The following is a 279,133-nucleotide window of genomic DNA, read 5'->3' as shown; positions in this document are numbered from 1 at the left end:
ATTTGAAACAAGTTTTTCCTTAGCAAAAATGTTCTCCGAGGCTTCGTTAACGAGATATTAACGAAAAACCCCGACCAATCAGAGCGTCAGTCTGTCGGCCGAGTTCCCGCCCCCCTACCAATCGCAGCGGTACCCGACGCTACCGCGGGAACTCGGCCATCAGACTGGCGCTCTCATTGGTCGGGGTTTTTCGTTAATATCTCGTTAACGAAGCTTCGGATAACATTTTTGCCAAGGAAAAACTTGTTTCAAATCGCCTCACGACTCTCCTATTTCCAGGTCCTCCAACATTTTTCTTATACCCTGGTATTCACTCGCGTGTTCGTCTTATTTAATATTCTTCTCGCGTGCACCCGTTAAACGATTCGAATGAAACCGAATGAAATGAATTTCCCAAGTCGAACAATCTATCTTCCTTTGGCAGCTGACGCAATTTATCGACGGGAAACCGATACCGTCGACTAACGTGTGCTTTATCTTCCATATAACTAGAGGAATTTCCAGATGAAATAGGCGAAGAGGAATTGAACCAGTGTCTCGTTGGTTTAACGCTTTACATTTACCGACGATATTACCGTTGTCCAAGGAGTCCAAGCGACGAGTGAAGAGGAGAGGTTGGTATGCAAATTGTATCGGGATCCTTTGTCTTTGACCAGTGTCGAGGATCCACGCGATTAAACCCGTGTCTATGGATTATTAGAGGCAGCGTTAATTGCACGGTTAACGTCACGCGCGTGCTCGATACCTGTGCGGCGATATTAACGGCAGGAATTCGTAATGGTACTCGAGATAAAGCCCCTGGGACGCGTGGAAACGGCCAATGGGCCACCTGAACCAAACTTAACTCTCCAACAGCCATGTTGTAGGAAACAATGAAATTAAACGAAGATTGTGTTCGATTTGTAACCAATGAAAACAGAGGGACATTGATTTTTAAAGTTTGTCAGAGCCAATTTGTAGTTAAAGAAACACGTGATTAAATGGTGGAGAAACGATTGGAGGAATTCCAAAGTTCAACGGGATCAAGAGAAACGGGGAAAGAGATTTTCGGTTCTCACGGTGTTTGCAGGGCATACACACGATCGATGATAGTTAATCCACGTATTTGTTCGCAGGGGAAATTGAAAGCAGACACGGCGGAACAAAGAAGCCGTCGGAGGAATTTACATACGCGAGGGAGGCCGAGTTTGCTCGTTAGTTCCGGAACAGGGGACGCGCGAGCAACAGGTTTCCTGGGCTCCTTTTCGAACCGTTTTCATCGGCCGTGTTTAGGGTAGCTTCTGCGTTTGGTGTCGTATCTAGCTGGGTAATCATACGATGCTTTATACTTTTCCATCAATTTTACGAATTTAATTTGAATGATTAATATTTTAAACTACTTCAGAATACTGAAATCGAAATAATAATTTTACAAATAAGTGAAGAAAACAAGAATTTTTTCCTTATTGTAAGAAAAATTTAATTTATTTGAAGAAAAAACCAAAATAATTATTCCTAATCTTTACCGACTGAAGGATAATCCATATTTCGAACAAAGTCTCCCGCACAAAGCTGTTCGAACCCCGACTTCTTGATATTCCTATTCCAAGCCCCCAAATAGCACACTAAATTCTATTCGAACGACTCGTACCGCCACTCCGTGTGTCCATAAATTTGAGAAAGGAAGGATCGAAGGAATGATAGGTGGAAGTTTCGGAGAATGTTTGGTGGACGTGAATCGATCGTTGGAAGTTCGATGGAACTGGCGTCGTTGAAATTCCATTCGTCGCCAGGACAAGGTGAGAACGGTACATCCATTTTCTTAGCGCAGGGTCCCGTGGAGGATCGGCTCGAGGGCTGTCGCCTGAATCCTCCATATCATAGGGAAAGGGAGAGTCGACGTGACCCCCAACGTTGGTAAAGAGGGAGGCCTGGAGAGTCAACGAAACTGTTTTCCATTTGTCCCCGGTGGAGCGCGTGGCCGCAATACCAATCGCTGCGGCGTCATTCTTTCTCGGACGTCGGGGGTTTCCCGTCGTCCAGGGAAATTGTTCCGGGAGAAAAGTCTCCCCCTTTCGATGGAACGGGGACAGAGTCACCAACTGGCGGTTTCCGTGACGCAGATCGGCGTTTCAGGACGAACTAGTCCACCATCCACGTTGAATCCTTTGACTACGAAAGGCATATACGTCCTCGGAAAGGCGTTTCAGCTAACTTGCGACTTAACGACGTACATTTTATGCAAATTTTGACGGGTGGAACTTAAATGGCATCAAGGGGCACATCTTATAAGGTAGGTGCTATTTTTGTGGGAGGAAGCATTTGAGAAATTTCAAGGTCGCCATGATTTTTTTTTTAACATAACGATGTATCAAATTCTGTGTAAAAATGTGTTGACTTTCGTACGTTCTAAACCTAATAGTTAACGAGATGTTTATAAAATAATCGCTGTATTGGACTTGTACACATTTTTATTCAGATACCGTTCCGTTAGAAAAAATCAAGGTGACCTCGAGATCTCTCAAATGCCTCCACCCACAAAAAAAGCACGTATCTTATAAGATGTCATTTAAGTTCCATGCCTCAAAATTTTCAAGGAAGTGTACCGTTAAGTCATTATTAGAGGTAATCAAGTTAACTGAAACACCCTGTATACGAAAGACGTATACATGCGCCCTCTAAATATTTCGTATTATAACACATTTACTGTTTCGCTAAACTGATATAATTTAGAAACTTTTTTATTTGTATACTTTTTGTTAGCGACTGACATTCGCATATCGGGCCGCAATCAAAGGGTTAAAAGTGGTGCGGTCCGTGGACCACGGGGCAGGTAATCGATTAATTAATTGTCGGCCAAATTAATTTCGGGTCGGGTGATGGTTGCGGTGGCTCGTCTCGATAATCTAGGGGGTTGTTTCTGAACCGCGATGTAACGTCGACGTGGCCGACATCGGTCATGAAATTCTGTTTCGCTGATGTACGAACATCAATGACAATGAAAATACCAGGTCGTAAATCGTCGAAAATACATCCGATTGGTCGAGGTTTTCCGTTAATATCTCGTTAACAAAGCCTCGGATACCATTTTTGTTAGGTAAAAACTTGTCTTAAATCACCTCACGAGAACCGATTTCAGGGACCTACAACTGTTTCGTTACACCCTGTATACACATTTACGTAATAGCTGTTGATATTGTTTTAAATTACACCGCGACATCAACAAGTTGGTGTGTTAAAAAGAATTCATCAGAAAAGCATGTTAAATATAAATAATCATGAGTGTACATAAATCGAAATTGCATAAAAATTTGTACACTTAACGGTAATTTGGAAAGTGTATGAACGAATACGTGAGTCACTGTAAAAAAAAGAAAACCAGGAAAATACAGTTTTAGGGAGAAAGGTAAGTGGTATCCAGCTGCGTGAAATTGGGACGAGGGAAGCGTGAAGTTTTCAGTAATCACTGTTCAAAAGCAGTCAAAAAGTCATCGTTTTCGTGCATTCTACGTGTGCTCGGCTGACTCTACTCGTGCAATCAGCAAGTGGAACGACTCCGCGATGGGGTCGCCAGCGAGTAGAATGGGAACGTATCTGGTCGGACCGCGAGGGAAGCTGCGAGAGCTTTTTCGCGGCGGTGCTCTCTTCCTGTCCGCGATCGAAACGAGTTCAAGACGGGAGTGACCATCTTTTTGGGCGAAAAAAAAATCGGGGCCAACGGGGCAATTTGACTGATAACGAGGCCCGTTTGTCGACTGGTCGAATTGTCGCGGGATTCTTCTAAAAAGGCGGGAACTTTTTATGCGCCCGTTATTAATTTTCTCGCGGTATTCTGGCTGTTATTAGAATGTAATATATTGTGATCTACAATTTTCTAAACGGACTGGGTATTAATTTCTTAGGATTACTGCGATTTCGAAAGATTAAGTAAAGGAATTGCTAAACAAAATTGGGAATCGCCAGGGAAATCAAGAATTCCTGTTATTTTAATAATGTTTAATACAATTTCTGGAAACAGAGAGATCAACTGACCGAAGCCTGGAAGACCCCAGGGCCAGAGTGTATTAAGTCACAATTTTCAAAATTAAGGGATTAAATTTATCCTCCATCCGTTTCAAGCGATAAATTTCGCCACACGAAACTGTAATCCGTGTACAGAGGGGGATATTTCCGGTACACAAACGAGTAAGTACGTTCCCATTCCGCTCGCAGGTAACTACCCTAAGGGTGTTTAGTTACTTACGTCTACCTCGTTCAAGAGTCTCTCCTTATCGACGGCCGGGAGAGCAGCGGACCAATCGAACAGGATCATCAGGACCATGGCCAGGAACACGGCGATTCGTAGCGACGACATCACGTTGCCCACCTGAAAAAAAAAAGTCCAGTTTGTCGTCAATTATTGCAATTAGACCTCGAAGATGCGGTGCAGGATTTATTATTTATATATTATTTATTTATCATTTATTTATTATTTATTTATTATTTATTTATTATTTATTTATTATTTATTTATTATTTATTTATTATTTATTTATTATTTATTTATTATTTATTTATTATTTATTTATTATTTATTTATTATTTATTTATTATAACGAAGGTATCGAATAACGAACAGGGTTGTTCGTATATCGGTATTTTCGTATTTCGGTTTCTATAAGGGTTACGAAGGTACAACCGAGAAATACCGGTATAAATATTCTTTCTATTTCGAGACTCGTTTCACGATCGAGAAACACTCCCTGTCGGTTTGGTAAAATTGCACTCTAATAATATGTGTTCTTCTTTTAACGATCGACGAGGAACAAATCGTCGAGTGAAACCAGAGCGCAGTTTTTCTTAATCACGATCCCCGAGACGGGACAAACAGCCAGCCCCTCTGGTGGCCGGTATTTTACGATCCCTTAACGAGAACGAATGAAGTCCTGAAGCCGCTAGTTATCCCCGTAATCCTTTCTGGCCAGGATGCACGGGAAAAACGGGGTACTCGAGGATTGTTTCTATCGGAACTGCTATACCTACGTGTTTACGGAGCCGGAAGTTCCGCAAGGTAATAACACGAGCTTATCGACGTGCACACAAACCATCGTTTATTCCAAAGGATGTTGTCTGGAAAAAGGATATCTCGCGGCCTAATGATCTAACGCATCGGAACACGGAAATAAAAAGAGAGGGAAAAATGCTAAAGGAGTTACTGTGACCCTTCGTTGGACTATCTCCCAAACTAATAATTAGACTGCGGATTTTATGCATTTATAACGTGCACGATTATTTGAAACTCGGTACTGTAAGATGTAAAAATTGATGAGGTTTTTACATTACTTAGAACCTCACAGAATCTACAATAATGGGAAGAAATTCTGCTTAGATTCCGATTCCTGTAAACCAGTCCATAAAAATTTATATTTGCATAAGACCCACAGTCTACTAATAATTTTTTCGACGTACATAAGCTAATACTTTTTTTTATAGAAAATATCGAGTTGCATCAACTGTTGTATGAAAAAGCATATGATTTGCTTCAAAAACGTGAAGGTGACCTAGAAATCTCCGAAACCCCAACAGATGAAAAAATATTATTACTGCCATAACTTTTGCTAATAAACTTTTTCTGTATCTCTGAAAACAACGGAGATATTCGAATGCTAATTCTTATCGAACCACCCTGTATACTCTTTACAAGTGTATCTTTGTAGACTTGTCACTTCTGTAACGTAATATTTTTGCAATTCAATAAGTTTTCGTCCTGTAGAAATAAATTACTATTATTATTATAACGATCGACGATCGTTGAAAATGTTGGAACGATAGACAATAACGATCGAGGATCGTTGGACTGGTTAGAATGAGATTTTATTTGGTTCCTGGTGACAGAGAATTTCGTCGATCGGATCGACAGGTCCAACTCTGGTAGATGAAACGCTGCCTCATCGATGCCTGGCTGTCGTCGACAGAACGATAACTCGTCCGACGAAAATTTCATTCGTCGGGTGAAAATAAACACCCGGGGCCGTTCGTTCGAGCGTCGTTCTGATTAATTAACCCTGCCCCGTCCCCGTCAGGTCGAATGCAGGATCGTTTCGAGGATTCTAATTGGTGCGGATAAAGAATAACCGTGGAAATGGCGGAACATTTGTTTCTGGCGTTTGCATTGTTTTTGAATTGTCGGTGATAGCGAGAATAGGATTGCAAATTTTATGAATTTATTATGTGTACGGGGGACCAGTGAGGCTAATAACAACGTCGTTGGTTCAGGGACTTTCATCGAAACGTGAAATACCGATATTATAACGAATTATGAATGATCTTACTTTTTGTATTAAATTGTAAATAGTAAAGTGAACAGCTCCTACCTACTTGAATTGTTAAATTTGAACGTACCTAAATATTGAATGAGACAGGTACCATTGTTTTACACCACGTCTTACACTTCAAAGTTTCATTCGACTGACCCCATTACCAGAATTTGTAACACTGCCAACTTCTACTCTGTAATCGAATAGACTTTATTTTATATTTTGTATTGTTCGGTACAGAATGGAAAATACTAACGTATTCGGTACCTATTGATGAAACGATTACGAAATACAAGTGTGTTCGAGTATTTACTTATTATAAAATACAAAATACCAGAGTATTCGTTAATTGATCTACATATTCAATACAAGTATTCAGTTCTATACATGTATTTCAATCACAAAATCATTCGATTGCGCTCAACTCTGGTCGGGAGCTGCATCGAAGAAAATTACTTGAAATGCAACTCCCTCGCGTGGTTCGGCTAACCAATTTGTGACTGTGGTCGCCGGCTAATTGCCTGGAACGCGAGCGTGCTCGATTTAAATAGCGGACAGCCGCAACGATATATTATAACAAAGTTGCCGTGTTATTTCATTTCCGATAACGAAAATCGTAAATCGCATTGGGATGCTAACAAATTCCGATTCAAACGACAGAAAGATGTGTAAGAATAGAAGAAAAAATCGACGGAATCGAAGAAGGAAATCGAAGCGTTACTGTAATACACAAAGGAAATCGGAAACGTTAAACGACACTCTATTCCGAACATTTCTTCCTTCGAGCATTCACGACCTTTTTTTTTTTTCATTCAACAAGAACGTTTCTTTGCAAGAAAAGAATCGCGAGACCCTTGAGTGCTCGGCCTTTCGAAGTTCCGCTCAAAGACGAGGCGATCGCGCAAACTGTGCAAGCGGAAAAGCACAAGTCGTTCAAGAAAAAAAAAAAAAAAATAAAGAAAGGTCCCACGTGTCAATACAGGACCCTCGGGGGACAAGCGTACCGTCGCGAACCAGTTACGTGAAACGCGCTCGGAAGTCGATCTCCTTCGCGTTCATAGAACGAAACGAACCTTTTCCGATACGGGAAACTTTCTATGAAGGCTACCTGTGGCACGTACCCGGCTAACTATTCACTTCTTCGCGTAACGAAACGTTAAATATTTATATTAAAATTCCTTTCAATAGGAATCACACTCAAAAATACTGCTAGCAAAATTCATATTAATATTAAAATTACCGACGGTAAACGCATATCTATTTCAATCGATTGACAAACATAACAGACTTTTCAAATTTTACTAATTTATAAAGCAACTAATTTCTTCACTTTCGTATCGTAGTAAAAGTTACAGAAGATCGGAGAAAATTTATTGTTGTAACATTTTAATCATTGTTATAAAAGTGTACTGATAAATCATTTCGACTTGTTTGGTAGTTCTAGTGTTAAGACATCTAAAAGGTCATCTAGAAACCAACTTCTTTAGGCATAAAGAATAATAGAAAACGGACGGTTCGATTGAAACTTCACTGAATCCAAAACGATCTATGCACAAAGTAAAGCGATCACTAGACTGCCGATTTTACGAATTTATAACCTCCAGGACTCCGCAAAATTCAATAAAAGGCAAAACTTATCAAATCTAACGAGTTTTCTATTTTATTCTGACCCCAATATAAAATATTTAATAGGAAAATTAAATTTCTACATTTTCTCCTGTCAGTATCCATCACTTTAGATAATACTATTTTGCATAAAAATCCGCAAAAAGTGATTACTAAATTAATTTCTACGATCTAGTCCGCGGGGGATCGAGAGATAGAAATACAAAGGCAAATACCTCGTGTGTCAGGCAATCAAGGAACGACAGGCGTGTGATCCACAGGAGTCGAACGGTCGTTGGTGGTGGTTGTTGGTCTGTTTTTTTTTCCGAGCTGCTGCAAGGATCGACGCCTCAACGGGACAGAGTGACTGAGCTTGCAAGCACGCGACCACTTTATATCAGAGACACGGACTGGGTCGGAGCGGCGTTGGTGGTGGTAAACGCGGGGCTGTTACCGGTCGCACGGTGGTGGAAAACCAACCCTCTCCACCCCGCCCTTTTCTCGAACCGAAGCCACTCTTTCGACGTGCACACGTGTTGCCCCGATGGGGATAGACTCGCGAGACCACCGCCTCCTGATGACCGCGACATCGAACGAATTAATTCGACATTAGACTAGGGACTTCTACCGGAACGTAAAATACCGGTATTATACGTTTTGGTAGAAGTCCCTGGTTCTAGTGTTATTTCTTACTGGTATGAATATTTTTTACAATTTATTAAAGTAAGCAATGGAAGTGTTCTTATCTATCTAATATAATTTAGTACGTGGCAATCACACTAGAAATGTAGGCAGCATATTATTCTGTTTCAAAATATCTATGAAAACGAAGACGACTTTGTAGAAATTTCGGCTACTGTATTTTCAAATACCACCAATTTGATTCCTCCGTCCTATCTGTTTTTGTATTTTCATTTACAAAAATGGAGGTTACACTGAGTATTAATATAGAAACAGTGAAAAATAATTGTTAATTTGAAGTTTACTTATGTAAAAAACGAATGACTTTACAGAAATTTCAGTTTCTTTTCTATAGAAATACATATTTTCTTTTCAAATAAATGGTATTATTATGGAATGGAATAATTATAAGAATTCATCAAAAAACATGGCGAATTTATACAAATTTCAGCCAGTGTAGTTGAAACGACGATGAATACAATGTTTTTCGATGAATCATCCGCGATGTACATTCGAAGTTTAAAATCTACGTTCGCCTTGACGAACCGAGTGGATCTGCAAGTTATTCATCAATTCCGTCGATTCTCGATCTATCCTCGGACCCGATATTCACGAATCAAAACACCGATATGTATGCGAAGTAATTTTTTATCGTGTTCCCTATCAATCTTCCCATGCTTCTATTTACCCTGGATCGCAGTGGCCCGCGTACGCAATGTTATCGTTACCGGGGAGATTTATTGTTGTTATTGCTCCGTTTCGGTATTTCATCGGGTGAAAACAGAATAATATAGAAGTCTAGTAGCTGAACTCGACTCTCTCGAGTCTTGTCATTTGATTTTTGTGCCTTCCTTCGAGCACAATTTCAAACTTTGGTACCGGACAAAAGTATTCATACAACCTTTAAAACGGAACAACTTTTTTAAAATTGGTGCAAATAACTTGAGTTCTTTTGTGAAATTAGGGACATTAGTTTACTAAATGATGTTTAAAACAAAATTGAAAAAGTTCGTGCACCAAGTCACAGACAGCAAAAATTATTTAAATTTATATACTATTCGAAATCGACCAATTTGTGACTTGAGATTCCTTTCAAAAATTGAGGGATCATCCGTGGAACTAGTTGAACGTTTAGTATTCTGGGGATGACTTCTGAACACAGTGCTGAGGAGCCTTCGAACGCTCATCGATGATTTACAGTATAATCGACACATTTGCGCGCTGAGCCTACCTAAATGGTCATCACTTTCCTTTATTTATAATCATTGATTCGACTAGGTGAACGAAATATAGAGATTTTCTAGGGGGGATAAGATTGCAAAACGTAACGTGACACTCTCGACCACTCCACAGTTTCACTTCCTTCTTTCCTATTTGTAGAAATAAACACGACGCAGTTTCCGTTTTTCTTGGAGTCCAGGTGGCTTGGAATAATCTACGCGAACGTGGATTGGAAAGCTATCTATAGATACTGCGAGGCTGCCTCGCTTCGTTTCGACGCATATTGTTAAAATCTTAATTCAAATTATACAGGTTGTCTCAGCTAACTTGATCACCTCGAATAATGACTTAACAGTACACTTTATGAAAATTTTGAGGCGTGGAACTTAAATGGCATCTTACAAGGTACGTGCTTTTTTTTATGGGTGCAGGTATTTCAGAGATTTCAAGGTGACCTTCACTTTTTTTTTAACGAAATGACGTATTTTTTGTACCACCTTAAAGAGTTAAGTTCCATGCCTGAAAATTTTCATAAAGTATACCACTAAGTCATCGTTCAAGGTGATCAAGCTAACTCAAAACACCCTGTAGAATTCCCTGGTATACCATCGTCGTCTTCGTCTCTTTTATTTTTCAAACTTCTGTAAAATCACCATTAAGACGAGTGCCATGCTTGCCTTACATATTCTATTTAACCCTCATCCGTCCCTTGTGTCAATTTAACACAGATTTCTTCTAAGAAATTACGTTATTTTGTCATGTGTAATTAAATTTTATCTGAGGCTTTGTGATTTTTGCCTTAAAGAATTTGCAAATTTAACTATTTATCACTTCATTGTATTTAATTTTTACCACTGGGTATATTTGACACCGAGGAACAAATTAAGCTGGGAAAAATGAGGGACTGATGGGGGTTAAGATTCGAGGCAGCCTCGCGAGGAAGCCTCGCAGTGTCTATACGTAAGATTCGATCAGCGTAGATGCAAGGAAATGTTGAACGTTGACAGCCCGTTGGCCTGGCTGCTTCGAACGCAATTTATCGCCGTCTTTAGCAGCCCGTGACGCGGTTTAATATCGAGTTATCGGCGAACCGTGTCGACTATCAGCCGTCATGTCTTATATCCCCTCTTTTCTTTTCGTTTGTTCAGAAACTTTAGACAAAATACACGGACCAACGAGCCACTTTTTGAAAGATCGTGGGAAGACGATTCTATCTGTAGGACGCGAATATTAAATTCCATGGACTTGGACAACTGACGAGAACACTACGGAACAGCTTTCGCAAACGATGTAAACCGTAGTCGAACTTTCAACTCGATTACCGCAGCCTCTTAGTTTCCACCAGGTCGCGTAAATCTTTCCAAGAAAGCGAAATTCTCACGGAAAAATCTCCCCCGGTGGGTGGAGGAAAAAATATTCGTGGTAACTCGACGAACCTCGTTTCCTTCCAATTAGTATTATCATACGTCAACAAGTTAGATAACTCTTTGGTACATAAGATAAGAAATACAAATAGACAACCCTACATGGGGCGATTCCCCATGGAAAAATAACTGAAAAGTATGAATAACCATTTTTTGATCATCTACAATACTCGAGCGAATGGTTTTTCGTCGATCATTTCCATTTCCGAACAAACATTCCGATAATTACTCTTGTGAAATCTACTTTTTTCTACAATAATCATTCAGTGTAAGTTCAGTGAGTTTAATCTTAGTTAATATTTTATTAAAGATTTCCTATCGCGACTAATTCCATACTGTATAATATATTGTTGTAACTGTTTCTAATCTTATTTTCATCAAACGTTATGTATGTATACTGGATTTATACCCGTTAAATAACTAAAAAAATGAAAAAAATAAAAACTATCCACCGGGTTGGATAGAATAGTGGTGGAATGTGGCTGGAGTGGGGAGAGATTCAGCGGCGGTACCGCGAGCCAGGAATGTCTCATCCCCTAAAATATGCGAAACAGGCACGGTCGACGTACCAGGGACATTTATCGCCCCGCCAACCCCCCTCCCTTTCCGTTACCAAGTTTCACCGACTCACCTTCCATCGTACCACCGCCCTTTGGAGCGGACCCATGTCAACCGTCCATTAACGGGAAATAAACCCCCTGGACGGCCGCGATTTCGCGCGAACAACTGCCAGAACTTCGTCACGTACGCGTGCATAAACTTTCTGTCGGTGTCTGAAACGCGTACAGATTAACGGTTAAGTAAATGGGGGACCCCAGTACGAAAAGGACCACCTAGAACAATGGGATTTCCGCTTTCCAAAAGCGTTCGAAGATATCGCAAAGTACGAAATAAGATTTCAGTCCATATTTTTTATATTGACCCTATTATCATTAAATTATATTTTTTTTAATTAATTGGAAGACATGTTTTATGAACATTTGTGGGTTTTGACAGATTTCTGATAATCGAATATTTCTCACTTTCTCGTTTTTCGTTTGCAAAAGAAGGATTTTTAGGCTTTTTTTATTTTTTTATTAGTAATGTTCAAGTTAAATGTGTACTAATTACTAAGTTGTAATACATAATTAGCTTCCTAAACTTTAACTATTATTTTTTTACTGTCAAACAGAAAATGATCAATTCGATAAGATTAGGGGTTTTATAATAATAATATAAACGATTAACCCCTTGCCCTATGATTTCCTTGACGTCTGCAGTCTCCAGGATTACGTTGTTATCGATAGTTTCCCAGATCTACAAACATGAAAACCCTCTCGCCAACAAAGTATTAAGTATATTGAGCGTAACGCTATGTCCTGTAATTTTAGGAGGGTGATTTTCAAAATCTGATTATTCAATATCACTGTCCATTCGGTTAATTGCTCAGTCCATTTCTTACGAAGTAAGACTACATTTAATAATTTCATTTTTTGATGATACCACTCAAGGGTTGTTCTTCAATTAGATTTAGTAAATATCAACAATATCGATGAAGTGAAATCAAAAGGTACGTGTCCTTGAATCGCTATTAACGCCTATAAGCGTTCTTGTAATTTCGATCGTTCGGCGGACAACACAGCAACGGAATTGATTTTCCTCGATGCGGCCGTTATCGGGGCGTCGAGGAAACGGTAATCGATGGTCCGCGATAGGTAATCGGCTCGGCAGAAATGGGCCATCAACCGTTCCGGGACCGTAATCTCGACGTCGATGATCATAAAACGCGATAACAGGTGCGCGGCCGCGCGTGTCACCGATCCCTCGTCTAATCCGGCGGTTCCTCGATGGTCAACGAAGCGATTCCTTGATTTAATTTTCCATCCAAGGCTTGCTTGCTTTCTATCCTTAGACTTTTAGTATTGTTTCTACACTTGAAATAATTTACGGCAGAATTAGGCAGAATTTTATTCGAATAACACAAAGCGAAATGCAACAGTATCTGAGGATAATATATTGCATTTCACAAATCCTTATAAATGCATAAAATTCTAGTAATTAGAAATAGGGTCATTGACCTTAAATATTTTCCAAACGACAAAGTTCCCAATCCCGCGACACCGAAGCGATTCTCGAATTTTTCAAAGACAGCATCTCATCGGTTCCCACTCCTCGTAAACCTAGTTCTCGAAACGACCATCCCCCGGAGATCTTTCACATCCCCTGCACAAGGTTCGTTTCCTGGTCTTGCTCGCGAAGGTGTACCGTTATAACCGGACAAATTTTATTCCACCGTCGCAACGCACCTAACACCTGCCTTCTCGACCTTAAACATTCACGAAGAAAAAACACGATCCGCCGTGGGTTACGGCATCGTCCACCCATAATTAAAATCTTCTTTCTGAACAGGACGTCTCGATGAAGGAAACCGTGACGAATCCCGTGAGCCATGTAGGGATAATCCCCCGCTTTTCCGAGAAATTGAGCAATCTCTGATGCGTTTTTCGTGGCTCGATGGGTTGATTACGTAAAACGAAAACGGGACAGATCGTTGGATAATTAAGTGGTACATGGATCTCGGTGGAACGGGAAACGCTACGACATTTATACCATCTTCCAGGGGGGGGGTGCAGCCGATTCCGTCGCGTGACGTAACTTAACGAGACAGGCGAGCAGAGCTTGTTCGCCGCGATGTTGCTAATTAAAGGATCCCAAGCATAACTGACACATGGACGTAGTCAGGGAGGGCAGTTTCCCCCTGCCTTTGGACGGAAAAAAGTAGCTTGGAACCGACCCTGCAAGAAAAAAATTTTATTTTGACCCTTCCCCCTATCAGAGTTACAGAATTTTTGCGTAATATTTAATATTAATTAATATTAATTTGAATTTATAAATTCTTACGTTTCCTCTCTTTTGAAACTCTTTCCTGGTCTACTTACTCTACCCTCGACTCGTGTCTGTTCGTGACACGACAATTTCGGATCTACGATCGATCGATTAGTTTCGATGACATTCGTTCCGAAAGGAATTTCGCGATGTCAACCTGGTGCGAAGCGTCTTATCGGGCCTCTGTTCGAAAGGTGGTCCACGACGTATCCGATACGAGGAACGATTGTAGTTAAAGGGTAAGGTTTGTCCCGATATTCGTTATCTTTCGAGAATCGTCGTCCTTGAAATCGAACACGGTATGAAAGAGACGCGCGCGACAGCATCACGCGGACAGTTTCCGCTGAATTCCTGTCTCAGTGGAATAGGTCGTCGCATAGTCAGTCAGCCACACGCGAACATTTGCTCCCCTATCGCCCTCCTTATCGGTATTTCCCAGAGTTGGGCGAAATGTAATCTAATTACAAAACCCTAAATCACAATTACAATGTAATTGCAAGACAATTACAATGACAATTAGAATTAAAATTAGAAGTAGAATGACAATTACAATTACAATTAGAATTACAAATACAAATAGAATTAAAATTACAATAATATTGTGATTAACTATACCAAGTTTACAAGAAAAATTACATTGTATTTATAAAATTACAATGTAATTGTAATTGTACCGTAATTGAAATCTAAAAACAACATATTCTGTCATCGAAGCTGTACGCTGATTCACCATCGTTGTTGACAGATTCTGGTAACTCCAAAATTGGTTTCCGAACCCCCCCCAATATCTTTCGCCACTGCGAGAGACAAACGAACCGTGATGTTCCTAAAATAAATTCAGGACCTCAGAAAAGAAGTCGATAGAAAACAACGCGTATCCATAGAGCGTTCTTCCCTCGATCGAAGCGTTTTCCGTTCCTCGTTACGAGAAAACTTTCCCTCGGCTTACTCCTCCGACAATTTTACATCGCGTCCACGGCGTTACGCGAGCGTCATCGGCGAGTAAAAAAGAACCATCATGGCAATAACAGCATTACGCAATTGTCCGACAAACGACGAAGATGAAGTTCGTCGTTGCCTCTAATCAAGTTCACGCAACCGAAGATGCAGTTGTGTGGGAGAAAGAAAACAAAAGAAATGATCAACGATCTTGATTGCTTTTAATTTCAGCGAATCATAAATCGTGTTCTTCCCGAGAATAAAGGAACATATACGGAAGGTCCTTGGGAGGAGATCGATCGATCTATCGATACCGTGGCAACGTTTCAATTTTCAACAAGAATCGTTGAGGAGTAGAAGGGGGAAGAGGGCTTTGGGTAACGAAAGAAACGGGCTAGTAATTATCCGTTAACGAGGCGGAGTCCTGTTTCGTACCGATCCCGAGTACCGATCGCGTTCTTTCCCTCAGTTCGGATCAAAGCCTTTTATCCCCGACCGAAATTGGATCCCCGTTTCCCGTCTTCCGGCGGCGAAAAGGGTTTTATAATCAACGTGGGATTCATTAAGGTTTCTCTTTGACGTATGTTGCGGTTTCGATCGAATTATCGGCCACGGCTGCGACCGAAAAACTTCCGTCCGCAAAAACAACGACGGAACAGAGATTTCATTCAGTGAAGGGGGATCGAATCGAATTGATCCACGGAAGGCCCGCATCGACGATGGATTACGTAAGAAAGTGACTGTAATAAGTAGACTGCAGACTTTTATGCAAAATGACATTTTCTAAAGTAACTTTTGAAGATACCAGCAAAGGTAGGAATTTCTTTCTTCTCTTAAATATCTTATTCGGTTCAGGATAAAGTAGAAAGCAGATTGCATCTGAGGAAAGTTTTTTCTCTATTATGTTACACAAAGCCCCATTGGCTGTAAATTTATAAAATCTGCAGTCTAGTAATAATGTTTCAGTAAGATTTAAAAATATCATTTAACGAACCCCACTTTCTATCCCAACTCGAAACCTTAGTTGTCGGACGACCCTCCGGCTCGTGACGTCAACCGTGGCAACTGGGAAACATGAAAATCTTTATTCCGTAAAAAACACGTCGGCCGGCTAATTTCTCGCGTGTAATATTCCGCCACTCGGTTAATTATGATGTACAGGGGTGAGAAAACGCCGGGCTTCGCTGCCGACGAACCAGAACAGCGGCGGAATAACATTTGCATATTCGGAAACTCGAGAAGTCCAGGGAACGATAACGGTGTATATACAGTGTGTCCCAAAATAGTTTCGACTCCCGGCAATGAGGGTTCCCGGGGTGATTTGAAACAACTTTTTCCTTAGCAAAAATGTTCTCCGAGGCTTCGTTGAGGAGATATTAACAAAAATACCGCGACCAATCAGAGCACGAGTTATCGAGTAGCGAGTTACAGCGTTGGCTGCCGCTGCGACTGGTAGGGGGGCGGAGCTCGGCCGGCAGACTAGCGCTCTGATTGGTCGCGGTATTTTCGTTAATATCTCCTCAACCAAGCCTCGGAGAACATTTTTGCAAAGGAAAAAGTTGTTTCAAATCATGTCAGGAACCCCTTATTTCCAGGAGTCGAAGCTATTTCGGGACACCCTGTATATACATATTCGAAAAAACGTTCAAACGCGTGGTTTTTAGGGTTAGCCCACAGCTTCGCTGATAAAGAAACGAGGTACGGGTGAAAAATTGATCGAGAACGGAACGGGTCGACCGCAGAGTGCGCTAGGTTGCAAGGGGAGGTACATCGCAACGGATCGCGTCGGTAATCCCTGGAACGAGGAGGCGAGTCTCGAAGGGTAGCTTATCGAAGTCGGCTTATCTCGCAAGCTCTGGCTGTCCGTGGAACCTGTTACTCTCGGTCGATAAAACAACAAATTCTCCGGAATAAAAAAAACAAAATGGTACTCCTCGTATTGTCCATCAATCGACTCGATCAAATGTTTCTTCGGTCGAGTCGATCGAACATTGTCGATAAATCATTACAGGGAGTTTAATTTTCAATGATTTTCTTACGAGTTTCAGAAACTTGGTGACCTTCTAAATGTGTTATCGGAGAGGAGGTACGATGAATAGGTAAATGATACTAGGTGAAAAAAGTGCAGAATTTTGTCAGTTGTTTGTTAAAAAATCATTCGTTTCGTATGTGTGTGTCGAGGTGCAGGAAGTCACGAATCGGGTCGTAAAGGGTGGAATGGTCGAGGAAAAAAAAAAAGAGCGCAACGGGTGGTTGAGTGCTACCAGAGAAACCTTTAGGGCGAGTTTCCATTACACCGTTCCGTTCAGCCCGGCCGTTGATTGACTTCCAGTGTCGCGGACGCTTTTCGTGACCTTTCCGAACAGCTTCTTTTCTTCTTGTTCTTTTTTTTTTCCTCGACTCTCCCGATCGTCCCTTTTTACGGTTCTGCCAGGTCGTACGAGACGACGCAGCGAAACGAGCGCCGATAAAAATCTGTTGCCGCCGATTAAAGCCTATCCCCCGTTCCCTTTCGCCCTCTGTGTCACCATAGACAGTTCATGGGGCTTCGAATACATTTATCTTTTCTAACAGAAGGTAATAAAGAGTCATTGTCATACGTTTATACTGATTACCACCCTCGTCCTATTACCCAACTTTCGCTGTCGTCTGACTGATATGTCCTGTGAAAATGTACGCAATATAGGTAACAGTGTGACACCACGTTTATCTAAATTTAGTATTAGTTATGTGTAGCTTAGTAGGAAAATGATATTGTCTGGAGTAGTCCGTAAAGACAAAAGGAAATATACGAATTACTTCCTTGTACCAAGCATCTTATTGGGTTGAGAATAAAATAAAAAATTAGTTTCACAAAACCTGTAGGCTACTTATTAATCAGGGTCCATTTTCGAGGAAGTAGTCCAAACATTCTATTCACTCACCGTTTTGGTTTCGTTAAACGTCGATTCAATTTCATTCGCTTTCCCTCCATCTGAACTCGCGACAAAGACGTTATCGTTGTCTGTCGATAACGAACGCCGACGGTATATAGCGTTTCGGAGAACTATCAGCCCCGTGGAACTTGTTAAAGGTAAATTTTCACGATGCTGGAAAGTCTCGCCTTAACTCTTCCAAGTACGATTCTACAATTTCTGTACCATTTCGATTTCACAATTGAGCCGTGTTTAAAAAAAAAAATCCATCGTTAACACAATTTAGAAACATTTAAAGATTTATTATTAACGCTGCTGTTTATTAGTTCTTAGTGTTTTTCATTATTCTACAATTTACGACTTTAAAAAGCAAAATAAAGTGTGTCTGACTACGTACAACCTTTTTCACTGTGGCAGTCGACGCATTAATATTTTCGCCCGCCCTGACTGATAACCTGGCTACGCCCATGATCAGTAGTATCCTCAATGCAAATACCACAGGAAAAGGTTTTCGTACGAAAACATTCGTCCGGCACTGTACATATAAAAGCATCGATCCGCGCCGCGGCGTCAAGAAGCATTCCATCGTTCGCACGGTTTTTATAAGCCCTATCGTCGCGATCGTAAGCGTCCCATTAGCGCGTGCAGCTTCGAGGCTCGTTAAATTCCGCTTAACTCTCTTTCTCATTCTCTCACGCGGGTTCCGCAAACCGTTATCGAACCGTAAACGCAGGAAGATCTCGAACAGCTGCAAGAAAAAAAAAAAAGAAATCTTTCCACCCGTCGATCGAGCCCGGCCATCTCGAGGATTGAAACACGCGAATAAACGAGATTTCGTTGTTGTTATTATTAGACAACAGGTAGAAGAGAACCGCGCCGGGCTCGATCGGGGTCCGCTACAAAGCTGACAACGAATCACGATTCACGCGATCCTCATTAGCTAATTAATGGATTCGGGGAACTAATTGCCCGATCAGCCGCAGGATATATTTGTTGCGGGGGTGGTCGATCGCTTCCATCGCTAAATAAACTCGACGATCTATTTCCGTATGCCGTTCATCACAGATGTATAAACCCCCTCTGTGAAATCGCGTGGAAAAACTATCTTTCTCCCTCGAATCGAATCGAGCGTCAATTAACGGAAGGAACGACTGCCTTCTAATTGAATTCCCCCTTTCTCGTGCTGGGATATAACGCGATTACCATGTGTCCCTCCCCTTCTCTTAGAGAATTCAGTGTGTTTATAATTTGAAACGACGTATCTGGTAATATTTATATAGACGGTAAGATTTATCGTCTCGATTGTTCTGTATCATTTTATTCCAGATTTGTGATCTTTGGTTCAGATTACAGTGGAATATATTCAGTGCAGGTAAACGAAGGTTTTAGGAGTTGAAGGTGTCACGTTACAAATATTTTCTTTGCAAATTGTACAGTACCTCGTTTATTTTCTGCGATAAGGACAAAGTGAAATAAGATAGTATACGGTGGAACACCATGTACATCCATCGTTCGCCAGGAAAACTGAATTTTCACGAAAATGTTACATAACCTTTCTTCCTTCGTTCTCTGAAGCCCTCGAACGTTAACTCCACTTCAATTCCGATCGTCGCGAGTGTTTTATTTAAACGAGGGTTTTTCCTATCCTTTTGAGGCTCTTCTCTGTCTTTTTGACGTTCAACGCCTCCTTTTCATCGTTTCCACGTTTAACCTACGAGGCGAATAAACGAGCTTTTTCTTACTTTCGTGAGTTCGAGCAGGAAGTGGAGGGGGGTCGACGTTTTGGAAAAAAAAATGAACGGGCAATACCTTGATTGCAGAAATCAAGACGGATTGTCTCTGTGAGTCGTTGCAATCTCGTCCGACCGGCTTCAGTTAGTCTAATGAATCGAACGAAGAAAATGGTTGTCCCCGTTCAAATGGGGCACGCTGTCTTTAAAAACATATAGGGGAGATAGTAACGAAGAGCAAATTGTAACGAAAAAAATTTTCACAATTTTTTCTCTAAAGTGTTTTCTTCAATCAGGAAATAGTTTATATCTTCATCCAAAGGTTATCCTCATCCAAAAAGTAGCTAATACTTCAGCAAATAGCAAGTTTGCTTTATCACCATTCAGAGCAGTGTAAATAATAATATGTTTAAACGCGTACATATAATAATAAACCAATATGTAATGATTCGTTTGCGACAAAGAAGCAAAAAATTCAAACGGTTTCTAATGGCGGTTAATTGAAATAAAAGTCCCAGGACAATATTTCCTTACGTGCTCCAAATAATAAAAATCTAACCTGTAACTACGAAACATACACTTGATGATCGATTGTTGCAACGAAACCGACGTTATCAATATTTTCAAATCCTGCTGCGTTGCCAAATTTGTCGTTTAGAAAATTTTAATTATGTTACAACCTGCCCCGGTCTCCCCTAATCGAGAATCGGAGGATTTACCGTCGGAATAGGTCGAAGAAGAGGATCTAAGGAACAGGATCAAACACTCCGTTGGAAGATCGAGGTGTCCAAGGAGTTCGCCATTCGTCGCGTGTCACCGTGAGCCCAGAGTTATTAGTCCGTTAATTACGAAGAGACGGCGCGTGACGCCAGAAGACGCGTAATTAAACCTATCCGTTTCACATCCGTGAACCACCACCGCATTTCCGATTCCTCTCGAGCTGAGCCACGTGTTTTTTCCATCGTTCGACGGCGAAAGAGTCCGTTTTCCGTGAAAAATGCGACCAACATGTCGACGCGTTTAACACCAGAACTACCAAGCAAGTCAAAATGACTTTTCGATACACTATTACCACGACGATTAAAATGTTACGACAATACATTTTCTCAAATCGTTTGCACCTTTTGTTACGATATGAAAGTAAAGAAATTAGTGAATTTTAAAATTTCGAAATTTTCAACCATCGACTCTTAACCCTATTATTTACAAAAGTGCCTACTAAATATAACAATTTATCGCCTTGTATTGCCTGCTGTCGCCAAATTATACCTAATTATATGCAAATCAAGATAATAATATTGATCGATGATCGTTTATAGTAACGTATGCTTATATTCCTCTGTAAGTATGTGATTGGTCAAGCGTAGAATGTCGCGAAATTGAAGGCGAAATTGCTGGTACCAGTGAAGAAAATGGCAAATAAAAAGAGAGAGGATTAGGAGAGCTTTGTGATCAGGGAGGAAGGCAACAAGAAAATCTGAAACGGGGATCAGAAGATATCGCGTTACAACGGAGGCTTTCGGAAACTCGAACACGACTTTGTAATCGGTCTATTCCCTAACGAGAGTGTCGCGGTCACGACCACCGCAACATTGGAAATTGCACCGCAACGCACAGTGGTACAAAACGCCGATTTAGGAGTTCAGAAGCTTCATTTCGATGTAAAAATGTGAATTTCGGAACCAAACCTGGTAAGCATATATTTAATGGTCATATTTAATAATAATTGTTCTTTAAAAAAATCATATTTAATAAATTGGTCGTTTTTTAATAATAATTGTTTTAGAACAAAATAAAAACTTCTTTTTTTACGGAGTGATCGTTGTCTTTCTGTGAAACAGAGTTCCAATTTAATAATAAAATTTCTTGCAAACACAATTCTTTATATATTACGTTTTTATTAAGTAAAATAAATAAACTACAATTAATGTATCCCATTAACTCTATATATTTTGTTACCGTACGTAAATTATTATTATTATTATCATTTAGTTTCTCTTCAGCGTTTTCCACTGAGTTCTCTCTCCATATTATGGATTAAAACCAAGTAAAATAGAGGTTCACTATTTTCATGTTAGTGAATTCATGAATTTCCAGACCACGTTGCATGTGAGTAGTATCACTGCTTTCTGGATGTTTGCGTGTATGGATGGATGTATGTTTATTTCGTATAAGTTTTCTGTGAATGATTGTGGAGTTATGCCTGTTGGAGATATGATTAATGCTACTATTTTAATTTTGTTTTGTTTCCAGAGGTCCTTTATTTCTATGGCTAGTGGTGTGTATTTTCCCATTTTTTCTTCTTCTTCTTATTATTATTATATAACAAAATTTTTCAGATTCTCGTTAACTGAGTGGAGAACATCGAGTTTCGTTGGCTACAATAAAGAACATTCGACAAGTCACGCAACTAACGTCGTATCAGCCTACGCATAGGACGGAAACAGAGTAATCGGCGGCCGATTATTATCTATTCGTCACGGCTGACGAGCTTCTCGCGTCATCCAGCGGGAGGTACATCTCATTACTGGTCGTTAGACGTTCCCCCAACTTTAATTAGCGAATCCCGTCGCGGTGGAAGAAAGATTCTCTCGGGAATTGCAGCGAACTTTCGCCAACACCCCGATCTTGCTCGCCGTGGAAGTTTCCCTCGCTGAGCGTGCACTGCGTGCAACCGAAACGCGACGACCTACGTTTTCGCGAGAGTCTCGAGCGTAGACGATTGGGAATCAACGGTAATTAATAGAATGCGGATTGTATGCGTTTATAGCATACTCGATTATTGAAAATTCAGGATATTACAGAGTTTGTTAAACTACTGTAATAGAGATTTTATTTTATCTAGGACCTGATAGACCTGTTGATTCAAATGAAACAATTTCTGTTTATTTCTAGTTTCCGTAAATGAACCATTCATAGGATCGATATTTGCATACACATCTGCAGTCTACTAATCAATAGTTATGTATCATAGTAACATATCATTAATTGAGAATATATATAGTTTGTCATTTTTTTTGGAGATATCAAGGTCAACTTCATTTTTTAAAATGAAATCACCCTTTTTGAAACACCTAGAATGATAGTCCCTTTCATTATGAATTCCATGACTATAATCATCCAAGGTTATTCAAGAAAAAACGTATAAATAATTTTAAAAAATGAAAGTGACCTTGATACCTCTAAAAAAAAATGACGTAAATACAAAAATTTGTATAAGTTATTTTCAATCTTCTGTCCCCTGACTCTGTCAGAAAATGTCGAATGTCAAACGTGTTGCGTGACAGTAACTAACTTCGAAAGTTAGTAGTTCAGGAGATATTTCAATCTAAATGTCGCATCTATCCGGTTTTTCCTTGGTTCCGTTCCACAGTGCAACGGTGGCCATTTAACCGACATTTTATTTCATGTTTAATGTCATTGATAACTCTGAAGATATCAATAATAAAATGTCAAAAAAACAAAAAAAACAATTAAAATTCAAACATTTTAAATTTAGGATCCTCGTCTCGATGGATCCTGTCGCGTGGATCCACGCGGACGGAAAATACCCGGCCTGCGTGAGAGCAGTCGCAGCGCGCGCGGTTTCGCGAATGAGCGCCTGCGTAAAGCTGCGGCGGTATATAGGAGAGCGGTCGCCGCTCGAGGCGTCACATTGCGTCCTCGAACCACGTCCTTCGTCTTTCTGGACCGTATCCTGACGTGTGTGTGACCGGACGGACCCATAATCGTCACGGCGGATATCCTTGGTCCATCGACCAGCTCTAAAAACCGTCTGAACTCCAGCACCGTACACTCACACACACTCAGAAACACAAAAGAATCGACCACCTCGTGTTACCTTTATTCGAGATCGTATCTAGAGATCGGCAGTCAATTCGGCCATCACATCGGAGGGGATCTCTGGTTTCAGAAGAACGGAAGGGTGACAGGAAGACGTTCTTTCGTTCGCCACGAAGATCTGTACAGATATTCGAAGTGAACACTACGGAAGAACTTCTAGGACAGTTGAAGGACTCTCCTCCACAGGAAGCACACCTGGTATCACCTGGTGCTTGGGACCACGGATTCTGTAACACCTCGTCGACCCTGCGATTCTTTTCATTGTCTCTTCGTGGAAGTAGATCGATGGGTAACGGAGTGATCCCGTTGGTGGTGGTGGCCATGGTGCCGATCATCGCTGGCACGATCGGGCAACGCGCCCTCGGCAAGAGGAACGCTTCGCCCAGCCTCGACTATCCCGACTATTCGACCAAGTACGACGAGTATCCGGTGAGTAATTCGCAAACTCCTGTATTCCCCTCGATTCTCCTATCTGAACTATTGCTGAAACCTTCTTCGTACGTGAATAGCGAAAACCTTTCGTTTAAAAGCTCCCACAAACCAACGAAAAATATTCTCTAATATCATACAGCGATTGATTTTTTATAGATAAATTTTACCGGAAATTTTTCGCATTGGCGAAAATTCCATGGATTTTAAACTGTTGCGAATTTATTTGCTGCGAAATATTCGCTATCGTTGCGAATATATTGCCTTGGTTCGTGGGAGGTTCAACGTCGATTCGATGTTGCTGCGGTGTTTGAATCGGTATCGAAACACGGTGGGGGGGATGGTGTTACATTGCTGGACGGAATGAGAGTGTAAACGATCGAGGGGTGTCGTTTCGACGTATTTTTTCTTTATATTTGACACTTGGCCCAACTTCTATCTTGGCAACCCTCGAGATTCTCTCGTTCATCTTTCTAGGGTTTCCCGTGTCAGACGGTCTCTTGTTGTTTTCCTGGCGAAGGGAGAGAACGATGGAAACGAGCGATTTTCGGATGAAATGTTGCCTGGAAGACGTACAATACCTTGACCGCGTATTTGGCTGTCAAATATTTGAAAGAGATGGCATGCTTTAGGTTACCGTTCTGCCTTCGTCTGACATTCATTCCTTTTTATTACCTCCACTTCTGTGTTTCCTGGGCAACGAACACTTCTTTATCGCTACCACGAGTCGTTAGAAAAAGACAGGTTGGTGACCAAACTCTGTTTAATTTTTCACACGGCCTGACTATGGAAGACATTCAGAACGGGTAGTCTAGATATTATTTATTTATTTATTTACGGGGTAATTCGCATTAAAATGCAAGAGAAAAAAGAATGTAAACATGTTTATATAAAACCTAAATCGGACGAAAATTAAATGAAACATACAACTGGAAAATACAAAAGGGAGAAACAAAATGGTAATTACAAAGGGAAAAGCAAAATGGTAATTACAAAGAGGAAGGAAAAATGGTAATTACAAAGAGAAAAGCAAAATGGTAATTACAAGGCACTACCAACTTTGTATTTGAAAGACTGTGGATAGAGCCAATAAAAAAGTTAACATCCCTAAAGAAAGAATTCGCTATTTCACAAATTCGGTAAATAGGATCAAAGACAGCAAAGTTTAAGTTACATCTTTGTAACATTACACGTCTATGCCTAGAATGCTATCTAATATCGTTGTTTAATTATCGAACGTTTAAAAAATGGCCGAACAATGACGATTAAGAGTGTCGAAAGTATATATTCTTCACGTTGGTTTCAATTGTGCAAGAGATTTACACAGATAGTAACAAGCGTGAACTGCAACTCGATCTTCGTCTCGTTCTTCGCGTTCGAACTCCTTGGAATTCGAGTTCGATTTCTCCTTAATTACCTCGAGTTAACGGGAGACACGATGGCCAACTTCGACACTACGGTTTTCCTCCTGTTCTCCCGTGGTTCCACCAACCCGTCGAACCATCCGTGTCAATCGTTCGTGAATGGAGGGTTGACGACGGCGTCGCGTGATCGCGACTCGAGTTCAACAAGTAGGATCGCACGTTTCCGCGTGTTCGCGCATCTGTCAGAAGGGTCTTGTAAATTGGCTTCTTTCTCGACCAAAAAGATTAACGATCCCTACCTTACTGTCGCGTTCTGAGCAATTCCGAAATCGTTTGTTTCGATGGAACTGCTAGGTTGTAGAATGGTTATGGAACCAGGAAAATTAGTAATTTTCCTTGAATATTTCGAATTCTCTTCGGAGATTCCAAATTTTCTTCGGAGATTCCAAATTATCCTTGAAGATCACAAATTTTCGTCGGAGATTTCAAATTTTCTTCAAAGATTCCAAATTTTCTTCGATGACTCCAAATTTTCATTGAAATTCGTGGGATCCTGATTTCAGATGATCACAGTTATTTCCTCGATTAGGAATAGATACGTCGAGGATCGGTGCGTTGACCATGAGAATAATAGAATTCGGAATAATCCGAAGGGTGTTCGTTCGAGAAAGGACCACGGAAAACTTAATTACAATATTCTCGAGGCCTTCGTTAACAGCAGTCTCGATTGAAATCGTAATTAGTTACGGGCGTCTCGATTAAACAAGGCGTTCGTTGCTACGGATCGTCGAGTTCGAAACAACATCTTGAGTAACGATAACAATACCTAATTGGCACTCTTCAGCGAGCAATGGTATCTTTAAACTGCAACGGTGGCTGGAATCAAACGAAAGAAAGTACAAAGTAAAAACAGTGGGAAACGCTGCAGCAAAAACGAACGCGCAGAAATAGTAAAGGGCATAGCAGGATAAGGGGTCAAAAGTGCACGATTTGGACTTGTAATATACGATTCGATAGCTTGTAAAGAAATAACAGTCTCTGTCAAATGTGACAGTAATGGTGTTTTAGAATTATTTAAATTGAAATATCTCCTGAACTACTAACTTTTCGACATACATAGGTTAATACTTTTTTTATTGATTGATGTATTAAAAAATACCTCATTCCATTTAAACAAACAAAGTTGACCTTTATATGACCTTAACGCGTCCACTCACGAAAAAACTAATAACATCAGAATATGCTCCACTCGATACCAATCAAGCCTCCGCTGATACATTTTTTACACCGAGTAACAATAGCGAGAAAATCAAGATATCAAAATCGGGCGAGACCCCCTGTATACGCTACGGAATACCCAATCCGTTGGTCACGTTATTATTGCTTCGACTGTCTTTCGACGTTTATAGTACCAACCATGGAAATCTATCTCTTGTTCTTCTCGAGTTTCCTCCATTACGGGGTTTGCGGTTCGTTTCCTCGCGGACGACGCCAATTTCTTTCCCCGTGGATCAGTCTGGAGGGTAAACCGAGACCATCGTCGTCGTATTCCGTTTCTTTCGTCGTAATTCGAAATGACACAGAGAAAATCCTCTCCTGGTATCTCTGTTACAATTTCACGCGATGATAAAAAAAAAAAAGGGGGTGGGGGGAGGCATCGAACCAGGTGAGATTTCATCTGGATCGTTCTGCACGTTCCGAGATTGTCTTCTGTCGTATCTTTGGGACAGCCGTGTCTCGCCAAAGGGACAATCTCAGATGTGATTACTGTCATACAATTCTCTGGTGAAAAAGGAGTATCTACGAGGTTCGGTGAACCCTCTACCCCTTCCTCTCTGTCTGCTACCTTCACCGAACTATTCGCCGGTTGTCAGGCGCAAACCACGATTTAAGGTCCACGAGCTCCTCTGACATTCTTGCTCGAGCATTCAACGAGCTGCAACTGGGGGAGGGGCGAGTAATTAACTTTTTCTCGAAGCTATTCCTTAAACGTTCACTTCTCTTTCTCTCTCGTTGCGGGAAGTAATTAAGAATAAACCTACCACGACCGGTCAAACGACCGGTTTTGCCGTTCTAATTCATATCTCACCGAAGGGTTCGGTAAGTTTAGAGGTAATCAACAACGTAACTCGCTGGACACGTCTCGTGAAAAAATGAAAAATAAATACGGACATGGACGTGAAAATGTTCAATTGTCCCTGTGAACGGATTCATTTTTTCAGAACGTTTTTCTTTAGTCTACTTCGAACCCAATTAGTCGTTGAAAATTGAACAAGTTCTAACTGTTTAAATAAACAGGTGAACAGTGTTTTTCGTTAAAATTAGGGAAGATAATATTCGTATTCCTTTTTCATTTCTAATTGTAAATGTTCTATTGTTTGGGAAGTTCGTGCAATGAATGTTGTTCGAGGTGATGAAATTTTTCAAGTCTTTCTAGACGTCGTTACCTTATTTATCAACCCCTTGCCCTATATTTTACGCATTATTTCGGTTTTTTCACCAGCGACGTTCGATCAAGGGACGCAACCACTGTGGTCCAACGCCGTGATCGATCGATCCTGGCCCTCCGGATCAGTTTCGAATTAGAAAGTTATAATTGCCGCGAGAAGCAGAGTGGGTGGTAGCTGGATAATCGAAGGAGGACCGAGGATTTCGACGAGTATAATTGTCGTTATCGTAAAGCGTCGCCCGAGCCTTTCCGGAATCTGTTCAATTAATAACCCTCTGGACTCGACGGCTCGTTCCATCCTCCCCCGTTTCACCGAAACGAAAACCGTCTGTCTATCTGTCTGTCCATCTGTCTGTCCATCCAACTTTCGGAAAACGGACTGGTTTCCCACGACTTGTTAGCGAACCGTTGGCGTTAACTCGCAGAAACGCCTGGTCAGAGTCGGTTAATTAATAAATAAACTTCCGACTGTATTTAATCACGTCTCCATTTCATCGACGAAATAAGACCGCGACACGTTCCAACTACAACGCTAATTAGTCACCCGGTCCACTCGCGACACAAGGCTGAAGATTAATCGCCGTTTGATCGTGCCCTCGCGATCAGAGATGGGCAAATTCATTGTCTAGATGAAAAGTTTCGAATAACGAATTAAAGATGCAGAAGTACTTCGCCATTTTTAACGTGGAAATTTCCATTTTTATAATAAAATAACACATCCTCTTGAATTAATCGACATTTGATAAACAATCATTTAATCTCATTAACTGTTTAAAACTCAAAACTCCTTGGGTACTGAGGCATCTCACTATGTATTATTCGAATAAAATTCTGCCCAACTCTGCTCGCGATAAACCATCGTTTACCGAAAGGTGTTCTGTAATTAATAAAAATAAAAGTTATTGTGTAATTTATCGAATCTACTGAGAGCGTTGGGGGACAAAGAACGTGTAGATGGCAATGGAGGAACGTTGAAAGAAATCTTGATTTTTCGACCGTCGAACTTCCTATTCCTGCCACGTCGTCGCTTAAAATAACGTCTCGCTACTCGTACACCTTCATCCACCGCTACGTCCCCCTGTTTCTCGGTTTCGCCCAAAGGTCACCGCGAGCTCTTCATCCTCGTTAAGGAGTTAATAAGATCGTTCGTGGGGTCGTAGCCACCGTCTTTCTGTTACCATCAGTAGATCGCTTTACGAAATACTGTTTATGTATCAGCAGACGCTTTCGAAACGCGAAACTGACTTCTTCCCACGATTTTTATGGATCTGGGGAGGGGACACGAGTCAAGACAGACGCTGACATTTCCAGCGTCGAAGTCTCTGGGAAGGTGTCGCGTCGACTCGATCTCGACCTTTATTCCAGTGCCCACAATCCAGGGACTTGAACCGGTATGATTTTGATAACGGTATTATGACATGAAATTTACACCGAAACCGACATATTACCGCAAACTGAAATAAATACCGGTATTTTTTCAATTCCTATAACGGTAGATAGAATTTCAACCATTAAAACTACGACAGTAACTTCGCTAAACAAACACTAAGATACAGTAAAAAAATATTCTTCTTTTCCTCTGTTATTCGTATTTATTACCGAATAACCTTCTTTCCACATCATCAGCCGCCAAAACTAATTACATCCGACCAGTGAACCATACATTCTCCGTGAGCAAGATCGCCCAGCGAAAGGATAACGAAGTCTAAAGGGATCGAAGTAGGTATAGTTAAGTCGACTAACCGCGACGACTGCGTGTCCGTCGGAGAAATTAGGTTGGTGTCCGGTGGTCGGGCAATTCGTCCGGATTACGGAGCTTGTAATCAACCGAGGGTGACGACGACGGTGGGATCGCGAAAAAATAAAAAAGAAAGGATCGATACAGGCACTGTGTTAGATGTACGTCGACCGGATCCTCTCGTCGCCGGCTCCGAAGTTCGCGGCAATAGGTTTTATGCGTCGGCTAATAAAATACAAACGTTCGCCGACGCACGAGCTGGCTTTAATCATCGTTAAATCGACTCGTCGCGGCGACGGCGTATTATTTGCGGCCGAGGAAACGATGTATCCCGCCACGGTGCTACCCAAGATTAGTCTCGACCACGAGTTTGTCCGTCGACGACGCGACGACGACGACGTCGCGTATCAGTTTTCCTCGTTATTCCGTGGCAGACTCTCCACCCTATCTTTCCCCTCGTAAACGAGGATAAATAGCCGTATTGGTCGTTCTTTTGCCTTAACTAACAAGGGAAGGCATGGAAGTGTCCCCCTCCGATTTCGATGAAACTTCGTATGTCTGTTAATACAGTCAAAAATAAGGGATACGAATTTTTTTTTATCGGCTGATACGCGACTTTAAGGGGTGAAACCACATTATTTAGTAAACTATTCCTTCTAACTTCGCAAAGAAACTCAGGACACTTGGTCCAATTTTGAAAGAGTTGTTCTGTTTTAAAGGATGTACCAATACGTTTTTTTACCCACTGTATGTATTATCAATTTTAAGAACTTTATATTTTAATGAATCTAATTATGATAATATCTAATCATACTTTTCGTATAGTAACTTTAAGACCACTTGAGGTTTAAGGACCTTAAACCATTTAAGGCCTAAAAATTGTTGGACACTTCAGAAGTATGTACACTTCTTGCATCTCCCATTCAGATTTAGCAACCCTAATAAATAGAACAAAAATAAAATTCATTATATTACACCTTTAGTTATCGCTGGAATAGTCATTGCGGAAAAAAATGTAACATGAAGTAGAAATTTTGCAATGAAATTATAAAACCAGTCATTTTGACTGGTGTGGTAGTTCTAGTGTTAATAAGAACAATGCATATTTCGCCACCCCCGTTTTTCATTCACACGACAGTCCCATACCCTGAAACCGTCGAGATTCTTCGAGTATCCACGAGCAACAAGCGTCCACGCGCATAAATTCCCGTCCCAATTTCTACACCCCCGCGCCTTCCTTACTTCCGGTTCCGCAGTGGTGTCGCGAATCCACCCTCCATCTCCACGCTCGACGCGTATTTACGAGCAGCAACATCTGCCTCGTTCAGCCCGTGGATCCTCTTTAATCGCTCGTAAACGAACGTCCCTTGTCCCGTACCAGCGACAAAACTGTCAAACTTTTCGCCTCCCCTCGGTGAATTGCGAGACCAAAACCAAAAAGTTGCGTTTTCATGCGGTTTTCCACAGTATCGAAACGAACGCCCCTCTCAGTTCTGTTCGATCGACAATTTCAGTGGAGGATGGATATAAATATTATTCGAGTTCGTCGGCCTCGCGATCGTTTCGATTCCACGGCTGTCGGGGATATAAAAAAAGAATAGTATTCACTCGATCCCCGTGCAGCGAATATAATATTGAACTGAACAGCGGATGATAGAGCGAGGTAATGGAATTTCACTTTTTTCCCATACGTTCTGAAAATGTAGGAAATTATTTTAGAGCAGCGGACGCGACGGGATTTATTTCGACACGTTCACTGTGTCACAGTGGAAAAGGCCGTACATAGTCAGACACGCTTTTTATCTTGTTTCTTTTTTTTTTTTTTTTTTTTTTTTTTTTTTTTTTTTTTTTTTTTTTTTTTTTTTTTTTTAGTTATCGATCGTTGGAAATACGGACGTTTAGATGATATTGTTTTAAAATATACTAAAAAAATTTGTAACGATATTTAAATAATCCACCCTCCTTTGCAATGTGTAAGATAAACTAAATCGTGCCCAGTAAGAGGGTAATAATAAATAACAAACTCGCACAACTAAAAATCATCAAATTCTACTTCTACAAACGATTTATTTTTAATGTTACCCCTACTTGGGTGACGTAGCAAAGTGATAATTTTTCGCACCGATTTCTTTCGACGAAGAAAACGTTCTCCGTACGATTGAAAAACTTGCACTCGGTGAGAATTAATTTTCTTAACGAGGCATTTACCAAAGATTGACCAGTCGGCCAACTTCTTAAACAAGAAGAAGATGACTTCGACAAGTTTACGGAAGATCCTTCGCAGGAATAAAGTTTCATCGACAGGAGCCCGTGAAAGCGCGGCTAAGCTCGACGTTTTTTAAACGGTTCCACGAACAGAAGCAACTCGGAATTTTCACCTTTTTTCCTGAACAGAAACGTCCGACTACGGAAGGGAGAAAATAATTTCCAGGTTCGACGAGAACCGAAATAAAGAACTTGCGCGTAGGGCCGTACGGTATTAATACCAGGCAGTTACAAACCCTCCCGAAACAGTGATTTCGGGCTACTTCCGGTTTCCTCGGTCCCCCATTTCAATTTCCCCAGGCATGAAAAAATCACCCTCGACTTTCCCCACGTCGATTAGCCGAACGACACGGTCTAATCGTCCAATGAAACCTGTAATCGAGATCGTTCGCCGCCATTTTCCAGAAGGCCAATAAACGCCCATACATCGTTCGCGGCAACAAGTGGAGGATACAGAAGCAAACAAAAGAAAAATGGTACGGTCTCGATTTCAAAAATCGATTTACAGGGGCTGCTGAGTCTAGGGGAGACCAAGGCTAGTTGAGTAATTGCGTTAGTTGACTAACTTCCTTTAAATCTCCCTACTGTGAAGGGTAAAACAAATCAATTTTTTCTTTAATACATTTTCTGAAGGCTTAATATTTCAAAACCAAAAGGATTTCACCCGATTCGAAATAATAAGGAAGTTATTAGCCTTCAAATCGAAACTTTAAACGCGTTTTTCTTAAAACCACACTTTTGTAAAATTGGAATTTTGAAACTTGATAAACGGTTGACTTTTTTCGCGAAAATCGGCACTTTTTTGCAAGACTCCACCATTTTGTTATTTTTCAATATTTTTTATTCATTCTAGTACGGGCAATAGCAACGTTCGTACAGATCTTCCTCATATTTTAATTTGAGATGACGTAGCTGATATAATGGCAGTCATGGAGGCACCTTTTTTTAGACCTAGATTTATCACTTTAAAAACAACATAAAGTGTGTCTGGATACGTACAGCCTTTTTCACTGTAGCAGTCGATGTTTGTTAATATTTTTGCCGCCCTGACACAAGATGAGATCTACATCTGTAAATCCCCAGTTTCTCGATCCAAGAGCGACAGTAGATTCATCGTGTCGATCCACCGGCCATTCTCTTCCATATTCGTCAAAACGTAAACGATTCGGAATTCGTTAAAACGGAAAACGTCACGGATTTGCAGGACCGTTATCGACCGACGGTTCCCCTCTGACAGACGATAAATCGATTAATTTTAGCGTGTGACGTACAACGATGTCGCTAAAATTAGCAACCAAGAAATTTGCCGGAATCAGCGGTTTAACACGCGATTATTGTTCGACGATACGCGCTGCAAACGATCGAAGGATACCAACCGGTCGACAGATCGATGCCGAGGTATCGAAACGAATACGAAATCCGTTCTAACGCCGACGAATGCCAGCGTAATTGTCGCGTGCGTGTCCCGTCAGTGGGCGACGAGCATACATTATCTCGTGGATCACGGAAACACAGAATTCCCCAGTATTGATGGTACAATAGGGGAGGGGGTGATTCTACATGAGAAAATAAGTTGAAAATATTGAATAAATTTTTTTCATTTCAAGCTTTCTTTTCGAGAAAATCGACTTTGAAAATTAATCTAAAACGCGTGCATTTATCCATGGTTTTAAGTAGAAACGGAATTCAATGGACAGACACGATAGCCAAGTCCTATTCAATTGCACTTGTATCCAGCAGATTTTCAAATGCGATTATTTCGAAGACAAAGACTCTAGTGAAAAAAAAGTTTTTATATATTTTCGACTTATTTTATCATGTACCATCAGTACTGGGACATCCTGTATAACGTTCGGGATCGCGTGGGGGGAGGGCGGAATCATACGGAACACGCGGGTCTCGTTACGAACGGCGTCAGAGTGTTTTAACGTTGTTTAATCGCCCATTTATTGTGCGTCACAATTCACCCCACCATTCGTTTCGAATCGCTGCGTGAATGGGTCGAGCTGGGAACGAGGGATGTATCTATCTCCAGTTTCCTTTACTGGTGGAGAGAATCCACGAATGGAAGGGAAGAATTTTTATATTATTAATATTGGAAAGTACAACCTAGAAAAAAATATCTTCTGTGTCAGAATAATTGCTCCGTTGAAGTAAACAATTTTTTCTCTTACACATTTCCTCGTATCGTTCGAAATACCGGGGATATTTCAAGTGAAAATCTTAGGTGACTCAATCTGTATACAGAAATCGACGATGAATTTCGTTTCTAGTACCACCACAAGAGAATCTAAATGTTTAAGTGATCCTTTTGAATAACAAATCAAAATTATTTATGGCTCCTCTAAGGTGTGGAGCTTTTAATGGTCCCAGATTGTCCACCGATGACCATTCGAGGAATAGATCTCAGCGTCGCCACCGAAATCTGTGCTACCTTTTCAACACTGGTAACGGATCCACGTTTCCTGTTCCGCCTCGACGCGTCAGATCGAAACGAAACGGAACCACGATCGACGGGGTACGTCGAATGCGCGCAGTCACGATTCAATTACCGAGAAAATCAACGAGTGGAACCGTCCACGCATTTATGATTTAATTATCGATAAGGTGGCGATCCCCCCACTCCTGGAATAAAGCTCGGCGTGCATCAAAGTCTCGATGAAAGCATCGATTTTAATTAAATCGTTCTCGTCGCCGATCGATTCCCTAAACACACGCTGGAACCACGTCTCCTTTGTAACAGAGGGCTGAGGGTCCTCTTCATTGCCAGAGTTGCATGTAATCTCGTGTCTGTATGTGCGTATATGTATACATATATGTATATGTACGCATGTCATTTACGGTCCTCTTAGCGTCAAAGAAGCCTTCTATCTTTGTCTCGAGCGATTATCCTGAGCTCGAGTTTCCTTTTGGGAAACCGTTCTTTTTTATCGTAACGTAATACAGTGATTCCTCGATGAATGCGACAGGAACAACGACGTAATTCCCACCACTGGGAGGCTACCCTTCTGGGACCAATTAAAATAGATTAAATAGAAACTAAGCAGAGGGTCAGCTTCGTGGAAAAAATTAATTTATGAAGGGATGAAAACCTTTTTGTCGCACTCATCGGGGCATTACTGTATTCATTCGTATATGTACACTCATCAGAGTTGGGCAGAATTTTATTCGAATAATAGATAGTGAAAAGCAGCAGTATCTAAGGTCGTGTTCTTGAGCATTGAACAGTTAATTAGATTAAATAATTCTTTGCCAAATGCCCCCTTTGCAAAGTTTTTTCTGTTCAGCGTCTTCGGATAAACTATCTCTGGTATCAAAATTCCCAAATGTCATTGTGCGTGTATTCTTTGAATCTTAAAAAAATTAGATTAAATATAAAGAAAATCAAATAACTTTTAATCAAATATAAAGACAAAAACAAATAAAATAATCTTCTCAGCACCCGCCAGTGGGTGGTAGCGCCCACTTTGGGAACCTATGATCTAGATAATAAATTTTCCCATCCCTCATGAGCAACCTCAGCTTCCGCTAGGTGAAAAACTATGGCCTTCTGTCATTTGGAAAATTTATTTCAAGTACGGAAATAAATGTTAAACAGAATGTTAATTTACCATGGATTTTAATAGGGTCCTTTTCCTACTCCCGTTTTTTCTACTCCTTTTGGTATCCGTCGACGTTGAATCACCGCGACGCTACGTCCTCGCGACGATCCACGCACGATCGTTTTCGACGGGAAAAGAGACAAACGATGAAATATCCGCGTGACACCTCGACTGTATTTCGCCTCGATGAATGCCGCAATTAAACGCGACCTTGATTACCACCGATGCCCTTATTTTACCATCGGCGTGGCGGCCCCGCTTTTCCCTCTTCTCGTCGACGCGCGGCTCGATGCGATTACGGGGGAACCGGGACGGCCTTTCGGAATTCAAAAGGACGCCCGTTCGCGGACTCGATCCGTGACGAATATAAAGCATCACACAGGTATACACAAACGCACACGCACAGTTGCACGATGACTCGATCGAGTCGAGAACGGTTGAGGACATAGGCGTAGCCAGTTTATCAGTTAAGGGGGTGCAAAAATATTAACGCATCGACTGCCACAGTGAAAAAGGCTGCACGTAGTCGGACACGCTTAATTTTGTTTTTAAAGTCATAAATCGTTGAAATTGTATGCATTTTGTTAATAGAAGCTGTTGGTCGTGGTTCAAATTATACTGCAATATTAAATATTACACAAAAATTTTGTAATTCTTCCAAGGGGGGCGAAAATATTAACGCATCGACTGCCACAGTGAAAAAGGCTGTACGTAGCCAGACATACGTTACTTTCTTTTTTTAAAGTCATAAATCGTTGAAAAACGTATGCGTTTTGTTAATAGAGGCTGTTGGTCGTGTTTCAAATATTACGTAAAAATTTTGTGACTCTGGGAAGAGGGGGGGGGGCGGGCAATATCTAATTGTTTTCTTGTATGGTGGAACAAAAAGCTATTTTTTGCCATCCCTGCCCTCCCTTGGTTACGCCCATGGTCGGGTGTGGATGCGTGTTAATGTTCAATTCGTGCGATTCGACGCGTTCCGCGAATTCCACCGGAGTTCTGAGGGCTCCAGGCGGGTTCCTGTGGCCTGACGATCGATCCACGCCGATTTTCGAAGATCTTGTTCCTCTGAGGACCCCATATAATACAGACTGTTTCACAAGAGCGTTAATTGTTTTTTTATTTGTAAATTTTTTTCCATTTAAGTATTTTCAAGTACTTTAAAATATTAATCGTTCAAATTAAATTTGTAAAATCGCTAACATGGGGCCCCAGATGGATACACCAAACACGGAAGCTACCTTAAGTAGATATTGAACAAAAATAAAATATGCGAAAAATATTCATGAGATTCGTCGGACCTTGTTTCACAACTTAAGGGTTAGAATTCTCACAAAACTGCACTTATAAATTGTACACTGTCACAGGCTAGACCCGAACGATCGTACCTACAAGAAATTAATTATCAAATCATCCTGGGTGGATTTTCCTTAAATTCACAAACGCAAGACTCAGTTCACAAATCACATATCGTCCTCTACGAACACTCGCCTTTTCTCCATTTCTCCTGCCTGTGCCAAAGGATTCTTCCTCTAAATAAATCAGTACACACCGTGAACCTCATGAAACAGGTGTAGAGAAGTGAAATTCGATAAAATTGCCCAGGAATAAACGATGACACAATCCCCCCTGGCCAAGAACCGTCGCTAGGTATTTCACCGGAAATCACTTTGCCCAAGATCCTCGCCACGAGATCCATCCGGGGATGGCGCGACGGTTAACGTCGTGTAATCTCGAATTTTCCCTGATCGAAAGTTGTATCCTTTTCACGTCAAGCCGTCCACCCCCGGCCGAGAATAGGAGTCATCCATTTTCGGGTGACGCGATGCGTCAAGCGATGCCGCGTGATTTGACGGCGACCACGCTCGGGATAAAAGATCGAGAGACGATCCTTCTGCCTCGCCTGGCGAATAGGCCGGTTATTTGTGGGGAACGCCTCGAGAATCGAACGAAAACGTCGACTGGTCGAGAAAAACAAGACGATTTAGCGAATTCCAGGGAATTATTTAACACGTTGACTGTCAAATACGGGATAACTCACAATTAAAACATTGCAAAGAGGCTGGATTATTTAAATAATTTTACAAAATTTTTGCGTATAATTAAGATCCCAGTATAAGTTTTGTTAATAGAGGCTGTTGGTCGTGTTTCAAATTATACTGCAATATTAAATACTATGCAAAAATTTTGTAACTCTGGGAAAGGAGAGTGGGGGGGAGGGGCAAATTCAATTTTTTTTTCTCGCAGGGTGGGGCAAATGTTTTTCCCCTTGAGCCCACCCCTGGCTACGCCCATGGTAAACCGTGTATGAAAATTCCAATCCAACTGGATAGTAATTTGTTGGGTGTAAAATGTGGTTGATAATTTGTCGGAACTCGTATAGAACGACATACAACATCACTGTGATCGTACGGACACTAATCATCCGATGCTGGGGAAATTGTTCTCGGTAACCAAGACGTCTTCCTGTTCCAAAGACGACAAGATCTCATTCTCTAAATCCCTTTCTTAAATCCAGAATCGTGACAAATTTAAAACCTCAGCGACGTAATAAATCCCACGGCTTGCCGTTGGATTTCTCGGCTGCACAACCGTTCCGCGAAGAGAGCCGTGACACCTGTCTGGTCGGATCAGTTCCAGCCTCGATCGTTCCTAATTCCTCCCGAGCGATTCACCCGTCCCGTCTTAACGTTCTTTCTTTAATTGCTTCCGAGTTCCCGCCACGCTCTCGCTAATTCCTACAACGAGTATTTTTTTTAATTACTCGCGACTTGCCCCACCGAGACACTTTTTGCGTCGATCGCCAACGGTCGCAACGATGACAGCTTCGCCTCCGTATACAGTCCGATCTGTCCGACGACGTTCGAAGGAAATTAACTTTCGTTCTTTGTTTTGCGGGTGATACCGTCTACGGAAGTCGCGAGACACACGAATGTATAGAGGAATTGATTAATACTATTTTTGGAGAAGTAGTTTATATAGAGATTTTGTATCTAGAGGTGGTCTGTACAGAAATAGTCTATCTAGAGGTGGTTTATCTAGATATTGTGTATCTAGAGGTGGTCTGTACAGAAATAGTCTATCTAGAGGTGGTTTATCTAGATATTGTGTATCTAGAGGTGGTCTATACAGAACTAGTCTATCTAGAGGTGGTCTGTCTAGACGTGAGTCTATCCAGAGGTGTTCTATAGAGGTTAATATCTAGAGATGGTCTATCTAGAGGTAGTCTACCCAAAGGTGGTCTATCCAAAGGTAGTCCATCTAGAGGTTGGTATCTAGAGATGGTCTCTCCAAAGGTAGTATATCTAGAGGTCGTCCAACAAGAAGTGGTCTAAACAGCTTTAAACAAGTTATACCCAACCTTCCAGAAATTACAGAATAGTCGGCTATACAAGTACAATTAACACCGCTCAACAATAACCATACTAATGATCACCATTAACCTTAAACTATGCAACAAATAAACGGATGAAACACGTGTGAAATGACGAGCCTTCCATCCAAAGAACAATGGAACACGACCAACAAACCCGAGCCAATGGTCTTTCGGTTGATATCGAACTACATCTCTCCCATGCGTTTGATCGGATGTCTTTGACGGAAACCCTCATTAATGGACGACAATAACGGTTCGGATGGTAAAACGAAGCCAATATTCCGTGGCGAAACTTCCTCTTTAATCGAGTCCACCTATGTACCACATTATCCGACGTAAACACGAAGGTTTCCGGTTCCGGGGTCGCCGTGTGGGCTGTTCTACCCGCGTGGCGAACACACCCGAGACCGAAATCAACCGTGAAAACTAATAACGGTTTCGCGACGGATCGAATGGCCGTGTCGCACGGGGGCAGCTCTGGTTTTATCGACAATCATCTCCTTTACGTTTCTCCCGCGAATGGGCCAATAACCCGTCCACGGGACCGCCCCGGTCGTGTGGTTCCCGGCGGGTCGCCGGAAGAAATAAAAGCCCGGAAAACCCTTTGGGAAATAGCTCGGAAACGAATATCGCGCGGAAATACCATGTGTATGTTTACGTCTGTTTGCCCAAGGTCCCTTTTTTTTTCCCTGGGAAATCAAAGTTTATCATCGCGAATCGAAGTTATTCCCCACGAAATTGATCCCCGAACTGTCCAAAGCGGGAAAACAAACTCTGTCAGCTTCTGTCGGTTCTAGGACGGTTTCTTCGATCGAGAAACGGCGTGAATAATAGGCAGGAGTAAATTGCCGAACGAATTTCAACCACCGTACGGGTAATCAACGCGATAATTAGATCGACACGGAGTTCCCGAAACTTTCCGGATGCCTCGAGCGGGCCGGATAATCGTGTGGAACACACCCCAGTAAACGTTCGATCATCCGTGAGAGTAACTTCGATGTCCTCGGAAAATTTCCGGGCGTTTCTAGCTGCTTTCTCGGCTGACTGTTTTTCTAGTAGAGGGAAATACCGGCAAGTTTCTTCGCGAAAAACTGTCATTTTCACAGTGGACGAAATTTCTATAATAATATTACTATTTTTAATTTACAGAATGTTAAGTAATAGTACGATTAATGGATAGGTTAGTAATAATGACGGAAAGATAGAAAATCGGAAAGAATCCCAAGAACTGAAAAACCGACTTTTTTTCATAGTAAATCATAATGCTCTTATAGAAACTTCGCCCGCTGTATCTGACCAGATTATTTAGCAAAATGACAATTTTTAAATTGACATAAATGTATCACGAAAATATGATAGAAAGTAATGATATGAAAAATATCTAAATAGAAGTTGCATAGAAGTTCTGACAACTAATTTGTTTGTTCAGAAGTCTGCTAATGAATGTGCGTTTCACTGTATGTTTCTGACGGTTTCGTGAGAATATTCGAATATGTGGGAGTTGAATACAGTGTGGGAGTGGAATTTATAGAGGGAGTTGTGGAAAACGTTTGCGTTAATTAATGATAATTAAAATAAACACGAAAAGGGGAACGTGTCTGGTATCATTTGCACTAATGATTTTTGTCGTTTCTACTTTAATTGCTTCTGCAATCTGCACCATTCACATGTATTTGCGTTAATTGACGTATTTTTTCCAACAATCGATTACGTGGCTTGATAAACAGATTGATTTGACTCACCCGTGCTGAATTCTGCTCCGTTGCGCGTGGACGCAGCCTCCAGTGTCGCGATCTGCAACAAAGAAATTTTTTTCCTCGGTTAATCAAATCAGTCTCGCGACAATACCAGCAAACTCGCGAGAAACGTTATTGTATTCCCTAGATTGCACAGAAGAAATCAACGTCAAGGGGAAAACAGATTAACCTCCGACAAGTCTGAAATGAATTATGAAATCCTTTCTTAGTTGAACGACGAATACTCAGTTGCATCGCGGGCTATGATTTATCGCAGGCAACGGAAGTGATTTATTCTTCCTTTCTGCATTTCAATATCAACCGTAACAACAACGTAACAATAATTTTATGCTTCGTATTTCCCTTCGAACTACTTGGACTATTCCCATATAACACATGACGCCTTAATGGCGTCTTTAAGCCATGTGCTATCTGGGATCGTACAAAGTGAAGGAATAATTAGGAATAATGAATAAATTAATGATTGTTCCTGCTGATTTTTAAAAACATAAATAGTACTGTAATTCATTGTAGAATCATATTAAATACATTTTTCTGTTAAAGATCAAGGACTTACGATCGCAGTGATCAAATTCGCTCAAGATAAAAAAAAAATCGTAATCATAGTCGTGAATGAAATTAAATCACGACCGTGATCGTGATTCGTCGATCACTGTGATAAATCACCGTCAGTGATTTTGCACACCGTCTCGAATCAAGATCATCCGATCTGGATTGTTCGTTCGAACAGTACCAGGCGGGAAATTCGAGCGAGACGAACGAGGGCCTCGGTCGGTACAGAACAAGGGCAGTTAAAAAATTCGCGGCAATTATCCTGCGGTCTAATTAATTTTAATTAGCGTGAACATTAAATGTCCGGCCACACATACCAGTCGGGAAATACCGACGGAAACGAGCAAGATAATAAACGGGACCGCCGGGGGCGCGTGTATTACACTCCACGCCGCTTGATGCCATTCAATCAATTATCCCGCAAATCCTTGCATACGGTGTAATCACACCACTGCCCCCGTTGGACGTAATACCGCGGCCCTGTGTGTTTTTGCCGCCTTGGACGGTCATTTCTGATCCGTTTCGAAGCGAAATGAAATTTTCCATTCCGTTGCGCAGGTGGTGGTGCCGAAGAGGGCGGCCCTATTGTTCGACCAGCTGATGGTCGCGTTGCAGAAGGTGGTCGACAACCAGAATCGAGGCCCCGGCGAATTCGGGGCCAGTAGACCGTACACGAGATCCTCCGGGTCCCATCCACCGGCGGTGGACACGCAGCAGATCGTTGCCTCGGGGGACGAGCAAACGGTGAAGGTCTTATCGCGAATAACTACACCAAGCTTCCCTGTTTATACATATTCAGGGTAAACGTCCCAATTACTGCCCAGTATCCCTAATACCGCGACTTTATTTATTTTAATTAATAATAATAATGTATGTTTCTTTTGCGGGGAATCCCTTTTGTTACCAGAGAAGATACAGAATATACGGTACCCAGATAGCACACAGACGGCTTAAGACCGCTTAATGAAAACTTAAAGATGCCTCAGACCTGAAATAGCCGTAAAATGGGCGTCCTCAAGGCGTCATACAATCGTACGGTGGCAGTAATTAGGACATCTATCCAAGTTTCATGTTCGATACAGACGCGTCAGGAGCAACAATCGATTCCGATCGAACACGGAAATGTGATTGTAACGATCGATTATTCTCTTCCAGATGGACCTCCAACGACGCGGCCAGTCGAAAGGACGGGTCTACTGGCGGTGCTACTTCAACGCCGTGACGTGCTTCAAGAGAAAGTGATAATGTGACATGGCCGTGACCAGTCTCCGCCTCGACAACACTTCACGACACCAGACAGTTACCACGAACGAATAATAAATCGCGAAACCATTTAAAACTAGGCCCTAAATACATCGAGATAACGCTAACGACGATGATCCTGCCCCGTTTTTCCTCGCGAGTCGAGAACCCCAAGAAACCCCTTGTCCAACCCCCAGCTGCTTCTATCCCCTATTACGAGGGCACCATCTACGAAACACTGTGTCAACTGTTCTTGTCTTTCTCTCTCTCTTTCACTCTCTGGCTTATATAAAACGATCGGCATGCTAGAATCGATTAAACGTACCTACTCAAAAGCGTACCAAGCAAGACGAAAACGAAATTTTTGCTGCTTCAATTGGTATTTTATAAATTTCAAGCGATCCTCTGACCCGCGCCCGACAAACACCATAATCCTTGATCGATTCCCCCATTCATTCTTTCCCGGAGTATTCGATAAAGTTACTGATTGCAGGTAAGTTGGTCGGGGAGACGTTCTCGTTTCCGTGGGTTCTCCCCCGAATCATTCCCTAAATCCCCCCCAAAGTTCTCCGGAAACAACGCGCGATCGATGTCCACTCAGACACACACATACACACACATGCTGGTCTCTTGGTATTATTATAACGAATAAAGTGGTTATTCAGATTACACGATTGTGTACGAAGGACGGTGCTTTTATTCGAGTCGATCGTCGGGGTCCAACGAGTACAACAAATAAAAGGCTGCTGTTCGAGAACTCGCGACTTCCAGGCCCTTTCGAGAACTTGTAGCTGCGCTCTTCCAATCAGCATTCGTAACACGATATTCTTATGATTATAAAAAAAAAACGAGGAATCGGTACTTCTTGTACCACTTGTTTGATGGCAATTTCCGAATTCCATATACGATAAATCTATCAGAGCCTGCGGTACTAACTGGATTCGCGCTCTTTCATCGCCACGGACAGCCTTTCCAGGCACAACAGCAATTCGCAGTGCTTCGTGTGCGGGAACATATCAACGGCAACAGCCTTGACAGGCACCAAAGGTTCGCCGACGTATTGCTTCGATGGAGGTCTGGCCAGATCGACCAGATTCCTCGCGGCAGCTTTCGGATCGCAGGACACGTAGACCAGCCTAGACAATTTTCTCGCTTTCCGTAGAGTCAACAGAGCTCGATGATCTGGAATATTTCAGAGTATAGATTGACGATTCTCGCTTCGAGACGATTTTGCTTGAAACGTTGTCTTACGAAGTCCAGCTCGAGGAGGATCCACGACAGCGACGATGTCTTGTTTCGTGGCTCTACGAATCACCGGGTACAAGATATCCTCTGCTTTCCCGACGAAAAACTCGCAGTTTGTCACGTTGTTCGCGACCGCGTTCTCCCTCGCATCTTTGATTGCGTCCTCCACCAGCTCCAAACCGAACACCTCGCCGCAGTGCTAAAAAAATTCGCGTTTTATTTCATGTTTCGGTTGCTACGGAAGAATCGTCATACCTTGGAGAACACAAGACCGATCGTTCCTGTGCCGCAACAGATGTCGAGTAACGCAGTGTCCGAGCTAGGTTTCGCCAAATCGATCGCTGCTTTGTAAAGCACTTCGGCGCCCAACGTGTTCACTTGGAAGAACGCCTGCGGAGACACACGGAACTTCATGCCTAGCAGAGTCTCCTCTATGTACTTCGAGCCGGCGATGTGAGAAATGTTGTCACCGGTCTCCCCGTCGACGCTTCTGAATGGAGAATATGGAGACAGATAGATTCGAAGCCTCCTTCACGCCTGAATTTCATTTTTCTTTATTACTTTTTATTCATCACTTGGAAATGTAAGGATGTGACGCCTGCTTCCGCGCCATTTCCAGTTTCGAAAAAGTCCTTCAATTGCGACTTCAATTCCTCCAATTTGTCCGAGGGTAAATCTTGAGGATGGATCCCAACCATTACCATCAGATCCCCGGAAAGCGTAGCTCTGGCGGTAACTTGCCGCCAGTGACCGCTGTGATCGACCGGTTGGAACGGTTTCAGATCGGAATTCCGAATGAATTCTTCCAGTACCTGAAATGTTCTTATGCAAAAGCTAATCTATGACAGGAAACGAGCAGAAAGGACTTCTGTGGTACTCACTTTGACCACGGTTTTCATTTTACTAGGAATGTGACAGAGATCGTCTATCGGACCAACCGCTGTAGAACCAGCGGCGTAACTGGACAGCCTGAATCCTATTACAGCTTTGTCTTCGTTATTGCTTCTACCTGTATCATGATAATGTTTCGTTCGTTTACATTCTTTGAACTTATTATCGAAACAAGCAAATTCATTGGGAAATTACCAACTGTGAATTCACACTTGTTTCTGTATTCCGTGGTCTTCTCTGTGCTAAGAATTGGAAGGAGTTCACAAGGTATTCCTTGATACTTGTCCTTCTGGTAATTCAACCAATCTAGCAGATCACCTTTACTCTCTCTTAACATTTGCTTGCAAATATTGGTCAGAATAGATTTCATTTCCTTTTGCTTCAGCTCCAACTAAAAGCACGGTACAATGTTCTTATCCTTTATATTCCTGTTTGTACGAATTATGGACGCTTGTCTTACTTGATCGGGATAAGGTGTATTCCACAGAGGTATGGTAGTGGATTTAACTTTATCTTCGATAGAAATATGTTCATTGTCATCTGTTTTCAAACGCTTGTTTGCATTTTCCTCTAATTTTCGCTTTACAAATGGATCCGGGGCTGGTTTAGCAATCTATGGTCCAGAGGATGAAAGGTTTTATTATTATAGATTACTAAGAGCTGAAGAGGGAGGTATACCTGGGCAGTAAGTTTAGAGTTTTTCCATAGAGTTCCATTCAATTTTTCTATAGCCTTCTGGCGGTTCTCTTCGCTTCTGAAAGACACATAGAGCCAGCCACTGCCCTTTCTTGGTGGCTTCACCTTGCATGTCTGCAGCTCAAGCTTCTCGTTCAGAAGCTTTTTGAATTCACCTATCCCATAATATTTTGGTAAACCGCGGATCTCAATTTTGTACTTCTCTGACGTGAAATCGTCTCTGTCGAGGTACGCGTAGGGATTCTTCTCCGCCTCCGTGGATTCATTGGAAGTCATTCTTTCGGAATTTTATTTCAACTGTAGACTACACGATTCACTTATAAAACCATGCTAGACTTTGCTAATAAAGGAATATACTCTGATTGAGTTCACGTGTTTTTGTATCTCTCTATCAAAACACCACGTGTTATATTGTTGCGTCGGGTTAGGTTCGGGAATCGGTCCCAACCTGCCTTGCACCCATGCAATTGCTGCAAAAATGCTAAGAAATTTTGCAAGCTGAAAATAATCGACGAATCTAACATACAACAAATCTGATAATAGCATTCCGTTGTAACGCCGATGTGTATAAATGAAGGTACATACGAATAATGGGAATTTCGATTTCTTTATGAAAACTTTGACTGTTTTTTACGGACCGTAAAACGATATACTATTCTCAGAGAACATTTATTTAAATTTGACGTTTATTTAAATGTATAATGATATTTATTACCAAACTCTATTCATAAAGCTTTGTAGTAATATTTTTTTTTTTTGTTTTATAGAAACGTCATTACTTTTTATGTAACTTGCAATGGCTCAACAAGCAAAAAGTTGTTACTTAAAGAGCAATGATAAGGCATTAGTGACAGTATACTTGCCACATCAGAAACCAGTCATTATAGGACGTTGTCCAGAGACAAACATTACAGATACTCAGTGCTCTAGACAACAAGGTTAATTTTTCAACGCTTATTCGTATAAGATAATCAACCAATATATTTTATATACATTCTGCGTACTATGTAATTCTGTTTATTCTTTGTAGTGCAATTGTGTGCAGATTACCAAGAGTACAAAGTCTTTATTCAGCAGCTTGGCAAGAGACCTTGTGGGTTCAATGGCTTCAAGACACGTAAAGATGTTAAGTTCATAGGGAATCATGAAGACTGTTTAGAAATTTTATACGGTAAACATACCTATCAAATTGAATTCAATCCTCCTCCCCCGAAAACCTTCCTACCTGAGAAAAGACCTAGAGATACAAATGTAAGCACAGAAGATGAATATTCTTGCAAAGTAGCAAAAGTCGCAGAAAATAATGTAAAGCATAGTAGTCCTAAGAAAGAAGAGCAAGAGGAAGAAACAAAGAAAGGAAAAAACCAAACAAAAAGTCCTGAGGGCATTTTGAAATTCCTAAAAAAAGGTGACATGAGTTCAGGTCAGTCAGAACAAAAAGGTACCTCAATAAATTTAGATGAACACAGTTCATGGGAAAGTAAAGATAGTGGAGCATTGTTAATGTATACAACACAAGGTGTAGAAGGTCGCTCGAAGGTAGATAAGGGAAAATTGTACTTGAAAAATTTGTGCAAGGATTAATGGAATGCATTTACTTTTAGATAGCTGCATACGATATGGATGGAACACTGATAACAACACGTTCTGGCTTGGTGTTTCCAAAAGATTATGATGACTGGCAGCTCATATATCCTGAGGTGTCAGGGAAATTAAAAAAACTCCATGGTAGTGGCTATAAAATAGTAATTTTCACTAATCAAGGAAGTCTTGGATCTGGAAAGCTGAGCGCTAAGTTATTCAAAAATAAAATAAAACATGTAGCACAACGAATTGGTGTGCCAATGCAGGTATACTTTCTACTTTCAATAGACTACAGCACAGAAAATTGTTTTGTACATATTAATTTGTCCATAGATTTTTATAGCTACTGGAAGTAGCATTTATAGGAAGCCAGCGATTGGTATGTGGCAGAAATTGGTAGAAGTAGGTATCCAAGTATTTTACGAACTACTTTCTATATTTAGAAAGAAACCGACACCAAAAACTTTCTGTTGAAGAACAACGATTCCGTATCTATCGACGAAGACAGTTCATTTTACGTCGGAGATGCAGCAGGACGACCTAAAAATTGGGCTCCAAAAAAGAAGAAAGATCACTCACTGGCCGATAGATTGTTAGCTCTGAATTTAGGCTTGAAATTTTATACCCCAGAAGAACACTTCCTTGGACACAAAGAAGCACCTTATGTATTGCCCACGTTTAATCCAAAGAACTTGCCGACAGTTGATATAAGCATAGGAGCTAACGTGACTTCAAGTATTCAAGAGGTACTCAAAATAGCGCCAATCGATATAGGATTTATAAATCTGCCGCGATTAACTGGGTTACATTTTTAGATAGTTCTGATGGTGGGATGTCCAGCTTCTGGCAAGTCTCATTTTGTCAAGAATCATCTAAAACACTATGGATATGTGAACAGAGATACTCTTAGAAGCTGGCAGAAATGCATCAGTGTAATGGAGGAACATCTAGCTGAAAAGAAGAGCGTGGTCGTGGATAATACTAATCCAGACCCTTCATCTAGAAAACGCTACATAGAAGTGGCAAAGAAACATGGGGTTCCTGTGCGTTGTTTCGTCATGACGACGACCTTTGAACATGCCAAACACAACAACAAGGTAACTGAACGCCAATTGTTAAACATATGTAGTAGTAACTGTGAAGCAAATTGTTTATCAAATTCTGTGTTTCAGTTTCGAGAATTAACGGATCCTAGTCATGTTAAAATTACCGAAGTGATTATTAACTCTTTCCTGTAAGTAGTACAAACCTGTACAACTCATTGTACCTCATTATGAATTCAATTCGATATGTATTTTTCCAGGAAGAATTATCAACCCCCAAGCCTAGACGAAGGTTTTACGGAAATCGTACAAATTAACTTCGTGGCAACGTTTGAGAATGATGAACACCGGCGATTTTATGAAATGTATTTGCTCGAACATTAAGAATGCTTGTCTTTTAAGTATAAGAACGTGATATATACATGTTTAAATTTAGCCGAGAATCTCTTATACAATATTTATTTCACAGCGATAGACGTAGTTCGACAAGAGAAGCTAGTCTTCATTCGAACTTTATTTAAAAGATATTGTAATGATGGTAACTTTTTAATCAAAAAAATTATGCGAAACGACTATTTACTTATTTCCTTTCATATTTGGAATTAGAAGAACATATGGCCACCCTCAATCCGGCAACTTATAATTTATAATACGTATTCTTTGTTACGCTTAATTGTACAAGTAGTAGCACAAGGTAATTAAAGACCCCCCTCCATCCACGTGCTTGTAACCTATTTTAAATCCTGGGAAACGTAACCTCCTTGAAACCGCATGGTGTGTTTCGTTGTGTCAATGCATAACGTAAACATTCGATATTCTTGTCAGTAGTAATTATGATTAATGCAAAATGTCACGGTTAATAGTGAAGAATTTGCCAAAAAGTGTGAGTTATAAATTTTAGCAGTATATTTGTGACGGTAAAATAAAAAAGAAACATTAATATACAATTAAAATTTATAGATTACAGATACAAAATTGAAGGAACTATTCAGTGAGAAGGGTTTGGTAACTGATGTGCAATTGAAATACACGAAAGATGGTGTGTTTCGACGATTTGCTTTCATTGGATTTAAAACAGAACAACAGGCTGTAACCGCAAAAGAATATTTCGATAAAACCTGCATTGATACTAGTAGAATATCTGTTGAACAGTGTGCAAGCCTAGGTATTCTAAAATGTTTGATAAATTGAGATTACCTAAATGTAGCAAGAATTTGTATTTATTGCATTTAATCTCATAGGGGATTCTTCTAAACCCAGGTCATGGAGTAAATATGCATCAGATAGTTTTAAACATGTTGCAACTAATAATGACTCCATTGAGTCAACAGGAAATGAACCTTTGGATAAAACAGCAATTGGAGAGAAGAAGAAGGATAAAGACAAAAAGAAAGATAAAGATAAAAAGAATAAAAAAGAACCAGTTGTGAATAATGAAGTTAAAGAGGCACTAAAAAAGGTATATTTACATGGTACTCTATTATTGTTTGAGATTAATGTTTGTAGTCTAATATATACGTTGAATTAATACAGCATAAAGATGACCCTCTGTTCATGGAGTTCCTTGAAAGTCATACAGCAAACAAGGCTGTATGGAACAATGACACAATATTAGCAGAGATATCAGAAAAGAAAGAGAGTGACAGTGACGATGACGATGAAGAAGTTAGCGACAAAGATGAAAGTTGCAAAGATAAAGAAAAAGAAGAAAAGCAAAAAGTTGCAGATAAAATTATATCTGATTTAGAGGTGATTAGAATTTTACACATTAGAAATTTATATATCACTCACAGATATAATAATATTCACTTTTCTTGGAGTAGTATATGGAGGCCCTGAAGAAAAAGAAAGATCAGAGCGTAAAGAAGGAGGACGCGAAAGATAAAGCTGTATCCAAACGTGGTACTCAGAAATTCTTCACCGTGAAACTGAGAGGTTTAGCATACAATCACAGGAAAAAAGACATCAAACAATTTTTCCGTCCACTGAAAGCGAAATCGATCAGAGTCCCGCAAAAAATCAGAGAAATAGCTTACGTTGGCTTTAAAACCGAGCAACAATTGAGAAAGGCATTATTGAAGAACAAGAGTTTCTTAGGTAATAACACGGTAATTGGTATAAACTGTAAATCAGGCGTTTTATTCTCCCAAATTTACCAATATCTGTCGATTTTTAGACGGCAGACAAATCTTCGTAATGAAGTACGATGAAAAAGAGAGAAACACGGACGTAGAACAGAACGGGACCGATACCAACGTTAGATGGAAGAAGCAAGAAGAGGCGTTGAAGGACGAGGAAAGCATAGCCGAGTCTGGACGGATGTTCCTTCGGAATCTGTCCTACACCACGACCGAGGATGATATCAGAAAATTATTCGAGCAATACGGTACATCATCCTGTTTCTTTCGTCCAAACCCAACTCTTGCTAACGTATCTCTTTCTCACAAATTAGGCCCGTTGACCGAGGTTAGCCTGCCAGTGGACAGAGTGACCAGGAAACCGAAGGGTTTCGGCACGGTGACATTTCTGATGACTGAACACGCGGTGAAAGCATACAGCGAGCTAGACGGTGCCGTTGTGGACGGCAGAATGTTGCATATTCTTCCTGGAAAAGCGAAACCCGATCCTATGGAACAGATCGACGAGAAAGGATTCTCCTACAAGGAGAAAAAGGAGCTGAAGGCGAGGGCGGCCGCTGGATCCTCCCACAACTGGAACACCCTGTTCCTTGGGCAGAACGCTGTGGCCGAAGCGATCGCGACTACCTACAACACGACCAAGGAGAAGGTCCTCGAGGATGGCTCGTCGAAAGGTTTAAGTGCCGCCGTGAAACTGGCGCTGGGAGAAACGCAATTGGTCCAAGACACCAGAAGCTTCTTGGAGGAGAACAGTGTGCGCTTGGACGCGTTCAATCAACCTACGGAGAAACGATCAAGAACCGTGATACTGGTGAAGAACTTGCCAGCCGCGACACCAGCCCACGATCTTCGCGAATTGTTCGGCCGACACGGGGAACTGGGAAGAGTGGTTTTGCCTCCGTCAGGGGTCACGGCTCTGGTGGAATTTTTAGAGCCTTCCGAGGCGCGCAACGCGTTCACCAGATTGGCATACATTAAATATAAACACTTGCCCTTGTATCTGGAATGGGCACCTGACAACAGTTTCACCACTCCCGCCGTGATGAGCAAAAATGTCGCGCCAACGGACAAGGGAAGGGAGCAAAAGGAATCGAAAGAGGCTGCAGAACCGAAAGAACAGGTGGAGGCTGTGAACAAAGGTAGTAAAGACAGCAAAGAGGAGAGCGAGGACGAGGAGGAAGCCGAAGAAGGTACCACACTGTTCGTGAAGAATATTAACTTCTCAACCACGGACGAGCAATTGAAAATGGTACCTATTTGAAGTTAATAAGAAACAGCTTACCTAGATAAATTAATAGGCTTTCCCTTCGAGCAGTGCGTGATACTCTTGGTGTTTCAGTATTTCAGCAAATGTGGTCCTATTCATTACGCCACCGTGGCGACGAAGAAGGACCCGAAGAATCCTAATGGGAAATTGTCCATGGGATACGGATTCGTGCGATACAAGAGGAAAGAGGATGCTGAACGCGCGTTGAAGGTCTTACAGATGACCGTGTTAGAGGGGAAGACGTTGGAGCTGAAACGTTCTGAACGGACATTAACGTATGCTTTCATCTTATGTTCCACGTGATCTTACACGTTACAATTTGAATAAAGGCTTGTCTTTTAAATAATTCCAATATAGATCCGACGTGAAGACCGCGAAGAAGACGTCCAAAGTGACTGCCCAGACAGGGACCAAGATTCTCATAAGGAACGTGCCGTTCCAGGCGACTACCCAGGAAATCACTGAACTGTTCAAGTACGTACTGAAAATTCCTCGAAAATTGCCAAGAAAAAGAATCATAAAATGTCTGAATCGGAAGATATTAAAATTTCACGGAAATTTCGATGTGCATCCACAGAGCGTTTGGTGATCTGAAAGCGGTAAGACTGCCAAGAAAGTTGGTCGGCGTCGAGAAGCACAGAGGATTCGGCTTCGTCGAGTTCTACACGAAAAGCGAGGCCAAGGTAGACACACGGATATGCTCGTCGAATAAATTACTTTTTATCGAATTAACGATCATCGATTAAACCCTCCCCTCCCTCTCCTTTTCGCAGAAAGCGTTCAAGGCCTTGGGTCAAAGCACTCACTTGTATGGTCGAAGGTTGGTGCTGGAGTGGGCGCAGACCGAGGAGGGCGTCGAGGAGATCAGAAAAAGAACTGCCAAACATTTTCACCAAGGTATGCGTTACACAATCCGTCAACCACCCACTCCCTAATTTCTTATTCGTATCGACAAACACGTTGGGATCTATTTTTTCCAGAGGAAACAGCGAAGAAGAGCAAGAAGGCTACGATAAGTCCCGAGGACGTCGGTTTAGAAGCGGAATGAACAACAAAAAAAGCAATCGAGCTTTTCAGTCGACGACGAGTTTATCGATAACAATCTATTATTTTCTATAGGAACACGGGTAAAAAAAAATTTCAAAAAAAAGACCATCGGTTGTAGCCCCCAAGTGGAAACCAGGGACTCTGCTCTGTTCGTCGATTGAAGGCTCCGTTGCACCTGTAACAATTTGTACATAGCACATACACGCGGGCAACTCGCCGAATAAACTACGAATTCATCGGACATCCGCGATTTTATCGCAACCCGTTTCCTTTCGATAGCTGGCATCGTGTCAAAACTTCGTGGAAAGCTAAAAGGACTCCATTATTGGTGCCTCGAAGGCGTGGTGGATCGACATTGACCTTCGCGTCACGTCGTTACTTGCTCTCTCTATCCGATTCCTTGTGGTTTTCTCGTAAACACTTTGGATATCTCGCAGTCGGACACGTCGTCCCGGTTACTAATGCCATGTATTTGGGTCCCAGTCGGAGCTGTTCGGTGAGGGCCCCGATGAATATCGACGGACGGGCTGCATTAATCGTCGACCCACGTTCCCGGCCGATTTAATTGCAGCCTCGAGACCGGCTGTTGCACCTCCTCCTCCTCCTTGTTTCGATGCAAGGAATGCGTCCCGACGATTCCAGTTTCACGCCCGGGCGTCACAGTCGCTTTCGGCTTTTTTTTTTCATCCTTTTTGGCATACCTTCCCTGTTCCCCGCTATCATTCATCAAACATTGTCCGATATTCCTTCTTTTACTTTCCTCGAATAACGCGTACAAGGAGGTTCTGTCTTCTCGTTGCTCGTCGAACGACCTCCGAGTTACTTTTTTTTAGGCTGTTACTAGGCAATCTGTTTTTCGTGAAAAGAAACCCTTCATTTGTTTGTAAGAAAATAGTACCAGCATAAAGTTTAAACAAAAAAAAAAATTGGTATGTGCTTTCAAAATGGCGGCGCAGACTGGTAAACATTTCAATGTTTTTCTGTGTGTTGTGTTTGTTAGATCTGTAGATTCTCGCTGAACTTAAAAAATCGAAAACCGAAACAAAATTGTTAAATTGCTGGCAATTCCCCGCAAAATTGTAGCCGAGTGCTTTTGTGACCAACTGTAAAATGTAAGTCGACGGTTATTTTAATATAAACTAAACGGCATTTTATTCGGATAGGATAGTACTTTCGCAAAATACGATAAAATAATATTTTGGGAAATACTCCAATGAATGTACTGAAATTGGGGACCATGTAAGCATAAATTTCAAAGTCCCTAGTTAAATCTTCCTCTACCCAGACAGCACATAACGCCTTAAAGCCGCCCATTTTACGGCTATTTTAGGTCTGATGTGCCTTTAAGCCGTCTGTGTATTATCTGGATATATCTCCTCGGATTCCCCTTCGCCGAAATCTCGTCAGGGTGGTCGAGACACCACCATTAGATACCTCCATCGAACCCCGGGTCATTTGCGCCCTATTTATAGACGAACCAACTATAACATAGAATAAAAAGAAAATCAAGGCGCGCCAGGATCATTTGCATACATTCCAGGACGTTCCTGCGACACAAACAGATCCGCGAACGGAGAAGAAATGCCTGAAAATATGACGGGCTCTCGCGTTATCAATATTGAAAGAAGCGAGCAGCAACGAGGTGGAGGGAAAGAAATGTTTTCCTTTCACCTAAGAGGGACCCGTAGGGAGGAGCTGGCTCGCGATGGGGGGCGTCCAAGGCGGCGAACGTGGAGGTGGAGACGACCCATGAAAGTAACAGTGCCTTCTCCACCTTCTGCCCGAGACTCAGTCCGTGTCTCCTTGCTCTCGGAGAACGGTCAACTCCCGCGAGATCTACCAAAGTGACCCCTGTGTTGTCATTGTTCGAGGCGCAAGGTCGCGCTAAGTGTGCAATCGGGGGAAAAATCCGCGTGCACGGTGAACACGAGAACGCTCATACTTATGTCCACCCTGGCATTGTGCGTTATGTGCTCGACCCGATAAGTCCAGCCCCGAGCGAAGAACAATCGACTGGATAGCACGGTGGAGCCACGAAAAATGGATTGGGTAAGTAGAGACAACGGATCTATCATTTCGAAGGTCGCTATCGAGTTTCGACGAGGTGTGCGTTAACGGACAGTATGCAGCAACGATATTTGGATTGGCCTTCGCGAAGTCTGGATCCGTTCCTTCGCGTCAGATCGATCCAAGATAGCACATGACGCGCAATGACGGCTTAAAGGCGCGTTAGACCTGAAATGGACGTCTTGAAGACGTTATGTGCTATCTAGAATAGGATCTCGAAATTAACGACAATACCGAGATAGCACATGTCGCCTCGAAGACGTTCATTTCACGGTTATTTTAGGTCTAAGGCGTCTTTAAGCCGTCTCCAAGGCGTCATTAGACGTCATGTGCTATTTGGGTAGGATCTCGAAGGTCGAAATTAATGACACTATGGAGCAACCCTTGGAGGATCCACGCGCTTGAGGATGAATGTCCTCCTCGCGAAGGCTAGAGCTTAGATCTCGCGATAACTCTCCATTACCATGTTTTTTCGAAGGTTGCTAATGAAAGTCAGAAAGATGATAACGGTGTGGGGCAATTACCTCGACGCTCGATACGCTCGAGGAGGATTCTCTTCGCCAAAGGTGGAGTTTGCTCGATTCAACTCTGTAAAGTTCTGATCACTTTCCTATGCTTCACCGGCTGGATCGTCCCCGTTTCGGGGTGTATCTCGGGGGATCGTTCGCGAACCGATAGCCGGCCGGGACGTGCGTTCGTTCGAACGTGTCGAGTGACACTCTTAGCTCGCGGATCGTCCAAGATAAACCAGAGAAACAGTAGTCTTCTGTGTATATGTGTCTTGAATGGTTCTTGCGAAATTCCTTTTGGGTCGTTGATCGATTCTACTTTCTCCGCGTGTCGTTCCGGTCACGAATGTACACTTTTAGACACGCGTGCGTGTCGAGTGGCAAAAAAGAAACGCGGGAACGCCGTCACGAGTATCCTGATCTGTTTTCTGTGGGGATGACAACGATGTATCGATATTTTCTGTCGATGTTTTTACCAACGATGATTGGAGATCGATAGCAACCATCCAAGTTTTCTTATGGATCCTAAGATAGCACATGACGCCTTGAAGACAGCTTAAAGACGACTTAAACCTAAGAAGTTATTCGTGAAAAACGATGTTAAACAAGCTGTTACTGTTAATCAGACCTACGAATAGGAACATATTGAATAAACCGAACTCTAAAATGAAAATATCGAAGAAATTCATTGAAAACCTTCAGGCTTTAAACAAATTTTTCAAAAGCATCGATATCTTACTACCGATGTATCGATTTACATCGATGGTAACTGATCGATCGCAGTCCTATCGATACATCGATGTTGTTTTTTTTTTTTCGTATTTTTCGTTCTTTTCGCCATTCCTACAGTGTCGGGTCTCCGAAGGCACGAAACTGGAACCGGTCGGATCGTTGGAGGGCGCGCGATCTGAATGCATATCGAGTATACGTATACACCTGGGAACGATCGTTCGGCTTCCTGTTGGCGGAGGAGGGAGGAGGAGGAGGAGGAAATCTACCGGTTATTCGAGACTTACCGCTGCGTTCGTTCGCAGCCTGCACGCGCGCGCTCCGTTTCGAGCCGTGACAAGCAAAGAAGGAGCGAACGCGTTTAGCAATTCGAGATTGCAAAACCGTCGAGGCCGCCTGACGGTTCTACGAGCGCAATGGGAACCCCGCCTGGTCCATCCTGTTTCGCGATTCCTCCCAAAAAAAAAAAAAAAACTTATTTCTGGGCCATAATAGTTAGGGAAGACCGGGGCAAAATCGGCGTTGGGGTAAAGTGAGCTTTTTTTTAATTATTCATTTGAAAATAGAATATATTTAAAAATTTTTCTAACATACCGAATTTGCATAATATAACGACAATAATTATGCACATTCAGGTAGTAAACAATCCAGATAGTATACGAGGCCTTAAAGACGTCCATTGTACGGCTATATTAGGTCTAAGGCGTCTTTAAAAAGTATTTAACTTTTTCAAGGAAGATAATTACAAACTTTACAACAAGAAGATTAACAATTTCTACAGTCGAGACTCGACGATCCAGAGGACGAAGAGATCGATGAAGGATCAGTCCACTTATCGTCTCGCCAGAAAGGTCAGCGGCTGACCTTCCTCGCTTCATCCGACGGGTTTTCCTTCTCCCGTCGTTGTTTTCTTCTCGGAGCTTTTTCCCTTTCTCCTCGATGCTCTCGTTCCAAGGTCGAGGGTCCTAAGGAACCTCGAAGATCACCAGCTTCGATAACACACCGCAGAGAAAAAGGTTTCTCGTTTCTTCTGCCCCCCATTGATCGAGCATAATTTATTCGTGTCGTCGGATTGTCTACGACGCGTGAAAGCTGGCGGATTCTAGACGGAACGGGAAAGACCAACGACGAATATTTTCTGCTCCCACTTGCTCGGACGTGGCACAATTTTTCAATCGATCGGGCTCGAGGTGTAATGGCTCTCGAGAAATGGCCCTGAGGCGGTCGAATTTCTAATTGTACAAACGCAATTGGCCTCGTCGGTATCAATTGAAGAACATTTGCAATTTTTCTTGATACTAGAAGACGAATAATTTTCCGTCCAAAATGGATGAACGACAAAGGAACGGAAATTTAAGGGAAACTGGGGCAAAGTGATTCTAAACATTACATTTCCAGATAGCACATAAAGGCGCCTCAGACCTAAAATAGCCCTAAAATGGGCATCTGGGTAGTATCCTTAATTCAAATAATACAGGAAATGCTTTTTGTCCGAAAACATTCGTCCAGTATATTTGCTCTATGTGTTTCCTTCTACTCCTGAGCACCTGGAATTTCTCCAGTTGAGTCACCCGTGGAGGACCTTTAGAGATCGTACAGCCAGGATTTGCATTCCTAACAGACATGTACATATCTCCTCCGGTTGATCCTACTTTACGGCCCCGCTACGATTTGCATTTTCGACCGTTCTCGAGGTTTCGAGTCGGATTCCACTTGGATCTGAAGACGAAAACGAAAAATCTCGAATAGAGTGACATGATTCGCAGTCCCAGGAGGGAAGACACATCTCGAGGAAGAGGAAATCACGCGAAAGAAACTGTAGAAAGGGAAAAAGAAAAAGGAAATACGATCGACACAGGGCCCATTATCAACAGACGGTCGCCGCGACGGCTCCTCGAGAGAATCCGTCGGGCAATTAGGAACAACAAAGAGGATTTCATTAGGAAACCGTGATCGTTTCATTAGTTTCCTGGTAAACAGACCGAGCAGAGCTCTCCGGGTGGCTGAGCCTCGGAGCAAATTCCATGGAAAGTAAAAGTGACCGAGCGAACAGGCTAGATTTATCCACAGACGACGACGGATCGAGAGGCGATTTTACTTTCGATCGGAACGTTATCGCCGGGATGAGAATTTATTCGTTCGTTTCGAGGAATCCACGGAGATCGAATGCAATTTCCAACGGTTCGATTACCATTCGAAATTGATCCTCGTTAGAAACGACTCGTTAATCTTATCGTTCACAAGATTACTCCTGATCGCTGATCCTTTCGAATTCTACGGTTCTTTGTTCCAATTACCGATGATCAAGTTGCATTCGAGAGGAAAAGAAACCTTCGAAACACCAAAGATTTTTCCATCGTGGAAACACTTAAATAACCCTGTTCACCTCCACAACTGGTCTACCTGTCCGCAGATCCAAGGTCGAGAGTAAAACTAACCGTTCCCTGTTTGTCGCCCGAAATAACGCGACTGGTTTCTCGAGTCACCTTTGTTTACCCTTAAAGGTCCTTCCAGTGGTTTCCTGAACGTGATCGATCGAATCGAACAATATTTCTCATAAATCGGATAACTTTCTGTCGAGCACGTTTAAACCCATTATTAACACTAGAACGACCGAAACAGTAAAAATATTCACCCTTATTGAGCAATTGGAATACTCCTATTCCGACGGATTAGATAAACATAGATAATTTTACTTTGCAAACAGCACCAAGTTGTGTTTCGGACAAAAAGAAAAAATTGCGAAAGGAAATTTAAAAATGGGTACCTGGATACCCAGGCAGGGAAAAGGGCTGTACGTAGTCAGACACGTGCTTTATCTTGTTCTTTTAACACTAGAACCACCAGCATCGAATGTATACTAAATTAAATTTTATAATATATACGTAATATATAATACAATCTAACATATTGTAACAAATTAAAAGCCAAAATAAATTCCATCAAAGGCACTATTACAATTTCGAGAAAATTCGTCGAATGGACGATCACTTACCGTTGCCTGCAAAGGTGAACACCACGGTAAAGATCTCGGCGATCGAGGTCGATCGACGACGCATAGAACGATCAACGGTACCCCGGAGGGTGAAGTCATCGGAATCGTCTGAACGTCAACGAACCGTTCAAATGTCACGCGTACTTTACTCGACGAATCGAATGCAAATCCGGCCACAGCGCACAGTCGGCTGAAACCCCGAAAAAGTGGCCAAAAGTCAAGAGTTCGTGGGATCTTTACGAAACTCGATAATCAAGGGTTTTTTTGAGATCGCTGAAAATTACATTTTTATAAGCCTCCTCAAAAATTTATAAAATTTTTATATACTTGGCTCTCTTTCTGCACGGATTAAAAAATGCTTATGACACCTACAAATAACTAAAATATACTTACTTACCTATAGAACAGTATAAAAAAAACCCTATATTTTGATGTTCTACAATGAATAATTAAAACAATTAGTTTCCCTTAAAATTTCACGATTTTCTAAATAATCTAACTAGAAAATCGTCTGAAAGGAGAAGTATGTGTGGATTTAGAAGCTTTGGAGGGTTGTCACACAGCAAAAAAATAATTTTTCTAATTATAATACTTGAAACATTGACTTTTGGCCACTTTTATGGGTTTCCAGTCCACTATGCGGCGTATCGGAGTAATCTCGTCCACTACCGATTACGCAAAGCTAATTTTCGTTCCGACGTAACGTTACAGGTCTAATTCTCTGTTACCGATCAAGTCCGGGGTCTCTTCGATCACGAGGGACGCGTCGTTGCGCTTTCCGACCCAATCGTTTCGCGTAGAAACGGGCTAATGTGGATTGCTTTCGCGGCGAGAGTGCGACGGAGGCTTTCTTCTCGCATGAGAAATCGAAAGGAACCGGTTGACGGTTTCCTGGTAAAATCGTTCGAAACAAAATTCTCCACGATTCGCCAGGATCGATGAAAGTTTGCCAGACAATTTCGACCCGAACGATATTTCTTGTAACCTTTCGTTACATGTCATCCCTAAAGTCTTGGACCCTATTTTTTTTTTTAACATCCTGTATATTACTGCTAATCGAGTTAGAAAATGGAAAGTGAACAATAGAATTGCAAAATGTTCCATAAATTTCAGCCTGTACATTCACGTCTCTAAATTATTTCCTCGGGTATTACTCTTACCGATTCAGTGTCCTTGATCTCTGTACGAATGTCCGTAACATTCGTGAGAGCTAGCAGAAATTGTTGGTTGTATTTCAGTTTACCAAAGTCATTCGTCAGCAAAGTTTACGAGGCAACCGTTCGAACGCTCGAGAAGCTATAACGATCGAGAATCCGAGAGCAGTGGTGTTTAAATAGTGTCTTATGCGGGCGTTGAAGTCTCCGACGCAACAGCACGCCGCTTAAAAGCCAGCTATAAAACTTGTAAAAGCAAACTTCTGCGTTGTTGGTCGTCGTGAAGTATCCTAACACTTTATAACTTTTGCGGCCGAGTTCATCCGAATCTATAATCGGTTCACCTCCGTGTAAACTAATCTTTGCACTCCAAATTCGACCCTTTTCAAATTAAATTCACCCTTTCCCAAATAAAATTGATCCTTTTGCAGTCAAAATTCACCCTTTGGGAGCTGAAATTCATCCCTTTGCAAATCAAATTCAACCTTTTGCAAATCAAATTGAACCTTTAACAAATCAAATTCAACACTTTTCAGATGAAATTCACCCTTTTGCAAACCAAATTCGCCCTTCAGCAGTTGAAGTAGACCCCATTTCCAAATAAAATTCAACCTTTTTGGGGATCAAAATTCATCCTTTTTCGAAAACCAAATTCAGCCTTTGAGACATCGTCGACCGTCACGAAGTTACGAGAGGCGACAACGACGTGTTCCCCTCGGCCGAAACAGCCGAAACTACGCTTTCCGTTTTCGGTTACGAAACCTTCCAAGTCGGAACAGGTGGTTTTCGCGTTTGCCGCGTTACGAGGGCCACGAGGCAGTAGTAACACCGGCGATTTCCCGATCGAATCGTGGCCGTGCCGCGAACCTCCCGGCGTTCGTAGAAAGTTTTTTGGGGGGGGGGGGGGGGGGGGGGAGGGGCAAATTTTTCGAGACGGGCTTCTCCTGTGCACACACACTCGAGTCCGCGGTTCGTTTCTATCCCGTTCTCGTTATCCGCTTTCACGCCGTGCTGGAACTCGTCGGACGTCTTAATTTCGTGTAATTTCATATAATTTATTTATGGGAGAAAAGTGCGGCACGGTAACAAAAAGATACATAGCAGAGAGATGGGGAGAGATATTTATCGAGCGGGTAAGATCCCCTCAGGCGTTGGGCAGAGTATATACATCGTTTAACGAAAAGAAAAATCGTGACAATAGCAGTCAGTTGTGCTCGTAGATGGTATAATAATAGAAGATAAAATAAAACAAAGTCAGATAAGAAAAACAGAAGGAAATAAGCAAGTATATTATAAATGAAATTACCGTGGACTCTGACTATATTGTTATGATCAGTGAAATGGCAATGAGTTAAGAGCCTCCTCCATGCTCCTCGACCTCAACGCCTGCGCAAAAGCAGGATTGAGAGCTGGTGGGAGTGCGAATTTGTGTGCTAGATCGCCGTGGCAATATGTCTAGTGGCAATATAGTTAGACTCCACTGTATTATGATAAGGACGTTGATAAATAGCATCCATAGTTCTGGGTTAATAACTGAGCAGTTGTACGTCGATAGATCATCAAAAAGTGCGCTCTTGAAACTATTCAATCGAGGATGACGTTATCTTTGGGGACAGGCTGAAAAAGAATTCCTATAAACTTCAATTTCTGCTAGGAAGGATCGTTGGATGATCATAGGCAGTCCTAATTTTTCCTGTGGCAAGTGGATACGCGATGGTGCAGCGTGTTTGTCACGTAAGTAGGAGTACCAAAGAGAGAAAGAAAGAATGTGTGTAGTAATAAGCCATCATTGTCTCTAAACGAGAAGAGAAAAGGCTAAATTGCTCGTTAGGCCATAGAAGGATAAACATTTATCGACCCTAATTTTATCCTCCACTCTTTTATTGCCTTCCTGCTGCAGGTGCCATTATCGTGGCATTCGAGTCTGCCTGCAGAAGCAGTGTCCGTTTGTAGAATCACTTCCATTCAATTTATTTGGCAATGACGGTCTTAGAACGGACTTCGTTGCGGTGGTATCGGCGAAAGGGAAAAGCAAGAAAACCAGCGAATTCCTGACGGCTGTAGGCGTGGAATGCGCGATCTACGATACCGAACGGTGGGTAGGGAGGCTCTCCTCCTCTCTCAGCCTCCCTCTAGGCACCCGTTAATTGTTCCATAGCGGCGGAATTGCGTTACGACGTAACGTAACACGGCGTTAACGTAACGGGCCTCGTCGGCCGAAACGCGTCGAGAAAGTCGTCGCCACTGCCGCGAGGAATGGGTGTTTTCGTTCTTTCTTCTTGCTTTCTCTTCATGCGACACGGCGGTCTGGGTTACGTAATCGGTGAGGAGGGGCACCTTGGGTGTCACGGCCTCCCTCCCCCCCCCCCTCCGACGGTGGTCTATTTGGCCTCGCGTGCCCTCGAGGTCTCCGATAACCCTTTTAGTGGCGAACAACGATATAATGTTGTCATTGGCTACACTGCGAAAAAGAACAACGATATATCAGTCAGTATGCGTTTCCGCTTGAAAATTACGAGGCTTCAGTTGTTCGATGCGTTTAATAGTTCAGCAGTCATTTATATTTCTGTGTATCAAATTATTCTAATAGTTCAGCAGTCATCTATATTTCAGTTAATCCTATAATTATAATTGTTAAAATAAATTCTAATAGGTCAGCAGTCATCTATATATCTCTGTACCGCGGACAGATCGCCAGATCGCAGGTGCACAATCTCTCGAACGGGCCGTTTCGCGATTGTTACCAGCTCACCGAACCGATCGAGTAGACGTCAATGGCAAATGAATTTACCTGTGGTTATTCATGACTGGATACGCTGAACCACCATCAATCGCAATCATATCGGGATATTTACATAATATTTAGGTTACGATGGGGTTTTGTTTTTTTTTTCTCAAAGTCGATCGCGATGAAAGTCGAACGAGGTCGCCAAAAGGAAGTCGATAATAATTGGCTCCGACCGATCGTTTCCGAACGTTTTGAAAGACTCGACAACGTTTACCACATTGGCGTAACTAGAATTTTTCTCTGGGACGGGCCTTCCCATCGGGCACCTGTACGTATTTTATAACATCCACTTTGAACAAACGCAAGAAAAGAAAAAAGTAAATAAATTTCTCCTGTGTTGTTTACCTGTTTTCACCGCGACAGTCACGTAACTTCCGAGCCAATTCATGCTGTCAGTCATTGATACGCAACGACCAACTGTCCGTGACACCCCCCTTAAGACTCCTCCAACGACTAATTACATTGGTCACCAACATTTTTATTTATCTTCGAACATCCAGTTGCTGATTCTTATAAAGTCTTCTGTGCTGAATACGAATCTATAAACGGTTTTTTGCCATCACCCTCAGTTTTCGAGAAATTTGATTTTTCATACAAATACAAATTTTTCTACTTTGAACATTTCCTGTGTTCAAACATTAATAGTTATTCAATTGATTGTTGCGTCAAATTATTCTGTAAACTCTCTCGAATAAAATGTTATACGTTGTTATCGCATTATCAATATTTAAACATGTTTAAACATTTGTATTCAGCACAAAAAAATCTATGAGAATCAGTATAAATGTTCTTTGGGAGAAAGTGCATGTTGACCAGTGTTATTGATTAATCATGTCGCCATTTTGGTTGCAGGGGAGCCAAACGGTGGTGTCGCTGCTCCTAAGCCTGAGCGTTCTACTAGCGACCATCCAATACGGTGAGTATTTACGCAAACGGAACCGTGAATGGAGTGAAATTTCGGCGTTAGAAACGCGCCATTGACTCATCCGCGGCGATCGTCAACAGTCAATTACATTCTTCGATTGCGATTCACGGTGTGTACCGTAACCGTGATCGTTTGTACACTCAACCGAGCACTCGATCAATCGCTCCATTCCAGGGACTTTCGATTTACCTTGAGGAAATCGATCTCTAAAATTAAATCGAAACTCTTAACTACTGAGCTGATCTTGCAAGATTGGTTAGCAGATTGTAGTCCGCAATATTGTCTGGTACAACCCATGCGACACAACACGAATTTAAATAAAAACGATATTTAATTTAATTTAATTTAATTTAATTTAATTTAATTTAATTCTTACGAGTATGAACCGTTTTTACCATATATTACAGTAAACAATGGAAGTGTTCTGATCTATCTAGCATAATTTAGTACGTGCCAATAACAATAGAAAATTAGACAGCATATCATTAGGTAAGTGCACGGTAAATTGGTATTTTTAAAATCCGCAAAGCGCCATTAAAAAGACAGCATCCTAGAGAGTAGCTATTACTCATTCATATTTTAATATTTTTAAAAAAAGTCCATTAATTTTTTCAAAAATAAAATCCCAAAGATCACCTTCTTTTTCGGCTTGCTGACTAGGCATGACCCCTTAATAAGGTTCCAGGATTTGTTTACATTTTGGTCCAAATATATTGGCAAGGTTAGAGCAACGAATGGCCCGTTTAAATGGGCCATTTCTAATCCGTCCGCCCGTAATTTCTCTAGCGTGCACGCACGGATGCAGTTTCACTAGACTCACAACCATGAACATACATACATACGTATACTCTGAGCCTAGTGAAACGTATGCACCGTTCACGGTGAAAACGTCTACGGCAAAAACGGCCCCGGTTCGAGGCGCAGCCCCGTACGTTCGCAACAGCAAGACGAGGGGAAGGGTGGAAAACCGTCGAAAGTAACATTGTAGAGCGTTAAAACGGCTCGCGATCTTTAAAGGTGATTTCGGTTCCGTCGACAGGTTTCGATCTCGCCGCGTCTCGTAATCGATACGGTAACACCGTTTCCGGAATTCGAAAAGAAAACCGCGATAATTGACGCAATCAAGCCTCGGTAAAGGTGAGATCGTGATCTATAAGCGCGAGGGGAACGCCCCTCGAGGAAAATGGAATTCGTTCCCAGCCGATCTCGTTCTCGAGTCTTTCCTGTCCTACGATCGGTAACCGGATCGTTTAGATCGTTCGAGTACCGTTCTATCGACCTGTCGATCGACGAATATACAATAACATGATCTATCGCCAATAATAGTTACAGTTCTAGACCCCAATAATGTTCATTTATCTCTATTTTTGTTCGTCGTTTGTAGTTCACGATTTTTACTCTGGGTTATACAGGGTGTCCCGATATAGTTGCAAGTTCTTGACGGGGGTGATTCCTGCGGTGATTTGAAACAACTTTTTCCTCAGCGAAAAAGTTCTTCCCCCTCGTTTCAAGGACTTACATCGATTTTGAAACACCCTGTATAATAATTTCCACTGATTAATGCATCCTTTACTGTTTCTTCTGTTAAATTTAGTAATTTCCCTGTTAGTCAGTGACTTTCTGTTCGGACAACTTCGTTAACGAGACACCAGACGATAATAACCGCGGGAAATATAATATAAACGAACGACAACCGTGACGGTATTGTTCGACAAGCAGAATTCCAGGTTCGCGGTGAACGACACGCCTCTTACCGATATTATCTCCGGTATTATACGCCGCGCTTAACTCCATTACCAATCGATACACCCCCAGAAAAAGTATCTCGGTCGTTTCTGTCGAATCAACGATCTACAGCCTTATCTATCTTTTCCCATACAAAAGTTCTAGTCTACGAAGAATCGAATCTCTCCGATACGAAAAAGTTATTCATGATATCCATGGAATTCGTAGCGGAACGGACTGCATATCTCCCGGGAAAATCGAAATTACTTTCTACCAAATAAGTAAAAAATCTTTTATAACACCTGTACGTTCGCTCCCATTAACGATTTCACCGCAAAGAAACCATTCGTTTGAATAGATATCGCAGGATCGAGGATCTAGCAGGCGTGTCTGGGCGCCACGTGGGTGGCCAGGGTCAATATCGATCGGAATTCCATGCTCGATTCTCGCATTGTCCCCGTGAATTTTAGCCTCGATTCCACGCGGTTCGGTGAAAGCATCAGGGACTTAAATCGGTATGATTTTGATACCGGTTTATGCCAACAAAACTATACCGAAACCGAATTAAATACCGGTATTTTTATCAATTTCTATGAGGGTGGGGCTTATATAGGATTATATAGGGCGAAGGTACAACCGAAAATACCGATATAATACCGGTATTATGCTACCAAAGTTATACCAAAACCGATTACCAAAAATTTAAATAAATACCGGTATAATACAGGTATTATACGTTTCGATAAAAGTCTCTGAATAGCATCGAGAGGGATAACTCGATCGAAGATCGGATCGGCTGATATCGGTTTCATCCGACCACGCCGTGGAAGAACGTGCGAAAATAAAAGAGAAACCGTCATGTCTCGAGACTACAGGTTAATTGCCGGCGAGCTGATTACAATCGTGGATCGAGCATCTCTGGGATTCGTCGTTTTTACAAACAGTATAAATCGGGAACCGACTCGCGCTTTTACTCGTCGTTGCCTCTATTGTCTCTGCTCGTTAAAGGGAAGATCAAAGGTGATCCGTACGTGGGCCTTAACGAGGCTCTTGTGGAAAGTGATTCGTGCCGCCGATTTTTACAGCCAGTTCAGACGAATCGGTTTTATGACCAATTTCCCGAATCGGTAATAGCTGAAAGCAGCACCCATACATACAAATAAAGAACCAAGCGCACTCGTGAAAGTTAGATTTTTTAGTACGAACCTACCTTTAATATCAATTCGGCAAATTTAAGGCGCGTATCCACTTGTTGCGTATCAACGTTGCGTATCATCGTATCGTAACACCACACGATAAATTGCCACAAGCAAACGATGCAACGATTGCTCGTCCATATTGTTACGCAAAAGATACGCAACAAGTGGATACACTCCTTTACCGAATCGCTCGACAAACCGCACAGTCTGAACTGGTTATTCACCGAGCTCGACGAACGAACGGAAAGTTCGATGATCGTTTCAATTTCTCCGCGACTTCGTGTGCTACTACACCAACTGGTCGATCTATCGGCCAGGAACGGCCAAGTTCTCGCCTCAGAACATCAATCCGTACCTCTGCACCCATTTGATCTACGCTTTCGGCGGGTTCACCAAGGACAACGCTCTGAAGCCTTTCGACAAGTACCAGGACATCGAGAAAGGTAGAGATATCGAATCGAGTACACGGCAGGGATGGGCACAATTTTATTCGAATAATACATAATGAGATGCAGCGGTATCTAATATCGTCATCCTGGCCTTTAAACAGTTCATAAGATTAAATAATTGTTTTCGAAATCTCGACTCGCTCAAGAAGAATTATTATTGTATGATAAAAATTGGAATTACTACGTTCAATCGAGTAAAAATGACGAAATATTTTTTGTCATCTTTTATTCGTTATTTGAAACCTTTTATCTAGATAATTAATTTGCCCATCTCTGGTACACGGTGAACCAGATCCATTCGGTACAAAAATTAACGCAGCAATTCTTTGCCAAAGGTGGATACGCCAAGTTCACCGGCTTGAAAACGTACAACAAAAACCTGAAGACCCTGCTGGCTATCGGCGGCTGGAACGAGGGTTCCAGCAGATTCTCGCCGATGGTGGCGGACCCGGCGAGGCGGCGTGAGTTCGTCAAGAATTCCATCAAGTTCCTACGAAAGAACCATTTCGACGGTCTCGATCTCGATTGGGAGTATCCAGCGTTCAGGGACGGCGGGAAACCACGGGACAAGGACAATTATGCGGACCTTGTACAGGTAAGTGGCTCGTCCTTGTTGAACACGATCCATCGAATATACACGGTATGTTCAAAAAAATTCCTAAAATGATTTTCGTATTAACGATTCATGATTCCTCGTTACGAAGGAACTCAGAGAAGAGTTCGATAGGGAGTCCTCGAAGACCGGAAGACCGCGATTGTTACTATCTCTCGCGATGCCAGCCGGTATCGAGTACATCGACAAAGGCTACGACGTTCCCAGGTTAAACGAATACCTGGACTTCATTAATCTACTCTCGTACGACTACCATTCGTCTTACGAGCCTGCAGTTAATCATCATTCGCCACTGTATCCATTAGAAGAGGACAACGAGTACAACTACGACAGCGAGTTGACTATCGTAAGAAAATCAATTTCATCGGGTGTGCTAATCCAGAGATGGGCAAACTCATTATCTAGATAAAAAGTTTCTCACAACGTGTAAAAAGATAAAAAAAGGGTATTTCGTCATTTTTAATTGTTCAAACGTGAAAATATCAATTTTAATAATAAAATGATACTTCTTTTTTGAATGAATCGATATTTGTCGAACAATTATTTAATCTCATTCACTGTTTAAAGATCATAACGACATCCTTAGATACTGCTGCTTTTCACTGTGTGTTATTTGAATAAAATTCTGCCGAACTCTAGTATAATTTAAGGGGAATTTTGCAGGATTATACGATCAACTATCTGGTGACGAAGGGTGCCTCCACGGATAAAATCATTCTGGGGATTCCGACTTATGGTAGATCGTACACTCTGTTCAATGAGGACGCCACGGATCTAGGATCGCCAGCCGATGGCCCGGGGATCGAGGGCGACGCGACTCGGGAAAAGGGTTACCTTGCTTATTACGAGGTACGGAACTTTTATTTCGAGATCTATTGTCGATAACTTTGTAGACTGTTTTTCTGCAACTCTTTTCCTGCATTTATTGATTTCTTTTTACTGTAATTTTTTTGTAACTCCTGTAAATCTGTACGCCTTATTGCCGTATATCTAAACCTTTTTCTTGCCCTCTAGACGTCCATATACATTCTACCAAAGGGCTCGCAGCCCCTATATGAACACAAATAAATTTAATTAAATTAAAAGTGCACCATCGTTGCGTTCAGATCTGCGACAGTCTCGGACAGTCGGAAGACTGGGAGGTGATCCAGCCGAATCCGAAGGCGATGGGCCCATACGCGTTCAAGGGCGACCAGTGGGTCGGCTACGACGACGAGGACATAGTCAGACTAAAGGCGAGGTACGCGAACGACAAGAATCTGGGCGGGATCATGTTCTGGACGATCGACAACGACGACTTCCGGGGCAAATGCCACGATCGTCCATATCCGTTGATAGAGGCGGCCAAGGAGACGCTTCTAAGCGACAACGCGTAAGAATTTCCGCTCGATCTAATACAGAATCTCTAGTTTCATCCACTTTTATTAAAAAATCATGAGACAATACGGAAACGAAAAAAAAAAAAAGTAAGTCTTTACGATATTCAGAAACGCGGGTCAGAAACCGAAAACAGTGGACAACCGGAAGAAGGCACGTGTTCCAGCGATTCAGAGCAACACGGTGGGCAGAAAATTAGGTTCTGGAAGCAGAAGAACCACCACGACTGCGGCCCCTGCAACCAGGAAACGAGTCACCTCGCCGAGACCCAAGTTTCGAACGTTCGCGCGTCCCAAGGCCAGCAGGGAGGAGGAAGAAGAGGATAAAGAGGTCGAACGACGATCTTACGATCAATCCTCGAACGAGGACGACGATTCCGACGGTGGTAACGCGGTGAGAACACCGGAGAAGAACGACAGATCGAGGGAAAAGAGCAGACCGAAACAGCGATCGAGTTCCAGTCGGAATCGCAGGAAACAGACTCGTCGCAAGGGGGCGGAGAACAGCGAGTCGGAAGAAGAACCGTCGAGCAATAAACTGACCACTCCTGAACCTCCAACGACGCCTGATCCGGGAACTGGTATGTATCTATACAGTTCTATGTATAGGAAGTTAGGAATCAAGTATATAAACAGGGTGTCCCAAAATAGCTTCGACTCCTGGAAATGAGGGGTTCCTGAGGTGATTTGAAAGAACTTTTTCCTTAGCGAAAATATTATCCGATGCTTCGTTATCGAGATATTAACGAAAAACCCCGACCAATCAGAGCGTCAGTCCGTCGGCCGAGCTCCCGCCCACCTACCAATTGCAGCGCTCACCCAACGCTACCGCGGATGCTCGGCCGGCAGACTCGCGCTCTGATTGGTCGGTGTTTTGTCGTTAATATCTCATTAACGAAGCCTCGGATAACATTTTCGCTAAGGAAAAAGTTGTTTCAAATCATCCCAGAAATCCTCAGTCCCGAGAATCGAAGCTATATTGGGATACCCTGTATAGAAGTTTGTGTATGTATCTTTGGAATTTATCGATCCTCCTTGCAATCTAACCCGGATGACTCGAAACAGACTTCAAGTGCGAGGACGAAGGTTTCTTTTCGCATCCACGGGACTGCAAGAAATATTTCTGGTGTCTGGATAGCGGTCCTGGTGGCCTTGGAGTCGTGGCCCACCAGTTCACCTGTCCGTCAGGTAATTTAAACCTTTGCTCGTTATCGAGTTTATTGCTTTATCGTTTGTGGAGCGTAATCAAACCGATACCAACACTTTGAAATTGGTACGAATAGGATTGGTGTTCAACAAGGCGGCCGATTCCTGCGATTATCCACGAAACGTAATCTGTCCAAAGACGAAGACGTCTCAGTCATCCGCGTCGACGACCAGAGCCCCGATAACAGCCGCCACCAGTCGAACGACTTATCTGTACAGCAGCACACGGAAACCGACTACAGAGAAACCGGAAGTCGAGGAAGAGTACGAAGAGGAGTACGAAGACGACGATGAGATCGAAGATGAGGAAGAACCGGAGGAGAAAAAGGAGCCTAAAACGACGACCACTCCGAAACCACTTTTGTACAAAACGATCACCAGAAACAGACCCTCGACGACCACTACGAGCACAACGGAACCACCGACGACCACCACGAGATCCGAGAAACACGAGGAATCGGTGAAGATCATCGGGACAGAGGACGAAGAAGACCCCAAAGTCATCAAGGAACTGATCAAACTCATTAAAAAAGCTGGTAAGAAGATACTTTTATTACTCCATTTAATGTGTATACTCAGAGAGTATAGTTTCTCTCAAAAAGGATTCGTCCATCTGAGAAAATTCTTCTCATCTACCAAAATTTTTCAAAAATACTCTTTCCACAGGGGGCATCGAGGAGCTAGAAAAACAGCTATTCTTGCAGAACAAGAGCACCGACCAAGTCAGATCTTCGAACGAACCTGCCACACCAGCCACGATAAGTCGTACCTTGTACGAACGTGTGCTGAATCGTCAAACCAGTAAAACCACGAGTAGATCGAGTACATCTGGGAATACAAATTACGCGAATGGACCAGGTGGGGCGCAATTCGAGGGTCTGGACGAAGTCCCTGAGGTGAAGAGCTTGAGAAGATCGCAGAAGCCTCAATACGTTACCATCGAGAGACCTAGGTACGATTACTCCTGGTTATCTCAATTATTTGTTTATCGATGTAATATCGATGTTGATCGTTTAAATAGGCCTTCGACGAAGGAACCACCGCTCGAAGAGGACGACATAGAGGAAGAAGATGAAGATCTCGACGAGGACATCGCGGACGTTGCGTCCTCCGAGGAACGAACTATCAGCAATCCGTTCCAAACCAGCTCGACTCAAAGGGCAACTCCTAATTATATTAATATTAGACGCGCTAGACCATCCACGACGACTTCGAGGTCAGTAAAACTTTCGGTGGTAAGAGAGAATAATAGCAAAAATTGTAACTAATATGATTCATACTCCTCAGAAATGAGAACGATGTCGTTCGTGATGAAGAGGAGGAAGAAGATGAACAGCCAGTTCGTTCTAGACGTCCCAGTGTCCCGACAAGGTTGGTTTCCACCAAATACGAACGAAATTCCGATTAAGTGTACAAATTATTATTCAATTTCGATTTACGTATACTCATGACCGTTACTTTTATCATGCTTTCGTGATGAATTTTGTCTAAATGTTGAAATAAGATTCATAATTTGTTACGTAATCCAGTGAGATAAATATGACAGCCGTCTGTGAACAAATTTCTGAGTCACTGTGTATAATAAATTAGTCTAAACGAATGTCAATTTCAGGAGTACCGAGAGCAGCTCATCGGAAGATACCAGAGACCAATCGCCCGCCAGCGAGGACAACCCACCAACCACTAAATCTAGGTATTTACTTAAAAAAGAAATCCCCCTTCAAACTAATCTTCTAGTTAACAAACAAATTAACAAAATATTTCGTAGGTACGTGAACATTCAACGGTTCCGAAGCACAACAGCGAGGCCTCCACCAGAAGTGGTCTCTGAAATAGTCTCCACCAGCCCAGAATCGACCACGGAACCAAGTACTTCGAGCAAAGCTCCCAAAATCGAGGACAGCATCGAAGTGACGACCACTCCTATGTCCACTACCACCTTCGTTTCGACCACCATTGCATTCACCACACCGAACACTATTTCCCACGATCCAGAAACCGAGAAATCGATCTCGAGCACGATGCCGGAGTCAAGTTCGACCGCCGAGTCGGTGAAACTGGTCGAAGATTCCGCGACGGAGATCCTGTTCACCACAGCTCCGGCCAGTCTGTCGACGTTACCAGCGCCGAACACGCGAACCAGCACCGCGACGGTGTCCCAACCAAGACCGTTCGCCTTCAATCGGCGAAACAGACCGACAACAGAGGCGACAACCACCGTCAGCAATCCCCTATCAGCGTCCAACGATCAGACGAGGCCAAAGGTGAGTATATCGTCGCGAAACCCTACGCGCACGTCCTTTCTGGTAGGACGTGGTCGATCGAGACCAAGGCAAGGGAGCACTAGCCCTCGGAACGTGCCTGTAAAGGAGAGCGAAACTCCTCGGGTGACTACCGAGGAAACTGGGTCGAGTAGACCTGGAAGATCGAGGCACAGGGGACCGAGCAGGTACACACCGCCAAGCTTTAAAACCAAGACCGAGGAACCGTCCAACTCGTTGGTCCGTGAACGTGCTCGAACCACGGAGGAGACCTCTACGGAGCCATCTAGAAGAAGATTTCGGCGGCCAAGCTCGAGGGCAGTCACCGATCATCCGAGAGCCAACGAGTTAGAGGACAGTCCAATCGTCAGGATCACGCAGGGTTACCCAAAGAGGACGCCTTCGAGATCGAGGAGCGCTGTGACTGAAGAAGAGGAGAATCACAAGATCACGAATATAAAAGTGTTCAAGAAACCGGCTGCTGTGAACAGAGACATCTACGCCAGGACCAAGTACACCAGGAAGAGAAACAACCTCGATGAGACCAGCAAAGAGGAAGAAAGTACTTCCAGATTGTCGTACCCAACGACAAATGCCTCGACGGTTTCCACCGCAATTCATCTGGATAATATTCTAAACGATGCTTCGAAGAGTCAGTCAGCGACTGGAGAACCTCGTGCGAATTCCATCGACGAGACAGACAGTCCTTCGATTCATTCGACAACGATGGAAGCGCAGGACGGGACTACGGTGAATTCGGTGGTCGAGACGAACACCGTGGTGACCACGACCAGCAGGAGTCACGATTTCGATTCGAATATCGTCAAAATTGTGTTTAATGGAAACGACACCGACTCGACCAGCCAAGAAAACCGGAACGCTACTGTTCCAAGGAGAAGGAAGGTTCTTCTAAGAAAAAGACCGGTCACATCGACCACTTTAGCTTCTCGAGAAGAGGAGGAAGAGAACAAGCTGATTCCTCGAAAGAGGAAAGTGATCAGACGAATACGACCGCTCCAGAACAGCACCACAATAACGGATCTCCCTTCCACAGAGGACCAAATTGTTCTCAGATTTACATCCACAACTGCCCAAAACGAGCAAGCGAATTCGCCCACGACTAGGCTACTGGATAACAATTCTTCGACACGTTTTCCAACGTCCACAGAGGAGACCTCGAGAACAGATTATACTCTGGTGAACGATTACACAAGATCCAGTTTCGAAACGTCAACAGAAACTTTGCTGGACGAAGATTCCGTCGATCCAGACGCGGCTACCATGACCTCGACCCTAATTGACAATCTTACCGTCCCCACGACCGATAAGGACGAACCTGTGACCGAAACCAACGAACCACCAACGTCCCCGATCTTTCTGATCAGGTTCATAGACACCGATAACATCCTCGGGGAGACCTCAACGTCGATCACCCAGCCGGAAACTGTACCGACCGTTGCTTTGCAATCAACCACACCCTCGTTGGTTTCGTCCACCTCGAATCGTCGCCTGGAGCCGTACAACAAGACGTATTACCTAGATTCCAGGTACGTCAGGAAGAAGTTCGTCCGCAGACGACCGATCGATACCGTGGCGAACGTCAGCGATCGATATCCAACCAGGACGTCGATCCGTGTTACATCGACCACGCAAAGAAGCAACCTGGAGGGTCTGTCCAAACGCAGGAAGAGCCTGTTCGTACGTCGTAGACCTGTCTCGTCAACGACTACCAGGACCACACAATTATTAGAAGAAGAAGAAGAAGAAGAAGAGGATCTCGAACTGGAGGAGGAAGACGTTTCGGAGACATTGCCACCGAGCAACAATCCAGGCAACGACGATGCCATATTCTCTGTTAATCTATCGACCAAAAGCAACTCGGAGGAGTTTTGGAATCGTTATACGACACCTTCTTTGTCATTGAACAACGAATCTTCGCTAACACTCCAAGAGGAATCGTACGACGGCGAGGTGATTTCGACCGGAAGCGAGGAGACATATCGATCCACGCCTAGCAATAACAGGAAGCCAGAATATCGACCACGATACAAGGTACCAGATTCTTTGAGAAAGACAATCAGCATCGAGGGCACCGGACCACTAGACTCGTCCCCGGATGAGACAGAGGAGAGTAATGGTTCAAAGCCAAGGAGTCAGAATTTCAGGCAACCAAGAACCCGTTACGGGAATCCAGAGGAGGTGGGGGAGGATACGGTGCCTGACGCCACGCAGTCGCCCAGCTTCGACTCGTCCATGCAAATCCGGACACGGTTCTACTCACGACGACCAGTTCCTAGTAGCACAGAGCCGCCCGTCACGGAGACTCTGATTCCAGCGAAGAAGTTCGATTACGTCGCTGACGCTCACCGCAGACAGCAGTCACTGCGAACGACACCTCGAGGTCTGAATGACGACACGACGACAGTGGAGATTCAGAACCTGGTTGACACGGATTACACGACAATACCGTCGATACAGCCGTTGGTGACCAGGCTTGTTACCTCTGTAGAGGAATCGGCGACCACAGAGAGACAGAAGATCCTGATCAAAACGAAGTATTCCTCTTTAACGTCCACCACGAGGATACCCGTTCAGACCACCACGGCATCGGTACCCAACACCTTGGAGAAGTCCAAGGATTCCTTTAGTGGAACGAACGAAGATGAATCCGCTAATGAGATCCAAAAGGGCCACGTCGAAAGGTCCACGCTACCCATAGAAAGCGAATTCCTTCATCGAACAGCCGCACGACTCACCACGGAATCACAAGAGTCGTCCACGATCGAGATCGAGTCTGTGTTCAGCAACTTGATCGCCGACAAGGAGGCCAGCCAGTGAACTGCTTTCGCGAATGTATCACCGTAATCATCGATAATGTACATAGACCATTCCATCTCACATCGTATGCCAAGATCGTTCATAGAAGACAGTGAAATACCCCTACGAGTTATGGGGACAAAGAGGATAGGATACTAGAAGATCATCGAACGTCGTCCCCGGGTCAGAACCGCGAAGGATCAACGGGTTTCTTTTATTTTCTCTGAGAGAGAAAGAGAGAGAGAGAGAATGAAGGGAAAGATCCCAGTGACTAAGCGTGCTGCCTTCTTATGATTTTCAGGTCGCCGACACGGAACAAGCGATCAGACTACCGACCCTCAAGGAACTGATCGGTGGTCGTACCAACGATCGCGCCACCGACCGTTCGCCCGTGTACTTGAACTTGCTCGTCAAACACACGAATCTGGTTCTCGAGGGTGACGATGCTCCAGAGAGCAGTAGCTTCTCGTACGAGCCGGAACAACGATCCTCCCGAAACCAAGCGAACCGCGAACCGAACGATAGAGACGCCTGGATACTGGCCAAGGAGCGTGTGAATCGGTTCGAGTTGATCGACCAAAAAGAAACGAACGCGTATTACGACGTGGAGAATATCGCGGACAACGAAGAGGACACGTCGTTCGCCAGCAAGAAGAGGATCGATCGCGAAGACTCGTCGACGACCACCCCCAGACCGACCACTATGCGAGGCGCTCCTCCGGTTCGATTGGTCCGCAACCACACGCCCCGTGGTTTTTACGTTACCAGAAGCAACACAGAGCTTCCCCCCACCGGAAAAACGGAGAACGACGCGTTCACCGTCGAGTCGACAACTTTGTTCACGGAAGAGGACAAGGTTGAACGGAATAACGAATCCCTGACGGTAATTACCACGGTGGCTGGTTTAAGAAATGGTACCGATGAATCGTTGGTCGATAACGGGACAGAGGGGTATCCTGAAACAAGCACGAAAGAACCGCATCGTCGCAGTACATCGATGTCTACTAGTCCATCTCCAATCTCTTCGACCCCGGATTATACGATAACGCATGTGATTAGAAACAGGGGTAAGGTTAGACACGTGGGTGGAGTCAGAAGTACGACTCCTTCTGTAAGAGAAAAATCAACGGTAATTACATTAACGAAAAAGGATACAGAAGCTTCTACGGTAACAACGAATTCTGAAATATCGTCCCCTGCGATTTCGTCAACAGTTCCTTCGAGTACACCTACTGCTCCGGTGCTAGAAACATCGATTACCGAATCTACTACGGTCCCTGTTACTGAATTGGAACCTTCGGTTACAACTAACTCATCGAACGATTATTCCTCTGCGAGCACTGGTTCGACACCTAAAGTTATCACAACCGAAGAGACTTTAACTAATATACTATATAGCTCTCCGACGAGTCAGCCAAATATTTCGACGGAAACTGATGAGACGACTACTTTGAAAGGATCTAGATCAGACACAGAGGAGTCCATTACAGTGAATCAAGTGGTCGGTCAAGAAACAAACATTACGAATCAGGATCAAAGCTCGACAACGCTGCCCTCGACCACTCTAATAGCGTTCACAGAAGTAACTAACCGTCGTAGACAGAAGATCAACTCGGTCCACGAGTACGGTCACAGAGCAAATCGTCGTCGTGGCAGACCATCGGTCGAGGATCAAGAAAATTCGGTGAAATGGGTGGAAAGGCCGCAACAACAGCCCCGACGTCGTGTGCACGTTTACAGAGGACGTCAACGTAGACCCGTTGCCTTCCCGAGAAGCAACACGATTCCCGAAGACCAAGGCGATCCAGGAGTGACGAAAGTCGTGGTCAATCCGAACAGTTCCACAGAGACTTCGAGCAACGGGAGAAAGGAGCTTGAGACGAAAGTCGAAGACCGTGTTGGGGTCGAGGGGAATATCAGTCGTGGCGAATCAGAGGTCAGTTTACACTTATAGACACCCCGGTTGGCATAGGAAAAAGCATAACAAAATTCCGTAGGACGTTGTGTACGCTAACTCGAGCTCCCGAAATTTTCCTCCCGTCTAACCAAAACGGAGCGGTAGCCGTAAACAAAAACAATCGTCCACACGCAACGCTGACTTCGCTGGCTAATCTATCGAGCATCGACGAGAACAAAAAAAAAAATAAAAATAGCAGGGCGAAACTGCGCATATATCGACGAGTTTGTCTGCCTCCTTCGATCAGCTTTTCATTCGCGGGCTAACAAAAAAAAAAAAAAAAAAAAAAAAAAAATAATAAATAACGAGGAAACCGACTCGATTCGTCTTCGACAACGATCAAACGGAAACTCGTGTAACCTCGATGGAGGAATGGTTACACCGAAAGAGGATCGTTGCACGGAGGAAACTCGACGGGGACCTGTCTCGCCGCCATGCCTGTCTATATCTTCATCTACCACTGACGTTTCTTCTACTATCATCCCCCCCCCCCCCCGCCCTATAAAGTATCATAATCTACCTATATTTTTCTTGTCTTTAATCATTTCTAGTATATATATACGGTTTGCTCCACACGCTCGAGCAACACGCATGACGAGGATAGATGTGGGTGGCTCTCGCGGTGGCCATCCCGAACGCAAAAGGGTTATTAATGCTTAGCAGGAAAATTTGTGTATCGCTCGCTTTGCCCTCTAATTAGTCTCTTTTCCCCCTAGTCTTGTGTAGGATCGATGCATTCCAAATAGCGGATTTCACGGATGTTCGAAATATTCAAAGTAATTTTAATTATTGATAATTGTTGCCGAAAGAACCGAACGAATCCGCCATTTTTGTATGCAACAATTCAATTATCGTTACGGTGCTTTTCTTTCTCGAACGATCGTTTTAAGCAAAATGGCCGACAAGCTCAAGCGGTATAAGCTTGTTGATGACGTAACGGACCTGCGAATGTTTATTAAATATTCGCGTTTTTGTATGGATTAATTTACGGAATCTATTTGCCATACGTAAGAAGCTTTGAATTTTATCAAGGCTCGTTTAAAACGTGCTCGTTAGAGAGACACGCTGCGCCATCTACGATGAACTAAAGAGTCGTGTTGAATTCGAATGGATTCGCGCTAAAACGGCTAACGAATCTTTTGACCGAATGACCTTGATGCTCAGAAAAATAGGCTCGAATCGTTTAACACTAACCGCACTAAGACTTTTATATACCTATTTGTACCGTATTTAAAACCTGTCATTTGATCAGCCGTGGTAGGGTTAGTGTTAAATCGTGAAATGATGTTTTTCGTGCTTGCACGAAAGCATCCATACACGTTCTACGCGTTACGTACGTTTGCACATTCGAGTCGATCGCTTATACCAATTGACTGTCGATTGACAGTCTGATTTACAAAGAAAGAGATATTGTACTCACCATTCCGGCGTGTCGACATCAAATACAATCTGCGTGTGCTCCGCGAACAGGTGAATTCCACCAGGAATACGGTATCTCGAACGCCAGGAAGCCAGCCGCCAAACAGGCTCAGGAATCCGACCACATTCACCGCGACACAGTCACAAAATCACTCACCGAACACGATCGTCACAACGCGAAACAACGGCCCGATCGATGGAAACGAAAAACTTGGTGAGTAAAACCCGTACGATAAATAAACACGCGAATAACGAGCCCGTTCCGATCGGACAACTTTCCCGTACCGCGCGCCGCGTTCAACTGCGACGCAAAAGCGACACCTAGTCCACTGGTCTGCGCACGCCATGACCTGCGCAAACCGAATGCGCGGAAATTTCAAACTCGAAACTTTCTCCCCAACGCCTATAAGCGTACATTACGCGGCCGATATAACACCGATTGTTAATACTACTTGATAATATTTTGCATACGTCACATAAGTATATGGAATATCGTTTTAGATGCCACGGATGTCGTGCCAGAAACTCCAAGACCGGAAAAAGATATCGATCAAAGTAGTCGGGCGCAGGAACTCGCGGTGACGCTGACTCATCCGCCATCGCCGCCATCATCAGTGACCGGTACACTCAACTTGTTAAATACTCCACCATCAGATTTCTTAATCTACCTAGCTAAATGATCACGTGCATAGCTCTCAAAGGTTCATGGATTACATGGGACATAACTTCTCATCGCATACCAATCTTCGACTTATACTACACCATACTATCTGTCTCTTGAGAGTCAGTTCAATCTTATCACACCGGCGTCTCTCTGTCACTGAAATCATTGAAAGCAAAAATCCAGGTTCTCATCAAAGACTAATCATTTTATCTATCTTCCTTCAAAAGAGGTACTTTACTGTCGGGTATCTATCGGAAGCTAACCAATCGTTCGACGACTCTGGATCGTCGATCTGACCGCTGTCGTTCTTGCTAATTTCTGTGACTTCACCTTCCATTTCTACTCTACACTTTTAATCGTTCCATCGCTTACACTGTGTCGATGTACACTACCCCATCATCGTCTCCTATCGACCGTGTCTCTTTATCGAACTCACGAAACGAAATACTAATGCAACCAATAACTCGAACGCACAATCGATACTCTCTTTCTCTTTCGTCGACCATCCTCGCGTCAGCGAGGCATCTTTCTCTTCTGGTGCTAACGAGTCATCTATATTCTTCTACTACTGGTGGGTGCTAACACAGGCCTTCCTCTAGTCTTTCTTTCCTCTGTGGGACGGAATAATAAATCCGGTTCCACGATCAGGTCGACCGTCGTTAAGGGACGCTCTAAGACGCAGGATAAGCACCACGCTAGCACCTAGAACGGAAACGACAACCGGTAGGACCGTCAACGGATATACAACAGCTCCTAGAAATCGACAGAAACCGAAGACGAAGGATAAAGCCCAACAGAACACGACGACCAGGCCTAGACGACCGTCAGTTATCGACTATGATTATTACGAGGACGAGGACGAACGAGTGGTTGGCAAGTCTACCTTCAACGGGAAACTCTACCTCACGAGCAAGGGTACCATTCGATGTCTGGATCAGGGCAACTTCGCGCACCCGTCATCCTGCAGAAAGTTTATAACTTGCGCGAAAATGGTGAACGGTCTGGTGATCGGGGCAGAGTACACTTGCCCCGACAAGTTGTCATTTGATCCGGTCGGTGGTATCTGCAACTGGTCCGCCGGTCTCGGTTGCAGCGAATAAAAGATCCCATGATCCTCTTCGACACACGACACCGATGTTATTATAATGGGGGGGGGGGGGGGGGGTAACCGGTGAAAGAAATTGAAAACGGTAAATGATTGAAACGTATCGAAAACGCAGGTAGCCATAACCCGGTGGAAACGAACAGTGGTGATATTAAAAGTATCTTCGTGTAAATATTTTTTTTGTTTAGAGTTACATATGTATATAAGTAGGGATAGCTCGCGCACGGCGTGTCAACGATGTGTCAACGATAAGTATGCATTTCAGCGAACCCGTGTGTCACGCCGAGGAACCATGCTCAATTTTGAGTATGTTTTTTTTTTTAAGTTATCAGAGATACGTTGAGTCTCTCTAAGCTCGATCGAGCGTTTGCATAGTAAATTCATTTGTACGATAATTGAACATTTTTTTCTGTATTCGGAATAAAAGCATCGTTTAACCACACTGTTAGGAATTTTTATTTTGAATATCCTTCGTTGTATAGCCGCGCCCGCGTGGTAAAAACCATGGGAAACGGTACTTCATACCTTGTCGGCCTGTTCTCCGGTAGAAAAGTTTCAGCGGTTCTGCCTTCATTTTTTCGAACTGGCTTTTCTTCTTTTCTTTTTTTTTTTTTTTTTTTTTTTTTTTTTTTATTTGTTTCCTGTTTATTCATTTTCCTCCTATTCTGACTTTACAATATCGTTCGTTATCGAACCAATTCGGGAGGACGAAACGGGCAAAACAAAGGGTCGGTCGACAATTGTGTGCTATGCGATGCGAGACGACCGTGTCGGGCGGATTAGAATAGAATAAAATCAGAAGAATTGTAATTATAAGTAGGTACGATTATCGACGAGAATGTATACGTGTATATAGTATGACACGACATGACCGAGTCTCTCTCTCGAAAATACAATTTTCGAACGAAATTTCTTTTCTTTTTTTTTTTTGTTTTACACCTACATCATACATATGCATACGCATCTCAAATTTATTATACTTTGATATCACGAACATTCATGTTTTCACCTTCGTGTATATTGTATGTATGGATGTGGCGCGTATGTCTCTCTCTGTTGTGTGTGTTTGTGTGTGTCCATGTTTGTGCTAAATGTATACTGTTCCGTTGATTTTCTTAAGCTTTTTTTTTTTTTTATATTTTCGTATCATTCGTTTTTTGTATAAAGCCCAATACTTCTTTTCTCTCGATTGAAAATAGAGGTACGAGAAATTAACTGAACTCTCAAAACGCGTTAAGATAGACAATGAAAAAAGCATTAAGCCTCAAGCGAAAAAAAAAAATAGTTACAGTATACTTGTTCTCTTTCTCTCGAATAAAGTAATTGCATTTCACACACGAGCATTTTTTTTTTATGATCTTACATAGTAATAGTAGTAATTATAATAGTAATAGTAATGATTTGGACGACAATGACTCGACTAAATGATTGGTTTTTAGGCTGCTGTGAGTGTAGACCATGAACTCTTAGATACACATGACACAAGAAATGGCAGCTGCTGTTTGGAAATTTTACACAATAGGTCCTATATATTACAGTGGCCCTTCGTTTTATCACTTCTCTCAAATATTTATAAAAATAAATACTTCGAAAAAGTGGCGTTCGTTTTCCTTTTTTTTTTTTCTTTCTTTTTCACTACCGTAATTAATTATATTCGGAACAATAATAAATAATCATTTAATTCAAATAAATAAATAATTTGCTTTCTTTAGCATCGTTTCGCGTTCTCTCTATTATTTAAATGTACGATTTGCGAAGTATAAAGGCGGCTTCATCTCGTTTAAAAAATTCGTGGTTCGCCGCTTATTATATAAAAAATATGAACGATATGTTCGATTTCGAGCGTTAAAGTTTTCGGGATCCTTAGCGAGAAAGTCGATTCGTACGTGTGTAAGGACTTCCAAAAATTCGTCTGTATCGTTAATATCCTTAATCGATACACATACATCGTGAATTTTTCGCACGGTACCGCGAACCTCGATTTGTACCTTACGTTCCGATCGAGCGACTCTTCCGTCCGAGTTCTGTTCGCTCGAATTTCGCTCGAATAAACAAATAAAACGCTGATCCACAGGAACATGTTTAGGAACTGTACTTCAAGCTCGACCGACACCGATTAATTCGATTCAATAACATAAGAGATTCTGTGTAACCGATTCAATTATATTCTAAAGTAGAACATGAAATTATTTGATCGAAAAAATAAACTTCGATAACATTCTCAGACACGTAAGGCTACAATATCGATGTAAGCGATTAATTAAACGCTTCGAATTATTCAATAGCGTTCTTCTTTAACATTCTTTTTCTTCTTTCCCACTTTAAATATAATAATATTCGTTTTCGGCACAGCTTCGTTCCTTTCCTTTTCCGGGACGTTCTCGCGAAAAGGAAAATGCTTATCATTCTCTTTATTATTGGTACTCGTGTGACTTCTCTCGGGGACATTTATATACAATTGAAGAATTAACTTACTAATTATAGGATTCATCGTAGACATAGGCAAGAAGCAAACGTTCTAGAAGAGCCTTGTTGTTGCGTTCGACCGCGTGCTATCCTTTCAACGTGAAGGTATCCAAGTAGGACGTTTATTGTCACTGTACAGACTTATCCTCAATTACGAGCTTTACCTTCGTTGAGCGCTTAGCGACGTTTTTACTTCGCAAGGGAGGCTGGGTTCGCTCTAGGAAAATACCGGTGTATCAAAATCTATCGATATGACTACCCTCGGATTCCTTCGGGTTCCTTCGCGTTCAAACAATACCACGAATAAAAAATCGCTAACACTCGTAACGCATATAAACTATTTAGAGACCCTTTTTTTTTCTTCGAAAAAACGCTCCGAACATTGTACTGCACTCTTTGATACTAAATAATGGTTCCGTGATCGCGTGTCGGTTTATTCCTGACTTGTGTTGAGGTGCGTTAAGAGTACCAAAAAAAAAAACGTAGAGCAAACTTCTCGGATATCATTTGACTTGCTTTTCAACTGGGATTCGTCCGAAAAACGTGTTCCCTTCGGTTGCGTCGACGTGTTGTTGATTTACAGATCAGATTCGCCGTACAAGGCGGTGGAGAACGAACGATAGTCCAATGCCCCGGGCATAGCATTCGGTCCTTTGTAAGGCGGCATTCTTAGAATACAGTATTCAGCCTGGTCAGGCGGTAGTTCTCTCCTCAGTTCGTCCGCCAAAATATACGGCTGTGGAAAATCATTTAACGGTTAAACCTTCGAAACAGAAACCTGTTGATCGTTTATTTCTGACAGATGTACGAACCTTGTCACCAGCAAGGATACGGAAGCTGTCGATTACTTGTTCAGCCGTGTCGGTGTCCGTGGATTCGCGCGTCATGAAGTCCAGGAACGCATCGAAGTGTACGTAACCGGAGTTGTTTGGATCGACGATAGCCAGAATACGCTGGAAATCGATGTCACCTTGCCTGTCCTTTCCAATCGAGTAACCGAGAGACACCAGGCAAGACTTAAATTCGTCAGGGGCCAATCTTCCTGTTCGATTCTTGTCAAAGTGATTGAAACTGCTGCGGAATTCGTTGAGTTGTTCCTGCGTGATACCCTGTAACGCAGAAAAATACACGTGTCACGTCAAGGTAAGCAAAGAGGTGAATTGGAATTTTTTTTTTAACTATTTACCTTGGAGTCTCTGGTAAGAATTTGATTCTCGACTTCGTTGATGTTGCGGTTTATCGAAGTCAGAAGCTGTTCCCAACCAACTCGTAACGTCTCCATTGTGTATTGAGTGTATCGGTTCTCAAATATCATGCCTTCCTGGACAGCTTGGTGAATCTTCTCTAGCTCCTCAAGGTGAGCCTTGTACTGATAGACCGCCTGTTCGTATTCCTTCAGACGATGCAGCTGATCTTCCAGAGTACCCTGAACAACCAAAATACCAATTCAATACTTTGAAAACACTCTGAGAATACTTAACGAGGTTCAGTATTCACCTGAAGACCTAGACCAATAGCTGTAACTGCGTCCAATTGACGTTCTATCCATGGACCAACGGCGTTGGCCTTCTCAGCGAACTGTCGTCGAAGCAGTTCGTTGTTCTGTTGTTTGCGAAGTTCCGCTTGCAATGTACCATCGCGTTGCGGAACGAGCTGCCTGACATCGCTCCACTTCTTCGTGAGGTCCTGTCGTCAACAACATTAAATGACTATAACAAATCCATTTTCCACTGCTGACACATTTGAAAAAAACTTCACAATTTACCAATGCAGTGAGCGTAGTGTACGGATTCTCGAGACCACCGGGGATTTGGAATTGTTTGACTATCGACTCGACTTCGCGAACCAATCCCACGATCGAGTTGTACTCTTTATCAGCTTCCCCGAGAGTCGCTTTGAACGCAGCGTGAGCGTCCATCAGGCCCTGGATTTCTTCCATCGTGTGAACAATGAACATGTCCACCAAATCCTCTCTGGTTCCATCCAGCCAGTTGTTGAACGGCTGAACAACAAGTAGGAACAAGTTAGAATCGAAATAAATATCCAGTAATGGGTACAATAAAACGAACTTACAGCAGCTCGTTTGGCAAACTCGAGATGCAACACGTCGATCTTCTCGAGGATACGCTCGGCTTCGTCTAACGCCTGTCGTCTGCGTTGAGTAAGAGTGCCCAAACGATCCCATTGATCGCAGATTCGTTGACATCTAGCATTAACGGACGCGCTGTCGTGATACTCCAACGTGCTGAAACACAGAATCTCCTGCTGTTAACGCACGCTACTGGTATCCCACTCTCCATCGATCGAACATTCCATAAATATTTACTTGAGCTCTTGCGCGATGGCGGCTATCTGTTCGACACGGTCCTGATGAGCGGCGAGATCGGACTCGAACGCCTCGTGTTTCTTCTTCAAAGCCTTCAGCTCGTTCAGTTTGCATTGCCGGAAGTGCTGCGACGTGAGCATCTCCTCCTTTCCCGCTGTCCATTCCTCGTGAGCGTCCGCCTTGTGCTTGAATTTCTGGGCGAGATGCTCCAAACGCTCCAGTCGCATCATTTCCGACAATAGCCATTCCTCGAACGATTTCTCCGCCAGCTCCAGGCCTGCAATCCAATTGCACAATTCGTAAAAATAAAATAATAATACACATCCATCCGTGGGACTACGTATTGACGGTGATTTTACCTTTCCAGGCTTTGTTAATATCCGAGACCATTTTTCCTTCTGTCGGCATATAGGCGGGCCGATTGCTCAGTCTCAATTTCGTTTGCAAAGTATTGAAATTCGTTTCGAGTTTGGCCTTCTGCTCGACACGGGGCGGCTTGTGCTTGCGACGATACGTTCTGTATTCCTCCAATTTCTTCTGACAACCGGCAAGAGAATTGTCGGTCTGACGACTAGCCAGCCAGGGCATTGTTCGTCGTATCCATTCCAGCAGATCGGACGCCAGCCGCTCGTACTCTTCCATCAGCCTCTCGTTCTCTTGGTTCACTTTCAGAACCTTGCAGATACGATTCGCGGCTGTCTCCGCCTGCGTGGATAGAAATCAATCTTCGTTCGTTTTATCAAATAGAAATTCACTTCGGTTCGTGAAAACAACTACCATTCTAATGTTTTCGGATTCGTTCACTTTCACTTACAAACCAGGGACTTCTACCGAAACGGTTTAAGTCCCTGATTTCAAATTACTCGTGAACTCTCGAAACCTTCGGATGGTAGTATGTGTATGTATGTATGTATGTATGTATATGTATATACGTACTAATCATTGCGCGCAACATCTACGGAATTCCGATTATTATTATTATTACTTGTTACTTTGGTTAATTTTTGTAATGCAACACACACCTTCTGCGCGCCGCTAAAACAGTGGTAGTAGGAGGAAACGTAGGTCATCACAGCCCTCTCGTCAGGCATTGCTGTGTTTCGCATATCTAGAAAAACACATTCGAAGAGAGCTCAAACCATGCAGGTGTTAGGCGTTTGACAAATGGGTGGTCCGGTGTGAAATACACAAGATCTAAAACTTCGATTAAAACACGATTCGAGCATACGATACTCGAAAATATCCTCGGTACATTATCGAGAATCCAACGAACATGGATATTTTGTAGTACAGGTGTAAACAAAAAAAAAAAGTACGAAACAAGAACATACACGTGTATCGATACAACCAAAAAGACTCGAAACTGTGTCTCTAGCTAGAGTCTTCGATGGTGAAGGGGGTGGAGGGGGGTGATGTTTTAGTTGCGGAGAATGAAAATGGAATTGTAAACGATTACGGGATATATAGAACACGGTGAATACGCTGCTGTTAGATAGTAGGCATATACGATCGAACGGTATTAGTGAAAAGTAGCGAAAGGTCGTCTCGTAACCAGAGAGTAGGGGGGAAACAACACGCATTTCTTTCCGCTGACCTGCTGAGCACCTTGGAACGCGTGGTAGTAGCAGGACACGTACGTCATGATTGCACGCTCGTCCGGCTTGGGTGTGTTGATCAAATCTATATGATATCAAGGGGAACAGAACGTTAAGAATTTTTAACCATCGAGTGGCAGCGAGTTCCATCCTGTGATCCCAAAAGAAAAAAAAAGAACGAAAGAAAACCGAGAGAGAAAAAAAATCAATAACCCTACGCAGCTCTACAGATGAATACCAATTTTCCTTCGACGTCGACCGTTCAAGTGAAACACAACAGTATATACTATGGTAATTAAATTGGTAGACCGCGAAAGTGTGAAATATCTTAAAATCAGAAACAAAGAAATTTATAACGTATATTGTATTTACCATCGGGATCTAACATGCGAGGAATGTCGAGATACTTCTCAGCAACATCGAAGGCAGTGTTCAAATTCTCTAGAGGATTATCTTTGCTAAGTTTATTGTAATCGATCAGATCCGGACGATGACGATGGATGAGGGCGCAGAACGCCAGACCGTCCTTGAACGACAGGTGGAAGTTCTGTACGTTGACGTTCTTGTACGGCGCGGTTTTCCGTTGACACCAGAGCAACAGACCCTCCTTCGCGGTCATCTCCTCCACGGATATGTCTTGGATAGCGAATCGCAGGATTATAGTCCAGATCATACCAAGCGTCATCTTCAGATTACCATCCACGATTTCTGCAGGGGAAATAAATCATTTCCCAATGATTTAGATACAATTTGTGAAGAAATAAGATCATTGCTTATACATATTATTTATTGAATAACAAAATCGTATTTAAACTTAATTAAACTACTATTTTTAACCAAACATGAAGTAATAAACTAATAGCATACTACATAATAACGTATGTAATAATAAAAAAAATAATATGGTATTAATAGACAATAGTAATAAATTAAGTACTATGCAAATACTGAATAAATTAGATTCGAAGCGATTCGAATTTGTCGCTCGAATTCAAGAAAGTTTCGAAGCGATTCGTAGCGTTCCAAATACCATCACTAGTTACAGGATAAATCCCGCGAAAACAAAGGAAATACAAACCCTCAGCTCCGATGGAGACCAGCTTGACACCTTTGCTGGCGATATAGTCGAGGGCTTTGTTCACGTTCGCGATCTTGTGGAATCGCATTTTGCCCCTATCCGGTCTTGGCAGAGTCTCGCCAGAGATCACCTCCAGCAACAGCATCAGCTTCAGTCCATTTCTAAAGTCGTCCTCGATCGATTCGATGGCGGTTCCAGCTTTCCGTAGATGAGAGTTACACCAGGCTGTGAAGGTCTGCGAACAGATACAAGAAGAACAACGACGCCCATTTAAAATGGTTCTACACCTGACTCTCTAGTCCAGTGATGGCTAAACTTTTAAGGTAGGTGTGCCAAAATTTTATTAAAATTTGGCTTAACACTAGAGAACTACCTTAATCGTGGGGGATCGGTTCGTCCGATAACGATGAAACCAGACATATTCGCACACATATTTCCCATTTCGAGGCAGAGCCGTACGACCGCCGCGAGGAGCCCCTCTCGTCGGTGGTCGTCGATTCCTCGATTCGATTCGAATAACACACACGACATCGAACGAGGATGTTATGACCAAGAAGAATTTAAAATGGGGAATTGAGCTTGACTGCTTGCTTAGTGTATATTTTAGTAACGACCCCAATCCCTCTTGCTATATATATCCCCTGTCCTGGTTCCTAAACCGTGCTTCCTATATTGCTCGGCACCAAAGATTTTCAAACCTTTCGATATCCCGTGGCCGTCAAACTCATCCGATCTCCGATAAAAATCGTTATCAGACATCCTCAACTGTGTCACGAATATCGCAGATTCGCGTCGAATAACACGTGCTATTCGATCGATTTAGATCATAGTCCATTAAAGAACGATAAATAGCAGATCCCACGTGAAAACTATACATTTTTCGTAAATTCCTATTTTACCCATTTAATGCCATGGAAATGTTCGTAAGGGAATATAAAAAATTTCTTAAACATAAAGCAAAAGTGTTTATAAATTTATCGAAACATCGAAACAATTATCCACGCTGGACATCGCGTGGATCGTGTCACGATCGTCCAATAAATCGGGAGCAACCGGTCGATAACGAAGCGAGGAACGTATGGTCCAAGGAACGATGGCGAGACCATGTGTGTGTGTGTGTGTGTGTGTGAAAAAAAAAAGGCAAAATAGTACGGGTGTCGGCGGCCGCGAATTTTTTTCCGTGAGACCGACGGGGACAGACGAGGGAGAGAAAAATATTGGGTGAAATTTAATACGGGCGGCGTGAAGCGCGACCGGCCAAAATTGGACATGAGCCACCTTAACTTCTACGAGACCGCTCTAAGATCTATTTGTAAAACATTGACTCCTCCCGCGCTGAGCAGGCCGAGAAGAGGGCATTTCGAAAACATCCTGATCCGTTCCGATCCGTTCCTCTCCGTTCCGCGACTGAATCCGATCAGTTCCTCGCGATCATTGTCACACGTCAGGGGAACGATTTATACAGGAACATTCTGTCCTCCATTTTCGATCTCGGTATCTCATCTCGCTTGGCCGTGCTCATTTAACAATTGTATACCTTTTAAAAAACATTCTGTCCTATCGTCAAGAAATTTGTAGCTACTAGAGTATATGTCCCAATTACGGATCCCGTCCCAATTATTGAGCCTCTGTATTAAAATCATCATAAAGAAATTCACGTATAAATAAAATTTTTTAATTAAATTTTATCATTAACAAATAAGATTCAAAGTGAACGACGACCATTTTAACATGTTGTAATGTTATAGATATTTATTAAAATATATGCATTACGCTCCCGGTGATTTCGTAGAATTTCTTGCCCATAACCTTAATAAATGCTTGCTGAATTATTTCATATAAATCAATTATAAACAGCATCTTCACCGTATAAAATGCATATTATATTCTGAAAGGTTACACGGATCCCGACGGTAACCACAGTGACGTGATACCCTGAAATCTCCAAGAAAACTTATTGCGACGATTTCGTTAACAATCGTTGGATCGCACAGACCACAATCGACTTTTGATCGTCCGTTAACCGTTCGATCCAGCGTGTTTCCGCGGCAAAAAACTTGCGATCGCCGCAGAAAAATCACCGAGAGGGATCAAATTTATTCGCTGATATAAAAAAAAACGCTTTCAGATCCGATTTGCACACGCGTAGAGGGGGGGGTGGGGGGTAAAACACCGCGATCGCGTTTCCCGCGGGCGAAACCGTAAATTCTGCTCCTCCCCCCCCCCCCCTCCCCCACCGTGACGCTGTTTTGCTTTCCGAACGAGATCCATCCGTTACAACTACTAATCGCCTGATTAACGTCTGCAACGAACTTCCGGGGACTTTCCAACGATTCCGAACGGATGACAATGAGAATTAAGTTACACGATTGTTTCGAACGGAAATATCTATCCCGATTTTCTGTAATCTTTCTGGTGAAACGACTCGATAAACTCGAAACAGGAAGAATCCAGAGGGACGTAAAATTGAAAAAAAGAAAGATTCTGGCCAAGAGGCATGGATTCTGAACAGCCAGAGGAAGAATCGAGCGGGCCATCGTTGCTGAAGGAAGCTCTGTTATGTAAACTGGCAGGTTCGCAAAATAAAAAGAAGCCAAGTTATGCAAACAAATGATTATAGTCGCGTGGAATAGCGACCGCTGGTTACGAGCCTTTCTTTTCCTCCCGCTCTCGTGACTCATCGTCCCAATCCCCCCACATTATTTTCGAACCGAAAACAATCCGTTCAAATGTATCGTCTTTTCGACGGAGCGTGCTCGAGGAACGATTAATCGATCGATATCGGTCATTACCCGATGAGTGGGACCAAAATTCGACGAATCTTCGATTATCCTCGTGAAACTTTACAAAATCTTTTTGTATCGTCGAGTATTAAAGGTGTATTTTGGAATACAGACGAAAACGCGGGCGAACACGGTCACCTACGAGAAATTTTTACAGGTTAGGCCCCCCTGGTCGCGGTCGTGCTAAAAATAAATGCAGTTAAACACGAAACGGCCTGAATACGACGATGCACGCATAATTCACGTAACCCAAATTCTAAATATCGCGCGTCGTACGGCCGCGAGAACGAGCGCCGGCTAGTAAATTCTGGCTATTCTTAAAGTATCTGGCATTGAATTTCTTTCACTAGCCGTTGAACTTCCCGCCCAATCGGCGGCGTAGGCGGTCATTTTTCCGTAACGATGTACGGTGCCGAGCAAACTCGGCCTCCGCTAGGGGAAAAAGTGGCGTCAGAGAAAAGCCTCCTACCAGTTGGTAAATTTATTTCAAGTACTGAAATAAATGTTAAATCGAATGTTAATTTGGCATACATTTCAAGAATTCCCGATACCAAATTTTAGGAGGCCCTTTCCCCTTTTTTCCCCTAGTGAACGCCAACATTGTACGCCACGGGTACCGTAATGGGAAGAACTGCTGTTCGATCGACGATTAATGTAGATCTCAAAAGACTCCTGAAAACGCGCGTTTATCTGTGAGAATCCGCGAACGAAACACGCGAAAGGAGATACGGCATAAATCGCGACCACCGGAGGAAACGAAGTTGGCACCGATTCTGGATGTGCACACGACAATATTACAACAAAGGTTAGCCGTTAGACGATATTTACGAGAATGAATTCTCTCAAAAACGTGTTGCGAAATTCTGCCACCCAAGTAATGAAGGATAAAGAACACGGAGGGGAGGGGAGGGGCAGGTGTTGCTGCAGGGGCAGGTGATGGAGGTCGACGGTTGAACACCTATTGGAAACGCGTAGAGAACCCTTTAAGCGGACTCGAGAACGTCCATCTTATCTGGGGATTCGAGTGTATCGAAAAGAGAATTTTTTATGTTTAACCCTCATCTGTCCCTCGTTTTCCGAACTTAATTTTCCCCTCGGTGTCAAATTGACACAGTGATAAAAATTAATATAACAAAATTATGAATCGTTAAATTAGCAAATTCTTTAAAATAAAAGTCACGAAGACCCAAATTTAAACTGTGTCAAATTAACACAAGAGACGGATCAGGGTTAATTAATTTTTGTATGTTTAATTCATGTTAGTCAACCGCCGTGTCCAGAGTAGTATAGCGCGTAAGAAGGGAACAAGTCGGGTGACGATAGAATTGAACATTTTTATGATATGTTAGATTTGTGCGTTCGACGAGATGGGACTCGGCTTGTCCCACTTTTCCGAGAGTCATCCATGGAATCTGTCACGTAGTCCACCATGGGGGGGGGGGGGGGGGAAGGTGTTATTCCGCCAGGCGGTTTACGTTACGCTTCCAGGAGAATCATAATAATAACCGTCTTTGTTACAACATAGAGAAACATGTACACAGAACGACGACGGTCTAAAGCAGCGTTTCCCAACGTGAAGCGTATACGCCACCGATGGGCAATTTGAACACTTTGTAGGGGACAATTAGCAAATCATAACAATAAAAAAATATTTTTTAAAAACTCCCGTAGTTTCTCTGAGAAACTCTGCTCTATAAAAGCCGTGAATATATAAAAACTACAGTTCGATTTTTTTTCAACAAAATCTTTTCGTACAGTCCGTGGAAGGTCCCGAAATTTCGTGGCGACGCTTGCACGCGGCAGACACCCTGTACATCCGATGCAAATAAGCCCGGATGATCGCGACTGGCGCGGTGAAGACCGATGGATCTAGGAATCTATTTCCGTACGGTATCGGCGGCGAACGGAAACGCAACGGGAAATTCATTCACGAAACGCGATTCCATTCGTCGCTCCGCGGATAATAACACACAGCGCGGCAATTTTCGCGTAATTATCGGGCGACCTTTGCGAGCGACGGGCGGCCGTCTGAAAATAGGGAAACGCGTGGGCGTCGGTCGTATTCGCACGAAACGTAATCGGCGAGCGCTTACGGTAGAGGAAGCAGAAGGGGCTGGTTAGGGGGGGGGGGCTTAATCATCGCATAACAATCGGCTTGGGATGACGCGCGATTCACCCGGTTCCAATCTGAGATCTGGCTCACAGCCTAAAACTCTCAAAGGTTAACGATCTTGTCGCAACGTCAGCAAGGAAGAAATCGATCGATCGCGTTCGTCGATCGATCCGTGGACGACGTCCATTCGCGCGCGTACACGCTATAATGCGACACGACGAACCGATCCGCTTCGAACACCCGAGGACGCTGCGCGCCGCCGTGGACCGTTTCTAAAAATACTCGTGTCTTTTCTGCTCGGCTCGAGAAACACGCTCCACCATCGGCTGGCCCGCGATACTCGAAAAACTCCGCGACGATCACCTAACGAATTCTTCTACCTCTGATATTAGAAATCCGACGGCGGGAATTATCGCCAAGATGGCCGCCGGAAATCGGATCGCAATGGACAGAACACGGCGGGATAAGGTTTGTGGGAACTGTCCCGGGGGGGACTCGACGGTGATCGCCGAGTTATTTCTATCCGAGGCATTAGGCTAATTTATTGTTTTGCTATAAAATGTTATCCCTCGTCGATGTAAATGTACGACTTTCGGTTGTTGAATAATAGTCCGAAACCTTGATACATTATCGATATTCTCATATTTTGCTTCCTGTGGACAATTGCTTTTGCTACCATTATTCAAAAATAGGATGTTGAGACAGGTCCTTTTCTTCAATAATTCATCAATTTTCGTCTCTCTGTAAGGGTTACTCTGTCGACGGTGTGAAAATTGTCGCGGTGAAAAAGCAAAAAGAAAAGAAGAATATATTCCCGATAGGTTTCACGGCGAGACGGGGGGGGGCGCGATTGGGTGCTCGATTCACGGTGGACCACCCTGTATATCGTCTATTTATACGGTAACGTGTCAGACGTCGTCGGTTCGGACGGGAAGCGACGAGGAAAACGCATCGACGTTCGAGTTCTCCTGACGAACCGTAACGAGTTCTTCTAATCGCGACAATACTATTGACCAAGGGAACGATAACGCACGATAAGACCGTTCACCGGCCTTCGACCACGAATTTCCGAACGACAAAACCGCGTTTAGCATTAACGGTGACGTGCGACTAGCGAATGATGATCGCGTACGAATAGTCGGAACGTTTCCAGACTTCCACGAACCCATGGGATCCCAATAACCTCGAAATCCATCGAAATCCTTCGAATCCCGATAGAACTGCTATTACTAGACTATATTGTATGTACGAAGTTTTCTGTTAAGTATCTGTTTTCGAGATATATTTCTGACCGATGAGAGATCGAAAACAGTGGAAAAAGCACGTGGCCATCAATCGGAGTCGGTCACTCGCGACAGCAACAAGAGGAGGAGGAGGAGGAAGATCGTTCGTTGGATCAGCGTGAAGGGGTCGCGACAGGCGCATCGACACGGTCTCGACCTTTAAAACAATTTTTCGGTGCAACGAACGGTTCCCGAGCAATTCGAGGTCGTCGTGTTAGGTGAATCAGCCTGTATATGGGAGACGAGGCAGCCGACTAGTTCGTACGGGACGGTTAACTGTACAATTTCTCGTAAAATCTCGGCCGCACGAGCGGCTTTCGAAGCGGGACCACGCGCGTCAAACATTCCGGGTGGAGTGGGAAGGAGACACGGCGACAGAAATTTCCTTTTTCTTTCCTTCGGTCACTTTGAAAAACGATACACCGTCGTCCCGCGAAAACCGCGGGAACGATTCTCTTGTGGGACCGAACGGATCATGACGTTCGATCGCCGGGCCAGTTATCCTCTATTTTCTGGCGTCCAGAGTATCGGTCACGGTTCGAGACGAAACATCGGTTCGCTTGCCAAATTCACGAACGTTAATTACCAAGCTCGTTGGAGCCGCGTGTTGTCATCCTCTCTTCGTAAACGTCGCTAGTCAGAACCACGACGATCAGCTCCGGGGCGCTTTGGCCTGAGTTTTGCTGTGGTCGAGGGGAACAAGGTCCTCCGGGATTTTCAAGGATTCCCCAGGCGAGATAATGATCACGATGATGACACCGTATACGTTGCATGAAATCGCACGGTGTACTCCATTTGGTATTTGGAATTACTGAAATGTATGCCAAATTAATATTCGATTTAACATTTATTTCACTAGCTGGAATAAAATTATCAAATGGTAGAAGATTTTTCTTCTACGCCGTTTTTCCCCTAGTGGAAGCCGAGTTTGCTCGACACCGTACCGAGATTCGTCGAGGGAAACAAACAAGAAAACGTGTTATGGTTTTCTGGTTAGTTGATCTGAAAACGATTCATTGACAGAACACTGTCATCCTAACCGACTTAAAACATTTCGAGGTCACGAGGATTTCTATTGGTTCGCGAGAATCATCGGGGATACCCCAGTGTCGGATACGTCGTTGTGATTTATCGGGTTTCGAAGCGAAAATCCCGCCGATAAATTGATTTCCCGTTGACACGACATCGATTCCAGATAAAGGAAAGAGAGGACGAGGACACGAACGCTGATAGTTCGACGAGCACGCCGCCGATTCGCGCGGAATCTAGTCCCGCGAGCCAATTGTCAGATATAATTCCGCAACGTTGATTTACACCGCGTATTTCTAGCGAGGACACGTCGGAGGATCGTGGAAAATCAAAACGGTGAATGTTTGCGGGGGATCCTTTCGAGTGGTGGTAATCGTTGCTGGATGAACTCCGTCGAACGATCGTAACCGGGTGAGACACTTCCCGCCTAAATTCTCCGCGTGGTCGAATCATCAATTTATCGACGTGCATGATGGACGAGCGTCAACGGATCCGCGTCACTCTGGAGTGACTCAGTGCTCGATTATTTTTGTCATAAAGTCTGAAAATACGATCCGAAGGGCTCCCGACCGGTGATCTACGTAAACCGAGTCGGACCTGAGAGAGCCTTGAGCCCATGCCAAAAATGAGGAAAACGTCTTCGACGTGTACTTGAGGCTGCTCCACTTTATCAATTGACACCGCATTAATCTGACGACTCCGTTGTATCTTGTCCCGGCCGATTGCCTCGCTTGTAATTATCGTTTGGTAGATCGATTACTATCCGTTCCGAGTCAAACGTCTTGTATTACATTGTCCTTATTTATACGTAGACTTTATCGACTCCAATCGATTCAATTTCCCCGCTTTATTTAATCAATTGTTTCAACTGCTAGAATGTCTGTTGAGACCTGAATGATCTATGATTCTAGATTATCACTAGCATACTTCGTATATCGGCGCGATAGAGTCCGTGATAAGACTCGCGAAAGGCTAACCGAAGGCGCGTATTTTATCTTGTTCAAGATCTATATATACGTATGAAACAAATGCTCGACGTAACAATGTCTTATTCCACATACCTTGTTTATACTTTCACAAGGTCTCGATCTTCCCTATTATATCGTCCATTGCTGGACATCCTGTAGAATTTTCGGTGCCCTTTAGATATTACGAAAATTGCACGATGCTCAACGAGGTTATGTGTATAACCAGCAAGAAAAACCGATTCGACAGACACTCGATGAATCGTGAACGCGAGTGAAAGAATTCGATAGTTTTTCAAGGAACTCGATTCCGCAAGGAATTTCGCTTATCGAAAGTATGTATCGCGAATTGGAGCCGGTTCGTTCGATCGCGAGCGTAACGACGGAACGATGCGATAATCGAATCGAAAGTTCTCGCCGAGGGACAGGAAAAACGGCAGCGAATTGAAGAATCAATTACGAAATAAACGTAGAGAAAAATCGAAGGAATCGGGGACTCACCTTTTTCTGCTGTTTTTCCCAAGCAGGATCCAAAAGACCTTCCCTCTCCCACTCCTCCTCCGGCTCCATGTATCCGTCCCCGTAAGCTTCCATGTCGTTCATCCTTCCGCGGATATCTCACGTTCCTTTAAACGCAAAACGATTTCCGTGTCACTCGATTTATAGACACTCGATTCTACCGTCTCGAAACAATGATCTCGACTCGACTAAGCAATATGCGTTTCCTACACTCGTCTCGCGACAACTAGAAACATAACGACATTCTAATGCGTACCGTCGATAAAGAAACAAAATTTTCCCGAGTACAATGAGAAAAAGAAAGGTGAACCGTTAGACACGGACAATCCGAGAAGAGACAACAAAGTAATTAGAGAGATATTGGAAATAGAAGAGATGGTGTACGTTTTGTAATGTGAAAACGTACCCGCTAAGCCCAGAAAACGTTCGGTTCGTGTCGTTCTTTCTCTCGCGCTGACCCCTCTGCCACGAGTCTGACACACGATTTGCTCGCCGGCGCACGGACCCCCCTCCCACGCTCCCTCCCTCTCTATCTTCCTCTTTCTCTCGTTCCTTTTTATTTCTCTCTCTCTCTCTCTCTCTCTCTCTCTCTCTCTCTCTTTTCGTACCATCTCGCCCGTTCCCCGACTCCCAACACCCCGTCGCCCACCCAAAGATCTCGTTCCCATGCAACAGCTTCCGTGTCCAACCCCCGCGAACTGTTCACGATCTGGTTAACTATTCCGAATATATGTATAGGCCAGCATAAAAGAAATCAACAGCAATAAACTATCGAAAACCGAATTATCCCGTTGAAAACAATACGCGAAATATGCGATGAACACAGAACGAATGGCTAAACCGACTATACAGCAAAAGTACAATAAGCTTTTGCAAGTATAACAAGACGAAAAGATCGCGTAGAGTTTCTTTAACTGTATCCCTCATCTGTCAAATAGTTACTCTTTCGTTCGAACGATAAACGGAAGTTTGTTACAAACGGATATTTTCCGCCAGTCCTTGTTATTCAATATATGTTCCATCCTTCTGATCAGTATGGTTTCGAACGTAACGTTCGATTGTACGGATCGCAACGTACCCAAGCTGATCGCTTGAAACTAACCTCCGTTCTTCTTTTTAGAACGCGAATCCCGCGCAGCAGGCAGCTCGGTGAATACCAAGATATCGAAAATAGTATCGAAGGCGGCTAAGACACCTGATTCACCCACACACGATAAAAATAGTACGGCAATTCGCGCGAAATTCCCAAAACAACGAGGGTAACTCCATTCCTCCGAGACTTCACGGACATTCGGGCATGAACGTTTACCTACATAGAATGGCGACGGCCGCGTCGATCAAAATTGCGAATTCTTTTCCTTATAATTATTTCGAAGCTTTAGGTCTTACTTAAACCAAGAAAAAAAGCATTTTGACAGCAGGAACATTCACCGGAACGTAACAGATATTTGATTCATACTTGGAACTGACGATATAGTGAGGTAGTAAACCTAGTGGAACTATAAACAGATGCTCCTTTTGCGGGTCCCACCCAACGGTGGTTTCCAGGCTCACGACCGGCTTTAGTATTTCAAAGATGTTCAAAACTGATCTAAGAAGAAAACTAATTTAGAAAGTAAATAGATACTCCGTACAGTATTAGAATAGATGTCAGTTTTCCGCAGTCATGGTACCTTTTGTTGACTGCAAGATCCAAACCTATCTTTGTGATCTATCGGGGTTTACTAGTTCACCATATCATTACCAACAGGTATACTTAACGTAAAAATTAAGGCTTACGCTCCACATAAAACCAGACATTTCATAAATAGAATAATTCAATTGCATTTGAATATAATTTTAGTTTAATAGTTTAAAAATAAATTCCTTTACTTCCAGAAATAAGTGGAGTTCACTCATTTTTAATAAATTTTTGTAGTGTAGAAATTGCGGTTTTATTGTTTAATGATCTTGATTCTTCGACAATTTTTAAAAAGAATGTATATAAACAAAAACGTTATCATAATGAATGAGTATTTTAAACTATCCGTGAACACTTCATTCGTGCGTTGCCTAGAGAGCTGTGCCATCTAGTAACCAGTCCCCACAACTTCGTACATCTTGCTGAACTGTTCAGCCTGAACATTCTAATTTCATTTATGGTTCCGTTTGTGTACATATAAATATCCGTATATTATATATAGAAAAATGGACATGAATAGATCTGAAATCTCGTACGATGGAATGTTGATGTTTGTTACCATTTTTTAAATGTATTTTGTGATAATTATTTAAAAGTGTATACTCGTGTATTTAAAAAAATTGTTACTCAAAATAGCATTGTGCGTTTACAGATGAAATATATTTTCTTCTTGTAAACGAAATTCTCTAGAGAAAATTTAGTTTTGTAAAATATGTGAAACAGTGTTGATTAATTTCTCACAAAAAGTGCATGTTTACTGAAAAAGAAATTATTTGTGAGGTATTATCGAGTAAAATATTCGAAATAACCTAACCGGTAAAATGGCATCATCTTTATCAGGTACTCGCAATATTCTTTAATGGTTTTCTTATTTCTGAGACGTGTTTTCGACAACATTATTTTTGTTTTCTCTTTATAGCATACTGGGTGAAGTTTTTCAAGGGTGCTGGATTTCCTCAAGATGTAGCTACAAAGCATGCTGTTGTATTTTCTAATAATCGCATTAAACCAGATATGTTGCCAGATTTAGACAAGCCTAGTCTGAAAGAAATGGGTATAACATTAATGGGAGACATGATTGCTATTCTGAGGTATGCAAAAAAAGTGGTGGAAGAAACAACATGCGAGAGATTCCTTGTAGATTCTGAAGATTCTTCTACAACCCCCAAGCAAGTTATGAAAAAAACAGTAACTAAGGCACCTATTAAAACAGTGACTTCAAAAGTTACATCTGATGCTGTAGCTATAAAGAAAATTGTGAAAGTTCCAGTGAGTTCGGTGAAAAAAACTGTCACTGTTAAGAAACCAGTATCAACATCTACTGAAGTAATACCAGACTTTACCACACAAAAAAAACAAACTATTCTTAAGAGAAAATTAGAAGAAGATGAATATGATAGTAACAATGAGGATGAGTGGAATGGAAAAGTTAAAAAAGTGAAATCATTAGACATAAAGGATGATAAAGTAGGCTATACGATAGTAGTTCCAAAAGGATCAACATCTAGAAGTCAACAGATTTTTAAAAAATCTGTCGAACAAAAACGAACTGTCTTTGATAGGCTAGGTGATAGTTCTGTAACTAGTACAACAAATCTAGCAGAAACATCGCAGACATTTAATATTACTGGATTAGGAAAAGATGTGTTGAAAAGATCTGTAAGTGTCTTTAATCGGCTAGGAGATAAAGATGCCAAGAAGGACAATACAACTCAGGGAGGTATATTAAAAAATGGAACAACTGGTACAGGAATATTAAAGGCTAAAAGTCCTAGCCCAAGAACTTCAATTATTACAACTAACAAAGCAGTACCAAAAAGCATGGGGACAATGAGAGCTGATCAAGAAGCTAATAGAAAAACTATATCAAGTAATCTGTCTCAATTGGTCAAAACAACCAAGAAAATTTCTTTAAACAATATATCTTCAAATAATACTAGGATACCAAAATCCAGTGTTACATCTGGAAAATTAGGTACAGAATACAATTTTAATGCTGTAACTTTGTGTCTGTCACTGGTTCTTTAACTTCTTTATGCAATAATTTTTCAGCTTCTGAACGACTGACTTCAATACCAGCAAAAGCACGTTTGGGAGCAGTCAAATCAAGCAATGCTAAACAAGTGACTTTTGATAGAATTACAACAGTGGCGCATGTAAAAAAACCAGATGTTTTTAGTCGCCTTGGAATTTGAATTAATGTTTGAATTGCAATCAAGTTTAGTTGCAATCAAGACTTCTTTGTACAAAGTTAAATAGTTTTCTACTACATAAAGTATGAAAGTGCAGAAAGTAATTATTACTAACTTGTGTTAATTAAAAAGTACTACAATATGAAAATATAGATATGGAAATTCTTTGAAAAGTCTTATCAATGTTTTCTAGTAAATTGTGTAGATACATATTTTTGTTTAAAGATATGAAAACATTTAACGCGTAAGTGTAAATCACATTTTTTATTTACACAAAAGTATATAAAAATTATATTTTCAATACTGCATGTTAACATTGAACAGTGAAGTTTTTGTATACATGTTTTTATTAACATAACTATATAAACGTACACAGATATGAAAATTTAAACACAAAACAGTATAAGAACTTAATATCGGTACATTGTTTATTTAAACAACTTTCCATATAAAATTATTTACCATATTAATCAGTCTATACCTGAATGAATTTCGTTTATACACAAGAACAATCAGAAGTGCTTGTGTACTCAACATAATGGTATCTCATTTTTAACATTTATTTCTTTTATTACATACAAAATGATTTCGTTGTAATAAAAATATATAAAAATACTGTACATATTATGACGATAAAATAAATCGTCCCACCTCTTCTCTTTCAATAACAAACAAAAATATTTTACAATATTTAATTTAGTACTTCTATTACCACTTCCCAAAAATGAAAATTTTTATAAAACGGAAAAGAACAAAAATTCTGGCATTTCAAGAGCGCTTTTGCCTAGTGTTTACTCAACATACGCGATATTCAATTTTTTAATTTTACTCGTAATTACCACAAAATTCGATCAGTGGATGGAATGTTGTTCCGTATTGGCAGGAATATCCTTCGGATGGATCTGAAACGGTGGTATTATTACACTGTCTCCTCAAAATATACTGGTATTTTACTCAACCTGCTTACTGCACTGAACTTTCAAAAGAAGGGGGTGATCGTGTGCTGTACAAAATCGAAATATCGCATTCGTTATACAGTAAATAGAAAATTTTTAATTACATGAATTTAAAGCATTTGTTACCAAAGTCATATTGCCTACCTTTATGCATTATCCTTCCTAGTAAACATCAATGCCAATGTAGTTATCCTGGAAAAAGGAAACAGTTACAATCTTTCGCGGAAAGAAGTGACACGATTTTATAATACATATAAATAAATAATAGTCCTCTGGTTCATTAGTAACTATAACTAAATATAATGAAAACGTCTTACAAAAGGAATTCCTATTTCTTTCAATATCGGTATTGAAAAGTATCAGTAATGAAACCTGTGATAAATGTACTCATTAACGAATACAATGTCCTGTAACTTTACTCTCATAAAAAATGTAGTGTTTACAAAGTAAGTATACATGTGTACACATTTTGTACTAGGGTGATCCATAATAGTGTCTTATATATCATAAGAATCACCCTAGTATACGTGTATACACGTGTGTACATACAATATATGATATATGATTATATTATATATAAGTATATGTATATGTAAGTAATAAGAATATAAGATAACGCAACTTTCGCTCCACGAGGAAAATAGTTCTATAATGTTGCGATAGTAGGTAGACCTAGATGCTGACATAGATACTTCTCCCTGATGTACCTAAAAAAATACAGAACATCTACTACTGATATATGAAATATTCAGTTGCATTTCATAAAATGTCTGTAGTAGAAAAACGGAGACAATACATTATTCTATTATTTTCTTATACTTGATATCCCACTGATCGAGAAATACTTTCAGTTTCTCTGGCCAAATCTGTGATATCCTCAATAAGAGACCCATTGTCAATTAAGTTTAAATCACGATCAATTCCCCCTTCATTGTGATCCCGAGTTTTTGCTATTCAAGTGGCATATGGAACAAAATTCCAAAGATATTCTATCGGAATTAACGTGAAGACATATTCCACAATTATCTGTACTCCCAGCTATTTGTCCCTCCGTGAAGAGATTCGTTGTATCATTTAAATCATCCACTGCATTCATCATCTCATCGCATTTAGGGAGATCTTCGAATATATCCATATTGAATGAAGACAACTGATCAAAATCAATACCAATTGCATCTGTATCCTTCTTCTCAACTATATTGGATATACTGGATAAATCTATTTGATTAATTGGCAATAAGCTGTCCAAATCTTTTGTACTGTCCATATAACAATCTTCTGATATCGATTCTGTTGTTGTGTTCAACATATCTTTCTTCTTCGGACTACTCCTCGTATCAACTGCAAGATTTTTAAAACTAATATAAGTATAATCGAAATTTAAGAAAAATGAAATACTTTTATCAATATAGTAACGTTCCATTAAACAATGACTTAGACTGATGACAGTTCCAAAGGGGATCTGATGTTCGAACATTAAACAGAGTTTTACTATATAGGGATACTTACATGCGATTGGCTTCTTAGTATTCGTCTGACATTCATTTATTTGACTTTCTGTTGCATCCTGCTCAGTTAATACATCATTGTTAACATTCGTGATAAATATGTTACTATTCTGAGCATTTAATATATTCTCCTTCACATTTGTATAACAAGTACATTTGTGGTGAGTTCCCAAATCATTTGGATATTCAGATCCACGATTTGGGTATAACGAATTATTTTTCTGTGTACTCATTTTCTGGAGACCTTCGTTGATAGTTTTGAGCAATGCTGACAAACTTGTATTATTATTCAAAACACTCCTGAGGTAAGCAACCTCAGTGCTCAATCTTTTAATGTCGATACCTTGCTTCCTTATAACACTAATCAAATTCTTATTCTCTTGCTGATAAAATGACAACTTGTTTTCTATCTTTTCCACATATGCTTTTTTCCTCAGTCTATTCTCTCGAGCCATTAGAGCGTTCCTATTAAGACAGGGCCTCTTGGAGGGTCCTCTGCCTCGCTTTCGTGTTTCTAGAGGAGTCTCATTCTCAGAGACATGAGATTGTTGCTGATTCCTTAATGAATCTCTCAATCTCAATTTATATTTCGACTCGTACGTATCATCATCCTCGTCTGTCGAACTATCCCATGTGATACTCGTCCTTCCTCCTCGTAGTTTTCCCGACATTATTGCAGGTATGTTGAATTAATGTACAATGACTGAGTAGGCAAAATATGTTTTCGTCAATGTTACTTTGGAAATTGGCACTCTTTCTCAACGTTGCTATCGGCTTTCACACTTTGATCGAATAATTAAGGTCCTACTATCAACAGACTTCTTTCTTAAATGCGCAATTTTTCCACCCAATTATGATTGCCCTCAAAATATGCGCACCAAAGCAGTAAGGATCTCAAACTGAACTGAACTGAGCAAACTGTTTGTTATATAGATATGATGACGTGTATGATGGTGTATGAGGGCGCTACATAAATAGGATCGCCAGAACTTTCTCATTCATTGACTATGCAATAAAACGATTCGTCTTTTTTATCAAAATATAATTTATTCTCTAACTTGTGAATTTTTAGGATGAAATTCTTTGATATAATATAATTTGTTTTAAATCTAAATAGTATCATGTATTTGAATGTGATTGAGAGCCACTGTCATAGACAGTTAAATGCCCAACACACAAGTTGTTTCTGCGTTGAGAGACAATAAAATACAATGCTATACTTTATCTATTTATTTAAATATTTAATATAAAATTTAAAATATATAAACATAAACATATGTATAAATTCCAAACAATATCCGTCATATAAGATATACACGATAAATAAATATGTATGTCGGAACTTGATTGTAGTTTTGCGCGTTAATTTTGAATATTGAAGTTTGTTAATAATTTATTGATTATTTCAGATGTTCAGTTTTGATGTTTAATTTATCGATCCTAAGTTTTGTAGATAATTTTATTAATAAATTTATCGTTGAGTTAGCCGTGTGTACTTTTATTTATAAATCGTTGAAATTCTAATTGTACATCATACATCTCACACACACGGGGTCTCTTCAGCATGCTTCGAGGGCTCCGTGACCCCACATTCTCAGCCTACGTGATCAAAGGCGCCTCCACCGGGGCCTCCGTGTAGGGTCTATGGCGCCTCCACCGGGGCTCCGTGACCCCACACTCTCATCGCGCAGGGTCTATGGCGCCTCCACCGGGGGCTCCGTGACCCCACGCTCTTACCCCACGTGATCAATGGAGCCTCCACCGGGGCCGCCGTGCAGGGTCTATAGAGCCTCCACCGGGGGCTCCGTGACCCCACGCTCTCACCCCACGTGATCAATGTCGCCTCCACCGGGGCCTCCGTAACCCCACACTCTCACCGTGCAGGGTCTATAGCGCCTCCACCGGGGGCTCCATGACCTCACGTTCTCACTAAAGATGATGTGAACTGCTACTTGTGAATCACTCGTGATTCGATCACGTTCGTTCTCAATCACGGTAATCTTTCACAGTGATTCGTGATTTCTCGTGATCGTTTCTGATTGGTGGAGAAACCGAACAGTTCTTTACACGCGATACATAATCTGTATATTTTATATTTTATATTAACGACATCAAAACAAAAATTCGAGTTATATCGTATAAAGTGAAAGAATAATTAGAAACAATGAAGAATAATGAATAAACTAATGATTATAAATTATAATCTACATGTTATCTAGCAAATCATTCTTTTAGAATTTCTTGTTTGTTCTACTGATTTTTACAAACACAGTAATGTAATTCATCGTAAAATCATATTGAATACGTTTTTCTGTTTAAAGATTAATGACTTACGATTGCAGTGAGCAAATTCGCTCAAGATAAAAAAATCGCAATCACGGTCGTGAATGAAGTTAAATCACGATCGTGATCGTGATTCGGCGATACTGTGATAAATTACCGTTAGTGATTTTGCACGCCATCTCTAGTTAAAACACAATTACATGTACCAGGACTCTCTGTTACTTGATATAATTCATGACGAAATTAATTGTAGATAGTTACCGAAAGAGTGCGAAAGAGGCTGAAAGAGACGAAAGACAGCGAAAGAGATACAGAATCTATGGAATACAGAGTTGAATCAGAGAGATTTGTCTTTGTATAAACTATTAAAATGCAATTTATGAAAGTTTAGAAGCGCAATGTTTTTACAAAGTGCAAAAATAGTCTCATTCTATGGGAAAAGAGCTGTATTGTCTAGCAGTTCTTTTTTGAAAATACCAAAACGCAATGGTTATATAGTACTGTACGTATTATCGTAGTTACTTTTCGTAATATGGGTTATTTCATATAATTTTTCTTTGTCAATACACTGCGCAGAATATGAAGTTTTTCTCGATACTTTATGTCTGATAATTACTTAAATAATAGACTGCGGATTTTTATGTAGATCCACAGTTTTATAAAACATTTTCAAAAGATCGGAATTTAAAAGAAATCTATTTTTTAAGTTAAACGTTCTATTTAATTGCGAGGGAAATAAAAAGTTGACTGAACTTTATTAAAATTGTTATTTTGTAACATAGTTATACAATTTACGTGTTATATAAATGCATAAAATCCACAATCTAGAGATAATATTTGAAAATAGAGTTCCAGAAATTGGAGAAGATCTACCAGGGAAATATCCTTTACTTAAGGAGGATACAACTCCAGAATTCAATAGCATCACAATAGAGAAATGTATAGCTGCTATTGGAAGACAAGCTTTAGAGTTTGAAAATGGAGTTAAAACCTTGGAGAAGAAAATAGAAAGTAATTAGATTCTTTTATGTATATAAGAATATATATATATATATATATATATCTTTTCAACATATTATAATAATTGTATCATTAAGGAAGCTGTTTTTCAGATGTTGAGAATGTTTCTATACAGAATCTATTCGAAAATGTATTAAACCCTTTGGAAGAAATGTTCATATCGTTGAGTATTACATGGGGCATTGCAAAAATTTTGTATCTAGGAAATCAGAGTGTAATGCCCACGCGATATTATATAGGTATTCATGAGCGTGCTAGGAAAGCTCTTGCTGCTAAATATGTTAGCCTACCAGTCTATCAAGTATGCAAGAACATCATAAACAACAAAGAAATCGAATTGACCAATGAGCAGAGACGAATTTTATCAAAATATATATTGGAAGGAAAGCTGAATGGACTAGAATTGACTAAGAAAAATAAAGATATACTGACAGAATTGTCATATATAATAATGAACAAGTGTAAAGAATATTCAGAAAAATTACAGGTTTGTAAATGTCATTATGAAAAAAACAGTATGAATTCTAATATTCTTTTCTGTAGGTAGCTACAAATCAGTTGAAATTTACAATAAAAGATCATGCAACTGTCAGGGACTTCCCGGAAGCAGTTTTAAAAACAATGGTAAAAGATGAAACACAATTTAATGTTGGCCCTTGGACAGTAACATTAGATCCTTCTATTATGAATCCTTTTATGGGTAAAATAATGAAACATACTTCATATGTTAAGTATTACTGTAAACAAATTTACCATAAACAATTCATTTTTATTGTACACTAATTAGAATATTGTCCTGACCATTCATTGAGGTGGAAAGTTTGGGAAGCAGATGTTACCAAGGGATCTGTATTGCAAGAAAAATTATTGCAGACAAGTACACTATTAGAAGAAATTCGAGAACAAAGGAAAAAGCGGGCGAAGGTTTTAGGGTATAAAACATATGCTGATTTAAGTATGGAAACTAAGATGGCTGGAAGTTTAGAAAATATTTATAATACGTTTGATATCTTATTAGAGACAGGTAAAATTTTGCAAGACTATCAATTGAACAAGCTATAAATAAACACTATCTCTAACCTTTTTTTTTTGTTACAGCTCGTCCTGCTCAAGAATATGAAATCAAAGAACTGAGTGCATTTGCAAGAGAATATGGTTTTGAAAACAGATTACAGCTTTGGGACATACCATTTTGGAGCAGAAAGCAGCTGTATAGTGTGCAAAAGTAATTGAGAAGTGATTTTTATCTATAGACAGAGAAAGATGCAGGTCTTTGCATGTGATACCATTTCATGTTAACAATATTTCCAGATACAGAGAAGAAGATTTTAAACAATCTTTTCCATTGCCAAAAGTATTATTCGGGCTATTTGAAATAATCGAAACGTTATTTAACGTAAAAATTGTTGAAAGTAAGAAGAAACCAGATGTTTGGCACAAAGACGTTCGATACTTTGATATCTTTGACCTCAATGAATCGAGTACCAATCCTGTAGGAAGTTTCTATTTAGACCCTTATGCAAGAGGTGATGAAAAAGTGAGAATACCACAAGATTCGGGTTACATGGTGCCAATAAAGGATAGAAGCAAAGCAAGTGGAACAAAACCATTAGTTGCTTTGATATTCAACTTTCAACCACCACTTGGCGAAGAACCTTCCTACCTTTCCTTCAAGGATGTTAAAACCATTTTTCGGAAGGTAATTTTTCATACGTAGAGATAATGTATCTGATATACATATTTTCTGCTTTACTTTTTGTTACTCAGTTTGGACATATGTTACAACACACGTTAACAACGGTGGAGTATGCAGAAATAACTGGACTTACAAATGTAGAATGGGACGCAACATTTATCTCGGATTACTTCTTTGAAAATTTGTACATACCACATTTCGTTTATTAATTTTAAATGTTGTTTCGTATGAATAATATCTTGGTTTTCGTCAGGTTGTATGAACCGTCGCATTTACAACGAATCTCCTCCCATCAAGATACAAAGGAACCATTATCCATGGAAATGATCCAAATACTGAGAAACATGAAATTGCATTTAGCTGGTTATAAATTATGTAGGGAACTGTATTTATCACGATTCGACTTAGAATTGTACACTAGGTAAGATTGAATACTGAAATATGTTAATATAATCTATTAAATAATTTTTCTTTTTAACCTTTTAGCGAAGAATTTTGGCTTAACATAATGAAACGCTTGTGGGACAAACACTTTGTTATTTCACGAAACAAGATGGATTGTCATGTCTGTTCGTTCGAAAAGATTTTTAGTGGAGATTGGGCAGCTTCTTATTACAGGTGAGACACGAGAGACATTTAGAATATAGATAATGAAGAGTTTCAAAATCATGAATATTAAATAAATTTTGTTACAGTGATATTTGGTCACAAATGATCGCAGCCGATTTATACAGTGCTTTTAACGAGACATCTTCTAATAACGAGAATGCAATGAAAGAAATTGGAAGCAGATATCGTGCAACGTTTTTAGCTGTTGGAGGTAGTCAACCAATGAGTGAAGTTTTCAGGAAATTCAGAGGAAGAGACCCCAATCCAAAGGCACTTTTGAGAAGTTTGGAATTGAATGTTAAAGCTAGTATGATACAATCTAATACTGAGCAGAATTAAAAGTAATGAAGTATTATAATGTAAAAACTTAATTTTTTTCTTTGTATAATAGACAATGAAATGTAATTTATATAAATATGAATATTGTAAAAAGTTTGTTTTCATTGCACAAGTTTATTGTGATTTTTAATTATTTACAATACTCAGTGTAGTATATTCTATAACAAGTAAAAGTGATAATTGTATACTAGTACATATTTGGAAAAGAGGATTTTTTTTTTGTAACTATAAAAGATTTTTACACATGTATATTTACATAATAGTAATAAGTTGATATTTTTTAAAAACTGTACAATTCAAATGCAAATTTAACTACAATGGAATTTTTTAAATTTATATATTCGTTTCTGTTAATTAAACTAAAGCAACTGTTACTATACAAACAAACAGAAGAATGATTACTATCCAATGGCCACAGGTTCGATCTTTAAAACTGATATTTCGTACTTGGCGTGTTTTATTAACTACTGATTCGTCAGTCCTATCCATATGGTTTGCCAAATTATCAATTATTTCTGTGTGGAAACAAATATTGTATGTTATGTTCAGTTTCTTTGCTTACAGTACAAACAAACTTGATTTTGATTTACCATTATGACGATTCACTTCATTACTAATGGTCTGACCAATTTCCTTTTGTCTTGTAATCACTTTACATAATACTTCTAATCCCTTGTCTTGCTCTATAAAAATTGAAATAAAAGTGTCATTGAAATATACATAATAATGTATAAGTACCCATAGTTGTACCTTGCAAAATTCTCTCCTGTTGAGTTCTGAGATCAGCAACAGGTTGTATTTGAATGTCTATAAGCTTTTCATCGTCGTCATCGGCTGCCCAAGAAGTTGTACCTCCATCTACAAACACTGATGCTCCAGATGTAAGTAAACTAGCACGAGAAGATACAAGATTATTTGTACGAGCATCATACAACTTTTGCAATTGTACATCTCTACTTTGTAATACTTCTATCTGACGTATTCTTCGTTCTGCTTCTTCAAAGGTTCTATATACCTTTGTATTTTAAGGAAAATATTTATGTACATAAAACAGAAATGATATTTATCTTTGCTGATTAAATAGATAAAAGGATACATAGTTCCGGATCTTGATGCCTCATCTACTTTATTCATAAGTTGTTGAACTTCCCTGTTATATTGTTTCAAACAAATTCTTATATTAGCTGATAAGCTTGCATATGCTTGTGAAGTCTTCGGGTGTTTATTGCGTGCTGTAAGCTGTTCCATGATTTCCCTGAAGAGTTTCTCACAGTTATCATATTCTACCAACCTGTTTAATTTGAAAACTTATTATCGATCATGAACATTAAAACAAAATAAACTGTAGCATAAATCAAGATATTTTACCAAGGATCGGTGTCTTCGATATAAACAAGTGCCATGTTCGCAAGATTATTACACACACAATTCTGGTATACACAAAACTTTAACAGTAAATACACTGAGATCGAATAATGTCACGATAATCGTGTGAATTTTTTAGATTATACCATTTATATTCGCTTTAACGTATTCAACAATGTTCAATTATTCATGACGTATTTTTGACAATTTAATGTAACATTCGACGAAACGTCAGAAATCCTTAAAGATTCTTCCTTTAACATGCAATTCGAAATGCTTTCTGTGACACATAAATCTTAATTTAGCAAAGAAGTTTCATTACTTATTGATTGAAAACGTTGTACTCGGACGTAAATCTACAATTCCGTGTATGTTAATAAAAATGACAAAATTTCACAGCGTACACAACACATTCGTCAGTTCGCCATGAACGATTTATCGCGAAGAAGTAACGACGTAGCCGAGCGCATGCGTTCGCGATGTTAATTAAAGAGGATCATGGAGGGGTTTCCCCTGAAGGAGAAGGGAATAAGAGATCGTCTGCGAAAGCGAAACAAAGAAAGGTGAAGGGAAGAATTACGGGTGGAACGAAGAAGAATACACGGCATAGCGGGTAGCGGTGAAACCAGTTATATTTTTATTGTCGACTGGCATATTTTGCGAAGCTGGTCGCGACGAGTGTGTTTGACGTTGAGGAGGGAACACCGAAGAAATGCCTGAAAATGTCGGGTAAAAGTGAAACTCGGTGATTCAAGTCGGACGGAACGGACGGTGAAGGGAAGTGGAATTTCGGTGGATTATTTCGCGTTATCTCCTGTAAGGTCACGACCATTTGTGAATCGTTCCGTTGGGTAGCTGGTTAATTGAAAAGTGGGGAATATCTGCGTGAAGCTTGATCGTACAGGTCAGCGCGTACGGTGCAACACCAAGGAAAAAGGAGAACACCGTGCTACGGGGATACATTGACAAGGGAACAAGCGTATGCTGGAAATTTTTCGAAAAAATCTACGAATGGAGCACGGGTGCGTCCACAAGACGAGATTTTACGCACGAACGGAGTACCGTTGTTATTGTTGTGCATATATTGATTTTTAACGCGCGAGTCACTCTCCCGACACTTGTTCCCAGTTACGGGAAACACGTTATTTGTTGTCTTTTCTTCCCTCTCTGTGATTGTGATTGTATAATGGACTTCTTCAATGTTCACGATTATCTTTCTTTCGCCTCAAATACATTAATCTGTCACTGTTATTTGCAACACTGATTTTTCTCAGATTAAAGTATGACTAGTACTGTCGAACCATCCACTGTCATCAAGTCTCTGGTCGACAGTATGACATCCACAACCACTGTCAATGAAATTTCCAAGGAAGCAGCCCCAATATTCTTGCAGACAAAAGCTGCTCAAGGTATCGCAGGTGCATTCGTTTGGGTCGCTTTGTTCTTAACATGTCAACAGGTACTTTGGAAAATATGTGTTCTTTATTTCTTTTTAGTTTGTGAAATACAAAGTATTAAGATCGTCTGTCTCAATGTTTCTTTATAGATTTATCAACATTTGAGGTGGTACACCAACCCAACAGAACAGAGATGGATAGTCAGAATTCTGTTTATAGTTCCAATATATGCAACTTACTCTTGGGTCTCTCTATTATTTTTTAATAGTGAAAGCTATTATGTTTATTTCTTCACTGTGCGAGACTGCTACGAAGCATTTGTTATATATAACTTTTTGTCTTTATGCTATGAGTACCTCGGAGGTGAAGGAAACATTATGTCTGAAATACGTGGCAAACCTATTAGATCCAATTGCCTATATGGAACATGCTGCCTAGTTGGAAAGACTTATACTATTGGCTTTCTTAGATTTTGCAAGCAAGCCACCTTGCAGTTCTGCTTAGTAAAGCCAGTGATGGCATTTGTCATTATATTCCTTCAAGCATTTGGACATTATAGAGATGGAGATTGGTCTCCGGATGGGGGCTATATCTATATAACTATAATTTATAATATCAGCGTGTCCCTTGCACTTTATGGACTCTTCCTCTTCTACTTTGCTACTAGAGACCTGTTAACACCATTTGAACCTGTCTTAAAATTTTGTACTGTCAAAAGTGTTATCTTCCTTTCATTTTGGCAAGGTAATATTGAAAAATATATCAATTTTTCTATCTATCATGAGTATGAATAAATTTTATTTCTTTCAGGGGTATTACTGGCTATCCTTGAAAAAGCAAATGTAATTTCACCTATAAGTTTGGGCCAATCGACCAGCGCAGGCACAGTATCCGCTGGTTATCAAAACTTTCTGATTTGCATTGAAATGTTGTTTGCTGCTATAGCTTTACGATATGCGTTTCCTTACCAAGTGTATTCTGCTGGATGCGTTACAGATTCAAGAGGAAGAAGTGTAACCATGCAAAGCATTAGCAGCAGTTTAAAGGCACTAATACTTTTATAGTTTGAAATTCATTTTATAAATTAAAAAAAGTAAAAGAATAATTTACTAATATTGTTCTACACAGGAAACTATGAATCCAAAAGACATAATGACTGATGCCATTCACAATTTTCATCCACAGTATCAACAATACACTCAGTATAGTTCTGGTATGTATAATTGAATTCTTGTAAGATGTTTGTTTTGATATATATATTGCCTTTAAAATTCTGTTTATTACTTACTTTATCTAATCTATATATATATATATATATGTATATTTGCATACAGCATGATGTAGCGAATGATGACATCTAAAATCATCTGTATTTCATTGTTCATTTATATATTTCGTTTAAACTTTTTTATTCCTCACAAATCCAAATTGCAAAAGAGAGGCAGACAAATATTGTAATCTAGGATATGAAAATTGTTACAAATGTTTCATCCGAATTTAAACAAAGTAAATGATTACATTGGTTTTTTTGTATAATACAATATACTTATATCTCTTAATATACTTTACTGCCAACCACTATGCTTATAAAATAATAAATATTTACTTATGTTTATACGTTGCAATGAAATTGTAATCAAGCAGTTTTTTGAAAGAAAAATTATTTCAAACGTATGTCCAGATTGTATGTGCCAGTTAGGATTAAATTCTTTGAAGGCACTTTCTTTTTATTATTTTTCAGACGTTAATACCAACTTGCCGTATGAAAAACTATGAGAGTGCGAGGCATCACTTTTTTAATTACAAGAAATTGGACGTCAGGCATTCGTACAGTTTTATATGGAGATTGACAAATTCTTAATGCTACATTGTAGTTCGTTAAAACTAATATTAAAAATTTACTTCGTGTTTTAAGTTCGAATGAAGTTGCAGGGTGGGCAAAGAGTTCTCTGCTCAAATTATGTTTTAAGGTTTATATTAAAAACTGTATACATATATACTTACATACATACCTATATACATATATAAGCATACAATTCATTCATTTTGCAATTAACAAAATCTACTGTGCAATAGAAATTAAGCACTTAACACAAGAGCACTTAAGAGTACAGTGTAATTTCATACAAGGTTTTGCTTTTTAATAAATGCAGAAGATAAATGATAATTGAGTACTATTCCATGGCAGTACTATAATTAAACATAATTTTAACAATAGGCCAAAAGGAATTAGAACAACATAGTATTATCTTATAATGGCTTTTATATAGCTGAGAAAAATGGCATGTAAATATTGGCAGTATTAATATTAGCATGCTGATATAGTATTACATTTTCGTCTCTTTTTCTGTACATTATTTATGCATTTTTAATCATTTCTGTGAAACGTAGCCAACTTTAATTAGTTTTGTAATATGCATGTTCAATTAGAACGATTGTGTTATGCATACGTTCAATGTATTAATGTTGCAAAAATAAAAAAAAAATGCTGTAGATTACGCAGTGTGTAATAACGTTTTGTCTGATCACGTATAAAATTACGCATAGCCTGTAATCGATACAGTCAATAATGCTTAGAACGAAAGAGGACAATTCACGCATGATATTTTTCGCTGTTCGTTGAGTGATCAACGTGTCTATTTGTCACGACTATGCCAGCGATAATACGTGATGTAATGTAACAATCAGGAGCATCCAAAGGACAACGTGGTATGCGGATATCCAGCTTCGATCCGGACGATCCACAGAACATGCCGATACCACCGCCACAAAGACGACACACTTCTCATCAACGTGTTGCAACAATCTCACAAAATTACAATGAGAAAACGATGTTGTTAAGCAGTGACGATGAATTCCAATAAATTCAAAAACTAATTGCATACGCAATGGAAAAATAGAAACCGATGAAAACGAACACTATACTAAACGTTGGACTTTCGTGAAAAAATTATAAATGTTTGGTTTTGAAAAAACGCTACCATATACCGTTAAATTGATTGATTGTACATCATTAGGTAGGAACTTGACTCGCTCACAAAAAAGAAAACGACAGATAGATAAAAGAAATTGTATGATGTGAAATGATACATCATACTGTAATAGTTCCATAATGTTACATCCATGTTAATACATGTATTACGTTACATCATATAAACATAGCATAGAAGATATTTATTTTAATATGCTGAACATGTTTAAGGCAGTGTTACCTACAGAGGTGGCTCTACTATAATGATATACCTTTATTTTACGAAACAATTTACGTTTCTTAAAGGGAAGCATTGTACAGTACTTAATATCTGAATACTCACAAATACGTTGCCGCATAATTTACTGTAGTTACTTGATATTTTTACACTTTGAGCTAACATTACGTATACGTTTTTACACAGATATTCCCGATATTGGAATAAAATTCTTGTAATTTTGTCATCGTCCTAGATTAAAGAATTAATGAGTGTATATACCGTTAAAATAGAATGTATTTAATAATGCAAAAATTAAAGAATTTTCCTTCAATGTATTTGTTTCATTCGCATATAAGTATTTAATATGTAATGTTCTATGCGTTACCTTTTGTTAAATGCTTCAAAAAATGAAAACAAATCGTAATCTTAATTAATCTTTATTTTCTATACAATAGAAATATTTGTGTATACATAAATTATGTTTATGGAAAGAATATATTATTCTGTTCCATAAAATAACAATAAAGTTCATTTGTTAAAAGTAAATCGCTATATTTTGTACTACTGATTATTAGTGTTTTACATTACTTTCTAACTCTCATTAGTAAAACATTTAGCAAAAAAAAATTAATAATGAAATTAATCAGAAAATGTAAATTGACTCAACAAAAGATAAAATTTACTTATCCTAAAAAAGCATTATCTATAATTACATTAATTCAATGAAACAATGTAACAATCGGTGAAAAAATAATTTAGTATTATATCAACAGCCTTTGTTTTGGCGGAAAGAAAATATATATATATATATATTACTATATATACTTCTTTTTATAAAGAACTTTCTTGTCGTAATAAAATAATACAGAAAATTACATTATTGATACATACAAGATTTAATTTCTTTTACCAACCAACCCAGTATGTATCTGTATTTGTTACAACTTTTCTCCACCCATGCCAAGGTGATTCTAAATCTTGTTCTAACAATAATCTCGAATTATTACACGATTCTCTTTCTTCTTGATCATTGTCTGATGTACAACCTTCTGTTTTCAATGCCTTGCGTTTGGTATTATAAGAATTCTTATCCTCATCCTCAATATCTTGATACTGCAATTCATCATCCATATATACTACAACATCATTCTCTTCGTTAGTATATTTATTGTACTTCTCAGCAACATTTTGCTTTAGCACTTTACTACTGAAAGTCTCTGAAGAGTTTCCCTTACTTTGATCGATTACACTTTCAGTGCTATTGTTGGAGATTATTGGTTTAAATCCAATTGATCTGAGACGAGCAATCTTTAAATCATCTCTTTCCATCGAAGATTTACTTTGCTCTCTTGTATGCAAACTATTATTACTTAACAATGTATTTGTTGGTTTAGGATATTGTGTATTACACATAGATTTTGTACATTTATATTTTTCGTCCTTTTTATATTTCTGTTGATTTTTTTTCCCACGGTCTGATTTAGTAGCTTCACATGTTTCAGATTTCACATCTTTACTTTCGCCATATTCTATTTTGATAAAAGTGTATTGCTCGCTGCGATTACATTTCTGCCCAAAATCATACAACTTTAAGTTCCTCATCAATGGTTCTTTAATGAGGGAACATTGAGTAACTGCATCTGTCTTACAGGGTTTGGAATCTTCTTTGTCACTGTTCCCATGGATTTCTTGTTTAAATTTACTCCCTCTTAGTTTTGTAGAAACTGAGCACATTAATTTTCTTTTTCGATTCGCCACCATTGGCATCATTGTTGCTTCAACATTAGTCTTTACAGACTTTGATTTCTTATTATTGTCTCCTACACTGTTGTTATTGTTATTTATAATTTCATTTTTATCTACTTTCTTAGATACTGTGAGATTCTTATGTATTCTGTTTTCTTTCAACGCTTCCGAGTTTTTAATACTTCCACTCTGTTTGTCTTTGATACGTTTATAGCTTCTGATTTTCGCAATTCTACTTCTATTCCTGAAGCTTGATTGTTGTCCAGATATTTCTGAATTCATGCGGCATTTGTTTAGGGTACACATTCCGGCAGCAAAACGTTCATGCGTATGTTTTGTATATGTGTTACTGATACATCGTAGCCTTCTGTTTCGTGGGCCACGTATTTTCGGACCAATTTTCGCATCTATCAACAAATTTGTAATTTCTCGTCTTTGTTTCTTATTTATGTGTTTTTTCATCGACGACTTAATTGCTTTCATAGTTCTTAACCGCGTTCTTATCTCACTTCTAGCTCCTGCATTCTTATTAACATTTTTTGTTGATTCCGGTAGATAATTAATTTGTTTCTGTTTTACTATTATATCTTTTACATCCGTATTGTGTTTGTTTGAATTCAAAGCATCTTCTTCCAACATATTAAAATCCATTGCACTCTGTTCCAAACTATCTAAAGGCTGTACAGAGCCTTCTTGGAATTCTTTATTGTATATCTTTTCACACTTTCTTACATCTGGTTTACTCATCATTGTCCTAGATAATCTTCTATGTCTTCTGAATTTATAATATTTTGTTGCCAATAAATCATCCGAACTATCTTTCTTCTCCTTTGTTTCTTTCATACTACTTTCTTGCAATTCTACTTTATTCTTGTTTTCAGATTGAACTGTTAACAAATCATGTGGTTTCAATGCTATAGACTGTTCTGATGTTACTCCTATCATATTACCCATAAGGAGTTTTGAGAGCGGATGACATTTCTTGTTAATTAAATGTAGAATTTTGTCCGGTGTCAATGTGTCTAAGGAGTCGAGCGATTTTAAATCTTGTGCTTCTTTAGGTAAAAGTTTATGCGTTGAAATATTTGTCGTGTTTAATATATTAGTGGAAGTATCAGACACGCTCGCGTTAGTTTCAAGTACGTCTTTAAAATCATTTATTACATTTTCATATGTTTTGCCGGTGTTGTTTTCGGATTTGTAACAAGAAATTAGATCGGTCGGACTATCGCTAATTTCTGTACTTGATTTTATTTTCAAAGCATCTGGTTTTACTGTATTAGGCGAAATATAATTCACACGCTTAGTAAATTCATTTGCTCCAATAATTTGTACTTTTCCATCTGAACTTCTACTCTTATCAATATTAGAGAAATTTAAGGTTTCCGTATATTGATTAGTTTTAAGAAAATTAAGTGGTTTAGCGGTTCTACAAAACTGCGGCATAATATTCTTTTTAATGTCATTCTGTGTATTATGCGATGAATCGTATAGTCCTGTACGTATAGAAATATTTGTATTATGAGCTTTGGAGCCTTGTGCTCCAATATGAGTTAACGATTTGCTTTCCGACGTAGTAGACATACTAGGTGCACCGGATGTAGATTCTGCATTTCCCTTTTTAAATACGTGACGCGTTACTATCGCACTTTCTGATGTACACTTTTCTTTCTCATCTGATCTTTTGCTTTCGAAATTCGGAGATTGTAAGTACCCAGTAGATTTCTCACGTTTCCTCTTCTGAATTATACGTTCAGAACTGTGCAAGTATTTTCTAAACTCTTGCGGACTTGAAGAAGTGTTCTCTGAGCTGCTTCGAAGAGTTAAAGACATTAGTTGTGCAACCGAGTATGATTTACTACCACTTAAAGGAGACTGCTGAATACTCCATAATGGTGGCTCTTGATTATTTAAACGTACTAGAGCGAATTTGTAATATTTTGTAGCGTCTGAATTTATACCTATCCAACAGTTTGCCACGACGTACAGACCATCGTATCTGTAGCCCGTTTTTGGAGCAAATTCATTTAATAGATTGTAACTTCTGATTAATCTCACTGGTATCTTATTCTCATAGTTTTTAATAAGCGGATCCCTGTCAGACTTTCCATCAAGATATTTTTCACCCGTAAGGGTGAGAGAATTACCAAAATCAACATCTTCATTTAGATTACTGTTCGAAGTACAAATTGAGGTAACTCCAAATGGCCCGATCTGCATATTTTCATCAAAGGGATCATGCACACGATCCCTGGAGCAATCCATACGGATACCCCACCAAGAGCCAGATGGAAATGCTTGGATGGCTCCATATGTGTAAGTTATAACCTAATAAGAAAGAATACAATTGAATCAATTTGTATGAGATCCACAGATAGAACTAATAACCTTTCAAGTAATCTTACATTTTTATTATTCCAAGTAGTTGATTGCACCTCTTCTTTGGATGCTTTTAGCTGACAGATGTAATTAAGTTTCATAAACAACTTCTCAAAATCTTCGTTGCTTTTAGCATCTATCTAAAGAATTAATGGTAATTAATAGCTTCTTCCATTTCAATATTGATAGACATTGGGTACAGTACTTACTTGATGTTTGCTGGAAGATTCGTGTAATATACTTTCGTTCTCTTGAACAGTATTTGTACAAAGGATCATTGAACTATCGTTCTTCGCCATTTTATAATAGAATTTTATTTGCATAATAGGCAATAAGTCTAAGAATGTACTTTACACGCATAAAAAGCGAATCATGAAGTATCTTCTGGTTATGTGTATACAACCAAAATCTTGAAGGCACGTCAATTATTCAAATTCGAATATTTATACACTCATCGTTTAATTGCTGTACACCGTTTTGTATTTTAAGGCTTGAGTAACTTTATGCGTTTGAAACTTGTTTCTTAATTGATATTTGTTCCACATTATCGTAAATTAAACATGGAATGAGTTGCTTCGAAAACAAATATGGCGTACTTTTATTTTTTCCCGTGCAACCATAGTAGAACACATCGATTACATATTACGTCGTACATTTCGTATGCATATTCTTTCTTAATTGTTTATGTTATCGCATTTTTCTGTACACTCCAATACGTACAATGAATAATTGAACTATAAACGAGGCAAATACGATGTAAATATTGAAATCGAATACATAACTGTGAAATGCATGTATTTATGTACGGTCTGCTCGAGTAAATTATTACGTTTGAAGCAGTTTAAGGGGAAGCACACGAATAGTAATATTCTTGATTCCATAAAATCATGATTTCGAGTACTAATTTTAAAAATATGACAAACGTAATAGTTATTTATAGTTTTTTACATTTATATTTCAAACGTTATTAGAAAGGGAGTGAGAAATAAATAAGATACAAATCCCTACATTGTCGACTTACATTTAACTGTTTCGTCATTGCTCCATCGAAAAATAGTTGGCACGGAATATTAGTATTTCTTAACAATTTTCATCTTAAAAAATTGCTCCCATCGCAACTATTATATTTAATGAGATATTTGCAAAAATTTGTTGTCTGCAAAATAGATAGTAAATGGTCATTTTACACAAATATTATGGTATTAAAAAATTGCTCCTGATCTGTTTTATAATATTCAATGGTCAGATATCTTAATAACAACTTATTGACTAACTAGACAATGTAATATTTATAACAATAAAATTTTCGGTGTGGGTTGTTAAACATTCTAAAAATTGTTTTTTAATGCAAACTGTTATTGATTATAACAAATAGAAATCGAGGTACACAGAAATTTTTACGAAATGAATCGTTTTATGAACTTCTATATGGAATAAATTTTATTTTATTGCGAATTATTAAACAATGACTATTTATCAAATATGTTAACTTGTTTAGACAGACCTACCTGACATGAATCGGATAGATTTATCATACTCTGTGTCTATGTCTAATAAAATTTAGTACACCATAACACATGTACAGGGTCATTTATTTTACGATCGTACATAAGTCCTTAAAAAATATATACAGTGGGGATCTAAATCTAGTTTAGCGTATATTATATTGGAATCGGTAGGTCTGTTCAGCAGCAATACATCGTTTCTTTACGTCTTCTTGTTGTTCCTCGGTTCCATTTAAAAGTTCAAATTTATAGAAATATGCCCACGCATCTCCTAAATCCGGGTCTATCTTTACTGTCCTATTGAACCAGTCTCTACACTTCGTAATTTTATGTTCACACCAAAACAATCTAAAAAATAGGTAGGATTGTACAATTAGATTGTACTATTGCCTTTATAGTTTACGAAAGTTTGTAATACATTATTGATTTACTGACTTGGATACCGCGAGGAGTACATGAGGATCGTGTTCACATTTTTTCAAAGCATCGACGCTTTTAGTCTTCCTCTGTGGTCGTGGTTCCATGAAGATTGCTTCTGCCCAAAGTAATCCTGACGTGGGACATTCTTGTAGAGCTTTAGCCATTAATGTGTTTGCCATATCTCTAACACCGCCGATTTTTAGTTCGTTTCTGATTGCTTCTAGCCAGAGATCTGCGTTCTTTGGATTTTTCAGACGTGCCTTTTCCAAAACCGAACGAGCCTTTGTAACTTGACCTTTCCTGTGCTCTAGCTGTGCCAGTAAACGCCACAATGGAATGGAACTCGGGCATTTCCTTATCTGTGAAACGAATACAAATGTATAAACAAGAAACGACTCTCTAACGGTGTCTATAAAAGAGAACCTTACCGCTTGATTGTATGTATCTAGGGCTTTATCCAAATTTCCTTGCTGCTCTTCGATTTGACCCTTCATTAACCACAACTTAGGGAAATCGTCGAATGCTTCCAGAGCCTCTTTAAGAAGGAGCAAGGCTGCGTCAAGATTGTTCAAGGCCCATTCTAATTTGGCACTTTTCATCATTACTCTAGGAGTCGGCGCGGATGCCCTGGCCTTTGCCAGTAATCGTCGGGCTCTCTCGTATTCCGAGTTCTCAGATTCTAACTTCACGGCCGCTAACCAAATCTCCTCCGAATTTGGATTCGCTTGAAACGCGAGAGACAGAATACCTCTAGCTGCTGGAACATCGCCCTGTAAAGGAATAACGAGTACTATTATACATATATATATATATATATGTTACAGAAACCCTGATGCACAACGTGATTTTCATTTACTTACAGCCAACCATTTTGATTTCGCACCCATCAGCCAAAGTACTTCGCTCTTAGGACAGTGAGCGACTGCTCTTTGAAGTAATGATTCCAAAGACTCTCGCGTGCCGTACGTTTTCTCGAAATAAGCTGCGCGTAGCCAAATTGATTTTTTACTAGGAAACGCTGACAACGCGTACGCATAAACAGCTCTGGCACACTCCAATGCGCCTTGTTGGGCACACTGGAACAACACGTAAATTAATAATTATTTCTATTAAATAGGAGGTATAATACATTACTGATCTTACAGCTTCTGCATCTTCCATCCATGTATGTTTCCTGTCCTCTTCTTCTACACCGAAACCAATGATTGCTTTAACAATAACTTGACACGTATGTACCGCGCCAGCCTTCTCAGCCTCCATGGCCTCTTTGAACCAATGTTCCCTGTTAATTTCCACTCCATTCGCGCTCAACGAGGAGATCGCACGATCTATGATTTTCTCTACCATATGCTTATTTCCATTAGCCTCCTCCAATTTTGCAGCTGTGGTCCAAATTTGTCTGTCAGTCGGAATATTCTCTCTTGCTTTGTTAAGCACCTTTCTTGCATTGTCGTATGTTTCTAATCTGGCCAGAGCGAGCCATAAATCTACGCTCGTCGGACAACATTCAACTGCACGGCTGAGTAGAATGCGCGCGTCTTCGGGCTCTTCCAATTCAACTGCTGCTTTCCAGAGCCTCACCGAATTCGGAATGTGTTCCAACGCTTTGCGATACACTCTCCTCTTTGCTTTTGTTTCGGTCTCTAAATCGGCTGCCTTTATCCATATCCGAACAGAGGTCGGTATATGCCGTACAGATTGAGCAATTACTGCTTTGGCCGTATCTGGTGGTTGAAGCCTGGCTGCTTCCAGCCACAAATCTTCAGATGTAGGATTTACCTCGCAGCCTTTCATTATCAAATTTCGTGCTGCCTGCACCTTCCCTGTAACTTCCTCTAAACGGGCCGATGCAATCCACGCTGGTGGATGATTAGGATTTGTTTCCCTTACAGATTTTAATAACAATCTGGCTTTCTTAATATCACTGCAAAAGTAAAAAATGATTGTAAGTTTGAAAGTACAATTATTTAAATTAAAATAGGCCCAATTGTGTTTAATCTTACTTGATATCACCACCGTATGTAGGTATCATACTTTGCAAATCGGTAAGATAGCCTTTTGGATCGACTACTGTTTGCCCCTCCACAGAATCAGAAACCTGATTCAGCTTAACGTTCATCAAAGTATTTCTAGCCTGTCCAATTTTTCTTAAATCTAAATCTCCTGTTGGAGTCAACATTCCAGGCGTAGCGACACCCGGCATCATTGATGCCAAACCACTCCCAGGATCGATACTGGAAGATGTTTCACCTCCTAAATTTCTGGCGAGTACGGAATCCGGTAATGGAGTGAACTTTTCGGCCCGTGGATTTCGTTGTTTCCGATTTCTAGCATCACCTACTTCTGGAACATTTTTCCATTCTTCCTCGGTTACATTTACCAATTCTCTCTTCAAGTCTGAAAACTGCTGTTGAATTTTAGGTCGTTCTTGGCGATACCTTTCTAGTTCTTCTCTGAGTCTCTTTTCTCTATACTCTTTTCGTTTCTCATCCATTCTCTTATCGATAGCCTCATAAATGGCATCAGCTTCTTCGTCATCTTTGTCATATGGATCCTTTAGAAATGTAATTATTTAGTACATAGTACATTACTCCGGTACATATACATTTTTAACATATACAATGCATAAAAATGTAAGAACATGAAAGATTTATTAAAAGAACTACAACATTCAACAGAATGTACTGCATCATTAAAACAATCTTGATACATTTATAACATGCTCATTCAAATTTCTTTTAAAAAAATATTTGGAGCAAAAATCTGAATACACTTTATACCATTAGAAAGATTAAAGAAGTCTCTTGAAAATATTGATGATTAAATAAACTATTTTATACAATAGTTCCTTTCCTTTTAATACTAAGTAAATTTTATCAAAGCATGCAATGACCTGGTGAGTTCTCTTACTTTACTAAAAAGCGAGCCTCCATATCCAGAAAATTCATCATAATTAGAGTCATTCAAATCTTCTTCATCTTCTTCTTCTTCCTCTTTCTTTTTAGTTCGCTTTGTAGGTGGAGCATGTCGATCATCTCTACAAATAAAGTACAATACAGGACAAGCCCCCTTTGCCAACTTAATTACAAATCTAATGTAGTAAACACATACGAGACATCATTGGCATCTCGAGCTGGACCAATATCAGATCTGGTTGTAAACCCGGTAGCTCTGTAAAATAACGGATTAAGATAACAACCGATGTGTTATATACTTAATGGAGGTTAGATTAATCAAGCAACACAGTGTCATATACAATACCCTCTTCCAACACCAGCGACATATCCTAAGGGTGCTGGTACTCCTAAAAAGTGCTTTTTATTTCTAGTTGATAAAGAAACTGAGGGGACTGCCATTCTTGTCTTTTAACTGTCAACACCCCCGACATAAACAAACGACAAATTATTTCGTACATACGATGAAACCACAGACGAGGTATAAAAATAGACCTAAGGTCTTACGGGAATTTGTGGCTTTAAAAATCTATAATATCGACACCTTAAAAAGCCTGCGACTTTAGCGCTCTCTACATTATGCCACAGAAGAAATGCATACATATATACAGGGTGTTCCAAAATAGTTGTAAGACCTTGAAAGGGGTGATTCTTGGGGTGATTTGATATATTTTCCTTAGCAAAAAAGTTGTCCGAGGCTTTGTTAACGAGATATTAACTTGTTAACCATCTGTTGGAAAATTTTATCGCTAAGGAAAAGATCGTTTCAAATCACCTCAGGAATCACACTTTTCAAGGACTTACACCCATTTAGGGACACCCTTTACACACGTTTACACAGTTTCTAATATCCCTCGGAGTTTCCCGTCTATCTTTCGTGTTTCCCATTGATCATTAACCGTAAAATAGTGTCTGCTGATCAATTTTAACGTTTTGTGCTAACTTTTTAACAGAAATCTTCTGAATCGAATTTACGATGGTAATTAATCTTACTTAAGTTTCAGTTTCTTTCAATTTCACAGAACGATTAATCAAAGTTCATTATGTTCCTACGGCTGCTTTTTGTAAATCTTTCTGAAGAAAAACATTCTTTCGTGTGGTTACTGTCATCAAAGTTATGTACGTTATTAACAGAATACATAATGTTTTTAATTTTCTCCTTTTAGGGTAACGAAAGCTCACTGCCTATGGAATTATGTTCAAATTGTAAGTGAACATGAAATATTACTTTTGGTACATCTTAAATAACCTGTTTGATTTCCTCAAGTATTTCCGTTTGAGCAATTAATTATTGTCGTTTCGGAGTTGATTGAAGCGTGTTGCGATATTATTTCGAATAACAATTTGGAATAACATTACCTCCACGATATATTGCGTAGAAACTCTTTTTTTGTTTCATTTACTTACTGCTTCTGATTTATTTTTATCACTAACTAAACATAGCACCTATAATGTTCCAGTCAATGAGTCTGTTCTTTATTGTATATTAATACTTGCTTCGGTTACACGTATTGTCAGTTTATCAATATAGATCGAACGTATTATGTTTGTTTCCATTATATTGTTAAAATAACTTTCTTTTCTAACATGAAATTAATTGATATCCCAGTTGATGTGGACGAAATTAGAAGATTGGGAAAACGATTTCGGAAATTAGATCTGGATAACAGTGGTGCCTTGAGCATTGATGAGTTTATGTCCCTGCCAGAATTACAACAGAATCCTCTGGTTCAACGTGTTATTGATATATTTGATGCTGATGGTAATGGAGAAGTTGATTTTAAAGAGTTTATCCATGGTGTTTCTCAATTCAGTGTTAAGGTAGGTGAAACATATTCTGAAATGATTAACTTAAAAGTATTAATACATTGAGCACTCTGGAGGACCCTGGAGAAATGAATTTACTTATTGGACAAATCTCATGGATATTTTGCATGTTAACAGACATCTGTTTGAAATTATATTGTCTTTGTTTCATAGGGTGATAAAGAAAGCAAATTGCGATTTGCCTTTAGAATTTATGACATGGATAATGATGGTTTCATAAGCAATGGAGAGTTGTTCCAGGTATTGAAAATGATGGTAGGCAATAATTTGAAAGATACACAGCTTCAGCAAATAGTTGATAAAACAATATTATTTGCCGACAAAGATGAAGATGGAAAAATTAGTTTTGAAGAATTCTGTTCTGTAAGTGTTGCTTGGAGGTGGGTAAAGTTACAATGATTTTGTAACACATTTGTAATTTATGATTCTAGGTTGTTGGTAATACAGATATTCATAAGAAGATGGTAGTTGATGTTTAAACTATCAAAGTCTGTAAGAAAAAAAGATATTAAGTATCAGTATATGGTAATATCAATTTAACTTTAAAAATTCATTACTAACAACAGATTTATTGGATAGTTGTAACAAAGCTCTGTGTAGGTTGAAATTATGACCATTACTAATCTTTGATCAAGCCAACTTTATAGATAAGTTTGTCACTGTTAAAGTTTTTTCTATACTGCAATATCTATTACAGTTTATTAATCACCAACTTTCTAACATTGTGCACACCTACTATTCACAGTACAACTTTAATATTATACATGTGCTCATTTTTTGTTACATTGTATATGTATATCTAATATACATATATATATATTTATTTTTTAGTTGATGTTAATACAATAGTTTTATTTTATAATTTATAATTTTATTTAATTAACACGAAAAGATCGTAATTGCAGAAAAATTATGGAGATACAGTTGAATAAATATAAGTCATTAGAAAATGACGTTCTGTCTTCTACAATAAGTTTTAAATTTAGCACATCTTCTAATCATTATTGTATAATATTCTCCACTAATATGCAATACTTGTTAGAAGAATGTTAGACTGTGTTTCTTTAGTTTTTCAACAAAATGCCCTTAGAATCACATGAATGGGAACATGCTATTTATATTATGTCAAATCTATTATGTTAAATGTTATATACAAATGAATCTCTGAGAACTTCCAATTACTTTCAAAGGTAATACTGTATCATATATTGTTTTTTTGTTTCAATTAAGGTTGGTTGTGCATTTGAAAGAAACTTATATTATTCAATTAATTACTGTTAATGTAAGAAAATAACTTCTTGGTAGAACTGTCTGATTTTGTCATAAATGTTTGTTTTTATTATAATCATGAATAAGACTGAAATGCAAATGGTATTTTTGTATCTTTCAAATGCACTATTATGCCTGAATAAATATATTAATTTCTTGTATGATCATTAAAACAATAATATACTATACAACTTGAGAATTTACAAATCTTGCTTTACATTATCAATGTGATTGTTTATATGTGTATATGTTACTGAATTTTAATGTCCAATCAAAGTTCAAAGTCATAAACTATGTTGAAATAAATCTATGTATTTACGAAATCTGATATTTAAAATTCTGTTTAATATAGGGTCTTAATTTCCTAACCTTCATTTAGTATTTATACGAATACAAAACATTTAACTTTATAATAATATATTATATATTAATATTAACAATTAATCGATATTGTAGAAATTACTTTGTGAATTTTATTGTAAAAACATTTTACATTAAATTGATTGTTCAGCTTAAAAGTATTGTATAATCAACCGTTAAACATCGCTAATACCACTACGTAAATATAGAAATTTAAAACCGTTGTGTTCTTTCGTTTTAAATAATATTTCCAAAAATAAACGACCGCTATTCTTTTCCTTTAATATAACATATATAAGTTCAATATAAAAAACATTACGTCCTTTGAATATATATACATACGAAATATTTCTAGAAGAAAAACAAACACACACGCGAAGTGATTTTTTAGCAATGCAAATTTGATTGTAGGCCGATATATTCTTTGTTTAAACTGAAAGCAGTTACAAGGGATAAAGTTACGGTAGACATAAATTGAAAGACTCTGATGTGAATTCCATATAAATATTCGAATCGTTCAAGTGCAACATATTCAGGAATTTTGATTTACGGTGGTTAACCAAATGCTGTCACGATGACATGTTTTTCGGGTGATTGGTACCCCTGCTCCATCCCCCATCCTTTTCATTGTTGCTGTGTGGTACCCGGTGTGTTTGCGTTCTTCGTTATTTCCCGTGTATAAAGGAGGCAGAGGGGGTAACAGCCGAAGAAAATGGAAAATTTGGAGGAGGTGCTGCAGGCGCTCGACGAATTTCAGAAAATGCGACCGAGTGAGATACCCCGGGAGCTGGAGGACTATTTGTGTTGGGTCGCGAAAACCGGTGATCCGGTTTACCAGTGGTCACTGATCAAAACACTCTTCAGGGAGAAGCTCACCCGTGTGATGACCGATTTCTACGAGAGCTGTCCAACCCTGGAACTCGCGCCCTGTCCCAACGTCGAGCATTTTAACTATGACACCATGAAGAGCAATCTTTTGGAACGATTGGAGTCATTCGCGAACGCACCGTTCACTGTCCAACGAATTTGTGAACTGCTGACAGCACCACGTAAGGAATACAACAGGGTTGACAAATTTATGCGTGCCATAGAAAAGAATATCTTGGTTGTTTCCACCAGAGAACCAGGACCGATCGCGAGGAGGAACGAAAACGGGGACGGTATGGTCAACGGATCCGTCGACGAAGATGCCTCTACCACGCAACCGCCTGACGTGGAAATGGAGTATTGGGAGAAGGACTGCCCTTCTACTGTTACAATTAGTGTACATACCGTTGAAAATGAAGCATCTATATTGCACACCGTCGTACCAACTACGGGTGTTGTAAAAAATATATTTGGCTCTGATGAAGCCTCTCAGGAAAAAGCCGAGTCAACATCCCCTAAGGTGGATAGTGCTGAATCTAATTTTATACCAACCACTTCGGAGTTTTCCGGTGTTCCAAATTTAACGTCTCAAACACAAAGTCAAGAGCCACAAATAGGACCTACTATACAAAATCTGACAACCATAGTTCCTGAAACCTCTGCGATCACAGGCGATGTTCCAGAAGGTATAATGAATGAGGATACCAGTTCTCAACCTAGTTTAGACTTAGAGAATGAAGACGAGGATGGCGCGGACTCTACAAGGAAGTTACAAACAACTTTTCAAACAAAGGACTTTGGATCAAGTGAAAACAAAGTATCAAAATATTATTCAGATAATTCTAAGGTAAATGAAAAGACAAAAGTAGGACCAACGCATATACAAGAAGAATCAAATAAAGTTAATGATACATTGGTTAAGGATGATGTGGAATCCAAAGCACCGTTAAACAATAAAGAGGTCATCGATCCAGCAGTTGATAATCTTTTAAATTCTTCTGATGCAACTTTGGAGGACACTGCAAAGTTGGAAGATACAGTGATAGAAAATACACAAACAATTATCGATACACCTGATACAAACACGGATGAAAAAAAATCTCTACCTTCAGATAATACCAATACAGGAGATACATTGTCAATGAACAATTCAAATAAACTTATGGACTCTTTACAGTTATCCACTGGTGAGGCGATGCCAGTTGAAACTTCAGCTGTAAGTACATCTGAAGATATATCTTTGGAAGCAAAAAGTATGAAGGATGAAAGTAGAAAAGCAGAACTAGTGGAGGAGTTAAAACCTGTAACAGAAGAGTTATGTCCTAAAGACAATATCGTGGAAAATTTCAGTGAAAACTTAGAGAAGGAGAGTGTAACCATAACAGAAACTACGGAAGACGAGCCCAAAGTAATTAAATCTATAGTACCTGAACCAATCCCTAGTACGGAAGAACCACAAGACACAGAAACTGTCAGTACAAAAGAGGAAGTCAAAATGTCTGTTGAAAGTAACAGTATAACAGAATTGCAAGGTAATATTATAGCTACTATCTCATCTAAAGAAGAAGACAGTGATACAGTGATGGAAACTGTTACAAGTAAAAAAGAGCAAGATGCAGTAGAATTAATGGAAGTAGATGATGAAGAAACATCATCAATGTTTCAACAAGACGATGAACCAATGGAACAAGAAACAGCTCATACATCTCAAAGTTAATAACGTTTAAGATGGTCAGGTTGCTTTTAATGCTCGATTTTTATTTTAACAAGAAACATTAAAGAAACAGGACAAAAACAGACTTGTTTACATAAAAAAATTCTTATTATAATTAAAATGTAATTTATATGAATTCCCTTACATGATTTGACATATAAAACACATGAGAAACTATTGTAATAGTCAGAGAGAATTGTATAATTATGTATTAATTGCTGTCTCATTGACTGTATAATTGTGATTAAATCTGATAAATTTTGGTATTTACTTGTACAGAGACTTGTTCATGTGAATTTCAAAGCTCCTGTAGAAAGCAAAACACTGCCTGTTCCCAAAATGTTATACTATTAATGACCAGTTTTGACTATAATTTGAGTTTCTGCTCAGGTCAGCTTGTAAAAAGTTTCATCATAAATTTATACAAATAAAGTATCTATTAAGGATACGGCTGTGCTTGACTGGAGTATATGAAATTCTAATGTGACTCCTAACAAATGTGACATGTGATAGCTATGTGAACAAAGAAGCATTTGAAGTATGCATTCTGGCATTTTAAAGTAGTCTTCATTAATGAGAAAATGCGAGTTTCGTGTACCACCATAGGTTTGAATCACAATCCGAATTCAAGCTCTCAGTGTTAACTCGGCAGCTGTTACAAATACACAGGTGTCTTGAAATTTTTCAGAATAATTGATGGATTAAGCGACAATTTAAGGAACGTGTCAATATGTAAAACATAACAAGGGGTACGAACAGTATCCTAAAGATGACTAAAGACTGGAGATGTTCCAATTATAATAAGTATAGGTGAAGTCAATGGACTGATTTCATTTTTGGATTCAAGGCGTAATCAACTAACAACTGTCCTTGATACACGTATGTCCTAACTAGAACAATCTGAAATATAGCAAGGATAAGAAGTTTCAATTGTTTTTCCACATTGGTGGAACCAATGTTATTGCTCTCTTTATACCTTGCTGTGTTTTCCTATAGAAAAGTAATAGTTAAAATACTTATTGGATAACAAGGGTATTATAATGTATTTTTTCCCTGCTCAAAGGAAAATGTATTTAGCAGACTCGTGTAATGATTTAAAACAAAAATCTGATTAATTTAATTAAAACGATTAACTTTTAGTCATGTGTTGTTAAATTGATTTTTCTACGTACAAACAGGTTCAAAATATATTATTCCGAAGTAATTGTAGTACTGGGATATTAATTTAAACATAATATAGATCGACGATATAAGAATAGCTTAAAACAGCAGTGTACATTATTTTATAGGAAAATATATTAAAAATTATTACCAAAGTGGAATTATTTATAATACCTGCCTTACACAGTAGATCAGAAGCGATATACGTCGCTTTTGATTTTTATATATATATATATATATATATATATATATATATATATATATATGTATAGAGCTTTGCAATTTCTGTATCAACACAAATTACAACTTATAGGAAGTGCTTCATGCGTTACACAAACTATTTTGATATATCAAACGAGAGCACAGTGAACACGTATTCCATATACAACTCTGAATTTACTTTTTATCGACGAGTTTATATTTCCAGTAAATGCAAAAGGTAACGTGAATGAGAGACTAATGAACTGTGTAATTATTAGTTATTCAAGCGTACACATTTGACGTATTGTTTAAAAAGTTTTCTAACAATCAACATGTGGTATAAAGGAACCATCAATAACTACGACATAATTAATAGATTACAGAATAACATATTGTATTTCAAAAATGGAATTAATAAATTTACTAATTATTTATTACAAGTTTCATGTGACTTTCAATAACCTTTGTTAATGGTTTTCATCCAAGTCCAGCCAGACATTATTCAGTTTTTAATGTACTTAGTAACACACATATGTACCTAAGTAGCAAGTGTAATTACTTGTAACATTCACTAAAGTTTCAAGATTTAAGTAAAAGTTTGATGTTGAACCAATTTATAAAAGTAACCGTCCTTTATGTTAATAAGTTCTTTATATGTTCCAGTCTCTGCTACTTGTCCTTGGTTCAAAACAATAATCTTATCAGCGTTTTTTATTGTGCTCAACCTATGAGCTATAGTTAACACGGTTCGGCCTTTTACAGCTTTTTCTAAAGCTTCCTGTACATAATGTTCACTTTCAGCATCTAACGCGCTTGTCGCTTCGTCCAGAATTAAAATCTTCGGTTCCTGAATGCAAAATTATTTTCATACACAACTTATGTATATACGTAGTTTTATCTCACAAATAGTCTCACCTTTAATAGTGCCCTCGCAATAGCAACTCTCTGTCTTTGTCCACCACTAAGTGTGATACCCCTTTCCCCAATCATAGTGTCTAAACCATCTGGCATGTTTTTTGTAAACTGTAGAACATGCGCGTGTCTCGCAACATCTTCTATTTCATGCTTCGTCGAATCGTCTACTCCGTACAATATATTCTCTCTTATTGAACCGCTAAATAGAATTGGCTCCTGGGAAACAATACTAATTTGTGACTTCACCCACATAGGATCGAGAGATTTGAGATCATGATTGTCTAAAAATATACATCCCGAGTCTGGATCATAAAGTCTCAATAAGAGCGAAGCTATTGTAGACTTTCCAGAACCCGATGAACCAACGATTGCGATTACCATACATTTTGGGATCTTTAAACTGAAATTTCTCAAAACCCACGTGTTCTGTCTTGTAGGATAAGCAAAACTGACATTTTGAAATTCAATATCACCTGATAATTCCTTTTCCAAGATTTTACCACCTTGAATAGGTATTGCCGGCTGTCTTTGGATCAATTCGAGTATGCGGGTGTTCGCACCGAGCGCTTTGTTTAATTCTACGTAAAACGAGGATAATCCGTTTAAAGAAACTCCTACGTATGCGGCGTATAATAAGAAAGAACTTAAACCTCCGACTGTAATAGCGGCATCAGATACCATAATTCCGCCGTAATATAAAACAGAGAGAACGACTGCGTTTCCCGAGAAACCAGTGAATCCAAAAAATATTCCTCTGTACAAACTTTCTTTGTAGCATATTTTAAGTATATCTTCTAACTGAGAATTGTAGCGTTTGATCTCAGATATTTCTTTCGCGAAAGCTTTCACTGTCCTTATGTTACTGATTTTTTCTTCAGTTGTTGTGTTCAATGCAGCCAAACCATTTTGTATGTCTTTAGAAACCTTCTTTAGATAGCGGCCATAAATTATAGCTATACCAACAGTTGGTGGTACAATACTCAAACCGAGGCTGGCCAATGTAGGTGAAACGTAGAACATCATGGACATTCCACTGATGCTCATGATGGCAGAACGTAATCCATTTGATATGTTACTAGTTATGGCATAGCTGATCAGTTGTGTATCACCTGAAAGGAAGAAATTGATAATATATATTGAAGTACTATCAATGTTTCAAACAAAACAACATACCGGATAGTCTGCCAACCACTTCTCCTGTGCTACACTTATCAAACATTGCTGTCTCTTGGTGTAAGATTGCAGTGTACAATTTTTTCCTTAAAGACTGAGTAACTCTATGCCCGGTTGTAGTCATTAGGTATACTCTGCCAAAGTTACATACACCCCCCACAACAAATACTCCAAACAGAATAACGCATAACCGATTGAGATTTTTCTTCATGCTTTCTGTATCACTTGTATATATAATATCAATTATCTTTCCTAAGCAAAAGGGTACTGCCATCGTGACGGCAGATGAAATTAGTAAGAAAGCAATAGCACCGATTAGTCGCCACTTTTCAGGCGCAGCTAACGTGATCAGACTTTCAAATTCCGATATTTTCTTTATTCCCGTTGTAGGACGTACGGTAGAATTTGAAAGTTTCACTTGTACAGTTTTGGTGCCATAGTACCTTAACGTGGAAAATATACATGTTTTCCCGGTGACTCTAATAGGCGACGTTAAACACGTGTAAAATAATTGCCTATGCCTAATCGGTGGACTACGATATTCTATTCTTTGGCAAACGATATTTTTCGCGAAGAACCTCCGGAGTAGAGTCATTTCTAATGCTAATGTAAACGAAGTAATACAGAAAATGAAAAGTCATTGGGGGTAGTAGGTTTTCATCATTGACTCTGAAAGATTGGAGATCCAACCTCGAAATCGACACTTAACCTATCTAATCTTTTTACGACGGAAACTCTCACTGATATATGTCTATGTATATCGATGAAATTTGTGATAAATAATTTGCTGGTTATATTTGTTTTGTCATTGTCGTAGGGCCATTTTTAATCGGTTATGTGGAAAACAATTCCATCGTTTGTTCACATTAAAATAAAGCCTGTTACAACATACGATAGCGATCGGCATGTCACGTATTGGGCTTCTCATTGGTCTACTCAGGTCTACTTAACGCCAGGACGGAAATATACTACTTATTATTACTTCAGTTAAGAATGGTACAACACAAACAACCACGTGACTTTTTGCAGGTGCGTCCGTGACATATATTTATTTAGATAGAGTATTGGTTTAAAAAGATAACCTATGTAATCGCACTAAAAATCGGCCATTCACAGACTTCATTTGAAGGTAGAAAAATTTAGTATGGACTTTCATTTAAATGAATCGGGAAGACGAGCTTCATGCTTAGCGTTGCTGCAAGTAACTACGCTCCTATTAACATGCAAAATCATTAATAAGTTGATGAAAATGCGTTGTTCAAGTGGCGCAATCCATTGAGCTCTATTCTGTGTAGTTGGAGGGGTTGGAAGTTGGAGGGTGAACTCCTGCGCAAAGAAGTAGAGACGACGGATATGACCCCCTATACACCCAAATGTATTAGATAGAGAGGATAATTGAAAGGAAAAGGATAGACGCCTTTATATCTTCCTTTTCCTTTGGATCTCCGTCGCCCGTCGTTTCTACTTCTTCGCAAAGGAGTTCGCTCTTCAGGATGCTTCAGAATCTTCAGGATAGAGCTCAATGGCGCAATCATAATGTTAAAGGCATATCCACACAACCTTATCGGAGTAGGGTGGATAATTTCAGCAAGCTGTCAATAACAATTCTGTCTTTCTAACCATGTAGCACTGCTAACGAAGTGGTACCAAATGGTCCGTAGAAGGCGTTACCCGCATTACCTACTAAATAGGCAACATATTTCTGAGCTCTGTTCGTTTTGAGACAATGTTACACGATGGTAACGTACCTACCTGCTACAAACAGTACAAACGGTTGCGTTGTAAGCGTTGTAAGAAAAACTGAGCAATTATCAAGAGTCTATGTTTTTTTTAACGGTTGCTGTAGATAGCTGTAGAGGTATAATGGCACAAGCATCTAACGAAGTAGAATGGGGGAAGCTTCCCAAAACTCTCGTACTATCCAATATTGAGGTTATAAAATCAAGATACATAGTCTCCTTGAGAAACATACATTAATTTCCTGTATTTGTTACAAGCCCACAGAATTAATGTTATCGGATCCATTTGGATATTCTTATACGTCTACTACATATGGAATTCGACATGTAACTTATTTCACTTGTAACTGTCGGAAGTATCAAAACATGAAGTATCTCTGTGACAGACGTCGTTCCATAATAATGTAATTAAAGACGAATTAAAAGTTTATTCAATGAGAAGACTTAATCAGGAATGATAATCGTGAAACCCACTTTACTATGGTACAAGATTTGTGTGCTGTCAAATAGGTATGTACAATTTAGTATTGTTTCAAATTCATCCTTAACCTTACTCCACTTATGAATATTATTTTGGTAGATATTTCAAAAAAGATTAATAACAATAAGATTGTGGACTCTGCGCTGTGAAAAAGTTTAAACAATGGCGTGCACACTTGTACAGCAGTTTGTTCAAAGACTTAAAACTAGAAATGAGGAAGTACGTAACAAAGTGGCCAGAGACCTATGTCTCTATGTTAAAACGGAGCTGCGGGAAGCGTCTCAAGAGGAGATTACAGCATTCATGGATGAATTTAACCATCACATATTCGAAATGGTTTCTGGATCAGATGTAAATGAAAAGAAGGGGGGAATATTAGCTATAGTTTGTCTTATTGGTGCAGATGTAGGAAATATTAACACACGTATTATAAGGTTTGCAAATTATCTAAGAAATTTATTACCTTCAAATGATGTGGGTGTTATGGAACTAGCTGCTAAAACTGTTGGAAAGTTAGCATTAGTTTCAGGTACTTATACAGCTGAGTATGTAGAATTTGAAGTAAAACGTGCCTTTGAATGGTTGGGCGGAGATAGACAAGAAGGTAAAAGACATGCTGCTGTTCTTGTTTTAAGAGAACTCGCTGTTTCTATGCCAACATATTTTTTTCAACAAGTAACTCCATTTTTTGAACTTATATTTAACGCTGTACGCGATCCGAAACCTGTGATAAGGGAAGGTGCTGTTGAAGCATTAAGGGCTGCTTTAGTTGTTACCGCGCAGAGGGAAACTGCAAAACAGATGCACAAGTCTCAATGGTATAAACAGTGCTATGATGAGATAGTAGCAGGATTCGAGGAAGTGTACACTAGAGAAAGAGGAGTGAATAGAGACGATAGAATACATGGTTCATTATTGATATTGAATGAATTACTTAGATGTAGTAATGTCCAATGGGAAAGGAATTTCGAAACTTTAATAGAGCGATTAAATTGCTCCACGCAACAGAACGACAACGATATACTATCACTGATGCCGCGATTAAAGACAACTATAGTATCCAAGTGGTCTAGTTCTTCTCAGAATTCATCCAATTCTCAGCTACCATTATATCAGGCTCACGAATCCACAGTTTGTCGTTGTTTGATGCAAGAAAGATTGGACGATATCTATAACGATGTAATGAATCAAAGAATGTCCAGAAATCTTCACATTCAACACGCGCTGATGACGTTGTTGCCAAGACTTGCTGCATTCAACAAGGAAAAGTTTACAAAAGATCATTTGAAAGAATCACTGTCGTACCTTTTGATGACATTGCGTAGCAGAGAAAAGGATAGGTATGCTGCGTTTACTACAATTGGATTTATAGCAGTAGCGGTAGAGGATTCGATAAATCCTTATCTTTCCAAAATCATGGAAATGATTAAAAGTTTGTTACCAACGAAAGAAACGTCTGCGAAAAAACGTGGTACTTCTTTGGAACCCGCTGTATTTGTGTGCATAACTCTGCTCGGCCATGCCGTGAAACAGGTGATCACTGCGGATGTAAGGGATTTGTTAGAGTCCATGTTAACAACTGGATTAAGTCCAATTCTTACAACTTCTCTCAGAGAATTAGCTCATAGCGTACCGTCGTTGAGGCCTGATATATCTCAAGGACTTCTAAGAATGTTATCTCAGGTTTTGATGCAGAAACCATTAAGACATCCAGGTGCGCCGTGGACCGCAACTAGTCCGATTTCTGCAACGCCAACCGAAGTGGATATTCCATCCACGGTTCTAGCATTGAAGACTCTTGGAACCTTTAACTTTGATGGTAACCCACTTTTGCAATTTGTGAGACGGTGTGCAGATCACTTCCTTACATTCGAACAGGCAGAGGTACGATTAGAAGCTGTGAGGACGTGCTCAAGATTATTAAGATTGGCATTAAATCAGCCAGGACCTACAGTGACTAATACTGTCTCTACAGTTCTTGGGAAATTGTTAGTTGTGGGTATTACAGATACAGATCCCGACGTGAGGTTATGGGTATTGGCTTCTCTGGATGATTCATTTGATATTCATCTAGCACAAGCGGAAAACCTTTCTGCATTATTTATCGCAATGAACGACGAGATGTTTGAGATCCGCGAGCTAGCGATTCGCACGATTGGAAGATTGAGCACTATGAATCCAGCTTATGTAATGCCTTCTTTACGTAAAACACTTATACAGTTTTTAACGGAATTAGAACACTCAGGCATGGGCCGTAACAAAGAGCAAGCTACCCGTATGTTAGACCACTTGGTCGTTAGCGCACCGAGGCTCATAAGACCGTACATGGAACCGATTCTGAAAGTTCTTGTTCCAAAGCTCAAGGAAACCGAATCAAATCCTGGAGTCGTTTTAGCCATACTCCGCGCTATTGGTGATTTAGCAGAAGTGAATGGTGCTGAAATGCAGCAGTGGATGCCAGAACTCCTATCTATATTGCTGGAAATGTTGGTAGATGCTAGTTCTCCAGAAAAAAGGGGAGTCGCTTTATGGGTTTTAGGTCAATTAGTTGGAAGTACAGGACACGTTGTGAAGCCATACATGCAGTACCCTTCGTTACTGGATGTATTGATAAACTTCTTGAAAACTGAACAACAACCTGTTATCAGAAGGGAAACTATAAGAGTGCTTGGACTGTTAGGTGCTTTAGATCCATACAAACATAAAATGAACCTTGGTCAAATAGATTCACAATTGGATACCCTTACGTCTATGGCTGATATAAAAAGCGAAGCTGAAAGTACACAGGATCTAACAACTAGTGAAATGTTAGTGAACATGTCTTCGTCTACTTTAGAAGAATACTATCCTGCGATCGCCATAGCAACGCTTATGAGGATTATTCGTGACCCGACGTTATCGCAACACCACACTATGGTGGTGCAAGCGGTAACATTCATATTTAAAAGTCTAGGGATCAAGTGTGTTCCATACATCTCCCAGGTGATGCCTAGTTTCCTGAATGTTGTTCGTACAGCCGACGTCAACTTTCGCGAGTATCTGTTCCAACAATTAGCCATTCTAATTGCCATCGTGAAGCAGCACATCAGAAACTACTTAGACGACATATTCAATCTGATCAAAGAGTTCTGGACCGTAAACAGCCCGTTACAAAGTACGTTAATACTTTTAGTTGAGCACATTGCAGTTGCACTGGGCGCAGAGTTCAAGATTTATTTGCCGCAATTGATGCCACAGATATTAAGAGTACTGACGCACGATACCAGCAAGGACAGGTCTGTTACAGTGAAGCTGCTCCAAGCTCTTCAGAAATTTGGAAATAATTTAGATAATTATCTGCACTTGGTATTGCCACCGATAGTAAAACTGTTCCACACCGCCGACTGTCCAATAACCGTTAATAAGGTCGCTCTAGAAACTGTTGATCATTTAGCAGACACACTGGACTTCACAGACTTTGCGTCCAGAATTGTACATCCTTTGGTACGAACGCTTGATCAGTGTCCAGAACTACGAATTACAGCAATAGACACGTTATGCGCACTGGTGATTCAGTTGGGGAAAAAGTATCAAATCTTTATATCTCTGGTACAGAAAGTCATGACGAAGCATAAGATTGTTAATGCGCGTTACGATGTTCTGATCGATAAGATTTTGACAGAAACAACCGTGGCAGATGGCGAAGATTTCCTGTTGATGAGGCACCGACATTCCAGAAATAAAAATCGTGATCTGTCCCTAACGTCATCGGACACGACCACCATAAAGAGATTGCACGTATCCGCTTCAAATCTTCAGAAGGCATGGACAGCGACGAGGAGAGTATCAAAGGACGATTGGCTTGAATGGTTAAGAAGTTTGTCGATTGGTTTACTTAAAGAATCACCATCTCCGGCATTGAGATCCTGCTGGGCCCTCGCACAGACCTATTCTCAATTACCTAGGGACTTGTTTAACGCAGCGTTTGTTTCTTGCTGGACTGAGTTAGATGACACGTACAAAGCCGAACTTATACAAACTTTGCAACAAGCATTGATGGTCCCAGATCTACCAGAGATAACGCAAACTATTCTGAACCTAGCAGAGTTTATGGAACATTGCGACAAAGGGCCCTTACCGTTGGACAATAAGATTCTAGGAGAACGAGCAATGCATTGTAGAGCTTACGCGAAGGCTTTGCATTACAAAGAGGACGAATTTCATAAAAGCAGGAATAGTAATGTTTTTGAATCGCTGATATCTATCAACAACAAACTTCAACAAAAGGAGGCCGCGGAAGGTCTTTTGGAATATGTGATGAATCAGAATAATCAGCAGGATCTGAAGGTACAAGTGCGTTGGTACGAGAAGCTGCACAATTGGGACAAGGCATTGCAATTGTACAGGGAAAGATTGGAGGGTGATCCTGCGGACGTTGAATCTACACTGGGCAAGATGCGTTGCTTGGAAGCTCTTGGTGAATGGGGACAGTTGCACGACGTTGCTACTAAGCATTGGTCGAATCAAACCGATGAGACTAAACAGAGAATGTCCAGAATGGCAGCGGCTGCAGCATGGGGTTTGAGTCAGTGGGAAAGCATGGAGAAGTATGTTTCATTAATACCAAAAGATACTCAGGATGGTGCTTTTTACAGAGCTGTTTTGGCAATCCATGACGAACAGTACAATGTTGCCCATCAGCTTATCGACAGTGCTCGAGATTTACTGGACACAGAATTGACTGCCATGGCAGGTGAAAGTTATCAAAGGGCTTACAATGCTATGGTGGAAGTTCAGAAGTTAGCAGAATTAGAAGAAGTGATACAATTCAAATTGGTTCCTGAAAGAAGATCAACTATTAAGTCGATGTGGTGGGAGCGGCTTCAAGGTGGGCAAAGAATAGTCGAAGATTGGCAGAAGATAATACAGGTACACACGTTGGTAGTTTCACCACAGGATGATATGTACACATGGCTGAAGTACGCCAGTCTCTGTAGAAAGAGTGGCAGCTTGATGTTGTGTCACAAAACATTAGTTATGTTGCTTGGGACAGATCCATCGTTAACTCCTGATCAACCATTGCCAGCCACTCACCCTCAGGTGACTTTTGCTTATTGCAAGCATATGTGGGTTGCTAATAAACGGGAGGAAGCGTACAGTCAACTCCAGAAATTTGTACAGACGTCCCTGCAACCAACAACTGTATCCGTGATCAATCAGGAAGACGAGAAGCAACAAGAAGCTAGGAAGAGATTGCTTGCCAGATGTTATCTGAAACTTGGAGAATGGTTGGAAGCTTTGCAAGGTATAAATGAACAGTCTATACCAGCTGTGTTGTCTTACTATGCTGCAGCTACGGAACACGATCCAACCTGGTATAAAGCGTGGCATGCCTTTGCCTACACTAATTTTGAAACTGTATTGTTTTATAAACATCAGCAGGGTGATTCGAATGTAGAAAACGCTCCAGGGAACGGAACACGCAGTAATCTGTCCAGCTCGCAGTATATATCGAAATTCACTGTACCGGCTGTAGAAGGATTTTTCAGGTCTATCAATCTCTCCCATGGTAATTCTTTACAAGATACTCTTCGGTTGTTGACGTTGTGGTTCGACTATGGTCAATGGCCGGAAGTGTACGAAGCCATCGTCGAAGGAATCAGATTGATCGAAATCAACACTTGGCTACAAGTGATCCCTCAGCTAATAGCAAGAATAGATACACCTAGAGCTTTAGTTGGTCGCTGTATACATCATCTTCTAATAGATATTGGAAAAACACATCCTCAGGCGTTAGTTTATCCCCTGACTGTGGCGTCGAAGAGTGCTAGCCATGCTCGAAAAACGGCTGCGAACAAAATCTTGAAGAGCATGTGCGAGCACAGCCCGACTTTGGTGCAACAAGCCATGATGGCCAGCGACGAATTGATCAGAGTCGCGATTCTGTGGCACGAATTGTGGCACGAGGGCTTGGAGGAAGCCAGTAGATTATACTTTGGTGAAAGAAATGTCAGAGGGATGTTCGACACATTGGAACCTCTGCACGCGATGTTAGAAAGAGGGCCACAAACCCTGAAGGAAACGTCCTTCAATCAAGCTTATGGTAGAGACTTAATGGAGGCACAAGAGTGGTGTCATAGATACAAAGCATCGCGCAATGTTCGAGATTTAAATCAAGCCTGGGATTTGTATTATCATGTCTTCAGACGAATATCTAGACAGTTGCCGCAGTTAACTAGTTTAGAGCTTCAGTACGTTAGCCCAAAGTTACTCCTTTGCAGGGACTTAGAACTGGCTGTGCCAGGAAGTTACAGTCCTGGCCAGACAATAGTCAGAATAGCAAGTATACATAGTTCAATGCAAGTAATAACTAGCAAACAGCGACCACGAAAATTATGTATAAAGGGTAAGTGGCTCTTTGAATTTTCGGTTTAACCTTGAAATTATAATTCATTATTTTTTCCACGTTGCAGGTAGTAACGGTAAAGATTACATGTTCCTTTTGAAAGGACACGAAGATCTTAGGCAGGATGAACGTGTTATGCAATTATTTGGTCTAGTCAATACCCTTCTGTTACACGATCCAGATACGTTTAGAAGAAACCTTACTATTCAGGTAAGCTAAATAGATAATAAAATAGTTGAAGGTAATTTTTTAATACTTGAATATATTGTAATGAAGAAATTTCGTCCTCAGAGATACGCTGTGATTCCGTTATCTACGAATAGCGGATTGATCGGATGGGTTCCACATTGTGATACATTACACACGCTAATTAGGGACTACAGGGAAAAGAAAAAGATATTACTTAATATAGAACACAAGATAATGTTAAGAGTAAGGACTTAAAGTTGCACATACATACATTAAGACACATCGTTATATATGACTTTTCTAAATGGTTTGATTTTCAGATGGCCCCAGGATATGATCACCTTATGCTCATGCAGAAGGTTGAAGTATTTGAACATGCACTGGAGCACACTCATGGTGACGATCTGTCGCGACTTCTTTGGTTGAAATCACCGTCAAGCGAAGTGTGGTTCGATCGTAGAACGAATTACACGCGTTCCCTCGCCGTAATGTCCATGGTCGGGTATATTCTTGGTTTAGGGGATCGACATCCATCGAATCTGATGTTGGATCGTCTCAGTGGAAAAATATTGCATATCGACTTCGGAGATTGCTTTGAAGTTGCTATGACCCGTGAGAAATTCCCAGAGAAAATACCGTTCAGACTGACCCGAATGTTGATCAACGCGATGGAAGTAACTGGAATTGAGGGTACATACAGACGAACTTGTGAGTCAGTGATGTCGGTGCTACACCGTAACAAAGACAGTTTGATGGCAGTATTGGAGGCTTTCGTCTACGATCCTCTTTTAAACTGGAGGTTAATGGACAACGCTACACCAAAGAGTAAGAGATCCGATGCACAAGGGATGAGTGCCAGCAGCAATCAAGAACACGGCGACACGTTGGATTCTCTTACCGCCACGTTACCAAAGAAAGGAGTACCGTGCAGTATCGAGAATGGAGGTAAGTTTATTACTGAAATATTCGTTTACATAAAGTTTCTTCTATATTTCCATCCATGGGACAAAATACCATGAATATGATAAATCAAAAATATATTGAAAATTGATACCTTTATATAGGTGATACTAATCAACCAGAAGCATTGAATAAAAAAGCTCTTGCTATCGTGACAAGAGTAAGAGACAAATTAACTGGTCGTGATTTTTCCCATGAAGAAACGCTGAGTGTTCAACGTCAAGTTGATCTTTTAATTCAGCAAGCTACCAACAATGAGAATTTATGCCAGTGTTACATTGGATGGTAATTCAGTCCTTCAATTAATTCTTCTAAATCGGAACGGTTATTTCTTTGGATTTCTACTGATGATACGTTTGATTACAGGTGTCCGTTTTGGTAAACTTAATGCTACATGCCTACGCAAAAGCAGCTCTCGAGAGTATAATTACATTTATTGGAAAGTTGCTCTTTAGTCTGTTGTCATTAATAAGTTCTATTTTGGAGAGTGATACTCCCAAATTCACAAGCAGCTCAAATTTCCAAGAAGATATTGGGCGTATACGATAAGCAGTTTCGTTCCTGCCTTTGCATTTTTATCGTTAAGGAATAATTATAACTGAAACAACAATATTTGATCACTGTTGCACGTGTATATATTAACTATATTATTACATCGATTGTATATACTATTCATATTACTTCCGCTTATGAATTGCGATGTATATTAGAAAATGACGCACCTTAGAAATCGCATGATAACCGATTACAGTTATAGGGTACCTTTTTTCAATGTAAACGTAAACAAATTACTCATGAGAATAAGATTATTCGGTACAATAACGATATTGTTTTTTAACTACTGTCTTTAAGTGTTTCTTGTTTTTTTGTCTTTTAACTCCTCAGAACTTGTGCAGAACCCAACGTTTTAGTCATTACATGTTGAACTGACATTGAAGACAAATTACTGTGTAAAGTTTATACATCTTCTTTCAGCACCGATTCATTGGATCATTTCCGCGTTCATAGAAATGAAGGCATGGGGCAGTAAATTGCTTACTGTACATTTGAGCGCAATTGTCATGTCAGGACTGGACATGTAAACCGGTATGTTGCCAAATTCTGCAATATATTGTCTGCACATACCGCATGGCGAGACAAAGCTATTGTTTACGTTGTCGGCTACTACCGCCAACGCTTTAAATTTCCTTTTTCCTTCTGACACTGCTTTTGCAATAGCTACTCTTTCAGCACATGTCCCAACAGGGTACGATACATTCTCAACATTGCATCCAGTAGAAATAGTGTCATCACTGCAAAGTACTGCAGCTCCAACTTTGAAATTACTATAGGGTGAATAAGAGTTTTCACGAACCAATACACTACTTCTTATTAAAGACTGAATATCCGGCTCTGAAAAGTATCAATCATTTATTAGATATCCATATTAATGCTATGCACTATTACAATAAAAAGAATATTTAATGTATTTATCTTGAAATATTGAGTTCAAACATAGATAATTTCTGACACTGTAATTATAAAATTTACATCGGATGTTCTTCTAGACTCTTTTTTTAGTATAGGTCTCGCTACAATTTACCAGGGTACTGTAAGTAAGTTCTGTTTAATATATGGAATATTTCAAAGAAATTTAATGCTTCTGTTGTCGACAATAAAAATGGCACAAGTAACTTGGATCCAAATTGACATTGTACGCTATACAATGTATGGTACTGAACAAAGGTCGAGTTGCTTATCTCCCCATAGATTCCTTAAACAGTTGTTTCGACGTTCGAAATATGTTTTTTTTTTCACCTAAATGATATCACAATATATCATTGCGAGTACTATAAGCATAAATATTGGAAGATTATGTTTACCTAGGGCTGTAAAATGGATGTGTTCGTTGGTACTCATAGTTAGAACACTTTGCACTGCAAATTTTTTTCTCCGTTCAGACAGGGCTTGGACACTGGTTCAGATAAGATCGAGCACTAGATTAACAGGTTCGCGCCCGATATCGGAGATCTGCATAATAAGAGTGGGCCATAACATCTGCATATTGAGCTCTATCCTAATTGGTGTCTAAGCTATGGAAAGGGAAGACATGCGGTGACATTACCTCTCAATGCTATACACAAGCACACATCTGCACACATCACAGTGTGGAGTGTGGCATCTATATCGCCTTCACACGCAAATGTACCACAGAATGGCACAGATAGAAGAATAGGTTTACCGCATATTTTCCATTTCCCTTGGACCTCTGTCGCCTCTACTTCGTCGGACAGGAGTTCACTCTCCAGTTACGACACTGCTCAATGAGCCTGGAGTATTTTATTTGAACGTGGGTCACAGGTGATTTGTTGAGAAGAGATATTGCTTTATTCGAACTTTAAACAGGCCCTCGGACGATCAATATATATTGTCAATATTTAAAGTATTGATGATGTAGTGTTCGACGAAAAACAAAATATTTCAGTATTGACAAAATGTTGACATTAAATATTGATCATCTGATGGCCTCATAAAGCCGAACGGGACAAAAATACGATCCTTCTAGTACCAACTACACGAGTCACTAGTATTATTGGATAATATAATAAGCACGAGTCTTGCATATGAATAAGATCTGCCGAACTGTTTTTTTTTTAAAATATATATGATAGTATTTAGTGAAGAAAAAATAACCTTAGACCCTTGGCAACTAAATAAGAGGAAATCGAAATTGTACAAATCTAGATTTTGAAATGGAAAGCGAAGCAGTGACGAGTAACGTGTTCAAAAATCAGCGGCTAACAATTTTATCAGGCTAACACTCTATTGGTGCAGGACTAACAGAAGGTTAGTCATCCACCAGTATGTTAACGTGAACAATCGTCTGATTTGAAGCGTATCTTGCTAAACGCACGAACGTAACTCACGACGTGTGTATTCGATTGAATTTCATACATCGACATGACGGTATTCGATTACGTAATTAGGCAAATGATTAGCAAAAGGTCGTCCCACTTTTTATTGCAGAACAGGGACGACGTTCTCGAGCCCTAACGTTCAGTAATGTCGGTTTGGTGGTCGTCTGTTGGTGGAATTGATGGATTTCTCGGATGCTAACGAAAGAAAGTTAAAACCCGTGAAAGTTATCAGTGAAGGATTCATATGAAAATAATATTCAACGAATTTAATGTGCACGCGGATCGATTCCCCAGTGGAGTAAAATGTGGCCCCTGATCGAGTGCAACCAGACGCGCACGTAAGTCCATCGAGGTGTAGTTGTCATTATCGATGCGAGGGAGCGTTTCGACTGGTATGTTAGTTGCTCAGCTGTTTTGAAGAATCGACGCAGCCTGGCAGTGATTGTCCGTAAAACGGCGTGGAATTACTACTTTCACGTCCAAACGCAAACAGATGTGGAGTGACTGTCCAAAATTTTGACACATCTCATCCAGGATACTCCGAGAAACGACGGACACCAAACTTCTCATTTTTCCCCCACGGAATTTCCACGGTACATTGAACGGTAACGATTTACGATCGGTGTCAGAGGTTAGAGGGATTGAGAAGGAAAACAAGGAATCGCCATGAGCGAGTTAAGCCAAGAGGAAGTAAGTACCAAGTGTTCCGTTCCGAATCGTTGTTCAGTAACTAGTTTTGTTGTCATTGTTCGCTTCGTTCTTTCGCTGGTCTCGTCCTATGCTGACGTTATCGTAAATCGCCGCGATAAGAACGTTAATAAGAGAATTATTGAATGAACGGCGGTACAGTGAAAAAGAAAAAAAAACCGTTTCGTTCGACGACAATAAGATTAATCATAAATTAACAGTTGTTTCGCCGAGGCGCCGTGTTTAAAATAATTATATAACCGTAATGAATTGAAGCTGATTTTCCGCCTGTAACGTTTTCCCAAAACGAACGATCGCTTGGCCACAACGAAATTTCATGCTCTGTAATTTTAATCGTGATTAAAATGTTTTGTACCCAACGTGCCATGTGAATTTCGGAGTAACTTCTTTTTTGTTTGTACAATGAAGGTACTCTCGCTTTTGTTGTGTCATCCTTTATATTCTTTGTCTTTGTTATAAATATAGTTTTGCTTTGTTCTGCTCCTGTGAAGTTCCATGCTCATTTTTCTGCTTTTGTCATGTGGATATTCTTTTTGTAATATTTATTATTTTGAACATTGTAGTATTTTTTTTCAAAGATTCCATTGGTTCTTTGTGATAAAATATTTTCTCATTAAGCAATTTTGTTGTTACGTAAACTTTGGTTTATAGGTAAGGAGAAGACGAATGGCTCGTTTGGCAGGCTTGGACAATATTAGTTCAGCAACTACTTCAAATCACAATGCTAGTCCTGTTTCTCCTAGCACACCAGGTCCTTCGAAAGCATTTACGGGACAGATGATATCTCCATCTAAGCAACAACAATTTCCAAATCCAGAAGTAGCAATGGAAGTAGAAGAAAGTAATGACAAACAATGTACTTCTGGAGTGGATGTGGATTCTGGAATTGAGAATATGGAGGTGGAGGAATCTGACAGAAAAGACACAAAATCAAGATCACGCGTAAGTCATATGCACAATTTTATATATATATATAAAGATTCAATTGAAATTCTACGATTTTCATTTTGTGTTTAAGACTACCAGTTCCAGTACAGAAGGGACAATAGAGCAAATACATTCTGTGGTCTCACGAGTATTATGCATATCATGGAAAGAGCCAGCAGAGGGTACCATATTCCTTCCACAAACAGCTGCGCAAGCATCCATGCAAAAACTTGTGGATGCTGCAGAGATTATCAATCAAGCATTAATGGAGGTCCTGTGTATGTTCACACGAGGAGAAGATCCTTTGAAAGAAATTACTACAGAGACCTCGTCGGATAAGGAGGATAGCCCTAACAGTCAAACGAGTCCATTGTTAAGCCCAGTCGCGACACTTTGTCGTTGTGATATTTGTTATAAATCGTCTCAGCCTAAGAGTCTCATTTATTTATTAGATTGTTATTCGAGAGTCGCCGTTGAAGAACGAAATCACCCAAAGGTATAATATTATTCCTACTAGGAATCATCCAGTCCGTTTTTATGGTAACATTACATTCTTTTTGAACAGAAATCAAGTATCCCACCATTTTCTGATGTGCTAGCTGTTTTAAGAGCACAATGTGTTCAATACTCCAGTGTGGTGCTACAAGGCCTAGTGGGCATTCATCAGTCTTCGATGACGCATCATTTATCCATGACACTTCTTTTGTATCCAATCCTGTCGCAGAGTCTACCCCGAGGCTATTTACATGAACTCGTGGCAAGGACGCACACCAATCCAGTAGTATTTAATAAAATTTTTACACCATTGTTGCAAGGCTTGTACTTGTGTATGCAGAAACCTAGTTTGGTAGGAAACACACATCGAAGGCCGATAGAGGCGTTGGAAGAGTTGATAGAAATCCGTTGCGGACCGACCAGTAACATACGTCCAATCTGTCGTTTGATCACTCATCAGACCCAGTTCTTGCCAGACATCATGACCTCGGCAGCTGGCAGAGAACTTACCATAACGTCTTTCCTTGGGCCGTTCTTATCGGTGTCCGTTTTCGCCGAAGACCAGCCTAACGTGGCTGAAAAGTTTTTCAGCGGTAATCCGTTTGTCGACAAGTCCATGAACTTAACGTTGCAACAAGAGCTGGAAAGCACAAGAACGTCTCTTCACAAAATTCTCCATGCAATTCTCGCGAACAGCAACTGCCGTGACGCCATGCTGACGTATTTGGCTACGTTATTGCGCCACAACGAGAAGCGTGCTCAAATACAAACAGAAGAGTTCTCCCTTGCCGGAGATGGATTCATGTTGAATCTGTTGTCGGTCTTGCAAATGCTGTCCGTGAAAATAAAATTAGATACCGTCGACACTCTGTATCCGTTTCATCCATCGAGCTTCATTGAAATAAAAAATGATACCAAGCTGAAGCTTTCGTCTCAAGAAGTCTCCGAATGGCTGAAACACTTAGAGAGAACGCACAAATGGGCCGAACCGAAGTTTCCAACGCAGTGCTGGTTTCTTACCTTGCATTGCCACCATATAGCGTTGTTACCAGCTTTACAGAAATATCAGAGGAAGCTAAGAACGTTACGCGATGTTCAAAAAATGCTCGATGACTTACAAGCAACTGAGCCACAATGGAAAGACACACCTTTCGCTGGGCGCAATAAGGAATTAATAAAACGTTACAAGGAACAGTTGAAGCAGCTTGGAAAATCGAAATCATGCACAGACGCTGGATTAATCGATCCTGTCTTGTTGAGAAGGTGCTTGCATTTTTATATTTCTGTGGCGGAGGTTTTGTTAAGTTTGTTGACCGAAACTCCACCGGGAAATCCCCTTCCTGAACTTCCTCTACCGCAAGAGGTACCACAAAAGTTTACAGCACTACCGGAATGGTACGTCGAAGATATTGCAGAATTTTTATTATTTACTCTTCAGTAAGTATTTCATATTGTGTTTTGATATACGGACCACCTACGAACATGTCTATTTCATTTGATTACAATAATTCAATGTTCTTTATAGATTTAGTCCTGGTGTAATAACGAATAATATGGACAACTCGCTCATTACATGGTTACTTGTTGTAGTCTGTACTCCGCATTGTATACGAAATCCATATTTAATAGCGAAAATTATTGAAGTACTATTTGTGATAAATCCCAGTGTTCAGGTAATTCCCATCTCTATGGCTTGGAAATTTTCTCAGTAATTTGTAACTCACGAAACGTTATTTGTAACTTCAGGGACGAACCGAATCGCTGCACGATCAGGTTATGGCGCATCCAATATCGAAAACACTGTTGGCATCGTACCTCATGAAGTTCTACACCGACGTTGAAACGACTGGCTCCAGTTCCGAGTTTTATGACAAATTCTCGATCCGTTATCACATTAGTTTAATACTGAAATCCATGTGGGACAGTCCAGTTCACAGGGAGTCAATCATAAATGAGAGCAATAATGGCAAGCAATTCGTAAAGTTCATAAACATGTTAATGAACGATACCACGTTTTTACTAGATGAAAGTTTAGAATCGTTGAAACGTATACACGAAATCCAAGAACTGATGTCCGATTTGAAAGCGTGGGCAGCATTGTCGCCCGAACAGCAACATTCGCGCATGAGACAATTAACGGCAGACGAAAGACAAGCAAGGTCGTATCTAACGCTAGCCAAAGAAACTGTGGCCATGTTTCATTATTTGACAGTGGATATTACGGAGCCGTTCTTACGGCCGGAGTTAGTGGGAAGATTATGTGCCATGTTAAACTTTAACCTGCAACAATTGTGTGGCCCTAAGTGCAAAAATTTGAAGGTACGGAAACCACAAAAGTACGGATGGGAACCAAGAGCTTTACTTAGTCAATTGGTTGATATATATTTGCATCTTGACTGCGATAACTTTGCGGCTGCTTTGGCTAGTGACGAAGTAAGTTGATCATACTGTTAACGCACCGATAACAAAACACTATAAGATACAGTCTTGAATCTTAAAACATTAGTTGTTACCTTTTTTTTCTGTTGTCGCTAATAACAAGTGCCCATATGGAATTTTCTTGGCTCTAATGAGTAACTATAATTGCAGCGTTCTTTTTGCAAAGAATTATTCACCGACGCGGCGAATAGATTAGAAAGATCGGTAATTAAAACCACAACGGAAATCGAAAGATTTATAGCGCTCGCGGAACGCGCTGCAGTTATTGCTAGGGATAATCGTGCCCGCGACGAGGATTATGGTGACGCACCCGAAGAATTCCGAGATCCGCTGATGGACACTCTTATGGAAGAACCTGTTAAACTTCCGTCTGGTATTGTAATGGATAAAGCAGTCATTATCAGACATCTTCTCAATAGTGCTACAGATCCCTTCAGTAGACAACCTCTCAGCGAAGACATGCTTACGCCAAGTGAGTATGAAGAATTTTGTTACGTTAAAAAATAAACTTCAGTGAAGTTTCTTGTTTCGTTGTATTTTGCGTTTTCACAGTAATTGTAAAAACATGTGAAGAATCACAGTCTACACATCGTTAGTGAATGGACATCATCATTAAAATATCTGAAGCATCCTTTGCTTTGTAGATAAATGAAAATGTATATAAATGTACATGAAACTCTTTTGAGTGGGATTTCTCTTAACATAATTATAATTTTCAAATATTTTTAGTGCATGAATTAAAAGAGAGGATATCAACGTGGAAGCAGCAAAAGAAAAAGTCGACGAATATATAACTTGTGACCGATCGCGACATCCACTTCACGGAAACATCACGATATTAGCTGATGTCGTTGCTACACGATACATGCCATCAGCCTATAAATGAAACATTCTCGTGTGGTAAATGAATTATAGTGCAATGATCTCGCTATCGTGCAAATAATTGCGCTTAATAAATTTACAGTTTTTATACATTAAAAAAAATGTTAAAACAGACTGCAGCTAGGTAACTGCCAGCAATCACTACTCAAAAAGTAATAACTGTAAACGAATTTGTAAATAATGATCGACTGAAACACGAGTCGATTTACCCCACCCCAGAGAAATTAAAATCTGATTCAAAATACTTAGCGCCCGTTCCTTTATGTCGGTGCACGTGCCTGCGCTAGTTAAAAGAAGAAACAAAAATTGACAAGCATATCCCGCGTTCGATCTTTAACAGGATACGAAGTTAAACGGCATAGAATTATGGAATAACGTTTCTCTCAGATTTCGCTCAGAACTCAATACACTTATACAAGGGGCAACATTATTTGACGCAACAGTTCTCTATACCAGGTTTGTATCTAAACGTTATTAAAAGAGAGAAATGGAGAGACAATTCATTTGCAGCACTTACGAACTCCTTTCTAAAGATGTACATGGTAAATGTATCATGCATATTCGTTCAATAAATTTCATGATTAAAGGTACGCATATGTATCTATGTATATATAGCGATATGTCATTCGGAATTGTTCTATCCAGTCAAGTATTTTTCATTACGTGAAAGTGTACTTTTTTAAATAATTCTTTACAGATCTGATACAGTTCCTTTTATATATATAAAATTTGAGTGTTCATTTACTTAAAAACTTATACTGTTTTATGAATTATAAGGAACATTGTGCCCTTTGTTTTTTGCATTTTTAAATATTTCAATACGGAAATTATATGTGTACATATATCGTTTGTAAAGGATAAAAAAAAATATAACATTCCGAGAATTTGAAGAATGTAACATTTGACATTTAAAAATACGTTTATATTCATTAACTTTATACTTTTTTATAACGAAATCGAAAACGTTTCTTCGTAAATCGCATTTACAAAATTATACTTTCATGTTCAAATTAAATTACGAATCATTGAAATGTCATAAATTTATCATTAAATAACGTCGAACACCACTGCATCTTTTAAGACATTAGCATATATATCATCATAGCTGTAAATATGAACAAAAAAAAATACTTCGCAGCGTATAACGTGGTATTGCGCATGGATATCGGTAGTATAAAACTGAAATTACCAATTAAGGTAAATGAAGTAGTATCAGATCGAACTGTAACAAATTTGTTCATTAATCAACATTAAACGTTATCATATTATGTTACTAATGATCGTTTCTAATCATAAATTTCTAAATTTGTGTAATCTGTAACAATTTTCATTGTTATATAATGGCAAAAAAAACGTATATTATCTATTATAGTCTTATTTTACGTATTATAACTATAAAAAAAAGTTCAATACTTAGTTACTACGTTTATTATGTAAAGATAATCATTAATCTTTTGCGTGAAAAAATAAAACGTGGCGTTCTATAGAATCGACGATTAAATATTGAGAAATAAAACAGTCATCGAGATTCCACATTTGTAAATAACTTTAGTTCTCTTTCATACACATTACTAACACTTGTAACGACATTGTACGTAATGTCAAAAAAAAAACCACGAGTAACTCATCTTTTGGAAAATACTTCAAATCATGTTTGTAAATATTACGATTAATGTAAATTACTGAAATAAAAAGATTTATGAAACCAAACATCTTTTTAATTAAGTAACATAAGTAACTAATACCGAATACACAGTAATAAACTTCATATTACTTGTAACAGATATATTTCATATTGTCTGTATTTTTTTGTATTACTGAAAGTATGCCAATTCTTTTTTTCAGTATTCTTATAACATAGATTTCTTTTTTTAAGAAATTAATATAATACTTATAAATGTTATCAAATATTCATTTAGACTTTGGTTAACTAATCTGTATTTACAGGCCTGCCTCTACCTAATCCAACCTTTTTCAACAATTCTCTTCCTTTAGTAATTTTTCCTCTTCCAATACCCATAGAACTGATTACTGATTCAACATCTTCAACACACGATTCTTCATTTGACTCCCTCAGCATAGCTTCAGAATAGCCACGAGGGGCTCTTAATTCCTCTTTGTCATCAGTATCTACTTTCACACTGAAATTATACAAATAATTGGTGAAAACACTACATGTGTGAATCAAATTTTTATTACAAAAGGAAAATATGTTTTTACTTTGAATTGTCAGTTCTTTTCTCTGAGATAAAACTAATGTTCACACTACATCTATCATCTGTTGTTGTATAAGAATTGTCTACATCCAAATCCCAATTTTCTGTACAATCTATAGTACTTGAAATCTCTGATGGTACTGGAAAGTTTATTGAGCCATGGTTCCTTGTTTCTGTGAAACAACATTTCACAAATCTGTTAATTGCAAATAGGTATTTATGTCGCAAGTAGACATGTGAAACATTGTTAAATTAAAACCTTTAACAAAGTATGTTTGATATATTCATGATTTAATAAATCTTTTTGTTGTGGAAATTAATTTTTCTGTGATTCTAACTTTTTTGTATAGTTTATAAAAATACTTTAATTATTGAACTTATAACTAATAAAAGTATGTATTTACGAAGTAAGGAAGAATATTAATATAAACCTGAGTACATTTCAGCCTCCGATACACTACGAGTGGGACAAGTTATGATATGTTCTTCTAATTCAGTTTTAAACATACGATGAGTTGCATTGTATGGGCACATGACTTTGTAATTTTCAGGATATTGCTGCAACAGTGATTTTGTGCATTTTCATAAAGACATTTTAATACATAAATATACATTACACCATTTTACAAAATATGCACAAAAGTACAATTTCTTCCTATTTTTTAAAAAGTTTTCATTGTAAAATGCTCAGACTTACGATACAGTCTGATATATTGTGCATGTGAAATTCATTTTAATAATGACTCACTTAATATTTTATCGATATATTACACTTACCTTCTCACATTTAACGATGTGTATCTGGAGGCGAGATTTTGCAATTAAATGAGATTTATTGTAAGGACATATCACGACCGGATCGATTAATTTAAGGCACGTATACATTTTTTGTTTATTAAAAGACTAACTTGAATGTAGTAAACAAAGAATAACTAAGTAGTTTAAACTACTACACAATCACTACGAATTTCAGTCAATGTGCTTTCCCAAAATATGTTTCATCAATCGTAAACAACCGCCGTTTTTTTGTGTTTACTCAAGAATTGCAACTAACAAAGATCGAAACTTTTAATCGTTCGATAGGTATCGATTTTATGACACCTACGATAATTGTTGCATTATTGAACTCGACATATCGTATGTACAATGGAGAGTACACGGCGCACGAAACAATTCGTGCTAGTTACATTTAATATTCTAATTAATACGAATTAATGCTATTAATACAAAATAAGTTAAACTAAACGCAACGTAGTCGCTAATACTCAAACGAAAGAGATAGACTGTCTGGGGGTAGTGGGTCTGTACCTATGGTTCTTTTGCGTTTAAAAAATCTATTAATGCCATCTATAACAAAACTTTGAAGCTAGTATAAATTAGTACTTCGTTTCTACTGGTAGCTGACGCTACCATACTTTTCCGATAGATATTTCGAACAAATTACTTCTAATTTTCCGACAGATTATCTCAAATTTAGTCGACTATTCGAGAAATGAAGTAAACCATTGTATTTATTAACATTTTTAATACTTTCTTCCGTCAAAAAAGTACTATTAACTATCATTATACAAATATTACATGAATAACAACGAAACGAATATATTTACATAATGCAAATAACAAATAACGATACCTTATACAGGTTTTCGGCCACGAAAAATTGTCGTCAAGCTTCCGATTTTCTTACAAAATTTGTACCTATATACAATGTATAAAAGAATATTACGAATGCTTTCGAAATGAAGGACGTAATTATAGGTATACTCGATCTTCGGAACTGAAAGCACCAAAGTTAATATATAATTTAAAAGAAATTTCATTATTGTTTGTATCCTGCTTGACGATTTTTAATTATATCCAGGTATTAGCAGCAGTTCTAGCTTTAATGGACACGACTTGTTACAATTTATAATATAAGCGTTTTCTTTGTTCTCTATGTAGGTGAGCATACAATCAGAAAATATTTTCTCCTTGTTCCGAGGGATTTACGTCGGTATTCTTTACGAGTCCTTCAATTTTATATTTCTAGCGTACAAACGTGGCAACCTGTCTATTCCTATGTTTTGTCTGGAAAATCTTTGATGAAACAGGCGTGAACAGAAGGGGGGGGGAGTTCAATCGTCAAGTATATAAAAAATTAATTCAAGCACAGTATGCGTATCTTGACTGCTTTGCACTGCTCTGTGCAGAACTTGAATTAATTCGTTGTCCAAACTGTTCATGTAGATCGGTGGCAATTTCATACCTTCGCTACCGGCTTCGTAACCCACCTAATATTATTACATATCGTTTTTAAAATAAAACTTCTTACGATAAGTTGATTAAGTATAATCTTAGATTTGTCAACTTACGTTGTCAGGGTGAATAGTTGCCCTAACACCGAGTTTTGTGAATCCAGCAGTAGCTAGGAGATCCAGTAATTTCACCAAAGCCATGGAAGTGGCTTTCGCTATGTTTCCGGATAATTTATTTATGTCCAAGGGATCGTGAAGACCGTTTGGATGATCATCAGACTAAGCAAACAAAAAAAAACACAGATCGAAACATATTTTATAAATATTAATATAATTTTTGAAGAATAAAATCATATGTATTTTTCAAAACATACTTTAATTATGAATACTTCTGTCCAACGGATAAATCTACTCGTTCCCTTGTAATCAGTACCATTGTGTACTCTGATGGAGGGAATACCATCCATTAGTTGCCCATCGATGGGACTTTTGACCCTGCAATGAAATATTTCATAATTTCAACTGAAAATTACGATAAATTGAAGAATAAATAAGTATCGAAACATTTACCCTAAATTGAACTGCACATCATTTTCCACCCACTTTATGTTCACTGTTTCATCGGGTTCAGGTGCACCCTGTCGACCACAACCGATCGAAAAGTCCTGCATATTTTTTAGTGCCGCCTTCAAAGCTTCCATCTTCTCAGGCATTATTTCCACCATTAATCCGTCTTCAACTATACTGGACTTGGCTGATAGTCCCATAGATGATTTTAACGCGCCGTTAATGACAATAAAACTTGTTCCCGTTACTAAAAAATGTACATAATTAGCTTCTTTTCCTTAGTTAATTTTGTATAATTTTCATTGCTGATTTAATTACACACCTGTTCTTGGTTTATTATTGATACTTATCGCCTGCGTCTGATAACTACTTTCATCACCCGTATTCGTTTGTATACAAACTAAATGCGAGTCGGCGGTTATGCTAAAATTCGAGGCATAGGCTAACACGTGATCGTTTGAGTTATTCAACCCTTTAATCACTTGATCGTATCGGTTCTTCGGAAACATTACATCCGTCATTCTGTTTCTCAAATGTATCGTCAAGCTCCTTACGCTTGGTAACGTGTATCCATAGTTTCGAAAATCTGCCAGCACTTTCATAACCGTGTGCCCAATCTCGAAGTACAAAGCGTCACGAAATCGTACTGAGAACAATGGACAAGGGTAGTAACGATACTCAGCGCCAAGACGTAAAACAAGACGTAACGGAAATACTTTGGCCCATGGTGTTTCCCACCTAAGCATAAGAATAGTATTACTTGCAATGAAACTTATTTCAATATCTAACTTCATACTATTCTTAATCAAACAAACCTGTGTACTAAAAGACCGACTAAGAAGGGGGCTGGAGGCAACACAATCTTTTGCAAACACTGTAATGTTTGCCGTATAAAAAGGAATCCTGCATGCTCCCGGGAACCCAAAAGATTTCCTCCTTGATATAACGAAAATCCCAACTCGGAGACGGTGTTCCCTATTTGCGGATGATTCTTAAATTAACTTTGTTGTAGACTGACTACAGGAAAATACAAACCTTTAATGGCTTCGAGGTACAACTGATTAATGAAGACAAACAGATCTATTGGAATCCGAGTCTCATCCGGTAATGTTTCAATTAATAGTATAACTTCATCTTGTCCCACGCACGCCAATCCTTTGGACACCACGTTCCAACATATTTTGTTTATACAACAATTTACTGCGAATAACGAAAGATATCGTTGATTCTATTTAATTAATCGCAACGATTATAAGTTTACATATATGTACTTACAATTTAGTATTTTAACAAAGGCATACAGATTCCGATTAATTGCAAACAGAACAGGTGGTTCACATTCGTTTTTGAGCGTTTTGTAGAGAAGGCCTTCATCCATCACAACATGGTACGATACCTCTGTAAAATAAATTGAAATGGTCTGAATGCAATGTTAATAAAGTCAATGAATTTGAATAAATCTTGTCCCTTACGTCCTTTGTGTATCGTTACAGTTGGAGGAAGAATATGGGGATCCTGTGGCACATAACTTTCGGTGTTCGGGTCCAGACGTGGTAAATTCTGCCTTTTTATAGAAGTACTCGGCATGGACGATCCAGGTGTAGGTGCCCTCTTGCTCCCAGGTTTCCGATACAGCGGTTTCGTGTCCCCGGACATGTCTAGTTCTGTCAGGTCACAGCCAGGCCTTATTCCTGTGTTTTAGTTAGAGGTGCATAAAACCAAAACAAACAGGAAGGATCGAGGCCAGTGATAAGGTCGCAGCACCAGGAAGGCAAAAATGAAAAATAATATTGCACCAGGCATAGGAATGTAAGTTCAACTCAAAAGAAATTAAAATCATAATGCAAGGTGTGTTAGGTACAGTCTAAAATATAGGAATATTATAGGTAGCATTGTAGTATTAAAAATATGTTTATTATTGTAAGTTATTATTAGTACTGTTAGTTATTATTAGACTTAATCGTTTAATGAAACGCTGCTCAGATATTCAATCGAAAGTAAAGCTTGTCACAAAACTGAATCGATTGTTAATGTAATGTCTAAAAATGAAAATATTTGACCTAGAGAATATATGTGCACTTACAACCAAGATGAATCTCTCCAGCTGCATATTCTTTTTGCATGTAAGTATTATGGAAGATTATACTAAACGTTCACCTACCATCGCTGAACATAACAGACTTTGAAACTTCTGGCCGGTTTTTTGTACCACCCTCTCTTTTAAGAACTCCAACGGGTACCATGACTGAAGGTGGTGGAGGCAATCCACCGGCTAACTGTTGCAAGGGTGGTATAGTTGAACAGTACTCCATGGGATTATTTGGATTAGGCTGTCTCCCCTATAACCATTTGTCGAATACTCCTAACATTCACATTTATTTCTTCATCCAGCAAACACAGATTTCGTATATAATATGGTGCAATATTTTCTCTAACATTTTACAATTTCATGAAATAATAAAATAAGATCATCATTTTTCTTTACATTAACGTTGCACTTAATTCGTATTTTAACACATTTCTTCCCAAGATAAATTCACTATACGAAAAATGGCAAATTTGAGTAATAATAAAAAAAAGATCAAACAAAAAGTTAAGTCTTTAAAATACGAATCCAAAGTTTTTAATGATTATTGTCGCTGCATCTAAGTAACTCAATAGCAAACATCTTCTGTGTTTACTGGCAATTTTTGTGTGGCAAATAATGCTACAGTTAATAAAACATGCTTTAATACTTGCAATACATAAATTAACAAAAAACATAAAACAGAAATAAATGTTTAAATTTCTCAGAGAAGACAATGCAAACATATCAAACGTGCTACCACAACTTTATACTTTCGTATTTTGAATGAGTTTAAATTTAATGTGTATTTCTATCTCACGATTACAAGAAACATGGAAATAGAACTCAACAATATTTTAGCAAAAGAAGTATTCAACAAGTTGTTATAGGTGATTAATATACTTATGCTAAAAGAAACTAATAAGCCTTAGAATTTTTTATTAGTGAAAATATACTATTTTCAGTAGAAATTCTGAAAGTGATAACTATAAAAGACATTCAAGCATTTGGTAATACAATATCGTGTTATTACTCCTACAAAATATAATCCAAACTTACAATTTACCATAGTAAAGTGAATGCAATAAACTACCATTAGCTCAAAATTCTGTTTAACTACACGAGGCTATCAAATATTAATTGTTTACTAATAAAATGTACAACATTGTACATGGAAAAGATACACAACAATTTCTTGCAAGGCAATTTATGTTTAACATACCTGTGGTGAATTAATATCGTTGTTAGTCATGCATGTAGAGTAACCAGGAGACCATTCTCCAAGACTTTGCTCTGCTTCGGCTAGAAAAATTCATTTCTTGTACATGTAACTTTTAATATTGTAAGCGTTTCTTTGGGCAATCTCTTACCTTTTGTAAGAAGTTGATGACACGAAACACAAACACGGGAATCAATGTTTCCTTGATATTCCAATTTGTATTTCATATTACAACATTTATTACATAAAACCTTCCCACATGCACGGCAATGATGCCGCCTTTTAAGTACCGTAAACTTTACATCGCAGAACATACAACTGGGTGCATCACTGTCTGGAACCCAAAACGGTGGTTGTTTTCCCAGAATCGAATTAGATTCTGGTAGGGAAGTATCCAAAATATCCGGCGAAGATTCCTGATCTTCTGCTGGCCCCTCAATATTTGATTGCCTTTGACCAGCTGGTATTTCACTCATAGAACCAAGTGTCTGGTGTCCATTTGTATTATTTGACAAAACAATATCCAAAGTCTGAGGACGCACTGGTTTCTCGGATTCATCAGTCGCGTTACTCGTATTTGTTCTTGGGAAAATGTCTGCAGAATTTGACACTGTGTTGTCGCAACGATATGCTGTATCATCCGATACTTCTAAACCAGACACCGGTAAATTCTGTTCTTCAGAATTACTGTAAGTATTGCTTTTTCCTTCTTGCTGCAAATTAGAAACTTGATTGTATTGTTCAGCATCTTCTGTTTGTTCGCCCAGTTGTTCTTCAATTTCATCGTTATTCAATAATTCTCTATCCATATTTAATTTATATGTACAGTGTTCTTGGACATCTTCAACAGCTTTTGCATCAGACATATATTCATTTTCTGAAGTTACATGATCATCTTCGTGTTCGATTTTCTCTTCTTCCTCCATATCTTTACTGTTTGCATTATCTAAAATATCACTGTACTTGTCTTCTGCTATCTGATTGTCGCACTGTTGATTTTCTTTTTTCACTTCATGAATAGGTGATTCTTTGTCTATTTCCTCTGTTTTATAGTCAATTACTGAAATGTTTCCTACGTTATCGATTAAGTCTTTTACCATCAGTTTGGCAGGTTCTATGTCTTTTGGAACTTGTGCTTCGTGTGTTCGTTCTTGTTCCATGCTTTGCATTGCAGTTCCTATTCCAGTTTGATGCTTGCCACTCTTTTCATTAAATTCCTCTTCTTCTTCCAGTTCGGCTAAATACTTAGTCAATTCATTTTCCGATAAATCATCAATGTTACCAAATCCAAATGGTTTACCTGTTGAATGTGAATTCTTCTCGGATATATCAACCGATTCAGAACTACTAGTACACAATTTTTTCGTGCTCTCGTCCGATTGTATTGCTGATTCCTCTTCGTAACCATCACCCTTAAACGTTGAACTACTGTCCTGTTTTACAATATCAGTACTTGTATGTACATACTCAAAATTGTGTTCACCACTGTCTGTTTCATTGACAACCTCTGTTTCGTTACTTAATTTGCTACAAGCTTCAGTTACCGCGACAGCTTTAGATGATACAATTTCATCTTTCGTTCTTTTAAGTGCTGTGGCATGAACATTTTTTGCATTATCTTCATTGGTATCACCGTCGAGTGTAAGGGGAAGTTCTATTCTCATCGACACTGGAACATTCTGATGAACTGGAATGAAGACTTCTCTACTTGTATTTGTTACATCGTTTACTTGCTTACACGTTATATTTACACTGTTATCGATATCTTTAGCAGCACTTTGAATTAGCTGAGGTTCTTCAATTCCACAATGAATAGCTTCGGTTTCTGTGTCAGACTGTATTTCTTGTTTGTCTAATGTGGTGTGAATATAATCTGAACTTCCCGGTGGTGCATTTATGTATTCATTCAGACTGCTGAAGACATTACTAACACTAGGCTTGAGATTAAACTGATTTAATTTTTTATCATACCTATTGTCAATCTTTGGACTACTACCACCATTCTGCTGTTTCTGCATTAATTTTTGAGATATGTCATTATGTATTGTTAGAGGAATTGGCTCAGCATTGTAAGGCAGGACAGACTGCTTCTGTGTCACCTTACTGTCATTTGAACATTCTTGCATATAAAAATGATTAACACTTTCCGTGCCATCTAATGTTGCTTCCTCCCTGGTATAGTCTAAATTTTCAGGAAGCATATTCTTCTCATCGACGCATATAGTTTTTGCATTTTGTTGTGAATCCTTATGTCTTTCCAGAGGCAATACAACAGTATCACATTCTCTATTAGTTTTCCTTGAGTCTATTGGAAGATAATTGTAATTCTTTAATGTTGAGGGTTCCAAGTTACATTTGACTACAGAAGATGACGAATTGTTCGATGCAGAACTAATTGATGCTATCTGCTCTGCACAATCTAAAAAACATGTTTATTCTGTTGTCATTTTCAATAGATCCAATATGTAAAGAAAATTACTGAAGATGGTCGGTTGAAAGGAAAAGTCACATAATCCTGAATAATTTATGTAGAATGTTCTGTGTTATTACTGTCTTAACATTGATTACTTATTATTAGACTTTAGATTCATACAAATATTGATCTGTGTGGATTAATTAGAAGTAACTAGAGTCACACAGAATTTCGTTTACTTTTTTAAGCATTATTTAATATCCAAGAAATATTTTCGAAAGTTCTGAAATTTAGTAGCGACACTTACAAGCAACATTAGCCCTATGAAATTAATAAAAACGGATAAAATGATTCTCTCACCTTCGTTAAATTCGAAATCGTCCAAAACTTTGTCCAAATCGACGGCAAACTTTTCCATTGCGCCGTAAATGAAACTTACACTAGTCGTGAGGTCATTTAATAAACATGCCTATCCGACTTCTGCTAAATAGCAAATTGAATTCCATGAACGGTGTACGTCTATTAGTTACGAATTATACGACGTAATTTTAGATTTTCCCGCTGGTCACTGTTCGGAAACGATTTAAACAAGATCGTACGACTATGTTGGCCAGTTGGATCAGTAACGCGGCATTTTCGATGACTCCCAGAGAACCTCAGAGAGAACGAGTAATTCCGTGTTACGAATCGCTTCGCATTAAGATACCCACGGTCAGTAACGAGTATCTTTGTGAGTCGGTGCCCGTCGATTATCCATAATGCGTAAATGTGACATCGAGGAAACGAATTTTTCATTCGAGTCACACATCCAAATGAACGAAATACAATGATCAAACGAATAACCGTAAATCCTCGATCATCACGTGGATTAATTGACAGCAGAATGATCCCTCGTACATGCTCGAATCGAACTTGTCCATAGAACTGTCATTCCATTCGAGTACAACAGGGACGTACTTCCTTCCCTATCCATCGATCAATCGAATTTCACAAGTGTATAGTTTCGATCGATCGATTATTCGAAAAATTATTTAAATATTTAGAATAAAAGAACTTTATAATAAAAGAAAATTGTTTTCAACTGAGTCGCGTGACTGCATCGTATTTTATGACAATAGTTATTGTTGTACGTAATTGATAATCATTTAATGAAACTGATAAATAATTATTCAACTGAAATCAAGCTTTGTTCTTTAGTCATTGTTTACTTAAAATAGAATAAATTTAGAAATCACGCAGGTACCAAAATTTTAATAAAACCCATGGGTATATAATGTGGCCTTCAAACTTTTATTTACATTACTTTTTTCATTATGACGTTCATAGTTCTATCTAAGAAACGTCCGTAAATTGTTTGCATAAAACCGTTTGGTTAAAGGATGGATCAATATACTCGATATTTACATCACAACGAAATAAACCAGAATACAAAACTGTAAACATTTACACAGAATGTTATGTTGTACGTCGCATGATTATGAAAAACTGATTTCATTCCATCGCTAGCTATAGTATCGTAATGTGAAAACATGTAATATAATATACACCATGAAATATCATGACTCTTAATGATCAGGTTTTCAACATATATTTTAGAGAACAAAACGATCTTCACGCGCGAAGAGATACAAACTGATGGAATACGTCCAAAATATGAGGATCCAAATCTGGTGTAAAGAGTAAAGTTTCTAAGGTCGACGAATACTTCTGAACTTGTTCGTGATGCTATAACAAAAATCCCATAAGCAATTATAACAATATCTGTTTTGTTAAATTCTTGTAATTATATTCATTGTGAACATTGTGACTTACAGTGAGAAACACTTGTTGCAATCTTCCTATGGTCCATTTGTACCAGTGAGTATTGTAGTCTATGCCATCGGTATCACAGCGTACTAGATGTTCGGACAAAATCATTATAAAGCGCTGGGGAAGAAAAAATACATCGTTAATTTAATTTGTCTTAACATTTTTATAATGGTATTGATAATTCATACTTGAAAAATGATGAGGAATAGATTTTTTTGATCAGCCTGTGCTGCCTCCAGTTTCTCTTCCATTCTTTCTACAACATCCTCCGATGGTTTTTCTTTGTTTCTATCTTTATTATTATCGTCATCCTCTGACGACGATTCTGATCTACTTTCTGCTCTTCTCAATTTTTCTCGTGCCTCGGTCAATTCTGTGCTTAACTTCGTTACATGTTTGTTCTTTTTTCGGATTGTTAAGTGAAGTATTTCCCAAATGTACAGCCTGATGAAACACGATTATTATCGTTAAGTTAAATTCGTTAAATATTACTTCTATTAAATTATTACTGTCGGGAGTTAATGAATACTTAGTGAATTCAGGCGTCATCTCTTTAGAAAATATCCAATTAGCAATAGCACTGCACTCAATGATACCAGTCTTCAAAAACTTGTCTGTCAGAACCACTATCATCTGGTAATGATTCTTCCATAATGCGTACATGTTTCTTAAAATGCATATTTGCGCCTCTTCTGTTTCAGCAAGCACCTACAAACACAAGAATTACTGTTAAGTGCTTATAATATGTTAGTTAATACGAGTATTTTTGTGAGGCCCTCAACTTGATAAATCGTATCAGGTTCGACGATATTTGCTACACGATTTACCTTAAAAACATAATGGAATTTTCCTATAGCTGCAAAGCTATGACTAAAACTTTTTGAGCCTAGGTTCAGTAGAGTCTGTACAAAAACATCAATCTTTAGAGGATTGAAATTATTTGTCTCTTCATTTTCTCTGGGGCCAGGCAATGTGTTCAACACGTTTAGTACTTCCTCCAGTGTACACTTTCGTCTTATCGAAACAACTAATTCATGAGCTGCTGCTGTACCAGGCAGGGAACCTAAAATCAATTTAAATATAAGCTGCTGTTTACTTGAAACACTCGACTTGCAAAAACCCTGTTTTGAACGTAAAGATTATTAACATTATACTTTATTATACTTACTAGCTCCTTCCGAAGTATACTTATAAATAGGCTCCGGGAGAGCTGGAATCAACTCAGCGTATGATTCTGGCATCATATCTCGTATTCTCTGAAAATACGACAATCTAAACAGAAACCATAAAAAGTTATTGTTTTCATACTGCCATTTATTATTGCATCACAAAGAAAATGTATGTACCGCAAAGCTTTAAGAAGTACTTCACGAATAAACTTCGGACGTGGATGTTCTGGATCACGCTGCAAACAAGAATCCCAGTCTTCCCAAGACCAACGGAACTGAAAGTTACTTAAATGATACGCGAACCACCAAACAAAGCGATCAAAGGCGGTAGCAGCCATGCTATCTATGCGACGAAATAAAATCTCGGTTGCTTGCGCCAAAACCTAGAAAAAGTATCGATTAAAAAGAAAAGAAAATCGCTTGGTTGGTTGACCAATTTAAATTAAAAAGTTTTGTAAATTCTCACCTGTGGCATAGTCGATGGTTGTAGCTTACAAAGTTCAATTAAAATCGATCCATAACAGATCTCCAAATGCTTTGGTGCCGGTAATCTAAATAATTCACCAAATATTACTTCCACAATGCAATAATCCAATGGTATTTTTGCTTTGTATGGAAAATTCAGTAATTGTGCTGCACTGTAATACATTTTCATTATGAATTTCGTATTAGCCGAACATAATGAAACATAACGATATGTATGCGGAATACGTACCAGTCTTTTCTTTCGTTAAAGCAATTATTAATAATTTGTCTTAAGTGTTCCTCTATTAGAAATCGTTCGATGGCATGGCTTCCAGGTAGCAGTGGACCTTCAGCTGGGCAGTCTGTATAATCAAACATTCGAAAGACTACTGTCGGTAGTGGATAAGAATAAGATTCATGATGAGGTGGTGGCATTATAGTGGGTAAATTATGTTGCAATGCTTCGCATAATATTGAATCGAATGCTAAATATGGTCTAGGAATATGTTTCTCTGCCCAATTATCTTGCCTAAGCTTCCGTACTTGAGCCCATAAACAATCTAAATATTCTTCTTGAGGATGAGGTGTATCACTAGACCAAACTCTTAAGGCTGGTTGATGTTTCTTACTTCGTTTATTTAAAAATATCTCTATTGTCACCATCAAGTGATCTAACTCTTGCTCTTTCTTTTCATATAACTCTCGTCCAACCCATGGCAATGTTGATAGCACAGCATACACATACCTACAAAATAAACCAACAATGTATGAACATACATAATTAAATTTAACCTTTCTTCTTACTTAACAATTATTTCTTTCACGTACCAATCACGTCTTACTTGAGGCACACCATCTTCATTAGCAGTGTCTAACATGTTATCAAATAATTGCATCAAAGACCCACAAGATAAAACATGACAATTCACTAAATCAGCCAGAAATCTAAGCGAGTACCTGGCAACGTCCCACTTACAAGCTTTTAATGCATCCTTGAAGTTCTTTACCATATAATCAACAAATTCGCCGCCAAAGTTGAAATTCTTTGCATTTAACAATCCAACCAAAGTAGTATAGATTGTGCATTTCTCTGGCATTCTGATTGCACATTCTGTCAAAATTCTAAGTATCTTGCTCCGAAACAATCCAAGATCAGCTTCTAATACAGAAGCCAAGCCCTCCAAATTACTTTCTAAAGAGGACGTGGATTTTTCTCCAACTCGTAAAATAAGAGATTCAAGTCGATCTTCAATTTCTTGATTCTCGGATACTCTTCTACGCTTTTTGTATGCACGTTCTAGAAAATTTCGGTTATTAGAGAAATTACCAGAAGAAAAGATTTTAAACGAACAAAATCTTAAATTTTAATTTTGATGCAGACAAACACCACACAATAGTATAAATATAGTATTATTATAAGAGAAATATAAGAAATGCGTGGATTTACCGTATCCATCTTCTTCTTCGTGAACTCTTCTGCGGCTCATTTTTACAACATCAAATATATCCCTACGATCTTTTGTAATTATTAAAATGTCACTTGCACTGTCACCCTTATATCTTCGGAAATTCGTGGTTTCGAAGTCAATTAACAGCAAAGCATCATAAATGAACCTAACCCTTCAATCTCCCACAAATATATTACTTCCAATTACTTCAACAGTGTTCAATAGTGTTGAGTAGTGTTCAATAGTACGGTAAGTGTTGCGAAGCAAAGCATTACACAAAACCATAGACGTATATAATCATATATAATAGACTACGCGTCTTATAGTAGTGTCTTGAGGGCCATGAGGGGAAGGAATATTGCACGCATATAAAGAACTTTGCTGAAAAACTTAAGTACCAAAATCAAAATTTCATGCCAATTGCTTCTTTTTTCGTTTTTATCGATACGAGTTTGAATGAGGAAAAATGTACTAAGTAAATAATTTTCAACAGTTTCGAATTCGATTTCCATGTAACGCAAACACGAATGTTCATGTTGAGTTTCTATTCTATATATTCTTAGTCACTGATGAGCAGTGGTGACTCGCAAATAGATTCTACGGTGATTCTAACCTAAAACACTAACAGTTCCTAAGGGGGGACGTGATATTCGTGTTTTCAATCCATTATATGATATAATTAAACAAAAATGCCAGAAAGTGTAAAAACAGAAGCGAAGCCGGGCAAAGAAATTAAAAGCGGGAAGGAAGAAGAGAAAAATGAACTGGTGAGATTTAAATTCTTATTCTGTTGGACAGTGTTAACAATGAATTACTTTCAAACAAAAGATTGTTTCGAGATATAACAATCAATAATATATAATTAGATTTTACGTCCGTACGTTCTGCGAAATGATTTTATATTGAGAAGAAATAAATTTAATATTAAATAACTGTATATAACAGTTGTATTTACTGTAATATTTTTTAGTCTCATATTCGTGCATCTACTACTTCAATGACAAGTGTTCCCAAGCCATTGAAATTTATGCGTCCGAACTATGACACCATGAAAGCTGTGTATGAAAGCATTAACGATGCAAAGGCTAAAGAGCTATGTTCTGACATTATTTCTGTCCTTGCCATGACCATGGGCGAGGGTAGAGAATGTTTAAAGTACAGACTTACTGGATCTGCCTTAGCTATTGGAGAATGGGGACATGAATATGTCAGACATTTATCGGGAGAATTAGCTGGAGAATGGGACGAGCTTACAGATGATGCAGAGACTACAAGTAAAAAACTGATTGCTTTGGTACATCAGATTGTACCATATAATATGGCCCACAATGCAGAGACTGAAGCCTGTGATTTACTCATGGAAATTGAGAAACTAGATTTATTGGAACAGTATGTTGATGAAAGTGCATATCAGCGGGTTTGTTTATATTTAACCAGCTGTGTACCTTATGTAGCAGATCCAGAGAACAGTACTCTTCTTCATGCTGCTGCAAAACTATATAGGAAATTTGGTCAGTATCCACAAGCTGTGAGGTTAGCAATGCAGCTCAATCATTTGCCTCTAATCGAAGATATATTTACCAAATGCACAGATCTGTAAGTAATACCATTGTCGTAATTACTTTTGTTTATACAGTTTCAATTAATGCCTGTATCCAATAATCTTTTTCAGATCCCTGCAGAAACAATTGGCATTCATGTTAGGTAGACAGCAGATTTTCTTAGAGTTGCCCGAATCTACTCCAGAATTCGACGAATTGGTAGAACTAATGTCTAATTCATTGTTAAATTATCATTTCTTAAATCTGGCACGTGAATTGGACATAATGGAGCCAAAAACGCCAGAGGATGTGTACAAATCGCATTTAGAGAACTCGAGAGCTCCCTTCGGCGGTGGCCAAGTGGACTCAGCCAGACAAAATCTTGCGGCCAGCTTCGTGAATGGATTCGTGAATGCAGCATTTGGTCAGGATAAATTGTTGATCGAAGATGGAAACAAATGGTTGTACAAAAATAAAGAGCACGGAATGTTGAGCGCAACCGCGTCTCTTGGTCTTGTATTACTATGGGACGTCGATGGTGGTTTAACGCCAATCGACAAGTATCTTTATTCATCCGAGGATTACATTAAATCGGGAGCATTATTAGCTTGCGGACTGGTCAACTGCCGTGTACGAATCGAATGCGATCCTGCTTTGGCCCTGCTCTCGGATTATGTCTTGCACAGTAGCAATACCATGCGTATTGGTGCGATTGTGGGTCTAGGATTGGCGTATGCGGGTTCCAATCGCGAAGCAGTCTTACGTCTTTTGACTCCTGTCCTCAGTGACCCTAAATCCAGTTGGGAAGTAATAGGTGTAGCGGGTCTTGCGCTAGGAATGGTTGCAGTTGGTTCTTGCAACGCTTACGCTATCACACATATTATGCGTACTCTAATGGAAAAGTCTGAGGCAGACCTTAGAGATACCTACGCACGCTTCTTGGCTCTGGGTCTTGGTCTGTGTTTCTTAGGTAAGCAAGAAGCGGCAGAGGCTATAATAGCTGCTCTAGAAATAATACCAGAACCTTTTCAATCGATGGCCACCACTCTGGTGGAAGTGTGCGCGTACGCAGGCACTGGAAATGTTCTGAAAATTCAGCATTTGTTGCACATTTGTTCCGAGCATTACGAACCCTCCAATGAGAAGGATGATAAGAGCGATCGAAAAGATAAAGACAAGAAGGAGGATAAAAAAGAGGAAAAGGAGAAAGATCTCAGTTCCAGACAGGCAATCGCTGTACTTGGTATTGCTTTGATCGCCATGGGAGAAGAGATCGGTGCTGAAATGGCGTACAGAACATTTGGCCATTTGTTGCGTTACTGTGAACCTGTAATACGGCGATCGGTTCCTCTAGCTCTTGGACTCATATCGGTCTCCAATCCGAAGTTGAATATATTAGACACGTTATCAAAGTTCTCCCACGACAGTGATCCTGAAGTCGCTCACAATGCAATCTTCGCAATGGGCTTAGTTGGAGCTGGAACAAATAATGCAAGACTGGCTGCAATGTTGCGACAGCTGGCCCAGTTTCATGCGAAGGATCCAAATAATCTTTTCATGGTGCGCATAGCCCAAGGTCTGACCCACCTTGGTAAAGGAACTTTAACGTTGTCCCCTTATCATAGCGATAGACAAGTATTAAGCCCTGTCGCACTGGCTGGTCTTTTAGCTACTCTTGTCGGTTTTCTAGACGTAAAAAATAGTAAGTATGCTAAATTCTAAACGACGTTCAGTGATCAGAATCTGTTGGACTAATGTAACTGTTCTTTGCAGTCATACTTGGTCGCTCGCATTATTTACTATATACGCTAGCGGTTGCGATGCAGCCTAGGATGTTGGTAACATTTGACGAAAAATTAAATCCTCTTCCTGTACCTGTGAGAGTTGGTCTTGCCGTGGACGTGGTGGGTCAAGCAGGGAAACCGAAAACTATCACTGGTTTTCAAACGCATACAACACCTGTTCTACTGGCGTACGGCGAAAGAGCAGAATTGGCGACGGAAGAATACATTCCTTTAACGCCGATCATGGAAGGTTTCGTAATTTTAAGGAAGAACCCGGACTTTACGCCGTAACTGAAATATTAACGCGTAACTGGAAAATAACAATACACACATTACACATCGGATTTTAGTATTAAATATAATGAAACGTTATTGTGTGTGAACAGATGATTTCCCAATATTATAGCGAACCCCTAAAAAAGCAACTAATATACTTCATTCATTTATTTTTTACAAGACGCTGGAAACAATGAAATAAAGAAACTCCCAGGTTTGATAATCTCTTTTCTGTATTTTACTTACGATAACAATAAAACTACAATTTTTTTTCAACAGCAGTTATATTTTAATAATGAAAATACTGATGCAACGTGTAAATTGTTCAAAAAGTAATTTTTTTCTACATTTATAAGTTATGAAAATATACAGTAAAATCTTCGTTGACAATATAAATTCGCATTCTCAGTTTACAATAAATGCTAAAACATTGGCAAGATAGAGTTACGAGTAGTCAGTCAAATGATCGTATACAATGTATATCTAAGAGATTGCCTCTTAGCTGGTAAGAATTTTCGCATTTTTCAGTGCTTACAAGAATGTCAGTGTATACCTTCCTCAAAAAAAAATATTGCAATGTATAAAAATGTAAATAGCTTCATATTAATAACTACGCGATTTTATATAGGTCAATAAAAGTTAAGGCTAAGTAACTTATACAATATATAAATAATTAACTTGTGATGTTTGTGTCCTCGAGAACTTTTTAAATATATTAAAAGACAAACTGTGAAATAAGGTATCCCTCTTTAGTCTTAAATAATTTTGCCAGTTTTAAAGAATTAGTCTTGTTTCTTATACATATTATGTACACTGATATGATGACAGAATAATTGGTGTAATTTTAGAAACCTGAATTACACAGTTTGCTTTTTATTTATATAAAAATATATGATGTGTTATATGATATCCAAGAACGTTTATAGTTATACGTAACAGAATAACCAACGTAATTTTTAAATTTAATGAAATTATAGCTACTGGTGTTTTCATGATACTATAATTCCAGACATTATAAAGTATGTAAAATGAAACGTTAACATTTTTCCAACTATGGCCACTTACTTCTAACTCTTATCTTCTTCACTTTACTTCATGATTGCAAGGATGCATAAAGTTTCTATACTCTTTTTTTACAATGCAAGTTGCATTAAAAGAAATTCGCATATCGTCATGAATACTTATAGTAAGTTAAGTAACATTCTAATCAGTAAAACACTATTTACCAAAGCATTTCAATGTAACCTTAAATACTAATAATTGTTCTAAGTGTTTACTACAGTAACTTGTAAAAAAAAATCAAATATTTATAAACAGTATTATAAAATTGATCAATTTTTCTGCGAATTAAAAAAAAAGTGTTCCTTACATTATGTTTCATAATGTAAACTTCGAATGAACATTCGTTCATCTTTCAAAGGAACAAATCTCCAGTGTATAACATATTCCTCGTGTAAATAATAGCAGTCTCACGTTAACAATAATTTGCTTCCATATTGCAATGGACGGTGACAGGTGCTAGAACGTGATGAGGGGATCCTAAATGAGTTGTTGTTGTGGTTCAGCGAAAGTTTGTTGTTCGGAATCGTCATGAGGTGTCATTGTACTATATCCATGATCACTGTCGCCACCGGGCGGCTTCCTATAATTAGTGGAAACCCTGTATGGCGATATGGGAGCTATACCGTCCCTTATAAGAGAGTCTAAATTATTTTTCGCTTGATCCAATTCTATAGGTTCCGCGTCACCTTCCAAATGCGTCATACGCAGCATGTCTGGTGAGGTGTGAATGTGCAAGCACTGATGTTCCAATCCTGATTGGACAGAGCGGAGTCTATAACAAAACAGTATGACTCCCAATATTAAAAGAAACGCTAAGATTCCTCCAGCTACCGGACCAACCGATGGCCATTCTCGCATTGCAATATCTTCGGTCGACTGAGAATCTAAAATAGTAAAAAAAAAGCCGTGTAGAGTATTGTAAAGTTTCAAGAAGCTACGAAATGGTGTGAAGAAAATCCTGTTACTTACTGTACGTTCCATCGTTGAGAGGCACAGAGGACCCCAGGACACCCCTAAAACATCTGAGCATATCATTACAAAATGGAACATGCAAAGGTGTTTCCCCATCGTTGTCTACATGGCACCACTGACAGCCCACGATTCCTAAGCACTCGTTTTCTGTCTTAAATAACTTGCAATCAATGGACGGACACGGTCTTACGTTCGCAGACTGTGTATAAGGTACCTGTGAGCTACCGCCTTGCTCATATGGTACTGGACAGGGTTCTAAGTTATCCACATTATATGTGGTGTAATCCGCACAACTCGAAAAGTACAAGGCACATTCACACGGACATTCGCATTCAGTTTGTTCCATTCGTTTACAGTTTAAACACGAACGGTCCATCTGGAAAACATTAACATGTACTATTACTATCGAATGAAGGGAGTTATTAGTATCCAATACATCTCAATAACTTGCGTTGTTATTAAAGTTTGATCATTGATTCGATTTAGAAGCCACTAACTAGCCAACGGCGTATGGATTATCATACCAGGGACCATGGTTCTAGAAACAACACGAATCATTGACAAGCATTGTACAGAAAATAACAATGGCAGTTTTACTTACTATACTACACGGACAAAAAGCTCGTAATAAATTGCAGGTGACGTTAACTACTCCCAGAAATACGTTGGTGCCCGGTACCGCTGCTACTTGGTATTTGACACAGTGTTCTCCGTGAACTATGTTCGTAAGAACTTCGTCGAGAGATGTATTGAACTGGTAATACCTTTGCACGGTGCCATTCAAATAATTTGTGCAAGCTTTCTTTTTCACGAATAGTTCGTGATTCAATATATCGTTTGCAACTAGTAACTCTTTGTGAGTCAAATGTTGTTGCTCGACTTTACCAAGTGGTTCTAATAAAGCCGGATGAGATACCAAGTATCCTTTGTCATCCATCAGGAAACACTTTACCGTCGACTCGTTACAAAAAGGAAACATTTCTTTCAGAAGTCGTGAAACAAAACCCATTGTTACGTCCATGGATAAGACGGCTATAGCGTCATTATGACTAGTTGAGTTGGAATTCATGTGAACGGTTTGACTGAGAGTAACAACGTAACCGGATCCACCGGCGCCTAAATATGGCGGGGTGAAAATTAATTTTCTGGGATGCTCCAAAGCGTTCCCATACCACATTCGTCTTTTAGGATCGAAACCGGTGTCGAGCATAATTCCTGGATAAACTTCTAAGACTCCGCTCATAGTTCCAGTGATGTATCTAGAATTATTTAAAATTATTTTTTAGGTTTTTTTTTCGGGGTGTTACACTTTTCCAAATATTCTCTCAACAGTACTTAGTTTTAAATTACCTTCTTATTATGAACTTGTTTAGAGGACTTTCTATATGTCTGTCTTTAAAGTATTCCAAAGTTTGTGTCAAGACAGCTACATCCGGCTTAACGGACTGACGTAGACCAGGATTAGCTAGAAGTCCCCTTAAATCTTTTATGTATGCCATGTAACTTTGCATAGTTACAGCAGATCCTGTATCTAATAATTTAAGCTGTTCCATCGGGGATTGAAAACACCATGGAGAAAGATAGACCACTCCTGTTGCTGGAAAACAAACATCATCTCCTTTAAAATTACAAATACGCTTTTGATTTCTGCTGTTGCGTTTATGGATGGAGAACTAACTTACATAAAGTTACAAGTTTATTATTATTAGTGCACAGAATGCCCTTGTCAGAGAGACTGTGTATTAGGAGGTCAAGACGGTGATGCAAAATATTCGTTGGTAACATCGGTATCAGTTTAGCCGCAAATTCTGTACTTTCGTTGCTTGTCGACACTATACATATTATCAAATTCTTATACGTCAAATGTTTCCATCGGTACCATTTCTAAAACATAATGTCTAAATTAATATGAGCTTGATTTCAGCACACATATAAATATTAATATACCTGTTCTCTCAGTCTCGTTTTTACATTTAGAACACCTTCATATTGTTCAATCATCATTGTTACAGTCTCCGGGCTAATATTTTCTATATGTTGTAATTTAACTTTAAGGGGTTGTTCCATTATTGTCTCCATTCGTGGAAAGTCTTTGTGAACCCAAACTATACCGTTATTATCGAATAATATGGGGTATATACCTGAACCAGCGTTGAAGTATATTATATCGTCAATAAAATTTCGCAACTGAATATCTAACGATATCAGTGCTTTGTCCGTAATTTGTCCTATAGACACTGTCATTGTTTTACTATATAAATCAAAGTATGGATCAGATAAGTAATAATCTCTCTTGTGCTCATCAGAACATTTCAAATTGGAAAATAATCTGGATATTTCATATGCTAAAATATTTTGTGTTGGCAGAACAACTATGTTATCATCGTATTCCTTTATGTTTGAATGAGGTTCCTGGTCTATAACATTGAACAATACATTAAAGATGCATTGTACAAACATTGTATTTAATCACGCATAATTATTACACATTCAACTCACCGGACAGAATTAAAATTGTTCTGAGATAACCGTTCACCTTTCCCACGGATATCATATTGTTTATTTTTGTTATATGTGAAGTGGTCTTAAGCGTATTGGTCAGATGAATAAAGACAACTTCACCTTTTACATTTTCCAACAATTTGTCGAAATCAAATTCAATTGTCTCATTTGTTTCTAAAATTTGAAGGTGTAAAAATGCATAGTACAGAAGAATCAAAGTTATATACGGAATGTTAAAATACAATACCTGTCCTTGATAAACTGTGAATATAACGCGCCAGCTGAAATTTGTTAACATCCGTTGCCTTTAACAAACCATCTTTACAAAATAAAGAATTGTTGCTAGAAAGCCCTACAACATTAATATAATCCATTTGAGACAGCATGTCAATTATTCTTTCTGCTGTTATTTGAGCCAGAGTAATATCTCCTTCAGACATAAACATCCCATGCTCAAATAGTAGAAGTACATTCTTTTTTGGGCAATATTGAGATAATAGAAGAGGTCCAATGTTATGATCAGAGCTGAATGGGCCACATACAGTTGTAGGATACATGAAAGGCAACACATGCATGTTCTTAAATTCCTGATTCCTCAAGCGAATAGCGAGTGCTGAAAAACACACATTTATATTTTTCTTTTGTGTATCACTTCCACTGAATATATGTCTTCATAGAAGACTGTATGAAGAAGAAAGGTCAAAGGGATGGAAAACAAAAGTACCATTATCCATGCTCCTGACAAAGTACCATCGCAGTCTCATACCATACCTTGTGTGATCTCTAAGCAGAAGTCAGACAGCTTACTCGACACTATATCTAATCCTTCGACAGAACCAGGGTAGGAAAATTCATCTTCATTCTTAGCTAAAATCGGCTGCAGAATATTATTGCTCTGTCTAAGAAGCTTTACATAGGACAGCAGCTTGTTGTTCAATTTATCTCCTAACAAATTTAGCCTCCAATTCAAGCTACTGGAGGTGTTCGTGAATTCCATTGCGTCGAGCATTTGTTGAAAGGATGTCAAACCGAGTTCCACGTCCGTGATCGAGCGAAACTCGTTTGACAGCCGAACCACGATGTCTCGCAAACATGTCCCATTCAATGGTTCTGCGTTCACTTGTTTACGCAGAGTTTTGCCGAACTGACACTTTGCGTCACCAGACGAATTCTCTTCGGCTGAACTGTGCAGATTCACCAACACCGTCGCGACCACTCCTAATTGGAAAATCCTCCTGACAACCATTCCGTTTTTAAAGCTTTGCGCCTGTTCTCTCGTAACCTTAAAGATTCGTTATGCCGCCATAGCGACGCAACCACCGCAAACAAGGTCAACAACTGGAGACCCGGGAATAGTAGGACAAAGTACTCTTATTACTTTCTAATTGAAATACTATCGATCCGTCCTCGCTATTCCAGATAGATTTTGCGGTTTCAAAAGCTCACCGTTCCTTATTTCGCCGTCACTTTTATGGTATAATCTTTACATTGCATTACATCGACTCTCGCTGCTTTAGACGATACGATAAATTACAAACACTATCCGAAGAGAACGTGTTCGCCAAAAGTCGTTGCAAATAATTGATTAAAAGAAAGAAAAGTTTCACGATTAATTGTATTAGGTAGTATTGCAATAGAAAATACTAAAGTAGTATACCGATTAACAGAGTATAATTAACAATTCCTTTAACATTCATCAACAACAAAACTTTAAATTGTAATTTGTTTCATAACAAAAATCGTTTCTGGATTTGTATGACATTTTACATGACTTATGAACTATGTATAATATAATAAATCAGAAGTTTTTCATTCCATTCATTTGAATATTCAAATGGTAAAAGTATGTAACAGTACAGACGAGGTACGTGTAGGAATAGACAGTCATCCAATACTTTTTTGTGGCCAGATTTTGTGGGGTTCTAGAACCCAATGAACATTTTATGCCAATACCCGACGTTATCGATAAAGCAGGAATTATAAATATTATTCGTATAAATGGAGTATTATATACCTCGTTCATATTACGTATATTTAATATGATTTGGCGGGAATTAAAGTACATGTGAAGATTTCTCTTAATGTGAAGTTCACGTGAAGAGTTCTCATGAGAGGGAGACTCGTGAGGTGATGTGAAACAAGTTTTTCCTTAGTAAAAAGTTGTCCGAGGCTTAATTTGTTAACAAGATATTAACGAAAAATCCAGACCAATCAGAGCGCGAGTTGCCGGCGAGTTTGTCGTGGATTTCCACCTTCATTTCCATGTACGTACAAATCGTACAAACCACATTAGTGACACTTTGTTGCTCATTTGTCATGAGTACGCAGCTTAAAACAGAGTTATTTCCTTTGTTTTAAGTTTAATATATAAATAATATTAAGCTTAATTAAAAGATTTTATTTTAATGCAATTTACGAGTTGGAAGATACCATAAATGTTTAAGCATCTGCAACTTATTTTTTACTTTTGATTTTTTTCTAAAAATCTTCGAAAACAATATTTTACAATAAGTAATGAAAATAAAAATCTGAATCGATAAAAAAAGTAATTTATTAAATCATTTCCATAAAAACTCCTTTGTTCTATTTTTATACTTATTATGTAGAGATTTCGTTTGTTTCGTTTGCAATCGAAATAATCAGGTATAATCATAAATAATTACATTTTATATCAAATACTTATAGGTATTATGTTACGAAGTTTTACGTTTGGAATCTGTGTCTGATAGATGTGCATTTACAAGTAAAATACATTTCTTTGTATACAATAAATAAAACACGAAAACGGAAATTAATTTTTTCTTGACTACCTTTGTATAATATTCTTTGATATAATGGCATACAGTATTTTTGGAAAAACGTACAGTATAGCAGGATTTGGAGGATCCTCCTAATCGTCACTTTAACAATTCTTGTCTGTATCACAAATGTTGAGACAGTATTTGATTAAATAATTACTGGTAAAGCATCAGAATTTATTGTCTCATTTTGTAAATTTACCAGTTTATAAAATGTGAAAACTTCAGCATTTAGGTTTGTTCTGTTTTCAAGATTACAAAACTTTGTAGAATATACGTATTGTTTCGTACGAATAATACTACTTAGAATACTAAACAGTGAGATAAATAAGTATATGTGTAAAATTCATATCAATATACACCTACTTTAGGTGCAAAAATATTATGCTTATTACACGTATTAGAGAAATACAAGTACAAATTCAGATTCTAAATGATACAGTCGCTTTGTACATATGAACGATCATCACATTGTCAAAAAGTTTTATCTAAATGTGTATTGTATTAGAATAACGTAGTAATTTGTCACATTAACTGAGAAATAAATTGTGTAATGTACATGGTTATACTTGCACAAGAGAAGCAATAAATTATACTTTCATATAGATAACAAAAAGCAAATTTAAACAGTTTGATGTTTCTGTCTTAGATGATTGATAATAATCCATGTAATAATGAAAGAGATTTATTTGAGATTATGTACCGAATTGGTTGTTAGCTGCCTATATAGTCTGTTGAACTATAAAAGTTGTTTTTTGGAACAGAGACAAGATATACATATATTATAGATAAGGAAGAGGATCCACGAGTAAACATGCAACAACGTACAAAATGCCCAAAAACATATTTAATTTAGCTGTTTGTTTAGGCACGCTCTGAATCATATGTGGGCTTCGAAATTGCTTTTCTATTTTAAAGGCAGTCGGTAGAGTAACAACTGGTAAGAGAAACCAAATGGAATATCTTAGTGCAAGCACCACAAAAGTTACATATGGTGTGAATAATAAAAAAGCATACAATACATGAGATACAGTATGCCCTATTAAAATTGCTAGTGTTACTATTCCGGCTTTTTTGTCACTTTCTAAATCTCTTGTGTTATTACTATGTAAAATAGCCTCTGTATTTAATGCAAGAGGTATAGCATAGTATATAGTACCTAATTCAAAGTAACCAGTTTGAGCCATGAATGCAAACAGAACAGAAATGGGGCCAAACATAACTAAAATAAGAACATCACCTAGCGCAATATACTTGAATCCTATACCTCCTGTATAAAGAAATGAAAAGGATAAACCTCCAAAATATACAAGTGCTAGGTGTTCCATTTTTGCAGGAGATAGAGTAGTTAACAAAATAAAACCCAAACATCCTGCAGCATATAACAGAGCACCTAATGAAACTAATTCATCTTTCGATAAAATCTGATCCACTAGTATTCTATCGTCGCTTTTTCGGCTGTCCACCCCTTTTATATAATCAAAATAAGTATTTACTACATTACCGGCACCATGTACACAAAACACTGTATATAAAGTAAGGACAAAGGATATCCAACTGAAATTTGCCAACCCTATTAACCGATATGCTAATACAGATCCAAGAAGTGTTGGCATTAACGAAACACTCAGTGACCATGGTCTTACAGCTAGGAAGTAGGAAGATAACTTCATCAATGGAGAATTCAGTGTTGACGATGGTTTGAGTGAACAACTTGTGTTCCTTGACATTGATCTTCCTCCAATTTCGTTTGTAGAAATCCGAATACCATTGGACATCATACTTCACACTATGCTATAAACAAGATATGTAGTTTCTTTATTTGCTGTCAATTGAATATAGTAGTTTTGCATCTTTTTACTTTATTTAACATACTTTTTCAAAACATAGAGGTTCAGACTTATATAATAGAAAAGAAAAACTGATCATAATGTACATTCTTTTACCATAATAAAAATAAGACACATCCAATATTTCGGTTCAGAACGAAATTTCATATAAATAACAATGTCAAAGCAAATATTTTTAAGAAATTATCAATGGATGGTATCTTTTTAAATGTTTGCGATACCGCTTTGATGGACAAAGTTTCTTCTTTTTAACAAACACATTAATATGGAATTACTAATGCTATCAGTCGCAAATTCTTAAACAAATTTATCATCGTGATGTAAATATCTTGTCACTGAAAACAAACTTACCTACTGTTCGTCCAAAATAGATAAAGTTAGGTTAGAATTTCGTACATGATGAAAAAGTTTAGATTTCTTTGAAAAAAAAACAATTTTCACGTAACTAACATTTGAACTTCGCGTTCGAAAAGAATTTTGGACGTCTTTCTTGTATACGTTCGATATAACGGTGACGTGTTTTCATTAATTTGCACGTGGCGCTCTCTGAAATATTTCTTGATATTTCCTTCTCTTCTGTACAGTTAAAAGCACTAATCCTTACTTTCTCAAAAGAAATTCGACAATTTCTCTAATTTATTACTCATTTTACAATCTTTATTATACTCCGTGACTTAAAGACATTACGCGTCACTCATAATCATTTATTGTATTCTTACTCTGTCTTACTCTTTCGTTTTTTAATTCCTTTTTTCTTTACTTTTTATATAAATAATGTTTACTTGTTTTAAAATTCCTTAGTAACAAAGTATAACGATGATATTGACAAATAAGTATTTAGTCGATCGAAACTACTCAAATTAGAGCAACCGACTTTCTCCGATGCGTTTCCATCGAATGACTTGTTCAATCTTACATCCTGAATAATTTGAATTATTCAATTGTCCAAAATTCAATTGAACTGTTGATAATATAATTTTTTCGAAGAAATGAAGGAAAACAAAATATGATTCGATTGGATTCGACAGCGTATTGGCAGATTATCCTGAGCTGTCCTAAGCTACATATGTACATCGGAATGTGCGTAGAAAATGAAAACCATCGAAAAACTCTGAGCGTAATCTGAACAGGTGCTTTCAAATGTTTTCGTTAGGAAGTACAATGTACAATATCTAAATCAGAATGGAGAGGCACTCGTGTGAACTGTGTTCGAGATAAAAATTAAAAAGCTGTCTATGTTCGTTTTATCATTGACAGCTGATTTGATAATGATATGATCATGGCGGAATCCACGAAACAGACGGAGAATGATAAAGTGAAGTGTAAAATTTTAATTGTCGGCGCCGGAATGGCTGGATTGTCAGCTGCGAATCATTTATTGAAAAACCACGAGACAGATTTTTTTATTGTTGAGGCCCGTGGTCGAATAGGTGGTCGTATTGTCGCTTTAAAAATCGGTGAGTGCCTATTTAACCTGTTTCTTGAATTCTGTTGATAATCGATGAATCTTCGATTTTCCAATCAGTTTTGTTATTTTATATTAAAGATTCATCATGTACTTTGAGTCTATTTTTTATGTCTTAAGTGACATTCGCGTCGTGCTTTTCGTAACGTGTATAAATCGAATTAAAATGTTACACAAATCAGGAGACTAGCAATAAATAAGCTCTGTAAAGTAGGGAATTATTTTTAAAAGTGACAGTTACTTTTAATTAAAAGTCTGAACTTGTCACTCTGTGCGAAGAAAATTGTAAATAATTATTATAGCGAAACTTAATCTAAAAGCAACATTGCAATAGAAATCTGACTTATGTGTAGCTCGCCAAGTTAATTTACAACTCAACCCGGTCAGATGATATATATTCTACTTTAGGCAATGAGAAGGTCGAATTAGGAGCCAATTGGATTCATGGAGTCCTAGGGAATCCTATGTTTGAATTAGCAATGGCTAATGGCTTAATAGATATTATACGTGTACCAAGGCCTCATAAAGTCGTAGCAGCCACAGAGGATGGAAAGCAACTATCATTCCCAATCTTGCAAGAAATCTATGAAGCGTATATATGTTTTCTAAGACGATGCGAAGAATATTTTTTAAGTCCTTATAGCCCCCCAGATGGAATAAGCAGTGTTGGAGCACATGTTGCATTAGAGGCTCAGATTTATTTATCGTCTTTGCCAGAGGAGGACAAAAGGATTAGACAATTGTTATTCGACTGCTTACTTAAAAGAGAAACCTGTATTACTGGCTGTGATAGCATGGAAGATGTTGATCTCTTGGAAATGGGTTCTTATGCGGAATTGCAAGGTGGAAATATTAGTCTTCCAGATGGGTACAGTGCTATATTGGAACCAGTTGCAAAACATATACCAAAGAACAGCATTCTGCTTAGACATGCTGTTACTAAGATTAGGTAAACAGAATCGAGTACTTGTGACGGTAAATATTAGTCGCTATACAATGTATGATCTTACGTATGTACGATCTTATAGGTGGCCGAGAAAGAAACGCGTAGACGATGGAAATTCCGAAAACAACAGCTGTTTCAATTCGAGCAACTGTATAGAAGTACAATGCGAAAACGGGAAAACAATATTAACGGAACATGTAATTTGTACATTGCCATTAGGAGTTCTTAAGGAAAAAGCCAACGATATATTCGAACCGCCTCTACCTAATTATAAACATGAAGCCATAGATAGACTACTGTTCGGTACAGTGGATAAAATATTTTTAGAATACGAACGACCTTTTCTAAATCCCGGGATATCGGAAGTGATGCTTCTCTGGGACGACAGACGGTTATTGGAGGAAGAGAAGCAGGACATGAGTAAAACATGGTACAGAAAGATCTATTCTTTCACCAAGATTTCAGAGACATTATTACTGGGATGGATATCGGGGAAAGCGGCTGAATATATGGAAAAATTGAGTGCGACGGAAGTGTCAGATGCGTGTACATTGATACTAAGAAAATTTCTCAATGATCCGTTTGTACCGGCACCGAAGAATTGCATTCATACCTCGTGGCGTACGCAACAGTATACACGCGGTTCATATACCGCAATGGCCGTTGGGGCGAGTCAATTAGATATCAATCGTTTAGCGGAGCCCATCAGGCGAGACGACGACCCGTCGAAAATCGTTATAGCGTTTGCCGGCGAGCACACGCATTCTTCCTTTTACAGTACAGTGCACGGAGCCTACTTAACCGGTCGAACCGCCGCTCAAACTCTTCTCGAGTCGAGAAAAAACGAGAAGAACGCGTTGAGTCTCAGCTGTGAAGACACGAATGACCTCAGCTCTTGGATACAAGGGATCTCGTTGAATTAGGAATAGCAAAGGCTATTTAAAACAAATGAACAAAAAAGAAACAATGGATGATCGGAAGCTGTTCTCTATGTCAACGTTTACACACTTATCGAGCACAATTTATTACCGAAATTACGATGGATATTTTACACACTATCGAAGCGACGATTGTGATTTCTATAGGTATCTAGTATTACCGTGAGACTCTTGTAACTGTTTTTCTTTTGTAAATACTATAGCGAATATTGTTTATGTTATGTACATAACACGATGCCTGTCGAAACTTTTCAGATTTTGTAAACGTGCATTCGACCGATTTTAGATAATTGTCATGCCTTACCTTCGACGAGAAAGGGATGACTAGTTTGGAATCGTGCGGCCAGTATGTTGCTTCGTTTTATGGAATCGCCCAATGTATAGTTACAGAGATTTTGTACAGGGTGAATCATCAGATGCAAAAGATCCAAATATATCCGGTGGATTCCATAATTTAGAGGCATGTTTTTAACAGAATTAGTTTTCCTCGGCTACGAAGACCACTGTTGTTTTTATCTTTTTTTAGGCAAAGCTGTATATTTCTGTATTATGAAATTTACCGAAGAGACATTCACACGTTGCATTTCTCGTGAATCACTCTGCTTATTAAATATGCCGTCGGAAATGCTTTGTATTATAGAGAAATTGATTCGGGACTTTCGCGTTCTTAGTCAAATAATGAGAATATACTTACTATTTGACTTACGTTCCAAAGATCGGTTAGAGTAATGGTAGGCATAACATTATCTCAATTGATGCTTTATACAGCGAAAATAGAAACGAACTAAATCGAAGAATCGCGTTTCTGTACAAAATTTTCGCAAATATGCAAACGGTATAGAGTTTCCGAACACATGCAGAAAATCTCGAGTTACAATTTTCATTTTCATGGAAGATTAGTATTCTTTTTATTCTACTTTTTAAATAACACTTACATGGAAGTATTAAAAGAAACGTGCATTTTATCTAGTCAGATTGCGTTGATTTAGTTTTAAACGTGCAACGTATCATCTATGGTTGTTATTGATTTTTATCGAATATCCGAAATACAACAGCCAGTTTACAGTAAAACCAGTAACCAATATTGAACCACTGTACAAATCAATTTTAATTAACTTTGCATTATCGTTTTGTAATTACGGCAATAGAATAGACAACCTCGAGGCGGTCTCTATCTGTTCGAAATGTGATAGAAACGTTTACTACAGTTACTGTGTGTTTTATTCTATATATATTTAATACTTTTTTTAAATTACGTTTTTCTTGCAGTAACGAGATTCTAAATATGTAGATATATATTTATTTTTCTGCAACTGCCACTCAATATTAATTCAAGATAGCGCAAATTGAAGATAAAGTGGTGAAACAAAGAGAACTGTTATATTATGCACAGATATTACTATTAACTGAAATAAATAATTTTCAGTAATTATCTTCATAAATTATTTCACGCATCGAAATAACCTGTAGACTAGAATATTACATTTAATGTGTATTTATAATTTGCATAAAAAGGTATTTAGAATATTATTTATTGGAGAAACTTTTATATCGTTTTCAGTCGTGTGCCGTAGACACACTTTCACTGTGATAAGAATTGTTTTAGTATTTGACGTAAATACATGTGATTTTGTTCAGAAATAAGCAATACCTTTATTGTCACATCAATTTGTACATTTATTGTACAAATAAATATTATACAGGATATTTTTAAGCAACTATGGCATTACTTAAATACGTACAGGTACATACGTTCTACTTGTAGAATTTGATTACAACTTGTAAGTGTACATTAATTCGCGTGATTAACAACAATAATACGAACACTTATCCGATGTATGCCTTGAAATTCGACGTGTAATTTAATTTCGTTCAGAATCATTGTGGTACCGGTTAGCTTTCTTGAAGTATAAACTAAACGAAATGTGTTGCTTAAGTTTAACATAAATTCGATGCAAGCGAAAAGAAGAAAGAAAAATTTAATTACTATATTTATAAGGCAGTTAAGTATAAGGCTTAAGTGTTAAAAGCATTGGAAAGATTTGTTTTCGAAGTTTCTAGTTTTAAAATCATATCAAGGGGAAAGCTAACATGTAATATTCAATTTCTTCGCAATTCATTTATGGGTTACACGGTACGTGATGTTAAATACGTAATTTATTGTTTCAAGAATATCACGTTTAAAATATACAATCAGCCGAATGCAGAATTAAATTTAGTCATTGGAGTCATTACGAAATACAAACGAAACTTTCTAGTTCCAGTACGGTACTTAATTATCTTACGACTCGATTAACTTACGCCTATGTAACGTTGTAATACAGTGAATACGTTAAAAATACAAGTTGACTAATCAGTTACATTTATCGCATGCACCAAGGTAACTGCATAACGTGTGATACGTATAGTAATAAACCTTCACCATAATGATCGAAGAATAATACTTTCTTTAGTTTTAGTCAATTCGGTGAACACTTCTCGTCTAAACAGTACGGTACTTGAGGTATGCTGAATACCAACGTATTTTTCTTTATTACCGAGTCTATAAACATTCTTTACCCTTAACAATTTCTGCGAACTGAACACGTGTGTACAGAGGTTCGATTCGTTTCGCAGTAATACCGTCAACAATGTGTCAAGAAATGATAACAGAATTTTATACTTGTTAAACTATTTGATGACTTAACTAACAGTAAGTTGTATAATTATAGAGCATATAGTAATGGAAGACAACGATTACTGTAGCGATTGTGTGAGTTGTGTGTGTGTGAGGCATACTTTAATATACATGGTTGCTATCATTAGTACTAATACTGCTTCTAAAAATACTGTATACAATTCGATTTGTTGCTGTTCAAGCTTTCAAATGGAGAAAAAGCCCATTCAAAAGGTCGTGACTTACACCCGAAAGCTTCAATAGGAAGAAAACCGTATCATATCGGGGGGAGTGAAAGCCTCAAATCTGTGACATTTGGATTGTATACATCTTAGCTATTTACCATAATATCTATATTATTTAAAATAACAATTACATTCTCTATGGATACGAGAAAGGGACAGTTAGGCCACAGTAATTTTTCAACATGTGTACAAGTAGCGAGATAATGAAGAACACCCTTGGAATAAATTAAAAGAGGCAGTAACACGTTCAATAGTATTGCTAATCTATTACAATCTGTTTCTAAGTGTACAGAATATCGATTGTAACTGACGATTTTTATAGGCAGGCTGCACTAAACAGAATTTGATGTTGCTAACAATATTTATCCGCGAACAATATTTTGTATATTAAATAATAAGTTTTGAGAGAGTGGACAAGGACTCGATTTGATGCTTCGAAATGTATTGCACGTAATCTTATACATTTATAATCGATCGAAACAGAAAATTCCATTCGTTTCGATCGTCACGTTTTCCATAAAATGGCATAAAACATCGAATCTAGAATCCTAGGTACTTTTAATTAAATTCGATTAACCCGGTTTACGCACGATCAATTGGAAATGACCATTAAAACATAATCAGATCCATGGATCATTTTGTGCCTTAAGCTCAACGGAATTAAATACAAAACGGTGCTAAATCCATCTAAAAGTTATAGTGAAAAAAAAAGAAGAAATTATATCGGATTTCCGCTTGATGAACGATTGATTGTCACGGTACAGCAAGATTCCTGAAATTTCAGGATACCATTATCATTGCTGCTTTCGGGGTCACCTATGTATCGTGCTTATTGGATTCTGCGTACATTCGATAATCTTATTTGCCTAGGAATGTGCAACACTCGGAACGAGCAGTGTCGAAGAAAGGAATACACTGGTGATCGTTACCGGCGTTAATTTCATATAGACGTCGAGGTGTGATGGTCGCCACCGTTCTGAGACTGTCCATTGTGGGGTAAAGAGGCCAATTCGTTTCTGCTCAAATAATTCACAATTCCCGCGCCAAGAGAATCGCCCACCACGTTCACCGTTGTCCTACAGCGATCCCTAAAAGTCCCATGGAAAAAAGGCGTGAAGATAACTACGTATCAAGTATACAGTAAACCCTCGATAAGTGTTCGAAGGCTCCTCGGCACTGAACATTAAATATTTCATAAACTAATGGCTGTATGCAGTTGAAACAAATATCATTGGCTTCATAAGCCTCATAAACCTTCGAACACTCATAAAGGATTTATTGTAATCGAGACGTACACTAGGGGAAAAAGTAACGTAGTGAAAGGGCCTCTTACCACTTGGTAAATTTGATTCAAATACCGAATTAATGTTAAATTGAATGTTGATTTAACATAAATTTCAATAATTCCCGAGACCAAGTGATAGAAGGCTCTTTTCCTGCACTGTTTTTTCCCCTAGCGGAAGCCGAGTTTGCTCGTCGGTGTACAGGGCAAGAATGAAAAGGACTTACAACAACCAGTCAACCGCGATGACCAGGAAGACATCGTCCGCTGGAAGACGAACTGTATCCAAGACCATCACCATTGTCACCAGACCTGCCTGTGGAATTCCAGCCGCCCCGATACTAGCAGCCGTTGCTGTGATACTACAATTGCGAAGTACCGATACAGTTTTTCTATAACGAACGCTATATGTCTGCTACATAATACATTTATTTTACACACCTAACAGCAACCAATTGCCCGAAACTGAGGCTAACTTGGCGCACTTGGGCAATGAAAATCGCGGCCACAGCTTCGTACAACGCTGTCCCATCCATGTTGATGGTGGCGCCAATCGGTAATACGAATCTGGTGATACGCGGGTCAACGTTGTTTCGCTCCTCCAGACAATTTATAGCGATCGGAAGTGTAGCGGAGCTCGATGATGTACCGAAAGCGGTGACCAAAGCTTGCGCCATATTCGATATGTACACGTACGGATTTTTCTTTGTTATCACAAAGTACAGCAGAGGTAGAATAATGAAACCGTGTACACAAAGACCGAACAGGACGGTCAAAAAATACATTCCAAGCTGAGCGACGACTTCGTCCAGCGACTGCATCTCGGTGATTTTCGCGGCCACCAGGAACAATACACCCGCCGGTGACAGCCTAGAAGAGAAGCTCGTATTATCCAGAGAAACACAACGTTGTTTCGTTTTAAATAAAACATGACTCGATGTAAGGTTATTTCTCCTATCAACGGTCTTAACCCTTGTGTAGGCAACCGGGTACCCAGATCCCGTTTTTATATTTACTTTCGCAATTTTTTATGTTCTTGTGTGAAATAGCCCTTGGTATATTATAGGAAGGGAAAACTAAGAGCTTCGGAAAAGTATGAAAGTGAAATCACCCTGATAACCAGTTTAATTAAATGACAAAAGTTGTCTGAAAAACCATAGCCATCTGTTTCCGCATTTGACTTGGGTTTTGCAGACAACGCCATAGCTGACCAAATGGTAAAGCAAATTGGCAGAAAGTCTTGCAACATGACTTTATAACAGGCATTGGACAAAATTTGGGTTTGCAGGTTAGGCTGACTGGGTATCTACCTAGATAGCACACGACGCCTTGAAGACGGCTTAAAGGCGCCTTAGACCTAAAATAGCCGTAAAATGGGCGTCTTCAAGGCGTCATGTGCTATCTGCGTATGTTTATCTAATCTGTCAGAATAATAGTATTTCAATTGTTCAATAACTGTGAATGTTTTGGACGCCCACACAAGGGTTAAATTACAAAGTACGTACATTGGTGCTCTATTAGTTTTATCGAATTATGAATTTACCAAATAACCCATTGCGTGATCAGCATCATCGCGCCCGACAGAGACTCGAAAAAGTACAGCAGAGGTTTTCCTTGTTCTTTCATTTTCCCCAGTGTGATGCCCAGAGCGGTGGCGAAGACAACCAAACCCATGATGTTTGTCCCAGAAACGTTCTTCTGCACCGGCTCCCAGTTGTCTATGTTGCCTGCGTCGAAACAATCGTGATCAGCGATTCAATAAACCGACTGAGATACGTGAGAGCTGAAGAGCCTCGATTCTTTACCTGCCATACTACTGTTCTCCGGTTTCTGCATTTCAGTTCTGTGTTGGGATATACAGGCCTCCACCAGATTCGGAGGGAACATGTTTCTAATCAGATCCATCAGCGTGTCGACAGTGGAAACATTCTGCGGTGGTGATTTCGTCTTAACGTCTGGATTATTACCAACGCCTGGTTGAATGGTGATCACCAAAATAATACCTACAAGATGAATACATACGTCATAAAATTTTTTAAACTGTTATACATAATTTTCTTTTTTCTTTTTCTTTTCCATGACCCCAGTTTGCAATTGCTTTGCTGAAAGTGATTGTTTATCAATATAACAGAACGTGAGTCGAATTGTTCGATACTGTTCGCTCCTACTGACCTAATATAACGGCACTGATGGTGGTGGTCATGTAATACACAATAGCTCGAGCACCAATCCTGCCGCTGAGGGACAGGTCAAGGGATCCGATAGCGGAGACCAGGCTCGATATGATCAACGGTAGGATCAAGCTCTTCAGCATCCTCAGGAACAGGTCCCCGATGTAATTGATGTACATGATCTCCCTGGGTGTCCATCCTTGCGTCCTCGAGCTTCTCAGAATGATACCAAGGATAACACCGCCGGCCACACCGGCAACGGTCAGGATAGTCAACGAATTGTGCCTCAGGCAAGCTCGAATTTTCTCCTGCCTGGTCTTCGGCCTCTTGTTTGGATCCTGAGGATAGTACGATGTTCGTTCCGCGATTTTGCATTGCGTGTCGGACCCTGACAAGGGTGATCTGCAATGGCAATTCGAGCAGGGTCAATAAAACAACCCAGATAGTATATGACGCCTTGAAAACGGTTTAAAGGCGTCTTAGACCTAAAATAGCCGTAAAATAGACGTCTTCGAGGCGTCATGTGCTATCTGGGAACGGACGGTAGAGAGGGTAGTGGAGAAGGTTGGTAAAAATATTTCAATTTGTCGAACAAAACTCTGCTCGATATACGATAGAATGGTTCTGTCGATCTAGGAAGTCGACAGACAAGCGGAAGCATTTCAAATAAGGCGAACAACAGTTTATTAATACCTCTGATCACCGTGCGATACTTTGCATATCAATCCAACGCTTCTAACTTGTTATAGATTATGCAACGGACGAGACTGGTTGCCGTTGAGAGAATTTTCCGGAATGAAAACCGTCGTGCCGAAAGACGACCACGGTTTTTCTGTGGCGAACGGGTTAATTGCGACGGTTAATCCCTTAACGGTGTTAACGAGACACGCCGCTTGGAACACGGTCAATTCGGTCGTCTAATCAGCGGATGGAGGACACCGCCATTAGAAAAAATCAAGATTTATGTTACGTCCTTTGTCGAGGAAAACGATGACTCTATCTTGTCGACTGTTTTTCCTTTGTTTTTGTCTCTTTTTTTGCGGCAACGCGGTGTCAAGTGTTTCAGGGAGAAGGACACTTTTCGGTGCATTTTTTATTTAAATTCGATGGCGGATACGTATATAGATGAAAGGAGGTATGGAACGCGTGTGGATAATTAGGATGTTCAACAGTCGCAATGGCGGTCTCGAACATTGCGTCCAAATATGTTGAGTATTTTATCAAAATTTCTGTTATTCTACTGATTTTTCAATAACGTTTCCCTTTATCATTCTTCCAAACATTTTCAGTGGTCGCTCGATGCGGAACATTTGCTGTAAATCCGAACTGAATCGAAAGAGACCGGGCGTTCCGTAAAATTTCAAGATGGCGGACCTAGCGGCAGCATTCGGGATATCTCTACAAATTACGCAAACATTTGGTAAAAGCTTTCACTTTTATTATAATTCCTAGTTGAAACAATCGGGGAAAACTCGGTTGTTCGTAGATGTTGGCAACTCGATTAGACGACAAGGGCGATAAACGTTATTTACCAAGTCGCGATTAGCGAAACGAGGAGTGCCGAGGTTACTACTACGTGCCCTGTCAAGCGTACGAGAAAGCACGATGACTGACAATGACTTCGTCCAGCTCCGGGCGATTGTATTCCGCGCACGTTTCTCTTCGTGTTTTAGTCGTGTGCGAATAACCTTTCAATCTAATCGAATTAAATAATCGCTCGGGACCGTTTAACGCTGTTACTCTGCGTCTTGATTCGATTCGATTAACCGATCTATCAATTTTTCAACCGATATTATACTTTATGTGCAATATTTTCTTTTAATCGTTCTATGCGATGAGCGTGTAAAGAGACAAGAAACTTTGCTGTAATTCGATCGAATCTCCGCCAATTGTTTCCCTCGCGTTAGATGGTCCTAAAGAGAAACTGTTGGTCCAAAGTCTTCTTCGTCCCGTTAGCCTTGTCTAATTTCGCAACACGGAGGCCATACCGAGGCCACGGTATCCAGCCACGACTGGTCCTAACCGATTCACTAATTATTAAATTTTGTTTGCTTTATACTGGTTCAACCCTGACTATATTGCTCGATCTCACTGCGCTGTTTAAACAATCGAGTTCTGATTTGCCGTCTTTTTTTTACGGGGAAATCCTCGGTTATGTAAAAGTTTGAGGAGCGAATGCGTTAGATGAGGAAGGATTACTACTGAAATAGTGTCAGGATTACCATTGAACAATGATATCTTGGTTTCGAGAGGAATGGTCCAAGTGTGACGCTGTCTCTCTCTTCGTTTCTTAGCCTGGGCTGTTTCATCCCCAAGAAGGATCGTGGTCGAACGAAGAGGAGGAAAAGAATATTAACTCTTTAACGGTGGAATTTTATTTTCGAAATGTGTTATCATTCGACACCTTTATCAAAAAAAAAAAAAAGTAACAATTTTTTTCAATTTTTATCATTTTGCTTTTCTCTTTTTTAATCATTTCAATTTTTATAGCAAAAGCTATTTTATTTTTTCACATGACGAGTCTGCTCGTCGTTGGCCAAAAGGTGGTGATTTTCCAAATGGAGGATACACGTCATATGTAACCGTTAAAGGGTTAAACAGCAGAAGAAAGGAAACAACGGGGTACATACAATTCCGTAGCGACTTCCATGACGTTCGGTTCCTCTGGTTCGGCTACGATCGACGATGGTTGTTGGCGTCACGACGAAAAAAAAACGGCGTTCACCCGGTTCGCATAGAGCGTCCCTTCCGGTCAGCCGGAAGCAGCTGCGGTGGCGTCGTATCGCGCCCCTTTAACGGAGGGGGAAGGGAGACCCCGCGTGGAACAAAACGGCAGCCGAGAACGGTGGTCCGTCCGTCAAGGGATCGAGGGATGTCCCTGGATGATCCGTTCACGCGCGTGTTTCGCCTCCGTTGAGATCGCCGTCGACGAGCTGGTCACTCGGTCTCTCTCCCTTCGATCGCTGGCGAGGGCAACAGCAAGAAAAAAAAGAAGAAAACAGACAGTTAACTAACAATCGAAACAGAGAGGAACAATATCGACGAATCGTGTATTTCAATCGCGTCTACAGGACACTCGCGATCACACGAGGAACACGTATTGTTTTTTCCATGAAACACTTTAACGTACACCAAACCGTGCAGTACCGTAAAAACTACCCCCGTTGCAGCGATCTTCGAAGGTGACTGGGTCAAGATTCGATAGTCCGTTTTGTCGATCGGAAAATCATACGAAGAGGTGCAGAACGCGTTAACGGGCCACGGATGACAGAAAGGGCTCGTCGAACAGTTTCGATTAGCTTCTGTGCAGAGAAAAATAGACGGAGAAAGTAGACAGAGGAGTGAGAGGAGGATCAAGCGAACGGAGCGAGATTTAGGTATCGTTTAATAACGCGATGTAATGCAGGTTACGTACATAGTGGTATAACGCGGCGAACCGGGCCCCGACGCGCTTGGTGCTTGCTACTTGCTCGGCGAGGAGAGGATGTGTGCTGATAGAGCTCTCAATCTGTGCCACCTTGGGTGGTACGATTAGCTATGGTCGATCCCCCTACGACGATCTCTTCCTGCCGTGCCGGCCTATCATCGTCAGATACATTACAGATACACGATGGGCAACCACGACCCCATCGGGAGCACCGGGTTATGGGCCTATTGTTTGTCGGCCCGGCCCGCTTCTCTGGCCTCACTCGTCGCACCCCGAGAGATAGAGATCGTCCCGCTGCTGCCCTTCCTCTGATACCAAACACACGTACGCACGCACGCGCGCGCGCGCACACATACACAGCTGATCCCTTCCTTCCGACTTCTATCTAAATTCCTCTTCCTCTGGCGTGTGTATGCCAGGCTCTCTTCCGCGACAAACCGGTATGATTTTGATACCGGTGTTATGCCATCGAAGCTATACCGAAACCGATATATTACCGAAAACCGAAATAAATACCGGTATTTTTTCGGTTTCTATAAGGGTAGGGTTTATACAGGGTTATATAGGGCGAAGGTATTTACGTTCCAGATGAATTGTTTGAAACGCAAGACGAGTTTGTTCTGTAGTACGTTAGCAATAGGGTGACGGTGCCTGGGTCCATTCGGACCCGAGTAATTTAAGGTATTAGTTATTTATATCGAGTCGTACAACAAATATCATTGTCATCAGAATTCCATGCTCTGTCACTGTGCTAAATCTCATTAAAAAGTCATCGTTACACCTGGGGACCTTGTCAGTGCCAAGGAGCCTTCAAACACTTATCGAGGATTTCCTGTAATATTCAGTGTCGAGGACCCTTTGAACACTCATCGAGAATTTCCTGTAATGTTCAGTGTCGAGCACCCTTTGGACACTCATCGATGATTTACTGTATACTGTTACAAAGAAATTCCCGAGGGAATCCACGCCGTAGAATCAATCGTTCCCAACCGTGATACGACACGATCCACCACAATACATACATTCATTGAACCGTGTGCACGCAAGACCAAAAGTGAAAAGACCTTCGAAACAACTTGCTGAAAGTTCATTTCACTTTATCCACCTACGGTCTTCCGGTCTCCGAATCGCACCTATACAGAAGAGGATCGAACGATGCATCTACTGGTTTTTGGATGGTCAACGGTTAGGTACAGAACGGGAGGAGGAAGGAAGTGGTAATACTTTCAAGTGTTTCTCGCCGGCAGGAAGGGTCGGGATGGGTCAAGTTTGTAATTGATTTCGCTCGGGTCGCGCGCTGAATTAAATGAAGAATGGGATAGCCTCGGTGGTCTGCGCCTGGTCGGATCTCTTTCGAATCGAAAGGGCGAATACACGGTCGCATACATCTGTCCCACGTTACAGCCTTCTGACAAACCTACTCTCTCTATTTTTTGTTTAAATATTTCAATAATTTTTCTCTTCGAACGTGTAACCAGGGACTTAAACTGTTATGATTTTGATATCGGTATTATGTAATCAGAGCTATACCGAAACCGATATATTACCGAATACCGAAATAAATACCGGTATTTTTTCGATTTCTATAAGGGTAGGGCTTATATAGGGCGAAAGTACAATCGAAAATACCGATATAATAATATTGATATTTTACGTTTAGGTAGAAGTCCCTGCGTGTAACATCGTAGCTAAGTCCAGAGAGCAACCATGTATCGATCTCGACGTTAAATCGCTGAAAAGTCTAATCGTCGAGGAGAGCGAAATGCGAACGGACTGAGACACTTTCACGGCTCGGTGTCGAGAGGAAGAAAGCTTTAACCGATTTTTCCGACGCGAAAACATTCAACTCGTGTTATTCGGGGCATCAGGGGAGAGAGCTCTTCTCCTCTTTTCAGTCCACTGAAATGGACCAAAACGTGTCCCATTTCAGAGGAAATTCGCGTTACCATCCATCCTAATCCGTGGTAGATCTTGCTAACCGTTGAGATTTCAAAAATTTTTTCTCAGGAGCAGATTTATCAACGTTACGGTAAATGTCATTCAATTTATGAACAATTTCACGATTAAGATGAAAAAATTGCCCAATGGAAATGCGTCGACGGATCTGTCGCTTCTCAGAGATCAAGGAACAGAAACGATCGTGGGTTAAACAATTATTCATTCACGGCTCCGTCGACTAGGCATCGCCGCGTATTCATTACACACGATCGTGACGCGGCTCCATAAATGCAGAATGCATAACTCGTCAACTGGATGCACGTGTATGTGGATAACGTGTTATGAAAAATTATCGTGAAATTTTCTTGTATTCTGTCCTGTAGAATATCGTGTTGACGGTACAATATGACTGGAAATCCATCATGAATGGGTCATAACGATTGTCATCGGATGATCGATGTCTTTTTTTTTTCGATTTTTTTTTTTTGTACCGTGGACTCGATCGACGGGTAGCGGACACGTGAATTAGCCTTAACCTGGACCGGCTTTAAAAGTGTTGCACGATAATGTTCATTCATTTATACTGCATAAAATACCCCCACAACCACGAATTACCGGCAATTTAATGAACTATTATAGAACCGGACCGTGACGCAATCGGCTGATGATACACAAGAGGAGATGGGATCGAAACGTGGGCGGAAACTTCAGCTCGCGATCGCCTTTTGTAATGGTCTCTATGTTTCACGTAAACACGGAGGGGATCCACGATTCCCTCGATTCCTTACTGTATAGACCGAGAAACAAAGCAGAGATGGGCAAACTAATTATCTAGATAAAAAGTTTCGAATAACGAATAAAAGATAAAAAAATTTAAAAAAAAAAAAATAATACTTCTTTATGAATGAATCGACATTTGTCGAACAATTATTTAATCTCATTAACTGTTTAAAGTTCAGAACGACACCCTCGGATACTGTTGCTTTTCACTGTGTATTATTCGAATAAAATTCAGTCCAACACTGAAACAAAGATACGCGATATGGTACGCTGAAAACATCAGGTTGTATCGAGGTAAAGTTACAAAATTACAAATTGAACCGAAAAAAAAAACAGTGGAACAGCTGTGAGACTTAGATTCTTCACGTTCGATAATGGATTTTGGAAGTTGATATTTACAGTAAATCATTGATGAGTGGTCAAAGGTTCCTCGACACTGAATATTAAATCATCGAAGCCAATTCTCCCGCGTAAAACGCATCGAGAGCGGTCGTCCTTCTACGCAGGCGCGATAGATCCCCGCGTAAATGTTTTCCATCGTGTTACATGATTTATCGGTCGGATATGTTTCTTTCGTAACGATTTTCTCTTGGCAATTTGTACGCTCCGCGGATCACCGGAATTATTGGCAGTTTTAAATACAATTAACCGTAAAAATTGTTGTTGCATTTTCATAGGAGACTCGAGATTAACCAATTGCATTCAATTCTATCGTTACTTTGCCACAGAAGCCACGGGCTCGTCAATTTTCCACCTCGTTAACGATTTCACAAAGTGGCGGAAGCGTGGAAATTACAAATGGGTTTAATTATGTTGCAAAACTAGGGTTAAGGTTAAGTTCCCCGAAACATCGTTCCATATTCCGTTAAATTGTATTCTGGGAACTGCATCCTTACCTTAATGTTAATAGAGTAGTTAAAGGAAACTGAAAACAGTTAACCTTCAGAGTAAAAAGAAAAAGGAAGTACTTAAATCATTTTGGGAATCTTCACCAAAGGGTTCCGATCACCCAGAAGGAGATCGTTGAAGATTAGACTGCGGGTTTTATGCAAAAATGATATTTTCTAAAACAATTCATACAGGAAAGAGTAAATGCAATTTCTTTCTTTTCTCCAGTAGCATATTCGGTTCCAAATAAACCAAAAAACTTATTGGATCTGATGAAAGCTTTACTCCTTTATTGTATTTTACAAACCCCTATAGGCTATAAACGCATAAAATCGGCAGTCTAATGATGACAAAGGTGAGATACGATTTATGAATCGGAAGGAAGAAAAACAATTGAATAAATACATTGTAGGAGAGGTAACCTTGAAAAGATTTACACAAGAATGATTGCCTGTATTGTCCGTCAAAAGTCACTGTGATCAGCAAAGGCTTGTCCGTTTGAATAGGTGACACGTTTCAACGAATGCTATAAATTCGCTGTATTTTATGCCTCGGTGTTGGCAACAACAAACAGATTTTCGAACAACACGGTGCATGAAACTGAAAGGTTAATATTTCAACGGTTCTATTATGGGACTGCGTAACGAACGCATTTTGTTATGTAATTATCGTAAAATGATCCAACATTATCGAAGTGACCCAAACAATCATCTGTTTCTTCGTTTACTTTGCTATAAGAATACTTGTATTGCTTTCATATATTATCATAAAAAAACTCTGTTTGCCTTCTTTGTTTGAAATACAATGATACTAATCTGTTCACTATTTGAACGCAGTTCATACACGATTGTCGGTTATTTTTCATAGGAATTCTTCCCGTAACACCTCGCAAGTATAAAAGCATCTACCTATTTATTGTTTCCTCGTATGTGAAATACCGACGGAATCGCTAATGAAAATGGGACTTTAGCGTTCTTTCTGAACAGGTCTTTCGGTCGACGGTTTAACGACTCTATTGTAATTTAATCACTAACACGTGCGGAGATTTCAACGACCGTTCTTTCACGGTTTTAAATTGAAAGATTGATGCTTCCAGTATTATGTCTATTGTCATTGAACGACCACGTACGATTTCGACGCTCGAAATTTATACGATTAACTAATAATTTTCTAATGCATAATTAAAGTTTCATTCATAGTTAACCGTCAATTTGTGTGTCCAGTTCGAGCACAATAAAATAAAAAGGCACGAAGTATTTTTAAAATAAGACTTCTTACCTGTGGCAATTTTGACGAAGACTGTTTCTCCTTCGCTTTCGATCTTTTAATCGGGGATACTCCGTGTGCACAGTAAGCACGCACCGATTCCGCCCAGAGATGGAAAATGGTGAACGAGTTTGTGTGGTCGTAGGTGTTTACCGGATAAACGGTTACAGAGTCGTTTCAGCTTCAGCGAGGAGACGTGCGAAACACGCCGATTCACTGGTTAATATCGCGCTTTCGTGTACGCCGTGCGATGACAGTGACGGGACTGTATCACTACAAGGAGTGTGTAATTCGAGCTGAGCATTCGAAAAGCGCGCGGGTGGTGGGGAAGGGCAGAGGGAGGGGAGAAACGGGCAAGCTCAATGAACTACGGGATGTTATTGGTGGCCGCGAAGTTCAACCGGTAGAGTTGACCAATCGCGACTCGCTACTTGAGAGGAATCTCCACCAATTCTCGAGCGCATATCCACTACGCAAAGGCGGTAAATCCCAGGCGATTCTATTAAATTTTTGCCATTCCTTATCTGAATAAAGTTGTAGTACCCTCATGAGCAAACTCGGCTTCCACTAGGGGAAAAAGTGGCGTAGTGGAAGGGCCTCCTAGAATTTGGTATCGGGAATTATTGAAATTTATGCCAAATGAACATTCGATTTAACTTTTATTTCAGTACTTGAAATAAATTTACCAAGTAGTAGAAGGCCCTTATCCTACGTCACTTTTTCTCCTAGTGGAAGCCGAGTTTGCTCGTGGATGTACACGATCGAAAGTAAAAAAGTACAGGGAACGCGAGTATACAACTATTGTTAAACGAGACCCTTTTATTGATTTTCTCAAATTGTTTTTATAAATACGGTTTCCTTATATTATATGAGATCTTTTTAGGAAGCTTTTTATTCTTACGTAGCATACTTTATTTGGTTAAGTCACAGTATTCAGGTTGTAGTTTGAGATAAAGAGCAGCAGGTGCAACGGTACTGAGCCAGCTCACTAGTTTATTTTTGCTAGAGTTATATTATTAATAATATTTCACTGTACATCAGGATTTTTTTTTAATGATAACTGCTTCTGTTTCTTTAATTACCTTTTACTTGTAACTTGTAAAAGCTCTTGTGATCTGCAAGGATGTAAATGCAGAAATGGAGTGCCTAGTATGGGATGTATTCCTTGTGATAATTCCATATAATTTAAGTCTCCATGACGGACAAGTGATTGTGCTTCTTCAACAGTTACTGGATTGATGCCAGGGAAGTCTACAGAAATAAACAAATGTATGTTTATTGACATATAACTTTTTACCCGATAAATATTAAATTTTTACGATTCGATTTGTAATTGCGGAATAAAAGTGCAATGAAAATACTCATAAACATGAAAACACGCAACAACTGACGACTTAACATATTAGTGTCGTTAAAAAAAAAAAAGAAAAGGGAGAGTATTGGAACGCATGCGTAGTGGTAAAACAGAGTTCCTTTGTTTCTTGTATCTTTCCCCTTCAGTCACTTTTGTTCCCTTTGCTGGCTTCTTAGCCTAGTTCGAGATAGGCTACAATCGATGGAACAATCAGCATTATGTCGCCTGCCACTTCCAACAGACGGTACATACCAGATTAAGGTCTAGTGGTGATCAGACCGCGATTGTAATAGAAATCTCATATTTTGATGAATAGACCATGGAAAATTAACGAGTTTCACGAAATATCATTAGAAACAGTCCACGGCCTTCAAAAATGCAATTCAAGATGGCAATCGCTCGACCTTTCAAATGTTTTCATTATTTAAGAGTTTTTTTTTCAAAATAGTATACAATCACCTGACTTCCACCCATGAAAGTACAATACGGGAACACTGTAGCTCATCGACCATAATACATGATGTTCCGTAACGAATGGTTTCTCGATTGTAGATGAGGCTTCGAATGGGTCATCTTTTAACTCGAACTTTAATTCGTCGTCGACATTTGTATTTTCAAATACTGAGTAATTGGCGGGGAATAAATGCTTTCTCTGTCTGGCAACGTACGCCTCTCCAGGTATATCCTGTAAATTATGGATATATATGTAGATGGTTACTGGAACTGTTTACAGCAATTGTTCGATACATTAGTATAAGCAACGGTTAATTATTGAAAACAGATGGTAAATTTGATTCACCTTATTACCCCGAAGTTCCCATCCATCAGACATCCTGTTCGACATCTCTACAAAACTTTCAGCATTTTCGACAAATTCTTCCCACGTAATCGTCCCTGGACCATCCATCGGAATTTATACAACTGAACAAATACACTAATGTACGTATTTTAGCATATTTTTCTACCAGAAGATTTTTTGTCCACTTTTAATATAATTAACATGTATCGACCCCCCCCCCCCTCATTGCCCTAGTCAGAGAAGTCGTATCAGAGTATTTTTAAAATGAAATACCTGAAATCTTTCTGTAGAATATCAAAACATTTCGTTTATTAGGAAAGTTTATTTGAGTTATACAATTCTCATACAAACAAATTAATTTTAGTAGAATTCATCAACTACAGAACATATAGGACTACTAATCTATGATGATAAAAAGGGGAGAAAAATCATTTTAACGACAATTATGTATGATCTTTCCTGATGTAGTAGAAAGTAGTATTTCAATGTGGTTTGTGACTTTTCAGCATTTTACAACATGATCAATGATCCATTAATTCTGTGACAAAATTAAGAAAGGGGAAGCTGCACACCCGAAGGAATGGCTTGTCTCTTTTCTGCTCGACCCCTCGACGTTCAGTCAATTGTCGGCTATTTTGCATCGGCAATGTTCGGTGCTGTTCGGTTGTGTTCGGTTATCCCCGCTATCAGTATCGTGCGCCAATAGCTTGTACATATAACGTATGCGTGCTTATATATACAGATACACCACGCCATGCAGTGATCGGCATCCAATAGCACGTAGAGTTGCAATCAGGAGCGTATCTCCAATAGGTCCATTCATACCTACTTTTTCATATTTTCTCCGTAATAAATAAACCGAATAGATTCGCAGAAATCATCCAGTCGTTACAATAAAAAACTTATAGTACTACTTGATATTGAAAATAATGCAATAGTTGAACGAAAAACAAATAATAACTGCTCGATATTTTGATTTACATTAATACGAAACACAAACTCGTGGAAAGAAATCTCAATAACAAATCGCATTAGAATATGATGAATATAACGACAAAAAAAAGTATTTTCGAACCTAAGTGACTCGGACAGCAATCATCACATCGAAAATTCATAGGATCATATCATTTGGAGAAATAAAAGAAATGCTACTTGGACAACGAAGAGGGTCATTAAAAATTAACTTACGTACGGTCCTGGCGTGAAAAGTATTGGTTGCGCGCGCAGCTCTGACGAGCGGCACTCTAGAGAAGGACAGACAGCTACAAGGAGGGCGAGAGAGATAGTCGGTGGTTGGCGTTGTGTGCTGGTGGTCGTGTACGCTGTGTACGGATGGACACACGTTTCCGAGGCTCGTGCGTGTACAAACTCGAAATAAGTTACTGGTGTCGCGCGCGCGCGCGAGACCGTGTGTAAAAGCGACACCGTGCCTCGTCCTCGCTCACTACCGGATAGGTAGCTACGATAGAAAAAAAAAACACACAGAAAGTAGAAGGATACGGTGCTAAGGGGGACAGAGGAGGTGCGTCAGGCCGGCGACGTACGCGTATCAAGGATTTGGGAATCGGTGCGATATCGTGTAGAACTGAACGCCGCGAACCGAGTGTAACGACGAGGAAGGTGAAGTAGGAGCGTGCATCCGTCCGTATGTCGGACTGTCTGTCTCTTTATCTGTAATGAGGCGAGACGGGAGGGAACAGGAGTAAGGTGAAGCATGGTGAGGTAAGGTGAACGACGAGAGAGAGAGAGAGAGAGAGAGAGAGCCGAAGAGAGTGAAGTGACCGAGCGTGAGTCCAGTGAGAGGACGCGACGACGTCGCTCACGCACGAATTAGAATAGGGACGCGAGGGTGGTGTAGCCGCGGACCGGGATGATCAGTAGTGAGTAATCAGTGAAAGAACCAAGGGACAAGAGCATCGAGGAAAAGAGGAAAAACGGGTGTACGACGATACAGTGACAGGGGGGGGGGAGAGAAAGAAGAGCGCGAAGTCTGCGAACGATGACGACGCGCGTTCGTTCCGCGGTCATGCGTCCGCAATTCGCCGAGCCATGATGCGGAGTGCTGTATCTAGTATAGACTGCTGGCCGCGGCTGTGGCACGACGTGTACGTGACGTGTGTGTGACCGAAAGTTGAAACGAATTCTCGTCTTTCGGCTCGTTGCTTTCCGTTTTTTTTTCTTTCAATTTTCGGTTGAGCTGATATGTGCACGTTCCCCTTGCATTGTTCCGTCAGAGACCGATAGAGGAAAAGAGAAGAAAAAAAACGAAATAAAAATCGACGGATACATTCGATTCTTCCTTGTCCCCCGCTCCTGTGCGGGATCCCATCCGCGCTGCTGTCGGACATTCTCAGCCGGAACGAAACGGTGGTTCTGTTTACACTGGAAAAATTGACAGTCTTCGAGGATGTACGCGAAGGGGAAGGGGTCCACGGTGCCCTCGGATTCTCAAGCGAGAGAAAAGTACGTATTATCATGATCGAACAGTTTAACGTCGTGTCAGAAAGCGAAAGAAAAAAAACGTTTGCCGATTGATCGACCAGTGACTCCATTTTTTTTCCTGTACACCGAGCGTGCGTATAGAGGCATTGCTCGGTCTGAAACCGGAGAATCGGATTCATTGGATAATTACGGCCTTACCGATTATAATATTCATGGGCTTTGTGCCTCCGATGTGGAGTATTCTGCTCCTCAATGTTGACATGCATTATAACGTGGAACGGTTAAATATATATCGTTTCGAGATTTCGTGACACTTTGAAAGAACTAACACGATGCACTAATCAATTTGTTAAGTGACTTTTTTTTTTTAAATACTCCGAAATAACAATACCTCGAACCGAACACCTACGAGCGGGATGTTCACGTGAATCGAGTCGTCCACCTGTCAAACCACTCCACAACCTGCTTCTAAATTCGACTCGAACTAAATGCTATGACTCACTAGAGTCAGTTGTCTCGCGAGGCAGGCCGATTGGGCGCCATGTTTTTATCGTTTGCAAACCGAGAAGTGGCATACGCAAAATATTAGTACGATGACACTTGACGAGGCAGTGTTGTTTTCCCTATATTTTCATCTTTCTTAAAATTACGATCATATATATGGTATCATATGATATAGTTTTATACAAATAGGAAGTATCGGCCGCGACGTATGCGATCGTTTGTATTTAAAATTCATTGATAGGAATTAGTATACCAAAATTAAAGGAACTATTTGTCGTGTTTACATTGAAATAATTTTTAATATTTCAGATTAGCCTTATATGTGTATGAGTATTTATTACATGTTGGAGCACAAAAAGCAGCACAGACATTCTTATCAGAGGTAACTTCCCAATTTTTCGAAGTATGTACAACTTTTTATAAGAACAACTGTTTCTTATTATTACTACCTTGTTACACAGATACGATGGGAAAAGAATATTACTCTTGGAGAACCACCTGGATTTTTGCACTCTTGGTGGTGGTAAGCATTCTACATCAGATTGATGAAGTAATATGTAAAAAGTATTAAAATATATTAATAGTGTTGGAAATATTTTAGTGTATTCTGGGACCTATATTCTGCAGCACCCGAAAGAAGGGATTCCTGTGAACACAGCAGTGAGGCCAAAGCTTTTCATGACTATGTTAGTATATTACAATTACCATGTAAATGATAATATACTTATATAAAAGTTTCTTCTAAGAAAGTTATTTGTTGACAGGGCTTTGTGAACAGCGGTTACGGAGTTAATGGTATTGCACATGTAAGTTGAATTATATTAAAAAGAAGTGTATTATAATTCTTCTTGAAGTCGTATTGGAATATCTTTCCAAAGAATTATTATGTTTGACTGTTAAATAACTATAAGATAATTGCAGAATGCTGGTCCAGCTCCATCCCCCATAGGACAAATGCCACCCAATGATGGTATGCCTGGTGGTCCAATGTCTTCTGCATTCTTTCCAGTAAGTTACTTGTACACCTTTCTACTACTATATCTTCAACTTTCCTTCAATTTTCTTAAATTTAATTTCCACTTGTGAAACAAGAAAATATTTCAATTAGTGTAAATTTGATTTAATAATTTTTTTTTAACAATGTATTATATTCGAGTTATTAAAGTATGGAGAGAAAAAAGGATGATATTCTTGACCTTTGATTTCTTGACCATGTATAAAGTATTCTGATGTACTATACGTTATAATGAATGTATTAATGTTTAAATTTTTAAACTGTGTGTACATCATATGTGTATGTATATGAAGCAAAGAGCAAGGAAATGAATGAATTCTTCGAATAGGTTTTTGTTGTGCACAATGTACAACTGTTTTAAATCTATTCCCTAGGAGTACGTACACAAGGATGACAATTTTGTGTACACATTAATTCCTTTAATATTTGTCCATTAACAGGTACAAAAATGAAAGGAATTTGAATGAAGGAATTGAACATGTTGATTGTATATAGACACGTCATCAGTATTCATATGTATATACATAAATATGTATAAATATCTGTTATCATTGTTATGCCTAGTTACAATTCTCATTCATCATAATTCTGCACTTGATTCAAAGCGTATGATATTTTTCAAACGTATTACGAGCAGCATATATTCTTGCAAATTTAAAAATTATTAATGACAGTAATATATAATTCATACAATCTGTGACACATATTCATGCTGTTCAATTAGTATTGATATTATTATACTTATATATAGCAACAAATACCACTTGTTATTGTTATAAGAAGAGGACATATTGTGCTACTTATTTATGAGAGGTCTACCCTGTCATGAAACATCACACACACACTTCCAGTTCCAATTGTTTCATAAGTTTCGAAAAGAATACACAATGTACTTTAGTTTTGAAACAAGTGTATGCTCAAATAAGATTCTCATGCCATGCTTGTCTACACTGTATCTATGTACTTATTTTCTATCTGCTACATATCTAACACTTGTATGTGCGTTCCTTTACTATTTTCACTCTATAACCTCCTCTCTGCATAAATCAGGCATCAGAAGTATATCAGAAAAGATTTGTATATATGTTAGAAAATAGTTTTAGCTCCGATACTTTGGTACAGTAGGTATACAAGTTTACAATGTTCTACCTTGGGCTGACTTATTATTCATGCTAGAACTTCGAAACAATCGTTTGACTTCGTTGACTGTTGATTGTATTATTTAACGAAACATTTACAAAATATGTTTGTTGTTTTCATTTTAGGATAATAGTTGTATAGTGTCATACTTTCTTCTTTTTACTAAGTATATAAGATGAATGTACAATTACTCTGACAATTTACGAATTTCATACATAAAAAGCATGTATCAATTCTCAGGACAATTACATCTAAAACAGATAGTACATTTCTTCTAAATGAAAACTTTTAGTGCTGCAAAGAGACTGAATGTCAGCTAAGGTTGCATTTTTTACAAATATTTGGTATGTTAATATAAAAATCTGCTTAGAGAACAGCCTAGTGTTTGATACGAAAACATTTGAAGGTAACACTTGCGATAACAAAATGCAAGGTACTAGAGACACAAAATTATTACGGTACAAAATACGGATATTACATATATGAAGAGGAAAGTGAAAATTGTATGTTACAATCTATATACACTATGTAGATCGTATAGATTGTAACAGCGTGACTAAAACACAGTACTGTAAATTTGATCCAGTTAAAAAAAGTTATTTACAACGTTGTATAAAAATCATTTTCATAATTATTACTTTTAGACTTTTTAAGGTGCTGTCCGACATAGTATTAACACAATCATACCCAAGCCTTCTAGTCTAGCTGTTGCCTGGATCGCAGTGTTGCTACATGTCTGTCGTTTGCGTTGCTTGTTGCAGAACAACTCGACAATGCGACCATCTCCGCCCACACACCCCTCATCACAGCCATCCCCCCAGCACCCCCAGCCACCCCCGCCCCCACACTCGCAGATGATGTCCACTCAGGTAAGCATCATTCGACACATACACTGTCACTCATGAAGAATCACTTTGTCCACTTTCATTACACCAGATCATTGTGTACCTATGACTATTTTCATTGAAGTTGCTTCTCCCTCCTCTCAGAGTCACTTCTGTTCTACGTTTTTCAGCTTGTGTTTTTTATATCCGATAGAACATTCGAGTAGATTCATTAATGGGTGCTTCGACAGACATAGCTGAACAGTTATATGTAGTTGCTGGAAAGACAACTTGTCTATACTGTCATGAAATGAGAGTACAACAATAGTTCGTTATATTGTATTTACTGTGTGTTAAAAAAATATCACTGTTGTGCTTGTATAGTTGCAACGAAAGCACAGTAGTAACGAAACATCTGTATGCTAAGGTAAGGTGTAAAAATCTTGGTGTAATGTCATAAGATTCCGAGAGACGATAATTGCCAGTTTTGTTGTACTAACTTGTTTTAAGGTAAGATTCTTAATTCACCTTGACCTGTTCTTTGTTGAATATGGACCCTAATTGTTTGTAATCCTATTTGCACATCGATATATCAGACATGCATAAAGTGCACTCTGATGATTCTTATCAGAGTGCAAACATTATATATCCTAACATGCGATCGATTGCTTATTGTGGCTGCCTGGTGTGTGAGTTTTGCGATGTACAATAGCTGTGATTTGTGACTGATGTTTTTACCTATGCGACAGTCTTGATAGTTTTTAGTTATTTAACATATATATTTCTGCTTTGTTACAGTTCATGGGCCCCCGATATCCTCCTGGACCAAGACCTGGAGTACGTATGCCACAAATGGGAAATGACTTCAATGGAGTATGTATTCTTGTCTTCTATAACATATTCTTTAAATGAATATATTCACTGTACAGCATCTATGGTCCAAGTTCAATAACTTATACATCTCTGTTTTTTTGTTTGTTTTAGCCACCTGGACAACCAATGATGCCAAACAGTATGGATCCAACTAGACAAGGTAAGAGCTCACTTTTATGCTAGATTCACATTGATTTTTTTTTCTGGTATTGACGATAATTGCGAGAGGAGAATGGCATAGACGCATGCATACCAAAAACCACACAGCAATAAATAAATCAGTAATTATTGAAAGTGGATTGGATTGCTGTGATGTGGAGTGGATTGGTTTTTGAATTGTCTAGTTACATGCAGTGGTGTAGTATTTCAGTTGAACAACTATTATTAATACTTCAGACTTTATGCTATTCATTATACAAACACACGAGTATGTATATTTCTGTTATTTTTTCTGTACAAGCAGTTAAACATATGAACAACGGTATTTCAAAGTTCATTTGATTGAATGCGTTAATAATATGGGCGGAAGTATAGATGATATCTTAATATTTCGTCGGTGAAAAAAAAGTTTGTTCCTGAAAATATCATGTAACATCATTTTAAAATATATTTATATGTTATTAGACGTATTTTAAGAAATTCAAGTACATAATTTTGGTATTTCTACATTTTTAGTCGCACGTCTCATTGTATTTTACTAAATGAGTTCAATAATCGTTTCCAATGTGAATACATATTTCAATAAAAAGTGTATAAAAATTAGTACTTGTATGTAATAACATATTTTCACACTTATAAAGTATTTACAACTATATTGACTATGCGACCGCAAAGTAACTAGACCTTACCGCCATCAACCTGACCTTACCTACCTGCCGTACTAATGTGTGCTCTTGTGTTCCTCAGGCGAAGCTGGAGAATTTGTAGGGTGGCAAGGTAGGAAGCAACCCAGCAACCAAATCACACTCACATGACTTAGTCAAGCCTAACTTTTTATTTTTCTCTCCTGCTCGTTTTCAAATTTCTTTTTGTTCTCACTTTCATGAATAATTGCACTAGCTTAGTCTCTGTGTATAAATACTTGCTCATCCGATCTTGCATCCAGTATGCCACTCGTGATTTTCTGAACCGAATAAATATTATTGCTTCTACTTTATGAGAACAACATTCTCCATGTCAGATAAGAATTCACACTTTCGCAATATTAAGTGATCCAATATATACGAACAGTGAAAATGCGTTAGCCCGGAGCAAAAAAAAAATGAAGTTTTTAAGTATACATAATACGTTGTGTCTAATACTTGTGTTTCACTAAACAATATTGTGCCTAACCAACGTTTCTGTAATTATCAATCGCTCTAGTACAAACTAAATATTCACAAAATCAGTGTCTAATTACATAAACATACATAATTAATGCAATACATTTGAATTCTAGTGACATTAAATTACATCGCAGTTCAAAGTTGTTTTATTTTAAATTGATAAATTATAAGAATATAAACTTCCACCAAAAGGGTCATATGACAATGTCATGTGAATAATTCTGGTCCTTGTTAGTTAAATGTAGATGTTGCTGTACGATAATACAGTCTGTTCTATTTAAATCTGAACCCCAGAGTGTATTAAGTCACACTTTTCAAACTTTAGAGGAGAGCAAATCAAAGGAACGAAAACCTTGTAACCGATTTAAGACAAGTCTCTGTATGTAGAAATGGTAAACTTTACATTAATTCCACTGTTTGATGAACATTACACTGTTTTAAGAATATGAACTTAATATCATTTTTAAGCTACTATTCCTATATTAAAAACTAGACGACTTAGAACGAAATAATTTTTACCATCGGAACGAGTGAAATATTCGATACAGGAAACATGTAAAATGTTAATTTTATGAAAAAATGGACTGAATACAATTTGGCTCTGGGGTCCAGAAATAAGTATTAGCTGAATAAGCATCTTGTTTGTCATGTATTTGGTACACATTATTCTATCTTTTGTCTATTATCAATTTCAAGCTGAGAGATTTGCAAAATGTTTGGTAGTGCTGTTTTCATCCTTCGCATGAGCTTCTTACTTGATTCATTTATATGTAGACGCAATTACCAATTCAGCATGCCATCCACTCGCTTTACTACGTATCCGACTTCGGCAAAGCATGAGTTGAACTTTGATGTGTTAGAAAAAAGAAGAAGAGTATAAACGCTCCTCTTTTACACTTTACAAAAGTAATACAGAATATTCTAGTCTTACATGATTTGCCGTTAGTCCAAAGATTCACGATTATAGTTTAGAATTAACATGGACTTAGAACAATATTAATATTTGTACGTTTATGATTCAATATATCAAAGAATGTTTTTGTTGCTAGCCCCACCAGGCATGAACCCAATGAACCCAAGGATGAATCCCCCGAGAGGACCTGGAATGGGTCCAATGGGACCTGGAAGTTACGGGCCAGGAATAAGAGGACCACCACCTAACAGTACTCTAGGTCCTGGAGGACCAGGTGGTCCTGGAATGCCACCGATGAGTATGGCTGGGCCAGGCGGCCGACAACAATGGCAACCCAACACATCTACGGTATGCACATTTCGATTTTTAAGTGAAATAACTACACTACAATAAAAGTACACCTTCATGTTCGGTCTCTATACATTTATAGAATGTTTTTATTTAAATAATTAACTGTGGTTAATTTAGGTTTGTAACAGAAAATTTGTTTTGTGTATTTTTAGCCAATGAATTATTCATCGTCATCTCCGGGTAATTACGGAGGACCACCAGGATCAACTGGTCCTCCAGGGCCAGGTACACCAATTATGCCTAGTCCGCAGGACAGTAGTAATAGCGGTGGCGAAAACATGTATACCATGATGAAACCTGTACCTGGAGGAAATATGCCTGGTGTAAGTACATCTCACTTAATTATCAGTTTTAATTTATCGGTTAAACTAATGATTGTTTTGTTAATATTGCAACGATGATTATTCTTTGTATAATGACTCCTCCGATTTTATCAGGACTTTCCAATGAGTGGTGGACCAGAAGGTGGTCCAATGGGTCCCATGGGACCAAACACAATGGGTCCTGTTCTAAACGGTGATGGTCTTGATGGAATGAAAAACAGTCCAGCTAACGGAGGCCCTGGAACACCTCGAGAAGATAGTGGAAGTGGAATGGGTGACTATAATCTGGGTGGTTTCGGAGGTCCTGGAGAAAATGTAAGTATTCGTAGGTTCTGTAACAATTTCCTATGTTAGTCACTCGACGTGTTAGTATGAACTTATATGTAACAATTACTTCTCTGACATGTTGTTATGATTATATTACATATACAGTTCTCCGAATATTGTTTAGTTTTAATATCTCCTTACCCGTGTGCAATCGTATGTTTGAAGGGTTAAATTATCAATTCGTATAGAGTACATGTTGCTTTCAAATTGGTTGAAAACATATAAGTCCATATTATAACTTATCTTTCTTCTAATTATCCAGCAATTAACAGATTCAGGTGCTTTCGTCAATACGACAAATACTTATTCCATTAAAATAATTTGGGTGTTATTATAATTAGAGGGTTTATCCTCCAGCTTACTTCAACAACCTGATTAATGCTTATTTATAGTATAAATATTTTATCAGATCTTGATGTCCTATTTAATTACATAGGCTTCCCAGGACATTTAATTTAGATTACCTACTAGCATCTAATATTGTTATAACTGGCTCAGTTGTGTCTATCATCATACTAACAGTATGACTAATGATTCAAGTATGAAGTGGGTCTAAAAATCGACTGTTTTATTTCTTCTTTGAGTCAATTTAATTAAGAAACATTTGAAAATTATAAAGAAGTTGTAATATACTAACTACAATATACTGTAATTCTGAAACACTCGTAGAAATTTAAAAGTAATAAAATCTCAAATAACATTCTCCTCATTCAATAGTTCAACTCTACTTTTTTACTTTTGGAAAAAACCTTGGGACTTTTATACCCACTTTGTATATAAAAACAAATTGTGGATCAACTTCCATACAAAAATATGCAAGATATTTCATAAGGTGTATCGTATATAACAGTGAAGAGATTCTCATATCAAGATGATTTTTGGTATAATAGTAACAGTAACTACAAAGTTTGTTATTATATTTATTATCTCGCCACTAATGCTCTATTAAAAAAACAAAATAATATAATATTCTTTCAATATGTATCTAGGCGTTTTCAAACATTTGAAATTCTTAAGATTCAACAATATAGTATCAGCAAAGAGTATAAAGGTTGATGTGCGCAGTCGAGGTTTCAGTTGTTCGTCAATTTATTGAATCGGTAATTGTCCAAGGTGTGAAATCAAAAGTCGTCTCGGCTTTGACTGAACAATTTCTTCTTTGTTCGCATGCGGTACGCTTTATGGGATGCTGTGCTGTAATAATATCATGCATATAAAATTGATTTCTTTAACGAGCGCGCGCACAACTGTATTCTTTATAATTATTTTTAAAAAAATTTTATTTTTTGTTCACTTTTACGTTGATTACTTCGGATTGTGAGTAGGATCTTGAATCAAAAGTTATAATGTGTAATCTCGCACATGCGCCTTCTGTATTCCCGACAGTTTTTTTAAAAAGTCAAGTCGCCTTGGATCCAGCCCGAGTTCATAGATGCCGTAGATTTCCCGGTTAATCACGCAATATGGAAAAGGATCATACGCGCGAACGCTGACGTTTGACGTCACGTGGTACACACCGCGTTCGTAAAATGTTTCGTCAATGGCTCAAGCATGATTATCGCTCGTGGCAAGATACGTAGAGAATGAAAGAGAGAAAAGCAAAAGAAAAAGAAAAGAAACGAACAGAACGTTCGTGGCAACGCATATCCCGACGTACGTTCGTTGATTAATCGTTCGTAATCAATTAGGTTAGCATTTAAGTGCTCATTACACTGTTATTATGAAACTATGATACTCGAATCATCACAGAATACACTATATAAATTTTGAAAGTATATATATATATATATATATTTGTTGTATATATATGCTTAGTTAAATACTCACAAGGTTGCAGACTAGGATTTTACTATTATTCTTTTTGGATTTTTTTTTTAATTTGTTTATATCTATATTCATACTTCATTACTGACAGTACGATGTCTTTTTTTTTATCGACACCGTGTCAACGCCAACATCTATTATATTTATTTGAACATTAGCTTGTAAGCAAAGGTGCCTGAAAAACACAAACTACTGTGATTATCAATCGCATAATTGTTAATCGATTTCTAATTCTTCTTTCTATCCTACATTTTCTCTTCTTTTTATCGTTTATTTTAACTGTTTTATCTCGTGATTGCTCCGCTGGTTTGCCGGCTAGCAACTCTGGCTTATTTTTCATCCCATTATAGAGTTAGGCCTTTGAGCAGTATTAGGTTAGAAAAAAGTATAGGTTATATGGTCACGACAGGTAAGAGACAATGGTTGTTGAATAGAGAAAGAAAAAAAGTTTTAATCGGACGATGAGAGATTCTTTTGTGGAATACCATTTAAGGTATTTTCGAGTTATATGCAACTTTTTTTGCTTTTTTAAATGTTCCTTTATAATGTCGATACGAATATGCGCATTAAACTCGCCTGATCGTATGAGTCAGATTCAGATTTCTTTTTCAATCAATTCACGAAACTCTGTAATGAGGTGATTAAATTAGCCGAACAAATAAACGGAGTCCCTACACTCTTTGCTCAGACTTCAATATATTGCTAAGAGCAAGTTTGTGTACCATCTGTTCACAGCCATTGACGTCGCAATATCTCGCGCGTACGTTTGGTTAGAATGGCCTACAATTAACGTTCGTAATTATTTTTCTTAGCACTTTCTCGTGAAAAAAAAAGAAAACGTACGGTACCCTCGAGATGCATTGTCCCTAATTTCCGTAACTCTAGTCACACGATTGCTCGATCCGAAGGCTTTCGAATCTAATCTAAAAGTGTTGGTTCTGAACCGAACTTGACTGCATTATTGTAAGTTTGCCTGCGATAGTTTACGGGTTTTATTTCACATCACTATTAAAAAAAAAAAAAAAAAAAACGATCCTATCATTTCAAAGTTCCTATTAGAAATTAGTTCGAATGAATATACGCACGAGACAAAAATTGCATTAAAAATCATGACAAGCAACAACGTTCTTCCGTTTAGTTCGACCCTGTGTTTCGATAGTACAATACTTCCCATCCAGAGAAAACAACAACACTTTCTATTGACTTGAAACTTTGTTTAACCACACCGCGGAGTATTGCGACGCGAATGGTTCCTACGATTGACTTAACGAAAAAATACGAGTACTTGACGAAGAGGAAAATATATATATATAGGAAATGTTATATATATAACGTACATATTACAGCAACACGCTATATATATAATGATTAATATTTTTATATGGAATAAGAGTCGTAGACGGTGTAAGTACTGAACCTAACTGAACGAGTGTAACAGAGACAAAGAGAAAGCAAAATAAAAATAAAATACGGAGAAATGGAGAAATATCGTGCGAACCTCCCGGAATCCATCCGTCCGTAGTGGTTATAGGTCAGTACCGGACTATGCTGTGCTGCTGTTAGTTGTGCTTAAATTAATTTAAAACATTAAAACTATTGATATATATATATATACATATATGTAAAGATAGAAGAGGAGAGAGAGAGAGAGAGAGAGATCGAACGAGAGAGAGTGAGAAAGATCGAACGAGAAAGGGGGGTGGGAGGGAGAGAGAACGCCATTGCGAGTGCATGCTCTGAGAGCACCGGCAAGACCAATGACAGTCTCGAGAACGAACAAAGTCAAACCTATTAAAAGAAAAAGCACGTTGTGACTTCTCGAGAGGAATTAATTTCGGTACTACACATGTGCCACGTCTGATTACCCCCCGCTCTTTGTTATCTTTAATTTACATACGTAAATATACGTTTGTCTTTCTAGTATTAGGGATACATTTTCATTTAATATTTTGTGGTACAACTAGAACTTGTAAAACTGATCGTAGACTGACGTGTGAACACGGCTTCCGCTAGGGGAAAAAGTGAGGTTAGCGAAGAGCCTCCTACTATTTAGTTTTGGGAGTTACTGAAATTTCTACCAAATTAACATTCGGTTTAACATTTATTTCAGTACGTGAAATAAATTTACTAAGTGGTAGGAGACTTTTCTTTCACTGGGGGAAAAAGTGGCGTAAGAGAACGGCCTCGTACGACTTGGTAAATTTATTTCAAGTACTGAAATAAATGTTAAATCGAATGTTAATTTGGCATAAATTTCAGTAATTCTCGATGCCAAATTTTAGGAGATCCTTCTCCAACGCCACTTTTTCCCCTAGCGGAAACCGAGTTTGCTCGTAGGGTACAAGGGACAGCGATACACACACGTATATTCGTGCTAGGTAGTAACCAGAGAGGAAGTTACTGTGCGAATTTCGCTGTTTTCCGTGCTTATGATTAATCACTTAAAAGCTTTCGCGACATGTTAAAGGACATGCATATATACATACACATACCACACACGTACATGCATACATTTAACATAGAGATGTAGAGATATGAGAAATGCGCGGTAAACTAGTCGGACGATATACATTTTGCTACTTCTTTTGCTGAATGAACCCAGCCTCATTGCCTTTGACACGAGAAGACTGTTAGTTTTCAATAACTTTGTGTAACTCCGCTAAAAGAAAGTGAATGCTTGCCGTTGTTCCGGAGTATTCACCGTGCCAACATTAGTGCGTATATACCTTTAATCGGGGAAAAGGAAGCACACACGTATATACACATTTTATCAATCATCACACAACGAACGCACCACATAAAACATATATATATATACATATACGTTCACCATGAAAGTGAGGGGGCGGAGGGGGAGGGGAGGAAGAATAGTAAAACTTCGGCTTGTACTAACTTAACAGAGTAATTAATCGGTGTGACATCGTCGACGTGTAGATGTCTTTTCTAAGTGGATAAAAGAAATAATACATGCTACGTATATAATGGGATCTATGTAACTTCTCTCAGAGTACGAAGAGAAAAAAAAACGTTCATCGCGTGGGAAAAGAGGAAAAAGGAACGAAAATTATCGCGACAGCGCGGGCGTCGGACAGATTCGTATATAGAGATTATAAAGATGGACTTGATGTAAACAATAATGGCGGTTCGACTGGTCGCGCACGCGCGCGCGTGTTTCGATTCTAAATTGGTCCATGGGTTGTCTATGTTTAGGTAGGACCGTATCATGTGGTGGACTATTTTCTCGGTTTTTGTGGAATAGAAACATCACGCTCGTTCCTATCTCACACTCTGGAATGTTTTTCGATACTTCGCTAAATTCTTACGTTCGAATAGGCTCTCTTCGTCTCTAACGGCCATGCACGAGAACGTCGTCGTGGCTTTGTTCATATCAGATCCATCTTTAATGTGACGGAATAATAGAATTTTTATTGTTGTTACTTCTTGTAACCACGACTCGTCATCCGTTGCCATCACGTTGTGTCGTGCGCGCGCACGCTGTCGTCCACGAAAGAGTAACATCTCGAGGTAGTCCGAGAGAGAGTGAGAGAGAGAAAGGGAGCGAGAGAGAGAGAGAGAGAGAGAGAGAAAGAAAGAAAGAGAGCGTGCTTCGTTCCTGTATCTTGCGTGTGAGGCGCGCCATATTGGGTACATTTAACGCCGATACTTACTTTTAACGTACACGGCCCCACGTTGTAAGCCACACAAGTGAAACGGCGATAATAACATTTTACATTATTAATATATGCCTAAGCCAGGGGAGATCGAGACAATAAATGTAAACCTGTTACACTGAGAAATACTGCGTTTTTCTTTTTTATTTGCTATTTACATTGAATCCGCAGCAGGGTGCTGGCTATTAGAATGTTTTATATATAACTATCTGTTTCCATGCACTTTGTTTTACATACGAGAAAGAGAGAAAAAAAACTTCACTCACGTCCGGAACACATTTTTTTCCTGGTAATCACATGTCACTTGTGTTTCACATTGTCGCGCGTTGTGTCCGCTAACCGATCGTGTGAACAGATACAATGTTTTCGTTCGATCGCCTAACTAGCCCGATAATCGAGAATTCGAGGCGTTGTTTCACCTTCGATACGTGGGAGAGGGACTAAAAATCTTGAAACGCAACTTTGGTGATTGTTATTCGTTTCTTTCTTTCGATTCTTTGTTTAATTTTTTCCTTTTATTTGTTTATTTATATATATATATATTTTTTTTTGTTTCTTCTCAATTATAAATATCACATGCTAAACACGTGGAATGCTTTAACACGATACACCGCAAAATAATACAATCCTGTGCAATCATTGTTCTAATATCACGAAAGGAATTACCATCTAACCGTCTCATTGCTCATTGCTTTTGAAACGAGAATTCATGTGTATGATTAAAGTACCTATTCTTTTTAACCTTGCTTCTGTAAGATATATATGACGTGTACGTCTCTATGAGTTGCCACTAACAATTAAAACACATGCTTAAGAAACAAACGATTATTTCGAAGCTTTTAACGCATCGAGGTGCACGTACTCACGAGGGGAAATTTAGGATCTTGTTTCCAGTCGACTCCGATTCCCGTTCAGTATCGAATCACGCAGTGTTGAGATATATACACGAGCACACATTACGTGTGTATACATATATATAATAATAATAATAATAATAATAATAATAATAATAATAATAATTTTAACGTGGAACATACTGTGGAACACAATGTTTGTGATATACTTTACGGTCGTAAACCAATGAGATTACTTTCGACACTTTGAAGGTCACTTCCGGTGTTGTTCGTACGAAAGTACACCCACTTACATTAGAGACACGAAAGTAAACCGAAAACAAACAAAAAAAAACAGTGAAATCTGATAGCTGTATATAGTACTAGCCTGTACTGACCTGTAGCACATGGATGCGTGAGCGCAAAGCGATTGGTGGATTGCGAGATCGTATTGAGACACGATTCAGACGAGTAAAAAAAAAAGCTAACTGTGCAAAGAAAGGGAAAAAAGTCTTTAAAGAACGAGTTTAAAAAAAAAAAAAAAGAGTAGCGAATAAGGGATGACACGTCGAGTTTCTCTATTTATAACTTTTTTTCATATAACTCTAAAATAGTATACAATTTCCGATTGTCGTTCGGCTCGGTGAGGTGTGCGTGAGTGGTGCTTCACTTTTTTCACATAACGTCCATGTGTTGTGGGTCAGAGCGCCCTGGAAAAGTGGGACCATATTTCTACTCCACACGCGCGGTTTCCTTGATCGAACCGTTTCTTCGCTCCTCCCCCAAGTTCTTTCGTATCCTCTATTCTCTTTTTTTTTTTTTCAATTTTTTTTATCGTTTTGTTTCACGAGCCCAGCCCCTTCACGACGCACCGTCACCGCGCTGCGCTAATTATGTATTACGCAGCACGTCAGCGTTTTCTTGCCCAAAATATTCACTCGGGACCAGCGAACTGTAATCAATCTCTCCTTTGACAATCCAACGCGAATATATTCCCTCCTTCCTGGTGCCACTGGGTTCAATTCTACACTCGGGGAGAAAAGTGTATTAATATCGCCAATCAGTCAAGGTGAGATCCCCGATTGTAAATTCCCCAGACGAGGATTCCCACTAGTAATTCCCCGTTCAAGAGTCATATAGCGTGTATCTAACGATCGAGACGTGCGTTTTTTTTTTGTTTTTTTTTTTTATCGAAACGTGGATCCGAATTTAGGGGGTGGGGGAGGAGGTTTTTATGAAGAAATCTTGTCGTGGAAAATGTTACTGTCGTTTTCAGTGTATTTTTAGCCAACACCTAACTAGGAAAAAAAGACGCTTGTCTCGATCGTCGTTGTTCCTTTTGTCAGCTCGCTGGTGAAAAATGCGGAAAGCAGAAAGAAATGAAAATGGGCAAGGTATCGCCTGATGGTGGGCTTGTGCCTAACCTTTTACTTGTAACCGGCCTGGTGTTGGTTGATTCACAGGATCAGACCGAGTCAGCGGCCATACTCAAGATCAAGGAGAGCATGCAGGAGGAGGCGAAGAGGTTTGAAAAGGATTCAGATCACCCCGATTATTTCATACAGTAACTCTCCACGAATCATATAAAAGGGCTTTTTGAGACCAAACTAACCTCCTGAGAGGGCGATTCGCAAAGAAAAAAAAAACGAACACCACCCTATCTTCTTCCTTTACCCAGTATTCCTCGCTGCACTTGTACTCCACGATACCAATCTATTCCCCCTCTTTTCTCCCCACCCGAACCCTACTTTGAAGAGAGATGTTGAAAAGTACGTTGAACGAATCGAAGAAAGAGAGAAGGAGAGTGTGTGTGTGTGTGTGTGAGAGCGAGAGAGAAAGAGAGAGAAAGAGTCAAGCTTGATAAGAAAAGAGCGGAAGGGACAGTGATCGGAGAGAAAGTCTTTTTTTCCTCCCTCTGCGAAGTAAGGGAGGAGGCCTCGTCCATGAATTTTCATCCGATTCGGATACGGAAAGGACATACCATTAAAGTAAGAGTTATCAGATCTTTTTATAGAGCATTGTTTTTCAAGCAACATTTTTCGCGTTGACGTACATTCTTCTAAGACAGCTGTATGTACACATGAAATACACACAGGACACACATACACACACACACACACACGATCATCTCGGATCGTCGTTGATCGATGACCTTTGTTTACGTGTAGCGACGAAAAGTGGTGGGGCTCGAGAACGTTTCCAAATCGCTTCGAACGTTGATCGAAAGTACGGGGGAAAGAAAAAGAAAAGAGAGATATATTTACGTGTCTGTAATAAAGCTCCGAGAATCTACGCGAATCTCGATAGATCGATGCTCCAGGAATCGAGTTACGACCGACATAAATCGAGAAGTGTCCGCGTAATTGGCTGAGTCACGTGAGCGTTCTCAATTCGACGTCGTAGTTTGTTTGTTTTTTTTTTCTTTTTTCTTTACCATTGAACGGTAATCGTTTTTCAACCGTTTCTCCGCAACTCCTTGGTCTCCTACTCTCTTAGGAATCGCAATTTTGTTTCCTAAGTGCTTCCTTATTGGCACTAAGTTGAAAGAAAACGGTATATTTTTTCTACACTTCGGAAAGTATTGCTTCAGCAAGTATACAATAGCGTGATATTTTTCACCGAGAGTAGCAGTCCCCTCTCCCCCTCCCCTTCATTTATATATATATATATTGACGCCCGTTTCGCGGCAACGCGAAATATCATCGATTTCCTCGATCGTCCGTGGAGATAGGCGTGCGAAGTTGTGTAGAATAGTGAATTACGAAGCTATCCTGACTGTGATAAGACAAATCTAACGCAGAAAGTGGTGAATTTCGGTATCGCGAGATCGTAAGAAAATTTTAAGGTTATTTCTGCACACGGAACAGAGCACCGGCCGTTCGTTTACTACTTAATTTTCACTACACATTCGACAGAGCAAACATCAAAAAATTGTCCTCGCTGTGTGTGGTTGTTCCATCGAATATTATTACAAGAGTCTTGATTCCGATGAAAGTATATCGATCCCATCGACGAAACGAGATTTTCGATGTTTCCGGCGATGAACGATCGAAATTTTTCGCGCGTGCCTTTCATAGAACCACTCGAAAATCGCGGGATCGATCGATAAACAGAAGAAAAGCCGGCCCCCGCCCTCGAAACTGGTTCGAGATTCTTCTTATAATGGAAACTTGTCGTTCTCTGGTAGAAAGCAATTCGAACTCGGGGACAGGTGGCTCGTGGATCGGTCGAAACGTCTCCATTCGACGGCGCGTAATCTTTCTATTGATATCTATTTCTGTAATTTCATTTTTATTACCAAGGACGCCACTCGAACGGTCGATCGACATCCCGCGCAAAGTTTGTACGTCAACGGAACGATTTTGCGAGCATCGGTAGCATAATATTTATGCTCGTGTCGTAATCGTCGTTTCTGGCATCATTCTACGATCAATATTGTCGGTTTTTCCTTCCGAGAATGCAGCAGCTCGTAGCATAAATATCTTCCACGAACTTCTAACCTAACCGAATGATCCTCCCCCTCCCAGGAGAGCGCAACGTCTTCGTGTATTTCTTTCCGTTAATATGACGCGGCTCTATTTTAAAGTAGTACCGATAGATGCCAGTATAGAATCAACGAACGGTATGAACACACGTCGATAACTGTCGCGGTGCGAAAAAACCGGGTTCTTTATTTATTTACGAGAGGACGCGCGTCGACCGAGACGAGCTTCGGGGGATACGCGTATCTCCCCTGTGTTGTGTCTCTACGGGACGGTACAAGAAAGAAAACAGTAAACTCTTAATAATTAACGGAACGTCGAGTGAAAATCAGTGACGATGTGTCGTTTGTCAGAATCGTGTGTTTTTCAATAGACCTCGCCAAGGGCATTTGTTAACGGCGTTCGAAGTGTTACGTTCTCCTTATAATACCCCCCCCCCCCCCCCCGTGATAACGTTGATTTATGATTTTAATATCGCGATGTGTGGATACACACAGACACACACACGCACTCGGTTTATGTTTGAGTTGACTCGCAGGAACACGAGAATTAGTTAGTTACACAACCTGTGTCCGAAGAACGAGAGGAACTGTGCGAAGTGGTTCTGATCGCGTTATATCTAGGGCTATTAACCTGATCAGGGTACCCGAAAGTGACCACGCGACGTGTTGCCTCAGATGGGCGAGGTGTGTTCGAGGACCGTATATCGTTGAAGGTATCTTCGGTGAAAATCAGTAGGATCCTGCCGTAAATTGGAGTAACGTCGAATACCGTGATGTCCAAGGTATGCGTTAACAGATATGTAGATCAGTTTCATGGAATAATTCTATGAGAACGGCGAATCGAGCGTGACCCGATACCTTTCGTATTCGACGTTATTCCCCACTCGTAATACACGATACATTTCCAAGGCAGATCCGAAGGTTAGCCGGGTACCCTGATATCTCGGCAATTAACTAGGACTTAATCCGGCCAGTGTGCATCAAATAGAGTACACACGTTAGGCAAATTTTAATTCGGAACGATTGTCGGTTGTCGATCAGTCAGATGGTTGAATTTATGATGCATAACTGCCAGTATTTGAGAAATTATACCCTATTTCCCTTTAATTTAGCATTGTACCAACTCCCTTCCCCCTCCCTTCACGCCCTGTTACGTTCACACTTTATCCGAGAGCTTCTAACGAAATGTAAAATACGTGGTGATTTTAAACAAGAAAGTCCTTGTGATACACACGGGAAATTATTTAGGAACTTTCGTTCGAAGTCATTTATTCGCGTGACGCGCGTTTAAAGTTGTGTCGTCGTTCGTTGTCGATCATTCGAGAGTGTAAAAGTGAAGTACACCCACGAGCAAACTTGGCTTTCACTAGGGGAAAAAGTGACATAGAAGGGCCTCCTACCGCGTGGTAAATTTATTTCAAGTACTGAAATAAATGTTAAATTAAATGATAATTTGGCATAAATTTCAGTAATTCCCAATACCACGTGGTAGGAAGCCTTTTCCCTACGTCACTTTTTCCCCTAGTGGAAGTCGAGTTTGCTCGCGAGGTTACATGAAAATGACGCAGCAGAACAGGAGAGTGAACGTAACCAAAGAGCAGGGTGAAACAGGATCGAACTTCCGGCTGAAAAAAAAAGGGTGATCCAAAGAATTTTACGAAGCGCGATTTGTGTTGTGCTCCCCGTTCGAATCCGTTACGGGATGACACTACTTCGCAATCCGCGACCTTTATTGTTTTTCTTTTCTTCTGTTCGCTGTTTATTTCCTGGTCGCGCGCGTTTCGAATCCGGGAATGGCGGCATGTACATGCACATGTATGTATACTGTTTCAATGTATTATGTAAATGTGTAACTTGTACAAAACTGTCGAGTGCAATTTTGGATTGGATAACCTATAAACGTTGGAATGCGGTGTGTTCCTGGTTGTACGCGGAACACCGACAAGAGTATCGATATCTGTTCCGTGGATCGAGATGTTTTGGATTTCGGGCAGTTCTCCGATTTTGTGGTTATGATTTCGGTCACAACGATACTTCGTCTAACGTAGCTTCGATAAAAATTTCTGTATTCAGTTATCGATAATTGATATTAATTGTTAGTAATGAAATTATTATTATCAATGATATTATTATTATTCGATACTGTCACAGTTGCACAATACCCGAAATCGAAGTCATTCTGAAGAACGGATATTGGAATCTCGATATTTTCGGCAACGTGTTCCGTATGTACTGTTTAATGTATATTTGACCTCCGCTCCTACCCCCCACCCCCCTCCCTGAGACAAGCGTAAGAACGACGTGTTCCCAGAAACAAAAAGAAATTCGTACTTTCTTTAATTCTCTGTTTTACTTCATTCGTCTTTCCAAATGCGTCGTACGACGGTCATGCTCGTTCACGCTATTGTATTCCGTGACGAACAAAAACAGGGAAGTTTTTTTCTTTTTTTTTAATACGAAGTAGTATTCCGAACGATTATTGTTTCGATCGAACTTCTGGCGGAACAATTACGAATGGAACGGTTGCGTTAAGGATAGACCAAAAAAGAAAAGAAGAAAAAAAAAAGCATAAGAAACGATGAATACTTTCGGAGAAATGCGGTACATAGTATTTACACTTTTTTAAACGATCATTGACATAAGAGGCGAAAGATATTTGTACATTGTTTAAAAAGCGAGAATTAAGCTCGTCGTGACTAGAAACGAGGAGAAGTAAGGGAATAATAATACGGTACCGATTCGGTACCGGTATTGCGCGTTTACGATTTCGTAAGATACATAACTAGGTTACAAATAAGTAAGGGTGTTAGGTTGACAAGGAAAATTTATACAGTGGTTCGACGACGAAAGAATTCATCGAATTAAGTAAACTGCGAGTAAAGAAGAAAAAATGGCAGAAACAGTTGCGTGTGTTTTCTTTCGCGATCGAACGGTATATAAATCCCCGAAATCCGCGCGTGTAAATCAAGATGCGAACGACGTAGAGATAAAAGATAAAGATGAAAAAATCACATAACCTTGTTCAAGGAAATCGATGAGCCGCCATCGCCCACTCCCCTAAAACCCACAATGAGTGTGTATTGAAAAGAAACAAAAGAAAAAAAAATAGAAAGGTTGAACGTACGATTTCGTTTCTGTAATATTGTTTACTCGATTGGATCGTTGTAATACTGACACGGGCTGTACATCTTGCGGCTGACCTCACATATTCTTTAAATTCACGCATAATTATCGACATAATTATAGATACCTATACGAGTATAGCATTCAAGTAGCAAGTAATAATGATAAAATAATGAAATAAATGTCATCTATCCTACTAAGCACCAATGCTGTTTTCTCTATCGTACACCTTCTACTCCCGACATACGAAATCTGCTTCGCCATCCTTTTCTTTCGATGTAGAAGCCGCTAGAACCGATGCATCTTCTGGAAGATTCGAGAAACAATCAACGTCCTTATGGATATACAATATCTTAATTCAAGGTAAGTGGGACGTCCTTTACTTTTATTTTCAGGAGGGAATAAAAGTAGTTCTTACGACCTAATGATATTCTTCTTCAAAGTAGAGCGGATATAATACGATAGTATGTACAGTTAAGCATGTCACAGTACGATCAAACAATGAAAGCAGTCATTCTTTCGTATGGTTAGGCGGGTTCGACAGTTGGTTAGTTCTATTAGTGATTCGTGATAAATTGACACGATTACAGAAAAACAAAGTTGTAGAATAAAACACGGTCAGATTATCTTGGTAACGGTGTAAAAATTAAGTACATCGCACCGTCATAACGAGAAATACGGGTTTCCTAATGTATCGTTTTAACTTTCTAGAGTAAGATATTAGGTCGTTGTTATTGTGCCTGGAAACAAGGCAAGGGATACCTTTTTACGGAAAAGCTCGACTACTGCGTCACACGTCAATAACCTGTAGGTAGCAGATCGAGCCAAGTAACCATTCGCTAACCAGTGTCGTAAACACGTTCGTTGTAGATGCGACGTAACGACGAACCTTACAGGTTTTTCGGATTCCGCATTTATTTCAAGTTCGAAAATAGTTTTAGGATATTTATAATAAACTTGCAAATCGTTTTATAGTTCATTCTTCGACTCATTTTATTACCATTTTCGGCTAAGGCGAAGTATGAATACCAAGTTTAACGGGACGATCGTTTGGCATTTAATCGTTCCTTTGATCGGCAGGAGTTAAATGTTGTGTGTCTTGTAACGGTCACGAGGCATTCAGAATCAGGGATTAAAAATGCAGTTGGTACGTCAATGCGTAGACCGGAGTGGTTGCCGCTCCACATTCTTCTTTGCACTCATCGTGGAAGGATGTTCAATGAGTCGCTGGCCTTGACCAACTCCACTAACAACATGAATTTCCGGAAATACCCTGGTCTTGTTCCGTCAGAACTTTTCACGCTAAAAAGGCGTCCGGGTATTGAGATATGAGGTGAAATGAATAAGAGGTGGCCAATAACTATCTAGCTCCACCTATTTTCTCAGCAGTCTCGTAAAACAAATAAAAAATGAGAGATTACGCGTTGTGTTGTATCTGGAAAGTGACGATTATGCTGGAATGCCGCGACAGTTACGATCGTGACCAGCGTCTCTGTTCGAACGACAAAGAGACACGAACTGTTCGCGTCTTCTGGTATGATCGCTTCCCGCTATCCTCACTTGGTCGTACGTGCGCTTGCGCAGTCGTTGTGGCGCCTCACATGGTAACTATATATTTTTTTTTTAAATTATCTGTTCGTGGATATTTTTTAAATAGTTGTTTCTAACAAAGGATAACTTTTGACAACAATTTCGATATCTACTTAATATCTAATGCAGACCTATCGAATGTATGTATACAACTTACAATCGTTTTAAAAATTATAAACTATCATAAATAACCCGTCTTTTTTTATACTTCAGTTTCTATTACATTATTACATATTTGTTAAAAATTCGGTTCGAAATATGCAATATGCATATTAATGTCAAAATCTGGTTCAAAATTCGGAATGTTTGTAGACGTTAACGCGTGAAATTCTCGGCAATTGTGGGAGTGGATCGGGAGGAATGAGATTCTTACGGGGTTTCTCGGAGTGTGATTCGAGGTGGGATGGCTCGCTTGTACCTGCGGTGGTGACGAGTACGGGACCGAACGCAGGTAGAAGCTCCTTATACCACCATAGCACGAGTTCAATGTGTTCAGTTTTGCTATGACCGTCGACTGGTCACGAGATATCCTTAAAACATACTTCCGACGTACAACCTTACATACTACCTCCTCTGCATCAAAGAATATATAAAGGATACAGCGATGGACTTCCGTACGTTTGTTGTAAGTTGGCAACCTCCAATTTTTAATATTAATTACACGATTTGTGACAATTTTACCATTTTTCTTTTCTTTTACAAATGAAAATATTACACGATTATTATAATACATAATCAGGATATTGCCGACCAATAATGTGTGTAGGTACCCTAATAACTCGAAATGCCTGTCATGTCATTAGAGTGCCTTTTCTGGATCGGATAGCCATTAGATTAATTACCTATATCTATAAACCAGAATTTTTCGCATCAATTTATCGAATTCTTCTTATAACGGATACATGAACTTATGGTCTTACGATCGGTGTAGAATTGAACGTGCAATACGCCCACGCATCGTAGATCAAGAGGTGACTGATAAATTCGTTACTCCTAACGTTAGTTGATCCTTATTATAGAAATGTGCCCCGTATTCAGTGATCGCTGGGAACCGGTATACGATAATACCGTTACGCAAATGCGTAATAAACGTCACGACGGGAAAAGTAACTTTTTCGTCTGTTTGAACCGTATACCGCTTCGATGTCTCATCGACGCGGTCGAAGTTTATTGAACCGTTCCTCGGGAGTCGGACACGCACGACCCACGCGTTTCCAACATAAACATTCTCAAGGGGAAAAAAAAGCCACAAACGACACACAGAATATTATTCTCGAATACATGTTTATTTAGCAGGTTAGAATTAAACAGTGAATTCTTTTAAAATTAAATTTTTTACACAACGAAAGATTCAATAGATTCGAGTACTTCGAAGTAGCCTAACTCAGCTGCAAATAAGAAAGATAAATAAAAGAGTTAATCTAACGATGGCCTGTCGGTTGATTTTTATCCTAAAAATTCCTGACTGTTAAGGAGCCGAAAGAATGTAACGGCCCAGTGAAGCCCCTGTTAGTGGGGCAGTCCAGCGTGCAAGACTATAATCCTGAGTATTAATAGTCTGCGAAGCGTGGACCGAGTACCGTTAAGGCCGAATACGATACGACGTATCTTTACTAACGGGGAATGTCTTGTAAGGCTGACGGTGGAACGTGAAGCGCAGGCAGCTTGTGCATCGTCGACAGACGCGTTAGATGAACTGAATGATGTAGCATTGTGCTCCGTTACGTAGTGATGCGGACGAGTCTACTGTGGAATCATAAATTATTAGCGGTATTGAGGCATTCAGCCAATTGTCAGTGAAATTCACAGTTGAACCACTGGGCAATATTATTGTTTGCCGTTGTTTACATTGTCCTATTTAGACACTTTCGTTAATGTTTCCTATTCGTGTTAGATTTGTTTTCGAAATTCTGAATGGATTTTATGATTTTATAATGTGGTATGGTAAACAGTTATTAAAATACACATGGCGCCACTTACGGCGAAATGCCCAAGCTACTAACCAATTAGTACCACGGGTCTGTCGCGAGATGGCGCCACCGGTCTTTCGTATTCCACACTTTTATCGGCAACGAATAATAAATGTTAATTAGTAATGTCGATTGAAAAACAGTTGCTGTTTGTTCTTTAGTTACCTGATTAAGAGTTCGTAATGCAGAGAAAACGTATTTATTAACAAAATAATTATTTCTTGAATATAAAACATCACGAAAGGCCGGTGGCGCCACCTCGCGGCAAAACCATGGTACTAATTGGCTAGTAGCTTGGGCGTTTCGCCATCGGTGGCGCCACATGTATTTTGTATCCTTACAAAGTTTTGAAGCATTACCAAAACTGTAGCTCTAACTTTCGGAGTGAATTGGACGTACAGAAGTAATAAAAACGAAATAGTTCGTGTAAATATACAGTCTTTATTCCAACACGATTTCGGTTATTAACCATGTTTTTACAACAATGCAATGGGGTAACTGATATTTATAAACGAAAGATCGTATGCTCGACCAAACACTGTCTGTTTAGATGATTCTTTTATGCGCGTCGTCGTTCGCCGAGGAACAGAACGAACCGAAACCATCGGCATCGATCGACGCCGATCCATCGGCAGAATCGGACGAACCACCGGAAGGATATTACGCGTTCGTCAAATCGCCTAACGCCGAACCGCCCAAAGTGAGGCCACCTCCTTACATAGACAGCGATAAGGAATGCTACGGTACTATATCAAATTTATTCCGTTCGCATACTTGAACGATACTCGAACGTGCTTTAATCACCTTTATTCTTTCATTCACGCACGCGTACAATCTTTTAGACACCGGTAAACAGGGGAAAGGTTTCGTGTCTATACACAATATCTGCGGTGACCTTAACAAGGGCTACATCCCACGAAATCCCATGAGTCAATACTTCAATGGTTCTTCCTATCCCTTGTAAGTAAAGAATAATATAAAACAAAAAATCGGTACTCTAATATATTCACGGAACACGTTCTTGCAGCGCGTTACTAAAGAATCACACCCTGAAGTTTCTGAGCAAAGCCCTGCCTATTCTGAAGGCCGACGAATCTCTGCCCAAGGTCGCGACCGTTCAAGCCTACTCCCAAAATTCGTGAGTACATATTAAGTGAAAAATGAATCACGCGTTTGCAATGTTTCACTGAAAACGGGAGATTACGAAGTGTATCTTTACAGCGTCGACACCGACGAGAAAAGAGGCAGAAGCAAACGATCATCGGAATCGACGAGTAGCTTAGACACGATCAGAAACGGTCGGAAGTTCTGCGAGAACGGCGAAGGAGTGTAAGTGTTTCATAACCCCGTGATATTAAGCCTGAAAAATTTTCGAGTGAAATTCTTCTTTACGGGGTACAGGCCTCCGTCGTTTTTTACGATCGATGGACAATTCGTGTTTTCTGCTCCGAAGGGTTTGTATGCTGTACAAAGCCATACAAGGCGAACCGCTCGCTACGTCAGCGGCGGAACGCCGGGACGAGCCCTCTACCCCTGAATACCGTCAACGAACACCGACACAGGAGAAACCGGAGTACTCTGGCCCACCCACTCCTTGTCCAGCCAAAGTAGAATACGCGACACCAGTCTTCGCAAAAAATTATCAAGGTGTATGGCGTTACGTAGTCCAGATACCTTATGAGGGCTACTTCACGCAGACCATCGAAGTCACCAGATGCATGTAAGGATAGGCATGTAATGTGGGGCCCCGTTCTGAACCTTCCATTTCTTTCTGATTAAATGTTATTTAATTTGATTTAAAAGAAATTTCAATTTTTTAAGATTTATGTATATTATTTTGCTGTATTAGAAATAATATTCTCACGTTTTTCGACCGAGGCCCCGAAAATTTGACATCCATGGGCCACAAAAAAAATTTGATTCAATTGTTCGCAGGCAATCGAGGTGCCACTATTTGGACGGTGGTTGTCTGTCGTCCCCGAGATGGACCAGTTTGCTGGTAGCGGAAATATTTTATCCCGACACGATTCTCGACGAGAATGAAAACTCGCGGTTTAGCGGCCTCAGGGATCCTGCCGGTTCCCCGCCGCCAGTTCACGATTTCCAAAATTATCAGCAATACTTACAGAAACGTGCTGACGAGAACGAAGCTCGCAACAATGCTGGCGGTTCGCAACAGTATCACTGCGACGGCATCGATGAGATGGGTTGTTTCCAGGTAACGACGTGACCTATCGATGGACGTGTTCTATATATTATCGTTTCGTGTGAACGATATTCGTGACATATTTCGTTTGAACATTCAGGTGAGGTTATACTACGACTGGTTCCTGGTGCCGGGCAGCTGCAAGTGTTGGCGTCCGGACTACTTCAATCGGTACGTTCGTCGAAGCGGTTCGAGCATGGAGTTGTGATCGCGAAACGTACCGAAATTACGAAAAATCAAGGAAAGAATGAACGAAAGAGGCTCGTTTCAATACGCGCCGTAGTATCGACGGTTTAGAGTGGTTTAGACGTTGATATGTTGAAACTTGATTAAAATTACGCGTCGATAGGACGTGACGCAAGAATCGGAAAATCTATTTATATTTGAATGCTCGATAACGTGTTCTTGTGTAGAGCTATGATTTATTGTTTCATACAATATCGCGACTAGTAATGCCCCCCTCACAATGAAAATATTAATGCGCGTACGTGAATAAACAATGCCAATGTTGTCATGATACCATTAATGCAGCAGCTTTAATACGAGGTACCTTTTGTTGGAATTTGTTTTCGCAACGTCGTGTACCTTAAGACTGAAAAAGTACCGTCGTTGGGACTCGCGAACGCGTGTTCACATCGACGAGCGTTGTTATTAGGTACTTGTCTCTTTTAATAATTAATAATTTCGTGTTGTACGTTCGTGAAACGCGTTCCGTTCATCGACGAACGTTGTTCCGTTAATCAATCGAGTAACACGCTATCATGTATTATTACTTTTGATAATTTGAATAATATTTATATTTAATTCAGAAGCGAATTATTTCGATATTTATCGCGATACTTGAAAATATCGATAGGCTTTCTAGTATCGCATTAAAAATCCCCTTGTATCGGGCCCTCTTTCCAGTTTCTCATTATTTTCGAACGTAGGTATATGTAATTCTTTTTTAAAGATCCTTCTCAACTATGCCGTTTTATGTTAAATGCAACGTTTTGCAATTAAAACTTGTTTCTGAGAACGAAGTGTACTTCGTCTTAGTATCAGACGAGGTACAGTACGCATAGGAACGTAAAGTCCCAACGTGTTCTATAAATCCACAAAATGCATCGTTTCGGTCTCCTAAATCGGACCAGTTCTCCGTAACACCTGTTTATAAATATCGACTGACCAACCAGTAGCACCACAAAAACGATGAAAAAAAAAAAAAAACTATGTTTGGTGCCCGAAACAGGTTAGGTTTACGTGGGAAGCGTAAAACGTTATACTCGAAGTCGGCGATATGTCACTGGAACGTGAACCGACAGGAGAATCGATTGAAATTCTATACGAAAAAATGTCGGAGGAGTCTGCTGGTAAATAATATGTGTTTGATTTATTCCAATTCAGTGCACGAGTTATATGTATCGTGTGCAATCAAAAACGAAAACGTGCACTAGGTGTTCGCGCACACCGTGTTCGTCAGCGGATACGATATTTCCACGCAACGAAGGCTAGGTAATCGGGCACACAGAATGCCTGCTACACCGTGCGAGTTTTCAATTGAAACGAGTGAAAAAACATGTAGTTGTCTGGAATTCGAATAATATCGTTTTACGGGTTCCCCGTGGAGATTCGAGTGGCCCCTTGACAACGTTACACACACCGTATGTAGGCATTGCACAACTGGATCAATACCCCGGGCCACGGAAAAGACGAAGCGAGAGCTAGACGCGCGAGACTGGGGCGAGCGAGAAAGAATCATCATGGTTCCTATTCGGACACGATTATCGAGCGATATTCTATTTGTTTATGGCGAAACCGTATGTACACCAGCGAGCTAGGGAAAGGGCCTCCTATCACTTTGTAAATTTATTTCAGGTACTGAAGGAGAAAGCAGGCCCTTCGCCAACTTCACTTATTCCCCTAGCGGAAGCAGAGTTTGCTCGTCAGCGTATGTATGTACCTTGTTGGTCGATCTCGCGATGCCTCCATTATCCTGCATACGAAATTCTTGTCTTAGTTCTTTATTAGACAAAATGATACGCGGGAAACTGTATTGTGAATACATTACATGCGCGACTGGGAAATCGGTACCAGGACTGCACTTGTCTGTCGAAGATCGACCAGAAGTGGTCGGGATCTCTCTGCGTCAGATTCTCCCGCGTGATACGATGCACCTTATGCATATAATACACGTATACATACCTCTATGTGCCGCGGACACGCGCGCACCGTAAGACCCGGTGACAATGTCGGCTGCTGCGCCAGCTGAAACGAGATGCAAGGGGGAGGGGTCGGGAACTGAAGGAGTGGGGAGGGGGAGGTTAGGTCTGTGCGAACGTAGTCGAGGTATATTGCAAGGGGAACGCAACGAGTACGGTAGTTCAGTGTCGGGTACTCGAGGATATACTCGTCGGCCGTTCCGTGTATCGACGACGAAGGGTTTCCATTAGAAACGGCGGCGGCGCGGTTTTCTGCTTTTCTCCATTGACAGGGACACGCACGAATGACACGCACAACGGTAGCCGCCACGCGACCAGTCGCCGGACGACGATCATCGACCAATCATGTGTCGTCGCCGAGCACCGCGGAATCGTTAGGGAAAAATAATGCACGAACAACGATGCGCGGGGAACGTTACCACGAAGCGTCGCGGACCTGATTGCTAAAAATATACGTGTTCGGCGGGGAGAAGGCGCGCGCGTGCGATTGGGGTGCCCACGGAAAGAGGTTGGCTGGTGTTTCTTGGCTGCTGAAAATTAACGATGTCGAGGTAAAGAGCGCCGCGTCGTGATTCGATCAATCAATGTGCGACAGAAACGCGTGGTGCTTCGCGACGACGCCGGGACAACACGAGATATCTCGTGGATATACTATGAAAATTTACGTAGAATCGTTGGTGTATCGTCGCGGGGTGCATGTGATTTCGCGTACGTTTTTTCAACCGAAACTTTCCAAGACATTTCGATGGAAGACAAACCGTCCGTCGATCTCGCCAGAGGACCCCACCGGAGAAGCATCGATCAGCTGCGAAGTGTAGACACGTTTTTCCGTAAATCGTAGAAAATGCAACAACGTGACTTCGAGTGTGCGTGAACTGTAGAGTACGTTGTATATATATACCTTTCAATGAACGCACGTTCAAATTTGTGTAGTCTCTGTCGTCGATAGAACACGAGCAATTATTACTACCTGGCACGAGAGAACTCGCGGGTAGGATCGACTTTCAATTTGCGATTCGCTGTGGTTCGTGTGTCGTTAATCACGCGGAATGATAACGATACCTTGGCAAATGTAACAGCGTTTTCTCGCGGTGTGCCGCCGGCAGTACCCTGCAGAGTCGTGCGAGCCGCATATACGAAGCGGAACAACAACGGGGTCGCGGAGCGGAGTATGAACGCCGATTATCAGGTGGGTTTATCATTGTACAAATTTAATTGAAAACTGTACGGTCGTTCGTTAGACCGATCCATGTCGAAACGGTGAATCGATCGTGACACTGAAGCCCCAGAGGGGCTGCATGTCCTTAACCTTATAATCTGGTTACCGAGCGAAAATCAGATTCTTGTTTTTACTGCGAGATGATTACGTAACTATTCATAGAAAAACGTGTGTAAATGTACGGTAATGTTTTCACGATATAACGAGACTCGGAATTATACCGATTCATGCGTTGAAAACTGGGAAAAGGGAATGAAAACAATAGAACAGCGTCGAGTCGATACGTACGATTATCGAACGCGTTCGATTCTCGCTCGTGGGTGACAATCTTCTCGACGTGAAGTTAACTGAAACAAAGGCGCGTATAGAGAACGTCTCAAGACACAATTGAACCCTCCCTTTTAAGTGTAAACCCAAATTTTATCGTATCGTGGAAGCTCACCGGTGGCAAGTGGTGGCGCTCTGAATTGAAAGGGTTAACAAAGGGTTAGGGAATTGCAGCTTTTCGTGACCCATATACACACACAAACGGGCGCGAGGATGCACGAGTTGATACTGCGGTGAGCGAATGCATGTCTATCGCGTCGCTAAATTAGTTCTAATCGATCGTTTACCGGACTGCTTCTTCGCAATCATTTTCATTAGATTGTGCAACACCGGCCGATTGAACATTGTTCACCGTCCGTTTTTTTCTCGCGTGTACACTGAGGAGCAAACTCGGCTTGCAGTCACGTAAGAAAAGGGCCTTCTACTACTTGGTAAATTGATTTCAAGTACTAAAATAAGTGTTAAATCGAACGTTATTTTGACATATATTTTAATAATTCTAAATATCAAATGGTAGGAGGCCCTTTCCCCACGTTACTTTTTCCCCTATCCACGGTTGCACTATGAGGTAAAGAAGACCGGTTTCTACCGTCAAGATAGACGATTCGCTGTTGTTTTTTTTAATTCTTTATTGTTTGTACCAACTTGGAAGTTCTGTAACCTGAGATTGTATCGTGTGTTTCTGTGTATATTGCACACGATCAGGAAGGTAGATGTTGCATACGTCTCTATATCTTCTCGTTCGGAACGCCTGAACTCGCGAGCATAACCTTCTGCACGATGTTTGGCCTATCATACGTACCCTACCCTCCAGAGTTGGGCAGAAATTTTATTCGAATAATACTGTTGAATTCCAGCTGAAGGAATATTAACAAAACTTTACGCAAGAATACGAATGTTCTGGGAATACTCTTTTAAATCTTATATGTATATATATTACTGTTTTCTGGTTAGGGAAGGAATGGAGGTGGCCCTCGGTTACAGGGTGACTAAAATGGTTTTAGCATTTTGGATGATGCAGCTGGGTTACTTTCCTCGGTCGCTTTATCTATGAGTTCTTAGTGAGAAGGTTAGTCATCCGATAATACACAGTAAAAAGCAACAATATCTAAAGGTGGCTTCTTGAGTTTTAAACAATGAATAAGGTTAGATAATTGTTCGACAAATGTCAGATTCATTAAAGTATTATTTTATTATATAAAATTGAAATTTCCACGTGTAAACAATTAAAAATGACGAAACATTCTTTTTATCTTTTATCTATTATGCGAAACTTTTTACCTAGATAATGAGTTTGCCCATCTCTGCTGCCTTCTAACGCCGCGATAGCTTTTCACTTTGTTCTGTCTCTAACGTATATGCGTGTGTATATTGGAATTGGTTCAGCTGCGATTTTGTTTAAACGGAACACGTCTAGAAACGTAACGCTAACAACGCTGAATGCTATCAAACCTCAGAAACACGAGACAGACGGGTGATTATAAATCAAACACATAATAGGACGTGTCCTCGGTGTCGCGGTGACGTCCGAACGAGGCACGTGAGAATCGAAAATCCGAAGAAGGTGAGCCGATTTCTGTTTGTCTCGAGTCTAGAATAATACGTCACGTTGTTTACTACGGAGCCGTGGCGGAAGCTTCGACGATAAAAATGCTCACTTGTAATCCCAGTACAATATTACTAATTCGCGTGCAAACAGACGAAAGTGTCCCGACTAATAGTTGACGAGCGATTTCATCCTCGAGAGAATTTTTCTCGTCTCGCTGGTCGCGAATTTACGGTTCTGAATGACGAAATGGATATCGTAAGTCTGAGGAGGAGAGCTGTCGGTTCCGACTTGCAACGACGAATACGACACGTTGCGGTGTCTCTCGTTTCGTTAAGGGGCTATATGACGATTATATAATAAGGTAATTTTTTGAAATTTTTTAAAGAAAAATTATTGAATTTATCAATTTGAATAACATATATATTTACTAAATAATATTTGTAAAGTATGCTATATTTTTATAAAGTAAAAACAATGTATTTTTTGAAAGTTCGTTTGTGAGAGCGTCTTAACGTAATTTCCTTTCCATGGCGGCCATAATATAGGCTCTTGTGGTTGTGTGAATTGTCTCGCGGATTATGATATATCTACGCGGATTATGGTATATATAAAATCACCTAGTATTTTTTATTACCGCGCGAGGAGAAGGGTATTATCCGTGTGTCATAAAAGCAGGATACCATCGAAGTTAATTTTACGACCCTTTGTCGGCTTTTCCTCGTTTCATTTGCTCTAGTCAATTGTACCACTCGTGCTATCTTTCGCGGACTGTCAACGGGTTATTGCACACGAAACCAGACACTTAAAGTCGCGTCTCAGCCGATAAAAAAAAATACGTATTTATTATTTTTGACTGCTTAATAGACATACGAAGTTTCATCAATAATAATAACAAGAAAATCCAATTCGAAGATTCATCTGTAATACGTATATTCGTCGTGATAGTAAGCAGAAACGGAATTCAGTGAACAGACGGGGTATTCAAGTCTTATTCAATTCCATGCGTATCCAGTAGATTTTCAAATAATTTTATTTCATATTTTCGACTTATTTTTTCATCTAGAATCACAACCTCTCCGATTGTATATACGTGTGTAAAAAAGAATGTAAAGATCGTTCGAATCAAATATAATTCGGCGAAACTTTTATTGGTTCCGTGTGGTCCGTTATACGGGCGAAATGATGAATTGAGGAGACGGCTCCTCGTAGTACGTTGATAAGGTAGAACAGTAAATGCGATAGAAATATCGCCGAGTCCCAAAGGCAACGCGTTTCGTACGCGAGATACAATGCAGGGTGACTCACTTAATGCAACCATCTCAATTCTTCGTAACTTAGTGACTGTACGAGAAGATATTTTGAACAAAAGTTGCATAGTATCAAGGGGGACGTATAATGCAATAATTTGTTTTTTGCTGTTACATTTTTATCAAGATAAAACAGTCACCTTCTGATTTTTAATACGGACTGTCCAATATTTTTTCCCAAATTTCGATGAAGTATCAAATACTGCATACAAACTCGTCTCGATTATTGTCTGGCTTGTCCTACACGATTATTGTCCAGGTGTTATCCACACCACTGGGGAGGCGTGGCAGCTGTCAAGCTCATACTTTGTCAAAAAAAAAAAAAAAACGAATTTACGAGAGTGAAGCATTTCTTCCTATACGATTATTGTCCCAGCGCGGACCCGAGTTCGGGACAATAATAGAGAGGAGTCTGTAACATAGTGTTATATTACGTTAAATTTTTTTAACGTGTTGCGAAAATTCTTCCGATTAAAACGAGATCAAATGTGACATTACTTTTGTACTATTTCGGGATGAGGTATTAGGGAGTTCAGCCGACAGACTCGCGCTCTGATTGGCCGAAGTTTTTCGTTAATATCTCGTCAACAAAGCCTCGGAGAACCTTTTCGCTAAGGAAAAAGTTGCTTCAAATCACCCCAAGAATCATCCCTTTCAAAGACTTACAACTATTTTTGGACACCCTGTATATCACCGTTACCGGAACTGAATTTTCTCTCGAAAACCATACGTTCAGAATATTGTTTCACACCGCTTGCATTTTCGTTCTTGCCCCAAATTCGCCCAGGTGTCGAAACAGTTTCAAAAACGTCGGCTCGGTTCGTGCACGACGAAACTTCGAATAAAGTTCTTGTCCCGTTTGCATTTTTTTTATTTCAGGAAGCAAATGCGGTGAAAACAAGCGTTGCATTTCCCCACTTAGGCTTCATTGGGTAACATTCAACGGCCGTCGAAATAAACCGCGAAACATCACGTTCGCGTGGCTTCCGCGCGCTTTCCTCGTTTAATTAGTAATGTTAACATTTTCGTCGGCTTATCGCACGACGGGACGCGTGCCGTGTATCGTGTACACGCCCGGAAACTAGTATCTTATCGTTTTCCTTTACGAACAAGAACCGTCCATACATCCCTTTGAATTAAGCTACTGGTCGTCAGAGTGGCTGAATTATATTTTCCAAAGGCTTCGACAGTTCCACCGAACAACAGCCAAAAGTTATCTCGAGAAAGAAAATATTTACGAATTGCTCGAGAATGACGATGAATAAAATAATGATTAAAACTTTGTCAATTAATTCTTTATACATTGAAAATATTTGATTTATATATTTTCTAAATAATGACATAAAATATTTTATCAGAATACATAATCAACCAGTAAAAAGCCATTTTCTTTTATTATTTTAGGCGTGATAATATAACATCTCACAGCGAAGGAAAAAATCACCATTTTGAAACCGAGTTGAACGAAAGTTAATTCCCCGGTTAAATGGTTAAGGGTTAATAAAGCGAATTTTCGTTAATTTTTCTTATGATCGTCAGGTCCTGGTATAATGAAGCCATCCATGAAAATGGGGGTGATCGCGGTGATTGGTGTGTTCGTGGTGTTCTACCAATACCATCTGTCCACGGGAGTACGGTTCGATCAGATGGCCGATTTCAACACAGGCGGATCCGCGGAGAACACACCTGTATTCTCGCAGGAGGACGTCGAGAGCTACGTGAGGACGACCAAGCTGACGGAGGAAATTGTAAATGTCGACAAAGTCCGACGTAGCAGCCGATGATGGAATTGTCGCGAGTTTTACCCCGGTCAGGGTCGTTTCCGCGAGAAAGGGAACACGAATCCCAACGATTCTAGGATTCTGTTTCTATCGAATTTCACCGGCACGCGACCAGGCTGGTAAAGTCGATGGGCATAATATTAAGTCCTTGTAAAATCATTACTAGACTGCGGATTTTTATGGAAAATCAAATTTTGTATAGCAATTCTTGAAGATGAGAAGAAAAGTTGGAATATTTATCTTAAGTATATTATTAAGTTAAGAATAAAATAGAAAAGTCGTTACATTCGACGAAAGTTTTGTATTTTACTGTATTTCACTGAGTCTATAAATGCATAAAATCCCCGCAGTCTAGTAATTGCTATTGAGTAGGAGGCGGAAGAGGCTAAATACTGTGTACTTTTGATGAAATATTGTAAGCAGAAGTTTTAACTATTAATTCGCAAATGACGACTCTAATAACGTTTAATTTTTGCGGGGATACAATACCGTGCCTGTTGACTTTACCATGGAGTGCGAGGGCTACATGCTTCCCGACTCGGACTTTAAAATAGACGCTCCGGTTTATATCTACTAGGCGCGTGTCTTTCTGGCACGACCGAGATACCTCAAGGAGCAATGGTTGTCCCTTAATTTCCTTGGCCAGCCAAAACTCGCGCCAAGTCTTTCTCGAGGGAGTATACAGTGTGGGAGAAAAGAAACATTAAGCCATTTTAAGTTACAAGCGAAGAAGTAAACGTAGCACCAACCAAGCACATAAAAATTCCTATATTGGTTTCACAAACGCTCGTACAAAGTTACAGAAAAATCAGGTGTATCACTTCGCGAACATCCCTTGTAAGCAATTGTTCTTATACAGAGTGTAGCAAAAATATTGAAGGACCCAGAAATGCAAGTTTAGTGAGGTGATTTGAAACAAGTTTTTCCATAGCAAAAATGTTATCCGAGGTTTTGTTAACTAGATATTAACGAAATACCCCGACCAATCAGAGCGTGAGTCTGGTTGGTCGGTGTTTTTCGTTAATATCTCGTTAACAAAGCCTCGGATAACATTTTTCCCAAGGAAAAACTTGATTCAAATCACCTCACGAGTCTTCAATTTCAAGATCCTCCAACACTTTTCTTACACCCTGTATATCGGCCGATTCGTTGTAACGAAACATGTTCTCCACTTGCAGATCAAGCGTGCGGTACGCAGGGTACAGGAGACGAACGGACTTAGTCCAGACATCGCGACCACGTTGGTCCAGGAGCTGATAAATCACGTGAACAGGAACACCTTCGAGCCAATAGGGAATAATTCGAAGATGACGCGAACGCAATCGCCGACGACCTCGCGTAGTATCGAACTGGATCAACAGGGCTCGACCAAAGAAACGCTAGAGCCGTTGTACATAATCACGCCAACGTATCGTAGACCGGAACAGATCCCAGAGCTAACGAGGATGTCTCATACGTTGATGCTCGTGAAGAACATCCACTGGCTGGTGATCGAAGACGCGAACGTCGCCACGAAACAGGTCACCAGACTGCTGGAACGAACGGGATTGAAGTTCGATCATTTGACCGGTAAATCATCCGTCCTTTCGAGGAATTTGTTCTTCCTTTTTCGGTAGAGAAAATGGAGGCCCGCTGGACCGTGGAAATTAACCCCTTGTCGTATTTTGAGGAGTCAGATTCGTGGTCACAATTTCGGGCCATATATTAGTAGACTGCGGATTTTATGCATTTATAGCGTATAGGGGTCTGTAAAATACATTAACACGCAAAACTTTCATTGGATCGAATCAGTTTTCTAGTTTATTCCGGACCTAATATGATTCTTAAGAAAAGAAAGAAATTCCTATATTTGCTCTTCTCTGTATAAATTGCTTTTAGAAAATACAATTTTGCATAAAAATCCGCAGTCTATATATTAGGCATTAGGTACGTTTATGGTGGAGATGCGGTCGATGGGGATGAGGGCTAAAATTTAAACAGTCTCGGCAATAGGCAATCCAAACAGACAACTCAGCACTTCTGGACATTACTTTGGCTTGGATTTTGTCGGATTAAATAGTAAAGCAAGGGGTTAATTGGGACGAACGGCAAGGTCTCTCGATGTAAAAGCGTTCTATTGATTTTATAGCACCGTCCGCACCCCAGCCGCCCGCTTTTAAATATGTAACCGTGAGGACACGCCGCCTGAAACGAGATTTCATTTTCCGCGAGCTAATTGTAACACGCGACTGGGACAAGCCGTAGCAGTATAATAACGGTGGATGATACAAGAGAAATTTCATTAGGAAAAATTAAATGGTTTCGAGTGATGTATTACGTAGTGTCAGGCTCGGATTAAGATTTTCCGTGGTCCAGGACTATCAGATTTTCCGGGGGCCACTTGGTTGAAAAACGGGAGTGGAGGGAGGGATTTTTTTATAGTACAGCATAACAAAATACATAAAACTTGAAAAATTTTAATTTATTTTAAATTAAATTAAATAGCATTCAATTATAACGAAATGGAAGGTTCAGACCTCCCGCCACCCCCCTGGAACCTGGGGCAACTCGGGGTAAAAATGTTACAAAGATACTATTTCCTACTGTTTTAACAACTATGGTTTGTCCCAGTTGCTCGATGATTTACTGTCTATCCGACAAAATATAATATCTCAATCTTTCTCCGTCCCGTTACAGCTCCTATGCCCGAAAAGTACAAGCAGAAGAAGGGCGCGAAACCACGGGGCGTGTCGAATCGGAACCGTGGTCTGCAATGGATCAGGGCAAACGCGACCGATGGGATCTTCTATTTCGCGGACGACGACAATACCTATGACATAACTCTGTTTGACGAGGTACAACAGCATAATTGGATTAGAGACTGCGGAAATAACGATCGTTGTCACGGTCACAACTCGCTACAATTGCACTATTCACGGTATCAATTTCAGATTCGAAAGACAAAGAGGGTATCGATGTTCCCGGTTGGTCTGTGCACGAAATTCGGTCTGAGCTCGCCGATCCTCAAGAACGGGAAATTCGTCGGTTTTTACGACGGTTGGATCGCCGGCCGGAAGTTTCCCGTCGATATGGCGGGTTTCGCGGTGAGCGTGAAGTTTCTGTTGGAAAGGCCGAACGCCACGATGCCGTTCAAAGCCGGCTACGAGGAGGACGGTTTTCTGAAAAGTCTGGCCCCATTCGAGCCACGGGACATCGAGTTTCTCGCGGGGAATTGCACCAAGGTACTCGCGTGGCACACGCAGACCAAGAAGAACGATCCGAGCGCCCCGTTGGACATGAAGCTTTACGGCAATACGAATCTCATTAAGCTGAAGGAGCAAATAGTATGATTGGGTTTTCGAGGTTCGCTCGGGAATAATGCCTCGTAACGGGAATCATCCGGTCGCGTAACAAAAGAAAAACCATATGCGATGAACAAAGTGATTCAGTGCCTGAAGTAGTGTGTAAACACGTGTGTGTGTTAACGGTCTCGGGGCGTTAGCTATTATTAGTTTATTTTCCTCGATTACTTTTAAAGATCCCCGGGGATAGACGGCTGATCATCATTTCTAGCTCGAACACTTGTTTCTGTACGTTCACCGCGTACAGAGAGTGTTTATCTGTTCAGCCGTTTATATAATATGCTGGCAGAAAGAGGACAGAGCGAGCAGACACCCCGTTTTTCTTGCGAATGGATTTTGCCTCTGTACAGCGTGTAAGGTTCATAGTTATTTTATATATTGATATTTAAGTTTTTAGTTTGTACGATAATTAGTATATATCCTGTAGGCCAATGACCAATTTAGCAGGAAAGAGAGAGAACAATGCGGTCGAGGTTAGTCGAACCGGAATCATTATGATTAAGTGTAAAAGGGAACGAGAATAGGAGGAAGTCACTAATGAGTACAAGATCCATGCGTTGAAATGTTCGATTGCTTCTTTTACGTATGCCTAATGACGTCAGTTTTGATACGTGATCGCCGGGTACAAAAGATTTCAAAGTGATCGAGCCACGTTATGCCTTTCGTAGTGTAAGGGAAGCGTATCCGTTTCTTTCTTTCTTTTTTGTACTTACTGTCCTGCGACTATTGCTTCTTTTTCTATGCAAAAGGATGCACATTATTTGCAGTTGTTCCAAAAATAAGTCTTAGATCATTCTACAGTTAAGAACGAGAACACGCGAAATTTTGGTACTTATTTCTGGAATACTCTGGTACGCGGAACAAAAAAAAATGGAATTGTTTGGTTGTTTGCAATACGATGCTTCCATCGCGTATCAGCTTCTTTTCCGGCTAGCATTTATATCGATGTGCAGTGCCTCTAAATGACTTGCGTTTGTCATTAGAATACGTTACCTAACAGCTCTTAATCCCAGTCATGAAAGTTATTCGATGCGATCCTAATATCGTGAGTCATTCAGTCCCACGGTGCAGAAGCACGATCTTTTGGGTTCTGGTTTATTCGCTTTTAATCAGTTCGCCAAAACTACTATATTATAATACATACTACGAAATAGCCGACTGTGAACGGACTAAAAATGTGAAAGGTCGATGCGCGGAAAATGTGCGTCGATTTTTAAAGAACTTTGATATTTCAAGAAAAAAAAACAGAAATGGTAACAACTGTTGTCTGGTTAGAAACAGAAACAGAAATATAATACAACAAAAGAAGGAATGTGGGGGGGGGGGGTTGGGCAAATCCAAAAACAATTTGCGACATTGCACTAAGAAATTCGAATTGCTGGCAACTATGAGTTGCCGACGACCGAAGAAGACCTTAGATATTTTTCAAACGGTGCACTTTCCATAGCTTTAGAGTGTCCCGAATAGAAAGAAAACAAAGTGATTGCAATCCAAGCCAAAGTAGCTGTTTCGCACGGTTTCGTAACGGACTTCTCGAATCGTTATCTTAACACGTAACCACAGCGTTTACCAAAGTGTATATTCCGAGGTGATATATATATATAGAGAAATTTTTGAAATTCTATAGGTTTATCGCGAGAAACGAAGTTCTTCTAGTCCAGAGCGATGTCGGTCTCGTGTGCAATATAAACGACGATTTTTCTCGGTGCGTTGAAACGTTGCCGATTGAATTGTTAAGGAAAACCGGGTATAACGAACCGAGGCAGTAGCTCCCCGCATGCTTAACTCTAGACAGAATTTCATCGACGTTGCGTCGCAACGGTTCTTTTTTCCGTTGATGATCGACCGAGCACAAAGTGGGATAACCCATCGAGTACGATTGCGTGTTCTCGAGTGTGAATATGGTCCGTGGAAAGCAATAACTTATTGTTAGAAGAGGGGATGGTTGCGCGCCAGACCACCGTGATTTTGTGTGAGTGGGTGCTATAATGTCGGAGGATCGTGTAAAAATCGAGAACTGTATAATGCATTTAATGTTGATCACACGTAATGGAGGAGGCCTTTTCGGGTACCGATGATTTTTAGCGCCAGAGATGGTCAGGATTTTCATTGGAAACTGACACGAAGCGTGTCATTATTACATTTTTTTCGATCGAATCCATCGATTGGGGCTCGTCGAGGTTAGAACGTAATTAGTAATGGAGTCACTGTGTGAGCCATTAAAAAAAAATTTATTCGATACACAGAAAATACATAGGTTCTAACATAGATTCCTAGAAATATAGACTGAGCATCTTCCTGAAACAGGCGTACCAAGTTTAAAAGAACTTTCGAAGGAGTTTGCTCTCTTTTTAAATCTAAGTAGTGGGGAGGGGGGTGAGGTTCTGGGGATTCGCGTTTTGAATGGTTGACTCGGTTATATTAGAAAGAGATTGCAAGTCTTCCGAAAGTAATCTCTCTTTCTAAAGTTGGGACGCCCAGCCTGACGTGCAGTCTATATTTCTAAGTCTATCGGTTTTAATGTATAAAGTACGAAGTTAGTATTACTATTATGCCCATCTCTGGTAAAACAATTATTCGAAACGCTCAAGGTACACATACATAGCTCAAGGACATAGCCTTGCTCGGAGAAAGTGTCACACGTGCGTGTCCAAACGCACGATTATCCACCGGTTAAACGACGGGATCGTTTGTGAGATAGTACATTACCTTGAAAATAACGCTAATAATGATAATTATTTTCAAGCAATCGATTTCGATAGCAATGCACCGGATGTAGCGTGTTGTGCGACCGAACTTAGAACGGCGACAATTGCACGTGGTTGCCGCCTGTAGGCGCGGATGAGCACAATGGCAAAGGGGGTCGTTGAAGACGCGAGAAATAGGGAACCGCATAAGGCACTAATGATAGAGCTAACTTTGACAATAAGCGTGACAACATTGTTTACTTTTCACCATCTCGTTTAATCGATCCGTGTGTATATTTGCGGTATTGACAGGTACGATGCGTTAGGTACTTTAAACGAAAGTCCAGGGTTAAAGATGACATGCCTGGGCGCCGCTAGCGCGATCAGGCATCCATTTTTATAGACTGAATCGCACGCTGGGTCACGCTCGTGTAATGTTTGATTTCACGAATCCGAATTTTTTTTTTTTTTTTTTTTTTTTGTCTGTTCGTTTCTTCCAGCCATTTCGAGAATAACAGAACGAATCTGAAACTTGTATGGAACGTATTTGAATGAGACACACACACACGGTGTGCCTCTCACGATTCACGTTGTTACTACGCGGAATAATGTTCTTGGTGGAAGTCTCCCACGATCGATTCGTTAACTCGTTAACAATACACTTATTGTTTTCTAATCTATCGTTACATAATCACCGTTTTACATACAGTAGACTCTGACTACGGTCGAAACTTCCGAGGGATGGTTTCACCTCTTAAAGTCGCGTCTCAGGCGATAAAAAAAAAATACGTATCTCTTGTTTTTGACTGCTTAACAGACATGGGAAGTTTCATCAAAATCGAAGGGGGACACTTCCGTGCCTTCCCTTGTTAGCGTAGAAGGGGCTTTGGAATAATTGCCATTTTAAGTTAAGAGTCCACTGTATTTACATTTGTACGCGTCACATATTCTCTGTTCATAATCAGTCGGTTCTAACTTTGTTTAAGAGCTGCCAGGAATTACGGATCTGGTAACAATGCGGATCAGGCGAGATTCACACCGTGTTTTAAGCTAGATAGACGCAATGTAATTTGGTCTGGTCGTCCCCGTGACTACCGGACGAATCGTCCACGTTATACGAATTATCGTACCGTTAGGAATACGTATACTGGACGGAAGAAATGTAGTGAATTCGTAACATAATTGCGCCACGAGGAAAAAAAAAATGGCGGCCTTGTTCTTATGTAGTGAAGAGAGAGAGAGAGAGAGAGAGAGATAGATAGATAGATAGATGTGAACGATGTCACTACATTTATTCCATCGATAACAGAGCCAGTAGCGATACTCGTAAAAGAGCAACGAGACAGAGGCACAGACGTAATTTTTAAAACGCATCTGATATTATTCACATAAGACTGAAAGCATAAGGAAGGTTTTCTAATGAATTTTTTAGACGAACCTTTTTAAGATGGCTGTAGAAGGGGGGGGGGGCACGAAGCAACATCGGGATGGAATTAATCGTATCAATTTCTGTCGTTTGAAAGCACCGAAATCCATCCAAGCATTCCGAAAGTTTTCCAATATCTGTTTCGAATGGCGCGCTTGTACGAGTATCGTTGCTCCGAACGAAACATATCTTAGTTACGAAATAGAATCGTGAACTTAAGCAAAGATGATCGGAACCGAATATTCGCACTGGAAGACGCAGGTATACATACCGCGATGTATATGTATGTACATACATGTAAGGATTCAATTTGATTCGTTGTTTCCGTTTTCGTGGAAAACTTTTACATTGTTCGGTGTGTACGAACCCCGCAGGTTTAGCTTCGGTTGAATCACACGCCTGGTACCTACCCGTTATGTTGTTACAATCGCGTTAGAAATGGTGCGAGCAGAATAATACCGGAAACCTCTACCCCGCGTGTGAACGACAATTCACGCTTAATTAGTTGATTACTGTTCCTTATAGACAAGTGTAACAGAAGTAATAAATAACGATGTGATATTCTAATTTACATAACACCTATAACGAAAATTTTATTTCTGGCACAGGCATAATAAGAAAAATATGAAACGGGATTGGTTATATTTATATCACGGCGTGCAAATTTAAAAATTGGATGATACATTCGATTTTTTGTTTTCCCCTGTTTACCATGATATCCTTTGAGGATCGGGCTGATCACTCCAATAAAATACCTTATTAATAAATATATAGAACTGTAAGAAATTCACTATGAACACGGTAATTGATTCCATAATAACTTGCCAGCTTTTCGGTTCCCGAATAAGCAAACGATAAAGAATATACGGAATGATAAAATAGCGCGGCTCTATGAGCAGCTGAGGTATAAGGACCATGGATGTCATGAGAATATAGTTAATTTGAGTTGCAAACCTCAAATGCATCATTCTATGAAACATGGTGTAGAAAGCGAACGAATATCCAGGTATTAATAGATACTTGAACAGCCTGTATCTTCCCATGAACTTATTCCAAAAGTAAAATACGTAATGCCTGTTGTCGGCTAATATGTATGGATGAACAAGAGTGTTAAAATGAACTGTTGCAATTAAGAGTGCCAGCAGACAACTGTGAAGGATCCAATGTTCTTTAACAGAATTTAAATAAGATTTCCAATGAATAATCGTGTACGGCCATAAAAAACAGGAAATAAATGCAGAAAAATAGAATAATTGAGGGATATGAATAGTAGGAACATGGGCTGCACGATCTCCAACTACTATACCCTTGTTCCAGACAACAAATGCAAGAAAGATTAAACATACTGTTGCATACGGAAGTAACTGTACAATTAGTCGAATAACAAATTTTGAGAAGAAAGCCCATCCATGAGATGCTTCTTCCATTATCTTTTTCCACAGTAGCTAAAACGTATATAATAACATATAAGAGATCTTACAATTTTGTTCCATTCTTTTTATCAAATTATATTACTCACTTTTAAATAGGTGAATGAACTATATTCTTCTTGTGTTATTGATTTCAGTAGTTTCTGATCTAACAAATCAAATGCACGTTCCACAGTGACAAATGCAACCCAAATTATATTTGTTTGTCGAATTAATATGGACAAGAGACCTGCATATTATTGATTATAATTTCATTCTTTGAGTTGTATTGTATTTTCTCGTATTGCTTTCTATACATACCTATAAAAGCTGCCATTTCAAACTTTCTACGTAAATGTAGCAAGAACATTAACAATACTGCATTAACAGATACAATGTCTGTATAATACAGAAAGTGCCAGAAAAATAAAGGTGGAAAAAGCATAATGTTAGAAGCCACAGTAAGTTTCATCCAATTGTTCCATCTTTGTGTCTGGTATTTTATCGAAATTTGTTTGATTATGTTGTAAGCAAGATAGAAATTTACAATGGTTCCAAGCAAATTTATGCATCTCATGTAAAAGAGGTTACACAGATTCAGGGGCGATAATACCAAGGTTGTGAGTAAATACAACCCGGGTAGAGTAGTTATTTTAGGGTCCCACTGAAAATAATGTCCCTCGAATATAATTTGTTTCTGCATAGATTAAAGAATATTGTTTCTTGAACAATTAAAATACTAGAAATACAGGACGGTTTGCTGATTAGGAAAAAAATAATAACATAACGTTCCTTGCGTGACCCAGTTTTCATGAACCGGTTACGAACAATACAGTAGAAGAAGAAAATAAAAAGATATTGAAAACCAAAAAAAAACGTACCTGTGTAAAATTGCCGGCGCAATACTGCAATGTCTGAGGTACGTGGAAAACCTCGTCAATGAAATAATACGGTTGCACATTATTCAAACAAATAAATAATACTACGACACTCGAGAAAATTAATAACATCGAACATTTCTGTACAAATTTGGATTCAACTTCCACCGGAATTCCCATGGTTTCGTTAACCCAGAAAATTTAGAAAGAGCTACGTTTTCCGGATAAGGATAACAAGAAGCATGATTAAACTTATGTTAAATTGGAGATCGATGAATTCGATTCAAGCGATGGCATTAACCTGATATTCGTTCTGATCGTGTATTACATGTGCATGCATATATCATTACGTGATCCCAGGAATTAATTATTAAATAGCACACTGTTTAACTTTAATTAAAACTGAAGTATTACTATTGAAAACACGTGTTGTTAGGGATGAATCGATACAAGCAAATACGAGTACATTACTCGATACTTTTGTTTCTATACCGAGTACTTTTGGTATCGATACCTGCGGTTGCGATACCAAGTAGCTATCGAACAAAAGTACTCGTATCGAATGGCGAGTATCGACCTGTGTAGTATCTTGTAAGAGGGGTCATACCCCCCCGACAACGTAAGAGACCCGTGCGTGTCAGTATGTGGGGTCACAGAACCCCCGGTGGAGGCGCCAAAGACACCGTGGGGTCATAGAACCCCCGGCGGAGGCGCCAGCTCCGTGTGGTCAGATAGTGGGGTCATAGAGCCCCCGGTGGAGGCGTCAGAGACCCGTGTGGTGAGAGCATGGGGCCACAGAACCCCGCAGGTGGCGTCAGAGCCCCGTGTGGTGAGATCGTGGGGTCATAGAACCCCCGGTGGAGGCGCCAGAGACCCCGTGTGGTGAGAGCGTAGGGTCATAGAACCCCCGGAACATGCATAGGAGAACACTTTTCAGTTTACATTCGTGACGTTCCCAAGCCTATGCACTTCTTCAAAGTTAACGTCGAGAGTCGATAGTCGAAAGTTTAATGGTGTTGTATTATCGATACATGTTCAACGGTTGAAACTTAAAAAAGAGCGGGCGATTGAACCGTTTGAAATTGTATTCCATTTTTGAAATAATATTAACTATTCGAGTGGAGTGAACGTATTCTGTGAATTGTTTATAAAAGAACGTGCATTACATTGTTGAGATAAATAAGTTTATTGTAACTTATTCTCAGATTTACCATAAAACAATCTGAGCGTCCTTGTTTTTTGTCGTGGTACGTAAAAAAGGTTGGCAGAATACAAACTTCAATACTTTACAAATTAGTAGATTGCAATCACTAGGCAAACTTGTTCTAACGCATTATGTTTATTACTTAAACGTTGTGCTAGCCCCTTGTTTCGCACAAATGAACCCTAAAGAGAAACATATTACATACACAAGAAACATTTTTTTATGTTCCTTACATCTACTACACTTGTTTTTCATCGGGACGATAATGTAGGAATTAAAAAGCACTAATTAGTATATCAAATCTTACAGATAGCAGCAACTCAAATAGAATAAAGTTCAAGTGAAAGTATAATAGCTAGTGTATGGTAATATACAAAAGCTTGAGTTACCATTATTATATAAAATATACCTAAAAGTTTGAGAAAGCATCACTCATATCAAATGTTTAAACAAAACTGGAAATTGAACATCCTTATTCAGTGGAATAATATTCGTGGACTGAAATCGAAATTACTTCTGAGTTTGGCTTGTTCTCGTCTTTTGTCAGATCTTCTACTTTGAACGTTAAAAAATTTTCAGTTGCACAGTTTGTATACAATTCCTCCTTAAAATATCATTAGACAGAGCTTATAAATGCTAATAGTGTATCAGTATGACGTATATCAATGTTCATTATTTTGATTCTATACTACCTGATTTCTTCCTGACACACAAGGAAAGTCGATCCATATCGTATATCGAACTTTATGGCATTTGAACCTGAGATTAATTACAGGATAATCGTATTTACTAAATGGAACATAAAACAAGTTTCGTTGAAATCTAATGTACAAATGCGTACAAGCACCCATTGTCACTGTTGTGCATGTAAAACATGATCCCTTTATACATAGATATTATACATAAAAAAAAACGTAAGCACACTATATGGAACACAATTGAATGTGCATACATAAATATACATATATTTTCATATATGCATTATACAAAGCTGAGCATTTTTAGAAAACAAATAAACTACCACTTTTAGTTCTGTAAAAGTTTTGTTTGCATTTTACAATCGTATACAGTAATTAATTATAATGCATGGAAAGAAAATCTCAGTTGTTTTAATTACAATTCTAATGCTCGTTATATGCATGTATGGGATTGTGGATAAATGTTTTAAGTACAAAGCTCTTATGAGTGGAATAGACAACGAACGTGTAATTTTGATTTATTGCAAGAAAATTAAAATGCTCTGATCGATCTCAAAGCTTTCGATATATAAAACAGAAATAAGAGCTCATAATACGTTAGCAACAAGAAGCTTTTACTAATTAACGTGACCAGAAATGTTTCATTATACTTAATCACGTAAGTAAGTCTCCTTCGTACATTTCAAATTTTACAGAAAATCTAGCCGAGGGTTCAATCTTCTTGTTGTAAAAGCATTAACGTTTAACATTTTCTGCCTCTGGATAGTCTTCCATACGTTATTAAACGTTGAAAATTGCAAAGACAGTATCAGGAAAGACATTACACCGAGTAACAGTAAGTTGTTCGGTACTAAAACAGTCGATCATTATCATTGGAACGAATACAAGTGTATTTTTATTTCACTGCAAACGCCATCTTGTTTCGAGAGGAGCAATACCGTGTTTCATTTCGTCCAATACTACGAAGACTATGCGTGTTAAAAGGGGGTGGGGCGGGGGAACTTAATTTTTAAAATAAAAAATGGCGGGAAGTGTTTGTAAACATCATCCTCCGAACTCGCAAAGCTACCTGAGATATTTTGTATCTTTCAGTCGTTAAAGTTCTCTAACATGAAATAAAGGGGACGTACACACACGGAAGTACGCACGCCAACACTGAAAGCAATATCTAGAAAAAGAAAAGAAAAAAAAAAAGAGGAATAAAAACAAATATCAAAATGTACTCTTAGATTTACTCAATCTTTTGTCTCTCCTATGGAAACTGAAACATGCACGGTAACTTAATACTTTTATAGGCGTTCGATTCTACATATTGCTTTTAATGTTCTCACATCCTTAAAGAGAGAAAGAACGATACACTGGAAGAAGCACATTCTTGTTACGAACAACGAATCGTATAATTGTTATCAGCACTTGTGGAATGCCTGCAGTCAAAGCGATTTTGAACGCTAAATTACGCACAGTAAAAAATTCTACGCGGCGACATTTCGTCAAACTAGAACCGTATCTTACGTAAACAACGTAGAACATGTGTGAATTATTTACAGTTTCACCATTACTTCATTGGAAAAAATAAACGGTACGGTATAAATAATTAAAAAGGAAACTAAGCAATGATGAGAGGTCCATTCTCTGAGAATAATAATCATTCGAGTAAAAAAATATGATACAACCTTGATTCTTAAGAAATTCAACTGTAATACTAGGAGTTATCGGTAAATGAAATATCTACTCGATTCCGTTAGCTTGAAAGTAATTCGTAAGGTACGTAAAATGGGGCGACTTGTGTATAAAAAGAACAAGCTTGTGCGGATAACAAATGAAGAGCAGTCCTTAGAAACTAACGAGACTTAAGCGTTACACCGAGATCTGGATGCGTGATTAACTTGTACAGATTAAGCATCGTTTATATGTACAACTATTTTACGATACAGGTAACCCTCTGATAATAAAGAGGTTTATAAATATTTTCTACAGGAATCGTACAAAAAAGGATATATATATATATATAGGCCATCCCAGAAATTTTATTTCTGATATAAAAACAAGAAATCTCTGGTAACGGTTTTCACAAAAATTTAATCAGTAAATTTTTATTTTTGAAATTTCATTTGTGACGGAATGTGCAACTTTGCAGTTTCAATCCATTGCGATAAAAACTCGTGTTGTCATTATCAAGTGATTACCTGTATATTTAATTTAGGAATATAACCGTAGTCGCTCGGTAGAATTAAATACGTCATTATTTTGGGACTGTAAAAAACCTCAATGCTGTTTCATCGTGTAACGAATCCTTTTCATCGTTAGGAAAGAACATAATCGAATCTCGACTAATGCGTACAAAATTTCAGCCTAACAAACACTTTGTGAGTATTATCAATCGGAAGTTCTGACGATGTTTGCGTGATCGTGTATCACTAGATCATTATTCTACTCCGTTGGAAATCGCGAGAACAAAATCCGTTTGCACTCAGAACTGACAAGAGAACTTTGTTACACGATGGAACTACTAATTAAAAAAGGGAAACATACATAGGATACGGAATTCTAATATAATAGTCGAAGTACCTTAAAGTAGAGAATTAATCCTATTGACCGAAGGCCGATATGTAATACAAACGCCACAAATTTGAAACTGTGCCTATACATGCTACTCGACATCTGTACATTGCAATAATACAATAGTAAATCAGCTAGATACGAATCGTAACTTAATTTACTATGATTGTATCGGAGTATACCTTTTTTTTTGTTTTCACCGTAAATTATACCGTTAAATCAATTGACTTGCGTATTAATTGATTATGTACATTCATTTTAACCTCTAAATCATAAATAATTAACGAAAATATCACTTACTTAAAAGAAAACAAAAATTCACAGTAAAGAAATTAAACGAAATTAAGGTCGACGTACTAAGTGTTTACATAATTTTCATTGAATTTATTAGTTTCTTTTTATGTACGGTTTTTAATGAAAAAAAAATATATATATATACGTATATAAGAAAGATACGTTAAATTTAATTCACCATGGAAATCGAATGTATATATAACAGGCAATGCCACAGAGTGCTCCATTATCATAACTTTCACGAACTATTGCTTTTTGCAGTTTTAGAAATTCATAGGGCGTATCACATAAAATATCGCGATTGGTTGCCTCCGACACTATTAAAAAATAATCTCAATCTTTAATAGTGCTGTAGAAAGCAACGTATACTATTTTGTGTGATACACCCTGTACATTTGGGAACGTCGTACATTATCCTAAAAGTTTTGTGTAAAAATGTTGCTTAAGGTCGAAAAACAACCAAGCCGGTTATAAATTGCATTCAAGCGCATTGAATGAAAGGCAAAAAAAAAAAAAAAATAAAAATCAAAAGAACATGATTGCAATGTAATTTACGCTTCGGTTGCTTTAATCACAGGCTAGGTATAGGACAGACGTAACGTTTTATGGAATCTTGTCTCACACGTCCTAACATAATTGATCGTACAAAAAAAAATCCACGCTGTCGTTACGCCATCTACGATTAAGAACGGTGAAACTGGGAACTACGTCGAACCGAACCACCGCAACTGGTTGGGAAACTTAAAAACTCTACGGATAGCTGTTACTTGAACAGTACAATTAATTTACTACTACTTATTGCGCTCTAAATCGATAATAATAGACGTAGCTCCCAGATCGTCTGATAAAAACAATATATTAAAGATTTGGCCTGTCCTGTACCTACATTATGTTCTCGTCATCCGAGCATCGACATACAAAAATGATGTGGGGACCTCGTGAGATAGTGTCGTATAAGATTCTACGCATGGTAAACTGTATTGTCGTTAAAAAATATCATTTTCTCGGATACATTTGGCAAGCATGCACTTCGCTGGATCATGGAAGATCGAATCTTCGAACGAGCAATTAAATAAGGGGGCGACTGCTATGAAAACGAATTGATGACTACGAGAGGACGGTTCGCACTTTCCTCCAGCGTGCCTCCCAATGTGACTTATTCTTTTTACCGCTCCATCCAAATCCGAATCCGGAAGCAACCAGGACTTTGTTTAAATATGCAAAATCGTTGCTGTAGCTGTTACTCGTATGGCCAATGTTCGAATGAAGACTGACCAGATTGACCGCGTGTAAAATACGAACGGCAGACGAGAGCCGTAATTTGCTTGCTGGAGAACTGAACACCAACTTCCGGCACTGTTTGTCGTTACAGATATCCCCGTTACTGCTGGCGGTGTGCCGGTCGTTCAACTGTTTCGCCGTATAGGAATAGTGGGTGCAAAATGATTTTGCCATTGATCATTGTCGGTACGTTTGAGACGATATGCCGTTACCAGGTGTCACGTAATCCCCGATCATCAAGCTCGGATTCACTGGATAATGTGAAGTATTGCCAAGGACCAGCGATTGCTGGAAAGTAACACCAAGCTGTAGCGCGAAAGACACGCAGGCAGGCGTACACTTTAGTATCCTTTCGCACATTATTATACGAATGTTTAGCGAGCTATTATGCAAAGACGTTCACGCGCAGAGTACAGGTAGACTTTGTGAACAGAGGGGTGCACACTGATAGACAGTCGATCTGAATAATTGTCCATCCCGCCGTGATTGCACCACAGACGCTAACCTGCTTCTATTATCAACTCGAAGCTATACTTAAGAAGCATTTTTCTCACCCGTGGCAGTATGGACAAGTATTATTTTTTTAAGCTGCTGTACAACTTGGGGAGTAGCTCGCTGAAAATCTATACCGAGTTCGTCACACACTTACCGTAGCGGGAGATGTGAACATGTTCGGAGTGATTCCACCACCTATTAATTGCGCTGCTTGCGTACTCGTCGCTGTACCACCTACCCGTCCCCGTCCAGTGCTCGAAATTGAACCGGGATGAATATTTGGTTGGCCACCTGTGGAAAATACACGTACATAGTAAGTTGATGCAGAAACGTACATGCATACACGAAGAATAGATCATTAAATAAATTAGTTATCCATATGGGGGATATCGTGTATATTCCTGGAAGGAAAAGTTAGATATTAAATACAGGAATATTACTCGTATATGCGATTGCCCTTATTAGCTATTGAATTGACGTTCTCACCTATTGCAAGTAAATTGCTGGAATTTACTGCCCCTGTTGCATCCATTGAAACTTCTCCTAGACCATTCACTGACATTCCATTAACCATGTTAACTGCTTGTCTAGCACCCTGTGCATCTAAAGTTGTCCAATAGGATTCACTAGGCGAAGTGTTATTTAAACCCGGGGGAGGTTGAGCCGCCGCGCCAGTGTATCTGAAGTACGGATTCTTCAAATCCAAAGTATTACTACTGCTTTCCATGTTCGTTCCTTCAAGTTTCAAATCTATTGTCACATCGTATGATTGTCTGTAATTGAAAATTTTTTCTTTCGTTTTTTTTTTGTTTTTTCAAAACTACAATAATCGGCATACATTCTTTCAAATCCAAAAATGACTTTTATGATTTTGCAATTTCACCTTTTGTTCGCTATAAGAATGACCTTTCCAGATAACAGTTGACCACTTTTACAAAATAAAGGATTCTCTAAGAGACAACGCACTTGATACCAGTGTGTAAGAGGTTCTGTAGGTGCCGTACTTAACCAAACCTGTTGCGTCGACCCAATAAATGCAACATCGAACCAAAATGCAAGCCCGTGACACGTGCCACTTTCTAATATGTGAAAATCGACATCGATTTCTGCGAAATATACAGATTAAGGTTCAATATCTGTGTTGCTGGAAAACGTTAATATATTAAACAGTTGTACAAATTTTCACCTATTTTATGTAAATCAGTCTCATTAGCTGTTTGGAAGTCTACTATATGTCTGACAGATTTAGCCATACAAATTCTTATATCAAAGGTATCAACAATTGGTTGCCTAAAATACTCTTTAATCGCGTTATTCCTCATTGCCGAGAGATCGACGCCATGGAAACACGTTTGATACCAAAAGTTAGCTTTATTAAACTGCTCCATATAAAGGTTCTCGTCGGAAAACGGTGCAATGTGAAGATCACCGCGTGAAGGAAACATTCTTCCACCTGTATTTGAACCATTTAAGTAATATTACTACAGCAAGAGGAAGAAATTAAACACAATGTAATTTTTAGATGTTTACCTGGAACTAACCACTTCTTGGCATGTAGGTAAGTTTCAAGCATTCTTTCATTGTATAACATGTAACCCATGGGTTCACTAACTATACAGTCTACTAGTTCAGGTAAATCGATTTCTTCTATTTTACCAGCTATGACGATAATTTTATCCGATAAGTTATTTGCAGCAACAAGCAGCTCCGCATGATTTGCCATATTACTTGCTTCTACTGCATATACTTTTTTTGCACCTGCTTGAACTGCGAAAAATGATAATATTCCAGAACCTGCACCTACATCTAACACTACTTTGTCTTTGAAATCTGACAGATTTCCCAGAATTGCGCGCTGGTATGTACTAGTTCTAATGTAATCTTGCATCATATTCTGCTGCTGTGAAAGATATCCATAAAACTGAAAGTACTGCATTGCCGAAGATTCTTCTGTCCTCTCATTAAATGCAGATATACCTTTGCCATTTTTAAGTTTCAGTATTTGTGAATGGAAGTTACGAAAATCTGTAGGATGAATATCTCTTGTTAATAGCCTACAGTTATGAAATTATTTTAATCAACTTACCCGTTTCATTGCCAAATGATATAAGTAAACTATCTGTGTCTAATGTGAATACATAACTTCGCGATGATACTCTAGAGCATTCGGTACTGGGAGTTATTGGAAACTCCAACAATGATGTCTTATCCCTCCCATTTGGATCCCCTATTACAACAGACAGAAACTAATGAACTAGAATTCTATATAATACCCAGTTTATAAACAATTGAAACTTAATTCCAACATATTACAGCTGCTTTCTATAAACTTTCGAAAAAATTGGTTAATTTCGCGTTAATAACAAAGAGGTAATAGTTTTTCATTAATACTTCGATAAAAATCGAACTTAACAAAGCATTGGTCGTGTCTTTTGGAAAATAGTAGCGAAAACTGTTCACAGTACAGAATCTCAATCAAAAAATTAATTTTAACTAAAATCCGCCCTGTTACGAAATGAAAACATAAGATCGTTGGATACGTGTATCTAACAAAAAAATCATCCTTCAAACGCATGAAATAAATCATCAGAAATCAGTTCGTTGTAAATAAGGGAGACCATATATACTCGTTCCTTTCAACTGTTTCTGTACTTAAAAGGGAAAATATTAAAAACTAATTTCCAACAATTAAATGATAGAAACATACACTGAGGATTTTAACAAAGAAAGCCCGCAAACGATATCCACCGAGTGTGGTTATGTTATCCATTCCGGAACGGTGCTGACGCGATTTGCAAATGATGATTTATCAGTAAATCTGTACCTGCGAGGAATTCAGCACTAAGTCCTTGCGGATCATAGTTGATATTGAGCGTAACCGGCTTATTGTATTTCGGTGTTGACTGTCCATTATTTGACAAAGTCGATACTGTCACCGCGCGAAACACTTTCGCCATTTTTAGACACCGCGTGCGTATTGTACGCTGCAGTTCCACGATCGGTTCCCTGGCGCTTCACTCTTATTGCTACAATTATTTCCCAAGGAATTGTTAGGCAAAAAAAAGAATATAGATTATCGGTCCCTTCGAATGCAATTCACACAATGGGTACCAAGGGAAACACAGTTGAAATTGCAATTTTTCACGTTCGCACACCGTACCATCGACTAACCACCCCCGGCGCGTATTCACGCGTATTACACACGCGCACTCGGGTCACTAGTGTATTGAATATATACCTAATTTAACTCCCTAGATTCGCATACACCCGAAAAACCATTCCAGGCCGTATTTATGTTACAGTGCCTTGGAAAAATTCGTGTTATTGATAAGCTGCATAATTTCGATCAATTTCTCTGAATGATACTATATTATAATTGGTTCGTGTACATTTCTATATTATTTGAGGACAATATTAGTACCTAGACATTATTTCTATTCCGATTAATTGGTATTACAACTTTTATGTGACTACCAAATCTAGTAACATTGCGAATTCAGAGATACTGTTTATTTTGACGATTACTTTAAATCGCCTTATCTTACTATTCAGTGCATTTGATGCTGAACATGAATTTTGTGTTGTTTTCCTAATGATATCCTAAAGATAGCCATTTGTGAGACTCAGAATTTTTTTATACATCATTGTAACATATAACATTAACGCTAAAAAATTGGAAATTACTTGTACATTGTACAAGCAGGAAAAGAAAGCTCTTTCATCTCCGAAGATCTGAAGAGAACTGAGGAATTATCAGCGCGCGCTCGTATTTATGATGCGCGGACAGGTGCGCGAAGTTGGGATAGTGCGATCTGCGCGTAGAGGTGCGTGAAAGTTGTGTAGGATGCGAGCGCGCCAGAAATTATTTTTTCTTAAATTCATTATTTCTAACAATGTAATTGTTATAATAATTACTTCCCTGGGGAATATTGTTAAAAATTCTGCCAACTGTTTCATAATGCAAATAGTTATTAATTATAACCAACAGAAATCGAAATATAGAGTGATATGTGAGATGTGGATATTGTAATGAATTTTTACAAGTGAATAATTTTAATTTTATTAGTAATGATTAAACAGCAACTCTGTCTTAATATTTATGAGGAATTTTTAATATTATAGTTATTACATGGATGTGTGTACTACAGTTTAGTATGAGAATTCGTAAAGTTTATAGAATCTATAGGGCAATCAAAAAGACTTTAGCGCTATCAAAATGCATAATTATTGATCGGATTAATTAAAAAAAATGGAATAACTGCCTTTCTCCCACCTTAATTTCATTACTACCGTACATGCGTAAATAAGTGTACATGGTCTTGAATATTAATTCACACAATTTATGTGGTTTTTTATATTATTTATTACTGCGTCATACGTCACCGAACATCTCGACATCCTACAGAGCTCCTATTTCGAATGTGACTCATCAGCATTAGTGTTTTCTCCGTAAAGATGCATGACACCTAGTGACAAAAACAGTCGTACTACCAACTTTCAAGCTGTTTTTCGTATCGCATAAACGTTTCTTAATGACGGTCGAATTATTTGTTTTAAGCATTATTTATAATAATATGTGTAGGAAAATTTAATGTTCTTATAATTCTCTCAATGATAATTAAAATATAATCTTCCTGGTAATAAGGCAACCAATAAGAAACAAGTTTTGACTGTGGGCTTGAGATCTGCACCGTCATTGGTTGCAACAGTACTCAGCTTGAAAGTATTCTATGTTTTCTTGAACGAACTGTGCACACACCGCCAGTGCCTGACGATACTCTGATCGATAAATACGAGTTGGGTAATAACTCGGAGTTCGAAGCTGGCAGCGTGGCTGATTGCGCTCCCCCACTTTTGACAGTGCATTGGAAATATTGAACTTTCACGGAAAAATGACGGCTCACGATCAAATGCGAGCTATGCTTGACCAACTAATGGGCACAGGACGGAATGGTACGTATTATTAGTTCACCAGGAATGATAGAATATTCTTCGTACTGGCATTATTTACAGCCGTTGTGAAATCTCTCATGAAAATACAAGATGGTCGCCTATACCTTCACCAATCATGTATTATATCCAATTAGGTGGTATTGTTATTAACGTGTATTATGCATTTTCAGGTGAGAATAACAAATTTCAAGTGAAGTACTCCGATCCAAAGGTCTGCAAGAGCTTTTTGTTGGCGTGCTGTCCGCATGAAATCTTATCGTCGACGGTGAGTGCAGTTCGAAATTACCACGTATTAAAATATCAATGATACACCATTGGCACTAATGCGCTATCGTAGAGCATTTTGTATATCGTTTTTTTTTCTCGCGTTAATGCAGAAACAATTGGATACTGGTATATTTAGTTTTTGCATCGAATCTTTTTATTATTATTTTTGTACTTTCTCCTTTGGCTGTCTGCGGTGGCACCATTCAAGCATTACAATTTGATTGGTAAAGTTATTTGTATTCCTTTTAAGTTATTTTATGGACTGTGGAATTATTATATTTTGTTAAAAGTAACGTCTTAAATAGTTAATTTTCGAATTACCCAAGATGTTATGCATAGTGCTTTTTCTCATCAGTGCCAATTGGTCAGATCAATTTTGATAGATCATATTAGAAATTAGCTAAGAATAATATATCAGAACAGTGTTACTTAAAGTGCAACACGAGGCGGCATATTATGATAGCAGACAGAAATTCCCTAGACTCTCCTGAAGGAGGAAGAAAGGGGAATGATAATATAAACTAAAAGACTTGTTCTATATGTTCACAGATTAGTTCGTTTTGGAGAGCTTGTAGTATTCAATTACAGACCATAGCTTCAAAAAGATTTTATGAGTAGATATGCACACAGACATTAGTACTAGTGTTTATTGAAAAATTGTTAGTTTTGGTGTAACAATATTAGCAGTAGCTTTCACGCATTCGAGACCAATGTATTATTACAAGACTATTTCTAGCCACCATCAATTTTTATGTACAGTTTATATGTGACCCACATGCTGAGTCGTTGGTCAAACTAGTGAACTGTTGCATGACTCATATGTTGGGTCATCGGTCTCGAATATGTTAAGCAATATCAGCCTGTGAAATTATGCTACTTCGTTCTTATACGATACTTGGAAATATGTTGTAATTTACACTAATCTCATAGTAATGGCCCTGTACGATTACGAAAGAATAATACTCGCAGGAAATCATAAATCTGATAACCGTATGGTTTTAGTAGAAATCTTCTATTCAAATGACAGTACATACATCACTCACGTTGATACTGCTTCGCTAGTACTTCTAGTTTATCCGGTATTAATGCACAACATTCAGATTAAAGTAAACAGTACTAAAGAAAGTTTATCGTATTATCACAGTGAATTTCGATACGAGGATTAAATTCCTAATAAAAGAGTTACACGATATTAGATCAACTTTTAGAGAGTATATGTACCTCTTGTAATTAGCAAGCACCCTTTCGCATTTCTCACCTAGGTTTCCACAGTAAAATTGACACCGCCTAAATTCAAAATAAAAACAAAACGAAGTATGTTGAGAAAGATTAATTTAAAAAAGGAGAATATTAAAGCAAATAAATGAATAGAGAGGGAGAGAGAGAAAAAAAAAGAACAAAAATACTTCTGGCAAATACTCGCGAGAATGACCGATACACAGGTTCACTAATGTCAATGTACCTACAGTTCTATTTCCAGAGTCTCTGGAAAAAAGCAATTCCAATCTGATCCATTGTACAATATTGTTGCGAGTATTGTCCGCTCATATGTCGTGTTGTACTTGTCGCTCTCACACGCGCGTTACTGTAAGTACTGAAAAAAGCGAAGAGGACGTACGTATTACAATTCTACAATTTGATTACCTTAACATAATTCAAGTACACTAGGTGTTTATTCGATTGAGATAAAGGCGGACGGTCACCTCAGCCCCTCTACCGGTAACCACGGTGGCGAGGCTGAGTGCCGAATAGTAATTCCGAGACCCTGAATGGCCTGTTTAAGTTGGTGAGTAGCGTCATTGCTGATTCATTGACGACGGTATCTCTTATTTGTCACTTCTTACTAATAATGCCGTTTACGGCAGGTAGAAATGAAGTTTACATATGAAACGTATCTGTGAAAAAAAAATGTATTCATCCTCGGGAGATGTAACGGGTACAGGAAATGAAGCAGTGATCTGTAAGTAAAGACAATGCGAATTGCCAAGAAACGTCGACGGAGGAAACGTGTTCCCGCGGTTCGAGTCTCGGAATTTTAAACGCGCTGCCGATCGATTTTATCGACGGACCTCTGGTTCCGTTTATTCGTCGAATCCATCCATATATTATGAAATTTTTCGATCGATCGTTTACGAGTTCTGGTATAATTGTTCACGAATTTGAGAAACGATCGTTCGAGATTTCGTCGTATATTGGTGGCTTCGACAAAACAGGATGTATGTGAAGCTCGTTCTGCTTCCTCTTTCGGTAATTCCGGTTGAAATGTTCAATACTAGGGAGATCCCTGTAGAGGCGTGTGTTGTTGCTATGAAAAGTAGAGGGGGAATCCTTGCACGGATTTCCTAGAACGCTATATTTTATTGAAAAATGTAAGAAAAGCGCTCGACCACCGGGTGACAGGAGAACCGTTAGTATTCAAATTATTTTGGCAATTTGCAAAACGACAAAATATCAGAAAACGTGAAAAGTGATACATGAAACTGACAGAGAGAGAGAGGGAGAGCGAGAGAAAGAGAGAGTGAAAGCGAGAAAATGAGGGAGAAAGAAGGGACGGTATTTAGGCGGAATTGTACAGCGTACCAGTTCTGTTAGAAAAAATCCCTTCAACATTGGATGTACGTATTGAATTCGTTTTTCTAAATCGTCTAAATAGAATTGATTCACTTGGGGCAGCTCGTGCCCTACATAAAATAGTATAATAAACTATTAGGCTGTAAGTTGTTTCATAGACATTGAACATATGAACTTAAGGTGTGTGCTGATTGTAGCTTCATTGCCATCGCATTGTCGTGTCAGGCGGAGAGGTGTTACCACTCTGTAAGTGAACATAACAAAATATTTATCTGTAAAATTGCCTATTTACTTTGTCCAAATAATAAAAAAAAAAAAAAAAAAAAAAAAAAAAAAAAAAAAACAAAAAAAAAACGGAATGAGACATGTCGGGTCGATACATGCATCTGTACAATACGCGTGTATAGAAATATATGTAACCACGCTATATTTCTATATACATTGTCTCTAGCGCCTACCGAAAGAGCGACCGTTTCTACCGTTCTTGTGTATAAACAATAGCATATTTAGATACTTTTCTGGGCAATATCAAGGTTTCTATCTTCTGTCCATTGTTGCATAATCTTTCGATTGTTTATGTAATTATCGAGTATCGATTAAGTTTCCTATTATATAAATCCAGCGAGAATTAAGAAAACAATAAGATTCCATAGACCAAGTTGGGAGGGATTACGTGAATAAACGAAATAAGGCTTCGAATAATAGAATAAATGAAATCTAATCGTAACGATTTGTAAATCGCAGCGCATGGACCTGGGAGAATGCCCCCAGATTCACGACTTGGCCCTACGGGCCGACTACGAGGCTGCGCAAAAGAAGAAGGACCACTTTTATGACATCGATGTAAGTATTGGTATATTTTCGGTAGAAAATGTTGTAGGTCCCTGATATAGGACACTCGTGCGGCAATTTGGAACAAATTTTTCCTTAGCAAAACTGTCTTCCGTGGCTTTGTTAACGAGATATTAACGAAAAACCCCGACCAATCTGATGTCGGGCTGTGAAAGCCTCAAATCTCTGATTGTTTCAAATCGCCGTACAAGTGTCCCATTTCCGGGTCCTCCAACATTTCTGTTACACCCTGTATAATCAATACCCTCTGAGAGAACGGTGTTTTGCTATTTATTGTTTTTCCAGGCCATGGAACATTTGCAGAATTTTATTGCCGACTGCGATCGTCGTACAGAACAGGCGAAACAACGATTGGCCGAGACTCAGGAAGAGCTCAGTGCCGAGGTAGCGGCGAAGGCGAACAACGTGCATGTTCTCGCGGAAGAGATTGGTAAGAAGCTGGCCAAGGCCGAGCAACTTGGGGAAGAGGGTTTCGTGGAGGAATCCATGAAACTGATGGGTGAGATAGACGAGTTGCGAAAGAAGAAGAACGAGGCCGAGCAGGAGTATCGTAACAGTATGCCAGCATCCAGTTACCAGCAACAAAAGTTGAGAGTGTGCGAGGTCTGCAGCGCTTATCTTGGGATTCACGATAATGACAGACGATTGGCGGATCATTTCGGTGGGAAGCTTCATTTGGGTTTCATCAAGATCCGCGAAAAATTGGCGGAACTTCAGAAAACCGTGGAGGAGAGGCGCAAAGAGAAACGGGAGTCGTTGCTGGATAGACGTAGAGATCGGGACCGGGACGATCGTGATCGGGATCGCGACAGATCAGATCGACGTGGCGGAGGAGGATTGGGTTACAGAGAAAAGGAACGTGACCGTGATCGCGACAGAGACCGCGATCGTGACCGTGAACGTCGCGACCGGGAAAGGAGAAAGTCACGATCACGAAGCCGCAGTCGTGGAAAAAGGTTGGTCGATGTTCACGAAGGGATGGTTCATCCGTGATAATATGTTCACTAGAGATGGCGTTCAAAATCACTAACGCCGAATCACGATCACGGTCGTGAATGAAGTTAAATTGACTGCGATTTTTTTTATTTTTGGGTGAATTTGCTCACTGCTATCGTAAGTCCTTGATCTTTAAACAGAAAAACGTATTCAATATGATTTCATGATGAATTATATTACTAATGTGTGTTTTTAAAATTCAATAGAAAAAAACAAGAAATTCTAAAAGAATGATTTGCTAGGTAACATGTAGATTATAATTTATAATCATTAATTTATTCATTTTTCTTCGTTGTTTCTAATTATTCCTTCACTTTATGCGTTATAACTCGAATTTTTGTTTCGATGTTTGTAAAGAACTGTTAGGATTCTCCACCAATCAGAAACGATCACGAATCACTGAAAAATCACCGTGATTGGGAACGAACGTGATTCACAAGTAGCAGTTCACGCCATCTCTAGTATTCACACGTTCCGTGATATTGAACAATAATTATTCTCGCTTGAATATTTGTTTCAGATCGAAGCGTTCACGCAGCAGTAGTCGAAACCGTCGATCTCGTTCACGCCGTAGTGGATCTAACGATCGGAAAAGATAAAATCAGTTGACATTAATATAATTATGCTCAATCATTTTCTTCATATTAAAATCCACGTGCTTACTTGTGCACATTTAACATGTAAAGAAAAAACAAAAAAAAAAACACCTAAAAATCGCGCTCGCCGAGCAACATATAACTTTTATTCTCAGTTTCCTTTCTCTTTTTCTGAAATCGATATTATTTCTCGAAGTGAACACAGATTTGTACATTATCAGCCGTAATTTATCAAGGAGAAAGAAACACCACCAATATTCCGAGATATCTTTATGTAAAACTAAGCACATTCCTGTTAACATAAGAACAGGATTGAATTTACCTAGATATTAATATGCTAAATATACTTATTCTATTTGATCTTGATACAACAATATACTTTTAAAGCTAGTTACTATTTCGTGTACATAAGAATAGATTCACATGTAATTCCACGTAAATTTGAGGATGTTGCATATTTATAATTTGATTATTTCTTATGTGATTATTATATGAGCATAAAAATGAGGATATGTTGGAAAATATATACGTTTAAGTAATTCTTGTTGATACCACATATTATTATGCATACATGTATTAGTTTTGAACAATTAAAAAACAAGAAACCGTAACGGATACAAGTCTTTGAATGGAACACTTTTTTTTTTATTTAAAAAAGTAATAGGTACGAAATTAACGGCTACGAATCATTAGAAAATAAATACAAATAATATTAACAATAGTTTTCTTACTAATTTACACAAAACGACGAACAGACTTGAATGACGATATAAATTAAAATTGCTCCTTTTTGGAAATGTACATTTTCAACTTAAACTAATGCGACAGTGCAATTAATAAGGTAATACATGTGAATAATACTGTATAAGAAGGAATATTTATTTCAAGGGCCATTTACTTCGTAATCACTATGGAGCTATTTGTACATACAAAATTTCGCTTAAATTTATATCAAGAAAGAGAAACAGAACTTTGTTTATATACTTGTATTAAGATTATTTACATTTTATTAATTTTAATAATCCTTGCACTTTATAAGAAGTTAATAATGTCTACACATACTCACGATCGGTTACGTACACGGTAAACGAACCTCAATCTACATTATCTTGGAAAATCAGTTTCACGTATCCCGGTGTTCCTTCAAGGGGGACCGCGCAAAATGGACAAATTGCAATATAACCATTAGTCCCATGCGGTATCGCGACTTTTTCCCAATACCTGTGATAAAAGAACAGAAAAAGAATAGCCAATTTTCACATAGTCTGACCTGTAAGTAATGTCACGCGAAACGTATATACTGACTTGACAGTTTTCTCCGTAGCCATATGTCCACAAGGCCTAAATGCATAAGTAGGTGGGCCACAATCGACATAAAACGCGGGTTCTATTCCCATAGAAAGTTTGACTACCGAACCAGCTACTAAACACATTGGGCATCTTCTCGTCGCTTTATCCTTCTCTTGACCCCAGTCGTGGTGGCCTTGTACATGTCCACACTTCAAGTAAACGTACGGTTGTTGCTGTGCAGAATCGGCAGCTGCTTTACGTGGTATGACTAATGTATTCAAACCGACTGGACATTGCGGTCTCCCCGCGTTTATAGCGTCAACCAACTCCTCCAAGTCGTGTTTTGTCTATAAGAACCGTACGCGATAATATTGTCATAAGTTATTTCAGAAAAAAAGCTCGAAGATAACAAGCGTTTTATATTTACCGGTGACTTAGCAAGACCTTCAGCCGATCTCCAAAGCAACGTAGCACCGCACAGGTCAATCAACGTTCCGTCTTGTAAGATATTACTTTCATCTTCCACAACGTTCCCTTTTTGTTGGGCGCTTCGACTTTCCCTTAACGAAAACACACCACCACCCACGCTGACTTCCCTCCAGAAACCGCACTGAGCCTCGCCACCGCAAAACTGACCTCGCGGATGCATTATCAACACGCCATTCGTCGTGAGGCCGTCGATCTCACGGTTCTCTTGCCACTTGGTTGCTTTTTCCTGCAAACAATTAATATATTATAAATATATATATTATTTTTCAATCTGAACAATATCAATAGATGAACGTATATTGAAGGCAGTAAGAAGAAACCAACCCCTAAGAAGATATTCCTTGAACTGTCAAACCCTGCTGCATATATTCTTGCGATTCTGTGATCCGACCGATCAGCTAGAATTCGACAAGCAAACCTGCTAATTGTGCTCTGAGCGACGCGTCCTTCGTTCGATCCGTCGTTCCCACCTGCGCACGTGTCCATAACGACGAAGTCGATTGGAGATTCGGAGGAACGTCCGACCTACAATTTATAAACGAAGAAACACATTAATACACTCGAACAGTTTGAAAGACAATTAAGTTCAGTGCTCACCTGAAACATATCAGTCCCGTCATCTTCAGTATATTCCACGATCACGGCTTGCGTTCGTGACAATGTGTATGAAATCGAATGTTGCTTCGTATTAAGGATAGCTTGCGAACTGTGAGGTGTTTTGACGATATAGTGTTTACTTCGCTTCACGCCGTTCGGTACAGGCCTCTTAAATAGAACGAACTTACTCCTACGTCTTCCTCGATCGCCCGGTGGCAGGAATCCATTGTATCTGCAGATTGCGTTTCTGTGGATTAGCAATCATACCGATACGTGTTGAAATACATTGGCAGACCTACACTCTTACCCAAGAATAACTAGTTCTCCATATTTTATTAGCTGTTTTGGTTTCTCATGGCGATAACTATGGGACCTATGAGGATTAGCATGTGTATGACTATGGTTATGTTTACTGCGTGGACTATGAGGGGCACCGACTGTTTCGCCTTCTTCCACAAGTAATGGACTTTCACTGCTACCACCGTCAGATCTGAAAAAGAAACGTATATGTACTAATATAAAGTAATCCTGTCTAATATTGGTACATGTATATCATAATTAGCATTACTGAGTATCTCTTATCTAAATATTTACTGTACAGAAGTACTACTGTACAGAATTATCAGAATGGACAGATTTTTACACAAATACTTTTATATAGTGGAAGTATCTAGATTTACATTTTTTCAATCCATGGATTATTTCATGTGTATTTATTCGTACATACCCTGTGATATAGCTACATCTATGTAAATTTTCCTGCATACTCTAACTAAAAAGGTGGATGTCAGTAACACGGTTCTTGTAAGTCAGAAAGTATCGTTATCATACGATCGTGTATAAGAAATAACGAACTAGTCTCTGTAATTCGTGTAGTAGATAAGGTAGATGTATTAAATTAAATGAAACAATGTCCACGGTGTATATTCTACGGATGTGCAGTTTTTTTTTTGTTTTTTTTCAACAAAATGCTTCAAGTATGTAATACATAATGCTAAGCCATCCATCTATGTAGATTTCTATGGTTCTGGCCTATAGTATGTAATACATAAACCTGTTACTTACCGCGAGGGGCATGGTATACGTTTAGTTACTGGCATCCTCCTTTGAGCAAAATTTACAGATTACTACTTCCACTGTACTTCAAATGATACTCATAAGGACAGACAGTGTTAAGTATCTTCGCGCGGCCGAGCAAATGCGAGCGAGTGCAACGCGGGTAGCTGCGAATTGGTAATTACAATCTGTAATAAGAAACATTCAGTGTAACGATCATCTCTAAACATGTATTGATGTGTTCCTATTTTATGTATCTAGATGAAGAGAAGGAAAGCATACAAGTTTGATCATTATTGTCGGTTTAAGTTGGGCTTATTAATCTATTATTTATAGGCAATGCATGACAAGTTTATTTTTAAATGTTCCTATATGAATACCATCTTGTATTTTGATATTATTTCATGGATAACTGTCTGTTCCTATCATATGGCTAGAATTGTAGTCTCCTTAATATACTTTTTTTCTGTAATATTAGAAGCATTACAGGTGGACATATTCAGTAGATAAGAATTAATGAACATAAATATATTAATTTTTAGAAACATGTACAATATACAGCTGATTCATTATCTTATCCAGGCAATCATTCTTATCAAAATATTGCAACAATTGATCATATCGTGGTCTACAAGGTAGAGATTACTCCAAAAATAACTACACGCAAAGAGTAATGCATGCAAAATCCTTTTGTCCACATTCACTTGGATGATTATGCTCTCCATTTCAATAGGAATCAACTTTCTATGTTACAGAAATCTAAATACTTCCAACTTATTTACCATCACAAAAGTTTGTCCTTTTTTGAATAGAATGACATATTTTTTAGTCTGTTACTATGTATTGTCAATTCATCAATGACATTTCTTTATTACAAAAAAGACATTCATTAGAAACAAGTTAAAAAAAAATTACACTTTTATGAATTAGTTTACAAAAATTGTAATCCAATAAAAGTGTTTTAATTCATTGAGGGTTCTATCAGGTTTCAAATAAAATAAATACCTCATTGGACTTTAATAAACATTTTACTATGCTCAGTTTTAGACAATTCTGCATGCTACAAATGCACAAAATCATTAGTTTAATTACAATATATTTTATACATTATGTAACAAGTTAATATGTATTGATGGTACAAAACCCTGTATATACATGAAAAGAAAAATTGATTAAATAGTTCACTATACTCGAAGAAAACAAAGAATATATTCGGCTAGAAATTTTGGAGTATGACCGTTTAATTTGATGAAATGCATGTAATTGTATATAATACACGTACACACGCATACACATATGCGCAAACAAACCACACGTATACGCGTCATATATTGTTGATCAGTGAACCAAAAATGAGCGGAAAAATGACCGGCTCGATGGAAAAAATTTGTCAACCGATACGAGCCGGAGAGAATATCATGGATGAGTCGCGATGCACAGGCAACGTTAATTAACCTAGGTACTGAGAAACGACAACTATTTACCGTATCACCATGCTGAGACTCTGCGTTCGAAAACGGTATCGCTGCACGTTCGGGACACGCGACAACAGCCACCCGTTTTGATCGTCGATCACCAGCTAACGGTGTATAAAAATCATTTGTCCACTCTGTGGTGCCTTAATTTAATTTTCCATTTCTGAATTACACTGTTACTAGGTTCGGACGATGTTCCACCAGTATCGCGGTGACGATCCTATTATTCATGTTCGCGACGCGCACCGGGAACGCGGCAGCTATCGAACGAATAAAGAAAATCAAACCGCCGCGAAAAAGATTCCAGTACAAAACTCTCCCAACTAAACGAAACACCGATTTATTCCATCGATAATCGCTTGACGCACTGATTATTTGTGTGTGTCCCCTCGCATAAACTCACATATAAACTATACGTATCGAGACGATCATGGGTAAACGGTATACCAGAGAGCAGAACTTCTATAGTAACCGATGTTACAGAACGAAGTCGTTGTGCTGCTGTCTTTGAACTCTAGAACTAGATGGCTATTGATTCTCGCAAGTTCAGTTTTTACCGATAATTCCCGTCGTATAATCGAGGATAATATGTAGTTCGAAATATGTATAGTCAAATATTGTATAGCAAAAGTAACACGGAATAAGGACAAACTTCCATTTCGGTTTGTGACTTTGATTGTTTGAACTAACCATTAATCTGTATTTGTGTCAGTAATTAAATCGTTGACCAGATTTGCACGTTATTTTAGGCAATAACTTAACATTTATCGATGGTTATAGTTAAGCATCGTAGATATCGAATTAACGGATTCTAATATGGAGGCGCCGAATAGAGAAATCATTCCTTGTAAACTGGCCAAATAAAAATATGACGAATAGGAAATCGGTAGGAAATGTTAGGAACTTCCATTACAGAAAGGTGTAGATTTTTTAATAATTTATACATATTTCTAATAACATTAATACATATAAAATGCTGGTTGATTGAAGAACAAAATGTGTAAAAATGTCTTGAATCTAATTCCATTGTGATTGATTCTTGCTGAGCGGGAAAACATCTTCCGCATGCGCATGCATATTAGATATAGGATGCGCTGCTGTCGTATCTTTTACGGGTGACTCCATATTACTGCCATATACATATACCACCATATAGCATATACCTAGCGGACCTAGCGTATTGAATGATGTGAGTGATACGTGATGTGTAAAGCTAATTATCTTGTTTGTATCCTCGTGGATCAGAGATCGACGATGTGTATATGTGCGTGAATTAAACGAATTTATACATAAAAACTCGGTATTGCGAGTATTGTAATTACAGTCTCTGAAATCGGTTTGATTCGTGAGGTATAATTTCTTTTCCTGAGCGTAACGAATGTTTGTGCTTTCCTCTCTGTTCTTTGATCACTATTATGTAGGGAGGTGTGTTTGTTAGAAGTGAATAGATTTACTTGTAACATGTCAGAAAACAGGCTTGACATGGATATTGATAATCAAAGTGAAGACGGAGAGATAAAGATAAGTCCTTCCAAGGACATGGATGATTTTAGGTAAATAATACTACGTGATTATCATTCTTAACCTTAGTTTTTAATGCTAAACCACGAAAATGTTACGTGGCTTGCGTCTGCATATACGTATACGCAGTATGCAAGAGTGCTAACAACCCCGTCATTCTATTCTGTTATTCTGTCGTTTCTAAATCTTATATTTGTAATATATAAAAAAAGCAATTTCTTTCTAGTATATAAACAGACTCGCGACTCATTTACTAATTAGCTGTAACTTGTTCTGTGCGTAATCATTACTGATTTTGAGAACAGTGTTGTTTGAAGTTTTTCAGAAGAGGATGGTGGGGATACTGCCGATTCATTGGATATAAAGCCACCACAAGCTGTTGTTCGTCATCATAAATCTAATTCATCCAGAAGGAGAGAGAAGCATGGGGAAAGAAGAGATCGCAGGGAGGAGAAAGAACGAAAGTCAAGGCATCATGATCGCGGGGAGGATAGACATAGAGACAAACATAGACACCGTAGACACGGCTTGGATATCTTAGAGAGATCAGATCGTTCGGACGGCTCCAAAAGAGATAGAGAGAGAATGGAGAGGCTCGAGAGGTTAGAAGGTCATAGAGAGAGAGAATCAAGACACGATAGGAAAGAGAGGAGTACTGGTGATCGTGTTTTAGAAGATTTGAGAGAAAGGTATACAACATGCTATACATTCTAGAAAACATTTGCCTTTATTCTGTACTGTATTGTAAAGAAAAACGAAATCGACCGATCGGGTACTGGACCTAAAGCATTTAATTTACAGATTACTGGATAAGAGGAGAGAGAGGCGAGAAGATTCTAGGGATATACGAGATTACAAAGCATTATCCGTACTATGGTGGATGAAGTTAGGGAGCGTCGGGAAATCCGGATGGAGGAGCACAGACACATAAGGGTAATGGAAGAACAGTATTCCGAGACTGAGCTTATGGAGCGGACTGAAAGAACCGAGAAGCGTCACAAGAGATCTCACAAGCATGATCGACTTCGCGACAGGGACAGAGAGAAGGCCGAACGGGAGAAAGAGCACAGGGAGAAACAGTTGCGCGAAGCGATGGAAATAGTTACCGATGAACCCGATGAAATGGAGATCGATGAGATGCCGATGCAGCCTAAGGACCCCAAGGAAATGACCGAGCAAGAGCTCAGAAAAGAACGACTCTTGGAAGCCGATAGAGAAATGGCCAGAAGGAAGGAAGTCTCTAGAATAGAATTGGAGGCTCGACGAATGAAGAGAGGCGAGAAACGACCTCTGAGTCCTGATAACAATCAGGATCCTTCTGTTGTTGAGTTATCGGATGAAAGCGCAAGCCCTATTCAGTCGGACGAAGTTCGTTCGAAATCAGTGGAGTGAGAATTGATTTCACGTATTACTTTTAGGTAAATTAAAATTTCAGACGGTGCCGATTAATCGATCGTTGATTTACAGGTCCAGACATTCGTCCGACGGTCAAAGAAGTATACGCGAGAGGTCATCCGACAGACATTCCTCTGATTCATCAGAGTCTAGTAGCGAGGATGACGAGGAATCGAACGATTCGAATAAGGGTTCCAACGCTGATTCCAATGACGGCTCTGATTACAATAATCCGAGTCCATTGTCCGTCGATCGGTTAGCTAAATCCGATCATTCCGGCGGAGAATCGCCTGGCCATGTCGACTCAAACGGCGCACCCAAGAACGTAGAGGAAGAGGAGAAGAAAGAGGAGGAGCCAGAATTGCCCCCCTACTTACCAGCTATTCAAGGTAGTTATGTGATTAGTTATCGGTGCGGTTTTCTGCAGTCTGCAACGAATCCACTGCATTACAGGTTGCCGAAGCGTAGAAGAATTTCAGTGTCTGAATCGTATCGAAGAGGGTACGTATGGCGTGGTGTACAGGGCTCGAGATAAACGTACGGATGAAATCGTTGCCCTGAAGCGACTGAAGATGGAAAAGGAGAAAGAAGGATTTCCAATCACCAGTCTCAGAGAGATAAATACTCTGTTGAAGGCACAACATCCAAATATAGTAACGGTTCGTGAAATAGTTGTCGGTAGTAATATGGATAAAATATTTATTGTAATGGACTATGTGGAGCATGATCTGAAGTCGTTGATGGAAACGATGAAGCAGAAGAAACAGGTGTTCATACCAGGTTCGTTCGATTGAATAATTTGGTAGGAAACACAGCGCAGCAGTTTCAAAGAATACTTCTATTTTCAGGGGAAATCAAGTGTCTTATGCAGCAATTGTTAAGGGCTGTCGCGCACTTGCACGACAATTGGATTCTCCACCGCGATCTGAAAACGTCGAATTTGTTACTCAGTCATCGCGGCATCTTGAAGGTTGGTGATTTTGGTTTAGCACGAGAATACGGTTCACCTCTGAGACAATATACTCCGATTGTTGTAACACTTTGGTACAGAGCTCCTGAATTGCTTCTGAGCGGGAAAGAATATAGTACTCCTGTTGATATGTGGTCTGTAGGGTAAGTAAACAGAAATGAAATTAACCGTTTGCACTTGGAATTTCTAATTTTCCATACATTTTGTCCCTTCGGAAGGTACAGTCGAGTGCAAGGGGTTAAACAATATCACCGCTTTTATTTTAATGTTAACGGTATAGGTACAACAGTGACACCTTTTTCCAGATGTATCTTTGCAGAGTTACTTAGAATGGAAGCACTGTTTCCAGGTAAATCCGAGATCGATCAATTAAATAGGATATTCAAGGAATTAGGTACACCGAACGACCGGATATGGCCGGGATACAGTAAACTGCCGATGGTTCAGAAAATTCCATTCGCTCATTATCCCGTGAACAATTTGAGGCAACGTTTCAACTTATCCTTGTCCGATTTGGGTATCGAAATGTTGAACAAGTACGTGTCTTTCGTCGTTTACAATGAGTTCGATTGAAAACAACGATGTGTTGGCGCTGTAGCTTTTTTCTAAAAAAAAAAATATACTCGCAGGTTTCTCACGTACGACCCTCAGCAACGAATAACATCGGAGGACGCGTTGAAACACGGCTATTTCACGGAAGCTCCTCTACCGATCGATCCGCAAATGTTTCCCACGTGGCCGGCGAAATCGGAACTCGGTGTTCGGACGGCGAACGCTTCCCCCAAGCCACCGAGTGGTGGTAAAGAGTACAAACAATTGGGCGACGGCGACGACGCAGATTTAAGTAATTCTGGTTTCCATATGGGTCTCACGGAAGGTGGAAGACAGCCGCACGTCGGCGGTGGTTTCCACTTAAAGTTTTAACTGTCCACGGCGAGTTCTACGAGTGAATCGAAGGGAGACTAACTTTGTGCTTTTCTACTATAAATAAATTTTGTACAGAAATTTTGAAACACTTGGAGTTTCACGTTTCAATGATAATATTAAACGAAATTGTGATCCAAGAAACGAAAGGTTGTATGACAATTTTAATTCATTTTGGTTCATTGGTGCGCATCGAATCGTATTCTTTTAGGCATCGTGGCATTGGATGCAGAAACTATTGGAAGTACAGAGCTCTTAACGTTATTCGAATGCTTTTTGTCGTCAGATTGAATGGTTGGGTGGTCGAAGAAAGGCACAGCCATGGCGTACACGTTTACATTTATTGAATTAATCACCTTACAAGTTTCAGAGAATCTTTTTCAAATGTACAAGAGAAAGAAAGTGTAGTTCCGTTGAGATTGATTTTCATGAACTATATCTAATGCTATTATGATCGTAAATTGCCGTTTCCGATATGGTTCATCTGAGAATTTTTATTTTCCAGCGTTGTTCATATTTTTCGGTAGGCCTAACAGTGAGTTGATGAGCTCGGAATTGCGTTTAGGATGGTAAAGTCGTTGCGGTAACAGCAGAAGTCTAGCCAACTGCAGTTCCCCGTCCTGCAAGTGTAATTGAACAAAGATATTATTTCACTAAAAAATTCATCGACATTTCATAATCATTTGTTTACCAGTCCTCTGCCATACGGAATGTTCAAGCCCAGAAGATTCTTCTCCGAGTCCTCGATCGTACAGAACGCCTCGTTTACGATCCCCAACATCACAATCAGAATGATCATGCGCTTCATTGAAACCATACCTTGATCCTAAAAGAACCAAAAACAATAGCCACCACATGTGTATACCAGACGCGAGGAATTCGAGCTTGTTGTAAGAAAAGCTAAGGTATAGAAACGTTCTTCGACGAATTCTTCTATATTATCATTTATACTTTCCATTATTCTGTCAAATATATATGTAACAGGGTTAGTCGAAAGAAAGTTTGAAATTGTAAAAAATAGTAAATATGTCATTGTTACATACGGACATAATGTGATTATTAAGTATAGCATTTTCTAAGAGTTATAATTAATTTTATCACCACGTTTCGCACTTTTACACTGTTCCCAGCTCGAACTATAGTTACCTGTTGCTCTCGGCCGAACAATTACCCGCGAATGGTTACTGTTGGGTGTGCAAACTCGATGTGCCCTAACGGCTCCAAGATACGATACTTTTATATGCAGCCGTTGGTGCTCGTGGGGGTTGAAATCTGCCCGCGACAGATGTATCTGCTCGCGACAGTGCCTTCCCTTCAAGGAGATACCGAAGAAGTGTCCTCGTTTTTTCTTTCCCTTTTTAAATTACGTAAACCAAGGGAGTCTTTCGATGAGTATCCAGATTATATTTCCTTCCTTCCGCCATTTATAAATAATCCAATGATGACGTTGCAATATAACGTTGCGTTCTACAATTTCAGAATCCAGGGGATCGACGAGTTTTCGACCAGGTAAAAAGCATTGGTCATCCTGTCCATTGGACCGCTTTCATCTTTGCTGTCTTTCTCTTTTGTCCGTTCACTGATCCCTCGGAGGTTCTCAGATTCCCATCTTTAATTGCGTCGTTATATATACGAAATCACGGATTTTATTGCTCCCTGGACATCCCAGATATCGTATATCGCAACAACTTGCGTCGCCCGTGGCTTTTCGACTAAACGAAATTTTCTATGCAGGTGACGGAATCTGACGTTTGGTAACATGGAAGATTTAAGAAAATGAGGAGTACATAGTCAGACAGCCAAATTTTGTCCAATGCCTGTTGTAAAGTTATGGCTACAAGTTTCATGCAAGATCTCCTGTAAATATCTTGCACGCAAAGTGGCTTGCGCAAACCTTGTTCCGGTTTTGCCCTCAATTTAACACAGGTTATATTGCAAGACTTTCTGCCAATTTGCTTTACAAAGTCAAATGTGGAAACAGATGGCTATGGTTTTTTAGACAACTTTTATCATTTATTGCTGGCAATTTGCTCGAAACTTGTGTACAACAGGTTATCAGGGGTAATATAGAGAAACGAGCAATAAGAATGGGTTGATTAATATCGTTTATTATCAAGGTTGTCGTTGTACAGGCTTATCGACACACCATTCTCGGGGCATCTAGGCGTTAAAACACGTCTGGAGGGTAGATCAGTGTTGCGTGAAAGACGATGTTGAACTGTACGTTCGTGCAATCGCTTACGACTATGTATAGTATAGTGCACGCGAGTACGGAGCGTTATCTGGGTAAACGATACGCCGCCTCTTCGGCTAATGATGCGGATAACCGCGGGACAAATTCAATTTATTCGCGCATTTACGCGTCAGGGAGGGTACGAGGCGGCTCGGCGGCCTCTCAGCTGTTCGAGTTTACGATTGCTTGGGTCGTTCGTTAGCCGTTTTGCACGTAAACGATGCTATGTAGTCGCGAGATTCCTGTTTTGGGTAACGAACCGCCGCGACAAAGATTCTTAACTCTTTTCTTAAGCCATTTCTTAACTCTTATCCGTTCGAGAGATCCGGATGAGGGTTGACTAATCAAGCCTAGCACAAAATCGCTTCCACCATCGAAACCGAGAAATGGATATATTTCGTTAAGTTTATATACTCTCGACAAATCAGAACGGAAAAAATACACATGTATGTACAGTAAATCTTCGATGAGTGAAGGCTTATCGACACTGACAAGCAAAGGTCCCTGACTTTGAATTCCGAAGTCAATGATATTTCTTTCAACTGCACATAGCCATTAGTTTATGAAATATTTAATGTTCAATGAATCCGGTGATGTTCGGTAACGCGGTCCGGCCAGCATGGACACACTACACGCTCGATAATTAAGGGAATTGTATTTATTCATGAGACGCCCACGGATAGAGGAGATGGAGTACGATATGTAAACGGCCCGAAGATCGCTGCCGATATCCTTCGTGAATGCGTGCGCCTGGGAGCAAAGTAGCAAACGTCGCGGGACCGGTGTCGGAGACACGAGCGGGATGAAATAAAAGAGAAAGAAGGTAGGAAGGTTAGAGCCGCGTGTCGCCCGCGCGATAATCGAAATCTCTCCCAGGGTGCCCTGGGGACGGGTCACTAACCAGCGACCAGAAAAGTGGCCCCGAGTCTGGTCCCGTGTCCTTGGGGTCTCCGATCTCTCTCTCTTTTCATCGAGAGTCCCTTCGGAACTGGGATTCGCGGGGACACCTGGGTGTCGATCATTTTGTATCGGTCTGTCATGTCGACACCCGGATCAAGTACTTTTATTTATACACAGACGAGGTATAGGAGTACAGTAAATCCTCGATAAGTGTTCGAATGCTCCTCGACATTGAGAAGAATCCTCAGGTCCCAGATAGCACACGACGTCTAATGACGGCTTAAAGGCGCGTTAGACCTAAAATAGCCGTAAAATGAACGTCTTTAAGGCGTCGTGTGCTATCTGGGATGTAGCACTGATTTTTAAATTTGGTTTAGTATAGCTTGGATTCTGAAACCAATGGTATCTGTTTCAGCCGCATATGGTCATTGGTTTATGAAATATTTAATGTTCTGTGGTGAGGACCATTCGAACACTCATCGAGAATTTACAGTAGATCTTATGGCAGTTGGCCCACCTACTAAACTGTAGTACCGACACCTTAAAAAGACTGATTTTAGCGACCTCTGTGTTATGAGAACTGTGAATCTGCGGTGGATAGTGACACTAAAATGGAAATGGAGGGACGACGCTTCAGAAAAGTTAGCCGAAAATATACATTGGATGAAATGTCTACTCCTATACCTCGTCTGTGCTTTATGTAAAACGTTACTCGGTTCAATCTTGTTCCTCGTCGTTACAAAGCGGACAAACATATTGGCCGACGCTTATCGAGCATCTTTTCCTCTTAGCTCTCTCTACTCGGTTTAAACGAGGCACGACGATCGGTTACACTCTCGGGGCGCGCCGTTAATTTATGGATGACGTAATTAAACATACAAAAATACACTTTCTACGTTCGAGTATCGTAATTTTAATTGACGAATGGTACACGGCGCCGTGGTTCTCGCAAGGATCCGATGACACGCTCGCCAAGGTGTCGTATAAATCAACGTGGCCCCCCACTAAGAACAACACATCCGAACGAAAAATCGAGAATTTCGCCCGGCCGAATTATCTTATGGCCCCTTTCGTGTTAATAGCTTTCTCGTGTATGGACCCGTTGTTAAGTATCTAACGATGATCTAAGGCTTAGGACAGGACACGCGAAGACGGATTGTGTCGTAACACGGGGTCGGAGGGTCAAGGCGTCTCGCGAGACACTCTGAGAGCTTCTAAATGAGCTTTTGCGCACGAGGATGAGTTCCATAGGATCCAAATCATTCTGGAGGACTACGAACGGAAGTGTACGTATCGTACACCCAAGAGCAAATTCGGCTTCCTCTACGGGAAAAAGCAATGTAGGGGTTAGGGCCTTGATAAATTTATTTCAAATATTGAAATAAATGTTAAATCCAATGTTAATTTCGCCGAATTTTCAATAACTCCGTGACCAAGTGATAGGAGGTCTTTTCCTTACATTAGTTTTTCCCTTAACGGAAGCAGAGTTTGTTCGTGAGGGTACGTATTGTACCAAACTCGGCTTCCACTACGGAAAAAAGTGGCGTAGCAGAAAAGTCTTCTACCATTTAGTAAACTTATCTCAAGTACTGAAATAAAGTAAATTTATTCAAGGTATTGAAATAAATTTTAAGTAGAATATTAATTTTGGCATAAATTTCAGCAATTCCAAATACCAACAGATAGAAGCATGCTAGGAGGCCCTATCCCTACGGCACTTTTTTCCTTAGCGGAAGGCAAATTTGCTCGTGAGGGTATACATTGATTACAGTTCCAGCGATCGAGTCCAACAAAAAATTCCGAAGCCCGTTGAACCGAGTGACAAAAGGAACAAGGTGTCGTAGTCTCCGTTCGTATATCATCTAGCCGTGGCAACATATATATGAAAAACTTAATTATGCATTCCGTTTAGAGTTATTAAAACGCTTTAACGGGTTCTACGTACGAAGGAACACGCACACAACGAGAACGGCTTGTACCCGAAATATTTGGACTGCCCCGGATGCCAATGAACTTCAAAGACCGTGTCCTCACTCGTTAATCCGTTCCATCGAGGGGGCCCTGTCGAAACGAACTGGATCTCTCTCCCGCTCGGACCAATTCGGAGAACGAACAAGAGAAAAAACAATTAATCGCGTTTCAGATTTGAATACCTGCCGAGAACAGTCTAACATCCTGTCGCCGACCGAAATTCCGTCCCTTTCTCCATCTCCCACTTTGTCTCTTCTGTGTCTCGAGGGAAGAGAGAATGGTTTTCCATTTTTTTTTACAAGGTAAAAGAACCGGAGCCCAATTCCCTTATAATCTCTACCGTTCAGCGTAAACGCTCCTCCATTTTTTCTCTCCCGTCTTCTTCTCCGTTTTCTTTTCTTTGCAACGTTGAAAACAAGTCGATGGAATCGACCGTTCGCCAAGTTCAAGGCGAAATATCACCGGCATTCCCTAAAGTGCCTTATTTTTAGGAATCCACGGGTTCCTGGATCCTCTTCTACCTGGACACTAAGAATCGATTCGAGATGGGGAATCTTTCAATGGGACGAGTCTCTTCATCCGACTACCCGTGCGCCTCTCCTCTTTTTCTTCTGCTGGGCTGTAAATCTTGCCAAAGAAGAAGGGGTTTTTGCACACACACACCCCTTCCTCCGCCCCGTGTTTGTTGGAAACGTAGGCCCCCCCCTGGACGATTTTTTTTCCATGCCGACGTCGTCGTTCGAACGAAACAACGCCCCCGGGAATATTGTCAACGATTACCGATGAAATTATACGCAACGATAATTTATCGATCGATTATACAAGACTCTGGTTGCAGGTCCCCGGCGTAAACGGTCTCTCGAGCGAACGATGATAACTCCGGAGACAGCGAAGTGTCTCGTCGTCGCGTAACTATTCGAAACAGGACGAGAAAAAAAAACAAAGCACGAACGACGATCGCTGCTCCCGGCCAAGGTGATCGTGGCTAGTTCATTCGAATGTGACGTGAA

The 279,133-nt window shown here is 39.4% G+C and overlaps 37 protein-coding genes across 49 annotated transcripts in view; 17 read left to right on the top strand and 20 right to left on the bottom strand.

Annotated features, from left to right (window-relative positions):
- LOC107192912 (prohormone-1) overlaps nt 1–40,508 on the bottom strand; it is a 45,886-nt gene extending 5,378 nt beyond the window's left edge. The window contains exons 1-2 of one of the 2 annotated variants that reach the window (XM_015582268.1): nt 40,464–40,508; nt 4,223–4,345 (exon numbers count right to left, since the gene is read on the bottom strand). In XM_015582268.1, coding sequence (XP_015437754.1) covers nt 4,223–4,333 — 111 coding nt within the window. In that variant the 5' untranslated portion in view covers nt 4,334–4,345; nt 40,464–40,508. Of the gene's footprint in view, nt 1–4,222; nt 4,346–8,116; nt 8,220–40,463 lie in introns of those variants that run through there. The other variant, XM_015582267.1, reaches the window with a different exon arrangement.
- Nucleotides 23,784–42,478, top strand: LOC107192911. 2 transcript variants are annotated; one of them, XM_015582266.1, is made up of 3 exons: nt 23,784–23,927; nt 41,589–41,774; nt 42,186–42,478. In XM_015582266.1, the coding sequence occupies exons 1-3, from the start codon at nt 23,784–23,786 to the stop codon at nt 42,270–42,272; spliced, it is 417 nt and encodes a 138-aa protein (XP_015437752.1). In that variant the 3' UTR covers nt 42,273–42,478. The 2 variants fall into 2 exon arrangements, with proteins under 2 accessions (XP_015437752.1, XP_015437751.1); XM_015582265.1 differs by having other exon boundaries at nt 41,589–41,780.
- A 507-nt stretch (nt 42,479–42,985) lies between these two features.
- On the bottom strand, nt 42,986–45,438 carry LOC107192916 (tRNA (uracil-5-)-methyltransferase homolog A-like). Its single transcript, XM_015582272.1, has 8 exons — nt 45,087–45,438; nt 44,869–45,021; nt 44,604–44,799; nt 44,399–44,526; nt 44,079–44,329; nt 43,773–44,007; nt 43,524–43,716; nt 42,986–43,454 (listed from the first exon to the last, which is right to left on the bottom strand). Exons 1-8 carry the CDS (start codon nt 45,378–45,380, stop codon nt 43,204–43,206), a joined length of 1,701 nt encoding a protein of 566 aa, XP_015437758.1. The 5' UTR covers nt 45,381–45,438; the 3' UTR covers nt 42,986–43,203.
- Nucleotides 45,439–45,896: 458 nt separating this feature from the next.
- Nucleotides 45,897–48,438, top strand: LOC107192921 (uncharacterized protein F21D5.5). Its single transcript, XM_015582276.1, has 8 exons — nt 45,897–46,042; nt 46,135–46,643; nt 46,709–46,954; nt 47,022–47,090; nt 47,165–47,434; nt 47,504–47,785; nt 47,861–47,922; nt 47,992–48,438. The coding sequence occupies exons 1-8, from the start codon at nt 45,901–45,903 to the stop codon at nt 48,113–48,115; spliced, it is 1,704 nt and encodes a 567-aa protein (XP_015437762.1). The 5' UTR covers nt 45,897–45,900; the 3' UTR covers nt 48,116–48,438.
- Nucleotides 48,439–48,538: 100 nt separating this feature from the next.
- Nucleotides 48,539–52,386, top strand: LOC107192909 (probable RNA-binding protein 19). The gene is made up of 12 exons (XM_015582263.1): nt 48,539–48,614; nt 48,692–48,896; nt 48,973–49,190; nt 49,265–49,480; nt 49,555–49,828; nt 49,908–50,117; nt 50,184–51,118; nt 51,209–51,411; nt 51,494–51,610; nt 51,714–51,819; nt 51,910–52,033; nt 52,117–52,386. Exons 1-12 carry the CDS (start codon nt 48,579–48,581, stop codon nt 52,182–52,184), a joined length of 2,712 nt encoding a protein of 903 aa, XP_015437749.1. The 5' UTR covers nt 48,539–48,578; the 3' UTR covers nt 52,185–52,386.
- A 30,317-nt stretch (nt 52,387–82,703) lies between these two features.
- Nucleotides 82,704–97,582, bottom strand: LOC107192952 (alpha-actinin, sarcomeric). Of its 3 annotated transcripts, none has more exons than XM_015582317.1 (13): nt 97,401–97,582; nt 96,281–96,405; nt 87,607–87,841; nt 86,901–87,236; nt 86,528–86,613; nt 85,293–85,638; nt 84,934–85,210; nt 84,681–84,852; nt 84,373–84,609; nt 84,105–84,293; nt 83,794–84,033; nt 83,420–83,716; nt 82,704–83,343 (listed from the first exon to the last, which is right to left on the bottom strand). In XM_015582317.1, the coding sequence occupies exons 2-13, from the start codon at nt 96,380–96,382 to the stop codon at nt 83,185–83,187; spliced, it is 2,676 nt and encodes an 891-aa protein (XP_015437803.1). In that variant the 5' UTR covers nt 96,383–96,405; nt 97,401–97,582; the 3' UTR covers nt 82,704–83,184. The 3 variants fall into 3 exon arrangements, with proteins under 3 accessions (XP_015437803.1, XP_015437805.1, XP_015437804.1); XM_015582319.1 differs by lacking the exon at nt 86,528–86,613 and adding an exon at nt 85,956–86,041; XM_015582318.1 differs by lacking the exon at nt 97,401–97,582 and adding an exon at nt 96,705–96,759.
- Nucleotides 97,583–98,746: 1,164 nt separating this feature from the next.
- Nucleotides 98,747–100,174, top strand: LOC107192934 (uncharacterized protein C19orf47). The gene is made up of 3 exons (XM_015582290.1): nt 98,747–98,819; nt 98,899–99,954; nt 100,032–100,174. Exons 1-3 carry the CDS (start codon nt 98,801–98,803, stop codon nt 100,172–100,174), a joined length of 1,218 nt encoding a protein of 405 aa, XP_015437776.1. The 5' UTR covers nt 98,747–98,800.
- Nucleotides 100,175–101,390: 1,216 nt separating this feature from the next.
- On the bottom strand, nt 101,391–103,515 carry LOC107192945. The gene is made up of 3 exons (XM_015582306.1): nt 102,637–103,515; nt 101,924–102,468; nt 101,391–101,834 (listed from the first exon to the last, which is right to left on the bottom strand). The coding sequence occupies exons 1-2, from the start codon at nt 103,304–103,306 to the stop codon at nt 102,056–102,058; spliced, it is 1,083 nt and encodes a 360-aa protein (XP_015437792.1). The 5' UTR covers nt 103,307–103,515; the 3' UTR covers nt 101,391–101,834; nt 101,924–102,055.
- A 1,702-nt stretch (nt 103,516–105,217) lies between these two features.
- On the top strand, nt 105,218–108,582 carry LOC107192883 (probable cytosolic oligopeptidase A). Its single transcript, XM_015582232.1, has 11 exons — nt 105,218–105,420; nt 105,766–105,929; nt 106,031–106,425; nt 106,482–106,638; nt 106,726–106,962; nt 107,037–107,163; nt 107,250–107,637; nt 107,706–107,818; nt 107,888–108,055; nt 108,121–108,252; nt 108,330–108,582. The coding sequence occupies exons 1-11, from the start codon at nt 105,317–105,319 to the stop codon at nt 108,580–108,582; spliced, it is 2,238 nt and encodes a 745-aa protein (XP_015437718.1). The 5' UTR covers nt 105,218–105,316.
- A 354-nt stretch (nt 108,583–108,936) lies between these two features.
- LOC107192946 (syntaxin-8) lies at nt 108,937–110,146 on the bottom strand. The gene is made up of 5 exons (XM_015582307.1): nt 109,951–110,146; nt 109,679–109,873; nt 109,333–109,589; nt 109,173–109,265; nt 108,937–109,097 (listed from the first exon to the last, which is right to left on the bottom strand). The coding sequence occupies exons 1-5, from the start codon at nt 109,983–109,985 to the stop codon at nt 108,937–108,939; spliced, it is 741 nt and encodes a 246-aa protein (XP_015437793.1). The 5' UTR covers nt 109,986–110,146.
- A 349-nt stretch (nt 110,147–110,495) lies between these two features.
- Nucleotides 110,496–114,391, top strand: LOC107192943 (transmembrane protein 184B). 2 transcript variants are annotated; one of them, XM_015582304.1, is made up of 6 exons: nt 110,496–110,969; nt 111,222–111,406; nt 111,494–112,088; nt 112,155–112,390; nt 112,473–112,557; nt 114,033–114,391. In XM_015582304.1, the coding sequence occupies exons 2-6, from the start codon at nt 111,230–111,232 to the stop codon at nt 114,206–114,208; spliced, it is 1,269 nt and encodes a 422-aa protein (XP_015437790.1). In that variant the 5' UTR covers nt 110,496–110,969; nt 111,222–111,229; the 3' UTR covers nt 114,209–114,391. The 2 variants fall into 2 exon arrangements, with proteins under 2 accessions (XP_015437790.1, XP_015437791.1); XM_015582305.1 differs by lacking the exon at nt 114,033–114,391 and adding an exon at nt 113,086–113,360.
- A 1,011-nt stretch (nt 114,392–115,402) lies between these two features.
- LOC107192882 lies at nt 115,403–119,067 on the bottom strand. Its single transcript, XM_015582231.1, has 3 exons — nt 118,870–119,067; nt 118,687–118,800; nt 115,403–118,609 (listed from the first exon to the last, which is right to left on the bottom strand). The coding sequence occupies exons 1-3, from the start codon at nt 118,981–118,983 to the stop codon at nt 115,442–115,444; spliced, it is 3,396 nt and encodes a 1,131-aa protein (XP_015437717.1). The 5' UTR covers nt 118,984–119,067; the 3' UTR covers nt 115,403–115,441.
- A 1,244-nt stretch (nt 119,068–120,311) lies between these two features.
- On the bottom strand, nt 120,312–124,065 carry LOC107192881 (pre-mRNA-processing factor 6). The gene is made up of 9 exons (XM_015582230.1): nt 123,847–124,065; nt 123,697–123,756; nt 123,496–123,622; nt 122,589–123,139; nt 121,729–122,509; nt 121,446–121,661; nt 121,014–121,355; nt 120,601–120,944; nt 120,312–120,513 (listed from the first exon to the last, which is right to left on the bottom strand). Exons 1-9 carry the CDS (start codon nt 123,939–123,941, stop codon nt 120,312–120,314), a joined length of 2,718 nt encoding a protein of 905 aa, XP_015437716.1. The 5' UTR covers nt 123,942–124,065.
- Nucleotides 124,066–124,446: 381 nt separating this feature from the next.
- LOC107192928 (calcineurin subunit B type 2) lies at nt 124,447–126,093 on the top strand. Its single transcript, XM_015582284.1, has 5 exons — nt 124,447–124,518; nt 124,706–124,745; nt 125,149–125,360; nt 125,520–125,729; nt 125,798–126,093. The coding sequence occupies exons 1-5, from the start codon at nt 124,516–124,518 to the stop codon at nt 125,843–125,845; spliced, it is 513 nt and encodes a 170-aa protein (XP_015437770.1). The 5' UTR covers nt 124,447–124,515; the 3' UTR covers nt 125,846–126,093.
- Nucleotides 126,094–127,646: 1,553 nt separating this feature from the next.
- Nucleotides 127,647–129,646, top strand: LOC107192917 (serine/threonine-protein phosphatase 4 regulatory subunit 2). The gene has a single exon (XM_015582273.1). The coding sequence runs from the start codon at nt 127,708–127,710 to the stop codon at nt 129,577–129,579; it is 1,872 nt and encodes a 623-aa protein (XP_015437759.1). The 5' UTR covers nt 127,647–127,707; the 3' UTR covers nt 129,580–129,646.
- Nucleotides 129,647–131,390: 1,744 nt separating this feature from the next.
- On the bottom strand, nt 131,391–133,896 carry LOC107192919 (ATP-binding cassette sub-family B member 10, mitochondrial). Its single transcript, XM_015582274.1, has 3 exons — nt 133,027–133,896; nt 131,854–132,962; nt 131,391–131,785 (listed from the first exon to the last, which is right to left on the bottom strand). Exons 1-3 carry the CDS (start codon nt 133,619–133,621, stop codon nt 131,525–131,527), a joined length of 1,965 nt encoding a protein of 654 aa, XP_015437760.1. The 5' UTR covers nt 133,622–133,896; the 3' UTR covers nt 131,391–131,524.
- A 1,368-nt stretch (nt 133,897–135,264) lies between these two features.
- LOC107192890 (serine/threonine-protein kinase mTOR) lies at nt 135,265–143,598 on the top strand. The gene is made up of 7 exons (XM_015582239.1): nt 135,265–135,275; nt 135,346–141,631; nt 141,699–141,841; nt 141,923–142,063; nt 142,141–142,765; nt 142,885–143,065; nt 143,147–143,598. The coding sequence occupies exons 2-7, from the start codon at nt 135,409–135,411 to the stop codon at nt 143,160–143,162; spliced, it is 7,329 nt and encodes a 2,442-aa protein (XP_015437725.1). The 5' UTR covers nt 135,265–135,275; nt 135,346–135,408; the 3' UTR covers nt 143,163–143,598.
- Nucleotides 143,599–143,762: 164 nt separating this feature from the next.
- On the bottom strand, nt 143,763–145,032 carry LOC107192925 (cytidine deaminase-like). The gene is made up of 3 exons (XM_015582281.1): nt 144,885–145,032; nt 144,643–144,790; nt 143,763–144,172 (listed from the first exon to the last, which is right to left on the bottom strand). The coding sequence occupies exons 2-3, from the start codon at nt 144,677–144,679 to the stop codon at nt 143,763–143,765; spliced, it is 447 nt and encodes a 148-aa protein (XP_015437767.1). The 5' UTR covers nt 144,680–144,790; nt 144,885–145,032.
- Nucleotides 145,033–146,127: 1,095 nt separating this feature from the next.
- Nucleotides 146,128–151,059, top strand: LOC107192905 (ubiquitin conjugation factor E4 B). The gene is made up of 8 exons (XM_015582255.1): nt 146,128–146,367; nt 147,037–147,327; nt 147,404–147,808; nt 147,878–149,244; nt 149,333–149,480; nt 149,554–150,240; nt 150,397–150,718; nt 150,976–151,059. Exons 1-8 carry the CDS (start codon nt 146,344–146,346, stop codon nt 151,038–151,040), a joined length of 3,309 nt encoding a protein of 1,102 aa, XP_015437741.1. The 5' UTR covers nt 146,128–146,343; the 3' UTR covers nt 151,041–151,059.
- Nucleotides 151,060–153,028: 1,969 nt separating this feature from the next.
- On the bottom strand, nt 153,029–154,301 carry LOC107192936 (gametocyte-specific factor 1). The gene is made up of 4 exons (XM_015582292.1): nt 154,122–154,301; nt 153,776–153,902; nt 153,349–153,517; nt 153,029–153,269 (listed from the first exon to the last, which is right to left on the bottom strand). Exons 1-4 carry the CDS (start codon nt 154,227–154,229, stop codon nt 153,059–153,061), a joined length of 615 nt encoding a protein of 204 aa, XP_015437778.1. The 5' UTR covers nt 154,230–154,301; the 3' UTR covers nt 153,029–153,058.
- Nucleotides 154,302–155,262: 961 nt separating this feature from the next.
- On the bottom strand, nt 155,263–162,314 carry LOC107192899 (zinc finger FYVE domain-containing protein 9). Its single transcript, XM_015582248.1, has 13 exons — nt 162,203–162,314; nt 159,581–161,848; nt 159,433–159,512; nt 158,307–158,484; nt 157,618–157,836; nt 157,421–157,543; nt 157,181–157,345; nt 156,961–157,120; nt 156,468–156,883; nt 156,149–156,392; nt 155,953–156,073; nt 155,696–155,857; nt 155,263–155,614 (listed from the first exon to the last, which is right to left on the bottom strand). The coding sequence occupies exons 1-13, from the start codon at nt 162,258–162,260 to the stop codon at nt 155,459–155,461; spliced, it is 4,350 nt and encodes a 1,449-aa protein (XP_015437734.1). The 5' UTR covers nt 162,261–162,314; the 3' UTR covers nt 155,263–155,458.
- Nucleotides 162,315–163,400: 1,086 nt separating this feature from the next.
- Nucleotides 163,401–166,950, bottom strand: LOC107192910 (nuclear cap-binding protein subunit 1). Its single transcript, XM_015582264.1, has 11 exons — nt 166,733–166,950; nt 166,114–166,582; nt 165,536–166,030; nt 165,287–165,458; nt 164,998–165,203; nt 164,820–164,923; nt 164,479–164,714; nt 164,181–164,359; nt 163,840–164,095; nt 163,655–163,768; nt 163,401–163,567 (listed from the first exon to the last, which is right to left on the bottom strand). The coding sequence occupies exons 1-11, from the start codon at nt 166,770–166,772 to the stop codon at nt 163,454–163,456; spliced, it is 2,385 nt and encodes a 794-aa protein (XP_015437750.1). The 5' UTR covers nt 166,773–166,950; the 3' UTR covers nt 163,401–163,453.
- A 363-nt stretch (nt 166,951–167,313) lies between these two features.
- LOC107192880 (26S proteasome non-ATPase regulatory subunit 2) lies at nt 167,314–170,601 on the top strand. The gene is made up of 4 exons (XM_015582229.1): nt 167,314–167,500; nt 167,704–168,329; nt 168,406–169,976; nt 170,048–170,601. The coding sequence occupies exons 1-4, from the start codon at nt 167,423–167,425 to the stop codon at nt 170,347–170,349; spliced, it is 2,577 nt and encodes an 858-aa protein (XP_015437715.1). The 5' UTR covers nt 167,314–167,422; the 3' UTR covers nt 170,350–170,601.
- A 1,187-nt stretch (nt 170,602–171,788) lies between these two features.
- Nucleotides 171,789–176,268, bottom strand: LOC107192923 (VWFA and cache domain-containing protein 1). Its single transcript, XM_015582279.1, is given in 10 exon segments — nt 171,789–171,887; nt 171,890–172,280; nt 172,366–172,744; nt 172,970–173,627; nt 173,719–173,965; nt 174,051–174,252; nt 174,316–174,785; nt 174,868–175,044; nt 175,118–175,483; nt 175,642–176,268. Coding segments are annotated over 10 exon segments (3,444 nt in total). The 5' UTR covers nt 176,117–176,268; the 3' UTR covers nt 171,789–171,808.
- Nucleotides 176,269–178,381: 2,113 nt separating this feature from the next.
- Nucleotides 178,382–179,989, bottom strand: LOC107192926 (ubiA prenyltransferase domain-containing protein 1 homolog). The gene is made up of 2 exons (XM_015582282.1): nt 179,870–179,989; nt 178,382–179,462 (listed from the first exon to the last, which is right to left on the bottom strand). Exon 2 carries the CDS (start codon nt 179,447–179,449, stop codon nt 178,451–178,453), a length of 999 nt encoding a protein of 332 aa, XP_015437768.1. The 5' UTR covers nt 179,450–179,462; nt 179,870–179,989; the 3' UTR covers nt 178,382–178,450.
- A 632-nt stretch (nt 179,990–180,621) lies between these two features.
- Nucleotides 180,622–183,512, top strand: LOC107192891 (peroxisomal N(1)-acetyl-spermine/spermidine oxidase). Its single transcript, XM_015582240.1, has 3 exons — nt 180,622–180,975; nt 181,392–181,932; nt 182,012–183,512. The coding sequence occupies exons 1-3, from the start codon at nt 180,792–180,794 to the stop codon at nt 182,850–182,852; spliced, it is 1,566 nt and encodes a 521-aa protein (XP_015437726.1). The 5' UTR covers nt 180,622–180,791; the 3' UTR covers nt 182,853–183,512.
- A 3,160-nt stretch (nt 183,513–186,672) lies between these two features.
- On the bottom strand, nt 186,673–191,871 carry LOC107192892 (excitatory amino acid transporter 1-like). The gene is made up of 7 exons (XM_015582241.1): nt 191,852–191,871; nt 189,223–189,623; nt 188,865–189,053; nt 188,594–188,777; nt 187,492–187,920; nt 187,278–187,412; nt 186,673–186,856 (listed from the first exon to the last, which is right to left on the bottom strand). Exons 1-7 carry the CDS (start codon nt 191,869–191,871, stop codon nt 186,709–186,711), a joined length of 1,506 nt encoding a protein of 501 aa, XP_015437727.1. The 3' UTR covers nt 186,673–186,708.
- Nucleotides 191,872–198,431: 6,560 nt separating this feature from the next.
- Nucleotides 198,432–201,767, bottom strand: LOC107192879 (ubiquitin-like-conjugating enzyme ATG10). Its single transcript, XM_015582228.1, has 5 exons — nt 200,862–201,767; nt 199,674–199,795; nt 199,334–199,559; nt 198,603–198,771; nt 198,432–198,522 (listed from the first exon to the last, which is right to left on the bottom strand). Exons 2-5 carry the CDS (start codon nt 199,779–199,781, stop codon nt 198,432–198,434), a joined length of 594 nt encoding a protein of 197 aa, XP_015437714.1. The 5' UTR covers nt 199,782–199,795; nt 200,862–201,767.
- LOC107192942 (single-stranded DNA-binding protein 3) lies at nt 201,766–219,942 on the top strand. 4 transcript variants are annotated; one of them, XM_015582300.1, is made up of 15 exons: nt 201,766–201,778; nt 201,908–202,136; nt 202,929–203,001; nt 203,081–203,142; nt 203,221–203,305; nt 203,384–203,425; nt 203,541–203,627; nt 205,536–205,643; nt 206,397–206,471; nt 206,583–206,631; nt 207,378–207,407; nt 208,846–209,057; nt 209,213–209,383; nt 209,498–209,698; nt 217,502–217,606. In XM_015582300.1, the coding sequence occupies exons 2-15, from the start codon at nt 202,081–202,083 to the stop codon at nt 217,604–217,606; spliced, it is 1,356 nt and encodes a 451-aa protein (XP_015437786.1). In that variant the 5' UTR covers nt 201,766–201,778; nt 201,908–202,080. The 4 variants fall into 4 exon arrangements, with proteins under 4 accessions (XP_015437786.1, XP_015437789.1, XP_015437788.1 ...); XM_015582303.1 differs by lacking the exons at nt 201,766–201,778; nt 217,502–217,606 and adding an exon at nt 211,097–211,357 and having other exon boundaries at nt 201,786–202,136; XM_015582301.1 differs by lacking the exon at nt 201,766–201,778 and having other exon boundaries at nt 202,081–202,136; nt 217,502–219,942.
- A 4,815-nt stretch (nt 219,943–224,757) lies between these two features.
- Nucleotides 224,758–228,619, top strand: LOC107192930. Its single transcript, XM_015582285.1, has 8 exons — nt 224,758–224,860; nt 226,756–226,948; nt 227,048–227,165; nt 227,233–227,343; nt 227,427–227,534; nt 227,659–227,925; nt 228,141–228,423; nt 228,512–228,619. Exons 1-8 carry the CDS (start codon nt 224,840–224,842, stop codon nt 228,617–228,619), a joined length of 1,209 nt encoding a protein of 402 aa, XP_015437771.1. The 5' UTR covers nt 224,758–224,839.
- A 3,050-nt stretch (nt 228,620–231,669) lies between these two features.
- Nucleotides 231,670–240,124, top strand: LOC107192920 (galactosylgalactosylxylosylprotein 3-beta-glucuronosyltransferase P). Its single transcript, XM_015582275.1, has 5 exons — nt 231,670–231,801; nt 236,554–236,762; nt 237,974–238,364; nt 239,472–239,629; nt 239,726–240,124. The coding sequence occupies exons 2-5, from the start codon at nt 236,565–236,567 to the stop codon at nt 240,122–240,124; spliced, it is 1,146 nt and encodes a 381-aa protein (XP_015437761.1). The 5' UTR covers nt 231,670–231,801; nt 236,554–236,564.
- Nucleotides 240,125–244,913: 4,789 nt separating this feature from the next.
- On the bottom strand, nt 244,914–246,742 carry LOC107192935 (putative Dol-P-Glc:Glc(2)Man(9)GlcNAc(2)-PP-Dol alpha-1,2-glucosyltransferase). The gene is made up of 4 exons (XM_015582291.1): nt 246,540–246,742; nt 245,980–246,322; nt 245,769–245,908; nt 244,914–245,694 (listed from the first exon to the last, which is right to left on the bottom strand). The coding sequence occupies exons 1-4, from the start codon at nt 246,714–246,716 to the stop codon at nt 244,957–244,959; spliced, it is 1,398 nt and encodes a 465-aa protein (XP_015437777.1). The 5' UTR covers nt 246,717–246,742; the 3' UTR covers nt 244,914–244,956.
- Nucleotides 246,743–251,948: 5,206 nt separating this feature from the next.
- LOC107192904 (histone-arginine methyltransferase CARMER) lies at nt 251,949–256,257 on the bottom strand. 2 transcript variants are annotated; one of them, XM_015582253.1, is made up of 8 exons: nt 255,892–256,257; nt 255,154–255,294; nt 254,598–255,092; nt 254,254–254,520; nt 253,951–254,173; nt 253,554–253,840; nt 253,222–253,358; nt 251,949–252,878 (listed from the first exon to the last, which is right to left on the bottom strand). In XM_015582253.1, the coding sequence occupies exons 1-8, from the start codon at nt 256,022–256,024 to the stop codon at nt 252,750–252,752; spliced, it is 1,812 nt and encodes a 603-aa protein (XP_015437739.1). In that variant the 5' UTR covers nt 256,025–256,257; the 3' UTR covers nt 251,949–252,749. The 2 variants fall into 2 exon arrangements, with proteins under 2 accessions (XP_015437739.1, XP_015437740.1); XM_015582254.1 differs by having other exon boundaries at nt 251,949–252,860.
- Nucleotides 256,258–257,850: 1,593 nt separating this feature from the next.
- Nucleotides 257,851–263,668, top strand: LOC107192948 (putative RNA-binding protein Luc7-like 2). Of its 2 annotated transcripts, XM_015582312.1 has the most exons (5): nt 257,851–258,020; nt 258,191–258,285; nt 261,603–261,701; nt 261,996–262,666; nt 263,227–263,668. In XM_015582312.1, the coding sequence occupies exons 1-5, from the start codon at nt 257,960–257,962 to the stop codon at nt 263,303–263,305; spliced, it is 1,005 nt and encodes a 334-aa protein (XP_015437798.1). In that variant the 5' UTR covers nt 257,851–257,959; the 3' UTR covers nt 263,306–263,668. The 2 variants fall into 2 exon arrangements, with proteins under 2 accessions (XP_015437798.1, XP_015437799.1); XM_015582313.1 differs by lacking the exons at nt 257,851–258,020; nt 258,191–258,285 and adding an exon at nt 260,918–261,104.
- A 610-nt stretch (nt 263,669–264,278) lies between these two features.
- LOC107192947 (protein pellino) lies at nt 264,279–268,613 on the bottom strand. 3 transcript variants are annotated; one of them, XM_015582308.1, is made up of 8 exons: nt 268,219–268,613; nt 266,744–266,922; nt 265,986–266,168; nt 265,679–265,925; nt 265,406–265,606; nt 265,020–265,307; nt 264,608–264,939; nt 264,279–264,523 (listed from the first exon to the last, which is right to left on the bottom strand). In XM_015582308.1, exons 2-8 carry the CDS (start codon nt 266,776–266,778, stop codon nt 264,397–264,399), a joined length of 1,413 nt encoding a protein of 470 aa, XP_015437794.1. In that variant the 5' UTR covers nt 266,779–266,922; nt 268,219–268,613; the 3' UTR covers nt 264,279–264,396. The 3 variants fall into 3 exon arrangements, with proteins under 3 accessions (XP_015437794.1, XP_015437796.1, XP_015437797.1); XM_015582310.1 differs by having other exon boundaries at nt 265,679–265,910; XM_015582311.1 differs by lacking the exon at nt 266,744–266,922.
- Nucleotides 268,614–269,638: 1,025 nt separating this feature from the next.
- LOC107192949 (cyclin-dependent kinase 11B) lies at nt 269,639–273,096 on the top strand. The gene is given in 9 exon segments (XM_015582314.1): nt 269,639–269,762; nt 270,048–270,419; nt 270,532–270,590; nt 270,593–271,118; nt 271,198–271,514; nt 271,579–271,905; nt 271,974–272,238; nt 272,401–272,631; nt 272,725–273,096. Coding segments are annotated over 9 exon segments (2,484 nt in total). The 5' UTR covers nt 269,639–269,670; the 3' UTR covers nt 273,020–273,096.
- A 319-nt stretch (nt 273,097–273,415) lies between these two features.
- LOC107192937 (pigment-dispersing hormone peptides) lies at nt 273,416–274,199 on the bottom strand. The gene is made up of 3 exons (XM_015582293.1): nt 274,166–274,199; nt 273,711–273,845; nt 273,416–273,639 (listed from the first exon to the last, which is right to left on the bottom strand). Exons 2-3 carry the CDS (start codon nt 273,834–273,836, stop codon nt 273,514–273,516), a joined length of 252 nt encoding a protein of 83 aa, XP_015437779.1. The 5' UTR covers nt 273,837–273,845; nt 274,166–274,199; the 3' UTR covers nt 273,416–273,513.
- Between the last annotated feature and the right edge of the window lie 4,934 nt (nt 274,200–279,133).

The sequence above is a fragment of the Dufourea novaeangliae genome, unplaced genomic scaffold (assembly GCF_001272555.1).
Source record: "Dufourea novaeangliae isolate 0120121106 unplaced genomic scaffold, ASM127255v1 scaffold439, whole genome shotgun sequence".
Taxonomy (NCBI): Eukaryota; Metazoa; Arthropoda; class Insecta; order Hymenoptera; family Halictidae; genus Dufourea; species Dufourea novaeangliae.
The sequence above is the reverse complement of the archived record's forward strand: the minus strand, read 5'-3'. Positions and strand labels throughout refer to the sequence as shown.

Excerpts from the sequence above, each read along its gene's own strand:
- LOC107192911 (XM_015582265.1), top strand. The coding sequence starts at position 23,784 with ATGGGTAACGGAGTGATCCCGTTGGTGGTGGTGGCCATGGTGCCGATC. Across the intron at positions 23,928-41,588 it reads CCAAGTACGACGAGTATCCG|GTGGTGGTGCCGAAGAGGGC; the intron begins GTGAGTAATTCG and ends TCCGTTGCGCAG. Across the intron at positions 41,781-42,185 it reads GGGACGAGCAAACGGTGAAG|ATGGACCTCCAACGACGCGG; the intron begins GTCTTATCGCGA and ends ATTCTCTTCCAG.
- LOC107192916 (XM_015582272.1), bottom strand. The coding sequence starts at position 45,380 with ATGACTTCCAATGAATCCACGGAGGCGGAGAAGAATCCCTACGCGTAC. Across the intron at positions 45,022-45,086 it reads ACTCTAAACTTACTGCCCAG|ATTGCTAAACCAGCCCCGGA; the intron begins GTATACCTCCCT and ends TCTGGACCATAG. Across the intron at positions 43,455-43,523 it reads TCCTCCTCGAGCTGGACTTC|ATCATCGAGCTCTGTTGACT; the intron begins GTAAGACAACGT and ends GAAATATTCCAG.
- LOC107192921 (XM_015582276.1), top strand. The coding sequence starts at position 45,901 with ATGGCTCAACAAGCAAAAAGTTGTTACTTAAAGAGCAATGATAAGGCA. Across the intron at positions 46,644-46,708 it reads GTGTAGAAGGTCGCTCGAAG|ATAGCTGCATACGATATGGA; the intron begins GTAGATAAGGGA and ends ATTTACTTTTAG. Across the intron at positions 46,955-47,021 it reads GAATTGGTGTGCCAATGCAG|ATTTTTATAGCTACTGGAAG; the intron begins GTATACTTTCTA and ends ATTTGTCCATAG.
- LOC107192909 (XM_015582263.1), top strand. The coding sequence starts at position 48,579 with ATGTCACGGTTAATAGTGAAGAATTTGCCAAAAAGT. Across the intron at positions 49,481-49,554 it reads AAATTATATCTGATTTAGAG|TATATGGAGGCCCTGAAGAA; the intron begins GTGATTAGAATT and ends TTCTTGGAGTAG. Across the intron at positions 50,118-50,183 it reads AAAATTATTCGAGCAATACG|GCCCGTTGACCGAGGTTAGC; the intron begins GTACATCATCCT and ends CTCACAAATTAG.
- LOC107192952 (XM_015582317.1), bottom strand. The coding sequence starts at position 96,382 with ATGAACGACATGGAAGCTTACGGGGACGGATACATGGAGCCGGAGGAG. Across the intron at positions 85,639-86,527 it reads CGTTCCAAGGTGCTCAGCAG|GCGGAGACAGCCGCGAATCG; the intron begins GTCAGCGGAAAG and ends CTATCCACGCAG. Across the intron at positions 83,717-83,793 it reads TTCTTACCAGAGACTCCAAG|GGTATCACGCAGGAACAACT; the intron begins GTAAATAGTTAA and ends TCTGCGTTACAG.
- LOC107192934 (XM_015582290.1), top strand. Across the intron at positions 99,955-100,031 it reads TGTTACATCTGGAAAATTAG|CTTCTGAACGACTGACTTCA; the intron begins GTACAGAATACA and ends ATAATTTTTCAG.
- LOC107192945 (XM_015582306.1), bottom strand. The coding sequence starts at position 103,306 with ATGTCGGGAAAACTACGAGGAGGAAGGACGAGTATCACATGGGATAGT. Across the intron at positions 102,469-102,636 it reads TACTAAGAAGCCAATCGCAT|TTGATACGAGGAGTAGTCCG; the intron begins GTAAGTATCCCT and ends AAAATCTTGCAG.
- LOC107192883 (XM_015582232.1), top strand. The coding sequence starts at position 105,317 with ATGTTTTTACAAAGTGCAAAAATAGTCTCATTCTATGGGAAAAGAGCT. Across the intron at positions 106,639-106,725 it reads TATTATGAATCCTTTTATGG|AATATTGTCCTGACCATTCA; the intron begins GTAAAATAATGA and ends TACACTAATTAG. Across the intron at positions 108,056-108,120 it reads GACTTAGAATTGTACACTAG|CGAAGAATTTTGGCTTAACA; the intron begins GTAAGATTGAAT and ends TTAACCTTTTAG.
- LOC107192946 (XM_015582307.1), bottom strand. The coding sequence starts at position 109,985 with ATGGCACTTGTTTATATCGAAGACACCGATCCTTG. Across the intron at positions 109,874-109,950 it reads ATCGAAGACACCGATCCTTG|GTTGGTAGAATATGATAACT; the intron begins GTAAAATATCTT and ends CAAATTAAACAG. Across the intron at positions 109,098-109,172 it reads TGAAGTGAATCGTCATAATG|AAATAATTGATAATTTGGCA; the intron begins GTAAATCAAAAT and ends GTTTCCACACAG.
- LOC107192943 (XM_015582304.1), top strand. The coding sequence starts at position 111,230 with ATGACTAGTACTGTCGAACCATCCACTGTCATCAAGTCTCTGGTCGAC. Across the intron at positions 112,089-112,154 it reads CTTCCTTTCATTTTGGCAAG|GGGTATTACTGGCTATCCTT; the intron begins GTAATATTGAAA and ends TATTTCTTTCAG. Across the intron at positions 112,391-112,472 it reads GCATTAGCAGCAGTTTAAAG|GAAACTATGAATCCAAAAGA; the intron begins GCACTAATACTT and ends TGTTCTACACAG.
- LOC107192882 (XM_015582231.1), bottom strand. The coding sequence starts at position 118,983 with ATGCAAATAAAATTCTATTATAAAATGGCGAAGAACGATAGTTCAATG. Across the intron at positions 118,801-118,869 it reads AATCTTCCAGCAAACATCAA|ATAGATGCTAAAAGCAACGA; the intron begins GTAAGTACTGTA and ends TTAATTCTTTAG. Across the intron at positions 118,610-118,686 it reads CTACTTGGAATAATAAAAAT|GTTATAACTTACACATATGG; the intron begins GTAAGATTACTT and ends CTTTCTTATTAG.
- LOC107192881 (XM_015582230.1), bottom strand. The coding sequence starts at position 123,941 with ATGGCAGTCCCCTCAGTTTCTTTATCAACTAGAAATAAAAAGCACTTT. Across the intron at positions 121,662-121,728 it reads GGATGGAAGATGCAGAAGCT|TGTGCCCAACAAGGCGCATT; the intron begins GTAAGATCAGTA and ends GTGTTGTTCCAG. Across the intron at positions 120,514-120,600 it reads GTACTCCTCGCGGTATCCAA|ATTGTTTTGGTGTGAACATA; the intron begins GTCAGTAAATCA and ends CCTATTTTTTAG.
- LOC107192928 (XM_015582284.1), top strand. Across the intron at positions 124,746-125,148 it reads TATGGAATTATGTTCAAATT|TTGATGTGGACGAAATTAGA; the intron begins GTAAGTGAACAT and ends TTGATATCCCAG. Across the intron at positions 125,730-125,797 it reads GTTTTGAAGAATTCTGTTCT|GTTGTTGGTAATACAGATAT; the intron begins GTAAGTGTTGCT and ends TTATGATTCTAG.
- LOC107192917 (XM_015582273.1), top strand. The coding sequence starts at position 127,708 with ATGGAAAATTTGGAGGAGGTGCTGCAGGCGCTCGACGAATTTCAGAAA.
- LOC107192919 (XM_015582274.1), bottom strand. The coding sequence starts at position 133,621 with ATGACTCTACTCCGGAGGTTCTTCGCGAAAAATATCGTTTGCCAAAGA. Across the intron at positions 132,963-133,026 it reads AGTGGTTGGCAGACTATCCG|GTGATACACAACTGATCAGC; the intron begins GTATGTTGTTTT and ends TCTTCCTTTCAG. Across the intron at positions 131,786-131,853 it reads TTGCGAGGGCACTATTAAAG|GAACCGAAGATTTTAATTCT; the intron begins GTGAGACTATTT and ends TTTTGCATTCAG.
- LOC107192890 (XM_015582239.1), top strand. The coding sequence starts at position 135,409 with ATGGCGTGCACACTTGTACAGCAGTTTGTTCAAAGACTTAAAACTAGA. Across the intron at positions 141,632-141,698 it reads ACGAAAATTATGTATAAAGG|GTAGTAACGGTAAAGATTAC; the intron begins GTAAGTGGCTCT and ends TCCACGTTGCAG. Across the intron at positions 142,766-142,884 it reads GTGCAGTATCGAGAATGGAG|GTGATACTAATCAACCAGAA; the intron begins GTAAGTTTATTA and ends ACCTTTATATAG.
- LOC107192925 (XM_015582281.1), bottom strand. The coding sequence starts at position 144,679 with ATGAGTACCAACGAACACATCCATTTTACAGCCCTAG. Across the intron at positions 144,173-144,642 it reads CATCCATTTTACAGCCCTAG|AGCCGGATATTCAGTCTTTA; the intron begins GTAAACATAATC and ends GATACTTTTCAG.
- LOC107192905 (XM_015582255.1), top strand. The coding sequence starts at position 146,344 with ATGAGCGAGTTAAGCCAAGAGGAA. Across the intron at positions 146,368-147,036 it reads GCGAGTTAAGCCAAGAGGAA|GTAAGGAGAAGACGAATGGC; the intron begins GTAAGTACCAAG and ends TTTGGTTTATAG. Across the intron at positions 147,328-147,403 it reads ACACAAAATCAAGATCACGC|ACTACCAGTTCCAGTACAGA; the intron begins GTAAGTCATATG and ends TTTGTGTTTAAG.
- LOC107192936 (XM_015582292.1), bottom strand. The coding sequence starts at position 154,229 with ATGTATACGTGCCTTAAATTAATCGATCCGGTCGTGATATGTCCTTAC. Across the intron at positions 153,903-154,121 it reads ACATCGTTAAATGTGAGAAG|CAATATCCTGAAAATTACAA; the intron begins GTAAGTGTAATA and ends TCACTGTTGCAG. Across the intron at positions 153,270-153,348 it reads AAAAGAACTGACAATTCAAA|TGTGAAAGTAGATACTGATG; the intron begins GTAAAAACATAT and ends GTATAATTTCAG.
- LOC107192899 (XM_015582248.1), bottom strand. The coding sequence starts at position 162,260 with ATGGAAAAGTTTGCCGTCGATTTGGACAAAGTTTTGGACGATTTCGAA. Across the intron at positions 157,837-158,306 it reads GTCTGTTATGTTCAGCGATG|GAATAAGGCCTGGCTGTGAC; the intron begins GTAGGTGAACGT and ends ACTAAAACACAG. Across the intron at positions 156,884-156,960 it reads GTCGGTCTTTTAGTACACAG|GTGGGAAACACCATGGGCCA; the intron begins GTTTGTTTGATT and ends TCTTATGCTTAG.
- LOC107192910 (XM_015582264.1), bottom strand. The coding sequence starts at position 166,772 with ATGAGCCGCAGAAGAGTTCACGAAGAAGAAGATGGATACG. Across the intron at positions 166,031-166,113 it reads CCTCAAGTAAGACGTGATTG|GTATGTGTATGCTGTGCTAT; the intron begins GTACGTGAAAGA and ends TTTATTTTGTAG. Across the intron at positions 163,568-163,654 it reads TGCAACAAGTGTTTCTCACT|CATCACGAACAAGTTCAGAA; the intron begins GTAAGTCACAAT and ends TTTTTGTTATAG.
- LOC107192880 (XM_015582229.1), top strand. The coding sequence starts at position 167,423 with ATGCCAGAAAGTGTAAAAACAGAAGCGAAGCCGGGCAAAGAAATTAAA. Across the intron at positions 167,501-167,703 it reads AAGAAGAGAAAAATGAACTG|TCTCATATTCGTGCATCTAC; the intron begins GTGAGATTTAAA and ends AATATTTTTTAG. Across the intron at positions 169,977-170,047 it reads TTTTCTAGACGTAAAAAATA|TCATACTTGGTCGCTCGCAT; the intron begins GTAAGTATGCTA and ends TGTTCTTTGCAG.
- LOC107192926 (XM_015582282.1), bottom strand. The coding sequence starts at position 179,449 with ATGATGTCCAATGGTATTCGGATTTCTACAAACGAAATTGGAGGAAGA.
- LOC107192891 (XM_015582240.1), top strand. The coding sequence starts at position 180,792 with ATGATCATGGCGGAATCCACGAAACAGACGGAGAATGATAAAGTGAAG. Across the intron at positions 180,976-181,391 it reads TATTGTCGCTTTAAAAATCG|GCAATGAGAAGGTCGAATTA; the intron begins GTGAGTGCCTAT and ends ATTCTACTTTAG. Across the intron at positions 181,933-182,011 it reads CATGCTGTTACTAAGATTAG|GTGGCCGAGAAAGAAACGCG; the intron begins GTAAACAGAATC and ends ACGATCTTATAG.
- LOC107192892 (XM_015582241.1), bottom strand. The coding sequence starts at position 191,871 with ATGGAAGTCGCTACGGAATT. Across the intron at positions 189,624-191,851 it reads ATGGAAGTCGCTACGGAATT|ATCACCCTTGTCAGGGTCCG; the intron begins GTATGTACCCCG and ends TTGCCATTGCAG. Across the intron at positions 187,921-188,593 it reads ATCACGCAATGGGTTATTTG|GCTGTCACCGGCGGGTGTAT; the intron begins GTAAATTCATAA and ends CTTCTCTTCTAG.
- LOC107192879 (XM_015582228.1), bottom strand. The coding sequence starts at position 199,781 with ATGGATGGTCCAGGGACGATTACGTGGGAAGAATTTGTCGAAAATGCT. Across the intron at positions 199,560-199,673 it reads GGGAACTTCGGGGTAATAAG|GATATACCTGGAGAGGCGTA; the intron begins GTGAATCAAATT and ends CATAATTTACAG. Across the intron at positions 198,523-198,602 it reads TTACAAGTTACAAGTAAAAG|CAAAAATAAACTAGTGAGCT; the intron begins GTAATTAAAGAA and ends ATATAACTCTAG.
- LOC107192942 (XM_015582301.1), top strand. The coding sequence starts at position 202,081 with ATGTACGCGAAGGGGAAGGGGTCCACGGTGCCCTCGGATTCTCAAGCG. Across the intron at positions 203,143-203,220 it reads TTTTTGCACTCTTGGTGGTG|TGTATTCTGGGACCTATATT; the intron begins GTAAGCATTCTA and ends GAAATATTTTAG. Across the intron at positions 209,384-209,497 it reads CTGGAGGAAATATGCCTGGT|GACTTTCCAATGAGTGGTGG; the intron begins GTAAGTACATCT and ends CGATTTTATCAG.
- LOC107192930 (XM_015582285.1), top strand. The coding sequence starts at position 224,840 with ATGGACTTCCGTACGTTTGTT. Across the intron at positions 227,535-227,658 it reads TGCGAGAACGGCGAAGGAGT|GGTTTGTATGCTGTACAAAG; the intron begins GTAAGTGTTTCA and ends TCTGCTCCGAAG. Across the intron at positions 227,926-228,140 it reads ATCGAAGTCACCAGATGCAT|GCAATCGAGGTGCCACTATT; the intron begins GTAAGGATAGGC and ends AATTGTTCGCAG.
- LOC107192920 (XM_015582275.1), top strand. The coding sequence starts at position 236,565 with ATGAAGCCATCCATGAAAATGGGGGTGATCGCGGTGATTGGTGTGTTC. Across the intron at positions 238,365-239,471 it reads GAAGTTCGATCATTTGACCG|CTCCTATGCCCGAAAAGTAC; the intron begins GTAAATCATCCG and ends GTCCCGTTACAG. Across the intron at positions 239,630-239,725 it reads ACATAACTCTGTTTGACGAG|ATTCGAAAGACAAAGAGGGT; the intron begins GTACAACAGCAT and ends TATCAATTTCAG.
- LOC107192935 (XM_015582291.1), bottom strand. The coding sequence starts at position 246,716 with ATGGGAATTCCGGTGGAAGTTGAATCCAAATTTGTACAGAAATGTTCG. Across the intron at positions 246,323-246,539 it reads GCGCCGGCAATTTTACACAG|TGGGACCCTAAAATAACTAC; the intron begins GTACGTTTTTTT and ends CATTATTTTCAG. Across the intron at positions 245,695-245,768 it reads GTTCATTCACCTATTTAAAA|CTACTGTGGAAAAAGATAAT; the intron begins GTGAGTAATATA and ends TATACGTTTTAG.
- LOC107192904 (XM_015582253.1), bottom strand. The coding sequence starts at position 256,024 with ATGGCGAAAGTGTTTCGCGCGGTGACAGTATCGACTTTGTCAAATAAT. Across the intron at positions 255,093-255,153 it reads ATCATTTGGCAATGAAACGG|ATTTTCGTAACTTCCATTCA; the intron begins GTAAGTTGATTA and ends TTCATCCTACAG. Across the intron at positions 253,359-253,553 it reads CAGCAATTTACTTGCAATAG|GTGGCCAACCAAATATTCAT; the intron begins GTGAGAACGTCA and ends TATTTTCCACAG.
- LOC107192948 (XM_015582312.1), top strand. The coding sequence starts at position 257,960 with ATGACGGCTCACGATCAAATGCGAGCTATGCTTGACCAACTAATGGGC. Across the intron at positions 258,286-261,602 it reads ATGAAATCTTATCGTCGACG|CGCATGGACCTGGGAGAATG; the intron begins GTGAGTGCAGTT and ends TGTAAATCGCAG. Across the intron at positions 261,702-261,995 it reads ACCACTTTTATGACATCGAT|GCCATGGAACATTTGCAGAA; the intron begins GTAAGTATTGGT and ends TTGTTTTTCCAG.
- LOC107192947 (XM_015582308.1), bottom strand. The coding sequence starts at position 266,778 with ATGCCAGTAACTAAACGTATACCATGCCCCTCGCG. Across the intron at positions 265,308-265,405 it reads CAAGGAATATCTTCTTAGGG|GAAAAAGCAACCAAGTGGCA; the intron begins GTTGGTTTCTTC and ends AATTGTTTGCAG. Across the intron at positions 264,940-265,019 it reads AAGGTCTTGCTAAGTCACCG|ACAAAACACGACTTGGAGGA; the intron begins GTAAATATAAAA and ends CGGTTCTTATAG.
- LOC107192937 (XM_015582293.1), bottom strand. The coding sequence starts at position 273,836 with ATGGTTTCAATGAAGCGCATGATCATTCTGATTGTGATGTTGGGGATC. Across the intron at positions 273,640-273,710 it reads TTCCGTATGGCAGAGGACTG|GACGGGGAACTGCAGTTGGC; the intron begins GTAAACAAATGA and ends TTACACTTGCAG.